General features: G+C 30.9%; 7 protein-coding genes across 17 annotated transcripts; 5 read left to right on the top strand and 2 right to left on the bottom strand.

Moving 5' to 3' along the window:
• Positions 1–271: 271 nt before the first annotated feature.
• Positions 272–76,692, top strand: LOC136981898 (hepatocyte nuclear factor 6-like). Its single transcript, XM_067278281.1, is given in 3 exon segments — positions 272–2,586; positions 72,929–73,075; positions 73,078–76,692. Coding segments are annotated over 3 exon segments (1,578 nt in total). The 5' UTR covers positions 272–1,313; the 3' UTR covers positions 73,236–76,692.
• LOC136981902 (intracellular coagulation inhibitor 1-like) lies at positions 63,080–83,771 on the bottom strand. Of its 7 annotated transcripts, none has more exons than XR_010881803.1 (3): positions 83,690–83,771; positions 76,519–76,652; positions 63,080–63,611 (listed from the first exon to the last, which is right to left on the bottom strand). XR_010881803.1 is itself a non-coding variant. In XM_067278285.1 (3 exons), the coding sequence occupies exons 2-3, from the start codon at positions 82,305–82,307 to the stop codon at positions 80,393–80,395; spliced, it is 1,245 nt and encodes a 414-aa protein (XP_067134386.1). In that variant the 5' UTR covers positions 82,308–82,492; positions 83,556–83,687; the 3' UTR covers positions 80,217–80,392. The 7 variants fall into 7 exon arrangements, 4 of the variants coding, with proteins under 4 accessions (XP_067134386.1, XP_067134387.1, XP_067134389.1 ...); XR_010881802.1 differs by having other exon boundaries at positions 83,556–83,691; XR_010881804.1 differs by lacking the exon at positions 83,690–83,771 and adding an exon at positions 77,027–77,144.
• Positions 83,772–90,328: 6,557 nt separating this feature from the next.
• Positions 90,329–117,654, top strand: LOC136981964 (uncharacterized). The gene is made up of 10 exons (XM_067278389.1): positions 90,329–90,632; positions 92,552–92,622; positions 93,723–93,852; positions 100,746–100,830; positions 110,459–110,559; positions 113,222–113,387; positions 115,779–115,863; positions 116,824–117,307; positions 117,504–117,562; positions 117,613–117,654. Exons 1-10 carry the CDS (start codon positions 90,329–90,331, stop codon positions 117,652–117,654), a joined length of 1,527 nt encoding a protein of 508 aa, XP_067134490.1.
• Positions 117,655–119,820: 2,166 nt separating this feature from the next.
• Positions 119,821–139,216, top strand: LOC136981963 (protein shortage in chiasmata 1 ortholog-like). The gene is made up of 9 exons (XM_067278388.1): positions 119,821–119,869; positions 120,732–120,911; positions 129,147–129,278; positions 131,771–131,907; positions 132,015–132,136; positions 132,207–132,394; positions 133,029–133,113; positions 133,184–133,414; positions 139,144–139,216. The coding sequence occupies exons 1-9, from the start codon at positions 119,821–119,823 to the stop codon at positions 139,214–139,216; spliced, it is 1,197 nt and encodes a 398-aa protein (XP_067134489.1).
• A 290-nt stretch (positions 139,217–139,506) lies between these two features.
• On the top strand, positions 139,507–150,989 carry LOC136981843 (uncharacterized). Its single transcript, XM_067278229.1, has 5 exons — positions 139,507–139,648; positions 139,726–139,769; positions 147,603–147,705; positions 147,770–148,442; positions 150,834–150,989. Exons 1-5 carry the CDS (start codon positions 139,640–139,642, stop codon positions 150,908–150,910), a joined length of 906 nt encoding a protein of 301 aa, XP_067134330.1. The 5' UTR covers positions 139,507–139,639; the 3' UTR covers positions 150,911–150,989.
• A 1,873-nt stretch (positions 150,990–152,862) lies between these two features.
• LOC136981842 (intracellular coagulation inhibitor 1-like) lies at positions 152,863–153,811 on the bottom strand. The gene has a single exon (XM_067278227.1). The coding sequence runs from the start codon at positions 153,757–153,759 to the stop codon at positions 152,953–152,955; it is 807 nt and encodes a 268-aa protein (XP_067134328.1). The 5' UTR covers positions 153,760–153,811; the 3' UTR covers positions 152,863–152,952.
• Positions 153,812–175,381: 21,570 nt separating this feature from the next.
• LOC136981893 (catenin delta-2-like) lies at positions 175,382–222,023 on the top strand. Of its 5 annotated transcripts, none has more exons than XM_067278273.1 (17): positions 175,382–175,817; positions 187,565–187,606; positions 187,704–187,887; positions 188,424–188,595; positions 198,893–199,210; positions 206,756–206,962; positions 209,391–209,526; positions 209,920–210,040; positions 210,998–211,114; positions 211,186–211,343; positions 211,412–211,647; positions 217,732–217,985; positions 218,057–218,207; positions 218,283–218,509; positions 218,576–218,798; positions 220,462–220,481; positions 220,560–222,023. In XM_067278273.1, exons 1-17 carry the CDS (start codon positions 175,801–175,803, stop codon positions 220,692–220,694), a joined length of 2,718 nt encoding a protein of 905 aa, XP_067134374.1. In that variant the 5' UTR covers positions 175,382–175,800; the 3' UTR covers positions 220,695–222,023. The 5 variants fall into 5 exon arrangements, with proteins under 5 accessions (XP_067134374.1, XP_067134375.1, XP_067134373.1 ...); XM_067278272.1 differs by lacking the exon at positions 175,382–175,817 and adding an exon at positions 175,876–175,947; XM_067278270.1 differs by lacking the exon at positions 175,382–175,817 and adding an exon at positions 179,450–179,672.
• The last annotated feature ends 2,166 nt before the right edge of the window (positions 222,024–224,189 follow it).

Genomic DNA, 224,189 nt, shown 5'->3' with positions numbered 1-224,189 from the left:
TTAAAAATTTATCGGACTCGTTAATTTCGCGAGAATAATTGCTTTTTAAGAAACGTAAGCGTACGCTTTGCCGTAAAGTAAACAAGTTGCAATTGTGCGGATTTTAATACAAAAGATTCGGGCGAATGTCTTCAAATATCTTATTTTGTGCGGTTTAAATAATATAAATAATTTATTTTTAATTTAAATAATTTTTGAAAATATTTTTCTCCGTAAATTCCTTTTTTTCCCTATATACGGCCCATATTTATATTATCACACTCGATCCTATTCATCCATTCCCCGAGGTGTATTCACTCGGTTAAGAGAGAGAGGGGGGAGAAAAAAGCATAGAAGCACGCGATCGCGTTAAAATTGTATTTTTCTATTTTTCGAATGAGCGTTGTGAAGTATTAAAAGGAGAAAAATTAATCCGAAGCGTATTTTGCAGCGCAATTCTAACCACGTGACCCTGACATGCTACAGAAGTGGAATGCCCTTCAGATTGTCCTTGTTACCAAGGTAACGGATATGCTACACGTGCGATTCTTAATTCCACTCGGGCTGAATGGCTTTAGTAGAATTCGTTTGTTAGAAAGGGGAGAGAGAGAGAGAAAGAGAAAGGGGGAGTAATAATAAACCCGCCGCTAAAAAAAAAATGAGATTAGAAAAGGTCTTTTATGTTTGTGCAGTGGGAAAGTCGGTTATTAAAATCATTTACGAATGACTTACGATTAAGCTAAAGGTGAAGTGGCGAAGAATTATCCTGGAAGATGGCGACTGAGGTGTGTTGCCCGCGTGACGTCGCGACTCAAACTGAGAAAGGCAAGATCGGTCGGCTGCTAGATAATTCGTATTGATTACGAGATCACGCCTATCGGAAATTCGTCTGCTGTCGCAAGTAACGCGGTTCGGTGTGCTTCTTACGCGTTGGTGTGTTTGGAGTGGTCGGGTGGCCCGTGACAGTGCCACGACACGTCGAGGGGCTAGTCGCGCTCGAGCGTTAGGCGCTGTTGTGTTGGAAATGGAATGTAAAAATAGAGCGGAGAGTTGTGTCGAGCGTCGAGGACAAAGGTAACAGCAGACGAACAAAAACGCCCTGTGACGCACACTGATCATGCTCGGTAGCGCCTGCCACGTGCGCACATGTCAGTGCGCAGTCCCTACTGTGTCAACATGGCGGCTAGGTACGGGTTCTGCCACAGATTGTCCACTCCCAGCCTCTAACTACGCCCAAAAATCCAATCACCGATCGTTAAAATCCATCTACGGTAAAGCAAGGAGTGTCAGAGAACCGTTCGATGCATTTTGATTGCCATTAAAACGCGCAAATCATGGAAAACATGGGTGAGCTGGGAGACCAACAAATCAGCGAGCCAGGCAGTGTCAGCGAGCCAGTGGTGGTGGAGAACGTAGAGCCAGTCGACAGTGTGGAGAGTGTAGAGACGGTAGAACCAGCAGACTTACTTCCAACGCACGATTTGGACACAGACATAGAACGTTCGGACAGTGCGGGGGAAGACGTCAACGTGTCATCTACCATGATAGATACCACCGACTTCAGATCCTTAACGGAGCCGAGCTATCAAAGCTTGAACGGAAGGATGTCTCCTGGGTTTACGACAGCGAGTAGTTATGCTACGTTGACGCCACTTCAACCTTTGCCTCCCATATCTACCATGTCGGACAAATTCAGTCATTATGGGCATCATGGAAGTAACGTGAGTGGAAGTTTTACTCTGATGCAGAATACGCCTCTAGGCATGGGTATGAATAGTTATCAGTATGACAAACTTGGTAGCATGACCGGTATGAATATGAGTCCTACACTGGGTGCTACACATCATTCGGCTATGATGAGTAGCAACGGTTTGGGAAGTCAACAGACTGGGATACCATCGCCTCCTTATTCACAAAATGGACTTCACTCACCTGAAAAAAGTATGTCTCCTAATGGTTACGACTCCTACGCACACCGTGATCTTTCCAGGGGGCTTGGTTCACCGCAGAGTCCTACTGTTACCTTGCACACCCCCACTTCGATGATGCCGACACTCAACGGTTTGAATGCACCCCATACTCCACCTTCGAGTCATCTTCAGGCACCCGGTTCACCTCCCGCACCTCACGAAATTAAACCGGCGACCACCCTTCACGCATCTATGCCAAGTCTCTCTCTTACCGCCCCCACACCCAGTCCAGCAGGGGTTCCACTAACTCAACCAAGTGCTCCTGTTCAAGCATCGGTTCCAAATCCTATCGCTACGTCGACTACTTCTATCGTCACCGCTACTAACAATAACAACGCTAATAGTAGCAAGAGCGTTTCTCCCGCTTCCAGTTCCAAAAGCAGCACAGCTGATGACGTCGAAGAGATCAACACCAAAGAACTGGCACAGCGGATTAGCGCCGAACTTAAACGTTATAGCATTCCACAAGCTATTTTTGCTCAGAGAGTCCTTTGTAGGTCGCAAGGTACCTTGTCTGATTTGTTAAGGAATCCAAAACCATGGAGCAAGCTGAAGTCTGGACGAGAAACATTCCGGAGAATGTACAAGTGGCTGGAAGAACCAGAATTTCAACGGATGTCTGCTCTCAGATTGGCAGGTGGGTGATCCAACCACGTGGAAATGTTGATTTTTTGATTTATTGATTTCCTGCTAAAAATAAACCTAGAAAAAATAAATATATATAATATACATAATTAATTTTAATGCCACATGTGGAATAATCTTTAAAACTATATTTATTCATCTATCCTCGTAAATAAACAAACGGAATGCTTAATTTCAAACATAACTTCCAACCTATCTCGAAGTACGCTTCCCTGCAAGAGCGCCGATCTCGCAGGAAAAGTCCCATTTACAGGGGCAGAAGCTCTTTCTATTACTCATCCAGTTCAAAACTTATATTTTTTACTAATTTATTCGTGTCAAATAATTAATTTTATCTATTTAAAGAAATTTACATATATTATATTTTAAAATATAAATATCATTCACAATCCTGATTTTATTGGTTAAAATTGGAAGTTGATAGTGATTTCATTTTATCCGGACATTTCGAAAATATCCTGCTGACATTACTAATGATTTCGCTATTGTGATTGGATACGGGAATACAAGTGTAGTAAAAATCTTGTTACAGTTGTGAATGATTCTTTCTCGTTGGTTAACCTCGCCGGTTTCTATCGAGATGAGAAAAACCGACTTCGGTTCCTTTCCTATCGTTTTTGTAAATCGTCGGAGAACGGAATGTGATCCGGAGCGGATAAATAATCATTTTTTTTAAATTCAATTTTCCACGATAGTTTTTGTCTCCGCAGACAGGTGGCAGCACCGATCGAAGGTAAAAATCTGTGCTACATAAATGACCACTGTCGCAATAAGCACCAGCGAATAAAAATTGCGTATAGAGCCTATCTAAGCAGTAATAAATTGAACTAAATCACTTTGGGCTGTAATCTGAGATGCCTCCTGATGAAGGCGAGTCAAGCATTATGCTACTCCTCTATTCCCCTCTCTCTCTCTCTCTCTCTCTCTTTCTCCCTCTCCCTCTGTTCAGCCCTAAGGCTTGTACAACCTCTCAGGACGTAGTTGAAAGCTGAGGGGAGGCTGTGCTAACTCAGGCTTTCTTGTCACCCAGACAGGTAAATATATGACTTACTCCTCCTGCACTGATGATTACAAACGTTATCCCGATTCGTAAAGGCACATCTGTCCGATTTCCAAGTTCTGAGAAGCTCTGATGGCTTTACATCTATTCACAGAAGGACAGAACAGTTTTTGGATCTAAACGACAGTCCCTAGGGATGGCTTTTGTTCACACCAACTCTGCAGCAAAGCGTCATCCTCTTCTGCTAGCTGCAAACTCAAAGCTTTACCCATCTCCAAATAAATAACATACCAAATTAATTATACTCGCAACCTCTTTTCTTCCACGCTTGATTTCTATAATTCGTGTCTAAATACACTCCAAAAATCATCCCGGATAAACGTAGAATTATCGTTATAAAATTAATTAAATCTATACTTTTTTTTCTATGCTAGTAATGTTAAAATTACCTACAATTCTCGTAGAATAGTTCGTGGATATTTTTAAGCTATGATTTTCGAGCATTCTTATTCAGGATTATTTTTATTTTATGATAGTCATTCTCGACTATTCTTCTTCTTCTTTTTTTTACTTTTATTCTAATGGGAGTCATTTTCGGGGATCCCTTCTCTAGAAAGAGTCATTTTTTCCAGCATTCTTTCTCCAGAGTCATTTTAGTGGTAGAATTATTTTTATATTCTTACACCACAGCGATAAATCATCCACTCCTTTGTTATAATTATATTCGAATATTCTGTGATGATCTGGATACAGAAATAAACGTTTAATATCATTAACATTTAGGAATATTTACATATAATCCTTTGTATATATATATATGTTTTTTTTCGTTCTCTTCGAGTATTTACAGTTAGAAAACTTTCAGCTAGGTAAAGATAATTAACAGTATAAAAATATTATTTATTAAATTACAAGGGAGCTATCTAAATATTCTGTAAACAGTTATTCGCTACGGTAAGTAAAGCGCATGCTCTTAGCAACATCTGATCAGGCTTTTCCCAAATTTCAACAACTAGAGGGGTGGTGGAATAAAAGCAGAGAAACTAGGCGAAAGCAATAGCCATACAACATACTGTAAATAGGGTAATGAACAGAATAGTTTATGAACTCCCGTGTGTTGGGAATACCTAACAAATTTTGTGGAACGTCCTCTAATTTTTTCTTTATTTATTTTTTTTTACTTGCTCTTCTTACCTTTTTCTTTCTCTAACGGTAATTAACGGTGTTTAGTATACATATATATATTTGTGTGTACGTAAAAAATATTCGTTTAAAAGATTTTTTCGTATTTATAAAGGAAAAATCTGATGAAATTTGTAATAATTTTCTTTTCTAACGTTGGATAATTGTAAAATTAATTGGTTTGAAGATGTATAAAATCTTGTTAGCTGCTTGTTTTAAGTGACGTTTAAATGTGGGATTGTAGTTTAGTTAAAGAGAAATGTGTTTTTATAATTAGATATATGTTAATGTTTTTAAGTGTATTTAATTGTTATCCTTATCATCATCATCATCATCATTATCAGTATTCGAAATATTTAACTCCGGATAAAAATATTTTTAAAAAGAGCGATTTAAAAATTCAGAACTGTGCCAACTCGAGATGAATAATAAGTTAGATGTTTGAATTTTTATTTTTATTTTTTTATTTCTATAATAATAATTATTATTATTATTATTTTAGGCTTCTGTTGTGTGCTTGAATTCTTTCTTTTCTCTTCTTTTTTTTTATGTAATAAAAGCTTATATTCATTATCACTCGTCCTTTTATGAATTGAAATTTATATAAATTTATTTTTTTAATTCTATTTATATGAAACGAATATGTTAATTATCTCTAATTATCAATATTTGTTTATTTAAAATAATCTTAGGTTTTGTATTTCACTTAATATATTTATGTCAACATGTAGTTTGTTTGTATTTTCTACTTTTCTGTAATTTATATTTTTATAAACATGTTTATCTTATTTAATTATCAATTCCCTTTAACATTTACAATATACTAAAACTATTAAATTCTAAGATTTAAAATAATTTTCGTTTAATTAAATAGATTTTTCTCTCTCTTTTTTTTTAATTTATAAATATATACGTCTTGTTCTTGCTTCTTCTATATTTATTTATTTTTTGTACCTTAACGTATATATTTATTTATTTCATTTTTTCCTTTCTGCTGTCATCATCATCTTTCTATATATTGTTCCACGTGCGTATTTTTCATCATTTCTATAAAAGTATCTTTACCTCATCCCGCTTATCCTTTTTTTTTTTTTTTCGAATGATGCTCTTCTCCATTAAAATTTCATAAACTTCAGAATATTTATAAATATTTTTTTAATATTAATTAATATATAATTACCTTTAATATTAATTAAAATTAAGGTGTTTTTGTTACTTTATTAATTTATGGTATTTTTGTGTTGTTTTTAATTAAATAATAATAGATAAATAAGTAAAAATTGTTTTTAATTTATCTAAATTAATTGAAATTATTTATTGTATAATTTGTTTTTATTTTTATGTTATTATTATTTATTATTATTATTATTAATTTTTTTCTTATTTCAGCTCGAATTTCTTTCTTATTTCTTCGAGTATCATCTTCAATTTATTTACTTATTATTTTATTCATTTATATAAAAGAGAGAATAACTAAAGAAACATTTTATGTATATATAAATAATAAATAAAGATTATTATTTATTTTAAATTTTTTTTAAAAGTTTTGTTGTGATTTTTATTATTTTATTCATTTATTTATTACTTTTCTTTTAAAGTAAATTTTGTTTTCTTCTTGGTTACCTTAATACTTCTATATTTTTTTAAAAAATATATTTATATATATATATATAAGTAAAAAAATGATTGTTTTTAATACGAATATCATTAAATAATTATAAAATATTTTCATTTTATTCCGGCTGTTGTTTTCCTTGGAGTTATTAAAGGGCTTTAGGGAAAAAATTCTTAGATATGGTTTGCCTTAAGGATGTTGCCCACATTACTTTTATATATTGAAGTTTTATAAAATTGACCATTATTAAAATGACAAAGCTATGTTATTAAAAACTTACAAAATAATTCATTCTCTTCGCAATTAGTCTCTCTCTCCCTCTTCTAGTAATGTTAAAAAAGTACATATAAAAGACTAATCGATTTAATAAAGAAAAAGTAGGGGGGAGAAAAGGGAAACTGTTTAAAAATCTGGGGAAGAAAACCAATTCTTTAATCAATGTCATCCGTTTGGTTAGATTTCATTTCGTTACAATAAAATTTCAACAAATCAAACTTTGAATACGAGAAAAAATAACTTAACAAAAAAACAATTTTCTATACAAGCGTAAGTAGATGCAATGTTCTGCTTTTTGTGTTTTTTTTTCCCTTCCTTCTTTCTTTGGTGTCAGTCAGGAAAGGCAAGTTTTCAAACTAAATCAGACGTGTCTATCCGAGAGGAAGCATTTTACACAGTTTTAATGCAGGGAAAATATCAGAAAAAGTAACACACATATACTGTATACAAAGAAAAATTTTTAAAACGTTTGACGTTTTTTTTCTTTATTTTTTAAAGCAACAGCAAAAAGATGCTGAATAACAGAAAACTGTTGTAAAACGCCTTGACTGGAAACCGTTAAAAATTCAAACTTACATTTTTGGGAAGTGTTAATAAAAATTTTGATTATTTTCTGTAATTTTGTGTGTATAATTTTATTCGTATTGTATGGATGTTGTATGTATGCGTATGTGTTTATTACACACACACATATATATATATTATAGATAATAAAAATAACAGAAAAAAGGACATCATCTTTGGTATATTTACCCAACTAATGTGAGTAAACGTGTCATTGTCAAATTGGGAGGAATCCAATTTCTTCATAGTCGATCGTCAGGAAAACGTGCATTTTTAGAAGAAAACTGTTCGGATTTCTCCACAGAAATCTCCTCTTTTTTTTCCTCTTCCCTCCTGCGAAAGGAAATAATATAAAAATCAGTTTTAATTTTTTATATCAACGTGATACAAATAACAACAGAAAAATTTCTTTGCATTGATAACTTAAGTGGATTTCGTTTAAACGGGACAAAATAGTAAATATTGAAAAAGAAATACGATACTTTTTATTATTAAAATATAATTTTATATAATTAATTTTTATTATTAAAATAAAAAGAAAAAGAAAAAATATATATAATAAGATAAATTTAGAAGTCGTAATTTTTGTTCTTTTTCTGAATTTATCATTAATTTTTATTTTTAAATTATTTTCGAATTTAATCTGATTTTCAAAAGTAGTGTGTGTGTGAGTGTTTACTTTTTTTTCTTTCCCACTCTTCCTCTTCCAAAATAAACTATGATTTTTATTCAAAGAGAAGGAGGAATCGCGAAACTAAATCCATTAAAAACAGAAGTTACAATTAATGTGACGACATGTGCCAGTTTATAGGTAGAGTTTACGACTCTGTGTAAAAGATTAATTAAGCCACTAGTTCCAGATTAATGAAAAGGAATATGTAGACTTGCCGGAACTTATTGTTGTCTGTAGTTTAGCCTCTAGCACTGGCATGGTGAATAGAACCCATCCCAACAATGAGTAGTAGGCAGATGACGCTATCCACCGACATACGACTATTTATTCGTTGACAGTTGGAAGTGAAGATGCTACTGAAACTTTTTAATGGCATCCGAAAAGGTTTAGAAAACTTTAAGTTATATAAATATAAATAAAACCGCGTTCCAATTTAGTTAAAGATCCTGGAAATTCAAACAACCGTACACTTAATCATTATTAAACCAAATGAAGTTGCATTGTGTATTCTCGCTTGTTTGCCTTTGTAATAGGAGCCAAGAATGTGCAAAATGCAATTCCATTTTAGTGTAGCGGTATGAAAATGTTTCTTGTAAAAGACGAGTCTAAATATATATCAACGTGTCAAAAATTTGTACACGATTTAGTTTTCTGCACTCTCACTTCAACCAGACATACACACGAAAGAAAAAAAGGTAAATAAAATCATATAAAACTTCGAAGTTATGTTCTAAAAAACTCAATTCATCAATCCACAAATTAATAAAAACAAAATTAAAAGGTTTTAGATCATCCTCCTCAGCTATAATAATATAATTTCTCTACTTCAAAGTAGTGAATATACTTAATAATGTAATATAATTATAATTATATTTCAAAATTATGTTCTTTAAAAGCTCAATTTATCAATTAATAAAAAAATAAAATTAAAATGTTTTAGACTTTTCCTCCGGTTATAATAACATAACGTGTATAAGTCGTATTACGTTGCATTATTTTGTATTATGTAAAAAAGGAAAGCAATTCGAATCAAAGGCAATTCTCATTACTTTAACTAAAGAAAGAAATAAGAACATTATTTCTTTCATAGCATTATTGGTTATTTACTCTCGATAATCCAAAAATCTACTAGTAGTAAATAGGCTTCAAAAAGAAATATGAAAAATAAAATAACTTTGACATATAATGCTACTATCGTCGAATGGCGTTGCTTTCTTTGAAGAGATTAATGGTAATGTAGTATAAAAGGGAAATGACATGACTCTGTTTGAATTTAGAAGGATGACTGTAAATAATACTTCTGAATATTATAAAGAAATATACTCCGCTGATGGAATATCGTCCGACATTATATTTCGCTTCCACTATAATAGATGTATGCTATAATGGATTAATTGCGTTCTATGTACCGCATTTGTAAAAAAAGAATTCGTGGTTCTACTTTAAAAATATCGTTCCATGAATTTAAGTAAAGTTGTATTTCTTATCGGATGTTATACCTCTAATCATTTTCTTTGTGGTGTACGGAAAGGGGGAAAGTTAAATATGGCTGCGAATACGATTTCTTCGTTTCTAATCATACCGAAAATGCTCTATTAAAAAGAATATATAAAGAAATAAACAATGAATTTGTGATGAAGACGATGTATTCTGGCGTCTAGAAAATTGAATCGGGTGCAACGAGGCATTTACAGATGCCATCTTTAAAATCTGATAAGTTATCATTGAGCAGATTGGATGTAAGCTCGAATTTAATATTTTAATCGCCGTTATGCGCGCTTAATTGGAAAAGTATCACGTGATTACTAAGTAAGCATTATCGATATTTTAATTGCCACGATTTATGTGTTAATTTAATATGTATAAAGCGAATTAAATGTTTAAGTGGCTTGTTAATGTTTAAAATTGAAAGTAAGGTGTTGCCTTACTTATCTCCACAAAACCGGCCGGTTATTTTGCTATCGTCTCTGAATATTTAACGTTGATTAAGCGCCGGACCTAACAATTCTAAATATTTAAAATGCGTTTATTTAGAAATTTTATTAAGCGTAGATTTTTCCAGTATATTCGCTTCCTTATCAAACGGGCGGATGATTTCCTGAGAAATTCTTATCAGACCTTATTAAAAAAAATAATAATAGTAATAATAACTTTGAAATTTAATTAAACACCCGCCACATAGAACGGTGTCCTAAATGACTAGAGAAAGAGGAAGTTGGAAATCTACAGCACATATTCCTTAACCTTGCACACTCCTCCCCTTAATATCTTCACCATCCTGTTCAATTTACGACATCAATCTATCATTTATAATCCTCAGTTATTACAATCACAACAAACATCTATATACACCTGCTGCAATCATATTAAACTAATCTTTATATTAGTCCCTAATGATGCATAAAAGTAACAAGCGAATAGGGGGGAAGGAAGGTAAGAGTCTAAGCAAAGTGAGATGACAATATATGTTGGGGTGGAAAGAGTTGGGGGAAGGAAAACCAATGAAAAGAAAGGTCTATTTAACGAAATGAGGAGAGGTGGGCGAGGGTGTAGTAAGGATATAAATGGAGTTGAGGGCGTGTCCTTTAACATTCTGTCTAGACTAGCGAACAAGTAGGACGGATGACGTAACAATAGAGTCACAAGCAGCCTTTCTTTGTCAAGATCTTCACAAATGTCATGAAGTCACATTGGTTAAGATTTATCCTCGGGAATAAAAATAAACCCGTAAAGAATCGTTTGTTAATTAATCTTTATTTCTTAAACCAATTTATACTCGTTACTAATATCAATTAATTGTCGAATTATAAACGAATACAATCAGCAAAACTTCACACCCCTCCCTCTCCCGTCTTCCAGCTTTTACCTTTATTAAATTATCTTTACGAAATTCCCTAATTGAAAATAAACACCACAACCGTAAAAAAAAACAAAAAGGATAAGGAAAAAAACAGAAATGCGAATCATTCTACAAATTTTTCCTTAATTATAATTAATTTTTCTCTCTTTCGAAAAGAAAAGAAAAAATAAAATAAAATAATAATAACAACAACAACAATAATAAAATGATGATAATTTTTAAAGATAATCATTAAATGATCTTAACAAATATTTTTTTATACGTCATTAACTGTTGTAAAATTATGTTATTTGATGATGATTATTATTATTGTTATTTTTATTATAATTATTATTAGGAATTTAATTAATGCATAAATGTTTGTAAAAATATAATTTAATTTGAAAAAAAAAAGAAAGGGAAAAATTCTGGTGTAGGCTATTATTAAAAAAAATAAAAATAAGGGGGAAAAATAGGGAAAAAGTTTCATTTAAGAAAAAGCATACATTCTCCTGATTTTTTATTATTATTATTATTATACTTTTTTGTTTTTTCCTATTTTTTTTCTTTTAGAAAATACAAACTTCAAATAAAAGTGATCATTATCTAAATGTACAGAAAGAGCCATTGTTAGATCAAATATATAAATCTGAGTCATGCCTTTATTTATATTTCTTCCTGAAAGTTTATAAGTATATATATTATTGTTATAAAGGAAAAAATAATAATAATATAAAGAAAATATATACGTTAATAAATTTTAAACCCAATAAAATTAATTTAAATTTTATTAATGTATACTATAACAGGTTAACTATAATTATACTTAGTTTATTAAAGGTATAATAAATTTTTAATTAAATACATTTGATGTAGATTGCATTTGTTAGTCGTTAGTCGAAACAATCGGTCGGTGTTATCTATTAATTATCGTTTTATAAGTGTGTTTTATTGTTTATCGGATTAGTAATCTTATCGGATTTTCGAGTGTTTTGTAATTTTTTTTAATATTGCTTTTTTTTAATTTTCTGTGTAAAAAATTTAAATTTTTTATTGTTAAAATAAGGTGAAAGTTATTCTTTTTTCACGTGTTTCAAATAAATAATAATTATTCTAGAATATCCTTTGTTTTCAAATGCTTGTTTCTGGTGTGTGAATAATAAGATTTTCTAGATATATGCTTTATGTATAAAGATTACATACACTCGATTGAATTTGGGAAAACAATGTAAGTATCTCCTTAATATACGTTTCAACATTGTTTTCCCAATGTTTGTTTCAAGCGTATAGAAAACTGAGATCACTTTCTGCTTACATGTTTCATGTGTAATGATTTGAGACGTCTTTTTCCGAATGTTTGGCTCACCAGTCAGTTGTATAAGTTATAATGTTTACACGTGAAACACACATCAATGAAACCGTACATATTTTTCTTGGTACAGTAAATGTTTCATGTGTAAATATTAAAACATTGTTTTCTAGATATTTGCTTCGGTTTTATGGGTAACAGGCATTATTTTCTGTGTTACATGTTTAGAGATTAAATGCGTTTGTTTCAAGTATATAAGTCGTAATCTTACTACATGAACATGTTTCACGTATAAAGATCAAAGACATCGTTATTTAAATGTCTGTTTCTAGTGTAAAACTCGAAAATAATATACAATTTACTATCGAAAAACTCGAAACAAACATAACGAACAAGTTTCTATCGTATTATTTATTGTTAAATAAGTATAATAGACTGGGATTTAAGTATAATTGACATTATTTTCTATTAATAAAGATTACAAAGACGGTTTTGCAAATATGTGTTTTAGATAAATGAATATGTAAACCATAAGTTAAATTAGAAAATAACATAAAGCAACTTAACTATGTTACATTAAATTAGATAAAAGATATTAATATAACTAGCGGAGAAACATTAATATGACTAAAATCATGTTAAGTAAAGTGCATTAAATTATCTCTAAGGTAAAGGTAAACTATCTTAAAATTAAATTTTTCTTACAAGCATTTCGCTTTCATAAATTTTACCAATATTTTTTGTTTCGTACTTTCATCTGAAGATTATTTATTTAAAAAATAAATAAAGTGTTTGGTAGAGTGTTTAATATTTAAATTGTAATTAATCGAGTGATTTAAACAGATTTCACAGCTTTTAACAAGGTTTATCAAAACAGATTTTTACATTTAAATTTATTCCCAGTAAGGTACCTTTTTTAGAGCATGGTTTTCAACGTTTACACGCGTTATGTATATATATATATATATGTGTGTGTGTGTGTGTGTGTGTAAGGAGTTTTAAAGATTGGAAAGGTCGAGGAAAGTTGTTCAGATGGTTTTCAATGTTTATTCTCATGCCTAAAATTCTATGGTGAGAAGAGAAAAATAAATTTTCCACCATTCCAAAGATTGGGTGTTAAGGTGTACGCTTCGATATATTTACTAAGTTTATCGACAGTCGAGCTGTGTGTTACTTGGATATTATCTACTGTTAACGCTTGATTTACGTTTTGTAAGTTAAAATATTAAATTTATCTCGTAATTTAAAGTATTTATAAATTGTATATAATAATATAAACATTTTTATTTAATACGGAATTCATTTTCTACGGAGGAAAATAATAGAAATCCGACAATCTGAAAAGTATTGGGGTGCAATTTTTAATCATATTTTAATTTAAAAATCACGTAACTTCCGGTCCAGATCGGAAGCTCGCATATAGAGAATTGGGGTCTCTGGTACCCAAGATTTCCATATACCATTCTCGAGATTAAGGACGGACGGACGGACGGACGGAACGACAGTGGGAATCTGTCTGCGATTTGAAAATTGCTGCCCAATTAGATATTATTTATGGTTATTTTTCGCTATTCGAGTTTGAAAATCGGGCATTTATCAGTTATATTTAATAAATTAAACGTTTATTCTATACAGAATTAATTTTTTGTGAAGGAAAAATTGGAATATATTCCGATATGGAAGTGTGTTAAGTATGAATTATATTATTTAAAGAAAAATTAGCTTAAAAAACACAATAAATTTATATTTCGTTTACGATGATTATTTTTCGTAATTTAACTTCGAAATTAATAATTTTATTTAATTAAAAATAATAATTATTATGTAGAGGTTAAATGTTTAGTTGAAGATAGAAGATTGGAGGAGTGTCAAGAATACGTTTCAATATATTCTTTATGAATATTGTGTTAATTAGCTTCTTGATAACAAGTCATTAAACTGTCTCCAGTTTCTGATGATTTTTCGAATAATTTTCATATAAAAATGCGCGTATACGTGTTATATTTAATAACCTAAACGTTTATTTGATATAAAATAAAAAAATAATTTATGGAAATAAAACAAAATAAACTATTATAAAAGGAATATTTTTTCCCCAAGATATTATTGTTTCACGTACTGTAAAGTTAAATATATAAATATAAAACTGACACTAATAATTGCTACCTTTACCTCTTTGTAAGACTTCAGATTGATTCGGGAGATATTAAAGGGGTTGAGGCCTTATCTCCCGAACCAAAAGTCAGATTTTCCTGAAAACTTCTAGAAGCATTTCTCCCTAAAACTCAAATCTCCCTGCAAAATTTCAGAAATTTTCGACAAAAGGCACAGGAGTTATTAAGCTTCAAATGGGTGAAAAAATCGTGTCTCCCATAGAAAATCATCCATACATACAGGGAAAAATCCCCAAGTTTTTGCATTTCTCGACGTTTCAAGGTCCCCCGAGTCAAAAAATGTGAAAATCTTGGGCGTCATTTTTGATCCATCCCTCTGTTATATACTACAGTATATAACAGCCGGGAAAGTAATGTTTGATTATAAATTATAAATACATATTTAGTAATATAGATACGTTGTTTTTGAATAGTGTATTATAAATTAGAATACTTAAACAAAAAAACATAAAGTTTTCGAGTTTAAAAAACTTATTACGATATATTTTTTTAATAATTTAAGTTTGAAAATTATGCATTTATAAGTAACATTTAATCACCTAAACATTAGAATAAAGTTTTTGTAGGGGGAAAAACAAGAAAACATAAGTTAAACTGTTCTTATTTCTTTAAATTATACGATCGAAAATCTGTTAGAGGAGCATCTGCTACATGTTTAAATATATAATGAATTGCTTTCTTAATCAAAGCAATTCGACCATGTTCAATATTGCTGTTTTTCTTTCTTTCCCTATAGGATAGGGAAAAAGAAGACATTCGTTTTCCCTAAAAGAATTGTTTCATATATAGAAAAAGATATATTCCTTTTCCCCTATTCTCTAGTGAAAAAATAAATATTTTCCCTATAGGGCGGGGAAAAAAGGAATAATTTCCGTATGTGGTAGGGAAAAGGTAATATTTTCCCTATAGAGTGGGGGGAAAAAACATTTTTCCTGTAGGACAGAGAAAAAAAGGAATAATTTCCGTAAGGGTAGGGAAAGGGGAATATTTTCCCTACAGGATAGGGAAAAAATATTCAGATTCTTCCCGGATATAGCCTATGTTATAAGGCTACATACAGGAAGAATCTGAATCTTTCTCTTATTTTATTTGATCTATTTTTTGGAAAATAAAATAAAGAAAACTGTGGAAGGTAGTTTATTCTCTTTATTGCAGTAATTGCCAACGATTCCTTTCAGATACATTAAATTATATACGATTCGATAAGAATAAATATCGCTAGAGGAAAGTGCGTAAGGCTTTATATGTAACAATAAACGTTCCGTGCAGAAGTTGAAAACATCTGTAATGGGTTTGCAGCGAGTTTCGGGTCAAAATGATATCTGATGAATTTAACATCATATCTGATAATCGTTTAACATAATATTTCAATTTAAATTGCAAATGCAAAAGTAGTTTTAAAAATGAATAGCTAAACTATTCTCATTTTGTAAATATGCAGGAGGGAAAAAGAAGTAAAGAAGCGGAGGGGGAAAGAAAAAAAAAAAAAAAAAAATATATATATATATATATATAGAATAAATTTTCTATATCTTTATAATGAAATTAAAAAGATTTTCCTATATTTTCTTGATGGTTTGATGGGTTGACGAACGTTTTAATTATTATTAATCGCGTGTACTGTCGTTGTCATGTGCTATCTGTTAATGGGAGAATGAGTAGGGGTGGATTCAGTCTTGTTGTGTCCCTACGCTGTGTGTTTAGTGGAGTGAGGATCTAAGCTGTAGTTTGTTTTGCTCGTCTGCAAATCCGGCTTGAGTTAAAGTCATTACATTCGAGTTGATAACGTTACTTTGGGGATCTAAAAAATATCTAGAGTACATTTTCTGTATCTTTTTAATGAAATTAGGGAAAATTTTCTATATTTTCTCGACGGTTTGATGATTTGACGAACGTTTTAATTATCATTAATCGTGCGCGCTGTCTTTGTCGTGTGCTTTCTGTTAAACGGGAGAGTGAGTAAAATCAGAGCAGGATTCAGCCTTGTTGCGGCTTTATGCTACACATAAGAGGGCCTTCATCCTCACACAAACGGTAATAATTAAGGCCCTACTCTGTCGTTTGTTTAGTTTACATATTTAAACCGGCTCTGATTATGCATCGAATTCATATTGAAGTGTTACTTCATACGATATAAGAATAATTTTTTATATCTATTACGAGATTAAGATTTTTCTGTACATTTGATAATTTGACGAACGTTTTAATTATCATTAATCGTGTATAATGTCGTTGTCGTGTGCATTCTGTTAAACGGGAAAATGAGTAGAATGTGCATCAAATTCCAATTGATAAGGTGATATTGTTTAATTTTATCATTAGCCTCGCTTATAAAAGGATATTCCTAACAATCGCGCTTGTTTGTTAATATTTTTTTCGCTTCTCTTTTTATAAAGTAGGACGTGTAACTTAAAATATATTAAAGTGCTTTATGCGGTATATTGCATGTAACGTGATCTATTGCAAAATTAAAAATATATATAAATAAGGAGGGGGGAAAAGGCATTAATAGAATCCCCATGGTAAACTTTAAAAACACGAACGTTCTAATTTCCCAAATGGAAAGCGGGTCGACTTTTTAATTTTGAAATCTTGATACGGAATATGTTTATAAAGTAGCGTGTAAAATTACGTTTGTATCATCGTAACCTATTTAAAATTCGATAATTGTTTAAATTTTTTAAGCCTTTTTTTTTGTGCTTAGAAATGTAGACTTTGCATGCGATCGATAAGAGAGTATCGAGTGACGAACAGGTGTCTCTAAAGGTATCAATGTATATATTCATTATTATTTTAAAAAATAAATTTATATAGATTTTTAGGGAATCGGATTAAAGTTAGACTGTTCCAATCGTTGGACATTGCCTTATCTGTTCTGGAACTGGCCGTGGCAATTGCACTTTACTCAATTGTCAACTGTCTCATCGCCATTAGTAAGGTGATGTACAATGTTTCTCACTTCTGTAAACTGATAGTGTAGAACCCGGACACTACTCAATCACACTGATGTCATGATCAAAACCTGTTATACATATATATATCGTCGAGAACTAAATATAAATCTAAGATATTTGATGCTCTTTTATTTTTGTTTTTCCTTTATAAATAAGAGAAAAATGTATTGTTCTATAATTAAATTTTAAGTCGATTTAAAATAGGGCTTATCGCAATTTACAATAATTCTGTCAACGTGATAATTTAATAAGTTTGTTTCTTCTTCTCTACAGTTAAAAATCATAAGAAAAATCACTGTCTAATGCTGGCAGATAAGCGAGTGGCGTGCTAACAACGTGGAACAAACAAGTTATTATAAGCGAAATAAGTACATAATTGCTTATTCTGCCATTATTGAATGTTTCTTAAGGATTACGATCCACTAAATTACCTTACGAGCTTTTTAAGAAACATAAGTCATACGTAAAATTTCACGTACATGTGTATATATACACGTATTCGACCTTTAAGTTAAAATTAAAATTGTGATATTCGCTGCTACAATTATCTCTCTTAAACATACTTTCAAAAGTAATGCTATTAATTATGTTGTGGAATTTTTATTTATTTTTTTTTACAATTATGCTTTCTTTAATTAAGTTCTAAATTGTTGCTAACTCTAAATTTGCATACTTAGAGTAAGTTTAGAGCATGGTTGAGGTACAGACTATCATTCATATACTTAAATCCTTTATCCTGGGAACTCTAAAGATGTAAGTATTAGGTCTACATCATTTTGGTGATGAACAGTCCCTGCATGTTCTGAACAGATGAAAGGATCCCAGGCATCCTGTATTCGTGTCTATTGTTACACGTCAGAGAACCAATGCTTTTATATATACAAACGTGTTTTTTGTCTTGCATAAGACTACATACTGATTGCAACTTAGTGCTTACACAATGTGATATATATTTTACAGTATACTTTTGATAATTTTATAGTTAAATCTATCTAATTTAATGAATAAAATCTAGTCATAATAATAAAATCTTTTCTCATAATTACTCATTTATTTTAGTTGTACTGTTGCGTGTCACTATCGAAAACTACAATTTTCGTGTGAAGATAGAATATATAAACATAATTAGATATGAAGATTGTTTATGTTACGTGGATATTAAAACCATAGCAGCAAAATCTGCGACAATTCTTCTCGGTTACTAAAAACTGTGTAAAATTTTAGTTTTAATACATTTACACATATATGGATAGGTAAATTGTGTGAAAATCTGCTACCGTTTTGCTTAGTTATTAACAAATTATGGCTGATTTTGTCGGTAACTAACAACCCGCTACAATTTTTCTACAGCTTTGTGAATAAAATAATTGCATGCACGTTAAGTCTCACAGCGAACTCTGCCACAATTTTCTTAGTTACTACAAACTCTTGCCGATTTTTGTTGATAACTAACAATCTACTACAATATTCCTGTATATTTGCGAGTGGAAAAATTGTATTTGCATTAAATCTACAGCAGTAAAATCTATCTGTAAAAGTTTAGAAAATGCTGCTGTAGATTTAACGAAAATTGTGGTAGATTTTGTCAGTCACTAAAATTAAGTAACCCTGCCACAATATGTGGATGGCAAATTGAATTTACATTGTTTGGATTTTTATCGCGGTTTTAATTTCCTTATTTACTAATAAATTAGTCACATTTTGTTACTAGCCAACAACCTTCCATAATTTTTTTTTTTTTCCTAACCCGTAAGAGAATTGTTGCAGATTGTGGCATAGCTTAAGTTTTAAAACAAATATATTAACAATTTGGAGAAGGATTTAAATTGTTAATTGAAATTCGTATGCAATCAGAGAGTGGCTTGCGTAACTGGTTGGTAATGATGGCAGAAAAATCAAAACAAAAGAAGTCACCCCGATCACTGTCTGTTGCAACCGCTACTACTCTTTCCCTTGCTACCGGACAATGACGTCACGTTGCCACAGATCTAGACGTAGACTCTTCCATTAGTCTGTAGTGGGGATGGAAACTAGCACGAGCACAATTTTCTATTTGCCGTTAGCGGTTTGTTCGCTTCCTTATTTTTTTTTATATTTTTTTCTTCCTTCGGCGAGTGCGTTTGCTTTATATGTTTACTCTACGAAATATATGTCGTTCAGTATCTAAATATTCATAGTTGCATTGTTCGCATTGTAAAATGCTACACCTTCCTCGCTTTATATGTGTGTGTGTGTGTGTGTGTATAAATATATTCCTAAATACTGTATTCGATAAAATAATAAATTAATTTTTGATTAATTATCTATCCTTCTGATATTTTGTTGATTTTATTAAATTTTCCGGAGATAATTTGTGTATAATTAAATAAGTTTTTGGTTACTTCGATACAATTTTAGAATTTTATTTCAAATATATATCTTTTATTCATTAATAATAATTACATTTAACTAACATGGTATCGCTTTATCGAAAAAAAAAAAAATTCCTATTAACGTACGCTGTTAATTGATGTGTTTATTAATAAAAATTCTATGATTACTTATTAATATTTTCTTTAAAGAGAATCATCTTTAAACATTTGTAAAAACTTGTAAGCGTTTCTATTGGTAAAAGTAATCAATGTAACACAATGTTTCTTCTTCCATACTACCTTCGGGCCTATTCTTTCTTGTGGAAATATATTTATTAATCAAGTTTAATGGTTCTTAGCACTTTTAATCATCATTAAATTATTTTTAAAACTTGCCTTTTATTATATTATAATTTTTTGACTAAGAAAAAAAAAAACATCATATCATTCGAGTTTATTGCGCTTAATTTTCCTCAATGTTTCATATCTGAATTAATATTATATTTTATTTTATTTTCTTATTATTATATAAATAATTATTTAGTATTATAATAAGTAATTTTGCTATTTGGAATTTATTTTCCAATATAAATAGGAGGAAATTATATGAGAAATTTATCATATTTTCTTAAAGAGAGAGAGTCTTTGGTCCATTATCATTTTAAGGATCACAGGATCATTAATGATGTTTAAGTACAGTTTAATGTGTTTTTAAGTAAATTATTCTTTATCCTTCCTCTATTTGTATCTGTAATATCTATTATTTTCTATAAGAAAGTATTATTTTCTGTTATAAAATCCTACTTAATTACTGTTAATTGTTCCTTAAAGTTTACTATTTCTTCCTATACCTTTACCAGAAAAATCATCAGTAATTACTTATTTTCCACGTATAAATCGTGTGCAAATCAAATAAATTATTTAAACGGAATTTTATATATTATAAAATTGAAATATATATATATATTAAATAAAAAAATTCGAGAGATTATTTCCTTAATTATTTTTAAAAATTATTAGTTTTTTCCTTCCTCGACGTTACTTAAATTTATTATTTTAAAAAAAATAATCTCGAGGAAAAAAAAGAAATATTCTCTTTAAGAAGATAAAAAAAAATAATTCTATTAATAAATAATCATATTTTTTTCTAATATTTGTTTATTTCAAATAAAACTTAACCACGGAAAGTAAGGACAGAGATGGATAAAAGTAAGTTGTATATTGAATTTAATTTATTTAATTTTTATAAAATAAAAATATTTTTATTATACAAATGTTTACAAATGGGTTTCTTTTGTTTTTTTTTTAGAATATATTTTGATTTAATATAATTTTAATTATTAATATTCACAATATTCTAATTATTCGGTTGCAAATTTTCTAAAGAAGATATTATTATATTTACATAAATGTTATTGTATATACTGTGCATTTGCAGCTTATTTTTTCACACGTGTGTGTAAAATATATTCGTGATTTCGTTGTGTATACGATGTGTGACGTGTTTATACGATAAGTGTGCACGCTTAAGTAGTTCCATACGCATTTTACGATATTTGCACTGCTAAGAATGCACATGTATAGTGAAGAGAACTTATAGACTGTGTTTATACATGTAAAGTTAACGGTTAAAAAAGAGATACTAAAGACCAAATATTTACTTGTAAAATTAAATAAGTAAAATTTTCAAATGTGGGAATGGGAATTATAAAATTTTTAAATTTAAAATTTTATTGTAAACACAGCTTTTACTTTTATAACAAACTTTGTATGCGTGTTATGTGTATGTGTGTGTGTGTGTGTGTGTGTGGTGGAGAGAGATAGAAATGGAGAATGTCACTGTGTAAATCCAAGGCTGTAGTTGCTATATCCCAGAGGACACTTTAATAATTTCCTAGAAGCTTCCCCGAATTTGAGAGGGATATTTTGTACCTGGCAACTTCAATTTTATTACCCAAATTTAATGGTCTTAAAAGAAAAATAATTTTTGTCATATATTAAATACTTAAAAAGATAGTATTTTTTTCCCGAGGAATATATCCAATTTTGGTAGATAATCTTTCATCAGTTAACGAAAGAGATTTGTGCTAGAGGGGCCACTTCAACCACCACCTGTACTGTGCCACGCAAGCCACTAACTGTGGGAGGTGCCAGTGTGTACTCGTTGCCATAGCGACCAGCAAACATCACGTGATAACAGTAGTCAGCAGCTTGCAACGAGTGAGGGGTACCTTCTATACAATTTTGTACTGTACCTCTAGAAAGAAGCATTTGAATCTTTTGCCAAAATGAAACCGTAGAAAAACCGATATTAAAATTTCACTCGAATCAATCTCTGTCACGTTTGGGATTAAAAAGAAATTAAAACCCAAAATATCATTTGAAATATATATATACAGTATATTCTTAAATAAATAGATATAGATATAAATATATACATTAAGGTGGGTACTAGAAGAGTAAGAGTGAGTAAAAATTATTTAAAACTTTGCCACGCTGCGATCTCTGATAGGAAAGGTTCCATTTGCAGGTGACAACAGCGCTTCTTCTTGGGGGAGGGAATGTTTTCAGCCGTGCAATTCCTCCTAATGCATTTGTAGAGACGTAGTATTTTGATATTAAAAGCCAGATAACAAAAATTACACGGTGAAATTGGCTACTTGGATGCGTTATTAAATATCATATTTCTTGTATGATCAAAGAAAATCAAATTAACACATAAATTTGGGGAAATATTTCTTTTTTCGTATTATTACTATTATTAGATTGAAAAGTTGGAAAGTGCCACATTATAAGAAACTTTCGCCAGAATAAATAAAAGTAGTAAAGAGTTAAAACTATAATTTCCAACACCGAAAAATATGTTAGATAAATAATAAATTTTGATTTTTCTAGATATATATACCCTTGTATAGTTAATAAGCAAGTGTATGAGTCATTGGTTGAGTGACTACCTGACTCATTAAATTTCTACGAATGATATCATTTTCACTAATAATTTTATAAATAAATTAAAGAATTATATGAGATGTTCTATTTATAATGCTATAAATTTAAATTTTATATAGGTATCATTAACAGGGGGTGGGTTTTTTTGTTATAAATACTGTTTAAAATGTCGAAATAATTACTGAAGCGAAAGTGAGTAATGTAAAGTAATAAAAGTTTTAAACAAACATCACAAAATCAATGAAATGACAAATATTTACAAAATGACTTCACTTACACTAGAGTATTAGTTATTTCCAAAAATTGTCATTTACTTGAATTTCTTCCCCTTTATTTTTTCTTTTCTTTCTTCCCCCCCTTTTTTTTCTTTATTCTAAAATCATAAATATAATAATAAGTAGTAAAAGGAAAAATTGAGTTTTTGCCTTCATTTACATTTATTATTTATAGAATGTAATGTAAATTTAAAATGATTAAAAAAAGAAAGTAAATTATTGAGGATTAACTTTTTCCTACTGGAATTATTATAAATTCGATAGGTTGTTTGGCATGAATAACTTAAATTTGTTTAAATTTTTCTTTTTACTATATTAAAAGAGATTATATAGAAAATAATAGATTCAATGGCGTGAGAACTGGACTCCATTTATGCTTTTTTTTCTTATGTTCAATGCTAGAAATTGAAGGTTGTCTATTAAGTAGTCTGATATTATGTAGTTTAGACGTGGAAGATTTTCTATTACAGTAAGAAAATGTGCAGCATCGAAGGATAAGAAGGAAAATATTCAATAATATGAGGTCCATTTGGTGTAGGACCGAAGTAAAATGTTCAGTATCACGGAATATTAACGAGTTGTTCAATATGTGTTTGTGTGTGTGGGAGGGTTTAAAAATCGAGAAAATGTTTATATTTTTGTAAAAAAAAAATAAAGTTGTTTATCATGTAAATATATTTAGAAGCTAATTTTGAAAATTATTATTATAGTAAGGGAGTAAAATATTTATTATTATAGAATGCACGTGTTCAATATTGTGTGGAAGATATATCCGTTGGCTCTAACGTTTACGTTATCTACGTTATTTGGGAAATTGGATATGTAATAAATAAAATATAGATTAAGAAATTATACGTAAGATGGAAAATATGTTTGTATGATAGAAAATATATCGGTGTTAAGATATAGGTTTGTATGTAATTATGTTATGTTTGTAGTAAGGAATTCGTGGATGGTAAAGATGATTTTTATGTAAGAGAGAGAGATAACAAGGAGCTAAGAATGAGAAAGTAATACTTGATGTAACGAATGTGTTCAAAATTAAATAGCCTAATTCAAAAAATATTGCTAGTGAACACGTGTTTTCATGTAGTTTATTCAGACACCCCGTCAAAAATAAAATAAATAAACATTTATTTATTTTTTGAGGAGGGTCTGAACAATTAAACACGTATTCACTAGTAATATAGAACACGTTTCTTAACTTTATACGTGTTCAACATTAATACTTTTTGAACTACATTGGTAACTATTATAAATTATTTTTAAAAACAATGATATCAGTCTTCAAATTACTCAATTCTATCAGGTAATACAAGATTATGTGTTCAATAATAAATTCAAAATATAGAAGAATAAAATTAGCAACAATGAATTTATTATAATATATTATTAGAGCCTGTATATAGAAAAAATATATATATTAAAGCCGGTAAAACTGTAGTATAGAGGGGTGCAAAAGTAGACGTACAGTTATTATAGAAAAAAAAACAGAAGACACTTATTTTTTATGCATAAATTAAATCAGGAATACGAAATAAAAGATAATGAACACCAAACATCGTTATTTCTCAGATTAACAACTGTATACCTACTTCTGCACCCAGTGGCGCTTTATACCTTCTTAGGGCCTAAGCTAATTTGAATTAGGGGCCCTAGGCAATTTCCCTTAGAATAACGCGCCACTGTTTGCACCCCCTATATTTTAAGTAGTTCTACTTTGATCCAGATGCGATTGAAATAAAATAGAATTAGAATAGTTAAATTCAAAATTTTCCTATTTAACAGAAGAAAATACCCAAAACATCGGATATATTTTCGTACGTTCGGTGACGTAGAAAAACACTAATAAAACGTAGAGTGTGAAGCATTCGAAAAGGTTAAAAAATGTCATTTTATTATTTATTAAACTTAAGCTATATTTATTTGCTAAATACTAAGCACTTTGCAGAATATTCTAAAATTATTTTTAAAAAAAACAAATAAAAAATAATGTCAAATTTAGGAAAACAACAACAGGTCTTATGACACGTATTATTATGCCTGGAAGGAAAAATGTGATTTTAGTTCAAATGATTTTTTCCCCTCAACATCAGATGGCGCTTGTAGCAAAATTAAGGTTTACTAAACAGGGGGAAAAAAAAATGTTTTATCAATCTCAAACGAGTATTTTTCAGTAAACAATAATAAATTATTCATTAAAGTTTCTTCGGGAGTTAATAAATTTCCGCGAAAAATATAAACAGCGACGTTAAAGTAGCTTACTTAACACGGGAATTAAACACAATAACAATACTTAAACTACCGCTTAACAATACAGATAAGTGTTTATAAAATCGTTAACTAATTAATTAATTTTATAATGAAACGAAGAAATATTATGTATAAAGTGTAGGATTTATATATATATATTTAGCATTAGAGCGAATAAGGAAAAGAAAATTGGCAAATAATCATTAATGTAATTAGTCCCAAGGAATTCCAAATTCTGTTTAGAAGGAAAAAAAAAAAAAAAAAAAAAGGATAATAGACATCATTTATGATATCCTAATAGTGTTTACTTTCCATTCATTTTATCCTCTTCTTCCTTTCGCAAATAATTATTATTTATTTATTTTTTATTAATTTTTTGGCTCGGACAAAAAACATGGAAGCCAATTATTATTTGCTAAATTTATCGAAAAATCATATAAATAATAATAATAATAATCCATCAATTCATTTATCAGAAATTAAGTAACTTGGCGTATATATTTTACTTTTTAATTCAGTTTCTTACTGTTCGGACGGACAGGCTGGTTGACTTCCGGTGAATGTTTTAATCAGTTCTTCAATTTTATTAATTAATTGTATTAATGTATAACGGGCATTTAACGATGCGCAATTAAGAAAAGGTGCACCTTCGTCCTGTATAATAATAATAATAAATGCCAATTCAGCAAAATTCGGTAGTAGAAATTTCTCCTTTTGCATTTTCATCAAAAGTCAAAAATTTTCATTCGAATTTGATTGGTTTTTGTGAAGGAAGCGATCAAACGTCTTCTTCTTTCCCGAAAGTATTATCCAAATAGAATTATTATTTATAACTTTGGTTAATTATTGCCACTGGCAATTCGTTCGAATCACCTCTTTTCCTCTTTTTTTTTTCTGATTTCCATTCCCCGTTTTCTCCAGGCATGACGAAGTGTTCGACTTACTAACTCTTTCCTTGATAATTTATTACTATTGGAATACTTCCAATACTTATAAATGATAATTTTATTACAAATACATAATTTAGGTCATAAAGCATTAATTATATATCGGCGATTATCTCTTCTTCCCTTCGGCTATTTATATTTTCTTCTATGTTCGAATTTTCAAGTTGCCACTTAATTAATACTTAAACGAAAATGCAAATATTATCTGAGTGGGGTGCTGACGTAGATACGTAGCTGCTGGGGAAGAATGCTGACGTAGATACGTAGCTACTGAGGGGAGGGATGCTTCCTTAGATTCGTACCTAATGAGGGGAGGGATGGTGACTTAGATACGTAGCTAGTGTGGGGGATGCTGACCTAGATACGAAGCTAGAGTGGGGGGGGTTTAACGCTTGTTTATAAAGCAGACATGCTAATTCCAAATTATCCTACTTATAAATAAATAAATCCCATAAATATAATTACGATCAAAGGATTAAGAATAAATAGACATTTTGAGCGGTGTAACATAAAAAAAAGGGAAGGAGTTGTTTATCTTTCTTCTACCATTTTCGAGTATCCGGGAAAAGTAATCGCCGTTATCGCCGGGTGTCACGTGATAGCTTTGGAGTATCAACAATGCTTTCGAACCGAATGCCTTAAGTGAAAGAGGGAGAAAAATAAAAATAAACACGAGCATTTTCCTATCACCGCATCGAAAATAACCTTTAATTTTTCGAATTAAAATATAATTAAGTAGACGTTAATGGCGTTTAAAGTGTTTGCTCATTGTTAAGACAGATAAATATTGAATGAGAAATTGTTAAGAGAGGATTTTAAAAAGAAAAAAAAAAAAAAAAAGTATTTTTATAGATTAAATATCTTCATTATCGTTTTGGAAAATTATTTCTGTTCTCTACACTCGATGACTTTTTCTCAATCTGTCATCGTTTCCGACTTTCAGTCGCCAACACTAACAAAAGATGTGCCATCGGTAACTTCAACCTTAATACGGTAAGAATAATTGTAGAGAAAATGTTCGAAAGGGAATTACTTCTTGCACAAGTTACATTTATCAACAGGCCTTTCTGATAACGAGATCAAAAAAAAAAAAAAAAGATAATAATAATAAAATAAAATAAAAAGATAGAGTCTCAATTGAAGAAGCGATATTTTAATTCGTTTTCGATAACAAAAAATGAATGCTTAAATGGTAAATATTTATACTTTCCTCGCTCTTTTCTATAAGAAGAGAAATGTTTATAGAATTGATTGATACTTCTTCTGTTTAGAAATAGTTTCAAGGACAAAGTGTGATTTATGAATCCAATAAATTGAAGTATTCTACGCTTAACCCTTGTTAAGTAGGCCCACTTTATATAATTAGGCATACTATCGTGGGCCACTATGTTAAGTAGGCCTACTTGCGTGGGTGTTCGCGGAGGGGACGAACGGGGTGCGTGCCCCTCTCTAGGATCGATAAAAAACGTCCACAAATTATACAAAACACTATCTGTATTTTAAAAAACCCCCAAAATTATAAAACAATTGAATAAAAATTTATTAATGTAATTGTCCCCCCCCTAAAAAATATTTTACCTACGCTCGTTGTTTTCAGTAAAAAAATTGTGGATTAATTATTACAATTTTATATATATATTTTAAAAATAAAAAAAATTAACTTTTTGATACCTTATTAACATTTAATACAGCATGTTAAGTGTCCGGTACCTGGCTGTACGCGCACGCACTTCGCTGCGTATTATACGCCAACCTAGCGTTTAAATTCATAAATCATGAATATATGAATGTTTTAATAGTTGATATTTATGTTAATAAAGAAAACGTTCGTTTCATTTGGAACATTGTTAAATGTTTCAACAATTTCGGAGCTTTTTCCCCCTTTTTAAATTGTTGTTAAGAGACGTAAGTTACGGTTTTTGAATAAAAATGTTTATTTTAATAATTTACTACACACGTGTTGTTAAAAATGTTCCGTTTCGTTTGTTTAAACGAGGTTGTAGATTTGGACGTATGCAAATTTTTCTATATTTTTATTGTTTAAAAATTGCTAATAGGTTTGTACGTGGGCGCCTGCGGAGGGGGACAAATACGTAGCTACTGAGGGGGATGCTGATGTAGATACGTAGCTAATGAGGGGTTTTTTTTTTTTACTCGATCCCAAGGAGTGTCAAGTACCCCTTCCTGGGATCGAGTAAAAATTCTACAAATTATAATCGCAAAAGTGATCGAGGTATGTATCTTACACCCTCGACTTTTGTGTCTTAAAATTCATTGTATGTCTTAAAAAAACACCCCAAAAATCAAATAATGGCATAAAAATTTATTGGTGTAATTGTCTCCAAGCTTTACCTCCCTGAAAAATTTTCTGCGGACGCCCATGGGCCTATCAACGAGTTGTAAATTCAAAAAATTGAAGGGCTGTGGATGAAGAAGGGTTCATTTCGAAAAGTTTAAGTGTTAAAAGGTGCCTAATTCTCGACACGAACAATTGTTCAATTGTTCAAATTGACAGTTTGATGCATCTCTCGGTGCTCGAAGGCGATAATTTTGGGGATATAAAAATGCATAAAGTGTCGCTATCGTAAACACAATTTAAAATATAGATTTTCGTTATACCGAGTTATATAGACATAACATTTTAAACTATATACAGTGTTAACCGAATTACAAAATAGCAATTTAGCTGATAAAATATTAAACCATCCAATATGGATAGTGCCATTATGCTATTTGTGAAGTGTTACAAACCATTCAAGATGTATGCAGCTGTCGGCATCAAATAGCGATTGCTAACGTGTATGTTAATGAATAGACGTGAGTGGAGTCGTCAGAAACAATACAGCTGAAGTTGCACGTCACGAAAAAGATTGGAGTAGTGGGTTGCCATAGTGATGGTCGTCCCACGAGGATGATAACCCAATCTCTAGGTCTCATTTACATATTATTCTGGTGGGGAAATGCGATTACGTAGATGCAGCTGGATATTTGCCTCGGGAGCGACACGTGGATGGGCCTACTAGGAAAGGGGGGGAGCAAAAGTCCAGCTGCACTATACTCCTAAAAGGTCCCAATTCTAGTTCACTTTATAGATAATTAATGATTTTGTAACTTTATCATCCGGCCAGGTACATCAATCATAAAGAACAACACAGACTGTCTGCACAATTTTGCTTCATGTTTACACCCCAACTATTAAAGAATAACCGATGTGCGCGGCATGATCGTCATGTTGAGGTCATCAGTTAGGTCAACAGAACAGACAGGGTTTTTTCTGGCTGACGGCAATAATCTCTCAGTCTATCCTGAAAACTTTTCTAATTACTGATGTGGGTTTTTGTCTCGCGGCTTTTTTCCTGATCATTCCTCCACTTCGTCCCTCCCCTTCTCCTCCACTTCCCGAAGTTAGAGACCGGTTATGACTTAACTGAGTTCGATTTATCTAAACTATCGGCACAAATTCCATCGAACACTTTACTTCACTTAATCTATATCGAGCTTTGTGGGAGGAGGGGGATAAACCAAACATAATAAACTAAAACGATGATTATGGAGGTTGGACGTTTTTAATCGGAGTGCGTTAATTTTAATTATATTTTTAATTTCGAACGGGGGAGGAGGGCTATTGTAAGACCACGCGTGGCACACTTGTAGCAGTCACGTGCAGATGTACAGCTAGAGGCGTAACACTGCTTTTCGAATCAACATTATTTACTCAAATTAAATTGCAAATGGAACTCGGCTTTTTATTGGAATGGGGAGAAAGAGAAAGATGATGTTAGTTTTCCAGCCAGCACACAACAACATCAATTTTGAATTTTCGTTGTACTTCGTCTTTTGTCAAACTGGGAGAGTTTTACGAAAGAAATAATTGGGCCTTGGGGGCAGACGACGCTTTCTCTTCAACCAAGTCGGAAACATGTAACAAACTTGTGGTTAACAAAGCTGTTCTTTCAAATCACGACTCACTGGTGACTCGGTAGCTCTTGGCTAGGTTTTGAGCACGTTCGTCTTAGTAGCAGGAAGTTCATGAAGTGTTAACTTTGAGTGTATCTCCTGTAAAACTTAGATCTCATTTCTCATTCATTCTTTGTTATCGCAGTTCCTCCTTTAAAATTCGTATCAAACATCTTCTATACCGTACTACCCCATATACCTGTCAGTATAAAATGATTTTATCCAGGAAATTTGGAAGAATTCTTCTTTTTTTTTATTCCCCCTCCACACTTTCTTATTTAGTTATGGATGGGAACACTTTAAATCGAGTTAAAAGAAGCAGCATCTTTGGATCATTTATAATAATTGTTTTACCTTTTAGATAAAGCAATCTCCTGATAAGTTATTAATGGTAAATTATAGATGTAGACAATGCTATGAAACATTTATTATTTTATATCTATATTTTTAAGTAGAGTATCGTAAAAATTGTTACTTTTTTTCTGTACCCCTCTGTATCTTAAATTCCGGTCACTCCGTGTCGATAATCCGGTTGTTGACTGCGACCAATCGTATTTCAAGTATGACAGTCAACACGGAATCCCATGGTTTTTTTCGGTTATCGTTTCTCTTATCTCGTTTATTCTTCAGTTTACTTTCTCCCCTTGTTAATCCCTAAACTGAGTTATGAAGCATCAACGATTTCTAAACTTTCCTGTCTTGCAATCACTAACAATCCCTTTCAGTATAAACATATATAATTCATCACAGTGGGTCAAGGTTGTGTTTCGTTTCGTCTCTATCTAGCTTGACAGTTTAGTTATAGACATATATCTATACATAAGAGGGACAGAGGAATATCGAAAAGGGGGGGATTGTAAACCACGAAATAAATTTCCGTATAAGCAGTAAATTAAAGTGATCTTTTGCACGTTGCAAATAGAAGCTAGAATGAGGGAGGAGGAGGGAAAATTCCAATTTTCGTGCCAATCTCAGTTAAAATCCGGACACAACTGAAATCTACATCCGGGGTAATTATGTCAGGCAGTTGCTAGGCAACCGCGTTAACGTTACAAGATAGACGATTCAGCCTGAGGACAAGGTGATTTCACATTTGGAGGGGAGAGGCTGAATAAGTGATTTCAATTTTACTGCTCGTCAGAAAGAAATTACAATACGACCAGGAAGTATTTTTGATATAAAGGGGGGAGCGAACAGCCTTCCTATATATATATATATATATAATAATGAAGACTGATTGAGTGACTTCTGTACAATTGGATTATACTGTATTTTCCCAAATTGAATTTTTTTGTTTAGTATGATTTTTCGTCAGATATTTAATTCTATTTTGCCATGTTTCTATATCGTTATAAATATTTTTAAAAGCGTATTTACTAAAAGAGGAGTACGATATTTTTCTCTTCCCTTTGTAGAGTACAGTAAATTAATGTTTTACCTTTAAAAAAAAACACTTATAATCGTATTTAATCATGTTTTAAGTCGTTTCTATAACTTCAAAAGATCGTAAATAAATTATACATTTATATAATTGACCTTCAATTGAGGAAACGGATGTACGTGTTTAAACAGTTTTATAAAACTCGCTACTATTTAAGTAATTATAATAAAAATAAAATTATTTAAACAACTTATATAACTCTACAGGAGAGTAAATATAAGTTTATATAACTACAATCTTGGTAAATCTAAATGCAAAATTTATTTATAAACACTATTATAGATGTAAAACTTTATAATTAAGACTTATTCAATCACTAAATTTGCTACGTTTGAAATTCATTCTACCAATTAAATTTATAAAGTTTAAAGGTCTAATTCTATGGCGCAACTTCCTATATAATCCGCATCTGATCTAAGCATTTTATTTGTGGTTTTTTTAATGTATTTTTTAAACGGTCTTAACTCTTAAGAATATATTAAGACGAATTAGAGAGAATAAGGTAAAAATCATAGAAGGAAAAAGTGTGCTTTGTGTTATTCTTAACCCATAATGAGTAGTGATTAACATGATTAGACTCATTTTCGCTTGTTTGGATGTAAATTAGCTCGTTTATCTGATATAACAATTTTTGTTAAGTGGTTTTTAACTCTGTCCACCGTTAATAAATTCGAGAAGAAAGAATTAAATATTTATTTTTCTTTTTTAGTATTTAAGGGATAAGCTCATTAAATTATATTATTATAAATCTATTTTCATCATCTCGAGATCTAGTCGCGAAAAACCTGTCGACTTTATCACTTTTCGACTTATCTCATAAGTCGTGTTAGAAGGAAGAAGAAACAGATGGGGAGGGGGAAGAAAAAAAGAAAAAAAAAGCAGTTTTTCTACAAATCCAAAAAGCACGTCACGTGACTAAAGGACTCAGGTGTTTGGGACTGTTAGAGAATCCCTAAGTTTCTTAACTGGAGGTAATCCCAAAGTGGCTCTTTCCTGCTGCTTCTTATCGTAACCAACAATGAAATATCCTCAGTTAAGAGATATAAAAAAAGTGTATATATATATAGAGGTATTAATATAACTATAGCGCTTTCAGATATGGTTCCTTGTACTTTTTTAATCAGGAAACTGGATATCATTTTAATAATCTTGCGTGAAAGACATCGAAGAAGGCCTTAATATTTAAAAAAATAATAATAATTTAATGGCACTTAACACTTCAACGACGTCTTTCTTATCTAATAAGATATCACATATGACCTATTTAAAGAAAATTCAATAATTTACCATTTATTTTTTTTAAAAAATATAAATATTAAAAAGTTTATTATAATTTCGATAAAAAAAAGAGGATATAAATTATAGTTATTTCAAAATGATGTAATAAATAAAGTAATATATATTTCTGCTCCTATTATTTATTCTTTCGCATGTTAGGTTTTTCTAAATAATGCATTTGGTTACTATAGTAACATAGTAGATGACTGTTAACTTCAACCCCGTAATGAGAACAGCATTTCGGATAGTGACTCACGTTTTCATTGCGCAGTAATTGGGCACCATAGTGTACATTGTAAATATTTTCACCACAAACATTGTTGAACCGTGCTTTCTGAAATTATTCTTCTCCCTCCCCTGTCTTGGTAATTTGCTATTTCGCTTGGTTTATTCTATTGTTATTGCTTAGATTATAATAATAATAATAATAAAAATATTCCCAAATTCTGCATTTTTAACTCCATTTTTTCGTAGTGGAAACCTTATTTTAGGTTACGTTATTCATCGGGACGTTACCTGGAGGCATTCCTAAACCGTAATTAAGATACAATCCTTAACAAGGATGAATGTTTATCCAATTTTACGACACGAATTGATTTAAATTTTTAATTATACTTAAAAGTATCATTTGTATATATATATATTTCTAACTTCATTTTGCCGCAAATTAACTATTTTTCAATGGATAACTCGTCGTGTGCTTTGCTTGTTTATGATTTTACATAATTAATAAAATCAATTATGGCATCTCTTACTTAATTATCCTAACTACTTTCAAATATTTGCTATATCCATATCTTCGTTTAATTCTTTCTCTAACGCTTACAATATTGTAAAGCACGATTTCCATTATCACTAATTAAATTTAAGATATTATCTATTGCAACTATTATATATACTAAATCTTTCAATGATTCTCCGGATATGAATTTATTGTATCCTTAATAATTTTATAGCACGTTTATTAAATAATCGTTAATTTTATTTAAGGTATGATTTTATTAAATATCTGACTGTAATTAACTTTATTTTTATTACTTGGAGTTCATTACTTTCCTGGCTGTTATACAAGTATGTAGAGGTATGGCTATCGGTCAAAAATTGATAAAAATTTTTGGGTTCGTGACTTTGAAACGTCGAGAAATGCAAGAAATTTGTAGATTTTATTCTGTATATATAGATGTTAGAGTGTGCGTTGTGTGGAGGGGGAAAATTTTGTTTACATACTTTGAAGCTTAATAACTCGTGTGCCTTTTGTCGAAATTTTCAGAAAATTTTCAAGGAAATTCGTGTATTAGGGAGGAACGTTTCTAGAAATTTTCAGAAAAATCGGACCATTGATTCGGGAGATATGGCCCCACGTCCTTAATATCTTCCGAACCAATCTTACCAATTATTAGGGATGAAAATAAATAAATAATGCCGGGAAAGTCCAGCAACAACATTACCAGCTTTTTTTTTTAAAAGGTAAACTAAAATCGTCAATGATTATTTTTGTTAAAATCACTGTTTATTGTATCTGTAACCGTACTCAAGACATGAATTAGAAGCAATTCTAACTGTTCTCAGTATAAGAGGAGGAATCGACTTTAGTGGAAACGTCCAGTAAGAGAAACTGATAAATCTTGTAAAGCAAATGTAATATTTACAAGATTCTGGTTAGAATAGTAGAATTTTATTTTATTTTTCCGAGATGTACGAGTACGAAACACGTTTTAGTGCACGGCAACTGGTCGGTTAATTCCAAATGTTAAGGAGTAGACACCTTCCGTATTATGGTATTCTGTTTTTGGTTCTAAAAAAAAAAAAACACAATTTACTACTCTTTATAGGGGTTTCAAGCTTTGTTATTAGGAAATATATAGCTAGATACGGGACGAAAGCGATCCCACAAAGATGTTAAACAAACTTACATGTTTCGTTTACTTCTCGTGTTATTCTTCTAGTAATGTACTAAAAATCTCGGCATTTCGAGTCGTATAAGTGATTCAGATTGAAGTGTTTGCACTTCTAAGTGTGTGTATGTGTGTGTAAGTGATCGACGAAGGAAAAACAAGATGCAGGCTAACAGAATGTGAAGTCATTACTTAATCCCCAAGAAATTCACGTACGTGTTATCTCTGACGGTGTTCTATTCAATATGAAGATTTTAACTCGTCAGAATAGGTCATTGTATCTAACCAACAGGTCAATCAGAGATACCACTAACTTTAGCCTTGATCAATACAGCCGTCATTACTTCCAAAAGGTTAGGCAAAAGCGGACACTGCCAGTCATGTGTGAAATTGTGCCTGGACTCAAGGGGCCAAGGGATAGACTGAGATAAGCCGCAGAGGGTTTTTGTTCGCCTACCTGATAGCTCGACTCCATTGCTTCGGGTCTGCATCATATGAAGAAAAATTAATTAAGTTCAATTAATTATAATTACATTATTTTAATCAATTAACGGGGAGAGATAAGCAGGAACTGACTATAAAATGGACTACACGAGAAAAGAATTAAACAATTCATGAAATTAAACCATATTTTATAAGCTGTTTAACTGCATTATTTTAAATCAGACGAATCGATAACGTTTCTTAGAGGAGGAGGAGGGGAAAAATATATTAATAAAAAAAGACAAAAAATAGAAGTGGTGAGTTAAGTACGTAATATCCCATTGCAAAGGAAGTTTTTCTTGAGACAAAATTTTCATAAATTGAACATATTTTATTCCATTCTAAATCTGTTTTCTCTTTGCTAAGAGGACATTTTAGCAACCAACAGGTCTCAATTTGAAAAAGTTACTTGAGTGTAAAAAATGTATGCATAAAAAAATATAATAAGAAGAATCTTATTATATACCATTAAACTTAGTTGAAAATAGTGAAATTTTGCGGACATAACCCGAAGAAATAGGCTATGAATAAAGTTTAGATAAAGACAAACAGGAGAAGAAACATCATAAAACAACTCTTTCAGATGTTAACTTGCATCGATGCAATTGTAGATAACTGAAGATAGAGATCGTTGTCTTAACTGCGACTTCCTGGAAGAACTTTCAATTTTAATAAGTTTCTCTCCCCCTGTAAAGAATGCATACGAATTGAGAATCGAATAACTTTTGTACTGCTAATTATTTTACTTTTATGCTTACATAAAACTTGTTCCATTTTCCTCCCAGACGGCGATTTGCATTCTGATTCAATAATTTTTTGATATAAAGAAAATGACTTTGTATAGGTTAGATTTTTATCAACATGCAAATACAGCCATTTTTTTCTCTTCCTTCCCCCAGCTACCGAAAAAAGGGGGAAAACGAGGAGTGTGTTTTTAACTATGTTTTCTGTCTTTTAATTACCATCTAGGACTTTTGATATCGATTAAACATCCTTATATAAAGGGCACTGCGTAAGTTAAACATCTCTCAATGTCAGAGAAGATAACTGACTCTGGCAATTAGCAACGAATCCTAAAATTAGCTTCAGGAAAGAATGACGTAACTGAAACAATTTATCAAATCAAATCAACGTTTTGTTATTCTGGGCAAATTAAACTTTATTATTCAACCAATCAAAAGATACAAATTCAAATCCGTACAAGCAGAACTAATAGAAGTGTACAAGAGACAGAGATGGGAATAAAAGACACACAAGACGCATATCCTGGCCTCCGGGATTCCTTGGCTGCATTCTTTCTATCCTAGTCTAGAAGTCGACCAATTGACCGATGTTACTCTAGGTGTAATTAGGTAATTAAGGTTAATTAATTACCTTTCCAATGGAGAGACAGAAGGAGAGAAGCTAACGGATTAATGTAGCATGTACACTTGGCCACTGGCTACCTTCAAACCTTTAAAGTACGCTTGGTTGGACAACAATGAATCCCTAAATGTTACCCCATACGAAGAAGAGAATATTGTATATCTTTTTTTTTTTTTTTTAAAGAAAAGTTTAAAATTTGACAAGGTTTACGGCCTATTTTTCTTTTCTCCTTTTTATATTTTACACGTGGAAATGTCAAAGTTCAACTTTTCGTAAAGCTGTGTCGTGACATAATTTTCAAAAGTAATTCTTGATAAAATTCTAGCGAATAATTAAAGTATTAAATTTTCTTTTTTACTTTAGTTTATAATGGAAAAAATTAAACAATTTAAAAATATTCAGATATTTTTAAAACGTGAATAGCGTTATAAGCAGAATTTAAGCAAGGATTAAATTCTAAAATTATTATACAATTATAAGCAGGGATTAAACTAATATCATCGTAAGCAACAGTTAAACTGGAATGAGCAAGATTATAAGCAATTGTTAAACTGAAATGAATACGATTATAAGCAATAATTAAACTGAAATGGGCGAGACTATAAGCCATAGTTAGAGTGAAATAAACAATGTCATCAACAATGGCTAAACTGAGATGTACAAGCAGCTTATGTTGAAATGAAACAAGATTTAAACAATAGTCAGCCGAAATGTATAATCAAATTGAAATATTAAATGTACAGTACAAGCAATGTTGAAGTAAACAATGTACTAAACAATGCTTAAACTGATTTATATAAATATACAGCTATTGCTGAAGTGAACGGGGCTTAAGGTGTTCAACGTTAAAGCGAAATAAATTTAAAAGCGCGTGTTAAATTAAAATATAAACATACGTATTGTCTAGTGTAGTTTGTCTCAAACACGAACAGCATTATTAACGGCGGCTGAGATTATAAGCAAAGATTAAAATTCGAATTGTTAACAACGTTATAAGCATTTGGAAATTACAAAGATACAAAAATGCATTGTATAATATTTTAAGGTGAAATTAAGCCGAATCGTGCCATCTAAACAATAGATAAAGTTATAAATTGAATAAATGCATAAATATATCCTGGAATAACGAGATGTAGGAATGAAATTCCAAGTGTTGAGATAATAAAATATATAGCTTCATTTAATAATAATGTAGATATTAGTAGACTATATAAACAAGTAACGGGAAATTGAAGTGGGATATAATATAAATATGTGACTAACTAGAAACGGATGGAAATAAACAAGAGAGAAAAATCAAGTAAGTTAAGTGGAAAAGCGAAACATGGACAAGATCATAAATGAGTGAGAAACGGTTTGTCAACAATAAATATCCTATTAGTGAATCTTTTTGGAAAATCTCCATTTTCAACAAATCTGACAAATTTAAATAAGTTGAAAGATATTTCAAGTGAAGACATTAAGAACAAATGCATTCTGAAACATCAAATTTGAATTGATACAGTAGAAAGAGGTTATTAAATAGATTTGAAGAGTAAGTAAAGTATATATATATATATATATATATGAAAGAAAAATAAATAAAATAATGTAAATTATGATACTGAACTGCAGATCATTTAATAATAGATCTTCCAGAAGTACAGCTGCATTTTAACATTGTTAAAATTCTATTTATGGAAAACTCTGGAGTTAACTAAATTGCAGTTTAAGAAAATAGCCTTTTAATGTCACCGACGTGTTTGCCTAAATTGATATTGTTAATGTCACAATTTATGGAAAAGTTTACTGAGATAAAATATACGCAAATTACCCATTGAAATATGTTAAAGTTGAAAATTAATCTCTCAAAACTGGTTTGTGCCGCTCGCTCATTTATCGTGGAAATTTTTAATGGTAAGATTAATTTGCTGTTTGATTTTTAAGCTTAAGAATCGATTTAACAAATTAGATTATCTTCTCCTACCATATTTAGAAGTTAAAAGAGACGATGATTGTCGTTGCCCCTGTAGGAATGAGTTTTTCTTTACAATATTTAAGAACTTGATCAAAAATTTAAATATATATTGAGTTATTACAACGATTATAATGTTTAAATTCAGTTTTAAAACTCTAAGAAGAGACAATAATCTTTCATTTTACAACATCAGAAAGCGAAGATACGCTTTGCTAACTGTCAAGATGAGGATGACAATCTTACACCTTTAAATGTCGAGGGATGTTCTTGCTCCTTTAAACTGTCAAAGGGCACGATGCTAATCCTAACATCTTATACTTTTCAAAACTATCTAAAATATAATACCTTCACTTTGAAGGCAAAGAAAATACTATAGAATTTTCTATACTACATTTTCTAATAAAATTAACTAAATCCTACAGCGAATGTCGCATTTTTTAAATATTATTATTATTATTTTTTAATGTAGGAACGATCCTAAATAGAGTGGGTTCTCGAACGGCATTGTTATCAAAAGCACTCGATCTCGAGAGAGAAAATCCTGTAACACCCTAATCTGGCTAGTAGAGGCTTAAAAGCTGCAAGGCATGTCTGTGTACATAGCATGTGCCCCACTTCCAACTCCCAGAGAACTCAGCCACAAACTGAGAGGGTCTAGCGACTATTGAAGTGAAACCTATATTTGTTCACAGGTAGTAAGTTGATTAGAAACGGAGGGTTTGTTGACTTCCGGCGATGTAACGCAATTAGTGTTACGTAATCTAATTAGGTTGATATGCCTTCTGCTCGTCTGGAAAAATGTCTGGAACAGCATAGCAACCGTGCCTCACAACCGTGATTTGCAGGCTTCACTAGATACAAGTGACCAAAGTGAATCCTGTCGAAATTCTATGCAGACTTTTATTTATGTTATATCGTTATTTTATTTTATTTTATTTTATTTTTGACGAATTTTACGTTTTAGAAACGTTGCATGCATTTTATAATCCACATCGGTGCGTTTCTTTAAATAAAATACGTATAAAACCCCGAAATAACGCTTAAAATCTGTGGTAAATGCATAAATTCCGTGTTTCTTTTAGACTAGATCCTGTAGGATTCTAAAACAAAATTATACATTTTCCGTCATCATTTAGCTTGCTTTTAACTAAAATTTCTTTTAACGTAAAGCCACTTCTTCTCGATTCTTTATTGGTTCTGTTATATAAATTAGCGTTACTCTTGTCTGTTCTATAATTAATCAGTTTAACTTTCCCTATTACTAAAAGATAATCACTTTATCATATATTTTTATGTGCTACAATACCTTTATGTTATCAATTACAGTGTAGTTACGCATATTTTTGCCATTGTACCGTGTAAAACGCGCAGCAGAAGTATGACTTTTTGAGCCACGAATTAAACTGGTAGTGAAAATGAATTAACAAAAAATTACAGCAAGAAAGTCATTTATTTTTACGCAATTACCTTACAGCAAATTTATATTTTAAAAACGAAAAGGAGGGAGATGAAAATTCGGATATTATCCTATATATATACGTAGTCTATATGTTGGAAATAACCAATGAGGAAATTGGTCTGCTGTAATGTAGTACAGTTTAGAAGCGAAATTCTTCCTTCCAGTTATAAAAACTGCATTAGTTAGAATATTTAAAGAATCCAATTTTCTTGAATGTATAGAGACGTCACGAAAGTCTTTACCATTACACAACGTTATTAAAAATATATTTATCCATCTGAGAACGGTAAAAAGAAGAGAGAAAGAGAGAGAGAGAGAAGGGGGAAAAATACAAGATAAATCGTAAGAATATATACACACTACACATATTGAAAATAACAAATCAATAAGGTAGTTCCATAAATCTCGGTGTTAAAGTCACGCGAAATGCGTCTATCACGCAAATATAATTTCGCTAAAATTTCGAAAAAAAAAATAAAAAAAAAAACAAAAAAAGTAGTCTGCGGGGGTTCGAGTTATAGGCGTTAATTTTCACCCCCTCCTAAACAATTAGTGGCATTTGTTATACGAATGGAAACGGTTAGAATCCTTGGATAAAATGGCGAAAATAAAATGGATCGAGTTCGTCCTCTCGCCTCACGTGACCTGGGAGAAGTTTAGGTAGCACGTGTGACCGTTCACACGAAGCAGCTCAGTCGTAATGCGTAGTAAAAGGGATAGCTTGTAGTATCAGAAAGAAATCCAAGCAAGAGCATTTTTGTGCCGAATATCACGTGTGGGAATCTCAACAGTCGAATTATTTATTTTCTTTCTAGTATCTCTCAATTATCTTGTAAATTTAACGACTCGGAGAATTAAAATAAAAAATAAAAAAAAGAAGAAGAGGGGGAAGAGGAGAATTTGGTTTAAACTGATATAGTCGCAAAAAAATTCAGAATAGGAATTACTTTATGTCAGAGACAAATCATAGCTACCGGCTTCCAATAGATGTGTGCTTATTGAAAACATCAGCCTATGTGTCTGTTGTGGTGTGTGTGTCGGACAGTTTAATAGAAACTTTTGCCAACAACTGGACTGATTGATGTATGACCGTCTGTTGAAGTGGCCTGACGAGAAATTTTCAATTTTTTTTTATTTTTATTTTTTTTATTTTTCTTTTAATATTATTTTTGGTGCTCTTCTTGTGTTATTGAATGTAGTGTTGTGTCACCATGTGTCACATTTACAGGTCTATTGTTATTGGTGACATATTGTTGAGCACAAATGATTAGGCTCATTGTTGACAATAACAAAGCAATTTGTAATTTATGACTTATATTATGGTTCTTTTGATAAGCTTAATTGAATTTTTTTTCCCTCCTCCTCCTCCTTGTACGAGTTTGTATAAAAATGTATTTTTTCGCTGGCGTCTTGTTTGATTTTTACGGTTATTTTTGGCATTGTCGAGTGTTTCTGCGATTATTATATGTATAATTAAACGCATTCTAACTTTTGTTTACGTTATTTATTTTAATTAAAAAACGGGAAATTTTGTTGGGGAATGCGATATCCTTCAACCTCTTTTATTGTTTCTATACATAAAGGCATCAGTGGAGTGGGACTAGCTCGATTTCCTAAATTCTTTTTTATATTTTATGTATGTTAAATGTAAAGAGAGCGACGTAGCGAGATGAATATTCTTAGTAAAAACTGTATAATGCGGCGTTTGAATAAAATCACAATTGTTTGATTGACCAAATATTTTACCACTTTCCCTTCGTTTCGTCGTTCGATTGTCCCATCATTGCCACCGTTAATACAAACGAACGAGAAGCTAAAACGAACGTCAAAGAAAAACTTTCAGCTCCGAATCACCGAAAGGGGAATACATCCATGTGGTGTTTGATCGTCAAGTCGTGCTCATCAGTGAGCTTTGCCGTACCCAGAGGGAAGTATTGAGGGTTCTTGATGAACTGGGTTGGTGCTTGATCACGTACCTTTACAAATATGTAAGCGGCTTTCGGCAGGATCGAGGGGAGACTATTCTGTCTTGTGCAAACAGCACAGTAGAGATGGTTCCTTTTAATCCAGTTTTACATTAACTACCCATCTCTCTTTCTCTTTCACGATTATTTTGTCTCCTTGGTGATTGGAAGAGGACACTTGAATCGAGTGGGTCTATGCTAATTACACAAGCGTTTTCTGGTGATGGTCGCCGCCGCTGTAAGTCCACCCCCGTTTTAATCCCCTTTTACTATTTGTGAGCTGAAAACTTCTACTAAGTACGTTAGTTGCTTGTATCGATCGTCTGTTTGTTGTACCTAGAGTCCGTCCAAAAAGATGTTTCTTTTAAGAGACAACGTGACAGTGATTAAATAATAACGATAATAATAATAATAAATCATACTTATTATTCGGTAAGTTGATATATATCTGGTATTGTATAAAAACTAATTTTCTCCGAGTTAACGATCTCTCGTTTATCTACAGATTAGTTTAAACCGAGTTTTGAAAGTTTAACTGTTTCCATAGAAATAATTCTATTGTCATGGATCAAGTAGGTCCAACTGTCAACCCTTAGATTGGCAGTACACAATTTTCCGTTAGCCACTAGATTGTGTCCATGTCAAAAACAGCAGGTCCTACCTGACAGATGGTCACTCCATCTAAACTTACCACTCTATCATCTTGGCTCCAATATTGCTTATATTCGGCCATCAGATTGCTGTCACCATTTGTCCTTGAAAATATTATTGTTCTCTGTAACCATTAACTCAACTAATTGTGTGTTGCCATATTGGATCGTTCAATCAACTGATTATTTCATAAAATGTATCGTTCCATTCACAAACAGATACAATTCTATAATTGGAAAAGATATAATTAGAAATCGTAGACAAAAATAAATAAATAAATAAAAAATATATTAAAAATTAAAGAAAGGAATATAAGAAAGAAACAAAGGTATAAAAAGTAATGATTCGCTCCAAAGATAAGAGAGAATAAAATTTACAATTTTCTCTTTCACTTCTGTACAATTTCTTCAATCGGGACCTTTTTGTAGCCTTCTGAAACAAGTTTAATGTCGTGGAGTAAAGGCCTAGTAATTTTTATATCCACTGGTAAGTTAAGATCCTTTCAAGTACGAGAACTATTCGGTTTGGAGAAGTCTCGAAAAATCATCGAAGGTTTTTATTACTCGACTGAATGATTCGAGATTTTCTGAGACAATCATCTGATCAATTGAATATAAAGCCTACATTTCTTATTCTATTTTAATCCTCACTTTTTGTTTAAAAAAAGTAACCAAAAATAGATTTTTGAAACATTAAAATGAAGTTTTCGTCCAAGCAAAACTAATTTTAGAATATTAAGAAGAGTGAACCGTATCGATAACTTGAAACATTGTCTAAACTAGTGTATAAATGGAATATGAAAGTGTGAAACACCGCTAGCAATAAGCGAAATTAAACGGTGCATCAAACTACAGACACTCTGTTAACAACTATGACTAAGTTGAATAACAAATTATAATAGTATAACCATTGGGCAAGTGTAGGAGTTATCTATACAATCAGCTAATAACTTTTAATAGAAACACATACATTTAAATATAACTCAATAATTATAGTAGCTACTTTAAGAGTTCAATGTCTGTATGAAGTACAACATGTAACTAATGTTCAATAACAGACTCCTATAATAGAAATTCGATACATTCGCCCTAACTCTTATGAAAGACAATAACTTTGTTACGTATTGGATAAAATATATTTTTTAAAATATTAAGTTTTATAAGTTAATTAACCAGTTATTTTTTGGTGTAAGAGCCTGTTAGGAACGCATACGTAAGTATAAATAGGAAAGAGTTGAGAAATTATCTTAGTTTAAATATCTCTGAATATAATTTTAGACTTAAAAACTTAATCAAACTTATTATTTTATTCTTAAATTCAAATTCTGATTATTAAAACTGGGATTTCACGTAGTTAAAGCCGGGTATACAGGTATACCTGAACGTGTAGATAAAACACTTAGTTCTGTCATTCGCACTTTCAGGTATACCGGTACACTTGCACCCGGCTTTAAATACGTGAAATCCCAGTTTTAATCACGATATCTCAATAAATCCTCAATACAAGAGGAATTTTCAAAGCAAAATATAGCAATTTCTGCCGAAGAGAGCGTACGAATGAGCATAAGAAATTCGTAATCGACATGCTAAAAAAAAAAATGTGTACAGAATTTTCCTAAAGAATTAATTCGAGCAAAAGAAACATAATTTTATTAACATAAGCAATCATTAGTCGGCGTCACGGTTATTTTCGCTAACAATTAAATTAAAACGATAAACAAACTATTTAATTTTTCGCTAATAATTCCCTTTCGTAAAAAGTCTACTTAACAAAAACAATTAACGTCTGTAAAAGTGTTAAACTTTATTAGATTAATATTATTAATTTTTATCTCATCGTTTAACATTTTATAATTTATCGGAAGATTATTATCTCCATGTTTGGATAATTAGATCGTTTAATTATCATTAAAGAAACAAATCTTATTGTTTCAATGATTTATGAGTTAAGTTATTAATTTTATTTTATATTTAACTGTTTCGCTTTTTTTCCCCTTTTCTTTTCTTTTCTTCTTCTTCTTGCCCCTTTCTTTTTTGAATGATAATCTTTCAATCTTTTGTTTCTATATTTTTCTTCTTTAGTAACTATTAGAATTCTTAAAATTCTTTCACTTTTTGAAATTTTCTTTTGAAACAGAAATTAATCTTTGCTGTTTCGTTTAGAATAATTTATTTATTATTTTCTAACACATTCTTCTACTTCTTCTTCCTTTCCTTCCTTTTGTTTACTGTTAGAATCAGGATTTTGTTCCTTTATAAACAATAAACGATTTTATTCCTTTTTTTTAATTTTAATTTGATGCATTATTTATATATTTACTATTTCGTAACGCACCCCTCTACTTCTACCTCCTTTCGTCCCTTTGTTTACTGTATTAGAATTCATGAATTTGTTTCCATGTAAACAGAAAATTAGCTTCCTTTTTTGTCTTTATTTTTAAAATATAAATTAAAATCGTTTTGTTTTCTTGTTTATCATAATTGAATATATTCTTTTCTAATAGGCAACATTCTTCTACTACTCCTTTCTACTTTCTCCCTTTGTTCGATATAGAATCAGGACTTTCTTCCTTATAGATAGTAAATGATTTAAATTTTTAAACTATAAAATAAATTTTATTTCATACTTTCTTTTTTTAAATATATTTTTTTATATATTTACTACTTTATAACACATTCTTCTACTACTAACTCTCTCTCCATCCTCCCTTTGTTCACTGTTAGAATCAGGATTTTGTTCCTTTCTTTATTTTAATTTAAAAATTGTTTTCCTTCGCTTCTTTTTTATTTTTAAATTTTATTTTACAGAAATTACTATTTTAATCTATTATTCCTTACAAGCATACATTTTTGAAAAGGGCTTTTTAATCTTTCATTCTTTCTACTTTTGAAACACAGATTTTGACTTTGTAATCTCTATTTCTTTTACTTCTTTAACAAATATGTTCATGCTATGTTATTTTTTTTTCTTTTTATTTCTTTTAAAGCATAAATTGGCTCCTTAAAATTCTTTACATTTGAAAACATTTTATAATAATTTCCTTTTCTTTGAAACAAAAGAAAAGAAAAAATGTTGATGTTATAGACATACCATGTATAGACTTTCTATAAATTTTTCAACCTTTTTATTTTCCTTAAAATGTATATTTTCAGATATTTTTTCGCGTATTTTTCTCTCGTCTGTGCAAAAATAAAATGATTAATATTAAATAAAAATTAATTAAAATTAAATTAGAAAATTGTTTTAATTCTTATTACAGTATATGTAAGGCCTGCGCTGAAATTGCCATATTAAATAATTTTAAAATTGAATTTTGTTTTTAATTTATCGAATTAGTAAATTATTAAATAAATAAATTCTGAAAGAGAAATTAAAATTTATAAATTTAAAAAAAATATATATTTTTTTTTCATTATTAAATGCATTTCAAATGGAAAACGATAGCAAAAATTCTCGACATTATTCAATATTTTCTTTTGAATTTCTCGAATATAAGATTTAATCTTTAAAGTTTGCAAAATTATGTAATGGTAATTCAAATAAAACTGGACTTAGAAAATTAAAATAAATTTCTTTCGATTGTTTCTGAAATTAAAATTAATTATTGTCAATTACTTAGAAAATTAAAATAAGGCTGGAGATATTTACACCCATTACGGGTGGGTTTGACTCTCAATGGGGTCTAGCATTGCAGGAAAGGGATGGAGAATGATTAAATCCATAAATTATGGTGTTTGAATTGGGTTCGAATATAGCGGTAGGTAAATACGTGGACTACTCCAAACTTAAAAGTTGGAAAGTGTGGGGTTGGAATCTGGGGGTTTATCATCCTTCAAAAGTCTCGATATAACGTAAATTTTTGTGTTTATTTTACATTTTCTCTTAATTTTACACTACTGTATCTTAAATGCGCTGTTAACGTGTCATATGACTTTAACCACTCCTAAACCTTTACCAAGAAAGAAAAATTATCGTTTAATCTAACGTTTTTACTGTCTAATTGTTTTAAACTGTATTTACTTTTAATTATCATCTAATTTCCCTCGAAAATCCTTTAAATTTGAAGTAATACAATGTATATTTTATATAAAACCTTCTAAGATGATATAAGATGTAATCCTGTTTCTAAATCTACAATATATTTATTATGTCTAGTGAAAAAAGAAAAATTTCAATTTTATTTTCATATTTTTCTTCCTAATCTCTTGACAAAGGCATGCCGTTTGACGTCAATTTTATTCTTATAATTTAACTAAATTCAAACTTAGTATAAATATATTAAATCATCTTTTAAAAAAAAATTCCAAGCATTTAATACAAATTAATATATATATATATATATATATATAAGATTTATACAAAGCTTTATATATATATATAAGCTATACGTTTAAAAAACAATTATAAATTTTTCTTTTGTTGTAGAAAGTGATACTGAGCTATAAATGTGTTATGGAAAAAAAAGTAAAAAATGAAGGAGCGAGATAAAAAAAAAACAGTCAAAAATCTTCTTTCCTGTTTGATTGACGATCTCGGCATATTTGAAAAATTGACTTTAAAGAAATAATTTAAAGAATGAAAAAATTAATGGAAGAAAAGATTTCTCAAATTTGAATAATTGTTCTTTTTCTCACGAATTAATTTTTTCCGCTATTGTTTTCTTTTCCCTATTTCTTTTATTATTTATTTGTCCTCAAGCTTTCCCTCCCCTTAAATACATTTTTGTTAACAGCTGATGTCACGTGGTCTTATATATATATATATAACCTCGTGATATTTTGAATACATTTAAAAATTATATATATATATATATATTTCTAACAATACATTTACTTACTGCTCGATTCTTAATTACTATATTCTAGAGGATATTGCTTAACTCTTAATTGCTGAATTCTTAATTGCTGTTGTATGCCAACATATCTTGGGGGTACTTTATGAAAAGTTAAAATAATTAAAACTTTTATTCGTCCGAACGTAACTCGATGTCTTTCTGTAAAATAACGTAAAAAATAATAATAATATAAAAATAAAACAAAATAAAATCAAACCTGAAAGAAGAAGAAGAAGAAGAAGAAAGGGGGGAAGAATTCAAAAGGAAAACATAGCATACTTTCCATTTAATCTTTTTCTTCTTCAACACTTGGTCTTTTATGTGACACCCAGAAAATAAATGCGGTCTAAATCATTGTTTTTAAGGCCGGATTATAGTAATACTTCTTTAAACTTTCAGGAAGGGGATGCTAAAGTTGAATAAAATCGAGAAAAATTCTGCTCTTGGTAATCTTTATAAAATTCCATCACGTGATCACTCATCAATTCTATCTCCTCTCGGTTATCTTATTTTATTTTTTTTTATGTAGTTAAGTTATGCTTATATATATATATTATTCTTTGATTCTTAAATTATATTTTAAAAATTTTAAACGAATTAATTTTCTCTCTTTCGTCGAATTAATTGGCACGAAAAAAATCAGCAGAAAAAGAAAAAAATCTGTATTTTAATCATGATTTAAATGTAAACGTATGAGCCACTTTCACCTTCAATTACGATAGCGTCTGACGTCACTTTGACGTGAGTGTTGTCGTAATCGATTTAGCCGAATACGTTATGACGTCATAAATTTTCAATTCGCCTAAACGTTTTCCACCTGTGGTAACTATTTTACTACGCTTTTTTTTAACGGCTCCTTCATTGATTTGTAAATATAATTAACGCTATCAGCGCTAGTTAAATTTAAAAGAGTGTGGCGTAAAAATTGTCTGAGAGGAGTATTGGCGTATAATACGCAACCCCCCTCCTCCCACTCTTGTAGTTCTTGATTCGTCCTTTTATCTACTTTCGTACCTGGAAGTAGTTTGTCAGTTGCACAACATTTCCTTCACCAGTTGAAAAAACAACATCCAGACAAACAGTCACCAGAGGTGTTGCTATAAATAACTCTTTTTCGATTTTAATTTTTATAAAGAATAATGAAACGTCACTCAAACAAGACGAAGTGTTGATTTGTTTATTTTTGACGTAAGCAATTTTCAAAAAGTCTTCGTAAGCTGCAATTTAGGGGATGAGAATAAAGGCATAAAGTACTTTAAAAAATAAAATAAAAAGGAAACATATTTCGGTGTGCTATTGGCGTAACGCACGTGACCTTATTGTCGTCCTCTTTCACGAAAAGGAACATTTAGAGAGAATTTATCAAACGAACATAATCGCAAAAGTAAAGTTGAACTTATACTCTGTGATCAATTCTGTGAGAGGTATTTTATATTTTAGTTTCCATTTCTTTTTTCTCTTCCTGTTCTCCTTTTCTCGTCTTATCCCGACAGAGAAAAGTTGTAAACGCAAAACGTAAGGTGCAGTAATTTGTAAAAAGTCCCATATTGTTTGTAGCAAAGGCGAGTTGACAGATCACTTTAGCCAACACAAGGACTGTGACTTCATCTTTCTCTACTCCTTGTGCTGACGTGGACAGTTGGCAGTCGTCCAGTAAAGTGGAACCCCCTGACAACCCCCAGACAGACATCGTGGCGACAGCACATTAGTGCCATATGGTGCCTTTCGGTAAGGAGTGAACTAACTCTGACCATTGTCCAAAATGTCCCCTTTGAGGTAAACTTCGGCATTCACACACTTTTAGGTAGAAAGCATTTTTTGGGGGTGGGTTGATGTCACTTTTCTAACTTTGTAGCGAATTAGATATGTTTCGCGGAAAAGTGAATAAACAGAGAAAGACAGGAAGAGTGAGAGAGAAACTTTTTCTTATTATTTATTTTATTTTTTTTTTATATTTATTTAGAGCGTAAGATGAAACACAAACACATCTATAACCCGTTTGCGGTTGGTATATTCGAAACTTGAATTGTCAGTAGTATATTCAATAGGAGAATAAAGCTCATTAGAATATCGTCCACTTTTATTGAAGTTCTGCGAGCCAAGATCCGTGCGTAATCGTCTATGCAATCACTGCCAGTGTCTTCATCGTTGACTTGGAGATTAAGGGGGAGAATGGTTGGCATGCAAACTGGGAAAGAGAATCTTCAGTAGATTGTTTCTGGTCTTGCCCATGAAATGTGCATTAGGTAGAGGAGAAGCCACGCGAAAACTGTGCTTTGCAAATGGCAAGTATTTTTCATATTAAAACTCTAGTCCATTTTTCATCGGGGTGACACTTTTTTGCAACAGTGAAAAGGCAAAGAGGTCCTATGCCGAATGAAAAATGACACGGTGACGGCCACCGTTCTGGGCGTTTCTTCTTCATGATACTGACGTCACGGGCTTGCGTCAGTCACCTGCATAGATGAAAGAACAAATTTACCTAATGTGTTCGTTCTTGTCAGCATTTGTTCTGACGGACGGCCGTTCTGTTAGAAAAACAACTTCCAGTAAGTGGAGTGTTTGGTTAATCGACCCACATTAAGAATCCAACGACAGCTTGATTTACAGTTGCAACAACATATTTAAATGAAACTTCTATTTAAATCTTTATTAACGAATTAAAATTAAATCCTAACGCAGTTAATGAATTTAATTCTTAGCCAAATGGCATTAAGTCCAGCTTTTTATTGAGTTTTGGGTGTGTTTTTCTCGATAATTACACCTGACGTGCATTACTTTATACGTTTTTCTCCTTTTGTTGTGTTATTTATTGTTGCGTGGCCGAGCTCGTGAGCGATTCCTCTCTTTATTGAAAACGCAAAATCAAATTTTATATACTTTCATATTTTATAACGTTAAAATTAAAAATAAAAAACATTTTAAATGATCATATTTATTTTCTACTTCTAAAAAAACTTATAATTTGTTTTGTAAGTGCCTGGGAATTTTGATGAGTTTACACAATGACTCATTTGACTCGTTCTCATTTCCTGTGGTGCTTATTATTAGTTTAACTATTAAAACAATTTATATAATTTGTTAAGTATTGAAAAAAATAGATTTTTGTTTATAGTTTTTCCAGCATACAAAAGCTTCATTGTAGCAAGGGGTTGTTTTTCTCCGTTTAACCAGATGACCGCAATATCTCAAGTGCTTGTTTGTTGCTTCGTCGTGTTACTATAGTAACGGTACTAGTGCAGCATGATCTGTCACGTGGCTACATGAGATTAAACAGGTGTTCTGTTCGTCCTCTTTAGACAGGTGGAACCCGATTTTCTCTGAAACACTGCTTAAAAATACATTAAAAATATATAAAAAAAATTTAAGTAACAATTTTTGTATCCGTTAGTTCAAACGTAAAAGGTAACGGGACATTATACGGTATAGGCATTAAACTTTAATTATTATTAATCTGAAGTCTTTTCGCCTTTAGAAAATAAAAACAATTTGTATTAATCTCGTTTAGATATTGGCTAAATCTATACTTTCAATTGATTAATATGGCCAAATCTGTTGGTTTTTAGTAGAAAAAAGGGGAGGCTCTTAAAAAACTCGTTAGATGAAAAAACATAGTATGAGTTTAGGAAGATTCTCTTATGGGTATCTAACTATCCATCACGAGCAATTGACAAACTGCAAGGTCATGATTACTTTTCTTATATGCATCGATCATTAATTGGATAGTCTGAGGTCATATTGATTAATTAATCCAAACAAGTTTGCATATAAGAGAACGGAAAGACGAAAAGAAAGGTTTTCGGATGCGGACCTAAACATCTGGTGTTTGGGCTTGCTATAGCTGTGGCTGGATCTTTAATGAAACTCTGGATGATGGATTTGAGTTTGATGGAGTAGGAGATCGGGACGAAACAGAAACGAGGAAAGAAAATATACCAGTTTACAATAAACGTAACTTTGATAATATTAAAACACAACAAAATGGAGCTTTTTACGGGAGAACATTTTTGCCTTTATAGTATGATGTGATTCATTTATAAGCAGTTTTTCGTTAAATTTATGTCCTGATTAAGGGAGGCCTTTTTAAAAGTTTTACGTTTAAAGAAGAAAAATCGTTCATTATAATAATAATTTGTTACTGAATGCTTAAGAATCGGGTTAAAGACGGAATGATAGAACTGATAGTTATTCTAAGAAACAATATTCCATCAGAAGAAAGTTTCAATGGAAGAATTTGATGCTGGAGAGTAATTTAGCTGACACAAGAACAGAGAGAGAAGACACAATAAAGAAAAAACGATAGGAAACAAAAGTATAGGGGTGACACTTCAAAATTTCTGACATCTCATCTACTTTCTTTGTCACCGGAAGTTTTCTTCAGACTAAGTGGCCAGCCACTGGATGTTATTAATGTTCCTTAGGGATGCAGCAATTGTTCACTCCAATGCACCGATCCCCATTCAATCAGGAGCAATTTTTGAGAGACGACATGTCAAGAGGTGTTGCTGGATTACAGGCCTGAGATGATGAATGCCTCTGCTTCCTTGCTCCCATTGCGCTTTGCCCTAACAATTACAGCAGCATCTCGAATAGCTCGGACGCCTTTAGGCAAATCTCGCTTCGGATTTTTTCTCTTCTTGTTTTTTCTCTATTCGCCATTATTCCCCTTTATCCATCCCCTAACCTAACAAACGCAGACGTTGTACCTGGTTATTCCATACGTGGCTTTCCTGATAGCGGCGATTTTCCGTTCCTTACTTGTACCGATCATCAACTCTGTACCTCAGATGATTTGAGGTAACCAAGCCGTTCAACCGCGGAGATGAACATGAAAGAACCCCATTCATCAGCATTAAGAAAGATAAATGAATTGTTAAGGTACTGTTCAAGGCGAACTGTCAAGATAAAACTGTGCAACGGTCGACCGATGTCGGTAAGTTTCCTGCCGCCAGAGATGAGAGGGGAAAAGTGATTTATGTGCAGACATATGCGACATTTAGAAGACATGGTCACAGCGATTGTGCATGATTTTCTTCTTTTGTGACTCCGATGACTGCCCTCGACCATTTAAATGCTGCTAATTCCAAGCATTCAGGAGAAGGGTTGATACGCTTGAACAACTTCCGTACGGTATTGACCAGATAGACAATATATCAACATTTGGCCAGCCAAGTCGAACTTCTTTGTTATTTTCCCCCCTAAGTCAAACTTAAATTCTCTCTATATATATGCCTGATGTAGTAGTTGGATACACAAAACTCCCATCGCTCATTCTATCATTCAAATATTGCTACTTATTGTTTTTCAAGCAAAATAATATTTTTATTCCCTAAAAGAAAACCAAAGGAGAACGGCAGAAACGTAAACAACCTTTCAAACTACAATGTGATAAAAGATAAGCTTATAAAACCTATACTACAGACAACAAAATAATAAATTTAACATTACAGTTTTCGTACAGTTATTGTTCATAGCAGATTATAAAAATACTTATGCATATAAATATAATGCAAAAAGAATTACGTATGTAGAAGCTTGTGTGAATAGAAAGGGAAAATTCTGTGCCAGAGAAACATGTCTCCATAATAGAGATCACGAATAAATCTCACATCCCCACTTTCTGCCCCCTTCCCACCGGTAACCTGTGCACCAGCCATCCGTTTCCTGAATTTTGGCAATGTTCCAACGCCAGCCCGGTAACTGTGGCTGAAAAGACCTTCAACCAGGTCATTGCAAATAAGGACACATCTCTTCACACAATCCTATTGTTAATTGGATAGCATCGCTACCATATAGATCCGTAATATTCTATCGAGTCGTCGCAGTTATCAGAAAAATTTACGATTAAAATAAAGTAAAAGACTTCATGCTGATTTCTCTCTACTACAACTGTCGTCACGAAAATGTCATCGTTGAGTAATATTATTATATATTTTTTTTTCATTATTATTATTATTCCTATTCCTTTCTCCCATCTTCTTTTTCTCTTCACATAATCTCTATTTGGTGATTTACACAGCTTTTGCACAGAAAATAGATGAATGTCACATTAGGCTATACGTCATTTTTAGATGATAAAATGGCGCAGGTCTTTGTGAGGTGTTCCACTTACGGTTGTGTGAAACGTTTGACGCCTTTGTGACTGGAACGGAAATGATGGGATATACCAGACAACACTGTTGATGTCAAATTGACAATTGTGAATATATGTTACCGTATAATCAAGTAAAATCGTCCCTACTTGAATTAAGCTTTATAATACGTGAATAATAAAGTGACGATCGATACAATTAATTTGGACAAGTTTACTAACATTAGCCTATCCGTAAATTTGTCCAGATGACTGTTATCTTAATCTATCAACAACTTAGCTTACTCCAAGGTGTCAGCTATCGATAACCAATAAAATATATAACCGTGACACTGTTTGAAGAGTTTTGTCTTTCTATACTTGCTTTTTTTATATGCTTTTAACGGTTCGTCTTTTTTTCCCTATTAAATAATTTAATTACGCTTTTCCTCGGGAGGCAGTTTATAAATTAAATATTTGTCTACTCTTTTCTGTTGAAGGTTTAGATTTGATTTCTTACCGCGGATTACTTATCACTTAAAAGTGACTCTTCTCATCACCGGTTGAAATTTAGCTTTAGAAGTGTGAATACTTTTCTTTAAAAAACCGCATTCTAATTAAAAAATCAACGCGTGTTTTTCTATTAAATGAATCTTTAAACAACTACTACGTGATCTCTGCCTTTAATAGTTATCAGTTCTTGTTTATTTGTTTAACTAATCGTGAAAACATTAAACTTTGTAAATGTAAATAAACTAATAATGTATGTGTACACTTATCTATATATGTGTGTATACAGAGAGAAAGCTAGATGCTCACCTTCCGCTAGAAAGATGTAAAAGGAGGTGAATCTGGAAATGATTATTATAGAATATAGCACAGGGGACCATACCTCTTAATAAATTCCGAGATTTGTTAAAAGGCCTGGGGCCTATGACGTTTAACAAGAGTGTTACATGACAGAATTTGGCCCGGAAAGTTATTTACATCATTGTTTAATAAGATGCTTGAATGAAAAGGGATAAAAACCGAAAATATCCTGAAAAATATAGGCTAATAGTTTCAAATAGATTATAAAGAATTAGTTAATGGATCTAAATCACAGTTTTTAAAACGCAGATAACTGCATTAGGCTATAATAAAATATATAAATTTAATTCTATAAATATTTCTTTATGAACAAGAACAATCCCCTCCAGTTTTAGAATATCACATTTATAGGATGGTAATGTAGCTTCAAGTTTACGTTTAACAAATAAATTCGGAAAAGATTAAAATTTTATTTTAGATCTTTCTAAATAACCTTACAGATTTTAAAATTCTAAATTATTTGGAAATATTTTTATGAATTGTCATAATTCCGGAAAAGAAAAATTTAATTTTCAGCTTGTTAGGAATTAAAATCAAGAAAGAATATTTAAATTATAATTTCAAGATTAATTCGCTATTAAATTTGGAATTTAAAATCACTCAAGATTACTATTAATAATTTTTAATTATCTCAATAATTATATATTATTTTAAAATATATAAAAGTCTATTGTAGATGGGAAAGATAATTCATAAATGTTCTGAAAGTTTGTAAATAAGTAAATAAATAAATAAATACTTCAGCATCACCCAAAATTTTATACAAAGAAGAACAGAACTAAATGGAAAAAAAAGAGTACTTTACTCGAGATTTTTAACTTAAAAGGTAGAGTCTATCGCCTCGAAGGAATTAATTACGCTTGCAGGAATCTTATTTTCTATTGAAAAGTATTATTGTGGAATATTTTAACTTTTCTTTTCATCAAATGTATTCATTTAAAGTATCGATCCGACTTTACGCCAAACAAAAAAAGCATTAATTCCTTTTTAAATACCGAAACGAAACTATTTTGGAATTTCTAAAAAATTCAATTAGAAAAAGTTTCATATTATTTATATCAGATTCTTCAATATTTAATTTAAAAGAGGCTACTGATTTTCATATTTGTAAACATTTCGCTATAATTAAACACGAGGCGAGGGATAAAAATCATATATATTGTTTTCTGCTCTCGCCCAGGCAATTCTCTGATAGGAAACGTAGAAAATTGAGTATCCTGAAGCGAAAAATAATATCTTAATGACGTGCCTCCATCTAGGTGTACAAACAAGCACTAAAATGGGCATTAAAAACCGAAAGTGAAAGAAAATATTTTATGATTATTCATCAGAATCTAAAATTATTCTCTCTCTCTTTTTTAATGATAAAAAAAAATTAATTGAAACTTTAAAATTTCTCTTTTATATTCAACCTGGACGTGTTTTATCGCTGGAAAAAACTTTATTAACAATCTATTTTAACCATTTTCTACTACAAAAACTAGCAATATAAATATCGACTATTCAAAATAAATGATAAAACGATTCAGATATTTTTCGTTTAAAAATTGCGTTAAAAAAACATATATATATATATATATATATAGTTTTTATAAACACAATCTATCACTTTCAGTATAATTTAAGTAATTTATCACATTAAAATTTAAGTTTATATCGGGGTTGAATATACGATATAGAAAATTTCCAAAGCGTTCAGAATATTAACGTTTTTGTAGCAGTTGAAGCAGGAAAAAAAACTGTGAAAGCGATTTTTTACTTTTACACAGTTTAACAGATACAAGTTAATGGCAGTTATAATTTCGACTTTCTTTCAAATTACCCTCATTACTCTTATAATATACTCTATCTCAATGCTACTTCGTAACTCGACTAAGTATAGCCTATTGGCCGTCGTTCATTGTGATAGCAAATTTATTCCTAGTTGACTTCTCCCTTATCTACTTTTAAGATAACAGTATCACCTGAACCTTGTAATGAACGAGGAATATTCCCTGTTATATTTTCTCGCCTGGTTTATGATACTAGCTCGATCCTGTTTTGTCAAATATTCCACCCGTTTTAAACATATTCTACTTTAAAATATCATCAGATAATTTCCTCTTTTGCCTTTTCCAGTGGATTTTCTAAGTCTTACATTTGTAATTACGGACCCGAAACTTTCTTAAGATAAATTTTAAGCATTGTGACGAAACTATTCCTAATTTAAATAACGATAAATATCTAATTTTCGCTTTAAATTAAGCCTACGTGCTGTTTATGTACGCGTAATCCTACTTTCTGCCTGGATAATGTTGTTTTTAGTTTTCTATCAATGAAAGTTCTCGACAGTTTTCGTTTTTCGTTAATTTTCTTCTTATTAAAATTCAGATATTTAGAAATTTTTATCAGTTTTCTATTAGTAGAATAAATTATAATTGTCCTTCCTATTTCTTTTTTTAATATAACGAGGTATAATAGAAATGAATACATTACAGACAAAATTGCGAAGTATGGAAAATTAACAGTTTGTAGTCTGATTTAGAAGCAATGTTTTCGCACATTCTGTCGAATTTAAATAATGTTTATCAACTGGAACTGTTTCTGTATGCCTAAGGAACGAGCGTATAATCAGTCGGACCGGAAAGAAACATTAAAGTTAAGCGCATTGATTTAATTTCTTAAACTTCTTTATTATTCTTGCTTCTTTTTTTTTGGTTTTATTTTTGGTGATAAAAGTGTAAAAAATATGGAGGAAAATAATTAATCACAGTTTAACTTAAGGAATAAAAAGATAAACAAGTAAATTCGCTACTTATAAGTTAAAAACCCCCAGCCTATTTATTTAGAACGCATTACCTGACTGTCTGGAAAATCTCCTTCTAATTAGGTTCGATTAGATTATAGAATAAAAGGAAAGAAATCACTTCAACCAGCTGAATAAATTAATTAAGTGCGTAAATCTGAAAAGGAAGATCTTTCTTTATGCGATAAATCGAAAAGTAGTTTTATTTTCCCATCCTTGTTTGTTTTTATTCGAAAAGGAAAAGTCAAAATGGAAATTGCACTCAAGATAAATGTCATTCATGAGAAGTTAAAACTTATATTGATAGTTTCTGATCTGTATTACCCAAGCAATCTTTCTTCGTAATCTAAACCCGAACGATTGCGGTTGAAAGTCGGAAAATGACGTCATCGAAAACTCTTTTAGAAAACGTTTTAAATCGTCCAACCACTATATGCGTCCTAGGTCCTGACAGCAGAACAAAAATCATTTATAACAGTCGCAATTTGAAGACGCTACAAACTGTCTTTCCATTATCGTACTACTTGAGTCAATAGTCGTCAAATATTCATGGGGACGATTGTAATCAGTGGAATAATATTTGGACGCATGAATATTAGATGGAAAAGCTTGGGCACATGTAAAAGCGAATTAAGTTATCCTCCCTCTTCGGATAGCATTTTATTCTATTGAGCTAATTCTCTTTCAATTCATAATCTGTTTGAGTCGTCCTAGTTTTGTCCTTCATTTTTCAAAACTTTAAACGGTTTTTTCGCTATCGGAAATGCAAAGTATGAAAATTCGGTGATTATTTTCCAAAGGAACAGAACAGGTAGCACCGTTTTTGATGAAGAAAGCATGAATAAAAGATGATGATTCGACTATATCTATATATAATATATCCAAAGTTATCCCTTCTTAAAAAGAAAAATAAAATTCCAGGAGTCTCGATAAGCTACATTTTTTAGTTATCGAGATATTAATAAACTTCTTCACCACTTAAATCGGATTAATTATTTTGTTAACAGTTTAGAATCTGACTAGAGATCAATCGGTTAAAAAAGAAAAAAAGTGGAATATTTTTAAGTGTATCAACCAGAAAATTTTCCCGATAGTTTGGGTGAACAACGTTATTAATTAACTTCTCATCGCATTCATTTTTTATTTTTTTATCAGACACCCAACATTGTGACAATTAATCCAACGTCAGCTGTGTTCGTCATGCTTGAACGGAACACGAAAATGTTACCGACTCCTTCATTGAATGATTCTACTTTCATAAAAGTCATTTAACTCATTCGCCATCTTTTTTCCCCCTTCATTCCCTCCTTCGGTGGAAAGAAAAGTGTTTATTTATAGTTATACTTTGTATGCATCACGTTTATTTTATTATGGACATTAGTAGTGTCCAGCTGAAGTAGCAGCTGGATAGTCGAGGTTGTAGCAATTAAACAGCGATCAGAGGACATGCTGCGACAGAAGAGGGCAAAGTGAATCGAGGCTGAGATTGATAGACAGGGGCATCACCTGGGTCCTTCTCGCTTGGTCGCAAAAGATCATTGGTTAGCTGTCCTGTCATGTCCAGTGATTTCTCTTTGTTGTAAGGGCTGGGTATCATTAGATGTTAGTGATATTCGCATCTTTAACACGAATGCTGACGGTGCTCTTTAATGTCCTGATTGCTGCAGGGTTCATTATCATTGAAAATGATCATCCTCCCTTTAATACACTGCTAATTCTTCGTCTTGACGGAGGTTTAATTATTCATAATGTAACTTATCATAATTGAAAAAAAACGATGAAAGTGGATGACGTTCACTAGAACTTGATTGACATCTAAACGACTAATTTGTTTAATGTTCGGTTATCCCGTGAAATGATTAAACTACAGAATTATTTGTTATATACGAGGCATTTTGTACGGATTTTGAGATTTATTGACCGTTTAATAAAACGCACAATTAAGGAATGATTGAAAAATTTGCGTTTGTTTGATTTCTTGGTACATTTTATGAAAATCAATTGAATACAGTGAGAAGGGGAAAAAGAGTGTTACAAAATGATATTGCTTTACAGACCAGAACGTTTACCACAGATAGAATCTGGAAGAAGGCAAGAAACTAGGTCGAACGTTTTCCCCCTCTTCTCCTCTGGATTTAAGCACTTCTAAGCGATACTTACCTTTATTGACAAAACGATATTAGAAGTATAATCCGACTGGAAGAATGCACAAAAGAATTTTTGAGAAGAAAAGACAAATTGTGAATTTAAAGTGGAGTGAAAACATAAAAAAAAAATCTCTCTCTCTCTCTATATATATATAAATATATAGAAAGAGAGAGAACAGAATTGAAAACGACTCTAAACTGTACGAATTACACTATTACAGAAATATACTTTTAAAGGTATTTTAAAGCAATTTAATTATGGAATATCGAATTGAAAACATTCTTTTAAATTGCACATTCTGAAAATAATATAAACCTGAGGCAATATGTGGAGAGAGACATATAACCGGAAATAGTCTCGTGGAATGTTAGGAACGATACTAAATCGGAAACGAAGGATAAAACTAAGTGACTAAATCAAAATTTGTCTAAACAGCGAAGGAAAATATGAAATTTAAATTTTAATTGAAATTTTAAAATATTTCTATTTACCTACTTTCATTTTACGTATCTTATGTATCAATACTTGAGGATTGTTTAATTCTGTATGAATCAGTTTATAAACGTAATCGCTATAGTTTTATATCATTGTTTTTTACAATTATAATGCGTTAGTTAGGTGAATGAATTTGAATTATGATAGTTATATATTAAACATAATTCTTTATTCTATATGTCTGTTATTGGTGCGCAACTGAAACTTGCTCTCTTGTTTCATTGCAGAGTATCAGATGCGCAATGTAAACCAGAGAGCAAGCATAGGACGAATCCACCAGAGAAGAGGGATCTTAAGCCAGTGAGTTTAGAAACAATCCCTCTATTATAAATGTTTTTGGTGGTTAGTGAAAAGAAAGGTTCTAAATAATTAAATTAATCATAGTATTTTTAGCTTTCTAAACAGTTAATTAGCCAATTAATTGAAGGTTAAATTGCTAAAATTAACTGTAAATTTCTAGTTTAAAATCATTGTCATAGAGAAAATAACAATAAGCTTTTTTTACGTAGATATATAAATATAAAAAAAGGAAAATTTTTTGAAGTTTAATCGCTTTATAACTAATGAAAAACAGTATTATCTCTTCTATAATTGAATCGTATTCATAAATTGCATTTAAAAATATATATATATATATTTGTTGATTTTTAGATCTAGGAAAGATTTTTTTAAATGAAATTAATAACAACCTTTATTAATTTGGAAATTAATGAGAATATTAAGCTTAATTAACAATACTTTAAAGTAGGTTATACTTTGATTTCCGGCCCTTAGTAGAATGGTTAGTATTTGCACACGCTATTCTATTATTAAGTTTTATGATTTTCTGTCCTATTGTATATTTAAAAAATAGAAGTATATTCTAATAGCGTGGGTGGTTTTATATTGTTAAGAGGTATTCTTAAGTTGGTATTCAAATTAACGTAATTATAATCATTTTTGATAATTATTGACAAGAAAAATGTCATAAAAATAATTTTAATGTATATTATTTATTAGTTATGAATAAGAATGTGAATGAATATAAATGATTTTTCTTAATGATTCTAATTTCCTCAAGCTATTCTTTAATAAAAGACTTCATCCAATGTTATTCTATTACGCTGTACTTTTTCATGGAAACATTTTTTAGATATTAAAATAGAATATTTTTCTATCAGCTTAGATGATTGTATAAGTGGGTAGAAACATTTTTAATCTGCTATCTCTGCTGCTTGAGTCAACTCAAACAGATGCAGAGCATCGGTCTGACACTCGTGTCCGTCATGCAACTCTCTCATTAACACTGCTCTTTGAACACTTATTTTTTTGATTCTTTCTTCTATAATCTTACGTACTAAGAACTAAAGAAGTTATCGCCTACTGTAGCAGCCCGTGGGTACTCGACAGCTCGTTAATCATCTGGAATTGCTTTGAGATTTACTTCGTTGATAGTGAAGGAATATTTCACAGGTTAAGCTGAACGATAGCAGAAAAGGACCGACTTTTTCTTCTAGTTTTAACCCCCTATTCTATTTTTCCTTCATTGAAAATCGTATATAGTTTCCTCCTTAATAGATCTATTCGTAATAAAAATTTCCTTTAATAGCGGATGTGAAATGAAGTGATGTATGAAAGTAGTTTGCTAGACTTGAATATCTTTCTTAAAGAAAAAATATAACTCTACATTTTAATTATTGTCTCATTTTATATTTAATTTTCGGGTCTGTGACTTGTATAACTTGTATAACGCATTTCTTATTTCACACGTCGTGTAACGTTTTTATATCGAGCTTACTCTATAATGACTCCAGTTTATCCATTAGACAGTACACATTTTTCTTAAATTGTAATTTAATTAATTAATATTCTATAATTATTCAAGAATTAGAGCAAATATTTTATGAAAAAGGAGCTGGAGCTTAAACTTTCCTAAACAAAACGCTTTATATACAGTTTAGTGTTAGTAAAACACCTCAAAATCCTTTTAAACTCAAGATTTCCATTAAATAAACTCCCTGATCTCTTAACATAAACATATATATATATATATATGTGTATATTTTTAGAATTAAACTAGTCATCATCACTTATCAGAAAAATATGTTTTCATACGGCATTAATCAAATTACCTCTTTTAATCCTATTTAAATGTTTACAATGACAAATTGTACAGAAAAACAGCGCGAATTAGATCTTTTTTTTTTTTCCTTTTAATATGGTGAAATTGCTAAAATAGCCACGAATGATACTAAGAGATATAATTAAAGTTTATTTTGAAAGATTATTAATAATCAGTATCTTCATATATCTCACGTGTGAGACGACAGATCAATCGGGAAGGCGGCTTTTGTGTGCAACAAATAAGTAGATAAAATAAATGCGGCATTTAGGTAATGAGGCGAACATATCTTGATGAATGCAAAGATGTACAAATGACTCAGTCGATATTGACTGCTGCACACTAACATATTCCTATTAAGATTATTCAAAGATATGTGTGATACAAAGTTTAAAATAGCCTACTCGAGTCGTAGAGAGAGAGAGAATCTGTGAAATTTTAATTCTTTATCAATTAAGATTTAAACGTCGAGACGAAACCCTAAAGTTTTGAAATGAATTCTCGCATTTATCGGATCGATATTTCACTCGGACATATCAAAAATAAATCGTCTCAAAAATTGTTAACAATTATGTGCTGCCATCTTGTGGTTGAAACGATAACTATTGTCAATATTTTAAAACTTATTTTACTATAAATTGTTAAGAGTTATACGCAAGAACGTTAAAAGAGAGGAAGAGAGAGAGAAAGGGGGAATCCGATAAGTATAAAAATAATTGTGTTTAATAAATAAATAAATATGTACGTATGCATATATTTTTTATGTCGAGTGTGAAGAATAATTAATTTGTTTCTTAAGAAATGCATAAAATATTTTAAACAATAAACTTTCTGAAGAAAAATTATAACTTGTATTCAAAAATTTATTGAACGAAAGTTACAAGACGAATACAATTTTATTTTATTTATTATTTTATCTCTTATCGAAAATTTTAAATTTTTCCCTTCATTTTTGCATCTCTACAACATTTACGCGCAGTAAAAAATTACAGTTTAAACTAGAAGAAAATTAAATAATGTATACTTTTTTAAAAAAAATCTATTTCTGACCATATAAAAGCGAAGATAAATTTAATATAAATAAAATTATCGACGAACGAAGATTATATATTATTAATTTTCCATTTAATTCTCTTAGAAACAAATTAACTTGTCAATTATCTTATTTATTTTTTCAAGAATAATCATTATAAAGCTTTCAATAACAAATGTTTTCAGAGTTTACGCAATAATTTTTTCTTTTAGAAACCATTTTTGTAAAAAAAAATTGTGTAATAATATTTGATGAAGTTTATTTTATTATATAATCATTTTCGTATATTGTTGTGTAAGTTTTTCAACAATTATTGTGTAATTTAGGTGTTTATTTCTCTGAAAAACATATATTATGTATCTTATTCGGGGGAGGGAATCCTATAATTTCTTCAGGCGTTATTGTGTAAAGCTGAGTAAATTCTTAGAATATTGTTGTGTAATTTCTTCAAAATTTATTATGTGACGTCTTAAAAAATTATGCGTTGTTTTTTTTTAAAAACTAATTTTACTCCTATTCAAAAACCTGACAATAATTTCTAAAGAAGCTTTATGAAACGCATCGTTTTTGAAGGTTACATAATAATTTTTAAAGGATCTTATATAATAATTGTCTATCATCGTAAATCTCGTAATTCAATGGTACTCACTTGATGATTGCTCAGTATCAAAAGCATTTCTATTCTTTACCCCGTGTTAATACGATTCTTGTTATGATGTCTTCTTGATTGCTGTTATCATTCTTTTAAACGATGTGCACGATAACACTCTTCAGTCTTTATCTATGATTATATATCATTAGGCTTTGCTTTGTGGATGACTTGCTTTTGTTTCGTGCTAAAGTAACTTATTACTTGCAATTCTTAGTAGCCTGGAATGAAACATGATAATTAAAAAAAAAATTTAAGAAACTTATATTAATTGTTGTTTGCTTAACATTTAATTCGAGGTGATTCTTAATTAACACTATAGATGATCTTAATTAAGTTGCTGCAATAAATTAGCAGTAAGTTACTGGTTATAATTACATACTATCTCGTTTAAAATCGCCGTACGAATTAAAGTGACGGTTTGTTTTTATATCTAGTTTCCTCGTTTTCTATAATTTAAATTTTATGTAATATTCGCGTTATATCTTAGCACCAAGTATTAAAGGAATAACAGGGTTAAAATGCTTCTTAACCCCATTATTTCCTGGCGCTTTCAATTAGCGAATGGTTAAATGAGGAAAGGTAAGGCCTACATTTATAGATCTATAAATCGATTCTAGTGTGTTATTTCTGAATAGTCGTTTAGCCTTTCCTTAAGATAGTATAAGAAAAACAGCAGTTTAATTAGCCTAAATAAAATAAATTCTCTACTTAAGTGTTTAGCACGAAAACAAGCTTTTAATTAGACTAAATAGAATAAATCCTCTCCTTATCACGGTATAGTAATGAAAACAAGAGTTTAATTAACAGAAGAAATTCTTGAGTATACAAACTTAAGAACTAAGAGAAGTACAAAGCAAAATTTTAAAGAAAACGGGATTCACGCAAAAAGAGATATGCTGAACACGCTCTTCTTGTGATTAGTGAAGAATAATCACTAGAAGAGCGTGTTTTGTGTATTAAATTATAAACATGTCCGTATATTCCTTACCTAAATAGCACACATCAATGAATAATACTTCTAGATATTGTCGAAAGTTCTAAATTCCTGACAATCTTTTTAAAAGATAAAGCATGTGTCTGAAAACCATCGATCGAAAATCGTTACAAATTATAGAAAATTATTTCTTGAAGTAGAATCCTTGATTCTTTGCTTTTATCTATATTAGTTCGGCTTTTTCGATAATTCGATATCAACAGTTTTACATCTGAAGCGTAAACGATGACAAGTAGCTTAACATTTTTTTTTTTTCTTTCAATTCTTGTCTATGTATTACTCTGAATTTCGTGATTACTTAAAAATAATTCCTGTATTCAATTTGTACGATCAAATTTATTACAAAATCTTTACGCTTGAGAAAACGATTCTAACACTCCTTAACTAGTCACTAATAAGTGGTCCAGATGTTCGTCTTGCAGATCGTATCACAGTGGGATGTGTTTTGAATTCTTTCGTTCTTCGTGAAGAAGCATTGTGACTCTGTCATCAATAGTTCAGACATAATGTGTGATTCACGTAGGTTCTTCAATGAAACATTCTTTCACTGTAACTCAATTCAAAACACGCATCCTACTGTGCTAGATCTGCAAGGCGAACATCTGGAGAGCTAAGTGTTTGATTAAAAGTATTTCTTTTCGGTTTCGGGACTTTATTATTATATCCTGTCGTGTAAGAATAAGATAAAATAGACACGCGAGAGTGATGTCAGTTATATTAAAAACAATACTTAATATTTATGAAAAAACACTTTTTGTGGTATTTAGGAACGAAATAATTGTGATGTTTCTATCATTTAGTTGTCCAGTGTTTAGCTAGTAAATAGGTAACAAGTAGTATTATCTGTATTAATGAATAATTCTAACTTTATCATGTTAAATATTTTATACAATTTATCAACATTTTAAACTGTTTATTATAATTGACGTATTTAGTAACCGGTAAAAAAGAATAGAACTGAAATATCATCACTAATAGTCTTATTATATTACTAATTTTAGTTTCCTTACATAGCTTCCTCATCTATTTATATCATTAGGATAAAATTAATATAACAAGAACCTTACAGTAAACAACGCAAGACTATTTTTTCAGGACGATACAGATTTAGCAATCTATACTGTCATCTGTCATTATATGTCGTCATCTGTACCGTTAATGCAGCGTTATTGAAGTTACCTTTAATTATCGATATATAGTAAGAGAAATATGCTAATATCGAGTATACCAAACAAGTGACTAAGCAGACAAGTTCTCTTACACAATAAACTAGATTACGCTATTATTTAATACAATAAATAGGTTACTAAGGTAACCAGTAGCGCAGCATTGACCGCAGTATTATCGTTTAGTGTCAAAGACAATCCACTAACAATAACAAAGATTTTAGCATCGAACACAGCATCAAACATCAGCTATTGATAGCGATAACGATCCTTTATTCCTCGTTTACGGAGTTTTTTCCTTTTGTAAAACCGTGGCTTCCCGAAACTAGATTTGATAGAGTACAAGAGAAGAGAATGCAATTCGCTACGGAAGAAAACCGATAGAAAGGAATCCCCAAGTGATATCAAGCTTGTCAAAACTACGATACCAGTTGAAGGGGGAAAAAATATTTCGAAAACATTTCTACCATTGGGATACGGGTATCAGTTAGATCAAAATTTTAAAATAACTCTTATAAACGTATAGAAAACTAAGTAGCATTTACTAAAGAGTTTTTTCTAAGGTCGACCTTGAGTACTAATAGATAAAAAGTGGAAATTTTCCAATAGCAAAGAGAATACTTGGAGAATTGAAAAGACGACAGGTTTTCTGTCTACCATATCTATCCTGTAAAGTAAAAGCAGTTCCATCAGTCAAGAGATTTTGTCTTCTCGCATGACAAAATTTCGACATGTCAATACTTACAGCAGATGACTTGGTAACGCCTGGATGCATACTGACGTCACTACTAGGATTTTTTACATCTCTCTCCTACGCAAAATGATTCTCTTCGAGTCGAAAACTATCTTGACACACACACCATTATCTGTGACAAGTACACTGTCAACGACTAGTGCTTCTTAAAGTCCTTTAGTCGTGTATGTTCTGCAGACAGTGGACTTTATTCTTAAGACATATAATCAATCATTTCTGAATATTTTCTTTTAACTTTTCTCTCTTATTTTTTAATTGTTATAGCTTAGTAACATGATTTGTTCTCTAATATAAAAATTCCTATTCGGTCATGATACGTTTACTCCGGATGAGGATTTCCTAAAAATATTTGGCTAAACTCGATCCATCGAGCAAGAAACTAATTATATATGGTAAAATAGTTCTATTGGTGTGCAACTGTAAATAGCCTGTCTTTTAATAGAAAAAGTTTCTTAAAAAGGATTTTAAATCTCTGACTATGAATTATTGTTCGAATATTTTTCTTCTTTTTCTCTTTTATTATCGGAGCAAAATGGTTTAATGATTTCTGTGGATGGTCTTGCTTGATGTTTCTCTTTGTTGATGTAATCTGAAGAAGTTTTAACTTCTCAAAAGTAAAAATCTCTATTAAATTATAATAAATTCAGGCCAGGTTCCAGAGTAATCTAAAAATATATCATAATGAGAGAAATTTTTTTGCATCTTATTGATGATTTATTGATGTAATATATAAGAATTATATAGTAACGTATGAGAACATTTTTTGAGTCTCTAAAACAATCTTTAGAGTGAGTGAAGATGAAAGTTCCGTCTCCATAACTACTTCTTAAAAGTTCTTTATTACATTCTAATTTTGTTCTTTTGCAACTTTTTTTCTTCAGTAGTCAGATTCGAAGATCTTAAACCATTTTTATTACATCCCGTCTTCGAGAGCATTTAATTGTAGTTTTTTTTCCTTCGGATAGACGACACCTTCAAAAAACTAAAAGCCATTTAAACCAAATTAAAGGACTCACCTAATGAGACTAGCATAGAAAGTTTGGCACTCATACTGGCCTAGTAAATTCGATATTTCTAACAAAATAGGCGGATCCCAGTGGTTAAATAAGTTGCTGATGTCACACGGGTGATTAGAAAGAGGACAACTAAGTTTCTACAAAAGTTGTACACACATTTAAGGCGTCAGCAGGTAACATTATCTGTGTCATTTACATAATTGTGACAATGTTATCAGTTAATCACTACCACAGTCGTGTCACTAGCAGAATCCTCCTGTTTCTCGATCATGTACTTTCTAATTACAGACAATAGCCAAGATAGAACAGGAAAAAACTCCCATCTTCACTAAATAGAGCGTTTCAGATTAAAGAAGATTCATTAATTTGCAGCTCTCAATCGTTTTATTCTTTTTTTTTTCTTTCGCTCCTTTTTTCTTTCGTCTTCAAAGTGAGAATTTTTTTTTCGTTTTAGTTCTTTCGTCTCGTTTCAGATTTTCCGCTCGAGTTAAACATCGACCGTTGCTGTCCAGTTAGCATTTCTTTCAATCCTTGCGCAACGTCATCGATGACAGATGGTCGTCCTTTACCGGACACGCGGTCAATGCTGACCAATCAGTTTAAATTAAGCGACGCTTTCCATGTTTATCCACCTGTTTTATAACATTGAACAGAAAAACACATTTTCACTAATCCAACAAATCCAGCACTTACCAGAACGGGAGAAAAATCTAACAGAAACCAGCCATTTTCGTTTAGAAACCTTAATTAAATGAAGTTACATGTTAGAAGAAGGATAAATTTTATGAGTTTCCTTTTGGGAAATTGTTATTACAAGAATTACTCTATTACTGCTAGTAATGAAATTTTTAAATATATAAAAATCTTTTTGCCGACTATAATTTTGGTAAATATTTTAATATGTTTTAAATCATGCTTTATTAAATCTTTAATGCTTCCGAAATAACATAAATTGTACATCCCGAGAATGCTACATTAGACATTCCTTCAACTAATTTAATTCTAGAAAAATATGAATTAAAAAAAAAAAATTAAAATAAAACGTTAATTTAACTCTTGTAAAATAAATTGTAGAAAACGTGCATTATTTATTGTGACGTCGAGCTGCAATTTTTAACCATCTTTTAATTTAAAAACTCGCGTGAATTCCAGTTCATATATAGTTAATCGGGGTCTCCACCCATACGCTTTCCATATCTGGTCTCGATTTTCATGTATCTACGAGGATCAACGGACAGACGAACTGACGGACGACAGGGGAATGTGTGTGTCTGCGATTTGAAAATTGCAGCTCGATGACTAAAGAAACAGGCATATTCCCACCTTCACCAGAATATATCTTTTCTGCAACAACAACATATAGGCCTTACCCTGATATATTTGTAAACACTTCATTCATAATCCGATAACTCTATTTAAAGATTAAAAAGTTACAAATATACAAAGAAATAAGTACTACAACTATACACGGATTTACATAGCCTACATGTTTTTCTTTTTTTTTAAATCTGCATTTTAATTCCAATCTAGTTTACAAACACGGCTAAAGAGCTCGGTTTCTCATATACATAACCCAATTAAGGTTAATGAGTATTGATAACGTTTACTAGGTGTAAACACTCATTGACAAGAAGCAATCAACTCTTGCGGAGCTAAATATGTCTGCCGCAGTTCTTGATAGGTTTAGGTGTTGCAAGGCGTTTCAAAATCTTTGTAATTTGATAATATTGCCGCCAGCCAATAGACAAAATCATATTTTCCCATACGCATGAGAATACTTGGCTAATTAGTAATTTGATTTCGTTCCATCCAGAGTTAAGACAGAATACACATATTAACTTCATTAATGTAGTCAAGTCCGTCATAACTGGACAGCAGTAATTATCGCTCTCTTGTCTCTCTGTTGAGAATCGTGATGTTCTTGCTCCATTCGGTGGATAATCTGAATAGTATAGTTGCCAACAAGATGGATTTTTGAGGCAAAAGAATTGTCTGAATCATCATTTTGATTTCATAAATTTGCTGATAAGAAAACGGTCGCATCTCAATATAAACAAGTGCTAATTTGTTTAGATTTTAAAACGTATTTTCCGGTCAAAAAACTGTTAGATATGTATCCTAATTAGTTGACTTCTAAATCTCAAAAACATGACGGGGAAAAAACTTCGAATTTTTGTTTTAATGATGAAAACAAAGTTTAAAATTTCTTCTTCGTTATGGAAGTTGGTATGGTTAATGTAAACTTATTTCTGTTTGTTGTGTTTTTCTTGGCTTAATAACCATTGTGAGACCAGCGAAACGACTTCTATTGTTTCCTTTTTTTTTCACCCAAACAGTTTCTATCGGTTGAAGAATTATAATGCGTCCAGCTAAGCGCGAATGTCATTATTCCACAGATTGCGTCTTTTGTTATCCGTTTGTCTATTGTCTTGCTGCTCACAAATAAAGCAGGAATATAATCTTAGAAAACGGACGTTGTCCAGTTTAGCGTTGTTAAATGTATCACCTGGTTTCATCAAAATCACCATTTTCAGTAAAGAAGGTTAATTGTCAAGTGTAGAAACCAATAGAAGATGATTCGTCATTGTCATTCATTCAACCGGCTCTTTATCTGTTCTTTTTTTTACTCCCCCTTTCCTCGTTTTTTCCTCCTCCCTTTTTTTCTGTGACTCTTTGCCGACTCCTTTTATTGCAATTTGCAAATTGCTATTCTGGCACCGTTACACCTTAAGTCGTTCTTTGCTCCTGATTAAGACTTTTGTTTCCTTCTCTTGGAATGATTATATTGGATTGGATGGAAATGTTCAAATCTCAGATTTGCTTTTAACTCGAATGGCAATGTCAGACAGCTAGCACAAACCGTTTCAAATGACGGTTTTTCCGACTTCTCTAAAGCGGAAGAGCTAGAATAAAAGTATTCCAAAGGCATAAGAAAACGACTGTAATTGTTAACAATGACTGGAACGTTAATAAATTCGTATTAGAGAAGGAAATGACGTATGAGTTGTCGCTATTGAAAAGATGACGTTTCGAGTAATATCGAATTAGAAAGAGAAAGAAAACTGCGATAACTTGGCGCCTGATAAAAACTTTCGCGATTTTTGGTATTAGCAATGCATTTAGGTTAATTGAACTAATGGTCGATCTTTCTCACTTTGATTTAATGTTGCTTTACTGTATGCCAAGACATTACCGTACCATTGTTCTTATCGTATTACTCTTCGCAAAAGTCGCACTTGCCTTACAGAAGTATTAAACAAACAAAAATACAACTGAGAGATCTCGATTGACATTAACCAGAAGGAAAAATGAAGGGTAATACGTCACCTTTAAAAAATTCTCGATTTAAGCTTAAATTATATGTAATTCTAAACAAATCTAAGTAAATTGCATGTATACGTGACCCTCATCTTTTAAATGACTAAAATCGTTTAATATATTTAAAAGTTTTAAGTTAACACGAAGCGATTTAAAGCATCAAGCTTGTAATTAATAAGAAAAGACATGGAAATTGTTATTGTTTGTTGTAAAATTTTATCAAGGAGAAGTTTTCTAAAAATAGCGTTTAATTTTATTTAAGATAAGTAAGACTGCGTGATTATTTTCAATTAATAAATACAGGAAATTTGTTTTTAAAAAAATGCAAAGTCGAAGGAGGGTGATATGTAATGTTGCAGACATCAACTAATGGTAACCACACGTCGAATCCGATAATTTCTGCATTAGCTCGAAAACTTTTCACGAGTAATTAATGTTCTTTACACAAACTTTGAGATCCGATAATTTATGATAGGTATATACTGTGTGTGAGTGATTATAGAGAAAATAATGCATCTGGAGTGTTGTGTGGGAGGAGCCGGAGGATTTTTAAACTCATTTACTTTAATATCTATACGCGAAATGGGAAATAAAGGAGGTAAACCATTAAGAGTGGGTGCAAAATAAAAACATAGTCGAACATCAAAATTTTTGTACACCTGAGCGTTTTTAATTATCTTAGTCTGCAATTATTATTATATTTTGACGAATGTCGTTCGGTTATTGGATTTGCGAGATGTTTTGCAAAGGAAAAAAAAAAAAGAAAAATTTGTTGTCGGAGTTAGTGGATTGTAGGTTATGTCCCCTACTAGAACGAAATGTAGAGAAGAATAAAAGCGAAAAAATCGTTGGACGACTGAGATCTATCATCGGTATGCCAATAGAATCGGTGTTGAAATAAATCATGTAAGGCTTGTATAGCGGGCATCTGTCCGAAGAATGAGGAACCAACATGCTTTTCCATCTGCAAAGAATTTTCCCCCCTCTCTCAAAATTTGAATAGTCGAGTAGTCGTATAAAGAGCTATATCAAGTTAACCGTTACATACGAGCTTACAAGGAAATAAATCTCATTTTCATGCTTGGGAAAAAATTACTAATTGCTGGATAACAGTCAAAAATGAAGTTCACTCTGTTCCTTTTAAGAAAGAAGTAGACTAAAATTCGATAGAAATTATTTGTATCTTTAAAATATACAATATCGCCTGCCTATATAAAAATATACGCAGTTGCATTTCCTTTAACTTATTACGTTACGTTTCAAGCTTTTTCATAGAAGAAAAATCATCAAATTCTTTTATTCTGTAATCACTTATATCTTAAAAGATAGTTATCGTTTCTTGGAAAATGTTAATCATTTTATTAGCAAGTGCATTTTTTCCCCTTTAAAAGCATACTTTAAAAAAGTTTTTTGCTAATACTTTCTTTGGAGGAAATCGGCTTGATTCATCCCTGTAAAAATTTCGATTAAATTATCATTTTCTGAGAAAAACAAGTGATAAACAAGTCTCTTTTCAAACAAACGACAGAAGCTTGAAATCATTTCTATTACGAAAAGGTGAAAACAGCATTTTTCCTATTTTATTTAATACAATTTTAATACGTTACTCGATTACATTTTGAAATTTAAGATATTTTAATCAGTTATAAACAAAATGAATGATAGAAATTCGAGATTTTGTTATAGAATGAGTCTTGTTGTGTCATGTCTGGTTCCAGTTCTGAAAATGATTGGCTGTATGGTTAGACGGCACAGGAGAAACATCTAGTTGAGAAAATCCATCATAGCTAGACGTGGAAGCAGCTGCCTTGCTGCTTGTCACGATAGAGTGTCAGGTGCGAAGGTTCTCATTCTGTTCACTTACCCCTCTCGCTCTGTACCTTTTCTTCTCTCGAGTACTTAATTCACATCTATCGATGCAAATTCGTTTTAAAATTTTCGATTCTGTCTTCCATTTCTAAAACTTTATCATACTCATACTTAAATTATGTCAAATTCTCAGTATTCTTGTAGAAGTTAATTTTAAATTTATTATCAGAAGTGGAGTTTTAAGAACGTTTCTTTACATTATTTTTTATTATAATGAGGAAAATAATGCAAAAACGAAACGGAAAAAACACGAAAAGAGATAAAAGTTTAAGTGGAACCTATCTGACGATCAATATTTAATCGATATCCATGATTTTTATTAACAGGTGACATCGATTTTTTATTTTTTCTCCTAAGTGCCTGTAAGATACCATTTCGAAAGCAATTAATAAGCAAATGTTTTTTTTTCTTGTTACAGCTTGCAAACGGAAAGAGGAACAGCAACAACACCAAAAGAACCCCAATACGCCGAAGAAACCTCGTCTTGTTTTTACCGATCTACAGCGACGCACCCTACAAGCCATTTTTAAAGAGACAAAGAGACCTTCTAAAGAAATGCAAATTACAAATCTCAGCAATTAGGTTTAGAGCTAAGCACAGTTGGTAACTTCTTCATGAATGCTCGTAGAAGATCCCAAGACAAATGGCAGGACGAAGAAAAATCGAAATCTGTCAACAATGGTAATTCGACTACCCCATCCAGCACATCCACTACAACCTCATAACCTTTGATCTTTACCAGCATTATATATAAATATATATATAAATAATAAATAAATATATATACGGTATATATACAGTATATATATGTGTGTGTGCGTGTATGTATACCGATCTAAAAAAAAATTAAAAAAATTAATAGATAATCAGACGGAGAAAGCAGTGGCGTAGAAGGGATACTTACTTGACCAGCTCATGCACACCAGTAGCCAGTAGTGTCCTAGATATGTATCTCTGCATTATGGACTAAGTTAGGCTAAGCCTGACCTTCCCATTGGCTCATACTGTATATTAGGCTGGCAAGATTGCTATTTTAGCCTACTGCAGGATGCAAAGCAGCATTGTTATGATGTTTGACTGTGACTAATTAATAACCGATAGTCAATAAGTGACAAAACAAATTGTAAAACTTAATATAATATTATCATTTTAATTATGTTGTTAATTTTGTATGCAAAGCTCCATAGAATTATACCTTTAGTGGTCTCATCAGGGTCGTGACAATATTCTACAAAGCTCAAAGTCGAAAGTGCGTTAAATAAATAAATAAATATATATATATATATAATATGTATATGTATATGTATATGGATATATAGGTATATACATATATATATAACTATATATGTATACATATATACATAAAGAATCTCAAAACGACATTCCTATCATAGCCACAAAGGGTGTTTGTTGCACCGCATCTGTAATGTCATGTATAGCCTGTGTAGAATATGTTTATATAATGTGTAGAATATGTTGCTGTGCATTATTACACTTACAAGTTCATTCCCTACGATTCATGATCATGCAATCATAGTACTGTTAATCCATAACAATCTTAGTAGATATGCATATATATACATAAATAATATATATATATACATAGGGCATAAGATCATGATTTATGTTCTTATAAAACGGGCAAACATGATGCAAAGTCTTTTTGTTTTAATTTACGCTCAATTATTTCAAGTAAAACATATGTGTATAATATAAATCCCATTTACATTATGCATTAAATCATGTGATGCATTGCTCAAATTTAAAAATAAACAATAGTTTAATCTCGCTTAATTATACTTAAGGATGTAAAAAATTATTTTATAATACAAAAAATGGTATACATAACTCATCCAACGGCCGGAGTATTCCCATAACTGTCACAAATTCCTTGTAAATTGATGTTTCATTGTAAGTTATTCAATTCTCATTTATTTACATATATGTATATTAAAAAACATCATAAAATCACCTTCTAACAGAAAACATCATTAAGATCAAGAGAAAAAACAAATGTAATTCATTCTCAGTATACTTTGGCCAAATTCCTAATTGATGAAAAATAAGAAACTTTGGATCCATGTTTGTACTGTTTGCCGAAATTTTTATGCTAAGGGAAGTTAAAATAAACTGTACTGTGCATTATAAAAATGAATAAACGTCTTTTATATTATTTTGAGAGAAAAGATGTAACAAAAAAAAAGAATAATAACAACAACAACAACATAATGTGACGCAACAAAGACGTTGTTTAGCCTACTGTAGTTACGTTTTATGTCCTCTGCGTGGTCTATATGTGATACTTAGATATATCATTTTGATTTTTTGGTTTAATTAGGTTTTTTGTAGGAAGAGAGAGGGAGAGATAAATATAAGACCGTCTAGATAAAAAAAAGCTCGCACAAACACCAAACATGTAGTTGCTGAATGTTGAAGGCTATATTACATGAAAACCAATAAACAGACAAAATTCGTTTGTGTGTATTTAATGTGATATCTAGATCTGTTGTATTTAAGGCAAGAAAACCATGTATTCATAGGCTAGAAATGGTAAGTCAAATTGTAGCTCTTGTAAAATAGATTGCCAAACTATGTCTTATCTATACCAAAGCCTTTAAAAAATAATATAAAGAAAATGGTTACAGCTTAGTATATAATCCAATAGTTACATAGAAGAAATAGTTCTAAGGTCCTACAGTATATAGTTTAAACTCGTGCTATATTGTAGCATAACGAACTGGGTATCTGTTTGGATGACAGATCATCTAGTTTTATATAATTACAGTCATAAAAAATGAGCTATTATTTTGGCAATATTTAAAAACATCAAAGTACATTAAATGTACATTAAACAATCATAAAAACAGCTCCATGCAGCCTGTGAATACAGTTGTACATTAATTAGTATAAAAATATTTTCTACAGATGCTATACAACAAAAATGTTAAATATATAAAAATAAAGGTATGTTCCTTTTTAAAATTAACTAACTAATTAAGTAAAACTGTGTTTTTGGAATTTTTATCGTCATTTCATTTGGTCAGTTCTGTACGGAGATGATATAAGAATGTAGTTATTTTCTTTTTTTATCTTTTTGTTTTTGTGAGGGGAAAAAAATCACGAATATGTCATTTGCTCATGGTAGGGAGTGAAGTTATGCTGACAAATTGGAGAAGTGCTAATTTCGGTGAGATAAGATTAATAAAGAGAGGTTGAGATGCACGAAAATCTTCACGCCTGCCACTTATTATGGCAGAAGCAGCTGCCATATTTTTCTAACCCAGACGTCAGGTCATGTGTCCACTTAGGTCTCCATTCCGAATGACCAAGCACCTGTCAGAGCAATATCTTTGTAATTCTAGTTTGTTGTGACCTCACTGTGTGGTTTATGACGTCAATATATTAATTAAAGAATAAAAAAAACCAAAGTAGCATGTGCACAGAATGGTCTTGTATTGGTGATCCTGTTTTTATATAGAAGTTCTCATGTAAATAATAATAATAATAACAAACAATAATTAATATAATAATGTTCTCTTAGGAATATTTGTTAATGGTTTCAATAAATGTGAACGAGTAATATTCTCCTGGTCAATCTGATCCGTTATGACAACAGGTATATGAATACTTTTTTTGTTGTTTTATTGACTTCCTAACAGATCAAAACTGTAATTTATGTATTTAAAAAACACGTGTTTATTTATCGGTACTGCTAACCTGTTGTCGGTTTACCGGGATTAACAGCCTGATATATGTTGTAAAGAGTATTATGTACTTTTGTTTTTTATGCATTCCACTCAATCCAGCTTTAATCCCATTTTATATCAAATTAATGGACTATTATGCTGTTTCTGTCAGCAAAAAAAGAACTCATAATTCCTATTGATTCATCACATCTAATGAAAGAAGACAAACACTTAAAATCAATAAAACAAAAGTTCAACATATCAGTTTAAACATAAATATATTATTTGTAAAAAAGTTTTAAGTTCTGTAAATTGTACTTACAATTATTTCTCTCCCGCTGAAGATTCTTTATATTACAAAGTGATGGATACTCTGTTTAATTAAGAGCTATGTTCTAATTAACTTAAGATCTTGTCATGCAGTCAGGCTCGCACATTAGCAGTGGCTGATTATGTCTGAAATATAATAAAGTTTAGGACTATATATATATACAAAGACTTGTGATTTGTTTAGATTACTACAGTACATACACTTTCATTTTTCTTGATGAACTTTTATCATCTAAATTATTACAGATTATATACAGAAATTTAACTAATTCCATATTACTGTTAATAAAATCATATTATTTATAAAGCATTTCTAAGCATAAAAAATGTTAAGAAATTATCAGAATTACTTAATAATTAACACTAAATGTTACGCTATTTTAATGCGACGTTTTATTATTTCTATAAAAAAAAATATTAAGACAAGGAAGGAGTCAGTTTTTTCTGATAATCTACTTTGTTGACGTTGTTAATATAATATGTAAACTATAATAAATTACCTGTGATTATCTAATACTCATATATCTTTATTTCTAGATGAAGATGATAAACAAAGTGAAGTAGATGAAAATTAATCTTAAATGTTTAACATCGTGACATAATTTCCGCTTTTATTTTAAAGTTATGATCAGAAATATGGAAGAAAAATACATGACGGATCGCTGGACATAAATGTACAGTACATTCAACACAAATTAGAAAATTAATGAAATATAATTGTATTAAATGAAAAATAGCAATATATATATATTATATATATTTAGTAATGATTGCAATTTATTAAAATATTTTATTACTGTTGGGACAAATTTCTCTTATGTAGTTTATTATATGTAAAAGTAGAGATTTCATAATATATATTATAAAATCTCTGAATTTAAAATTAAATATTATAAAAAGTATTTGCTATATATTTAAAAATAAATAAATAAATCTTAAAGATTGTTTAAAAGGTATTTGCTGTTACAATTGCAGATTCGATATTATTGATATAGCAATAAAATGCAATCTGCTATTTATGAATATCTTTTCAGCTTAAATCACGCACACAATACCCATCAAAATGAACAAAAACAATGTGATATTCTCTATAGATTTTGAAAAGTAGATTTTTAAAGCAAATATAATAAATCATTTATGCACACTCTTTACTCTGTATAGATTTATCTGTTTATGTATATCTATTCTTTGAATAAAGGACATATTCTTCAATTAATATTGAATAATATGTTGCTGAAAATTATTAAACATTCAATTTTGGTATAGAAAATTATATTCTTTTATTGACTCCGCATAGTAAGAATGCTCACAAAATTTTAAAACTTAACGTTCTTCAATATATGACCGAACAATTGAATGTATAATTCAAACTGTAAAGGAATAAATCTTATATATCAAAACTGACGAATAGGCTCATATTTTACTCTTGTATACTAAAGCACGAGAATATTTATAATCAAATGTTGATATATATTTTTTAAAGTTTATTCAAAAATAAATTATCATCACAAGTTTCAGTGCCACTCTTTGACGACAGAATAATGATACACAATTTTGAAGAAACAGCTGCAGTTCAGATATTAAAATGAAATGAGATATACACAATTTTGTACCATAAGTTTACAGAATTTAAAGAAGCAATTCGTCTTACACTTAATATAATTTATAATGGCAAATATTCTTAAGAAATTTCAGACGTCATGTATACTGCAATATAAAATTCGACAGCAGCTTATATAAACGTAAATAAAAAATAATTATCATTATAAAGCAATTGAAAATTTTATTTAATTTAATTTATAGAATGGTTTATACAGGTAATAGCATTCAATATAAATTAAGTGCTATTTCCAAAATCCTCTCAGATTATATTAATAATTGCAATTGGTGATAATGATTTTCCACTTCAAAAAAAAAAAAGAAAAAAAAATTGTTTGCAAACAGAAAAGTCGTATTTCCAATTATATAATCCGTATCAATGCATTATATTTAGTCATTTATTATTCATACATTTAATACGTCATAAATTTCTAAATATTTCAATAAATTTGAAGTCGTTGATTCAATAAACAGACATACAAAAAGCTACTTGTAGTTACAAATCTCTGGAGACGAGAAATTTTATCGTCAATGGTGACTTTTCTGTGCAAAATATTTATAATAATAAAAATAAATTAGGAATGCAATTCTTAATCTTTTATTTTAAGAACTCACGTAAGTTCCGGTCCATACCGGAAGTTCTATATAGCTAATCGGGACCTTCTACCCTTAACCTTTCCACATCTGGTCTCGTTTATTGTAACTAACACCGTTCTCGAGATCAACGAAGGACAGACCGACAGACGGACGATAGTGGGAATATACAGATCTTCAATTTGAAAATTGAAGCCCAATCATTTACAAATTGTACAGAATTCACGACTTTATGAGCTTGATTATAACAAAATATAGTGATAAAATTAAATTTAAATTTCATCTAAAATATTATAAGAATGATACACAATCCATATAAGTAGGGAGAATAAAACAGAGATTAAGAAGAAAAATCTTTCAAAATTATAATTGAGAGAAAGAGCGCTCAGGATTTTCTAGAATTCAAATAAAACATTTGTAAATAAACTCGAGTAGTAAATCGAGTATAAAATAATTCCAAATAGCCAAATATACAAGAAAATTTGGCATTTCTGATTACTGATTTTTTGCAAATTCTAGTTTCAGAAGACTTGATAGTTAAAGCAATTTCGCTGGTAATCTATAACTTAATTTATCTATAATTCCAATAATTCCATCTTATTAAAAAGAAGAAGAAGAAGGAAAAAAAAAAAAAAGCTTATTGCTGACAATTATTGCTCTCGTTTTATTTTCCTATTACGAAAACGTTCTATATATTTCTTCGTCTTCTTTAGAACTGATGTCGAATGTGTCACAAAAAGAATCATTTAAGTTATTGAATGAAATGACAAGCATTTTAAAAATAGTTCGAACTGAATGAATGAAATGAGAATCATTAAATAGATGTTCTGTGAAGTAGAATAGAAAAATATCAAATCACAAGTATAAAAATTTGTAAAACATTACAAGATTATGAATTTAAATCCGCTTGTGTAGATTTTATCAGAAAATAAATTATGTAATTATTTATAGTAGATGTAATTCTTAAAATTTCACGAAGTAAACATTATCAGAGAGTAAATTATAAGCATAAAATTGTATTATTTGTAAAACGAAGCATTCGTATGGCTTACTGCAGAATGGAAGCAAAATATTTTCATTTAGATGTATCTGGTGACTTGAAATATATCGTATGAAAGCTGTTCGAAAAGATATTTTTTATTACATAAATCTCAGATCGCCATTTACTAAGTATATTCACCGAATTACATGAAATAACAATTTATTTAAAAAATTAAAAATCGGATAAAAATTCTTTTTATATTTTGAGTTTTTTTAAAATAATCTCTGTTAAGTAATCATATCTCTAAAATTTTAAATATAAACAAAAAAATTAATATTTAATGTAATGTATATTTTATGTGCAAATTATGAGAATTCTATCAATCATTATAGAATTCATTTGGTTTTCAAGTATAAATAAAGTATATATAGAGAGAGAGTATTTACATATATGGTGTCGAATTTTAAAATTAATAATAAATTAAATGTCATAAAACTTAATTCCCAGTTTAAAAATTATTAGTGTTACATTAATCAATTTATTCATTTCTTTAAAACATTTAAATAATTATAATAAGTATTCTGTTCTTGTTATCTTAATATATATCGAATCTTGTTAATTTTAAACACAACAATCACTTTTACCGGTAACTTTAAGTTAAATAATTAATAAACAATTGAATGAAATCCGTTTATAATTCATTAACACGTGCCATAAAATATATTAATCGAGTTCTGGAATCATGAATAAAAATTAAAAACGGATGATCAGCAGTAAAATAATTAGTCAATGGCTGACCAATTCTCACACCAGCAGCTATTCCAGAAACGCTAGCAGCTTCCACACCCTGTTCGTTTACGTCTAAAACAGCATTGTGAACAACAGTAGTGGCGTAAATGCCTTCTTTCTTACTTATCCCGGTCAGATCAGCTTCAGATGGATCGAATAAGGACTGAATTCCCATCTTACGAAGTTGTTCAGTCAGTTCATATTTATTATTCAGTTTAAAACGTGGTAGTGTCACGTGAACAGCTTTTTTTCTCAAAATTGATGATATGTTACTCAGAACACTAGCAGAAATAGATCCTTCTAAATCTTTCAATCCGTCACGCTCGAAAGGTAATAGTATAATCATAGCAAGTTCTTCACCATCATAAGGTAATTCTAACGCTGAAACTTTTAAGTCTTGATCTATACCAAATAATAGTTTAGTCTTCAGTCTCATCATGGGTACAGTTTTCGGAATGTGACCATTGTTGTAAAAAGTATCTGGAGTTGTTATTCTCTGATCGAATTTCGTTTTCCATACTCCTTTAAAATAAACTGCATTTAAAAGAAAAAGCGCTGTTAACGAACTCAATGGTTCACTGATTAATTCTTCGACTTTGTTTTGGGTCTTCCATGCTGTCCACGCGTTAATCATTTTAACAACAATTTCGCCTTCTCGAGCGAAATCCACTTCTTGAACTGTTGCATTATAAAATTCTTCCATATCAGATTTGTAAGTCGACAAAACAGGAAAATCTTTTTGTAGCAATACAGCATTTGCCGTTACTAGATCATGTTTGGAATTATTATTATTCGTATTCTTCAATAGAGTTTGAAAGGTACGATGAACATCTTTCGATTCCATTCTCAAATGTTCGTAGCCCAAAACCTTAGCCATTTCTTTTTCGGTTTGGCGTCTTGCACCATAATACAACATAGCTAAAGCTGTACATAAACTCAAAGGCGATATCAATAAGTTCCCTGTTTCAGGAAGGTACCAATGCAAAGTAAAAGCAAAATTGTTAATTGAAGTTATTAATTTTAAATAGTTTTCTTTATTTGATATTTCTTCTGGAGTTTCCGTTGGAAATTGAATTTCGGATGATATGCAGTTTATTAAACTTATTAAAGTTGTAAATATAGTTGTAAACTTCATCCTAGAAATTACATAAAAAATTAATTTATTTTAAAATTAGCATACATACGCATATATATGTACATATATGCTTGAAGATGTTAAAAATATATAAAAGAATCAAAGTCAAGTTTAAGCTTTACAATTATTTTTATTCTAAAACGAAAGCTTAAATGCAAAAGGGTTTGCAAAATAAGTTAAAAGATCAATACTAATATATTGATCTTTAAACTTACTTTTCAAACTATCGCACAGACGTAGTTAGAAAGTCAAGAATGTAAAATAGTAACAATTATTAACTATTGTAAAGAATCAATATAAGAAACAATAGCAATAAACATGCGGTTTTACTTTGAATACTATTCTAGATTAAAAAAATAGAGAGATATAAAATAAATTAAATTCTGAAAGAAAACTTGTTATAATTTTTAATTTAAATATTCAATTGTTATCATTTCATAATTGAGAGTTTAATAGAGTTTAATGTTAAGTAATTAATAAATAGCGTTTAACAATTCTATACTAATGAATAGTTTAAAATTTAGAAACAGTGATTAAACTTAAACAAAGATATAATAATGTAGTAAAAGGTTAATTAAATATTTGAAATGATAATTGATAAATTAATAAATAAAGTTACATTCTTAAGTGGAAATTCTTAAGTGCATTTGCAAATCTTACCTGCTACTGACCTGAATGACATTGGTCTTTGAAACGACTAAGATGTTCATTTGAACAGGTAGAACCGGTTTCAATAGATAAAAGCCGTCTCGAAACAATTTTTAATCGAACTTGAACAAAAAACGAACAGGAAAAAAAATCAAGTTTGTCTTCTTTCCATTTAAATAATCTTTAAAGTTGAGCGAACAACAACCTGTATTATTAACACTGTTGTGTAATATAAAATAAGATATATTTTAAAATATTTACTTTATTTATAAGTAAAAATTCCAAATAATAAAAAATAAAAAGCACGTATATATTCACTTTGTGACATTACATTTATCAAATTGGTTTTAGCTTACACACCAATAATTGTGGTATATTTTTCTTGAAGACAGATCTATATATCTTCGTTTAGATTATCAATAGCGATAACTTCAATAGCTTTCAAGATTTTATTGGAACTGATTCAAGCAATCACAAAATTTGCTACTTGAAAAGAAAAATAAGAAATTTAAAGATTAATTTTTCATTTTAAGAAATCTTTAATAATATACGAGTTACATTTAAATATTTTATACTATTTTTTAAAGTTTTTTTTATCTTTATTTTGGCAACATTTTTGAAGGAAATTGTCTAAGATTTACTATACCGATCGATATTCTCAGGAAAAATATTTTTTTTATAATTTGGAATTTTAATGTCTTTATTTACACGATATTTGAGTTATATAATCGATAAATACCAACTTTTTAAAATTAAAATATGTGCCAGGAGTAAAGCCTGGTACACACGCACCGGTATATCCTGAACAGGCGCCCTGTCCGGTATACCTGAACGTGTGGATAAAAACAAAAACAGTTGTCATCCAAACTGCATCTGTTCAGGTATATGGTACGTAGCAGTATAACTGAACAGGAACACCCATGTTCAGCTATACCGTACCCTGATAGACTTCATTCACACGTTCAGGTATATCGTACAGGGGCACCTGTTCATGTAAACCTGCCAGTATAGCAGTAAGCTTCATCGACATGTTCAAGTATACTGGATAGGCGCGCTTGTTCATGTATACATGTATACATTACGTATAAACCGAACATGCATGCCTACATATTCAGGTATACCTGCCAGTATACCGGTACATTTGTACCCGGCTTCCTCCACTGGTTCAGGCATTTCTTCAGGTATACCGATACGTGTATACGCGGTTAAAGAATGATTTAAATAATATTACACGTTCTGTACATTTAAATATTCAACTCGTTAATAATTTATAATGTCTTACCGAGACTCATGACTTGTTTCAAAAGGTTTAACGTTTAATAACTTAATAATTCTTTATTTTAATCAAAATAAAACGTTTAATTCACCGAAACGATGCAGAAATATTAAATAAATGGATTAAAATTAAATTTTCACCGATTTATTTTCGACTTTTTCGAAAGATTTAACCATTCAAATTCTTCCGCCATTTTGAAATTAATAAAGAAAACAGACGAACAACGATCCCGCATTATCGATAATATTATAATTATAATCTGATAAAATTTTTACAAGAATACACAATATATTAATAAAATAAATTTTAAAAACATTTTAAAAATTTATTTAAATAAATCTCAGTAAAAATAAATAAACAAAATTCCAATTTACGTGTATATATATATATAAAAGTCGTCTGCTTCTGTAACAAATGGAGAAGGATTTTCACTTGAAAATAGAACCCGTTTCCGTCCGACAATTTGTCGAATTTTAAGTAAGTTTTATATTAAATTTATGATTATTAAATTATAAAAAATGTGATCTTTAATATATTACACACATATAAATTTTAATTTATCATTAATTAATATATTTAAGTCTTTAAACAGAGAACACAATATTTTTGAAATTTATCGATAACTTTATATTTAAATCAAGTTTTATATATCTAAATTTTATATACAATATAAAGAATTTCTAAACAGAAAGAAATTAATATGCACGTGAAGATTTTTCCCGGGTTTATAATTGAGTGTGTATGTCCAGACATATACACACATACATAGATAATACACATAAACGATATATACAGGTACAGTACATAAACAAACAGCAAAGTTATCCAGAGGGGAAGGTGAACATTTTTCCCCGTATTTATAATTGTATGCGTGTTTAGTGTGTGTATGTCTAGACATATATATACATACATAGATAATACACATAAACAATAATAATAATACACAGGAACGGTACATAAACAAACAGCAGGGCCATCGAGAGAGGAAGCTGAAACTTAAGGGCTCTTACTGGTTCTACTCCTACAAATTAATGTTATTTTTACAAAAAAAAAAAAATCTTTAAAATTGCTATTTATTAATAAAGAAATATGTTATGTATTACATTTATTAAAAAAATGAGGCGCCGCTCTATCCCCGGGCCTCATACTAAGCTTTTATAAACAAACGTATATACTCTATATACATTTGCATTTGATCCAAAGTATTTAATTACGTCTAGTTCTATTAAACAAGTCTATTATATGCTTACATTATTCAGAGTTCTGCACAAAATCTCTAATTTTGTAGTTTCATAGCTTAATATAAATTGAATTTCCGAGCAATGAGAATAATTATGATAGAGAATTGCAAATTTATAAATTATTTATTTTATTTTTTAATTTAAAAATTAAAATAAATTTATTATCATTTTGTATAAAGTTTAAATTTTTTATATTTTTATTTTCTTTTATTATTTAAATTAATTTACATATTAATTTAGAATATATGTAATCCTAATTTTATTATTTCTGAAACATTTCTAAATCAATCATAATATTTTATTATAAAATTTGAAATTTTCAGAGTATTAAATATATATATACACACAATAATAATAATACAGTAATAAATTAATTGTTTGAGAAGAAATGCTTTTTGTAATTACAAATTTATACGATAGATGGTGCGACTAGCGTTAATGTAAATTAAACTTTTTTTTTTTAAATTAATGTGACAGTAACTGCTAAAAATTAATAATTCATAAGTATTTAATTGCTAATATAATTTATACATGTTGTAGAATTTTTTTTACATTAGAGTATAAATTTTCTTCTATCAAATTACCAACAAAACAGTTTCTATAAACATTTTAAAATATGATTTATCTGTATAGTATTTAATTTGAAACTTATAAATCAGAGTTTAAGTTATACTTATGTTCATTTGAAATTATTAAAAGTTTTAATGTTTTTAAGTTTGTATAATTTAATTGTTATTAAATATTGTGCGTGCCAATCAATCAAAATTGAATCAATTTACTTCTTATCTATCTTAGTTTTTATTAGTTTTTCAAATATTTCATTTATCTAGATTCTACTACAATATTAATTTTAGAACTCTGATTATTCCTCTTTACTCTGACACACAGTTGTTTTACTATTTCTATTCTCAAAAAATTTATGGCTTTATTTTTTTCTTTAATTATTTCTAAATTTATAGACCTAATATAGATTTAAATATTGTATTAAATATTTATGTGGCACTAATTTCATCCTTTTGTCTTATTAGTAAGCATATAAAGTCACCAATATAAACTTAAATGCAATATAATTTAATGCATTTAAGTTTAACTATAGAATAAAAATACATATGCTATTTTTTCTCCCCTTCAAGATTTACATTTCATCACTACTTATCATGTCATTTCAATCTAACGATATATTGTCGCCTTTCTATTCTTGGATTTTATATTCTAATTTTCTATTCTGTAGACTTTCACTTATTCCTTTATTCTATCCATTGTTGCTTATTCTTTTAACATGCACTCGCGTCATCATGTATCATTCAATTGCGTGACTGACAGCAGTTTGTCTTATAAATCAAAGGAAATACAATCTATCAAATAGAAGTTATATTTCGAAATAATATACATATTTTAATTAAAGCAATAGTCATATCTTCTATAGAAAAAAAGAGAATAGCTATTGTTCGTGCTAAAAAATGTTCCATATGTAATCCCAAATATAAAAATTCCGTAAGTGGTTACATAAATCAAAAATTAATGAAGAAAATTTTGTTCTTTGACAATGCTTTAGCAATTTTAAACTAATTTTAACGAAAGAAACACAATTTTTATTTGTGACAATACAAAACATTTCAGAAAAATATCAAAATTCAATACGGAATTTTTTGATAGAGCTAATAAAATTTAATGTATCAATTGAGAGAAACTAATTGATAAAATGAAAGAAAGCTTTATTTTTAAAAAATATTAGATTAATTAGAATTTTTTAATATATTAAATTATTAATAAATGAGGCAAATAAAATATTTTAACTTTATTGTGTATGATGGATTTGGAGAACGTAATTACATTTACATTTGTCTGTTGCATTGAGTAATGAATTAAGAATTTTTTAATGTTTATGTATTTTAAAAGATAAATGAATAATTACTAAGTTAGTATTCTTTTATTATTTGGAAACATTAGAATTATTTAGAGAAGGGTTTCCTAAACTTTTTTTTTACACGCGAGCCAAATACAATTCACAGCAAAATTCTGTCGGTCGTACGAAAAACAAATTAAATAAGAACAAAAGCAGTGAAGAAAAAATAAAGATATAATAAATATTTATAAGCAAATATTTGCAGATTAATTGATATTTGACATTGTATTCGGATAGAGCATTCTATAAATCTTCTTCAGATTGTGTTATTCCAAGAAATAAAATATTTTTTAAATGTTCATTAAAGAGTAAATTTTGATATTGAAATTTAATATATTTCATACTAGAAAATGATTTTTTTTTGTTTCTAGGCAGGAAAATGAAAATTTCATGTTACAGATTTTCTAAATTTTTTTTTCTTCTCAGACTTTTCTATATTTTCTATGCAACAGAATAAAATGTACAAAGCCATTTGCATGTAGAAAAGAAAATTTTATTAGCATATTTCTTTTTTTTTCTTATTATTTTGTTGTGCTTAATCAAGTTTTTAAAAAATATCTTCATAATTTTGTACACAATGAAAAAAAGACAATAAAAGTAAGCTTACTTGATCAGTCTATTTATGTAGAAATTACAAATATTTATGTATTATAAAAATTATTTAATAATTTTGTGGGGCTTCGAAGAGCCATAGGTTCAAAATCGCTGATTTAGAATACTGTTGCTAGAATTTTTTTAAAGGCTATAATAGGTTGTTATATACTGTACAAATTTTACTAAGTTGAAAAGCAAAACTTAAATATGTACAATGCAGTTTCATATACGCAAATTTACATTTAATTTAAAATTCGTTATTATATTTCTTAAAATATTTAAGCCATATTTTACAGAAATTACAATGAGAAAAGTGCGGCTTTAAATCCAAAGAAAAAAAAGCTGGCACCGTTGTTGCTGCACTTTCATGGCATTTGTTATTTGTTTCTTTGTATTCATGTCTAATTGTTACCGTTACCTTTAAGTCTTCAGGAGATGTTAAGGGAGTAAAGGACCATATTTCCCTAACCAATGGTCCAATGTTCTTGAAAATTTCTAGAAACATTTCGCCCTAATACGGAAACCTCCCAGCAAAATTTCAGAAATTTTCTACAAAAGGCAGAGGAACTGTTGAGCTTGAAAATGGGTGAAAAAAATTGCGCCTCTTCCCCATACACACTAACATTCGTACATACAGAAAAAACCTTCAACTTTTTCTGCATTTCTCGACGTTTCAAAATCCTCTGAGTCCAAAGATGTAGAAATCTTGAGGGGTATGTTTTGACCGATCTCCATACTTTCCCCTTTGTTATATAAGAGCCGGGAAAGTAAAATTTAAATATAGTTGAAATTTGTCTTTTCTAAATGTTGCGATATTGAAGGAAAAAAATAGAGAAATCAAATGGAGAAATCAGCTAGGTCAACAAAGCATTACTGTAGCAAAAGAACTAAAATTATCCGAGCAAAATAATACAATCATTGGAAAGTTCTATTTTCGGATCCCATCACTGGCCAAGTGGATAAAACCACTAAACAGTGGGTTCGCGCCTCGCCAACGGGCTAGCGACGTGGAGTTTTCCGGGTTTTTTTCACGTTAGTAACATCTAAACAGAGACCAGTTTCCCATTTTCCATAAAAGACTTCCCGAGAGGCACTCCCCATCGGCAGTTCGCCCACGTGTCGCGTTGCCGTACACCAATAAAACCAAAGCACTAACGCTCCACCTCAAATATAATTTAATTCCATAAAACAGCATTGTTTCACGAACATCTTAAAATACTGATTTAAGCAAAAGGTCGCATATTATATATTAACAAAGTAAAAACATATAAAAATACAACGCGACGGCCCCCGGCTACAATTTTCGGTTTACCGAGTGTCCCTTACATAAAGGCTGTTTTTACAGTCGCCAAGCGTTCCATAAATACTAATTTAGTTTATCCTCATTTCCCTTCTTATTTTGATGTTCCCATAAGTAATAATGAAAAATTCTGGAAAGTTTGGTAACTCTAGTTTTTATTAAAACAGAAAAAGAAAAGTTGGTAAAAAAAATGGTTACAATTTATATTCAAAATTTGAGAATAAGATGACCTTGTTCTCAAATTGGTTGAAGTTACCCATGACGTCAAGTTCGGTGGATAGTGGCCAAATGCTTCTCTCTCTTAGGATATACAGTAAAACCTGTCCAACACGGTATCTGAATAAAACGGAAACCTGCCTAAATGGGAAAAGTATTTGGTACCGTGCGATTCCGGTTTACGCAGGTTTACTGTATACAATTTCAAATTTTGTGAATTTAATGAAATATTAAGTTAAATTTCAGAATTGACGGCCGTTGAAACTTAAAATTATCTAAATTATTGGCAAAATGCTCATCTATGCTTTTTGTGTATTTAAAAATGACTCATCATAAACTAAAGGCTCAGATATATCTGTAAAAATTGTTTAACGATTGTCGAAGAAAAGACAAACTTAATTTAGAAATATCTTTATACAGTGCTTTAAATTTGTCAAAATATGAGTAAAATGTTTATTTTATTTATTTTTAAAGGCAACTTCTGAAATTTGTTTTATATTATAAATTTCATATATAAACTGCCTCTCTTATATATTCAGTCCAACCCATAATAATATAGAAAAAGGACTCTCTTAGTGGCAAGGGCGTCGCCAGGGGGAGGGGCAGAGGGGCAGTTGCCTTCCCCTAGAAATTCGAAAAAGTTATTTAAATGCTAAGTTTTAATTAAAATAATCTTCTTAGGCTTCTTGTAAGTTAAAGAAAATGTTTTATTTGAGATATTTCTTTTCCGGTACATAGTAAATGATTAAAACTTTATGAATCATTTCTATTTTACCTACATAAAATTCATATCCTCTATTAATTTACATCATCTTGCCCCCCCTTACCCATTGGCTGGCGTCGTCCTTGCTTAGTGGTCGCAGTGACCGGACAGAAAAGAAAATACTGTAATAATAAATGTTGAAGTATGTCAAAATTTATGTCAAAAACTTTTCCTATTATCTTCATTTTGAACATACTACTTTGCTAGTAGAATTTTTAATAAAACTGTATTTTATTCATCTTTAAGTATCAACAGTAGTCTTTTATTAATTTCACGTAAACAATACACACGAAAATTTTACCCTTTATAAAATATTTACATTAACTTTTTAACTTTTATAAATAAAATTACTGAAGAAGACTTAAAATATTTAGTTTGGATATATTGCACATAAATTTAAAAATGAATGTAATAATTTAGAGTAAAAAGAATTCAAGAAATATGTTAAAACAAAAATAAATTTTATTGGTAACAAACGGAAACAACTACGTCTATCTGACAAATCTCATAGCTATAGTTCAGCACTAACAAAATTTTTCTAATAATTATTAAATCAAAATAGAAACAGGTAATGATATTAGCTCAGGTGATGCCATTGTGCTTATATTCGCCATGCGTTTAAATCAGAAGGTCTTTGTGAATTACATACACTTCTCAAAAATGAAATTGCAACACCGCAAAGGAATGTGTATAGCCACATACACATTGCAGAATCGGTAGAGGTGACAGAGGTATACAAATAATTAAAAGAACCAAGATATGCAACAGACACCTGTTTATTCATTAAGGAATCTGGTTCCAACGGGCAACTATAGAGGTCGCTATACGGCGAGGCATAGTATCAATAAGGCGATTAATGGTTGCCTGAGGTATGCCTTGTCAAACTGCATCCACTGCAGCATACATGTCACCTACGCTATGTGGCAGTGGTCTCTGGTGCACCTCACGTCAGACGAGGTCTCACAGGTGTTCGATGGGAGAGAGATCCGGCGAGGCTGCTGGCCAAGGAAAAATGTGAACTCCGTTCAGGCTGGAGAGAGTTCGCCGTGCGACGTGTGGTCAGGTATTGTCTAGCTGAAAGACCTCGTCGGATGCAGCCTGTACCAGTGGTCGAACCACAGGCATCACAATTTGTGTGACGTACTGGTTCGCTGTCAGAATACAGAAAATGTGCACTACGGCTGTCCTCTGATCGAACATGATGCCTCTCCGAACCATGATGCCCGGATGGCCAAGCGGTGAAGGTGGCAGCCTACCGCTCTGGGGGGAGGGGCAGGATGGAATCTGTGCGGGTCGAAAAGCCCCAGGAATTTTTCTGGTGGTGGCCCGTCCGGATACGTCGGAACCCGTCCCTCGCCAGCCAGTCTCCCCATTGTGGGCATGGCCGAGCATATAATGGGCTTGCTAAAAGAGACCCTGTTAGTGCCCACGAAGGAAAGAGTTTTAAAAAAGGGTGATGAGGGGCGTCAAATGATTGTTTTGCCCGAGCGGCATAAACTCTAGCTCCTGCACTGCTTATTTATATAATGCACGTATATAGTTTACACCAGGTGTCGGCAACATGGCGCCCGTGGCGCATTTCAGATGCACCCTCTAGAACCATAGTCACGCAAGCGCAAATATATATACAGTAGAGCATCGATTATCCGACCCCCAATTAACCGACTTATCGGTTAACCGACCGCGTTCTAGTCGGCAAATTCAAATGTCCGCTAGTGATGTGGCGCAACAATATTTGGTTATGTCTTAGCTACTTTAATATTATTTTTGTTAAATTTTTGCATGTTTTAGCTGGCAGCACTGGCTCGACCATGAAAAGGAGGCTAGTATTTAAACCAGGCCTAATACACTATACTAATAATGTATTTTTTCATACTTTTCAGTTATCCGACTTTTCAGTTATCCGACTTTTCAGTTATCCGACCAACCCCAGTCCCCAATTAAGTCGGATAATCGATGCTCTACTGTACTTGTAATTTGATTTTGTGTTATTTTATGTAGTACGTACTTTTAGTTTTTATTTTTTTTTTAGTTATTACATGCATGTGTAATCTTTATTTTGTATAAATATAGATATTTGAAACAATTATTTTACTTATTACAACAGTGTGATTTTTTTTCAAAAATTAAACTATGCGTCCTCGATGGTTTTTAAAATTTTTATTGCGCCCTTAGCAACAAAAAAAAGTTGCCGATCCTGGTTTATACGTAACAGAAAAAGAAAACTTACTGTAAAAATATCAAAATTATCATTTTCTCTTAGAATAATTTTCTAAGAATATCATATATTATAAATATTTATAGTTTATAACAGATTACTATAATTTTTATAATGTTTGTTTGTATACGGCAACGCGACACGTGGACGATCTGCCTGGGGGATGTTTCCAGAGAGGATTTTCTATGGGAAACTGGCCCTATTTAGGGGTTTCAACGTTCTATTATGTTTATAATGCAACTGAAGTATTTATGATAATATTTACAAAATTTTTTACGCATCATTCTAGTGTAACAATTCTAATTTTTATTTCAGAGCATTTTAAAATTCTTCATTAGTATTCATTTCATCATGACCAATTTTTATTTTTTTCATCTCCTAGTTAGTAGAAGATACAATGTCCAAATTGCACTATAATAATACTCTCGAGTCTTGAAGATTGCACGGGAAAAAAATGAATTTCCAATAATTATTATATATGGATTCGATTATCAAATAAGCAATAAAAATGAATATTCCGTCATATTGCGTCTGTTCAAGCTGTGTAAAAGATCATTAGTCAAACTTTGTTTCTGATATTTAAACTATATGGCTTTTTATAAAGTTTACCTTGAAAATTAGAATTTTAGTTCATTTTCGCATAAAAAAAATTATCACTCAAATAATGTTTATGAATATTATTCAGCTATTAAAATAATTTTTTGAGTTTAAAATTAATTTTAATTGTGTGAATTTGAAGATAACTGGAATATTTTAATTTACAGATAATATATCGACCAGACGAGAAACGTATCGAGAAATGCCAAGATTTCTAGGAAAAGATTATTTTAAAGAAGTAACGAGTTATATTTTTAAGGTTTAATTTAAAAAAATTGAAAACAGATATTTAGATACTTATTTTTATTTTATTTTTCGAAACGTTAACCAAATATAGGCCTACTTAATTCAGACTATTAGAATTAAAAAATATATTGATATGTTTAAAAAAAACCGTAGTTCAATAATATTCAACAGGTTGATGATATAAGACCTTTAGAACAACGGTGGGCAACCTCCGGCCCGCGGGCCAGCTACGGCCCGCGAAAAGTTTCTATCCGGCCCGCGAAAACTTTAATAGATTATTAAATTGGAAAAATAACTAACTAATTAATAGTTATTTTTTCAAATCTTTGTAATTTTTCGAAAACAATAAGAGAAATAAATGTAGTAATTAACTCCTGTTTTTGTTTATTTCATATTTGCAGACTAAAAAATTACAGGTCACAAGAAGGCGTCAATTAATTACTATGGCCAGCGGAAGAAACGTAATATTTATTCTGGCCCATGTTATAAAAAAGGTTGCCCACCCTTGCTTTAAAACATGTTATAAGAAAATACAGTAAAACCTGTTGCCTCTGCAAGTTAGACACTTGTCTAACTTTTAAGATAAAAAATATTATTGCATTCTCTGTGGATAATCCGCAAGTACTGATCAAGTTACAGTTGAAGACTGACAAAATGTTAGAGGGATATGCTTCCAAAAACCACCATTTTTAGTGATAAGTTCCAATCAAAAATTTTGTTCACGGCTGGGTGGTTCAGTCGTTAAGGAGTTAGCCTACCATTCTGGATGGATCTGAAGTCGAATCCGCGCGAGTAATCTTAGATTGGTTCGACTTTGTCGCTTTTCGTGAGATTTCCGTTGTCTCGAGTCAAACGACAAAAATTGGACGAATATCGCATAGTATGAACCGGGTTTTAGACAGGTTTTACTGTTAACACTACGTTATACAATTTTTTTTTTATTTTTTATTTTTTGTAATTTACTCTGTATATAAATCTGTACACAGACAATGTATAGTAGACATGACATAAAATAATATCAAATTTAAAATATATTTAAAGAATACAAAATGAATAATTGGTATTAATCGAAAATTTACGTATAATTTTTAGATTTCAATCCATCACCAAACTTTGTTAAGTGAAAGGTTACTACCTCAAGTGAACTTTTTAGAAAAGTCTATCAATTACCCGCATCAACATATTTTAGATGACGATTCATATAGAATGCCTTGGAAACATGGTAAAACTACAAAAAACTCTGATATAATTATTAAATTATAATGTCATTAAATCCATATTTGTAGACTGGAAAACTAAACGATCTAAGTGTCATTTTTTTCGGGAAAAGGAAAAATCTGTCTGTCCATGGCAAATAAAAAAGAAAAATGTTTATTTCTATAAACATAAAGCTTTTTATAAACATATAAGACAATTGTTCAAAGAGGACATTTTTGTCTAAATACAATAAAAAACAGTCACAAACGAGACAAAGTTGGAAATAATCTAAGTCCACATAGTACAAAATGCGTAAAGGTTTAATTGCATAGTCATTATTTATTTAAAATGGTATTGAAAAAGTCTCTGTTTTCTACATCTTTAATTATTGAAGCTTTTATTTTTTGTAGAAAACCCAACCAAGATCTTTAGTCACTTGCAGCCAACTATTTAAAAATCACTTTTAATACAAACGAACATAAAACTAAAACGAAAAGCAACTGCATCTGAATCATATGACACTGCATTAGCCTTACTGCCAAGATCATTTTTGTGCAAATAATAATAAATAACTAATAATAAATAATAATAATAAATAACTAAAACTGTATTTGTACATTTTGGCACTTAGATTATTTAATTTTGCTACTCTACGTTTATAAATTAGATATATTATTATACTTTTTTTTAAATTAATATTACATTAAATTGCTCAAAACATTAAGAGATGCTGCAATACCAAATTATTATAACTGAATTAATGATTTTGGTTTGTATAACAAAAAAAAAAAAAAAAAAAAAAAAAAAGCTGGCAAGGGATCTTACTCGACTTTCCTAGTACTTGAACAGAAGGTTAATGAGACAAGGACGAAAGTCTGGATAATTTTCAATTATATAACGAAATAAAATTTAATTAATAAAAAAAGCTTAAGAGGTGTAATATGGTTGAATTATAATAATTTTTCTATTTAAAAAATATACTGTTAAGTTTAAAACACACTGACACTAGCTCAAAGTTAAAATTGTGTGTAGCGCTATCTGTTATGAGATTTTATTAAAAAATAAATTTTATATTTATTATCATGAAAAGGCAAAAGGCTTAATTTTGAGAGTAGAGATGAATTTTAAAACTAGGAAATGCCAATAACGAAATTTTCATTAAGTCTGACCCTATTCAAGATATGACACACTCCTCTATTTAGACCTTTAATTATCAAAATTTAATAGCATCAATCATATATAGAAACAACCTTACCAAGTTTCAAAATTTTTGAAATTTCATCAAATCAAATTCATCCAGTCCCGAGATATAATGCAAAATAGACGCCGACACATACATACACCTATATAGAATATTGTAACGTTTTTCTTTTTACATTTTTGGGTTTCTGAAGTGTCGAAACATGGGGAAATGCAAAAAGGAGGGTTCAAAATATGATCTATGACCATATTTAATATACTAGTAATAATAATACAGCCAGTAATAATAGTTTTGCTGTTTGTAAGATCACAAATAATAAAAAACTTACTAAACCTTACTGTAAAGAATTTAAATGTTCTCTTGTGATTTCTAATTTCTAGTGGGCACATAATACTACCAACTGTAAACAGTTAAAATAGTAATAAATCTGAAAAATAAAAAAAATGAAGTTATTTAGAAGTTCAGTTATTTATTATCATACACAAATCTTAAAGCATCAAAATCAGATGAACATATTAATTTTGCTATAAAATAAATTGATATCATAATACCTCTAATTGTTTTGAGCATATTAATTGAGAACAATTAGATACATTAAATTAAAAGTACTGCCATACAAAATTATACTAAAATTAATTTTAATCAATATTATTGAAAATATCAGCTAACAAAGGTTCTTTAAGTAGCATAGCATAAGATAAATAGATGCATATATGAGATGCATTAAAAACAACAAAAATTTCAATTTACTATATTCGAGAAAAAGGGACTTATACAGTATGAATAATATAAAAGATTCAAATAATATCTATTGTAATTCATAATATACAGGATAGTATATTAAACAGGAGAGGTATAGGGCTCTATGTAAAAAGAACTAATGGACTAAGTGCAACTAAATTTGGTTTGCTTACTTTCATAAACGTGGGATTTCGATTTTGCAAATAAAAAGTTTAGTTAATGTCACTGCAATTTGCACATTAGATAGGCACATTGTCAAAGAAATTTGGGCAATAGAAAGTTGAGACATAATGTAAATCATTATTTATTTGCAAATAAATAATGATTTTATTGCAATTTAATGTGGCGATTACAGATTCCATGAGTTTAACTCTGCATAGTTTACACGTCACATATAGGTAATAGTTTTATACATGTCAACAATACGCATTTAGAAATATGGCACTCCTACAGGCGCCCTCAAAGTAATAGTTCCACTTTTGCACAAGATAGTTCTATTTTATAATAGTAATTCTTCAATAATTGTATTTTCACAGAGTTTTAAATATCTAAAAGGCAAAGGACACTGCTGTTTAAAACACGTCATTAGTACCATGTTCATTCATAATACATTCATATTTTAAATAATATTACTCAAACGATATATTTTACTTTTCCCCTAGTTAAGCTTTTAATTTGCACTAATTCGTTTAAAAATTGTTTCTACGTAAAATTATTTATTTATTATTCTATTGTTTCATATATCTTTTATTTAGAATTTTTGCGCTCTCAAATTCTTGCGCTCCTAGGCCTGGACCTAACGGGAAGTCCGTCACTGTATGTGAAATTGCACACAGAAATGTTCAAGTAACCAATAAATCAGACTAATGGTTCTACTATATATGCCCTCCATCTTCCTGTTCTAAAGCATAAATTCAATGAACAACATGCTCGACAACCTGGGTGCAGTTAGCTCACATGTAGAGAAATTCTCTTTTTAAACAGCTGAGTTCGGAACATCGCTTATTAAACAAGTATCCTCGTAACCAAAAATCACAAGGGTTCAAGTTTGATGATCGTAAAGCTATGCTGGATCGTCGTAGAAATGATCAGCCAATCACTCTTTCATTCGTGAAGTGCTGACGCATTACGAGTATTCTTTACACATTGATGTTGATATGAAAAGGTGTTCCATTTTGCATATAGATTGTGGTAGTCAAACAATTATGACAAAATTTTGAACCATATCGCTATACCTAAGTGACATTGACAGAACATGTCACTGGCCCAGATGAAGTGTTTCTTCAAAAAAAAGGAATAAAAAAATGGTTTATTGATGAAGGATGTCGTAACATGCAATGACTTTCGCTGAGCATGATTCACCAGGAAGCAGTTTGTGACTAAGATATCCTGTAGGGGTAAAAGTGCGAAATTTGTCACAAAGTTTTCTACACTGTAGAAAAGGCATGTCTAATCATGGGCTTCGGTCCATATAGAATAAAGGAGACATATCGAATAATATTTTTGTATCAACAAAGTGTCCTCCTCTCAACGTATTTTTATTTTATAACAACTTAAAAACTTAAAAGCAGAAACGAATACTGTACGCTAGAAATACACATTATTTTGTATATCCATTCAAAACCCGACAATGGGAAATTTTTCTTACTCATTGTCATTGGCTTATCTCCCCAATATTTATACAGATTGATCCTAATGTGTCCAATCATTGTGATAGTTCACATACACTACAGCTACCTTGAGAATAATTTGCTGTTCCTTTAAGGCGGTTGCAACTTCCTTCTGTTTGCCAGTTTACATGTTCTTGGTTTCACGTTGAAAATTCCTACTTCCTCGAAATGCAAAATAATTTTCTTGAGTAATGCGCGATGAGATAGTTTAAGCGTCATGAGCGTGGATCAGCGACATGTCGCTAATCCACATCAAACACAAGTTGTTCCACAACTTACGTAATATGCTGCATGCAAATTTCAACAATGTAAACTCCAAATTTTCCCCTATCGGAAAATTTTGAAATTAGGCTTTTCATGTTTGCAAAATCGAAATCCATGTTCAGGAAAGAATGCACAGCAAATTTAGTTGCATTTGGTCCAACAGTTCTTTCTGTATACACTTTAAAACACCTCCTATTTAATTATAATCACTCTGTATGTTTAAAATTTATATATATATGTAGTTGAAGAATTGTTTAGTTAATTATTAAATAGAATAATATTACTTTGCCATCATTTTATTAAAATTTTAATCACTTAAAAACTTAAACGTTAAATTATTTTGTTATTAATTTAAAAATTACAATACTTTCAAATTCTAATGTTTTTTACTCTTCATTAGTTATTTAATTTAGTGTTTTTTTTTAATTTTTAAAGCTTTGCTTGTAATGTTTATTTTAATTAACATAGTACAGGCAGTCCCCAATTTTCGGAACTAATGCATTTCGAAATATAAGCACAAAAATCCGTGGGTATGGCCAACATGGCAAAGTTCGGTGTGAGGAATTTTTTCTCCTTGAAATATCTAACTTTTTTTTTTTTAGCAATTTATGCAGGATAATTGAATTATGTATTGATAAGTTTTATTAATACATATGTATTTTATATATTGTATAAAATGTTAGAAAAGTAAAAGTGGGCGGTTAGATTGTGCCATGACGTGATATTCTGGGGCAGTGTACAACTTCGCACTCCAGTGGGCGCAGCCCTGGCCATAGGCACCAATTGCTCGAAAATTCCAATGCTTTTTATTTGATTTATTAAATTAGTAATAATTTTATAACAATAATAACATTTAAAATATTGTAGATACATTCAAGATAGTTCGAGAAAAATAATTTAAAACTTTATACATTTGGCAAATTAATGGAAACAAACAGTTGCGTAGCGACAAAATTTGGCACCTACGGTAAAAATTCCTGGATATATTCTATATACAGTACATATATGCACTGTACTGTACTTGTATGTATATATATCAAGAAATTTTTGCTTTTCGGTGGTGTAGCTAAATTTTGTCGATATGTCAGTGACGAAAATCGAACAATGGAGCTGCATGTTATGAAGGGCATTCCGTTCCCAGGGAGCTGAAATGAAAAATTATAAAATCTCACATTGAAGTAACTGTTGAGTTGTATGCAAGTGCGAACAGATGTTCTTAGTGACGCAATTTTAAAAATTTATTCGAATGAGTTCGAATTCTTTTTTTTTTTTTTTTTTTTTTTTTGCTATTTCTTTCTTTCTTTCTATTGAAATACTCGTCAGTTATTTTTTGAGTTTATTCCTCTCTCTAATTAGTGTTAAAGTACAAATTTTTATCCCTTTTGTGATTAGCTACAATTACCCATTAAAACTTTTGAATCGCTAACAGTAGTAAAATTTTTCTTTTTTATGTTGAACATGTTGCAATGCATTAAACATTGTTTAAAACGTTTAAATCATACATACAACAAGAAATAATAAGGAGCTAATTTTTTCAATTAAATTCTACCTTAACGTAAGTTTAGACTGGCTCAATTCAAGCTCCTAATGAGACGGTTGGGACCTTAAGACCAGGAACACACATGCGTAAAATTGTTTGGCAGAAAACTGAATCAGAAATCAGCTTTCAGTTCAGTTTCTGTTTTACGCTTTTATGCCAGAACACACATACGTTAAAATTCTGGCCGAATAGGAAACACCACTGCCACTAACAGTGCTAATTTTATTAATTTTTTTCCTCTCATATATCTATTCCTTTGTACCTTCCATTTTTTTCTGTACTGCCTCTGCTATAATTTAGAAAATTTAAATTAATAAATTTGTATTTTGAATTGAAATAAAGAACGTGTGATCTAAATACTAGGTCTATATATCGATTCTGCTAGACCTACCTGTTATTTGAAATTTTGCACCTATAGCCAAGAATCCATAAACGTTGTTTAAATACAGTGTCTTTATACATGACACTGATGTGGTCGAACGGATTCAATAAACTCCTTTATTTCATTTATTTTTTCTTTTTTCGAGACCGTCAGAATTGTAGGATTAACCCTCATTGCCACCATTGTTAGAATAAAACCCACGTGTCTACTTTGACATCACAGAAAAGACTTCTCTTTATTGGAGGAATTTTGGCGTAAAAATTTTACGGCGTAAAAAGTAGAGACATGCTCTACTCAATTTTCAGTTCTGTTTCAGCCAAAATTTGAGAAAAATTTTTACGTTTTCTGTTTTATGCTAGATTTTACGCTGAATTTTACGCATGTGTGTTCCTGGCCTAACAGAGCTGTAGAGCATACGCGTAGGAGCAAAAAAGTCAAAGGAACCACACCTCCACGTGTGACCCTTTGCCATATTGAGAGCAATTTTGTCGAAGTGTCGTGTCCGTATCAGTGGCGTGCGTGGGTGTCAGCCGCCCGGGCGGAGGAAAATTTCGCCCCCTCTTAAATAAAATACGGAGAGAATCCCTACAAGTCAGTACAGACAGTGTTGTCAGTCGCTACAATGAGCAAGATTTCATTATTATACATTCATTTAAAGAAAGGGGATTCCCCAGTTTCGTCACAGAATAAGTAATGAAAAATTCCGTGCTCATTTCAATCGGTCCGAATCGTAGGTGCGATAAAAATATGGAATGAAATGGTTCAAATTTTTACAAGATATTATTATTATTTATTGTAAAAAAATGTCGCCCCTAAAAGTACCGCCCGGGGCGGGCCGCCCCTGCCGCCCCTGCCGCCCCCACTACGCTACGCCACTGGTCCGTATCATAATTCATGATCGAAACTAGAAGCAAACTTCACCAGACGTTTGTTTTGTTAATCGAATTTTTGTTTTGTCAATCGAAAATGTACGAAACTACGGATTTGGCATACGAAAAATGATTTAGGAATATCGAAATGTTATGTACGAAAAAGTTATTTGAAAATTGAGGGCCGCCTGTAATTAATTAAGTTACAAAAATCATGATTAATATACAATTTTTTCAAATTTTTTATATAGTGCAATCAGTTCCATTAGATATAGATGAAGAATCAATAAATAATGGATCGTCATTAACATTTGAAGCGATGATTAAAAAAGAAACGTAGGTTTAATTTAAACTATAATATTTTTCAGAAAATTAGTTGTTCTAAATTTGAATCAACTTTGAACAAACCTAGACCTTAAATCTTTTTTCATATTTTTATAAGTATAACATTTATTAAATTACTTTTTTCCATAAAATTATAATTAATTAATTAAATCTAATTAAAAATTACACAATGTTTTAAACTAATGAAGCTAATGAAACTAATGAAACTAATAAATTTAAAACATTGTAGATATGTCCGAAAGTTTTTTCATATAAAAATGTGTGCAAAATAAAAATAATAAATTCAAATCCACTGAAATTTACACCTATCTTACGTTTGAAAATTACAATTATAATAAAGTCTTGTCAAAGCGTTACCACCAGAATATACATTGTCTCTCTCCCCTATTTCTGTATTATTTGAAGAGTCTTTATAAATCAGAAAAAATAATGAATGTTTTCTAAATAAACGTTCTCAAAATTAAAAAAAGAATAGAACGAGAAGCTCTTTCTTTTATAAGTGTTTATATATATATATATAAATGGACGTGTTTGTGCCTATATCTCACTCTGTAGCCAAAACTACACATCGCACATGAATGGTGTTTGTGTGTGGTAGTAGCCCCAAGTCTCCCATCGTGCACTATGGTGGTTGCATCTCGATAGCTATACGGGTGTTGGAGATATGGGGGTTGAAAGTGGTTGACTACAAAAATGTATGACGCTTCAATGAGAATGTTCCAGTTTTTTCTAGAAGTTTTCAGAACCTAGAGGTGAAATTTGGTACACAGTTAGGGTACGGCATGAAAATGAACACTAAGAAGGGATTTTTTGAAATTTCCTCCGCGGGAGGAGAGGGCGAGCATTAAGTCCTAACCTGAAGAACGGCTTCTGCTGTACTATTTTAGATGCGATTTTTTGTTTTTAATTACGTTTAGTCTTCATTAAGTACTTAGAGGTATTAAATTGATAACATTTCAGACATTGATATAAATAGTTTTATATATTTCGATTTTTTAACCAAATGTTCGAACCGTTTTAAATTCTGTTATTGCATATTGGTTCGATTATAGAACGATTGTAAACGTTCCAGAAAATTTATCAAATTAAAAACAGTTGGTTTGATTCTCAGCAATTCTCAGCGGTAGGTGTTATATAACAATTACTATGGTTGTTGAAATATTGAATGTAAATAGAGTTTGCTTGCAAAATCCGTGCGAGCGAAGCCGCGGGTAACAGCTAATTTTAAGAATAAAATGTAGAAAAGACGCGGATGTTACTGAAAAATACCAAAATATTTTCACAGTTTTTAAATAGGATTAATTAGTTATTCGGTATTTTTTTATTTTATTATATCTCTTCGTTTTGGAAGAAAATTTTTATTTTGTTTTATTTAAACTCTTAAATTGTTGACGACGCCATTGCTTAAGCTTGTTTTCGTCGCGGAGCGGCTCGTGGAACGGCAAGCGCGTGTTTCCTGATCAGCGAATTTTTCGCAGAAAAATACCTTAACTTTGGAGTCATCATTAATAAAAATATAATTTTTATGGCCGTTGAATAATAAATGTTTTTTTAGTAGGTCTAGTACTCGTTTAAACTCCACGGTTTGTACAATATCCGCTATTGGTCCAGATTCGACCAATCCTGTCGCGACACGAGTCAGCGATGACGTTTTACCGTGTTATACGAGTCTCTTTTAGCGTGTTATACGAACACGATCGCAATTTTTTCGCCGTGTTATACGAATCCGTGTTATACTAGTTAAGTAACGCTGTATCAGCGTGTAGTCGGAACGAAGCTGCTCGCACCTTTATTTTCTAGATTATGAGGGAAAAAAGAAACACAGAATCATTCGTTCTCAACAATATGTATGATTTTTATTGAATCATTTAAAGGTACAAATATAAGGTCAGAATAAGCCATTAATTAATTGCTATGCCAACGTTTCACGAAATTCTGCCTGTCACTACGGGCCTTGGACTTACAGATTGACTCGTAGCGATCTTTATTGTAACTAAAAAAACTGAGTCAGTTATTTTTTTCACTCGACTCAATGTAACATAGCTAAGACCGATAGCTGTCTCTTTTTTCCCTACAGCTATTTTGATTTTTGGAAGAGTTAATCCCTGTGATTTATGTATAGTCATCGAGTATGCTAAGGTAAGGGGAAACTGTCTACGAGATCGCAATATACTGCCATCGTTCGAAGAGCGTGTTATGGGGATTATTGGAAACAGATTACCATAGATGAAAGGTCCCTGATAGCTAAAGAATTCCACTAAAATAAACAGAGGAAGAGCTGGAGGGTGAGCATTAGGAGCATATACACGGGCGTAGCCAGGAAGGGGCATGGGTGGGCACGGCCCTCCCCAGTTAACCTGGTGCCCCTCCCCAGAAAATTACAGCCCGGCCTCCCCCCTTAACCTGGTGCCCCTTCCCAGAAAATTACAGCCGAAAAAGTGTTGAGCCGATTTGAAAAAGAAATAGAAAGCTGAAGCTAATTTAATTGGGTGTAGTGTACCCACTGAAAGTCTAGATCAGGTATGGTCAACATACGGTCCGCTTAATGAATTTATGCAGCCCGCGATTAATCTCTCAATATTAGCTACTTAACTTCTAATAATTGAAATTCCGACGCCTAAAAAAAAAAAAAAAAAATCAACAGCTAGCCGTGTGTTAAAATTAATGACCGGAGGCAAAACTGTCGGCCACCCCTAGTCTAGATCAACGGTGGGCAACCCCCGGCCCGCGAGATCTTTAATAGCTAATTAGTTATTTTTAATTATCATTCTCTGTTCAACTTGCCCAAAACTATATCGCAAAAAACAAGAATTTCAGAAGAGCCAGGACCTTCATCACAAAAAATGAACTTTACATTTCTGTGTGCATATGTTTATGTGTTTTTAACATATATTTATTATGCAAATTAATATAAAAATAACTTAAATTTAAAGTAAAATCTGTCTATCTTTCGTCGTGGGTTTCCCTTTCCCTATTTACTGTGTGTTAAAAAGACCTCGTTTAACGTGTTTAGCGTTTTTTTTTTTTTAACTCTTTCCGCCCTGTGGGCACTCAGAGGGCCTCTTTCAGTAGGCCCATTATGGGTTCGGTCAGGCCCACAATGGGGCAACCGGGTGGTGAGGGACGGGGCCCGACATATCCGAACGGACCACCCCCCGAAAAATTCCTGGGATTATTCGACCCGTTCGGATTCGATCCCGGGTCCCCCAGAGCGGTAGGCTGCCACCTTGACCGCTCGGCCATCCGGCCGTCCGTGTTTAGCGTTTAAAGTAGGTTAAACGCTATTCTCAGAACACGGTTAAATGCAAGACACACAGTTAAAACAATAAACAAATATGTCGTCCCAGTACTCACTTATTCTTTTGGAGTTATACATTGGACTCACACAGATCTGGAGCAACTCCAAAGGAAAACAAGAACAACACTTACTAAGCATAAACAACATCATCTTAAATCCGCCATAGACAAACTAACTCTTCCATGTAAAGATGGCAGACGTGGCCTAATTGACATAGTTAACCATCACTACAAACAAATGCAAACACTGCGAGAGTTTTTCTACAAAAAAAAACAAGAAACATCAAAGTTACGTAAAGCAGTAACTCTAGCAGACTCAAAAAACAAACCATTAAATTTACACTCACAACATATGGACACGACACAACTTATAAAAAGCACCGTGAGCACCATTAAGCAATCGTGGGCTCGAAAGGCACTTCATGGCAGGCATCCTTACGACCTGTCCCAGGAGTTTGTTGACAAAATTGCATCAAACAGCTGGTTAGCTCGAGGATGCCTCTTTGGGGAGACGGAAGGATTTATGATTGCCATACAGGATCAAGTCATAAATACTAAAAAGTACAGAAAATACGTACTCAAAGATACAACACTCACAAATGACACATGCAGAAAATGTCACATCATGCCAGAAACTATACAACACATCACTTCTGGTTGCAAGTTCCTGGCTCAGACAGATTATTTACATAGACATAATCAAGTAGCAAATATAATACACCAAGAGCTTGCAAAGAAACGCAAATTATTAGACATCCACGAACCATACTACAAATACATCCCACAGACAGTATTGGAAAACAACACGCACAAAATGTACTACGACAGAGCCATAATCACAGATAAAACAATTTACCACAACAGACCAGACATCACACTCATTGACAAACACAATAAAATCACATACATTATAGACATATTCATTCCAATCACTCACAATACAGTGGTGCCTCGTATAACGTACGCCTCGAATAACGGACGCTGCAAACAACGGACTTTCTGTTTGGCCGTTACGTAACTCGAGCAACGGACTGACTGCGAACAACGGACTTTTCGGCATAATTGGCGACTGCTCCATGGGTGCGTTAGTGTTTTCCTAACATACTAAACAAACGTAACCGGAGACGTAGTAGCGGAGCTCTGCGTCTCCGCTACTACGGGAGTGCGCTGCTGTTTGTAGGCATTTAGGAACGACGGTGAAAGAAAGATGGCAGCGCTCGCACTATCGATAGTATCGTGATGGAGGAATCTATAATTCTAAAATATGAGCTTTTAAAGGCAAAAGAAGAATCCCAATTGTAAAATTTAACCATAAAATGGATTATTTATTGAAAGAGCATTCAAAATAGCCACAAAAAAAATTAGAATGCCGGCTACCATTCGAAAAAAATTCGTAAAGACACTTACATCACCGCGTGCACTAACTTGCGCTTTCACAATTTTTAAATTTTCATTCATAAAACCACATAATGGACCCGAAAACGAATCTATCTGAGCCACGGAAGACGCCATGTTGCTTTTTACCGTAAACTACTGCTACAAGCGGCCGTTTTTGCCGTTCGACGGCGCGCACTCCCACCAGAATTTAGGAACGAGTTCCGCAGGAATTTTTAAACGGATGTCGCTCGCGCAGAGTTACGCGGAGGAATAAAAGAACGCACCCCACGTTCATTTTTTTATGATACAGTACGGTTATTTTATGCTGCGGAACGAATTAGATGTTTTAATATGTATTTCTATGGGAAAATGCGTTTCGTATAACGGACGTTTCACTTAACGGACGTGCACCTGGAACGGATTAAGTACGTTATATGAGGCACCACTGTATACAAAACGCATGCACTAAAAAAATTAGCAAGTACACAGAACTCGCCCAGGAAATAAGGCATCTGTGGAGGATGGATAGGATGCTTATTGTACCTGTTGTTCTCTCCTCTACAGGTGTCATACAACACACACTACACAAAAGCCTGGGCACATTACAATTGAATAGAAACACATACATCACACTACAGAAGGCCACTATATTAAATACATGTCATATTGTGAGAAAATTCCTGAATACAGACACACACACTGACACACTTAATTTTTGTTTTATTTTGGTTGCTACGCCTTGACTCTAGTCCGGCATAGTACACAGCCACCAGTGTCAACTGAGTATAACCCCTAAACCCAAGATAATAATATTAATAGACAAAGAATACCTACCTCCCACAGTACAGAAAGTAGACTAGAGAAACAAATTAAAATATTAAAAACAGATATATAGTATTGTCTATGATAAATTTAATAACGAAAAGTTAAATTACTTTTTCCTCCTCTGTTAAAACAGAAAAATAAAACCCAACTGCTAAGAGTATTGACGAACCCAAAATGTACATATTAGGTTAATAAAGAAATCCCTTAGTCAACTTTCCAATTAAATAACTGTGGTTTGATAAGTCCTCTGAAATAGTAGAAAAATAATATTAATTCGTCTATTGTTATTTAAGGATTAACTTGTCTATATTATAGCAATAAATATTAAAAGTTTATCACGAAAAAGGATATTTAAAAAAATGACTTCTACACACTTTCAATTTTTACTTAGAAGTGGATAAACTTTTGTCATCTTTATGATAAATAATTTATTTTAAAAAAAGAAATATTTGTTTACTTTGGGTCTATGCTTAATAAAAAAAACCGATGTAACACCTTTTTAAAGTGCATTTTTATTCAAATAATTTATTTATAAATAAATATGTAGCCAAGTCAAATTCATAGAGCCCATAAAGTAGCCAGTGCGCCAAATGATATTTTTTACGCCAAATTAAAAAGAGTTGCCAAATTTGGCGCAAAGTAGCCAAGTCTGGCAGCTCTGACGCGTAGTTCGAACTTCGAAGCATCATTCGAACTCTGAAGCAAATTTTTGTCAAATTTAGCGTTCGATGTAGTACGAGGTGCGACTGTATAGAGCTAGTGGAACTGCGTTGAGCGCCACCTGTACGCAGGCAAAGGAAACTTTTTCGGGAAAACACGAGCGTCTTTGAGTTAGATACGTAGTGAGACGCGGTGCTTGTTTTCTGCCTGTGATAATGAAAAACAGCTTTCTGCCACACAAAACTTCAAAAAATAACTGTTGTGTGGTCGGTTGTAGTGTTACCTATATTACTGCGCCGCCAGGTACAAAGTTTTATTCGTTCCCGCATGAATAATAGGCCTACCCCGGGACGAAAGAGAAATGGCTGACTGCAATTTAATTCCTGAGGTTAATTACATAATGATGTGTTGCATTCTAACCAATCTCCAATCTCCTGTTAACCATAGTTGGCTCTATTTTAAATTTAGTTCTCTAATGTAAAGTTTAGTAATTTTCTTTTTTTATGTTATTTTGTTAATCTGACAGATATTAATTGGCATATGATGTGATATTTGAATTTAAGAGATCTGTGGAAGAAAGGAGTAAGAAGCAAAATTAGTATTTCGAGGAAATGAGGATAAGAATTTCCCTGTTAATACAATACTATTAGCTATTGCTATGGTCCTTATTGAAGTTCCTTTATATATATTGTTAGTTACAAATTTCATTATTTACCATGAAATAGATATATAGTTTACTTCTTCCACACTACCCTTTAAATTGTACAAAATTAAGAGTATAATAAATATCAGAATATTAATACTGCTCAGTCCCAATGATCTACAGTCACTTCTCGAGTTACGACCATTCGCACTTATGACGAAAAAGTTCATTAAAAAATTTTTAAAATGTATCAATATTTTATAGGTTTCGTGGAATATATATCATATACATATATATCTTGCACGCTTTTGGCGATTGATTGCGTCATCTTTAGTTTTGTTGTGTAGTTAGTTACCCTTCGCGTGTGCTCGTGTAAGATGGCTAACTGTTTTGTTGAAGTACAGTCACTTCTTGATTTACGACCATTTCGACTTACGTCCGAAGTTGCGGAACTGAACCCCGTCGTAAGTCGAGAAGTGACTGTATTGACTAATGCAAACATTACTTTGACCTTAAACTGCAGAATGTATGTATATATTATATATTATTAAATATATACTTATAAATAATATATAAATTTAGAATTTATCAAATTTCTATTTATTAAAATATAAATAGTTTTACATGTAACATACAAAATTCATACAGGATAAATTCATATGTTGCGAGAATGCTATTATTCCTCAACGACAATCAAATGAAAAAAATGATGAAACAAAAGTAATGAACATGAAGTACTGAACTTTAAAATTATCACATTGAAAAATCACTGTTAAGATCGTCATCATCAGAATCTTTCTCACTAGAATGTTTTTGTATGGTTGAAGCAGATGATGGTTTCCAAGTTTAACATTTTATCATTGTTGCTTTTAAGAACTCGATTTTGTAGTTTAATTTTTATTAAATTTAATTGCAAAAAAATACGTTCAACTGCTGCACTTGAATGAGGAAGCAATAAAAACATCTATTTACTGCCAAAGTAAAGTAGAAAAATATAGAAATATAGAATTAAAACGAATGTTTTGAAAGGTACTAAATTGAAAGGAAAGATATTAGGATTTCATAAATAGTACTTGGAAAATGGTGTTGGGTATCTTGGTACTGGAACAAGTAAAAAGGTATTAGATTAGTACAAAAGTACTAGGTGAAACAACACTGGTGCTGCCTTTGTAGCCCCGATTCTGTTACCCGGAGTCGCCGCTAGAGGCGCCTCAATCTAGTTTCGCCGTTCCTTCCACTAGCTCTGTTCCTCAATCTAGTTTCTTTTGTAATTTTCTTTTATGCATTTAATTAATTAAAAACATTATGCCAAGAAATGGTCCATGACTGGAAAATGGGTCTATGAAACAAAAACGGGTTAATGTTACCTTAAAATCTCTGGTCTAGACAAATATATCAGAGAATGATAATATAATTTCAATTACAATATTTCTATCATGATTGAAACTATTAATATGAATTATTGTTTCTTCATGTGAGTTTTAATCCGATAATTTAATGAATATAAAGCATAGATCATGATTATGAATGATTGCAATGTTTCATTTTTATCTATTTTAAATTTATTCTACTTTCTAAAATAAATTATAATGTATTAAAATTCAGGTTTATCTTTGCTTAGATGGAAAAAAATGTCGATTTTGATAGTTTGGCATAACTGTCATCTAATTTAATTATCAATCAATAACTCATTCAGTTAAATTATGAAAAGATAGGATTATATATCTTATAATAATAATATACAATTTTTATATGTAATGTAAGTGATCATAAATTTAACAACTGACATCTTAGTCAGTTTAATAATTCAGCTAGTCAGATATATGATTTGATAATTAATCAATACAAAGAAATCATTTTTATATAGATTGTTAATAACCTTTATTAAAAACAGTGTAATTCAGTGCAAACAAGTTCTCTGTATAAATTTATTAATGTTACATACTGTACATACATATCCTCATGCTCACAATCTAAAAAGGGTGAGCAGAAGGCAAAAGTTGACTACAATCCTACAAATTATCCATTCAGCAACTTTCTCCACATGTATGCCTCCTGGCACACATTACATTCTCTTTCTGACTCAACACCTTATGTTCTCTCAGATAATCATTCACTTGTTCCAACAAAGACTTTCTAAGCCTTCCCCTTTTCACCTTTTCCATCTGCACTCCTTTGACAGTTCTCCTTTCATTCTCACAGATATATTAATATAGTTTTTGTAATAAGCTTAAAAAGTTTTCTTAAATTTTATTGTGTATTATAATTGCTTACTTTAATTCTTATAGTTTGATTTTTCTCACAGCAAACAGTCCTATTTAAATGACAAATGATTTTATTGTGGCATACATAGTACTTATAAAAATAGTACCTTAAAAGGAAAAATGCATATACTAAAAACCATACTATGTATGATATTTTTTCACTTTATTTATACTCCATGTCTTTAAATTTGTGTACTGCAGGTTTAGTTTTTGTATTCTCTCATTTGTAAGTAATCATGCAATTTACATTATGTAATGTGTTATGATTTGTTGTAATATTATGTCATGATTTATTGTAATGTTTTTTAAATAGCACTGAAGAGGGGCTAAAACGTAACATTAGCTCGAAATGCATTTGTTTTAGGTGTTTTAAATATGTCACAATAAAATCATTTGTCATTTAACCAAGACTATTTGCTGTGAGAAAAATCAACCTATAAGGATTAAAATGATTAGCAATATTAGTACAGCACCTCCTATAAATAAAAAGAATTATGTGTTATAAGTTTATACTTCTATTTGTAAACTAATAATAATTTTTTTTTTGTAACAGATACAGTATTGGTAGCAGACATGTATATAAGTTTTCAGACCCTATTGATGTAGGTTTTGAATTAATAAATCTTGATGAAATGAAAGAGAATCTAGAATTAGGTAAATTTTTTATATTATTATAATTTTATAAACAAATTTGTGACTTTAAAAATTGTATTAGAGAAAAAATCACTTGTGATTGGTTTCAAACTAACAATATAATTCATTGTATATATTTAAAATCAAACTGTTATTTCTTATTATATTTACATGTAAATTATTCAAATTTAATATACTAATTAATCTACATCTCAAAATAGCAATTAATTAATTGGCAAATTTGCAATTAATTATCCTGGAATTTCTGTAAAGGTTCAATTCATTGCTATTTTGTAATATATTCCAGGTTTGAAGAGTTTGAGCTAATCTACATCTCAATTAAGTTATATTCTGAATAATTAAGTTCAACTGTAGCTACAGCAAGTATTTTTCTATAATAATAATTTTTTAAAATTTTCATGTATTCAATATTTGGTAAGGAAATTTATTTCTCTGAGTAAAAATCTGTTTTTTTCTATTTTTCTTTTTAATATTCATTTACAAAAGGCAAAATTGAAAGTGTTAAAAATATTTTTAAATTCATATCTGTTAGGAAAAAATTAAAATATTATAGTTGCTTTATAGTTTATATTTAAAAGAAAATTTTTATGATTTTATTAACTTCATACTGTTTAGTGGTGTTAAATAAAATATACTGTGTATATTTATAAAGCATGTGTCTACTGTATTTATATATCTAGATTGTTCATGCTGATAGTTAAACTTTTTCATATCACACGAAAGCTGCATAAAATGATATAAAAAAATTAACAAATTATTTTATATGTTGTGATGAATATAAATGCATTACTAATAACTGTTTATTTTTTTATTAACATAATCTAAACAAAACTTATTTGTTATGCAGTGATCTAGCAAACATATATTACTTGGTTCTAAGTGTCTTTTTCCACTTTTAATTGCTGGTATCTTGTAAACAATGTTATAAAGACCTATAAGAAGTAAAATTAATAGTAAATGCAATGATAAAACCAGTTTGCATATTAAAAGTTTTCAAATATTCAATCTATTTTGGAATTTTATAAGAGCAGTATCATTTTACTTTTGTGGCTTCTATAGAGCATAGCATAGTGTGGTGTTTGGTGAAATTTTCATTTCCCTAGTGTTTTGCATTTCTTAGCATTTTGAACTCCAGTAGGCCAAAAATGCAAAAAACAATCCTTACAGAATTCTGTGTGTGTGTGTCTGCGTGTATGTGATTGCATTTTGCATTATATCTCAGGTCTAGATGAATCAAAAATTTTGAAACTTAGCAGATTTATTTATATATACCAGTATGAAGCATTGATGCTATTAAATTTTGGTAGTTAAAGGAACCTTTGGAGCTGGGGAGATAGAGAAGGAATTGTGTCATATCTCATGTGAAGTCAACTTAATGAAAGTTTAACTTATTATTAGCATTTACAATTACTTTAAAAAGTCACTCCTACCTTCCAAAAATAAGCCTGTGCAATCATTAATAATAACAAAAACTATTTTTTAATAAATATCATAACAGATTGCATCACACAATTAATTTATAAAATTAGTTGTATGGTGAAATTCATGCAAGAGTCCTTGCTGGCTTTTTAATAAATGAGTAAATTATGATAAGGAAATGAAGGGTTATTTGATATAATGTTATTGAAGGTAGCATATTATTTAGAAAGTAATGTTAAATATACATTATAATAATGTATATTTAACATTACTTTCAAAATATACGTTAATATATTTGCATTTATTAGATAAAATATGTTATGATAAACTTTTAATAAATAAATAATAAGTGTATTGTTTCATATAAGTATTTCCATCCAAAGAAACAAAGTTGGGACAAAAATATCTTTAGCCATGAGAGAATCAAAATTCATATTTTTTTTAAATTGGTTCTCATCTAGTGTCAGTATATGTTTCTGTCAGTGTTTGTTTCATCTATAAATTTATGTATATATTTTATACTTGTATTTTATATTTATACACTCAAACCTGTTTTTGTGCGGTCTATTTTTGTGTGATTTTTTATTTGTGCGATTTCTTTTGTGTGATTTTTTTGTGTGCGGTATATGAATTTCAATCAAATTGGTATACTGCACAAAAATAATTGCACAAAACACATTGCACGTATAAAAAATTGCACAAAAAAAGACCGCACAAAAACAGGTTTGAGTGTACTTAACCTTTCAACAGTGAAACAGTCAAATGTGACACTACCACTTAATTGTGGAGAAGAAATTTGGGAAATTTTTAAAGTATTTTCCATGCATTTTTTCTCATTACCGTTTTGGGAAAAGATTTTGTAAACGGTTATGTCTAGTAAAGAAAATTTTTTTTTTATTGTTACATAATTCATTTTTTATGTGAATTTTTTTTCGTGATAGTTTTTGGCTAGTTTTTGGCAATGCCCCAAAAGAATTTAGCAAATATATATATCCCTCACCACTGCCACACGATCGCCCTTGACGAATATATTCGTCACTCACTGCTGAGTGGTTAAGATATAGAATATATTAAAAAAAGATGATATAAATTAATAAGTTGTAATTTATTATTATTAATTCATAAATTTTACATAAATAATAATTTGCTTAGAATTCAATTACAGTACTTTATAATATTTTTAGATTAGAAGAATTGAAGTTATAATAATATTATAATTAAAAGATATTTTTGTTTTATTCAGACAGTGAATACCAAATTCCTGAAGTAGTAGTTTTAGAATCTTTTGACAAAAAGAATATTGATTATATTTTGTATAACTTTGAAAACAGAAGAAAGAAATTAGATCCTTTTCATTTTGAAAATATCTTATTTAATAATAAAGATGATTTCTTGACAGATTATTTTATGTGAGTAAACAGAATTTTAATTATTATTATTAATCCATTTATTATAATATTACTTTAGAAAAACATTTAACATTTTTATACAAGATCTGTTTTGAGTAATACACAATTTCTTTACATGATATAGTTAACAATTACAAAGAGAAATAATAAAATACTGTATTTTCATGTGGATAATTCGATAGCAATAAATAATCTATAAGTTTAAAAAATTTCTAGAATCAAAATAAAATCTTCATATAATCATTGCCAGTGTATACAATATACTTCTAAAGTGACATTAAAAACAAGGCATTTAACATTATACAGTTGAGAATGTACTGTCTCAAAGATTCAGTTTTTGTACAGTATTGTTTTTAGAGAGGGACAAATAATACTTTTCGTAAATCAGAATACCCTGAATATTTAATTAAATAAATTATATAAGATAATTAAGTTATTTAGTTAATAATTTATTGAATATTCATTATTTAACTTGTTTTATTTATTTTAATTTATTAATAAATTAACAAAGTAAAACAGGTTACTAAGTTTAAACAAATGAAACACTGAGTTTCAAAGTAACTGTTTTAGGCAATCTCAACTACAATAGATTAACAAATAATTGTTTTCATCCTCATCTACTGCAGATTTTTATATAAGAAAACAAGAACTTGAAAACATTCAGGAATTAGTCTTCTTTTTCTTGTCACAAATTAAACCAGAGGTGATGAAGAGCTGCTGTCTGTACATTGTGGTGGATAATTGTGATACCATTGACACAAAAAAAAACAAAAATGAAAATTTATTTATTAAAACTTCAAAACATTGTTTTTAAAAACATTCCTGATGGTAAATATGATTTATTGGATCATCCATAATACAATCATTGTGCACTTGTTAACAAAAGGTGCTTGTTAATTAATTTTTGACTCTGTCATCTTTTGGGTATTTTTGGATCCACTACTGTGACTGTACAAATCTGCATTATTGGAGGTATTTGTAGTATTTGAGGTTATTTTTTTTCTGCACGAAAGAGATTTGGGATCATTCTCCATTTTTCCTGACTCATTTACAACTTTTTCGCAAAGATTTGTATCTGGATTTTTACAGAGATCACATTGTTGGCATTGTGGCAAAAATAAAGGAATCACATGATCCCCTGGCTGAAAATATTTTACATTTTTTCCAACACTCTTTACTATTCCAGCAGCTTCATGACCTAAAACAAGTGAAAATCTTTGATTGGGATCGAAACCTTGAAGAAAACTTACATCTGTATTGCATACTCCTGTTGAAATAACTTTTATGCGAACTTCCGTATTTTCTGGAGGAGCAACTTCCACTATTTCTATAGAAAGTGGTTCTTTTTTAGACCATGCAACTGCATATTATCAACATAATATTTGAGATCTCAAATCTTAACATTTTCTAGTATTCAAGTACTCATGGATAGTATTCACCCATACTAATTTATTTATTTATTTAATATTATTTTTTAAGTTCCATTAGTTTTAAGTAATTATAAAATAAGTGAAATGGAAGAAATGGTAAAAATAAAATAGTTCAATGGACCTTTGCAAGACAGATTTAGGGGATGTGCAGGGCACAGCTGCATCCCCTTCTGACACTTTTCCCAAGTAAAGCTAAGAGGAAAAAAAATTTTGTAGGCATATTGTTTTCTTTCTGCAACCCTGTCTAAAGATTTGTGGATCCACTACTGAAACCTTGCTATATATATAACATATTCTTATTGAATAAATATGATATGTAGATGTTATGTATTGGCAACACTATTGCATTGGGGTATGGGGATATAAAAAATGGCTAACAAAGGAACCCTGGTCCTTTGTCTAGCCAGTGTCTTACATGAGGGAAGTGCAATAAAGACAATTGTAAAGAGTCATGGACTTGTTCTTTTTCATAGCAGTTAAGACAAAAATAGACTTTGTATTAATATATACTTGCTGAAGTTTAAAGATTAGTGTGATATATTTAGCGATATCCTTTAGTTTGGTGTACATTGCTTTTTTTATATTTTGTTAATTCTTTCCGTTCTGTGGACACTAAGATGGCCTTTCTAATCATACTCATCATGATTTCAGCCAGGTCCACAATGCCAGGTGGTGATGGATGGGGTCAGATACATTTGGGATGAACTGTCCATGAGAATTTCCTGAGGTTTCCAACCTGTGTCCCCTAATGACAGGCTGACACCTTTACTGTCTTGGCCATCCAACCATTGTAAAAATTTGCTTCTAAAACCAATTACTACTGCATTTATTTTGTATACTAACTTTTCTTCTAAAGTACATAAAATTTATTTTTATAATTTATTATAACTATTTACTAATGTTTAAAAATAATATAATAATGGTTAAATAACTAAAACAAGAAATATGATTTATATTTTAGTTCTGAACATAAAATTAGTACAACAAACATGAAAATTGAACAAAGAAGACTGACAAACCATGTGAAGTTGATTGAATTACCAGATGTAAGTTTTAATTTTTAAATAATTTAACTAATGAGTTAAAAGTAACTATAATTATTAATATTGAATTGAACTGAGATAATTCAAAGAAAAATTAAAAGGTATTGATGTTATCCTTTTTCATTTTTATTTGAATTATTTTTGCATTTCTTATTAATTAGTACATTTTAATTAATGGAATTAGAAAGAATAAAATGTATTGAAGATAAAATTGAAGAACTCTGGGAAAAAATAAGATTTTTCTTTATTGTACTGATTTAAATCTATACTTTAAAAAGGAGTATGAAAATTAACTAATTTCTTCTGTTAACAACTTATATAAAACATCCTGAGTTCCTCTAGAGCAGGGGTGGCCAACTTTTGTGCACGTAAGATCTACTTTTTATCGTAAAAATGTGTCGCGATCGACTTGTTGTCATCAGCATAGTCTAAGTGGGGAGGGGAAGTGTGAAATACATACTATGTTTATACACTGTGTTTCAGTACGAAGTGCACTCACTGCTTATGAGTCGAGTCATAACTGCATGCATACAGTTGCGTTCGGTTACAAATATAATACATTAAGTCAAGATATCGCTAGCGATCGATCAAAATTGGCTTGGCGATCGACCGGTCGATCGCGATCGACTTGTTGGCCACCCCTGCTCTAGAGAATGTTATGATTTCATATATTTTAAAAAGTTTTATCTGTGTACATGTCTATAATTCAAACTGTCTGTTTCCATTTGTTTCTATTTAAACCAATTCATTACTTAAAAGAATTTATGTGAACAGTTTCTGTGCCCAAATATATAAATATACACAATATACAAGCCTTCATATTATTACACAGACATTTACATTTTTTCAAAATATATGTAATTATATATTACAGTAATTTTAATTTTGCATTGATTATATAATTTTTTCTTTAAATTCAACTTAAGATTCTAAAATTTAATAGATAATTTGCTATATTTTTAGTTATTACCAGATTTTGTTGAAAATCTTCAGTGCTTCAGTTTAGAAAATTCATCAGATTTAATGGTCTCTACTAATAAAAACAGTTTAAATATGAATGAAGTAAATGCAAATGAAAATACAAGAGATATATATTTTAAGTTGAATTTTAATGAATCATGCATCAGTGACTGTGATATTGTTGGAAAAAATATCTCTAATGAATCTACAAATGACAATGAATCTACTACAAGTATTTGTGAAGAAAATGAAACAGGTGACATAAATGTAATACAAGTAATAAACAAAGAATTAATTTTAAATAAAGATATAGAAGGTCCAATTGATGAAAAAATATTTTATGCTAATGAAAATCAAGAATTAGTCATATCTGATCTTATTATAAGCTTAAAAGATGATATTGATCAGGTATTATGTACTTCAAATAACAATAAATCAAAGAGTTTAAACAAAAGATATATTAATCAAAACTCAATTATATTTGAAGGTGAGTTAGTTTGCATTTTTAAAAATTTTTCGAATTTATTTTCAATTATGTTGCTATAATTTGATAATAAACATTTTGGTAATTGATGTACATGTACCGGTATTTTAAAGTTTAATTTTATACAGCATATATATATATATATATATATATTTTTAGTCAAACAGATATATTACAAATATTTTTTTGCTTTTTATAGACTATCAACTTTTTCATGACAATAAAGGAAAAGAACAAATTATTAAAATAAAATATCAGGTATTATATATTTTAGTATTTTTGATATAATTTATTATTATAACTTTAAGAATGGAAATGAAATTTTTATGTTTAATGACTTTATTGGATAATTAATTACTGCTTTTAGTCCTTTTTATGTTATTTTATTAATATTAGTCTATCGTGACTATAATCTACTAGATATTTTCTAGGAAAAGGAAACTGAGCTCCACGGCATAGATTTTTCTGTTCCAGCTTGACACAGAAACACAGATATGGTAATAAGCTTTTGACATTATATCTAAAGCAGTTTAAAATCCACAGGTATGGTGGGGGGCCATGCATATACAGTACATCGTCATAACTGACACAAACATCAATAAACGTGTAAAACTATGTGCAGCCAGCAACTGTTTAAAACACACACATGTATCCACAGGACATGTGTGTGTTTTGAAAAGTTAATTTTGTCACGACATTATGCATGCTAAATGCCTGTTGTAAAGATCAAAATAAAAAGTTGTTATAGAGATCAGTGTAAATTAACAGCAATCATAAACTTGATTGACAACTGACATATAGCATGTGACAAGCATATAACAGGCAACCCACCAATAGAGTATATATGGAGAAATTTGACCTCAAATAGCTCATTGCATAGATTGATATTGTATTGCAACCAAATTTCAAAATTTTGGATATCAGCCTTGCCTAGTTGTACACACTTGCAAAAAACCATGTTTAAATGGTCATGTGGCTGTTTTGAACTTTGATCACAGACAAAACACATTCTGACTTATGAAGAGCTCCACTCAATTAATAAGACTTATTATACTGATTTAACTTGTGAATGAAAGTAGAGAGATTGAACCAAGGGACTGATTCAATCTCTCTAATTTCATCCATAAGTTAAATCAATAGATTACAGTCAAAATAGACTAATATTAGTCTATATACAAAATAGACAAATAAAAGATTTTATTGAATGTTTACCATTTATTTTAGTTTCATAATTGAAGTAAAAAAAAAAAAACAAAGTTAACTATGAAAAATTTAATATAAACATAATACTTTTTGAATATATAGAAATAAATGTAATATAGTGAGTTTTCTTTTTAATACTAGAATGCCTGACAATGGTCAATTGACCACTTTTGATTTTTGATGTGCATATTTTTGGTGTTTTCGTAGTATCATTCAGAGATTTTTGTGATTTTTAATCATTTTAGGGAAAGTTATTTTTGACTAGAAATCATTGTTTTTGGGATAAAGTTTTTAAGATAATGCCAATTTTACCATTGGCACTGCTAATAGTCAGTTAACCATTTCCTGTTTTACAAGGTGTTTTCATGTACTTTTAATGATAAAAGTTCACTAATTTATTGCTTATACCCCAGAATGCATAGTATGTACAGTACAATAACTGAAGAATTTGTGATGTTATTACATCATATGGTATTTTTTCCTAATTAGTTTATCCACCTTCATTCTTCTTTCCAGACCATCCTGTAGTATACCTCTTGTGTGTAATTGGTCATTATAACAATGGAAAAATCTGGATTGGTCAAGTCAAATGTTCTGTGACTTGACCAATGTCTGATAACAACACATTAAAATTAGCTTAAAATATTAAATATTCCTTTGAATTTAATTAATTGTAGTAAATTGATACAGGGTATAACTTCTTGACAGGACTCTTGAAAATGTCATGACTTTTCTTAACAGTGACTACTATAACTATTCCATCTTCCTGGATGCAGCCTTATTAATTATCCTATTTTCCATTTGAGACGAGATTCAAACAGTGCAGTTTAGTCATGGTACTATCTGGTTGAATAACAGGTTGATGTGTCACATAATACCCTCTGTGAAGATCATGTTCTTTCATAAATTGAAAATATTGCTTTTGCAACTGTGGAAATCGAGTTGCAAAAGTCTACTATTAAATGAAATATAATCAGAACAGTGGCTACTGGGGCTATGAGGTGGCTTTTTCAGTTTAGTTGACAGTTCCTATATGCATTATATAATATATGCTTTTGCTTTCAAAATGGGGTACTATTATGTTTTGACAATTGGACTGTAGTTAATAGGTTTAGTGATGATGTAAGAAGCTGACTTCCAGGGGCAATCAGTTAATTGCATGTCAGTGATGGTCTAGGGTCCATTCACAAGTGGGTGGTGGTGGAGGAGACAAAGATGACAAGTATCTAACATAAAACCGTTTATTGTGAATAAAAGTAACTTACACAATACTAAAATAACAGTTCATTTTGAAGATTAGGTGACTGGGTGCGATGACTGATGATTTAAAGAGTCGCTTGACCAGTGATGGTGATGGCGATGGTGAGGGCCCCAGGGTAGAGACAAGGTAGGAGAGGTGGTAGAGCAAATTTTGAGTCCTCAATGTGATGTTAAAATGTGTTGGAGGAATAGGAGTAATCCAGAGGGTGCGACACAGATCAATTGTCGTGGGTATTTGCAGAGAACTCTTCTCTCGACCTTGAGATTTGGGGTTTTTATAGGATTTTTCCCTCGAATCTCACCTTTTGATTAGTCCTTCCTCGCTTCCTAATTGGTCTCCCTTTGGTTTCTAGGTGAAAACCAAGACTTGATCAGGTCACAAGAAAGGTCCATTTCATGGTGTCTGTCCAATACCTTTTTGTCAACTCTGACTGGAGTTTGTTGATAGGACTATAAGCTGTGCACTCAAAATTTAACTCATTGCTTCTATTTTCTGTCAATTTTTGAATTTTAATGATCACATGTGATGTTTTTCTAACCATCAAATCTCCCTTTTTTCAACTTTTAACCTAGAATGTTTATGAGCACCCATGTCAGAGTTCTATCTTCCCTGGCCGACATTCCACCTGATCCATTACGTCATTCATCTTCACGTTTGTTTTAACAACTACAGTTTTTTTTCCCTCTCCTCTTCTTTACATAACTAACATGACCTTTGGTCCAATTTGACAATAGCGTTTTTGCTTTCAACGTGTGGAAATTAAATTTTAGTTTCAACTTGTTCTGGATCCTCACAATGACTAGAAAAGAGAAAAATACCAGTCAGAACTTTTCCATCTTGCCCCTGTAGCCCCAATGATTTATTTTTACTATGGAACTGAGTACAATAAAAATAAGTCATGCATTCACATTGTGAAGCAATATTAAATCATAGCATATTAATTATTAATCTATTTTAATACAGGAGGATATAAACATGCTTATGATTACATTCAAAAATGTATTGAAAATTTAATAGAAGAATCATTTCAATATAGAAATGGGATGTTAATAATGAAGAAAAGAAATAGATTACTACATACGGTTGATCAATCATTTTCAAATAATGATAGCTCTTTTGATAAAATTAGATTAATAGATCCAGGTAAATAATTTTTGTTTTATCTAAATGTTTTTTGTTATCTATCTAATAATTTTTGTATTAATTTTATTATTTTTAATTTAGTATGTTTTTAAGAACATGATGTGTGATTAGAAATCAAAATTCAAAGTTGTAAAAACATTTTACACTCCTCAAAAGTGAAATCGTAACATCACAATGGAATGTGCATAGCCATATGCAAATTGCAGGACCAGTAGAGGTGACAGATATATACAAATGATTAAGTCTGTGTATGCATCGGATTATGTGGTACCCCAGTTTTGGTCTATAAAGACCAGTAGCCAGCTTGAGCCATAAATGCTATCAGTGATGGTTTGTGGCAGCTGAACTTTCGAAGTGTAGAAAATGCCTCAGAGATGACAGCAAGTTGAACACCACCAGTTAATGGCTGGGGAATGAGATCATATCTGGGAACTGGGCAACCTTGGCTTGTTGATGCACACAGTTGCCATGCATATTGGGGCATGATGTGAGTACCATCCAGCATTGTGTGACACAATGGATGCAAGAACATCTGCAAATATGCTGAAGATGAAATGGTATCGTAGCACCGGCACACAACAGAGCACACAGACTGACAGATTTGCTGAACGGCCTGTTTGGATCCATTCACCACAGCACGTGACATCCAAAACTGCATGTCACTTTCAACAGGTGCATCTGTGTCCACTCAATTCATTTTCAACAGGTTGCATAAAGTTGGGTTGCATGCACAGCAACCAGCTATGGGGGTGCCATTAACCACTCACCACAGGGCAACATCTCCATCAAACAAACGTGAAGAGGTGCTTGTTGCATAACTTTGTTCTTTTAATCATTTGCATATCTCTGTCACCTCTACCAGTCTTGCAATATACATATGGCTACATGCATTTCTTTGTGGTATTGCAATTTCACTTTTGAGGGGTGTTTATACATGTATATCCTGAATACAAGGAAAGAATGACTATGCTAAATCAAGAAAACAATATCCTCAAAATTAAGAAGCCATTTTATTCTAATTTCTGTAAGGTTTTCAAGAAGATTAAATTTCTCATCTCAGCAGTCTCCAAAAGTTGAATCTTCTAGAAAACATTTTGAAAATTAGAACAAAATGGTTCTTTTATTTTGAGCTTTGTTGCATTTTCTTCATTTTATATATAAATTTTATTTTATATTTCTGTTCATACTCAGTACTGTTAGCAGACGTGAAAATGTGAAGGAAGGGGGAAAACTAAAGCAGATATTTAAGTTAGATTGAATATTGAAATATAGACTGTATATAATCTTATATTATGGTACTTATTTTTATAATTCTGTTTTAAAATACCATTTTCATTCCATTGTACTACAAATTATATAACATCTTTTTGCTTAATGCTGTAGATTGTGCAGTATTTTAGTGTGTGTTGTATTTTTTTTTTTTTAATATATCAATTCAGGAGCTAAAGCACTTTTAGTATTGGCTTATTGTGAATTTTACAGCAGTACTAAGACAGAATAAAGAGGAAATGCCTACTAGTGTATTGGAAAAAGCAAATATAGTATACTCTTTCCAATGTAGTTTACAAAAATATTGTGAGAATTGGCACGTAAATTATTTAATAAAGAAAGTAATATTGATAAATTATTGTGAGAAATTACATATTGTTTCCAAAAAAGGGAAGATACATTGTCACTTTTTCGTTAGAGAAGGAATTCCACTTCCTTTCTCACAGGACCTTATCTTTAAATTTTGACGACCAACTGTATTTTTACCCCCTCTACATATCATTACACATTCCGTTGTAACCGCGGATCATTTTATGCTATTGGTTAAAATTCAGGGATAAAAAGCGCAATTTCCTTTGATCATGGCAGTTCCCACGGAGTCTGATGAGACGATAGAAGAAGGGCACTTGCCATAGGAGTCTCTCGCTCAAGTATTAAACTTGTGTGCTATAAAGTACCGCCAAGATTCTCATCCTCTCAACCTAACTTTCACCACTGTCATCCCACATATCAATGCTTCATTGCCAACCAGAAGAAGACTACACTCTGACCAACAATTGAGGTAGTATATCTAATATTTAAATATGTGTAAACTCTCTCTCTCTCACTTAGAAATTAGCTGCATACTCTCAGCTTAATAGTATATCCAGATATTAAAGTGTAATTATAGTTAAGTTCGACCATGATAACCTGTATTAGATTCAGATTAATGTATATTGTTGATCTCTTTTGTTTAGTAAACTTTATTTCAAATACAAAATACCTTTGCCCATGATCTCACATAGATATGTTGGAAAAACAAAAAGAAAGTTAGGGAAAAGGTTAACCAAACACGTAAGAGCATAAAGTATAATTATCTTAATTTGACAGTAGCAGTTCATTGCAATACATATTGATGTGAAATAAATCAAAATACAGTAAAAATAGAAAAACAGAAGGTCTTTTTTGTTAATGGGATGCCAGATGTAACTGTAATCTGATGCGTGATTCTGTCTCCTTACTCACATAATACAAAAACTGTAGTGTAATTGAAGTTAAATGGATTAAAAATAACAGTTTTTAGTAAAAATTTATTAAATATTACAAAAATGGATTGGAAAATATATCTTAATTGGAAATGGTGTGTTCCTCTTCCCTCAGTATAACAAGTTCTAGTTCACAAGAATGTCCAAAGTGGACACAAGCATAATATAACTAATTAAGGACAAGAAGCACGTATTAACATATATAAGAACTTCTGTTGCAAACCAGAAGTCATGTTATTTCAATTCAAAAGTTTTTCCCTGAAAGGTGTTAGATAGATGACTGGCACGACTCTATTGTTAAAGAAAAAGTATGATGTACAGGGGCAAAACCACTACTAATTTGAAGTGGAGAGCATATGTTTTAAATTAAATAAATTAAAAATATGATTAAAAATTGCAGCCCAGCATTGTGATGATGCCACAATAAATAATTACTTATTGTTTTTAACTTTTAGTGCTTTTTAAATAAAATGTATATTATATTTTTTAACATAATTACACTTTTTAATGCAATCTTTTGAGTACAAGAATGAACCAGAAAGTTGCTAGAAAAATAAGATATAATTTTTAGTTAATAAAACACAACAAATATATTAATCTAACTTCCTCACACACACCGGGATGTGTATAAAAGATAAATAAAACTCACTTACTCAAGCCTATAACCAATGTGAAAAAAAACCAAACAAAATCAAAGAAACAAACGTTTTCCGAACACCTTCTGTGTTCTTCCTCAGGTAAAACGGCTGGATTCCTTATTCTATAACACCGTTACAAAATTTTTAAAACAAATTCGAACGATGATAGTTTGATTGTGCGATGTCCATTGTGCAAGTGTTGTACTCGTTGTGTTCTCTATCATTCAGAATCATATTTTCTTCTCATACATATTTATTTTCTTGTACAATGCACTATATTACTTTTAATGTTACATGTCCTTGTGCATCATTCAACACCAAATAAATCCCTAAGAATCATTATGCAATAAGGCTTGCCAAGCAAGCAAAAAAGCCATTTCCTTCCGAGAATTAATGCACATCGATGTAATGTGTGCCTTATATATCTCTATCACTTCTAGCCATTTGAGGTGGTCCATCTGTGTTGTTTTGACTATTAACGCTGCCCCTGCAAAGTCCACAGTAATGCCCGGGTCAGAAGCATTATATCTATTTCAAATCATTATATCCTTCCATTAAGATATCACCGTGTTTTTGTGCACTTAGAGACTTCCTGTTTACGAGAATAAATGACACATCCCTCCACCAGAACGTGTTGGAATTAGCTCACCTTGTTTGTTATGGTTCGGTGTTTCAGTTCAACGGACTAACATACACACAATTGAGGGGTGTCCCAATGGGCAGTCTGGTGTCCGAAGACTTGTGTGAGCTAGTGGTAAGACAACTCGAATCCAGGATCCTCCCAAGATTCATGAATGACACCATGCTATATGGACAATATGTAGATGACGTTATTATTATATGGAAAACAACACCGAACTTAGCACAATTTGTGGAAGCAATGAATGACAATCCCTATGGTCTGTCACTCAAAGTAGATCAACACAGCGACTCTAATGTACATTTCTTGGATGTGGATATCAAGATTGAGAGACCCAACATCCACACCACAGTATATCGTAAACAGTGTGCAAGCCCCACATACATCCTGAGTGACTCGTGACTAGAGGATTTGATCCTGGGATCCCGACCACTTTTTAGTCCCAAAATTTTCGGGATGAAGATTTTCTGATTCCGAGATTTTCGGGATTGACATCATTTTAAAAAAGTTGCAAAATAGATTGCATGAAGTGAAACATTCAGTGCCAGTGCTCTTAACAGAATTGCTTGCCTATCATTTTAATATAAAACTTCTTGTATTTTAACTAAAATGATAGGCAAGCAGTTCTCACTGGGTTACCTGGTAATATACTTCATTTTTGTATTTTTGAATTTTCGCGGGTGCCAATTGATTTTCTGGCACAGTCGAGAGCACTTTTGGTTGGCTGTGGAGTTCTAACATGACCCTTCAAAAATTCTAATAAGTCATTCAATGGAGGAATGTCATCACCCATAAGTGAATGCTCCCACCAGCCTCTGGTTGTTGCATCCAATTTAAATTGAATAATAAACATTAATATGCTCGAGAACTCATCTGTATTAAAATTTAGAGCTTCTAAGGATCGAATACATTCTGTAGTCCATTAAACAAAATTGCAACATGTGTCAGGTGTGTTTATGTTATCTAGCATTGATGTACAGTACAGATGCTCATGAATGCTAGATAACATAAACACACCTGTCCATACCCGATAACATTAACACACAGTCCACAGCTCTGTCACACGTGTGTATATATGTGTGACAGAGCATATATCAGCATATACAGGGTACATAGGAAAGTCCCTTTAACTGGAAAATTCTTGCAAACGGAGAGAGCTACAGCTATGCAAGTGAGGTAACGGTATAGTAAAGCAACTACGCCCGACCTAATGCAAACGACAGCAGCGCCCCTAGTGGCAAAATTTGGAAGATAGGCAGTGCAAAACAAAAACAGATAGAGCAAACTTTCCAATTAGGAAGTTTTAGAGCATCAGTTAATTAGTACGAAACAACATGTGGTTCACACGGATAAGATAAATTGTTGCCTGTATATCCAAAAATGTCTAAAGCGATGCACGCCATTTTGTGTAAATGTTTGAAAGGAATAGCCATAGGTATGAAGAAATACGCACAATTTATTGCATAAAATGTGTACTTAGGTCAATACAGTTTAATAACATCACACAAAAAACAACAGAAAGGCAAACTGTCACACAGTGATAACAAGTTAATGTCAAGTATGTTTGAAAAGTTTACCATTGCTCATGATACACACGTGTATTCGTGAGCGTAATTCTGCATGCACATTTCTCAGCATGGAAGGTGTCACACTATTGCAAGTATCTGTAATACAATGACATAGATCCAGCAGACTTTTATGTGGAGTTGCATAAACCTGATCTTTTATGTAATCCCACAGGAAGAAATCTTTTATGCACAACACCTGCAGACCACTGAATATTAGGCTTACCATTAGAAAGTGTTTGTGCACAACAGAACTTGCAGCTTTTGTTTTGACAATGACATGCAAGTGGCTTTTGATAACATGTATTTGATGCATAGCACATCTGTTCCTGCACAACTCAAGTATCTTTAAAACCTTGAAATTTATAAAAATACTAAGAAAAACTTTGTTGTTAATTTTAAGGGCACATATCATTGTTAGATATGAGTGAAAGTTTCAAAGTTTAATCAACACTTTTGGACAAAGTTGAACAAAGGTGTCAAATTGAATAACAGAGAGCAATCTTTTCTGCATTCAATCTGGTCATCTAATTTCACCTGGAAACAGGAAAGGGACTAATTGGGAGGTGGAGAGAGGAATCAAATTAAGTATTTTGAGGATAAATTCTTTAAAAACCTCAAAATTCAATGACAAAAAGAGTCGATTCTCCCTTGCTCAACCTGTCTGTCCAGTATTGGTGTCTCTCTTGTCTTTGACTTCATCATCATTTTGTTGATAACCATGTCTAATTTTCAACCAGTCTGCCCCAGGGTCATCCGATTGCCATCGAATGACTATGTGACCTCTGATTGCTGTTAGATAACCAACAGCAGTGACCTATAGACTGAACTTTCTATGTTTTGTTTCCATCCTAGAGAAGAAGTTCTTGACCAGAATTGCATAAGCATCATGTATTTTCCAAATAAATGGCTATTTGTGTAAAAGTGACCATGTTGACAATCACACCCACATCATGCTAGTACCTCTCATTCATCTTGACAAGAAGAGAGATTAACATTCCCCTTTTTTCCCCATCGGCTTCCACAAAATATTAATTTCCGTGACTGTTGTTTGAATTGTAATTTGGCACTCTCCATAAACTTTTGAATAACAGTAGCAGTTTCATTGTTAATTGGCATTTAAGAGCACCACTTCTCATGTTATTAATTAGCTCCTTTCATCATTCTTTAAATCTGATCCATTCATAAGTAGTTGTTTTTTTTTGGGAAATTATCACCATAAATTTCATGAAAAATTTGAATGATTTGGTGAGCATTTTGACAGTTTTGTTAATAACTTTATATTTACTCTCATCTCAAAATACAGGATATCACAAAAAGAATGCTACCATTTTAATCCAATTTTCATCTCCCATCTGCATTCAAACATCATCTTGTTTAAATATAAAACTTAAGATCTGAACTGTCTCCCCTGACTAAAATAGACTTGGTAATAAGATGAACTTGGGTTTATTGTTTGATAGTCTTAATTGGAACACATGTAGGTTTTTTTGTATTTATATGATATAAAGTCTGCTGTAGTGATTTAGTTTCTAAATTGCACATTTTCTTGTCTACTACCACTAGAAAGCACCATAAACAAACATGACAATTCTGCAACAGAGAAGACATTTTGTGTTCTTCAGTTTGCAAAGTCAGAATCACTCATCATTGTGCAACATGAGTGTCACAGACAATTTCAAAGTGAATGTCTGAAAAACCATGTAAGACAGACATTCTTTGGTGGTATCAACAGTTCCAGGAGAGATGATGCATTTGCAAAGAGAAAAGTCCAGGACAACCAAAAACATCAATAAATCACCAGTTGTGTTATAGCTATGGGTCCAGACAACATTGTATTAGGAACCCCATGACCATGTTGACTTTTTTTGTCAGAGGAAATATTTTCTTATAAAAGATTAGATTGGAGCCCACTGTTGGTGGGGCCTCAGGGTCCTTTTTGCCCATAAGATAATGCACCATTGCAAATTAACAACAACAACACCAAAAATCCAGCACTTAGTGGATTTTGCTGTTGTTGTTAATTTACAGAAGATTATTCAGTTTTGTGGCAATTGTAATGCAAATAAAATCAAAAGCCGATGTTTCATCTTGTGTACTGTTCATATTGCCAAAGAATGTTTATCTTACAATTTGAAATTGTCTGCAAAACTCATATTGTACAATGATGACTGACACTGCCTTTGCAAACTGCAGAACACAAAATTCCTTTTCTGTTGCAGAGTCATCACATTTGTTTATGGTGTTTCCTAGAGGCAATAGACAACAAGATGTCTGAATGCAGATGAGAGATGAAACTCTGACAATTACTCTATTGATTGGTGTACATCACGTACTTCTTATGTAATAATTAACATAATTACAGTAATTTAAAATGGTAGAATTTTTTTACAAAAACCTGTACTTTGTTTAAAAGAATGTTCCTGTTAGATATGCATCAATCACTGCTAAATGTGAAATATGAAAATACTGTGTTTAAAGGTTTATATTCAGGCTTTAATGATGTTGAATAAGATTTGAAACATTTCATTTACATTTTCCACTTTTTGATATATCTTTGTGGAATTTTATATTTTTTAAGAATTTTAAAATCAGAGAATTTGAATATATCAGAATACATCAGAATGAAGTTAACATTTTTAAAACATTCACAATTAAAAAAATTATAAAATAAACTAATTAATGCCTCTTAATTAAATAATATAATTTAGAAATTTCAGTATTGTAATCTTGTATTTTGATTAAGTCACATTATCAATAGTTTGAAATTATTAATATGAATTTCATTACATTTTAATTATTTTCTTACTTAAAATTGAACATTTTATAAAGTTGAACTTAAAAATAGTAAATTAATTATTTCTTATTTTTGTTATCAGATTCAGAAGAAATTTATTATACATTACTTTCCTTACATAGTTTAATCAAATGTAAAGAATATTTATTACATTATCACATATCTGTTACATTGGATTATATTGAGAAATGTATTTTATGTGAGTCTTTAAAAAGTAAATAAATTTTATTTTAATGTATATTGTTTAATAATTATAAATTAAATTTTCAAATAATTAATGATAAATTTTAACTGAAAAATAATATTACAAAATTTAGAATATTAACTTTAGAATTAAAAGTGGATATTTTAATAATTTAGTTACATTTATATAATTTATATTAAAAGACTTTAGTAACAGAAATTGGCAAATTAGCAGGTAGTTTAAGAAATAAGTTCTTACCTTTATCTTGACAGTTCACTTTAGTCTATTAAATATAAATTTTAAAAAAGTTTATTATAATTCTTAAAAATTATAAATACAGTGGGTGATCAGTTAACGAACATAATCCGTTCCAAGACTTTGTTTGCTATCCGAATTGTTCGTTAACCGATTATCGATTTACCATAGGTTTTTATGAGAATTTAATTAATTTGTTCCGGAGACCTCAAGAAATAAAAAAATATATACTTTCTTACTACATTTATTTATATGTAAAATTTAAAAATACATATATACACAGTCTTGCATTTTTATTAATCGTGTTTTTTCCATTTGTAGGTTATTACAATCGACATTAATCTGTCTAATGTCGATTGCTTTTCTTTCTTCTTCAGGATTTTTTGGAAGTAATTAATAGCATTGTAATTGTAGAGATCCCTCAGCCTATTAACCTCAACCTGGTTTGGAAGAAGTGGGAGGCTGTTGTTCTGACAGCCTCCCACTTCTTCAAAAGATGTTTAAGAGCAGATATCGGCATTAATCCTTTTTTCAGAATAAAACATATCTCACCGAGTTTTTTGGTGTTCTTCATTCAAGAGTTCTTGGAGTTCTTCTGTCGTCAGATCTGTTTCAGGTCCATTATGAGCTCTTTATTTCTTAGATGTGATTTTTGTTACTCGTTTAGCTGATTGAGTCTTTTTGATTATACCGTATCTTTCTTAAATAAGATTGAACTGCAGCCTACTGTAGACCTGTTTGAGCCATGCTGTCCAGCAACATCAAACATCTTCTGCCCACTCTCTACCTTTGCTATTATACTCTCACCTTTCGAAAATAAAAACCGACGCAAAACTTAACGAGTGCCCACCCGACAGTCTCGTAAATACTATAAAAGAATTGTTTCTGTCAGAAAAATAAAAGGCTGGAATTACAAGGGAAAGTTTCAAAGTTCAGAGGAATATTATCCGATCAGTATATACCAGGTTGAGCGTCGATGTCGACGTCTCCTGTGCTCTGAAAAGTTTCGAATTTTTGCCCGAAGATGGGGGAAGATCAATCAGTATTCATTATTTTATGTCACTTCTTCTTATGTTTGTTCTGTGAAGTGTTCGTTGTTCGATCATAAAAATCTTCCGCGAAAATGTTCATTATCCGATTTGTTCATTAACCGATCACCCACTGTAACAACAACAACAACAATAATAATAATAATAATATTTTCTATGATTATTGATATAACCAAAAGCTTGAATAAACTGTACTAATAAGCAGAGCTGTTCCTGGCAGAAGTGTGAAGCATTTGGATGGCCAAACCCAGTGGTGGCTGCAGACTGTTTATTATATGTAAAATTTTATTTAATAAGAATAATAATCAAAACTTTTTTGATTATTATTAACCTTTTAGACCAGTGGTTCCCAACCTTTTCTAGGATGCAGAACACTTTTGTGAGCAGTTTTCTTTAGCGGAACACTTACTTAAGTTAATATGAAATACATAAGCTTGTCATCAGTTATTTTATTAGAATTGAGCAGTTATAATTCAAAATCTCTACTCGTATTATTAACGCCAATTCTAAGACAGGAAAAAATATACCTAAATAACTTTAATGGGAAACTTGTGCCTGATGTTTTTTACATATTTCATTCAGTTTTTATCATTGCCTTTATCTTATTCGAAACAGTAGTACACTCCATAAGTACGAGTCGTACATATATATTTAAGTTTATGAAAATTTTATGATTTTAATTTTTTGATATTCGGCGGCTCGAATACGATTGTACACTTTCCGATTTGCGACTAAATCTGCGGAACACTTGGGAGGTGCTTACGGAACACCAGTGTTCCGCGGAACACCGGTTGGGAACCACTGTTTTAGACAAACGGAATATAGATATAAAAGTAAACACTGGATATCAAATTCTTAATTAAATGATAATAAATTAATGTATGTATGGTTGTTAAGTTACAGCAATGTAACACTTGGGCAATCTGCCTAGGGGGGATGCTTTCCAGGAGGTCTTTTTAAGGGTATTCTGGCCCTATTCAGGTGTTACAGATGTGGAGAAAACCTGGAAAACTCCACTTAGCCAACCTGTCCTGGCAAAGTGCAAACTCACAACCAAACTCCCAGTGTTCAGGGAATGGAACCATTGGCCACTGGTGGGCCAATAATAAATTAATAAAAGTAGCAATATTGTTTTTGCAATTGGATGGCCAACAACCCAGGAACATCCCTGCTAATAAGCAATGATTTTGTTTTTATAAATTTAATTTGATTTTTCAGAAAATCTTAATAATGTATTCAAAGATTTATCTAAAATTAAATTTGATATGGAAACATCAAATTGCTTACATCCAAAAATGTTAGCACTATATAAATATTTGATAAGAGAACTACAGTTAAAGAATAGACAGTTTCAGGTAAAAAACATTTAAATTATTTATTAATTTTAATAATTTTACAGCAAATTTACAAAATATAATTAGTACATTTTGAGTTTATAATTTTTAATTATTATTTGAAATAGCTGCTAATAATTGTAAAAAATTATTCTCACATAATTTGTCCAATAATTAAAGAAGTGCTGAAAAAATTGATTCAAACTGATATTAAAATATTTTTAAACGAAAATATAGTATTAAAAACAAGGTAAATTGTTTTAAAACTAGTTTGATTTTGATTTTAGCTATATTTTAATTTAAATAATTTTATTTTATAGATCTGAAGGTGCTACAATAATCATTTCTAACATGATAACTGACAAGACACCTTTATGCTATTTTACTATGATAATTGAATATGATTCATGTAAATCTTTTAGAGAAACATACTATAAAAATTATTCACTTGTTTATATAAGATTTAATGTTGAATTAAGTCTTGATGAAATACCACTGAACAAAATCGGTAAATATAATATTAGTTAAGTACATGGATTTGTTTTAAATATCTGTCAACATGGGTGTCTGCAGAAGGGGCAGATGAGAAACTTGCCCTCACTTGGAATCAAGTAAAAAATTCCACAAATTATAATTATAAAAGTGATATGTAACCTCACACCTTTGACCATGGGATACTGATGCAGTACTGTATTCTAGTGGTGTGCAAACCATGAGAAAATTTTTTAGGGTTGCCAAATTCAAAGAAATTTATTTGACAACAAAAAATATAAGGTTTTTCTTCCAACAAGTATCAGGTATCAGTAAAATAGTGAAATGAAATTATATTTATTTTATTTAATTATATTTAAATTATAGAAATCCCAGAAAGAATTTCACTTTAACTATGTTGATGATTATAAAAATGTCTACTGTCTATCCAGGGGTTGCGACAAAATTTTACACAAAATGGAGGTCAGAAATGAAAATAGTTTGTGCACCACTGCTGTATTCCATAATCTACTTGTAAAAAACAACCCAAAAAATATTAAATAATAATATAAAAATTTATTTATATAATTATTTATATCCGAGCTTTGTCCCCCTCCGGAAAATTTTCTGTGGACGTCCATGTCTGTCAATAATACAGTAATACTTTTTAGGAAGTGAAGATGACCAGTCTTTTATAGTGATTGGATCTACTAAAATAACTAAAGACCTGGCTCTTCTGAGAATATTGGAAATCAGGTCTTAATTATTTCATTTATTTTTTATTATTAATCAAATTTTAAAACTTATTGAAAATTTTTATTTCTAGTTATAATATGACTCTTATTGAAAGAGATTATCAGAAGTTCAATAATTTGTCAAGTGAAGAAACACTATATTTTGTTGATGTTATAGTAGATGAAAAAACAGGCATTTTTATTGAAAATTATAAATTAATGACAAAGGTTTACCTTGAACAACTCAGTATAAAAATTAAATGTTTAAGTTTAAAATATGAAACATGTTGGTTAATAATAGCAGCAAGTGAAGCTGATCCAAAGTAAGTTAAATGAATTAAATTGTTTTTAACATAATTAAGGGGAATTATTTTCAACAGTAGTTTAATTCGGGAGTGTGGCCAATGTGGCTCTACCACAGGGCCACATTGGCCATACTCCCTTATTAAGCCACTGTTATTGATCGATCAATGCCATGCCAATTGATTAATGATACCAACATTTTTTATTTTGTTTACTAAATTAATAATTACAGTTTGGGAAAAATAACTTGAAACTTAGGCAGAGACTTCACTAGTGTAAAAATGAGTGTAAAAACCCCCTGACTGTAAATACATTTAATCACATGGTCTATTTGCATTTGTGCTTGGATTGTGGTGGAGGTCTGGCTCCACTATGGAAGTTACAGTTGTATATGTGATATATTGATGTAAAGACAATGATTATATTCTGCAATTTTTTTTTGTACTATAATTACAAATGTAGTAAAAATAATATCTTTACTTTCATATATTAACTTTTATCATCATATTATTAAGCTACTATACTGCACTTATACATTAAGCTTTTTTATTATATACTCATTAAACTGAAGGATTTTTCTTTGGTCATCCATATTGCTTGTTTTAGGCATCCATTCTTATAATTGTGATGCCTCTTGTCATATATACCTGGATACTTTTGGATGTTTTTGATAAATCTTTCCAGATCTATTCTAAATCTTTTCTAAGTAGCCATGAAAGAACTTACATGAAAGCTCGTTACCTGACAATTTTTGCATGTCACAATGACATAGATTCTACTGACTTCTGATTGGTTGATGAAACCATTTTACCAATGTATTCGTGTCAAAAGTTGAACACTGCTTGACTTGCTTTATGCTCGTTCTATGACCTTCTCTGGCATAAAATATCATGGTCACATGATTAAAAGCATTTACAGCAAGAGTTTTATGCTAGTGGAGTCTTGGCCTTAATACATATACTGTATATGTATACAGTATAATGTATTCTGCATATCAAGGATCATGGAGATTATAGTTCCCAGACTAAAAATTTATTTTTTTCTTTAGGAGAATGAAATATCATTCAATAGACTAACAATTTTACATAATCTTGCTTTCTACATATAAATATAAATATATATATATATATATATATATATATGTAAATGGGTGTTGATACATATTTGCATAACAATACGTCCACTTGTGCAATCATCACTAATTGTACAAAATCGTTTCATGTGTTAAGTGTACAGTTCTACAATAATTCTTTCAAATTATAGTTCACCTTTTTAATTTTATGTTTACACTAATATCATCAGGCATTCCTGAGGCATACATATGATGAAATTGGATTAAAGCTCAACCTACTTAAATGTCCTTCTAATTAATCCTCACCACCACCTTCTGGAACTTTCCACTTCATATTCCGTTTTTCATTCTTGAAATTCTATATCCATGCATCACAAGCGGAAACAAACCATACCAAAAAAGAAAAGTTTGCTCTCCCTATCTTCCCTTTTTATTCTACAGAACATGTGACTTGACCACTCCAGATCTTGCCATTGTTATAATAACCAATTACACACAAGAGTCATATTACAGGATGATATGGAAAGAAGAATGAGACTGGATAAACTAACAAAAGAAGAGAAAAAACCCACAAGGTGTAATAACACCACAATATTTTTACTTTCTATCACATATGAAGATGCCTTTTACTTTTTGCCATATATCACATTTTGTCACTATGCTACTGCTTTTCGGTGCTTTAGAGTTTCATTACAATACATACATGAAATTCATCTTTATTATTCAGTTAATCAGTAATGTGTAAGAAACAAGGAAATAGAACATTAAGAAAATAGATTGTATTTATTATTGTGAAATCACATAGACTATAAAATCTGTGCAAAAATTTAAAACATTTCAAAAACTCTAGTGATTTTATATATCAGTTTCAGATATAAAAATTTACTTGCAGAAAATAGCATTTAATTACATATAAAATGAAAAAAATTAAGTTTGCAATAAAATTTAAAAAAATATATTTTTAATGCAATGCTTACCATATTTTGCTTACCACATAGTGCTGCCCCTGTGTTAGCCTATTATCATAGCATCATCTTGCAGATTTTATTTAGCAATAACTATAATAAGATTCTTGAAATTGCTATAAAGCATGCTGTTAAAAATTTTGCTGTAGTCTTTACATGAAGATTTAGTACGGTCTACAAGGAAATTCGGTACCTGGAAGTGATCTTGGATCACAAGCTCTCCTGAGATCAGCACGTTAAATATACCTCTCAGAAGACTGGCCTTATCTTTCATGCTTTTGCCAGGGTTGCAAGGAATACTTGGGGGCCTAATGCCAAAGCAATGGACATCATTTACAATGTAATTTTTTTCCCAATTATCACATACGACTGTGGCAGCTGGGGAGACATTGTGTGCAAGGTCCATCCCAGGTGCAAGTTGATTTCAGCCCAACGTAGGGCCCTTCTTCTAAGCACAAAAGCCTTCCGCACCACATCAAACACCAGCTTACAGGTTATTGCTCGCAGGCCCCCCATTGACAAAACTATTGTTTCCTACCAAAAGTTCTGGCAGCTAAAATGGGGCAGCAATTTCATTGATCTTCAAACGGACATCATCTCCCCCAGTGATCTAGAGAGGGAAGTTTCTTTTAAGCATTCTGCAAGTCCCTACACCACAATTCATTTTAATGAAGGTCACCCTGAAGATTGTCACACCACTATCCACACTGATGGCTCGAAATGTGACAGGAATGTCGGTGGCAGCTTTGTGGTTTATCAAGACAATGATGAGATTCACTTTGAGCAGTTTCAGCTCGGCCCAAACTGCTCAGCATTTCAGGCTGAGCTCTTTGCCATCTTAAAGGCCATTCAATGGTGTGAGTCTTCCTTCACAAGCAACAACATTCTTATTGCCACTGACTGCCTCAGAATTGTCTTTGGTCAAAAGGCAGAGAACTTGTGGTGTGACGGGTTAACGAGACCCACGTGTTACAAATAAAATATATCAGACTATCACAAATATTAAGAAAGTAATAATAATATTGATTTATTATAACAGATGCCGATTTACAGTTTACAAAATTAATACAACGTACACATATCGCGTTACTTTTAACACAACAATGGACCGTAATTTTCCGACAATTATAAGTTTCGGATCCACAATCCGATTGCATCGGCATATATAACTGATAGATTTAAATTATACTAGGCTAGATTAATATTAAGGTTAGTAATATTATAAAAATACTCCCCTTTTACTTCTCCCGTCGTTTGTTAGTTCAGGATCCTTTGTTCTCGTATCTTGTGGTAGCGACACAAGGGGAAGGGAGTAAGTCCGTATAGCGGGAAAAATATTCACCTCACCAATATAAGGGTTCTTTGTAGAGAGATAAGTGCGATCCTAATTCGTAACCTTCCCTCTGCTTCTCACAATCACCAAAGACGACACTATTCTCCAACGTCTGCACTCCGTAGCACCTTTCTCACGCTTCTTCTTACCCACTTCCACGTGCTTCCTCCTTCGCCGTCGTGACTCCGAATGACGAAAGTTGACCCCTTCACCTGGGTAGGTGACCCCACACTCGCCCAAAACACGCCATCAAGTCAGTGTTTTACGGTTGAAAGAATTAGATATTTAGGGTTAGTAGACTTAACATTAATTCTAAAAGTATGACAATAATAAAAATAATAATAATGGTGATGATAAAAATATACATAATTACATGGGGGGCTTCACCCACCACAAACTCTTCATCCCATCATCTCTCAGATTCACAATTGCCTTACTAACCCCAAGAATACATACTATATTAACTGGATTCATTCCCATAATGGCACTGTTGGTAATGAGAGATCTGGCCAAGGATGCAGCCAATAACCACTTTCTTCCCATCGAGTAATCCAAAATCCCTGCCAAGGTTCTTAAATACATGCTGAGGAAAGACCTTGTTAATAATTGGCAGGCTGACTGGGACAACAACAACTCCATTACCAAACAGTTCTTTCCAAATTTACATGGTCTGCTTAGCAAGAAATGGATGAAGCTTAACCACCATAGTATTCAGTTCATTACCAATCGTGGTAAATTCAATGCTTACCTACACAGATTCTCTCGCAGCAACAATAACCTTTGCCCTATCTGTGGTGTTCCTGATGGCAGTCTACACTATATCTATAATTGCCCCACTACTGAGCATGAAAAGATATAACTCAAAATCTTCATCAGAAACAAAAACAAGTTTTGGCCATGTAATTGCAAGGAGCTTACTCACGACGACACCTACAATTTATTCCTTAAATTAGTGGACAACTACTTTCGGGCTACTCCAATCAATTAATGTAAATCTCTTTGGCTGTACCTTGTCTGTTATATCACGTTTATAATTTATTTTTATTGTAATTTATTATTATACACTGGTACTGTTATGCATTTATACTTACTGTTGCTTTTTATGTAACCATCTTCCTTTAGCTGTATATATTGTACATATCTTATTTTACTTTTTTTTTCTTTTACTTCTTGTATTACCATGTAGCTATTGATTTCACTGCTTATAAATGTAATCTGATCTTACTCTTTCTTGTGTTGTGTGCCTGGTTGTACATTGCGATGCCAGGCTATGTAAGTTGTTAATTTATGTTAATAAATATATAATGAATGAATGAATGAATGGCACTGACACAGGAAAATTTCAATGCCTTTAATTCTAGAGGGACTGCCAGTGACTTCTTGACTGCCTGTTTGGTATCATATTAAAATGATGAAATCGGGACAGCAGGTCAGAAGGTCATGTAAAAGCGTCTTTATCAATGATGAGAACTTAAAAAGAGATATACTCCCAGATGTGAAAGTTGACAGATAGTTGACAAAGTTGATGTTACAACATTAAATTGTTTATGTTGAAGTGTGGATTCTCACAATATATAACTATTGGGTTTAAGATGTTTATATTTATAAATAAGGCCATATTCAAGAGAACACAATTCACAATCCCAAGAGGACTGTGTTCTCTTGACATATTGTCAGAAATTTCTGACAACATGCAGTGTATGCATGAAAAAATAAAATTATCTGGCATCATGTATCTACTATCCAGACAACAAAAGAACTTTTCTTTTCATTGCAGTACACCAAAATTGCCACCCCCAAAAAAGTGCCACCTGGAGTGGACTGCCCTCTCCACCCTAGCAACACTTCTGATCCCACAATTGTGAAACAGTCAGAAAAAAATTCATCCTGAACTTTCACAATTTATTTGTGTGATTGTGTTTCTTCTGATTTCTTCCAATACAGAATAGTTTTTGTATGCTATTTGGTGTTAGAAGCTAGAGGTATTTTGATATTTAATTGAAAAAGTCAAATAAAAAATAAAATTTATATAAATAATATAAAATTATTAAATTTTGCTGTTAGGTAAGTTACATTTGTCCTCCTTCTGATTTATTAACTAAAATCGAAATACTTTGTTTAAACACATCCTATTTTATTACCTGCTTTATCATATTAGTTTTACTGGGTTTTAAGGTCTGTAATCAATCTTTTATTTTTCCATATGGCAGTATCTTTTCTGACATGGATTTTCAGGAATGTATCTACTGTGTAAAAACAATTGGGTGTATTGCATTTAAAAAATTCCTAAGTTAAAAGTTATTTCAAAATACTTAGTTTAATTCTTTGTGATATTCTATATATTTGAGGACATACTTCTAAAGAATTTTTTTCAATTAGAACCATGTGTCACATTTGCAAGATTTTATCACTGAAAAACACAAATGGATTCAAATTAGAGGCAAGTTTTTAAAAATTATTTAAATAAAAATTTCTTACATTTCAATATTATTTTTATTATTAAATATTATTAAAATCTAATTAATAAATATTTCAGTTTTTAATAAATTTAATAGAGTTAATACTGTTAGAATATTTAATTTAATATGGAAGTTTAAATTTCATGTAACAAATATTTAATCTAAGTTATCTAATCAAAATCTAATCTTAAAAAGTTGAATTTTGTTGACATTTTTTAAATTTTTTATCCTATGTCATGCTTTGTTTAATTTATAGTAAAAATTAAAAAAATAAATAAAATACATTTCTATTTTAGATACTTCAGGCTCATGACATTAATGAAGTGGCTGAATTAATTTTCCAAATATGTGAACAAACGCTTACAAAAACAACTTCTGAAGACAATATAATAAAGCCTTCTTGGTTTTCTCCAGTTATGACTAAAGTTCGTGTAATTTATTACAACTTTGTATTTTTATTATTTCTAATATATTAATTCATGATTTAAACTTCCTAAAATAGGAGGAAGAATTTTTATTATCATTACCATGCATGAATTCCTATTGGTAAGTTGAAAACAAACATTAATAATTATTAATAAATGTTAATTCTTAACTGTAGTTTAATTATTTTTTTAGTTTTTATGTAATGAATAAACTCCAATTTTATTAATAAAGTCCAAATTTTGTTTGCTTTATGCACATATTTAAATCATCTATCTTATTCTTAGTACTTTCAACCAACCAAGCCCATTATCAGAATATCTGCAAATTTCTCACCAGTTACCAAAATCATTAGTAGCTGATCATTTACATCATTAGGTCAAATGATTGAACCAAAACAAAATAGTTGACAGTTGATCAGCTAACTACTCTGTCCCCTACTGAAAAAATTTCCTCACTTCTAAATACATGCATTTCAAGTTTGTGGAAAAAATCTGTTATCTAAACATCAAATTACCAAATTAATTACTACACTAAACACATATCCACAACTATGGGATTACAAAAACGCTGTTTGATTGACTAATGAAGAGGATTAAAAGAAAGAAAAAAAGGGATAAGACATACCGGTACAAGGAAGAAAAGGATGAAATAATATGTTTGCATTAAGCAGGCAGTTGAAGGAAAAACCTTTAGAAAAAGCTAGAGAAAAGTGGAAAAGAAAGAATTGTAGTTTTTTGATTGGTCAGGAATGACAAAGAAAAGAGAAAAGACTTTGACAAAGCAGGAATGTATGTGATTTCATTAAGGGGTGATAAAGGGAGGGATAAAGTCCATACAAAAATCACAAAGAGATTAAGAGATATAGCAGAACAGGAAAAATGTCTACTATTCTGAATTAGGAAAATCTTAAGAAAGAAAACATAATGGAAGTAGTTGGAATGTTGAAAGAGATAACAGAAATTTTGAAAATTGCTGAGAAAGCATGGATATGTATGAAAGGAGTTTGAAAAATGAAGTAATTGATGGCAGAAACTCTGAGAAGTTACTAATTATTTGGAAGTGGCTCTTAAACAAGGAATGTAACTGTACTCCTCCTTTAACTTTGAATAGTATGATTTTTTTCTACAGATATGAGCTTACTAAAAACTGGAGAGATATACATAATTAAGGGAGAGATGGTCAATTGTGATTGGTAGTTTAATTAGGTTTTTCTTTTGCAAAGCTACAAAAAACCAAATAATCAGCAAAAAAGTTGGGAAGTACTAACATTTTTGCCAATGTTGAACAGGATCTTCAAACTAACTAATCCTGCAGCTGTTGAAACAATGGGGTATTGTCAAACATGTGTGAAAAATGGGGCAATGTAAGAAGGAGAAAGGGAGGGGGAGAGGAAAGTAAGTTTATAGTTCAAAGAGCAACTTCTATGCTGTGGAGAAAGAGTCTATGTCACAAAAGTTAGTAGCAGTATTTTTGGAATTACAGGAACAACAATTTTCATTTAGTCTTTTGTAGAAGTCCCTTGGTTTTCAATTTCCTTTACAGTGCTAAAGACCATCCTGACATGCACCTCCAACCAGGCATCTACACTATCCCTGTTACTGATCACAGATCCAACCACAACTTAGAATACATAGGTGCTACAATGCTCTCTTTAAACACCCACCTTAAAGAACATCAGAATTCCATCCCGAAAGGATCAGCCAGCACCGTGCTAGCTATCTTTGCCTTCAACCCCAACATTGGTCTGTGCACACCTCATACATAGCTCTTCCTGGCAACCTTTTCTCAAACATCTAGAGCAAGTTAAAATTTATAATACCACCTGCAAAAATAATGCCCTCTTTTTCACACATGTACAGCAATACCCCATTGTTTCAACAGCTGCAGGATTAGTTAGCCTGAGGATGTCTGTTCAACACAGGCAAAAATGTTAGGACTTCCCAATTTTTCTACTGGTTATTTGGGCTTTTTGTAACTTTGTATCAAGTTTACCCAGTTTTTGAGTGGTTGTATTTTATGTTTTTTATGTTTTTGGTAACTCTGTTCTTTGGACACTAAGAGGACCTCCTTAGCAAGCCCATTACAAGTTTGGCCAGGCTCGGCTCACAATGAAAGGATATGACCAACATATCCAGGATGGACTACCCAAAAAAATTCTTGGGTTTTTTTGACCAATCCAGAGTTCCCAGAGTGGTATGCTGCCATATTAATCACTTGGCCATCTGGCCATCAGTTTGTTATAGTTATTAATTTGGTATTTAGATAACACAGTTTTTTTTTTCAATAAATTTTTAAAAATTCTGCACGTATCTATGTAGAAATGGGAAAAATTCTTATCTTTTGACAAATCATTTTTTTGGAGGAATTACTATTTGGATAACAAAGCATGCTGTAGATCAGGGGTGGCGAACCTATGGCACGTGTGCCCAAAGTGGCATGTAAGAGAAATCATCTGGCATGTAATGTATCATATGATTTCTGTCTTTTTCAATCATCCTTTCTGTTTATCACCTGATCATCTTTTTTTCAATCAGATTTTTTACATTTATTTGAATTAAAGTGTATTCATTTAATTTCTTTAAATATCATTATTTGAAGTCTAAGACATTGGCATGCATTAACATCTTTAAAGCTAAGTATGCTTACAATATTGCACGCGGACTCAAAAAGGTTTGCCATCCCTGCTGTAGATCATCAATTTCCTGTTTCAAAGTACTGAATTTACTTTTAAAAGAATAATGGATTATATATTATTTAACCATAATTTTAACATCTGTTTTATATATTGAACATTTATGAAATTTATAATGCACAATAATGGAATCATATATTTTTAAAGTATTTATATCGATTAAACAGTGCATGGAAAATCCAGAATTTCAGCTATCATTCTGTCCTTTAATAGTTTGAATATTTTTTCCTGGATATATAAAATTCTAATTTATTTGTCTGGGATTTAGGTGCATTATAAACCAAAAATAATTCAAAAGAATGACACCATGAGATCAAGTGTTCAAAACAACAGAAAAATTTACTAAAAAAAAGAACCAGAATTATATACCACTTACACTTACTTAAGAAAGGAGGTAATCTACCCAATCAAACATCCACATTCAATACTGTTTGATGTTGCTGTTAAATCAAGGTCTTGTATCACAAAGTTGGGCCATACATGTTAGTTACAGAAATCACCAAAGTACAATATATGAGGAGAGGGGCCCTAGAATAATTAATTAGGAAATTATTAACTACTTTACCTATATCTAGACTTAAAACCAAAAACAAAGTTGAAATGGATAATTGACAGAAAGTATAGGAAAAAGAGAACTAGTATACTGGGAACTGTTGCTTATCAAAAAACAGTATATCAAGGAGCCATAGTCACATGGCTCATCACATTTATTCTTTTTATTGTTTTGAAATTAACTGGACTTACTCTTTCTTACCCATAACATTATAGCAGAATATTCCATATCTCTATCATCCAAGGTGGCAGACATTCTAGGTTGCCAGGAAGAATCCTCTATCTTATTGACTGGAGCTCTTCATAAGTCAGAAAGTGTTTTGTCTGTGATTGAAGTTCAACCTCACAACCATTAAACATGATGTTTTGCAAGTATATACAACTAGGCAAGGCTGATGTCATGACGAGTTAGAATTTTAAAATTCGATCTAGGGGCTGAGATATTCAAGGTCAAATTTCTCCATGTAAACTCTATGGGCTGATTGCCAGTTGTAAGTGCAAATCGATAAAATTTTTATTTTATTCTCTAATGGTAATTAAAAGTTACAGGCATAAAGCATGTACCTTGTATACAAGAATATGTGCTTAGAGGAATAAGAGGAAACAAAATATGCAATATGCATTCCTAATGCTGAAAGTATTGCATATTTTGTTTCCTCTAGATTGTTTTTAGCACTTAGATATTAAGCTAATTCTCTATTACTATTTAGTTTCTGAAAGGAAAGGCATATTACATATGAAGATTGCGTAAGTCTTTTTGAATTTCATCAGAAAATGAGCAGCGTGACAATGATAGTTATAATTTCCTCTGTTATTCTCAATTAAAATTGCAAAATAGGAAAGGAGAAAGAAACTATGTAGGATCTTACCTCTGCTTCTCATCTCTCTCTCTCTCTCTCTGATATATTTTCTTTATATATATATGTTACAGTCAAAACCCGTTTTTAGTTAGAACGCGTTTTAAGTAGTTGAAACTGTTTATACTGGACGTCTTTGTTAAAACCCGTTTTGTCTAGTTAAAACTAGTTTTAACTCAAATTCATTTTTGACTAGCAGTAAATTCTAGTTTTAACTAGACAAAACGGGTTTTGTCTAGTTAATTTACTGCTGTACATGTTTTGATTTTAGATAAAACTAGTTTTAACTTTTAACATTAGTTAAAACTAATTTTAGCTACATAAATATGTTTGGGGGAAATAAATAAAGTTAGGCATCTTCTCCTGAATCACTACACATAACATTTTGCTTATGAAGGAAATTATAACAATAATTTGGGTTTTGGAGGCCTCTAACGAAAATATCATATTCTTGAGCATGTTTTTCAAATAAAACTTTGAAGTACATGAAAAAAAAATGTATAGTGTTTGCAATGACAACTTTTTTACTGTCTGGCATTTTAGGCACCTCACCCAAGTATCCGGGTGAGATGCCAAATGCCATTAGGGTAAGATAACAAATATAATTGCATAAAATTAATTTTCGAATATCTTAACCAAATTTAATTTATTGCATATGTAGTACAAAGTACTTCATAGTAAGTATAACAGCACAGTATAAGTATTGTTAAGTTTCCGCCCGTTCTAACGTGCTCTATAGCTAGCTGAAAGCTTTTATCAGTCCAAAAACCTTTTTGAGAAGTCCTTATATAATTTCTATGCATATCCTGCAATAAAACAAGAAAACGAAAATTTATTAAAAATAGGCCTATTGGAATTCTATTAACAAAAAATAGGCATGTTACCCCAAGAAAAAATGTGGCATCTTTCCCATTTGTCTGGGTAAGATGCCTAGCGGAGTCACGTGTTCTAGCGTGTCTGATCAGGATCGGCGGTAGCTCACAATGGAAACTTTAGAACCTTAACTACATCACACATTAATTGTTTTTTGCAATTTTTAATAAATTCTATTTTAACTTTTAGTTTTAAAATGATTCTAGAAACATTTCATAACAAAAACTTTGTTCTTTTCTTGCTTTTATTCTTCTCAGATGTAGAAAATGAGGTAACGGTAGCCAACTACAGCTTTCCACACTCAATATTGGCCTAACAATTCATCATACAAACACATGACAATATCTGACGTCACCGTTTGAAAATATCAAAAAGTAGGCATCTTCCACCACTTACCATCTTACCCCAAATTCCTCTATATGTTGCAGTCAAAACCAGTTTTTAGTTAGAACGTGTTGAAACTAGTTTATACTGGATGTTTGTGTTATAACTAGAATTTAGTGCTAGTCAAAAATGAATTTGAGTTAAAACTAGTTTTAACTAGACAAAACGGGGTTTTAACAAAGATATCCAGTATAAACTAGTTTCAACTAGTTAAAACGCATTCTAACTAAAAATGGGTTTTGACTGTAACATATACACATAAAATAAAAGAGATTATATGAAATAGATGGCAATTTCTTAATTAGTCTGATGGTAAGGGTTCAGGCTCAATGCATCAGAGTGAAAACACCCATTAACTTTCTGTAAACTTCTGTAAACTCTACCTGTATTCCAGATCATCCAGAATAACAAGCTGACATCTTTACTACTGTTTTTTAATTATTATAAGAGCTGAGTGAAAGAAGTAGGCTGTGAAAATGGGCTCCTGGATACAATAAAATATAGGCTCTGAACTAAATGAATACTTAGAGGCAATCCTTGGTTTTGTTTCTCAGATTGGTGCTGAATAGAACAAGTCATCCTACCTTAAAAATCACATGATTGTTTCAATCTTGTTACAAAGTTCATTCTCAATGACATTCTCTATGACCTCATCAAAGTCCAACATACTCAAGTTTGTAGGTTTTGTAGAATACAGAATAAATCCAACAGAAATGTATCTGAAGAAGAGTATTTTACAAATCTTAATAGACAAAAATTAAAATACAACAGAATCACTTGGCAAAGTTTACTACTTCAGAAGTTTGTTTATCTGGCACCTGATAACCCAGAATGTCTGATCAGCATTCCAGATCAACATGTTAATATTCCAAACATATAACTTTTGTGAATTGTATGTATACAATACAGTACATGTCTGAAAAATAAATATTATATGCACATAAATCATTATGAATGTTGATTTTATACAATAATGGGTTTATTATTGGGCTGCAATTTGAAAAAATTGTATCTATAAATGCCTGCTGTCATACATCTGTTTGTTCATCTGACTTTCCTTAATATCAAGAATGGAGTTAGATAGATGAACGTTCAGATCAAATATAGAAAACTTAGGGGCAGGAGGTACTAATTAACTATATACAAACTTCTAGTTTGCAACATAAGTTATGTGATTTCAATTACATTTTCCCCTGAAAGGAGTTAGTAGACCAACACAATTCTACTGCTAACAGGAAAGTATGATGTACAGGGGCAAGATACCACTAATTTGAGGTTGAGAGCATATATTTTAAATTAATTAAATTTTTAAAATATTATTAAAAATTGCAGCCCAGCATTGTGATGATGTCACAATAAATAATTGCTTGTTGTTTTTGCAGATCTTTCAATCAGTCTTAACACAATGTTGTCATATATTGTATCATCTTCAGAATGATTAAAGAACTGCATAAATAAATCAGAAGCATACAACAACATGCACTGGTACAAAATGTACAGCAATGTCTGCAATATTTTCAGATCACAAATAAGTTAATTTTTGCAATCCAGTAATCCAGCATTTTGATAATTCAGCATCACTCTGGTCCATAGATACCAGACTCGTGAACTTGTACTGTATTATGTTTTTTCTGTACATGTTAAACTTTTCTATATTTACAGTGATAAAATAAATATATACACAGACAGATACATTAACAATACAGTATTTAATATCTCTGTACTTTGATGTTAATTAAACTATGATTTTAAAAACGTTAGAGTTAATAATACAGTATTTTAAAATTAATTACCATATTTACTCGCATATAAGACGATCTCACATATAGGATGAGGTGTGACTTTAAAGTTTAAAATAAAGAAAATTAGATATATTAATACAATTCTAATTTTATATCATCTAATCACAAATAAAATATCAAATGCAAGTGCACACATAGTCCCGCAAAAATTACTGGCATTTTAATCTTTAAGGAAAAATCTTGTAAAATTAACAACATAATTTGTTTATGTAATCGGGAATTTATTTTTGCCAATTCTTAACAGTTGAATCCACACTTATGAGTTTCTCTGAATTCTGATTTCCAAATAATCATGTTTTCACGTGGGAATGGATTAAAACTTATATCAGCTCCCTTGTGATTTTGTAATTTCAATTTGGAATTCAATTCAAAAGCTTTGCTTTTCCTATTGCTATTTATCTTTACTCCTGCAATACACAAGAACGATTCAAACAACCTAGATAAAATACTTTTATTTTTAAACACTAGAATTCTAGGTGAGCATCCAGCAAAAAATGTGAATACATGGTTCACAAAAATTATTGCATAAACCTAAAGAATTCTTCGCTCGTGCATATAGGACAACCTAGGTTTTTGAAGCAATGAAAAATGAAGAAAAACCTTGTCTTATATGCAAGTAAATACAGTACATTGTTTTCTTTAAACTTAATTTTTAACTATAAAAGAAATTTTTTCAATGTATTTTTTAAGATTAGTTTGATTATTTTCTTATGAGAATCTGAATGAAATACATATATATATATATATTGGAATATGAAATTTTATCAGAAATTGAATGTTTGTTCATTGTTAGTGCTCAAGAAATGTTATCATGCTTGTCATTGAATGAATTGTTAACATTGACTTGGACTGAACTTAAATCCCAGTTTAATAAAATTCCTGACAAAGTATTAAAGGTAAAATTGAAATGAATATTTAAAATTTGTTTAATTTTAATTGATTTTATTGTTTTATTTTTAGTTATTTTATCATTTAGCTAGTCAGCCTGCTGTTTTGAATGAATCTGGTCTTTTATCTACATCTTTGGAATCTAAAGATGAGAATAATGAGATATTATCACCTTCTTTAAACCACTGTTCAGATACAGATATTGATATACTGACCAAATCAAGCCTTGATACAAATTTAGAAATGAACTCTTTATACGATTTTGATAAAAGTCCCGAGGATTACACTTTAGAATTTAAGTGTTATTCATTAGATGATGAATCACATAAAGAAATAAACAATTCAAAAAAGCCTGAATTTAGTAGATATGATATTTCATATTTTGGAAAGCATAGCAAAGTAACAAGAAAAAATGAAGTAGAACCACCACTTAAAAAACATAAATTTATTCAAGAAGTTGTACAAGAAAAGAAAAATGATTCAAATCTTCCTACTTGTAGTATTAATAACATTAACCAATTGATAAATCTAAATAAAAAATTTTGCAAAGATTCTGATGTTGGAAAGATGATAAAGAACTCGGATATTTTGGCTAGTTCATATTCCATGAAGAAAAACTTAAATCCATTGTATTTAAATAATTCCAATAATTTTAAAAGTCTTCAAAAGAAGTCAAATATAAAAAGCAGTTTCAATCAAAGAACAATAGGAATAGCACATCCATTTGTACATAATAAAAGTGAAGGTAAATAGAATTTTACTTGTTTACTACTAGTTTATATATATTTAATAAAATTTTTGATGTTTGATTAATAATAATTTATCTATTATTGATATTAGCATTGTTCTGGAACACGGGACTGGTTTTACCATTAGGCAAACACTTAGGGGTGCCAAGATGTAGGGGGTACCGACCTTACTCATAAACAAAAAAAAGAAAGATCGTTAATTAGTGTAATTAATAAAAGTTTTTTAAAATGTTCATAATGATATTTTTATAAATATCCATATATGATAATATGATAATATATAGGGTTGCAGTGACACATTATCTTATGGGCAAAAAGGGCAGTTGCCTGGGGCTGCCACAAACAGAGGGGGCCCCAAATCAATCTTTTATAAAGAAAAATGTATTTCTCTGAAAAATTCCCCCAAAGTAAAATGTCTGATCTGAAGTCAACACTGTACAGGGGCCCCCTAATTCAAATTTGCCTTGGTCCCATGAAGCTATAAGGTGTTACTTTTGGGGTGCCTAAATTTTCTTGATTCAGATACTCCTCTTTGCACTTGTCCCTGCTGGTACACTACAGAATTCTCAACTAATATTGTACAATGATGATGATAAATTCTTAAGACAAGTTTCCATGTATTTGTGCTGAAGATGAATTAGAATTTATAACTAAAACATAATACAGAAAGAAAAACATACAATTCTGTATCCAAAAATAAAATTTGTTATTTATATTATTTTTCAACTTTAAAAAAAAAAACTTTGATTTTAGTTTATGTAATAAGACTAAATAATAATTAAGAAATGAATTTGAAATTTATAAGGGTTTATACGATCTATATTTCTCCAATAATAATTTGATTTTATAATATTAATTATAAATTGATATATATAAATCGGTACACTTCCAATAATCTAATTACTATATGGAGTTGTTTGGATTAGCAGGATTATACATAAAAGAAAGAAAGTCAAAAGGAACTATAGACATATACATATACTGTATACCACATATTTGTAAAAAATAATATGTGATTTCTTTTTGTTTTTGGCTACAGTAATTAGTGGAAAAGTGAAAAAAAAAAATGATTTGGATTAGCAAGCATGCACTATACTTGCACACAATAATTACTTTCATATATTTATCAAATTTTTCTGGTAAAAAAATCACTCATTGTATTCCTATATTCTTTGCATCATGAAGAGTAAAACATTTTTAACAAATTTAATCAAGGAATTAAACATTTTTAATTTGCTTGTTCAATTTGCAACTTCTAATTCATTTTCAGCTGTATCAGAAGATAAAAATCTAATTATAATGTTATAAGTTTTAAACCTAATTTATATTTTATAATTCTATTGGAATTATATAGCTATCACATGGATTAAAGTAAATTTTTATTATCCAAAACGTTTTAATTAGAAACTAATATTATAAAAGTTTATATTAAATTGTATTTTAAAAAACCCAGCAAGGAGTCCTGCCTGTTATGAGATTTTATTTTAAAATAACTTTTATATTATTAAACATAATAAATAAAAGTGTCTGTGGTGTCATTCTGTTATGAGATTTTATTATTAGGTAGAGATGAATTTTATTTTAAAAAAATTGTAAATGCTAATAACGAGTAATATTGTCATTAAGTCCGACACTACTGGATAATGGGGGTCGTGTGATACACACGACCCCCATTATCTTTCAACCCCCTCGACTTTTAACCACAAAAATTTAATAGCATCAATGCCCCTTATACACAAACAACCATGCCAAATTTCGTTTCTTAATCTTTACCTCATCCTGAGATAGTAAACGAAATAACGCCCAAATGATTCCAATACTTTCCCAGCTGTTATATAGGTCATACATAACAAGGAAAGTATTGGAATTGTATCAAATTTGACCTTGCTTTTTGCAAATCTCCACGTTTTCAGATCTCTGAACTCAAAGAAAAGAGTGTGTATGTTTCGTTTAATATTTTGTGATGTGGTAAAGATTACAAACGAAATTTGGCATGGTGGTTTGTGTATAAAGGGCATTGATGCTATTGAATTTTGGTGATTAAAGGTCGAGGGGTTGGAAGATAATGGGGGTGTATCTCCAGTAGGGTCGGAATTAATGACGATTTTACTCGTTATTTACATTTTTTCTTTTTTTTTTTTTTAATATAAAACTCATCTCTACCTTCAAAATTAAGCTTTTTATATTTTTAATTATTACAAAACTGCAAAAAGTTTTTAATAATAAAATTTCATAACATGACGCCACACACAACTTTATTTATTATGTTTAATAATATAAAAGTTATTTAAAAAAAATTAAAACAGCTGAGAAAGTTACGTAACTCGTTGCTGGATTTTTAAAAAATAAAATTATTTTATTACTTTACTTTCTCATATTTGCTGTAGATTCTCCTCCAATGGATTTAGACAGTGGTGACGACGTCGATGATGATACAATCAAGCAGTCAAAGTATTTATTATGAAGGAGAGAATGTAACAAGATTTCGAAGAATTCTTAATATAATATAATTAATTATAAAACGTTTTAATATTTAAACTTTAAAGTTTACAATGTAAATTATTTTACAATAATTAATAAACGAATAAATAAAATTATTAGAATTCTTATTAAAGTTTAAAAATCTATACAAAGAATTTAATTTTATTGTATATTTATGCATATATGTATGTTATATATTAACTAGGATTTTCATTATTACATGTGATTAATTAAGAAAATGTTTTTATTTTCAAATAGTTTGTCTAAAATATGTCAATATGTACAAATTTAATTTCAAATATTCTGATTTATTAATTTATTTGTTAAAATAAACTTCTGAATTATCAAAACTTGTTAAGATAAGAAAAGAAATACGTATGTAAAAAAGATTATTGTTTTCTTTTTAATATCGTAAAATAAAGCATTAACATAATGTCAAACAGTCTTTTTTTTTTTTTTATTTTATGTGAATAAGTCAATCTAAAATTTTATACGGAGTTTAGAACTAACATTACAAATTTGAAGTAATTTAAACAAAAAAAATTCCAGCAACGGGTTGTGTAACTTCCCTGCAAAAAGTTTTTATATTAATTATTATAAAATGTAAAATGGCAGAAAGCTTAATTTGAGGGTAGAGATGAGTTTTATATATATATATAAAACTCATCTCATAATTTATATATATATATATATATATATATATATATATTTATAAATTATAAATGCTAATAACGAGAAAAATCTTCATTAAGTCTGAATCCACTGGAGATATGACACTCGACCCTTTCTATCTTCCTACCCCTCGACCTTTAACCACCAAAATTTAATGCCATCAATGCCCTTCAGAAATTTTCGGCACAAAGCGCAGGGATTATTAAGCTTAAAAGTAAGTGAACGAAATCCTTTCCTCCACACAAAAAAACCCCGATTTTTTTTTTTTTTTGCTTTTGTCGACATTTTAAGGTCCCCCGAGTCCAAAAAATGTAAAAATCTTCGTGGGAGGTCATTTTTTGACCGATCGCCATACTTTCCTTCTGTTATATATATTAATATATATAATCACTAGAAAAGTAAAATCCAGTTTTCAACAGAAATTAAAAAAAAAAAACTGAATTTGTTAAATTTGAACCTTATGAATTTAATTTAATTGTATTTGATACATTTTTTTTACTCGATGTGTAAATATATTAGTGTAATTTAATAATCCTTATAGATTTTAGTGAATTTGTAAATTTTAAATTCTTAGTTTGATTAATAATTCGTTATATTTCAAAATATAAATTTTAAAAACAAAAGAAATTAATAAATTATAAAACATTTACATTATTAATTTATCATAATTATTGCAGATATTAAAGAATAAATTTGATTATACTCAAGTCAATCAAGTGAATGCTATTAAATGGAAATTCTCTACAGAAACTTTGAATGTAAATATGTAATTTTTATTTTAATTTTTTTATAAGCATAAGTAATAACTAAAGCTGGATAATTATTACAGCACAAACTGTCAGCTTCCAATTACATTTTATTATAAAATTTTAATACGAAGCATTAAAAAATACTTCGTATTTAAATGTAAAAAATTTTTCAAACTTAATATAAAAATAGTAATTTAATTCAGAATTTACTTTATCTAAAAAGAACTATTCTACTATGAGTGATTAATAGCTTTCTTATTCAATATTTAACTCTTAAAATATTCCAGAAATGTTGTTTCTGTCGATTATATATATATGTTACGTAATAGTGTTTGGAGGGGGAAGTCTGCTGGTCATGAAAATCAAGTAGTTTAATGATTTGTGTGACAGTTTCGCGTCGCGCAGTCGTCGCGTCACAGCGTGATGTAAGTTGACTACATAGTTTCTAAATATCTTACCTAACATAGACCGTTTAGAGGAGATTTTTGAATCAACTACATAGTTTCATATTTTAAGCATGTTTCTTTTATTACACAAAAATTTCCAGATTATATGAATTATTATTTTTCTTTTCATTTTGAACACGTCCTAATTAAAACTTATATCAAGGTCCGGCTATTCTGCCCATAAATAATACTAAACCAGATTGTTTATCCATGATAAAGAATAGGAATGGATGATCGGCTTCAAAAAATTGTCCGTTGAACGATCCTATTCTTTCTACTATCATAGCCGTAGCTGCAGTTGCTATGCTTCCTCTTTCTTCTAATTGTATCACAACTCGATGCATCATATCAGTCATGTGCAATTGATGGTGAGGTGTTATACCTGTTAAATCGGCTGAAGAGGGCGAAAATAAACTGTTTACGCCTAAATTTCTTAATACATTAGCGATAGAAGGTTGAGACTCGACAGTAAATTTGGGTACTCTTACATTAACGTCTTTCTTTTTCATGGTAGATATAAGCTGTTTCATAGTGGTAGAATTTAATTTTTTCTGAAGATTAAGCAGTCCCTCTAATTGATCAGGCAGCACCAAAAATAAACTGATTCGATTCGATTTAAATGGTAATTCCAAGATGCTAGCTTCCATTCCTGGACTATGTCCGTGAGCCAGATGTAATTTTGCAACCATCATAGGCACACTTGCATGGAAATGGGGAGTAACGTAGAAACGCGCTTTGGGTTCCGTCATAGCGGGATCAAATTTCCACAGCCACTCGGAATTGAAATATAATGCATTAACTGTCATTATTTGAGTGGTCTGAGGTAGTAGTTTGGGTAAAAAATGTAAAATCTGCCCAGAAGTTTGTTCGTGAACCCAATTATTGATTATTTCTCTGGCACCGTGGGCGTCATTCTGGAAATCCACTTCTTTAACGGTAGTGTTGTAATAATATTTCAAGGCCATCTGGTAAAATTTTGATATTTCCAGTCCTTTTTGAATATACAGTTTATTGGCAACAGCTAAAGATTCCCGCACGGACGGATCCGATAGCAATTCATTAATTATTTGACCAAAAGCTTGGTGTATTTGTGTGATATTTACATGGCAGATGTGAAGAATTTGACAGATTTCTTGTGTAGTATAACTTCCAGATCCCAACTCTGTCATTAAAATACAGAATAAATACTGAATGGAGAAAATACAACGTTGTTTTGATAACCATTCTTTTTAACTAGTTCTTTGTAAACTTGTAAACAGAAATCTAAATTCGCTTCGACTAAATGCTTATACGGCGATTGGGTTTCTGCAAAAACTTCGTGATATAAAATCAGTGTCACGAGGATAGTGGATAAAGTCGTAACACCCATCTTCTTCACCTAGTAAGAGATAATGTAAATGTGATAATAATACAAAAAACTGATGTAAATAATGAATACAAATTAATAGAATTCATAATAAAACGTCTATCGTAAGTTAGCAATTAGTACAAAATGTTAGTTGTAATTTGGATAAATAAACGAATAAAATAATTTTTGAATTTCACCTTTTAAAAGATAATAACATGAGTATTATACAGTAAATATAGCAACAAATGTAAAATATTTTTATGAATTTTATGGTCAAATTTTATATGATTAAAACAAATAAAACAACACAAATTGATAATATTTAAGTGAACATACCTACAAGATGAGATACTTTTCCTATTGAATCGTGTCAGACAAAGTTTGAGAAACGCTTTACAAAAATATATAGGATTCATAGAGGAGCAAAATATCCCCTAGACACCGCTCCACGTTTCTATTGGAGGATAAAACACAGAACAAATGCTATTGGTGGTTAATATTACGCCTAGGTCAATGACCAAGTTTGACTGGCGAACAGGATTACGAGTTGCATTCAACACTTATCAAATTCAATATGATAATTATGATGAAAAGGACGATAAGAAAGATAGATGAGGATATTTACGCATTTTATGTTTAACAAATTGTGTATAAAATTAGTAAAGTTAAAGATAAGAAGTTAAAGAGTTAGGACACGTGGATATTATGTCGCCAAGCTGTCTGTCTAACATATGGGGGGGGAATTATCACGTTTGCGACCAATCAGGAAAGTCTATCAGACTGTTACATCCAAATGTCAATTTTGACATTGAATTTTATATTTTTATAATACGTAAATATACATAAAAGTAATTCAAAGTTAGAAGAAAAAATCATTTTATATACTGAAAGGATACATTTTAATGTTACATTATTCATAGTGAAAGTTAAATAAAATGTACTTTTTTTTAAATCTATGATTATTTTAAAGAAGATTGTAATTAATTAAAGAATTGGATAACAACAAAAAAAATATTAAAAGGTTGGAATATGTAGGCTATAAACAAATATTCATGTGTACTTTTTTCTTATTTTACTCGAAATAAGAGTTAGTCGAACATATTTATATGCATATAAACTAAGAATACACATTTCAATGTTTATTTATAGTTAGTGGCAGCTCAATAAAATGTAGGCCCTAATTTGTAAAATATATTAATATATTAGGCCCTATTATTATTTTAAAAAAAGTTGCGATTAATTAAAGAATATATTTTTAATATATATATGCTTATAAGTTATGTATATTAACCAGGTACATATTTAATATATATATTTAAGTAGGCACTCAGTTAATATATATATATAAATATCTATATTTTTTAGTATATTTTAAATTACACGGAAAGCCAGTTATGGTGTCAGTCGAATCCCGCAGTCAAAATCCCCAGAAATTTTTCATGTCCGAATATGTCGGGTCCCGTCCCTCATCATCCAGTATTTATAACTGGTATGAGAAAAAAACACCTCTTATTGCCCATAGGGCGCTAAGAGGGCTTTTCTTTGGAAAGAGTAAAAGAAAGAAAGATGTTAAATGACTACTTAAGTACTAAGGCATTTTTTTTTACGATAGATAATTTAGGTGTTTAATTTTACTATACCTCACTATAGGTTTAAAGGAATTTCCCTTTTTAAAAGGAAAGTTTCTTCATCTTAAAACGAGTCTGATCAGATCATAACAAAAAGAAAAGGGGGAAAAATGAAAAGGAATTACAATTACAATTGACTTGAACTTACATTTATGTATGAATATTTATATTTATACCATTTAACACGAAAAAACAATCGTTATAAGTTATTAACTTATTTAAGCTTTATCTGTCTTAAGTTTAAACTGTATTTTACCTTATTAATGGTTTTTAAAACCACTTGATAAGGTAAAATAGGCTACAGTTTAATTTTTAATGAGTCATACTTTTTTATTGTAGTATCTCATTGAAAGTATGGTTAAAAGTTTTTATTATTTTTTAAATCAGTAATCGAATCCGAATTACAAATTTCTGAAATTTTATAGTTTCAGAAATTTACAATGGAAGTAAATAGAAGCAACAAAGTTAAAGTAATTTAATCCGAAAGTTAATTGTGTTGAATTATAAATTTTCATTGTTTATTTTCTGAAACATAATTTAAAGCGTTAACGTTTTAATATTTTATTAACACGTGTTTTTTTTTACATTTATATGTGTAATTGTGAAATATATGCAGAATTATTTGTAACGGTTTCGAAAGGCCACTGATAATGCATCCATGCGTACAACTGTACAAGAAAGCGTGACTTTCATTAATTAATTTGGCATAGTGTTGAAATAGTATTCAGCTCTCTTAACAACGTTAAGTAATTTTTCCCCTTTGCAAAATTAAATATGAAAATTCGACCTTCACAGGGTCGACGTCAACTTGATCTGATTTCACAAATCTTTTGTTCCTGATTGTTGTAAACCGGCTGTAGACCAGTCTGCTTAGGTCAGAGCCGGTCATGTTAGATAAAATCGTTTTAACTTAATATGTCTATCGCAACTATTGTAATTATTTTGCTCTTTACTTTAACAATCGTTTTCTTCATACAGGAGCAAGCTTCATCTGCCTATGAACTTTATGGTATTTTAGCAATTTAAATTATAAACTAGTTTGCTTTATTTGAATGGCAATATTCGCAGAAAATTTTCTAAGGGAAAGCTCGAAGACAAATAATTACATCAATAAATTTTTATTTAATTATATAATTTTTGGGGATATTTATTTTTCATAAGTCGATCATAGAATACAGTATTGCATCAATACAAAAAGACAGACAAAGCGTTTCGTGATCGTGGGTGTAAGATCACATATCTCAATTACTTTTATGATTATAATTTACGGAATTTTTTACTCGATCCCGGGGAGGGGCAAGTGCCCGTTTGTCCCCTCTGTGGATGCCCATGGTAATATTCTTCATTGTTGTTTCTATGAAACTTTAAAATCACTTAACTTCTTTCTGCTTAACAATGATAATCCTCTCTAATTAGAAATTAAATATTTTGAAACTAAATCTATCATGGAAGCAAATAGGAAGTTATTGTACAATACAGAAATTTCTTATTTTTGTAATGTATTTGAAAATAATCTTAATCCTTATTTCAGGTGTAAATGGAAAAATGTTTGTAAGTATAAAAATAAGCATACATTTAAACATGTTTATCATATCCTTCATATGACAGGCATATTTCCATTTATAAAGTAGAAAATATGTTCTTGAAAGCTAGATTTAAAGGTTTCAAGAACATATTTTGTTGAACTAACTTTTAAAGACTTTATGAAATTCAAATTAAATTTGAAAGTATCAAGTGCTATTCCGAATCATACTTATATAATAGAAAGGAATGGATGAAACAGGCTATCATTGCGCAGGTATAAATATATTTTGTGAAGTAGCTCTGTCCAGAATAAAATCTTTTAAAAAATGTTAGAATGTTCACAAAAAATTGATGGAAATAATCCATCTATTATTGTGAAGTTTTATTGTCTATTAAGAAATATTCGAAAAATTATAAATTGGTTTAAAATTTTGTAAATTTAAGGATGAGATGAATAGCATTTATGAAAATACACAGTTGTTATGGAAAAAGCGTGTAAGAAAGAACATAGAAGAAAAAACATTTATTTTTATGCATAAATTACATCACAAATAAGAGATACGAAATAATAAAAGATAAAAACAATAAAAATAATGAATATCAAACATTTGTATGTCTCAGATTCACGACTGTATACCTACTTTTGCACCCTCCGTATTTAGAGATGCATTATAAATGCGATTCAAAATTCTAATGACCATGACATCGAACTAATTACAAAGTCATTCTGATCAAACCGAACATTTAATGGATTCTGGCTATTTTATTTAAATATAACTATCGTAGATAATCTTTTTCATTTTTTTTTTTTTTTTCATTTCACTTGGTATTTTATGCAAACGAAATGTATATAAAATCCAGAAATGTGTATCGTAATTACGCTTATGTATCCCTAATAATTTATGATTGTTCAGAGGGGGAAAAAATGCAATATATAAAATCTAGCTTCTTATTTTTGCATCAAAGTATTGAAATTTGTAAAATCAAAATTTAACTTGAAAATTATTAGTCAAAATCTCCTAAAGGAGAACTTTTTCTCCTCGAAAACGTCGTTCAGATAAAATATATCATGTACTTTTAAATAAATAATTATATGCTTTTGAAATGATTTCAAATGAATAATTATATACTTATGAAAATAATATGAATCCTCATGTAAATTCACAACATAAAAATTCATCACATTAACCATCGTAATAAGTATAATTAATATTTAGATGTCTGATTTATTTTTCATTTAAAATTAAGAACAAAAATTAAAACATTATGCGAATCTCATTGGTTATGCTGATCTTGTATGATCAGAAACTTTAGAACACCTGCAGGAACACTAATCAGTATCTTAACTCTGAGGGGTAACACCTGCACATCTAGTTTTATTACCAATGCAACTAAAACAGAATAGCACACAGGAAAAAATAAAAAAATAAATATATTCTCTAAGCCTTAAAACAATAAATTCGCATCTCGTTTCTTTCATCTAGTTTTACTTTATCTGAGTTAGGTGCGAGTGAAACGTGACAGAAAAATAAAGTGATTTTTATAGTCGCATTTTAAATAGCATCAAATGAGTATTGCCATACCAAAAAACAAAATCGTTTTATACAACTGCCCGAAGGGGTACGTAAACGGAAGTATAAATTATATATGAATGAAGCCGATCATCGTGTCCGAAATTTAATCGGTATAACGGTTTTTCCCCTCTTTCATTCATCCATATTATATAACATTTGTAGGAACTAGTCTCGTTGCTTCCGAGTTAATCCATTATACAAAATGGCACAATTTATAAAAAAAAAAACAAAAAGAAAAATAAAATGGGCGAGGTTCATCCCGCCTCTTCTGCAGCTGACCTGTACGAATTTCTCCCGGATGTTTTAGGGCGTGCCCTGCTAAAGGTGTAAGTTTCGACTATTATATTTATAACTACTTCTATAACTATTTGAACTTCATGTATTAAAAGGGAGTGGGAAAAGGTGGGTGAAAGAAACTCTAAAAACAAATAAATAAAATGTACAATGAACTAGGAAATAAAAAAAAAAACTTTTGCAGCCACTTTCTCAGAATCTGGGATGGACAACGAAGAAAGAATAGAAATAAATTGAAATCTTATATTTTTATAACCACAATTAAACAATGCGCTTAAATTACATTAGTAAGTTAGAAAGTATATACTATACATATATATATATTTCTTTTTTTCCAAACATAATTTAATTTTATTAATTATTTATTTCCAGAATTTACTTTCAACATACATTTCCAACTTTATTAATAATAATAAAATTAATTTTATTAAAATAAATATGTTAAAGAATTATAAAAACGTTCATAATTGATGAAATAATTGAAGAAGCACACACCTTACAATAGACCTTTACTTGTAGGCTATAGATAGAGTCGGAGTTTTATCCTCTCTGCAGTCGAATTTAAAGTCCTTTTACACGAATATATATATATATATATTTTTTTTTTTTACAATTTTTGTAATTTAAATATCTAATTTTATTGCTAACATCACTAATAAAGAACATTAGTAATGCCACGACACAGATACAATATGTTAATTTTCCCACTTTTCGCGTAAAATTCCGATATGAAAATGTTTTCTAAACTGTTAAATGACATGTATTACTGCATTTGCAACTTTTCTAAACGTCTATAATACAAATATTACCTGCTTTTAAGTATATAATATCGTATCAAAAGCGAATTAAGACACTTTATTATACATATTGGTTAATGTTACCTTAGGTGCCAATATGGCGGCTCGTCTCTGATTCCAGCAAGGAAACAGTGAGACGCACGTTCTAACCTAACCTAATCAATTCTAATAAATTACCATAATTTGCAACCAAATTATTAGAATAGGTTAGGTTAGATTAGAACGTTCGTCCCACTGTTTCCTTGCTGGAATCAGAGACGAGCCGCCATCTTGGCACCTAAGGTAACATTAACCTAAATGTTAATAGATTTAAATATTGATTCTTTCAGTTTCCTTTTATTTTATGATTCAAAATTGTTTGTTTTTTTTTCGATATTTGCTCTCATTTGATTTATTATTATCATATTAACCAAATTCAGAAAGGAAAATAAGTGCAAAAATATATTTAATTTTTGTTTTCTATCTTAGATTAAAAAATATGTTTCATTCTTTAATGAATTTAAAATTTTTAGAATTATAATATATTACAATATTCTTATCTTTTTAAATTTATGTAATTTGATCTGTTTAAAATTATTCAAAAATTAGATGTTTATTTTTAAAATATACATTCTTTTATATAAATTAATATATCTAATTATCTTGCCTTTTTGTGTTGACTGTACTGAAACAATAATAATACAATAATAATGTTAAAAAATAAAATTATCTTTAGTTCGTCACTGCAATTTTAATTTAAGAGTTGTTGAAATACTCTAGAAATATTCCATTTAAAAAATTGAAACATTTTGAAATATATTATGAAGTAAGATGCAGTGGCAGGAAGTGACGTAGCGAGAATGAAGCTACGTCAACCCCTATTAAAGTAAATTTGATTTAAAAAAAAAAAATTGAATTTTCGTTTTTATCAATTTTAATATAATTATAATTAAAGTTTATTTGTTAGCCATACTAAATTTAATTCCTGACTACACCACTGACTATATGAAAAAATTTTGAGCGATGATAAATGCAAAAAGTATTCGTCTCGTTGTTCACAATATTCAATTTAATCTTAACCATAAATTTATTGTGTTCTTTAACTTCTTTTATTTATAGAGGTCAAATTTTCACTGTAAATATTGTCTTTTAGGATTTTAACTTGTAAGTAAAGTTAAATATATATTAAAGTTATAAATATATTTAAAGCTATAACCGTTAGAAGCGATTAAAAATTTTTCGCAAAGAGCATTTTTGAATTTAGAAAACCGTATCAAAAATGATAGTTTGGTAAAAGTGCTACAAATTCGTATTCCCAAATATAAATGGAATTTTATGAAAAAATAAAGAAAACAAATTATAGCATAAAAAAATTTATTTAAACACGTTTATTTGCAAAAGTCGCAAGTATATTTATCTGCATCTGCTCCTGAACATTCAGCATGGGACTAATCAGTGTACTGAACACATCTCATCCACAGTTCATCGCTGCAATCTGATGATGACACGTTTTCAGTGTGATAATGTGATAACCTCGTGTCTGCATCTATCTAAAGTAGTTTTTGGGAAACGAAATAGTTTTTTACTTTTATCCATTTCATCTTCTCTCATATATTCTATGGATTTAGAACCGTAGAATCTATGAGAGAAGATGGACATGGCTTCAGTCATATATTCTGAAGCCATGTAGTCTATTCTTTCTTCTTCTTCCATCGTCTTTTATTGTTTCCAATCTACGTCAATGCTGTATTGCTAGACGGCCGGATAGCCGAGCGATTAACCTACCGACTGGGGATCCGGAATCGAATCCGGACGGATCAAACAACTCCACAAATTTTAAGGGTTATATCGAGTCCAGTCCTTCACTATCCGGTCACCCCATTCTGGGCCTGACCAAATCGATAATGGACTTGCTAAAAAAGGCCTTCTTAGTGCCCATAAGGCAGAAAGAGTTTTAAAAAAGTATTGTCTTGTATCGGCTAGTTGGACATGAGCTTCTAGGCTATATCGCCCCGTGGTTAAGCGTGACGTAATTGTCGTAGTATGCGTTTATGATGGTCGTTACAAAGAGAATTGTGCCTTTCGAGAAGTCTTTTAAGGGTAACTGGCCCCTATTCGGGCATTACGGACGTGGAGAAAATCCGGAAAACTCTAGTGGCTAGTTCGTCCGGGTGGCCCGAATCCACGACCGACTCCCAGTGTTCGGGGAATGGAACCACTTGGCCACTAGCGGGCTTCCGATCTACGATTCATGTTGCTAACAAATACTGCTTAAAAATCGATTTCTTTCAATTAAAATTACTTAACAAAATTATATTTCTTTGCCAGCATTTTTGCTTTTAATAACTTTTTGTTTTTGATGATCCTTTAAAGACTCGAGATAACTCATTCTTAGCTTGTCTTGTCTGCATAAACTATCGTTGTATCCCTTTTTTGTAACAATTCTGAGAGTAACGAAAGCTCGACAAGAAAATTGGCATTAGTGCCAATTTAACCAATTTAATAAATTGTTTGGGCGAAAGTTGCTTGTGAAATCCGGTAAATATACATTATTTAGTGTTTCTGCGGTTGCTATCGATACCGACAATTTGAAAATTATTGCACAATGGAATCCGAAAACGGTGCGGAAGAAACATAGTCTAAAAGGAAGGTTGAAGTATCGACAGTTGAAATTAAAAAAAGGAACCTAACGCGAAACATAAAACGGTACACGCGTAGTGGATCTGGCCGCCATGCGACTGGTAAATGCAATTTTCATTTTATTATACATTATTTACGTATTTTATTTATTTTTTCAAGTTTTAATTTATTATTAGAGCTTGCAATTGTCTTATTTTTACATCAAATAATTGTATCTGCAGTTTTAAGTTTACTGAAATGGGTATTGTTCGGGGTCAGGAATAAATTAATTTGCTTCCCATTATTTCTTACGGTTAAAATTACTTCGGAGTTTGAACGACCTCCTGGAATGAATTAAGTTCGTAGTACGAGGCACCACCGTAGTTTATTCTTTTTGATTTTTTTTAAAATACAATACTTTAGAGAGAAACGTGATCATTGATCTTTTCAGTTAATCCCGATACACGCAAAATTGATCAATAAATAGGTGCATTTCAGAATGTCTAAAAATTCCTTTGATTAATTCTTATTTTGTCTGAAAGATAACTTAAAGCACAGAGGCACAAATATGAGAATTGCAATTGCACTTAAACAGATGTTTGTTACTGTATAACTTTAAGTTAGTACTACTTCATTATAATACACTATTACAGAACAGAAAAGATTTTAAATTTATTATTGGTATTTACAAATTTGATACCTATTACAAATTGGTATAGGCTACTGTTAGTTTTGAGCGTAATTAATAGTCGATGATGAATCTTGAGGCGAAAACTGGAAAAAGTATGACGCAGCTGATGATGATGATGATTGCAAATCGGGTACATGATGGTGTTACTGTGAATGACCGATATCTGGCGAATGTCGACATTCTCCGGTAAATGTCAGCATTCGCTCAGTCGTTTCGTGTATGTACGAAATATTTGCTAAATATCATCATTTCTCACTTACACCGGCAAATGGCAACATTCAGCATGCACTAATGGTGAATGTTGAATAAAAATATTTTTATTACGTTAAGACAAAAATGCAACTTTTTAATATGTCAAAATAGGAGAAAGCTTAAGTAACAGCACATGTAAATAAACTGTTGAACCTAAAACGAACAGTACATTCTAAATCATTAAAGAAAATAATACAATAATAAACTTACACATAAATTATGTGATTAACGTTATACAATCTTATTATTGCAACAACTTAAACTGTTATGGCACTTTGAATTGCACAAGAGTTCCTTGCTTTTACAACTGCAATTATTCGTGAAACACTTCTTTATGCAATGACAGCCTGTATTATAGCCTTGCCCTCCACTTTTCGAATTAGCTGCAGCTGCTTCTTTCAGTAATATTTCTTGAAAAGAAATCTCATCTATGGAAAGTAACTTTTCTTTACAAATTACGAACTGATTACGATCCCCACCCCACGGGATCAAAAGAAAAAAACGCCATCCAGTGACAAAGTGGGCGGTTTCCACCAAACCATTGCCGGGAAAAGAGGTACGACCTTGTCCTACCTTCGGCTACCCACAAAGGATTTGGCGACAGACTGTCGCCTCTCTGTTGACATTGGCTTCTCGGGTGTCGTTTCGACCTCCTAACATACATCCTTATTACATCCGTGGACTTAGATCCATCGGATAATCAACAGTTCGAATGTATAATAATATAACCAAATATTCGGTCTTTCACCGACGTATTTTGTATGTGTTATTCACCGGAGAATATCGACATTCTCTACTTTCGGTCTTTCACAGTAACAATGGCACTAAGAAATAAACGTTGTACTCTCGTATTAGTTTTTATAGTTATAGGTTTATTTGATGTAGAAGAAGTAGTACAGTATGTGTTGATTAATATCAAAACCGTCTGCTCCCGTATTGATATCTTGATTTTCTTTATCTGCTTCGTAGTTATTTGATTTTTCATTTTCACATTCAATACTACGATACCACCATTTTTATATTTTGTAAAATATGAACGACCGAAAAGGGTAAAACGTGTATCTTTAAATAAATTAGGTAAAGTTTGGAGATCTTTATTCCAAATCTCAAAGGCCGAATATTAGATACAAACATGGCAGACAACAAGAAACGAAGTCAACAGCACGATTTTTCTCATCGAGAAACAGAATATTTAATGGAATTAATCGAAAAGTATAAAGATATAATAGAATCAAAAGAAACGAATGCCATATCTTTAAACAAAAAATGAGACGTGGCTAATTCTAACCGAAGAATTCAATAAGTTTCCGGAGGTTAAATACAAATTTACTTATACCGTATTTTGCTTCTTATTTGCAACTACAAACATAAAAGTTTACAACTACGGATTATCTACGGCTAGACGCTACATTGAAGGTGTATTTGGCATTCTAACCGTAACTGAAGAATATTTCATAAGCCAATTGATGTAAACATTGATTGTGCTGTTGACATTGTAAGATGTTTTTGTGTATTACACAATTTCGTTCGCCAACGTTTCGAGGACTATCACGACAATGACAATGCAATATCAATCGAATTGCCAATAGTTATAGAGAAGCTTTAACCAATTACTTTATAAGTAACGGAAAGACAGTTTCGTGGTAGTATTAAAGAATATAATTATTGGTACCAAAAAAGAGACAATACTTACGAATTATTTTTTGTTCAGTTTCTAACTTTGTAGAAAAATTATGAAATAAAGAAGAACCTACTGTACTGTACATTGGTCCACTCACTTTTGTTCTTGTAATCTTCGTGTGCAGTATGAACTTTTCTAAACTTGACATACCGATGTTAAAATTTTAGTATCGCTCGTCATTTTGTTCAAAATGGACAATTTTACGTTCGTGTGGCCACCTGCACTCTCTTATACATGTGTAGATGTCTACCAGTGGCCGAGTGGTGTACTCGTCCTGTACTCGAACACGCAGAACGATAAACTTTGGATTTTTTACAATAGATGTTACATTTATCTACAGGCCTACATTTTGTACCTATATAATAAAACGTTTCGGGACATGTTCCTGCTCCAATGCATCACTGGTATGGCCGCATTAACGCATGGACATATCCAGCCCCGACTGGTGACTTCGCTTTCTTAAATGCCTCATCTCATTGCCTTTTATTTCTGTATTTATATCTGCATAATGCTTCGGGTCAAGAAGCTTCAAAAGGCACACATTTATTTGAGAATAGAAAAGAAAACACATAATAAAATAATTACTGTACATATAAAATTCTCACGTAAACATATTTCTAGTTTTCGTGGAAATAAAAATCTTATACATACTGGCTTATATAATCTAAATTTTCCAAAAAATTAAAAAGCGCATCTATTTGAAGATTAAAAAATATGTGTACTTTTTAACTCTTTCCGCCTTGTGGGCACTAAGAGGGATTCTATAACAAGCCCGTTATGGGTTCAGCAATGCCCGCAATGGGGCGGCCGGGTGGTGAGGGACCGGGCATATGCGGACGGACCACCCCGCGAAAGATTTCCGGTTTTTCAACTCGTCCGAATTTAATCTCGGTTCCTCCAGGGTGGTAGGCTGACACCTTAACTACTCTGCCATCCGGTGTCTATACTCTAAAATTTATCGTATTCAAGTTTATTTTCTTTATAGAAAATTGAAAGTTTTTATTTTTTAAATAGTCATCAAGATTTATCCAAGCATAATTAATTATAAACATTTCCCCCTCTACGAATAATACTGTACTAAAATTTTCGCTTCATAATCATCCTTCTGCACGAAAACAGAAATGGAGTTGAAAGTGAAGAGAGACGACAATACATTCCTTTGACGAAACTAGAAATGGCTATATAATGAACATGAAACCATAATGAATATATTTCTTATCCTACAGATAATTGTGTAATTTTATTATTATTATTATTATTTTATTATTATTATTATTATTATTATTATTTATTGATGAATATACATAAGGTACATGCCCGGTGCCATTAAGTACAAAACCGGGTGAGAACATGAGATACATTAAGCAGTTTTCTGAAGAACAAGAATTATCTATAGTGGTATTAATAGGTTTAAATATTATAAAATACATAAAATACATCAAGAATAAAGACAATTGTAAAACGCTTCATCAAGAAGATGAAGCAGTATCACAAGACATGGTGCACAGATTGAGGACGAGACAATAAAGGCTCGCGATTAACATATTCCGATAATGCATTGCAGAAGATGGTAACAAAGGATTAATACCTTGTAGAATGTCATACATAGATGTCATTAACACACGCGTATGCGACATAATCACACGTAGTGTACATTTGAGTTATTACATATATAGCAATTGATTTACATCTTATGAGCCAATATAAAATACCAACCAGTGCCAGTATATCGAAGCATATCGTCGGCACATATTTTATTATTCAATTTAAAATTAACAATTCGGCACCATATAGACATTTAGAGAAACAGCACAATCATGACATCGAACATCATAACATAAAGAAATAAAATATTAATTGAAATTAGGTACATATATAAGACCGGCCGCTTCGCCTAGCCACCAGGCGGCGCATCGGAAGAAAAGCCGACAACGGCCATACCTTCCAACATAAACCCACGAACAACAACAAGAATAATTGAAATTAACAAATATGGTAATATCTTTGTGCAAGCGTCATCTATGTGAATATATCACATAGAATAATTTATGAACCATATAAAGTATTATAAATATATATAGCATGAGAAAATAAATATCATGCATAAGTAACAACAAACATATTAACTATCATCAAATAAAATATTAACAGCAAATAATAACACATATAATACCAACATATATAATATAGTAACCTGAATTTAAATAACAAAACTTAAAATAACACCTAAATGTAACAAGTTAACAACTTTTTGTACAAGTTAAGCTGTACAGTCCATCACTCTTCTGTAAAGATGGGTCGGCACAGGTAGAATTCTGTGGAAGGTTGTAAAGCAGAAAAGAACAGCCAGTGTGCAACTGCGCCGTCCAAATTGAGTCGTAGGTTCTGTGTTCACGTAGATCTGAACAGTTCTAAAGTTGCATAACTTAACAAAAATAAATTGCAAATTGTTTAGCATTCATTCGTACTTAATCTACAAATTCTTCGGGTCGATTGAATCCCGATTAATGGCCGGATAACCGAAGAGGTTAAAACTTTAGCCTGCCGCTCTAGGATCGAATCCCGACGGGTCGTCGAAAGACCCAGGAATTTTTCGGGGATGATCCGTTCGGATATGTCTGGCTCAGTCTCTCACTAACCGGCCTCCTTGTTGTGGGCCTGGTCGAATAGCTTATTAAACTAAAAAGGCCCTCTTAGTGCCCACAGGACAGAGTTAATATACTTACTCTGAAACTTAGAAAAAAAATAGCTTCATGCGGATATGCGTTCTATTGATTCAAACCATTTTTCCTGAGTGGGTAAAACCCACTGAACACTGGTAATTCGATCGTTGGTTCGCGCCTTGCTAACCAACGATCACGTGCAGTTTTCCGTGTTTTTTCACGTTTATGACATCTATATAGGGGCCAGTTTCCCATAGAAATTCCTCCAGGGAGTGAACCTGCTCGACAGATCGCCCGCGCGTTACATTGCCGTATACAAATAACAACGACAATCAAACCGTTTTCTTTTTAGACTGGGGATACACGAGCGTATTCGCTTGTGCCAGTAAATATAGGTGGCGTATGAGTCGACCAAAATGGCTGCCACAAAGGGTATAGCGTGCTTGACAACGTACGAGAGTTACTTGTGTGTTGTCTTTTTAATAACTTTTCTCTCTGTAGTCAAAACGTTTTATTCGCATTTGTATCCGACATTAATCCTAGTTGATTTCGTAGTTGTTTAAGTCACGATGATTGCACTTTGTGACATTTTAGAATATGTGGCTGATCGAAAAAGATGTCTTACAGAAGGAAAGGAAATACCAAAACCGATAACTTCACATCTATCCAGCTCTTTCTCAGCAAACAATTCACTTCAGTTTCACCACAGCTAATTTTGCTGAGCTTAAAATTCTTTTATACAAATGTTTTCACCCTATCTAGTATAGGCCATCATCAGGTTTAATATTATAAATGTTCCAAAATGGAACGTACCATTTTCGAATATTTTACAAATTTAAAATTCAAAAAAATAATTTAACTTTAAAATAAATTGAAAGAAGTGTGTATATTAAATAAATAAATAAACAAATAAAACATAGAAAACAAAGCTAAGTAGAAAGAAATGATTTAAGGGTTTTTAAGTGCCATTATTTTTTCTATTATACATTTTCACGCTGTTGGAAGCGCATTAGCATCCATAGCATTTAGGCAACGGTTTTTCATTTTACTTTTATAAATTTCCACCTTTTCCATCTCCAACGCAATGGATGGAGAGTGCATCGTTTAAATGACTTTAGCCTCTTCCCATTTTACAATTGCTCCTTCAGTCTGTGCCATAATTGCTAATAGTGTTGTGTCCTTTGTCAAAATTGTATGTATGTTCTCGCAGACGTACCGCCAGGTTTCTTCTAGTCACACCTATATAATCTTTTTCGATTCCTAACTGTTGATTTTCAAATGGAATTTTATATACCCCAGCTTTACCTTCCTTTTTTACGCTGTCTTTATCGTTCCGTAGCAAGCTACAGATATTAGATGCTTTTTAATAGATCATTTTCGATTTTTATAAGAAAAAGAGCATTTGATACAACGTTGACAAACGACACAACAACACAATTTTATCAATTATAGCACAGACTGAAGGAACGATTGTAAAATGGGAAGAGGCTAAAGTCATTTAAACGATGCACTCTCCATCCATTGCGTTGGAGATGGAAAAGGTGGAAATTTATAAAAGTAAAATGAAAAACCGTTGCCTAAATGCTATGGATGCTAATGCGCTTCCAACAGCGTGAAAATATATAATAGAAAAAATAATGACACTTAAAAACCCTTAAATCATTTCTTTCTACTTAGCTTTGTTTTCTATGTTTTATTTGTTTATTTATTTATTTAATATACACACTTCTTTCAATTTATTTTAAAGTTAAATTATTTTTTTGAATTTTAAATTTGTAAAATATTCGAAAATTTTGGAATTTTGTTCCATTTTGGAACGTTTATAATATTAAACCTGACGATGGCCTATATTAGATAGGGTAAACACTTTCTATTCTAACAAACTACTTTATACCCATAGCAGCCGCCATTATGTAGTTCGCGCTAATACCGCTAGGTGTCAGATCTATCGTTGGCACAAGCGAATAAAGTATGTCTGTTTCTACGAACGTTTTGTAGCCAGACGTTGCCTATAGTTATAATTGCACCAAACCGTTACATAACATACGAGTGTATAATGTTCAGTACGTTCGTATGACAAACGTACTGTACTTTTGCCGACGTTCTTAGACATTCCGTTAACACGTATCGACATAAAGAACGTTTTAACGGACGTACTTTATACGGTCGTGTGTCCCCAGCGTATTTTATACCCTTCGTGTGTTAATGGTAGTTTAAGTGATGCTATAAACAAGTTGATTTTTCTAAAGGAACATGATTTTAGTAAATCAACTGATTCATTATTTGAACTAAATCATGTATGTTTTACTCCGGAGACAGGGCATGGCATCACATGTCAGATGTTTCTGTCTTTCATGCCTAAATTTAATAATAAATCAAATAAATAAAATTTAATTTTTAATAATAATATCGGATAGTATTTTGAATATTTTATTACTTTATATAATTCACAATAAATATTTTATGTTTTTAGTTTGTTAAGGAATAAAATGGCGTTTCTTTAGATATATTAGCGAGGTTGAGGCCGAAGTTATAAACGCGAAAACGTGTACGTCGGACGTTCGGCGCCGCTTTCCTGTAAGCCTAGAAGTTTGACAATGGTGTTTGGGAAGTCAGTGGAATCATGCTCGACATTCCAAACGCCATTGCCAAACTTCTAGGCTTACAGGAAAGCGGCGCCGAACGTCCGACGTACACGTTTTCGCGTTTAAAACTTCGCCCTCAACCTCGTTATTTTGTATTTAGTAACGGAAATAATCAGTTTGAGAGAAGGAATATATTTCAAATTTTTAAAAGCGGAGCGTTAAAATTGATGTAATTTACAATAATCAATTTTTTTATGATATAATAATGTAAAAAAGTTCCAAGATTCCATTATTTTTTAAGAAATAAAATGCCAGAAGTTCTTTCCTTCTAAATTGTACTTTTTGTTTGCAATTAGAGAGACTTTATAAACACTTATGCACAATTTATGTACACATTATCTAGGCTTAATAATAGAAAAAATACAATTTTCAAATCTTCGTTTCCTTGTATTTTTTTTATCTTTCCGAGTAATTTTAATATGCAATTTACTAATTTTACTAGTTTTCACATTATAAAAAAATAATTAGTGTGGCATTGTATGACCCATGGACATCCGCAGAAAATTTTTCAGGGAGCATAGCTTGAAAACAAATAATTACATCAAATTTTTATTTAATTGTTTACTTTTTTTGGGTTTTTCACGCTTATAGAATGCAGTATTGATCAACACAGGGTATTAGGTTGCATATCTCAATTACTTTTACGATTATAATGTGTGGAATTTTTTACTCGAGGGGGACAACTCCCCCTTTTGCCCCATCCGCAGATCCCATTGGCATTGCTTTTCCCCATTAAATAACTTTTTTACATATGTCTAGAAATAAATTTTTAGCATCAAAAGCAATAAATTTTGAGAATATATGTAATTAAAGGTAATAATTTTTAAGTAAATGTCTGGAATTATTAGAACGAACAATAAAGCCCTCAGAAAATCTATAAATATTATATTAAAAAAGTTAATTTAAATTGAATATATATTTGAAAATTATTTAAATTATACAACAATTTTCTTACTTTACTGATTACATTTTTTAAAGAATTAATCTTATCCAAAAAACTTGGAACATTGAGGAACTTTGGTTACGCTCAATGATTAAAGAGTATTGTTTTAGTTGCTCTGCTTTTTTCCTAGTGGCAATTTTCTGTAAAAAAAAATTGATAATGGATATCTATTTACTACAGTTTTCGTGTAATTTTAAATCATTTCTATAAAATAGCCTTATGTTTTGTTTCTAAATCGTATTTGCAATACGAAATGTAAGTGGCATGTGAATAAGAATTTCTCCGAGGATTTTGAACTTCCTTGAAAAATTATAGTTTAAATGTCACTCAGAAATATATGAAGCCAAAATAGGTATGCAATACAATCAAATTTAATCAATATTTTAAAATATTTTTGTTCATATTCGATTTTTAAAACGATTTTTGTACGTTTCTTCTTTAATAAAAGAAAAGTTGTACGTAATTTTTAATATTTTATATTAATACTAACATTGTAAGTTTTTAAATGTTTAATGGTTGTTTGAATGGTATTATAAATAATAAAACCACGCTCATTAGTATGAGTCACAGGGCTAATTGTAGGAAGGTAAATGATACGTTAATTAGAAAGTTCGGAATATATGGAACTTTTATATCTTTCATGAATTATATATTTTGTAATTCGTGAATTCATCAAAACAGTGGCCATTTAGACAGTATTAGCAAGCCTTGTGACAGACAAGCCTTATTCGAAAAATCTGGACATCATGACTATTATCAGGAAATTGTTTTAGGGTCGATTTACACACAACAGTGACGTGCCGGCACAGTGACCGTTTGGTGCATAAACATCGATAAATATCACACATAGCCAATCAGAGTTTCATCTACGACACGTGATTTGTATTCTGTCAATCATACAAGTGTCATACATGAAATTCTGATTGGCTATGTGTGATATTTATCGATGCACTGTACCGGCACGTCACTGTTGTGTGTAAATCGACCCTTAAAGTTGAAGAATCTTTCTATAGTTCTATTATTATTACCATATTGCAGGTCAGTGGCGCATTATAGCTTCATTAGGCCCAGGCGAATTTGAATTAGGAGGTACTGTACATTGTTGACTTCAGACGTTTTTCTTAGAAGAGACTATTTTCTTATGAAAGATTAGTTTGATGGGCAAAAGGGTAATTGCCTGGGGCTCCCATCAACAGAGGACCCCAGGCAATTGCCCTTTTGCCTATAGAATAACGCGCCACTACCACATGCAATTTCAAATTAGATGCACTCTACTTCCTAGTTTATAATATTTAATTAAAGCAATAAAACAATTAATAGTGCTTTTTTATTTATTAAAATAAACTTTAATTTGATGGAAGATTATGTAACTATCTTATCTAATGATCAATATTTTTTGATATAGATAAATGATACATCAGGATCTAATGAATGGCATGCGATAAAAGTTATAAAAGAATGGTCTCCAGTCATTGTTCTGAGGGGTAAGAAAAATACAGAACAGTAATCAGTGCTGCCATCTAGGCCAATTCTTCTACGACTTTCGTTTGATCCAGTTAATTCTCCTTGTCCTTAAAACATTATATTATAATTCTACTCCTTCTAATCATTAGATCACTCTAACATCGTACACTTTGACCTCGTAATATTTGATATCTTCACAGTTAATTAAATACGTTAATATTTCCCAATTTGCAAGTCGCGATATTTGGAATCGCCAATCTTCCCATGGACTAGAAAATAGTTTTGATATTTAAAATAAATATTCAGTCTAATAAACTAAATAGTGTAAAATAGCACGAGTTTTTTTGTTTATTTTGTAACTCGATGGCGAAATTTAACGTTCTTGATGATGATGGAGAGGCAGTGGGTAGGAACAAGCAAAGCTTATGGGTCACAGACAAATAGGAGTCCTCAGCATAGACCAGATATACATTTTTTAATTTATAAGATATATATAACTTTATTCCAATAAAATGTAAATATAATTATTGAGACAAAGTTCACTTATTGCAATTTACAACGGTAAGGAAGCCTACCAACAAAAATTTGTCCAGCGGGCATAAACACACAACTGTTTAAGTAATTCTTATTTTTTATAATAATTCAATTTAGCCTTTTCTCTAACTATATTATAATTAACCTAATAAAAAACAATAGGGGATCCGTGATCATTTGTTTTCTTTATATAATTTTATCATAATTTCTAATCTCCCTAAAAACAGCTATGTCGCTATGCAGAAAATCAGGCCCTCTTAACAAGTTTGAGCGCCCTAGGCTAAAATATTTGGTCCCTTAATCACATTGTATTCAGCAATAATTAAATATCTCTCATTGCCTACAAAATACTAATAATATTTTTGTTTAATTTCGATGACATTTCTAATTAAATAGAGATTTTTGCATCTATAATTGAAAAAATTCTTCAAGATACTCGATTGTTAAGCGCCCATTGGATCAATGGCGTCCTTTGGCTATAGTTCATTTAGCCCAATGGATAAAGAAGGCCTGCAGAATATAGTAATATTGAAATACGTGAGATTAGAAGTGTTCCTTAAACTATCTTTGAATAGTAAATAAACGTGGCATTTTTAAATATTCACAATGAAATCTTACACTTAAGTACAAAGTACTATTAAGTGATCGTGTTACGATTAAGAATCGATTTACAATGTTTTAATTAACGGTACTACACACATAAACAATGAAAAATTTAAATTAAAGTCATTAACCTTGAAAAATTGTTTATATTAGCATAAATTTACAAAGCCTTTGTTTTTTTTTTTAACGAAGTTAACTACGGGTATATTTACCTTCCGTAAAAGTGTATCATGTAAATACAGTATTATGTAAATAAAAAAGTCCAAAGTGTAGTTTCGATGATTACATTAGCATATATGGAAACGGAAGAGTTTAGTTATGATTCTTCACTGTGTAATCTGGTTTCAATTCACAATATAACTTTCTATACAGAGTTTTATTTAAAGGCTGATCCGCATCCGTTCTACTTCAGACCGTTATGTCTTTTGTCATGCATTGATGGCATATAGGACATCAGATGGAAACGTCGGAAATAACGGATGTTACCTTTCTACAATCAGATTTCGTTTAAAAAAATATAAGCAATAAGTCTCTCCAGATAGTTCATGATATTAAATTTATTTAAATATTGTTATTTAGATTTTATCTTTTAAATTCTAGAACGCTGTATACGTATTTCCTGTTCGTAAATTACAGTTTAATGCGTTCGAACCCATATTTAGAACTGATTTCTTGACTTATCAGCACGCTTTTATTTCTATTAATTTATAGACTTGGTGCAAATGAAAAGTAATTTGTGATATTTCTGAAGAAAAATACAATAGAATTCACTCGGAACCGTTTTTTTTTTCTTTTATCGAGTAGCTTATTCCTATCGGAGTTTATTCTCTCGTAGATTAGACTGCAATGGCTAATCTTCAGGAATAAATTGGTAAAATTCTTATGAAAATTTAATTTAAATAAATAGAATACGAGAAATTTATGTATTTCCAAGAATTATATCGAATAATTTTAAAAAATCCCGTATAATAATAATAATAATAATAATGCAATGTAAATCCTATAAAAATCGCGTTATTATTAGAATAATAACCCATCAAATTCAAAGCATTATAGAGAATAAAATCTGTAATTTTCCTAAAAATTTATTTCTGATCGTTTTAATAATATAATCGGAAGTAAAGATTAAAATCTCAGCAATTCCAGATAAAAAAGAAAAAAGTAGGCGCGATAAGGCATTAGACTCCAATAAAATCCAAATGGTGCATAGATTACACGTAACCACACCAAAAAAAATTCGAAACGACCTAACAAAAAAAACACGCTTATTAAGCTAAACACATAAAAATTCGTACTGGATTTAGAATTTCCTACAAAAATCTCCATTTTAATTAGTAAACGGCAAACCTCAATTAAGGATCTTTCTTGTGTTTTTTTTTCTTTCTTTTGTTTTTTGATCTGAGTCATCGCCCTCCACTCGAGTTATTTGTTACTCTGAGCGTTACGTAGTTAGATAAGTAAACAACGTCGACAATAACGTAACAATCTTGACACGTCGGACGTCATTTTTCATTCCGGTTCTTTCACCGATCATCCGAATCGCCATTTCGAACCGATTGCCGTTATTGTGCGCCATTATGAGAGGAAACGAATGTTTCCATTACTTTATCTTTGGCTCCTTCCGATCGATGTAGAGTTTGTTAATAGAGAATTTATTTATATTCGCGAGTCGGGGAAACGGTTCTTCCCCGAAGCGTCGTAACAACTTTTTGACATCCGTCAACGTCACACAGTAGTAGCAGACACCTGAAAAGCAGTCACCACAATATGGCCGACTCTCATATGTAAGTAACCACTTCTCACGTTTTTTTTTCGTTTTTTACGTGTCGTCTTGTGTGTTAATAACGTAATTTTACCGTCGCTCTTGCCTCCTATGCAAATTTATAACGGAAAATCACAATTTATAAGCTTTAGGTAGGTGTTAAGTGACTTATTTTTAAAACGTTAACGTGGTCTTTTCAAGGCATTTGTATAATTTTCTGTGTTTTCTAGTATTAAAAAAATATAATAATAAAGTTTATTTTAGTGTAAGGAGCGACTTTGGCCTTTTTTTTTTAATTTAAGAAGAAATTGATACTTTAATTGGTCTTATAGCATTTCATTTTGAAATATTTTGCTGTTAAAAACATATTTTTAAGTTGAATTTTTTAACCTGAATATCACAATCCAGTTTCTAGTTCTTATCTTGAATTCCTTGTAGATTATTTCTCTGACAAACATTCTGTAAGAATTTTTACTTAATTTTTGGTATAAAGATATTACGGAGCAATTGCGGCTCCGAATGGGACCCTGTCGGAGCCGTAGATTGTGCCCGCATGAGTAAAAAAGTCAAAGGAACTGTCCTCTACGTGTGATTCTTTAAGGAGACATATCCCCGAAATCATTCTGTTTGAATCTTTGCAGACTTTCAAAAATGGGGTAAAATTTTTAAAGTGGAAAAATACGGAGTTATTTCTCAAATGCTAGTTAGAGACTCTTTATTCGGAGCTGTAATTGTACCGATACTACCTACTTTTATACTAAATTATAAGTCTTGCAGTTTTATCAAGTAATCTACATTTATTGTATAAATATTTTATACTAGGTTGATTGGAAATCTGCCGATTTGTAATTATGCATATATTTTATACGATTAAGCTAAATTTTCTGAATTACGCAGTGTCGTTCGAAGCCGGAACTTAACAATAATTAATTTTGCACCTTCCTTACACCTTTTTAATAAAGTATTGCCGGAAGACGTAAGAAAGGTGTGAAATTAATTATTTTCCGAATTATTTGATAAATTTAATGTATTAATATATCAATTTTTCTGTGAAATATTTGGTTGTTCTTTCTGATCACTTAGTTAGAAATTAGAAATTCTTCCTTTAATTTTTGTAATAATATTGCTTTTATTAAGATAAATTAAATCTTTGTGTTAGCTAGAAAAAAAATCATTTTCTTGTTTTTTATCAGCAGAATATCATATTATATTTGATTATGAAATATGGTAGTTGATAACAACATTTTTTCATATTTTTCTTTCTTGGAGATGATAAAATTTATCTCCAAAATATTTTTCAAATAGCGTAGACCAATTGAATATATAGACTATAGAAATTTAAAAATTAATCCTAATTATATAAAGTTTTATTAAAATAATTGTATAATATTTGTCTTTATATAAAATTTAATAAGTCTACAGATTTATAATTATGTTATTAATTTTATTGATTATTTTACATATTGTTTTAATTTACTTCCATTAACAATATCTGTCAGGTTTTTAACTATGTCATTTTTCTAATAGTTAATCTAAACAAAAACTGAATATTCTCATTTAAATTATGGTATCTAGTTTCAATAACACATGTCTCTTGTGTTAATCATAGGAAACTTTTTTACAATAATGTTCATTAAACTGAAGTGAAAGAAGAAACCTTGTGACATGGAAATGTTTTTCTTATCAGTCTAGTCAATGCTTTTTGTATTTGTTTTTTTCTAGACATTCTTTAGGATTATTTTGCTTCATACCAAGTTCCTACATAAGATCTTATCTTATGTTTTTCTTAAAAACTTTATAAGATTTAATATTAGTATTTTTAGTGTAGTATAAAAATAACATAGAATGCTTAGTGCAAATTTGATTGTTATAAATCTGAAGTATTTATATATTAAGTATATAATGATTCATTGTTTGACATTCTGACAATTAATTATTGGAGATTAGTTGATCTAAATCTTTTGAGTTATCTCTGATGACTATTTTATTCTATACTAAAATACAGTGTTTTCTATTAATGGGCAGGAATTCGGTATGATAGGCCTTTATCCGACTTTGTCAAGTGAATACTTAGTTTCAAAATATCCGTGAGCTATCCAAATAAGTTTTTTGAGTAGTGTTTTATAGTATTCTGTGTCTTAAGCTTATCATTTATTTCAATATTTAGAAAAATGGTATGTAACAGTACATTTTTACTCTTAAGTTTGAAAAAAATGTTGTCATTGTTTATTAATTTTTATATTTCATGGATAATTGCATGTTTGGAAGTAATTTATATATCTTAATAATACAGATTATTATTGAAATCCACTGTTCTGTATATTTCCTTGTTGTAGCATATAATTGAGATTTACAAGTTAATAATAAAAATACAATACATATTTTTTTATATATGCATTTATGTATATAACATATGCAAAATTCATATAGGAAAATGAATATATGGCTTATATTTTTCAAATCTTTGAATATATAAGCAAAAAACCTTCTCAATTCGGCATTTAATTTTAAAAACGAAAGTTTTTTGGCTAATTTAACTGTCTAGTATGTCCAGTTTGGTATTCCTTTTGTGTTTTGAATATATTTGTAAAATGAGAATCAATGAAAATATAAATTTTATTTCTTTATTCACTTAAATTTTATAATAAAATAAAACAAAAAACATTAAAAAATTTACCATTATCTTACTAAGAATCATCCCTGAAAATTCATAATTATGACAAAAATTTGAAAAGATAGGACAGCAGAGTTCAAATGCAAACACAGGTGTGTGTATTTCATAATAATAAAATTCACAAAGTTAAATTGTTTAATTGAGATAAAATTCTTGAATTTTATCTCTAATCTCTATACTTTGACTTAAAAGAAATGAATGACATCTTACATTAATAATAACAAATACAAAGGAAACACAATCAGAAAAGTTTACAGAGAAAATATTGTACATCACAATATTGGCAGAATAAAATACATTCGATAAGATAATATATGCATTGTTAATTTCCGAAATTTCATATGATATTCTTGAGTTTTGATCATTTGATTTCTACATTAATGGAGATTTTGTTATGGATCATGTTTGATTCTTTTCTATTTTTCAAATTAATTTGATATTTAAAACTTCTCTGTAATCACGTATTTCAGAAAAATATATGTAAATGCATTTCTTGTAATAAAATGTTCATATTTTTCTAATTATTCTGTGCATGAATGTTTCCTGTGATAAGTCAAAGTTACATTAAATAAATATACTGCATTTATTAAAGAAAAAAGAATAGATTCTTTTCATACATTTATTTTAAAATATTTGCTTATAATTTATTCTATATATTATTTTGTGTAATCAATTTTATAATTATAGAATTAATATATAATTGTTTAAAATGATTTGAATAATTATGTATATATATATATATCCTCTATATATAGTAGCATGTACATTGTGAATGATAGCTGTTAACTTTAGTAAAATAAGACAGTATTTTATTGATTATAATGGTGTTTTATAGGTGTTATTTCAGATGTTTTATGTGATTATAGTAAAAATTTTCCTTTTTTTTTTTTTTGTTAATTTACAATTATATATAATAAAGTCAGTTTATTTAATATTATTTATTATTATTCCCATTAATATTAGTATTATGTTAATGTATATTTACCAAGTAGAGAAAAACCTAATCCTACATCCTGCTTTCAATTTTTATTTTCTTAAATGCACATGCTTTGTTAATTGCTAACCGAGCACTCTCAAATCCTACCCTATGCTTTGGTTTAACCCTATGCTGCTGCCTTTTCTCCCCAGTTTGATTAACCGAAAGACCGAATCTACGGTGGAACAGCAACTGTTGCGTACTGTGACAGTACAGAAAATACAGAGGTTGGTATCCAAGCATGATTGCATGTGTTTGCATGGAATTAAGCACTTAAGAATTTCACTTCTTAAAACTAACTGAATTATTTCACAGAGAGAATTTTTTTTTATTTGGATGATGCAATTTTTGACAGGGAAATTCATTCCTGAGGAATCTAGAACAAACATTATATCTAACAGTGGTAACAATTAACTCTATATAAATGTATTTGTAAATAAACTGTATATGAAAGATAATATGTAGTGAAATTTAATAGGTTGTTTAAAAATCTGAAAATCTAAAATAGTTTTACTAATAGTCATATACATTGTTATTATATATATACATCGAACCTGTAATTTTTATTTAATTTGTTCAAAACAAGTTCATGCAATGAAACAAAATTGAAATACATTTACATTATTTTAGGAATTTATTTTAAATTTGCATAAAATATAATTGATATATAATTTTTCTAGAATTTATAGAAATTGAAGATATTTGAATCCAATATAATTTGCAATGTTAAAATTATTTAAAAAAAAATGTGATAAGTTTTAACTGTACCAATAGTTTCAGTTCATAACAGATAAGAACTGAAATTGGTTTGAGTGTAAAGCTTTAGTAATTACTAAAAGTTAAATATTTTACTAAATACGGTTATTACAATATGTTGCAATAAATTCCATGTTGCATATTAACATAAAATAGTAAACAAACAGAATGATTAATACATTATCTAAAATTACAGAGTACCTGTTTTAATTACTAAGATAAATATGATAATTGTCTCATAAAATGACAAATGTCAAGTTGATAGTTGACAGCATTTATTGTAATGAGTGTTTATATAAACCAGCAATTCCCAAAGTGGGTGCTACCATGCAGATGGTAGAAGATTCAACAGGGTGTGGGAAGGCAAGGGGTGGTAGGGGGTGTTGAAGACAAGGGGAACAAAATTTATTTTAAAACATATGTACAATAATACATCGGTTTTCGTTGACTTCGGTTATGATTGGTTTTGGTTTTTGTCGATTTTTTTTCGTGAAAAATTTGTCTCGGTTTTCATTGATTGCCTCGGATTTCGTCAGTGTGCCCAAGTGACCTCGCTGCTAATTTTGCGAAAACAAAGGGCGACCCACGCATTTTCCTGCTCAGTGTGGCGTTATTTCACATTCTGTGAGCATTACCCTGCGACAGCCCACCATTGGCCAACGTTTTCGTTCCCTCAACACTGGGAGTTCGGTCGTGGGTTTGCGCTTTGCCAGGTCAGAGTTTTCCGGGTTCTCTCCACATCTGAATAGGGGCCAGTTTCCCTTAATGGACCTCCCGGAAGGCACATTATTCCCCGCGATATGACCATCATAAACGCATATGACAATTACATGACAATTACGTCACACTTTACCATGGGGTGATATAGGCTAGAAGCTCATGTCCAACTAACTTCTACAAGACAAGACATTACCCCACGTGTCTAGCCAAACAATTCCATTGCTTCCCTTCAGATTTGTTTTTTTATATTAATTTCTTATTGCTTTTATTATTTAATGATATATTAATTCTCTATAAAATGTGTTTTTGGTATGTATTTTGGAGTGTCTAGAACAAATTAATTGGATTTACATTGATTCGTATGGAAATAATTGCCTCGGTTTTCATCGGTTTTTGGATTTCGTTGATTGTTTTTGGACGAATTATCGACGAAAACCGAGGTATCACTGTATGTACACACACACACACACACACACACACACACACACACACACACACACACACACACACACAAAAATGGGGCAATAGTCTGAAAAGCTTGAGAAACACTGATATAAACAGTGAATATGATGATTTTGTTCTTTTTTTTAATTCAACATTATTTAAAACTTCAATAATTATTTTATTACTGTATCATATAATTTGTAAATCAGATTGATTAATTGTTAAAATTAATATTAACAGGTAATAAAAAACACACTAAATGTACCTAAAACTAGTAAAACTATTTAATAATACGAATATTTTCATCCCTTATCCACAAACATCATCAGGTTTATAAATGTGTTCAATTGCTTAAACTCGTTCTCTTCGGTTTTTGTTAACATACATGTGATGGTGTTCATGGATAACATTTGTATTAATAGTTTTACTGGTTTTTGGTATATTTGGTGTTTTTTCATTATGTACAATCAGGTTTTGGAAGAAGTGAGTGTTAACAGTTAATAATTTTGAATTTTGTTAACCTTCTATTATTAACTTCACAATTATATTTGAATACATTTATTTACATTAAGAAAATTGACAAATTTAGTAATTTAAGTCGCAATATTCAAAATTCTGTCTTTAATGCTAGAAAACAATTTTATTTTTATATACGATGAATGTATTGTTAAAACTCAAAGGAAAGATTTTGTAAGGATAAATTAGATCCAAAATAGTTATTTTCTTTTACGTGATATTTTGTCGAGCTTATTATCAATTAATTATACATAAAGTGCAAAATTAAAGATTTAAATCAAAACATTTGTCTTATTTTCTATTATTGTATTTAATTTTTTTGGAAGATATGCCAATATACAGTTAGAATGATTGATATTACAATTCTGATTCTAAAAATAATATATAAATTAAATGATAATCAATAAAATATCCAAAATAATTTTAACCAAAGTATTAAAAAATTGTCCACTTTTAGTTTAAAAAATTTAATTTTTAATTAGAATTGTTTATATTGGATTTCATAAAAAGTACCTGAAATCATAATTACTACCATTTTAATATTTTTCCGTTTACTGGTATTTGAAATTGGCTTTTAATACATGCTAAACATTTTAGAATTAATATATTCAATCTTCAGAATGTTTATGATAGCCTAAATAGAAATAGAGTAAATGCTTGGTAATTCATCATTGATAGGGGACTGTTGTCAACATTATGATAATTAAACGACTTGATTGATTAACAAAATTTGAAAATGTCAGATAATTTTCACTTTATAGGCATAGTTTTTTTCTTCAAATGACAACTTTTTCAAATAGTTAAATGCATTAGTAACATAAGAAAACATTTTTATAAGGCATTTTAGATTTTAAAATAAAATTTAAAAATTCATCTAAATGTTTCATACAATATGACTGTGAAATTCTTTTTATGATAAAGGGCTGTCCATAAATTACTTCTGCGTTTTTCTTAAAATTTTTACTCTCTCTCTCCCTCCTGTCTCAGTTTGACCAAGTTTCTGTAACTTCCTCCCCTCTTTGGATGTCCAACAAACCTCAACCCCCTCAAAACCTTTATCACTTTATGAATGATAGATACCATAAGTAGAAATGAAACATACAAGAAATTTTGAAATAAATACAGTAGAACCCCTTATAACACAGTAAATACGTTCCATGTTATATGAATCTGTGATTTACAAATACATGAGCTGTTCACAGCCCAAAGCAATTAACTTACTTGTTATATTTAAAATAACTTTATTTAGTAATCAGGCTTAAGGCACTACATGACAACAATTTTTATGGCCATTGAATAATAAATGTTTTTTATCACAAGAAAACTTTCCCGCCTAAACTGTCCATATATATGCATGCCGCTGGACAGCGGTCATCCAATCAGCGTCCTCGCTATGCTGGTAGCTCTCAAGTAGGTCTGCTGCTTGTCCACTATTGGTCCAGATTTGACCAGTCCTGTCGAGACACAAGTTGGCCATGAAAATCTGTCTCATTCTTTTACCATGTTATACGAGCCTCTTTTAGCATGTTATACAAACACGATCACAATTTTTTCACCATGTTATATGAATCCATCTTATATGAATCCATCTTATATGAACCCGTGTTATAGAGGGGAATCTACTGTATAATAAAATACGTAAACTGTATAAAATTCAGTGTAATAAACAGACATTCATCGAAGCTCAACCTCTCCCATCTCCCTTGTCTGTCTTTGTCCAACTTGCTTTAATTGCATTACATTATTTATTGTTTGTGAAACTTTAAATGTAGTGCTTGATTTTTGTACCAAAACACAAAAACAAACTAGTTTTTGAAATATCCTAAATTTTGTTTATTCAAAAAGGACCCCTCTGATTCCATCAAGTTGGAATAATTGAATTTACACTGTAATTGAAGAAGCAAAAGTCATATAGTTGTCATTCTCTGTTGAATTTTATAACTTAAACTATTGTTTAAAAAGGGGTAAAGGATCCTTCATCAATTTTTATTAAAATTTTGTGGATTCTTCTATACTTTATAGAGTGGTAATGTCAGGATTGACCCCTATTGACTTAGAAATGATTGGATGTTGACAAAATGATTAGGGTAGGTAAGATTCCCGCAGTTTGACCTTGATTAATGATATCAAAAAATTCAGCATCGACGAAAATACCTTCCCGACTTACGATTACCACCCCTCCCATCAGCTTGCCCCTGACGTTTACTCCGAAGATCCAGGTGATCGTCCCATGTTTAGTATTTACACTGATGATTCCAAGATGGGTGACAATGTGGGTGCCGCTTTTGTAGTTCACTCCGACTTAGGCTGTGAGCTTCACAACGCTTGATTCTGTCTAGGTACACACTGCTCAATAGCACAGGCGGAAACTTTAGCTATTTGTATGAGCTTAATTCACATTAGGCGTAGGAAGGACAAAAGACACTACTTACACTATCGCATTTATTCTGACAGTAGGGTAGCTTTATACAGGATTGCAAAGTCTGATAGCCACTTAAAACTTATCCATCTCATACACCACATTCTCAGACACTTAGACAACAACATTAGAATAGATTTCCAATGGGTCCCGGATCATGCGGGGGTTCTCGGCAACGAGACCGCCGACCGTCTTGCCAAACAAGCTGCAAAGTCTTCAGTCACCAGTACTTTCAGTTAAATTCCTACCTCGTACATCAACAATCATGTCAAGAAGCAAATTTTCATTCTCTGGCCAGACAGCTGGGACCATGACACCACTGGTAGACTCACTTACACTTTCATCCCCAAGATTGACACTGACACTACTGCAATTCTTTGTCACTTTTACCCTAGTTACACACTCACTCAGCTACTTACAGGACACAGCAACTTTAAGCAATACTTGCATAGATTTAACCTTGTGGACAATCCACAATGTGATTGTGGTATTCAGGAGGACCGAATACCACTTCACTTAGTTTTTCGCTGCAATAGCTACAATCGCATTAGGGATAGTTTAATGAGAGCTGCTATTCTTGAAGGGTACAACTGGCCTTGCAACCCACACCAACTCGTTCATATGCATATGATGTTCCATCATCTACTCGCATTCATATCCCTTAGTGGGGCTCTTGAGAGCACTTACTCTGGGGGCAAGGATGGCAATTAGCTTTTTCCTGCTTTGTTTCATCTGTCAGTATATAGCTGCCTTTGAACTTTGTATTTTAATTCTTATTTTCCATTTTTTTCAGTCTAAATTTAATTAGTTTAAGTTAGTCCTAGTTGTAAGTTAGATTAAGGACTCTTAGCTTGGTTTCCAATTAGGATATGATAGGTTAGGTAAAATTAGGTTAGAGTTTATTAGCTTTAGTCCTCTGGTTAGGTTTGTCCTAGGTTATGGTAGGTTAGTTTATTTAGTGAGTAAGTTAATGTTTAAAAAAAATAAATACATAAAAAAGTCTCATCTAGTAATTGTGTTCATTTGCTTTTGCGCTGTATGTCTAGCTGTTAAGTAGTAGTAAGATTCGCAATCGCATTCAGTTTTATTAGTATTAAGTAGATATAAGTCTTCCTACTAACAGCCACTTGGCACTAACTTCTACACTTAGCTATTAGTGGTGGCGCTCAATTATTGGTGTTTGCTACACTCAGGTTTTCTTTTAGACCCTTTGGGGGACTACGGCCTTGCAGCCTAAAAACTGCATGCCAACATCAAACATAGAGGGTACTGTAGTCTTATGTATGCCGTTCAGAGGGATCCTACCTTTCTCTACTGTCTATCTCCTCTTCCTCATTCTTCCACTCCCCTTTCCCTTACCCTCTTTTCTGCCGGTTAAACACTTCACGGATTGCCAATGTTTTTCTTGTATGTATGTATGTATGTATGTATACTTTATAGAGGGATGCTGATGCTTGTAAGTAGTAGTTTTTCATTTCCATAAATTTTTTTCTCTTCTGTTATTTCCAAAAATTGTAATTATTAATGAATATATTAAATTTATACAGTAAGATCATGATTTTATTCAGAAGCATTTACATAAAAAGATTTGCATAAATTAAAACTGATTGTTCTATAGAAATATATCGAATTAAGATTTGTATTGATACATTCCACAAGCATCCAAATTAACACCAATATGACAATTTTTCAGCTTATTATTTTATGTAGATAAAATTAAATTAAATCTGCAACAAGAAATTTTTTCACTGCATTCTTTATTTCCTGAGTAAACAGTGAATTTTGAAAGTTTTTAAAATAATATTTTTTGTTATATTACGTATATTACAACACATTATTAAAATTTTGAATATAACAGATAAAATATTTTACACATTAGTATATCTTTATTATTATTGCACTATAGTTATTCTAAATTTAAATGAACAATAAATGGAATTTTAGTGACATTGGTAAAAATTTGTTTACATTCCGAAATGATTTTGATGTGAATTGCATTTCCTGTGTTTCATTTAAATAAATCAAATTAATGAATGACCTTTTGCAGGAAAAAGAATGCATGTTTTATTTTCTTTATCAAAAATATTACAAATCTATTGGATAATATTTTTTTGTTTTTCAACTTTATAAAAGTTTTATTATTAAGGATATAGTCTAATAGAATACAAACTTATTGAAGCGAAAAATAAAAAAATAATTGTTAATATTATGTTTTAATAGCAACATTGATGTTAAAATTCCATTATGAATAATAGCATATTCTTAAGAGGTGATGAAGACTACACACCGAGACTTCTTTAGCCTTTTGTATAATTTTCTTTTATAAATATTTTTACTTCAAAGATTTCATGAGCGTCAAAAAATATGCAAATTATGTCTGTTGCTTACTCAATTTAAAAAATGCATAATGCTTAAAATGCAAAATGTGTATTTTATTAAAAACAAGTTTATTTTTTGAATGGTTTGAATGTACAAGTACTTCTAACCTGAAGATAGATAGATAGCTATTGAGAAGATTTGGAAATGTTTAATAAATTTATTCTTATTTTTTTCCCCATAGAGAAATTTAATGTAAATTGCTTGCTTTTAGGATTACTTTATAATCATTCTATGTTTATTAATTAATAGATCAGTTAATTATTTAATACTGTAGAAGCATTGCATTAATTTGGGAAATTTTGGTACAGTTAAAATATTTATCAGATATTTTTTTGTAATTTGTCTTTATTATTAATTTGCTGGAATCTAGTTTTTTTCATAAAATTTCCCGATTTAGTTATGAATTACATCTTTAATATTTTTATAAATCAAAATGTTCAAAAAATTTATCACATGTAGTTAAAAACTTACGAAACAACATCAGGAAAAATTAATTATTTGTTGTGATTTCCTTATGGCTGAATCTCCCTAAATTTTTAAACTGATTTAAATTGCAATTTTTAATATATGTATACATTTAATTTTACGCGATTCTCTTCATTTTTATTTAATTCGCAAAGTTATTTTCTCAATTCACAGTTTACCTTTTCTTTTCTTTAAGACATACATATTAAACTCTTCCGATAAAGTATATCTTACGTTTAAACTTATTAACTTTGGGAACACAAAGCACTCTTTGAAGATCTCGTAGTCACCATCTGTCACTTTTTTATCATTTGTTTGTCTGCTTCTACAAAAATTCAAGATAAAAATTTCACTCAGATTATGAATTTAAAGATATTATTATATATTCCAGTTGCACTAAACAATCTTATTATGTTTTAGGAATTATTATCCTGACAGAAATACAAATATGAAACATTACATGTAAGTAGAAATTTTATAAAAACTATATTTGCATGAAATAGGAAAAAGTTCCAATGGAAATACATTTTATACTTAAAAATCTCATAAATCTATGTAGTCCATATCCCGATGGTGTTTATACTCAGGAAGAACTTCCAGAAGTAGAAGAGTCATACAGTATGACTTATCGAACGTCCACTTCAACCAATGGTCATGGAGATAATGAATCTCCAGATTGTCAGAATGTAGGAAAAAATGCACATTTGATCAGTCGTACCACATCTCAAACAAAGACACAACAAGTAAATATTCTGTTTTATCATAAGACATAAAATTTGCCATTATGCCTTTTGGTATACATTGGTTTTTCTTTTTTATTGGGTCAATCTACTTTTTCTGTATTATATTGTTTACTAATTATGCTGTCCTAATTAAGTTAATAATATTTCATTTACAAATATCTCCTGTATTTCCGATAATTATTTGAAAAATAAACTTTTTATAATTTATTATTAACTGAATACTAACATTGTTTTTACAATTTTATATTTAAAAATCAGTTTTAATTCACAAAACATTATCTAAATAAACCATCATTATAATTTGAATGTAAGAGTACAGTTTTTTTTTAATTGTTTTTAAATATTAGAATATTAATTCCATAATTACAGTATGAAAATAGTAAATGATTTTTAAATTAAAACTGATTTATTTACAAAATAAAATATGGAATTTTTATTCTAATATAATAATTTGTAATATTTAATCAGAGTATTCAGTTTGTTTCAATAAATAATATGTTAAATGTTTAATTACATGTGTGTAAATTTTTTAATAGGTAAAAACTGTAACAAAAGTAGTGAGTACTCGTAAAGTTCAGCACATAGGACCAGACGGCCAACCAATGGAATATTCTCCGTACAATAATGCTCCAGTGAATTCTGAGGAATATGAAAATTATCCATATTCTACAAGTGACATTCCATCAAATTACGATACTTATGATTCAGGTAGTTTAAAGACTGCTTACTTTTGAGAGTTTTAACGTTGTAAAAAATAATAATTTTAAATTAATGAATATTTAAGAAAAGTAAATAAGTGAAAAAAATATGAAAGATTTATTGTTTTTATACAGACAAAAATATTTTGAGCTTTAATGATCTAATAATTTTTATCAATTGTAATATACATGATGGTCCATGTCGTGCATCATAGGGTTATTCTCACAGGTCTCGTAGGTGTTCAAATTTGACCCCCCCTCAATACAGGTTTGTGTTCTGGCACAATAAAATGACTTGATACACTTAACTGTCTCAGGAGTGATATTAAGACATTCTCTGGTTATCGCATTCTTCAATTTAGTGAAAGTATGTGGACAATTTAGGTACACCACAGGAAAAAATCAACAATAAATAAGATCCAGGGAGCAGGGTGGCCATTTCACCGGACCTCTTTGGCCAATCCGTCTATTGGGAAACTTCTTGTTAAGGTACTCATGCACTCTCACAGCAAAATATGCTGGAGTGCTGTCCTGTTGAATTAACATAGTTCAGCATTGTTGTAATGGAACATCCTCCAAACAGTCCTTCAGGTAGCCATCTAACATCTGTAGGTATGTTTCACTAGTGACATTCTCACTAAAGAAATGTAGGCTGATAGTAATGTTCAAAATAAACCACTCGGTCGGTTTGACGAAAAACACAAACTTTATATTTACAGTAAATGTACAAAATAATCCAAATCAGAGTTACAATTAATTATGCACAAACACTAGTCTGAACAACAACCGACTATTCCCGTACAAATTCGTCGAAAGAACTCCTTACGAACAAACAGACTTGTAATTAACAAAACCTCCGAGTCAGGAACAAGTTCGTACACCACCACGTAACTTCCAACGAGAGAGTTAGTTGGCATCACGATAACGACGATCTCCCTTGATCCGATCACCTCCGATCCCAACTCAGCCGATCCCGATACGAACCTACGATACGAGCTTCCCGATCCGAACCTCGATACCCGCTGAAACTACGGCTTAAATAGACCCAACGTTCGAATCGTCCGCCAATCGAATTTGAATTCTTCCACAACGGCCGCCAACGGTCACTTCCCGCTGGCCAATCGTCTGTCTGTCGTTGACTTGAAACTCAACGGTTCTTCTAACGGTCGTTTCTAATGGCCGATCCTACCGGCTTTTCCGTTATGAAAGTTCGTTATAACAAACCAGGGCGGAAATCGCTCGCCTAGCGATTCCAAACCCTACACTGATTATTTTGTTCTTTCATATTCCAACATGCAGAACAACCCCCAGATGTGGCCCTCTTCATTCCACCTAGAATTGCTTTCCAACTAGTAGCATACATTATGCCTGTTAACATGGCCACTCAAATGGAATGATGCCTAGTCACTGAAAAAAGTTAATTAATGCATTGGCATATGTCAGCATTCATTCACAAAATTCCGTCTGTCTATCAGTATCATCAATGTGCATTTCTTGAACCAGCCAAATTTTATATGGGTGGAACCAATACTGATGAATCATGCACAATACTGAGGTTTTGCTTAATCCTGTTTCTTGACTCGATTTTCTGGTTGATTTCTTGGGGCTGTTAAGAACCTTTGTCAAAACTATCGTGGACACCTCTCCAGTTGCACTTTTCAGTTGCCCAGTTCACATAAGATCAGCAACAGTTCCAGTCTCTTTAAAATGGTTGATCAGGCATCCAACAGTAGTGTGATTTACAGGCACTCTATGTGGATGCTGCCAGTTGAACTCAGTGGCCACAGACTAGTGCATTGCATCAGACATTCCAAACATGAACACTAGCTGTACTCATTTCTTCAATGTTAATTTGTCACCCATCATTCAATCTGAAACAAAAAAATTGACTTAAATATAGTTAAAAGTTAAATCCCTATGGTGCATGACTTAACTTAAGAACCACCTTGTATGGAATTATTCAAAACGAACTCCTTGGTTTCAAAAAATTGTTCTGTTTATTTCAAACTAATACTAACAAACAATATAAGACACATTTCTAGAAAAACTCTGAAAGTCTTTTACTTTCCTGGCTGTTATATGTAACAGAAAGAAGGTATGGCGATCTGGCAAAAATTGACCACCCCAGATTTTACATTTTTGGACTTAGGACACCTTGAAACATTGAGAAATGCACAAAAATTCAAAGGTAATTTCTGTATGTAGGGATGTTTGTGTGTGAGGGCACGATTTTGTTCACTCTCTTTGAAGCTTAACTCCTGTGCTTTTTGTTGAAAATTTCTGAAATTTTGCAGGAAGGTTTGTTTATTAGGGGAATTGAGGCTATTAAATTTTGGTGGTTAAAGGTTGAGGGGTGGGGAGATAATGGAGATCATGTGTTATCTCCAGTAGGGTTGGACTTGATGATTCTATTTGTTATTAGCATTTACAATTTCTTATAAAACTCATTCCTACCCCAAAATTAACCTCTTTTTGCCATTTTATAATAGTTAAAAACATAAAGTTTTAATAAAATATGATAACAGACAGCACTACCAAAATTTTAAATGCTGCCGGGAAAGTCGAGCAACTCATTGCTGGTTTATTTTGTGACAAATATGCTGTATATGGCTTTCTTGCATGACATGACAGATATTGGTGCAATATTCTAATTCACTCCAAACACAGCACAGCATGTCTGAGTCAATGGTGGCAGTTAGTGTTTCTCTGCTAGCGGCTCTTTCTGAAATTTCATCTTTCAGTAATTGTCTTATATTTGTAACAGGCTTTATTTTGTGGAATTGCAGGACACAATGTCTTCTCTCTAGATGCTGTCATTTGCATTGCATGCCCCTAATGACAAAGTGTGAAATCAGCATTGTGCGGGATTATTTTCATAAAAATTTGTGGTTGCAAGACAGGTGTACACCCATATGGTGATGATACAAGGTGCAGTCAAAAAGTTCCAGGACTGGTGATGTGGCACCACAATCAGCCCCATGCTGAACTTGTACGAACTAGAATATGTAATAGACATTGTTATTTAGCTTCCTACGAAATTTCATGCCATTATCGTGCCATTATTTTGCCATATAGTTTTTGTTTCTTGCTATTTAGGTTAGATCCATGTTCTCGTCAATTTGTGATTTTCATTGCTTTGTAAAATGAATTCTTTTAAGGAACGTGTGTGTGAAATTTTGTCAAACTTGGCAAAGCTGCAACAAAAAAGAAAGTGATTAAGAAAATGAAAACATGGATTTACAGTTATGACCCTGAGACAAAAAAACAATTAACTCAGTGAAAAAATCATGATTTACCCAGACCACAGAAAGCACACCAAATGAGGTGCAATTTCAAGAGCATGCTTATTGTATTTTTGATAGGGAGGAAATTATTCTTTGGGAATTCGTTCCACAAGGCCAAACTATGAATCAAAAGATTTATATGGCTGTTTTGAAGCACCTGCATGAAAATGTCTGACAAAAAAGACCAGATCTTTGGAAAGCTCAGAACTGGTTGTTGCATCATGACAATGCCTCTGCTCACACAGCTATTGAACAGTTTTTCCCGAAAAATAAAATGGCTATGGTTCTTCAACCTCCTTATTCACCAGACTTGACACTGTGACTTTTCTCTATTTCTACAGCTGAAAAAAGTGCTGAAACAACAATGATTTGAGAGCATTTGAACACAATTGCAACAAATGCTTAACAATGTCATAAAAAAAATAAAAATGTTCTAGGAATGTTTTGAAAACTAGAAAAAGCACTGGAATCTTTGAATAGCTGCAGAACAACTTATTTTGAAGATGACAACTCTCAATAAATTAACATGTGTCAGACATTTTTTATGGAATTAGTCCCAAATCAGAACCAGTTTTTATGGAACTTTTGTATGTTCCATATATTCCCCAAAATAAACTTCTTTTGGATAATCCTGTATTTGCAATACTTGATTTAAGAAAATTATACATATATTGAATTCCTTTAGTGCTAAAATGTATTATTATTCTTCACAAGTATTGTAAATACTCCTGTGGTTTGTTGTCTACATAAATAATTGAAAGATGTGCTAAATTTCACTTCTAGATTAATGAAAATAAAGATGTAATTTTGATAAAGATATAATTACCTCGTTCCAGTTCACAAACCTCTTGAAATTTATCCACAGACGCTTGAACCTCAAGTTAAGAATTCCTGGTATATCCAGTAGTGAAATGCAATTAATTTTTAAAACAAACTTGTAATTAAAGCTTATGACAGAATGTCTTTAAATTCTATCTACTTGTAACAGTTTATTAAGAGAAACCAAATATACAAATAAGTTTTAACTTTTTTGGAACAATTTTTAACAACTTTTTGTTTAATTGAACTCATTTTTTGCCTATGAAGAAATTGTATCTTTCTAAAAACTTTAATGATTGTATTTTTAAACTACTTTGTAGTCCCAATGAGGAAATAGCCTTCTTTTGGAAGAAAGTTATGTATCTACAATGATATTTTTTTTTGTAGAAAATCATATTTATGAAACATCATTTTACAAAGGAAATGTAGCATTTAACTTAAGTAGATAAGTGTTTAGAGTATGAAATTGTGTTGAAAATGATTTTTAATATGAGAAAATCTCATAATAGTATTAAAGACCATATTAATTATATTTAATATAGCATTACCGTATTTTACGGACTATAAGACGCACTTTTTTCTTCGAAAAATTGCCTCCAAAATTCAGGTGCGTCTTATAGTCCCTAGCATCTTAAAGTCCGTAAAATACGGTAATTATTATACATTTCTAATAGTATTTAAAAAAATGGAAGGAATGGTTTTAACAAATTCTTAATATATCAATTAAAAAAATTAATAATGCAGAAGACTAATTGGAACATTTATTTAAAGTTTAGTAACATTTGACCTTTTATTGTCGATTCTCTCTTGCTTCAAAAAATAAAAGTATGGTTTTATAAAAACTCGTGGGTGTCTGAAAAATAATTTGAAACTTATATGCAGGTTTAAAGTTGATTCACACTATGTGGCTGGCAGACCCACCAGATTGACAATTATCTATTCCATGTGTTTGCAGGAAATGGCATCAAGTATTTCACTACACTATTCACTGTTTTTACAGCCCTGACCTATTTTGATGGATTAAGATTTAATTTTTTAATAAATGCTTGCAATTAAGATACAGATTAATCTTCAATTTACAAAATACGAGAATTAAATTATTATGCAATGTATTTATGTAAAAAAGCTTCAACTAGTGCCAATATAACAATAATATTATCAATCATACAGGTTTAATACTTAATTAAAAAATATATTAAACTTTTATGAAACTTTTCAATTCTACTTTAAAAAAAAAAATACACTGTCTCTTATGATGGATATGTTATAAGAGTCTAAAGGTTTTAAAATTTAAAAATTGCTATTATTAGTGATATTTTAAATTTTATACAAACATTATTTCCAATAAATCAAAGTACTACTACTCAGACCTTTAAAGTGCAGTACAATTTTAGATTGTACTGTATTTTAAAAGCCCGAGAAGTAGTAGTATTGTGGTTTATTACACGTGCAGTTTTCAGTTTCAGTTTTGTTAATTATTATTTTATATTAAATTTAATTAAAAAAGTTATTGTAATTATTAATGTTAGTATGATAGCAGTCCTACCTTTAGAAAAAAATTACTTTATATTAATTGCTAATAGCTAATGAAACTATAATCCAAATAATCCAGAAATTAATTTGAATATTATTATAGAATATTTGAATATCTGTAATTTTGTTAACAGAATTGAAACAAATAATATTTTAATGCTTAACATGGCAACTGCTAAACTCATATCAGTAAATTCAGTAATGCTTATGGAAAATCAGCTGGGTGAATATCAAGGTAGTGAGTTTTTACATTGTAGTAATTATGTCGCATTCAACAGCCAACCTGTAGGCACGAGATATACACTAGGGTGGATTATACAAAGGTGTTATTTTCGTTCTTGCAATTTTCTGTGGACTATATACCACTACATGTTAACTGCATGTCGTTGAAGCACATTCATACAATCAAAATATTTTGTGTGAAATTTGATAAATAAAATGTACAAATTACTAATGAGAAAATTAAAGTTATCATCATCAGTATCTGTCATACAAAAAGGTTGGAGCAAAAAATAGGTTCAGGTGCAAACAAAATCTGCAACTGCTTTATGTAAATATTTTTTATGTTGTTTGATATTGAAAAATAAATTTAATAAAGCACACAAAATTTTGATATAACATTTTTATACAAAATTCTGTTATTTTGTTTTTTATTATACTGTATTATTTTGTCTCAGTGTATTAAATTTATGAAAATATAAGAAATATTTAATTTTATCTTTTGATGAAATAAAATCATATTTAAAAATTACAAAAAATTTATAGTAAATGCTAGATTACTTCACCACACATTTTTATAATCTCAGTTGAAAATAGAGTAGAATCTGTGTAATATGAAAATTGCTATTAGTTGCCTAAAATTTAAAAGAATTAGCATGCTCTATAACATGTAACTTAAAATACACTTATAAAACTTTATAATAATCAGAATTTTGGTTATAATTATCTTTTTATATTCAGGTTAGTAGGCATTTTTAAACAATATTTTCATGATATCAGCATCAGTGTGGTTGATAACATGATTGTCATCAGTCTTAAAGAGTGTGTTATTTTAATCATTCTTTGCTCCAGTAGTTTAAATTACTGGAATTTATGAAGTTATACGCTTGATAAAATACTGTTAATTAATATTCATTTTATACATGTTTTGTTTTAATACGTCCTTTTAATGTTAATCAATAGAACCAGAATTTCCACTAATAGTAATTTATTTACTTATCCTGCTTATTGTTATCAATTGATTATTACTTTTAGTATAGGCGATTTCTAAAGTGATCACAAAAAACCAATAATATTGTAGTTGTAGAAATATTTCAAATTTTGAGGGAGAACATCAGAAACTTTGTCATTAAAACATTCTCCATATATCACCAATTTGCTATACTCTAAAATTAATTTTATTTTATTTTCTTTTTCTCTCTCTTTCTCTCTAAGAAAGACATTCAGATAACAATTGATAGAAATTTTATTGTATTGATATAAATAACTATTAATATTATATATATTATTATAATAATTATTATTCTAATATTTTCTAAAAATTACTTATTAATTCTCCTCATGCTATCTGTTGTATAATTCACTCCCAACAACCTTTGAAAAAACCAGTAATAGTTAATTGAAAACAAACATTTTCGACCGTTAACTCGGTCTTCATCAGGTTATAACTATTGAGATTCGTTACAGCTTCAAAACTCTTTCGGCACGTATTCAAACTTTCGAATAGAACCGTTGTTCGCTCGTGTTGCCATGGAATCATACGTGCTGTTGACATATGTAACACGCATGGCGCAACAAAATAATGTAATTATATTCCATATATAAACAAAGGGATAGGGATGTACTATACATTAAATAGAGCTGTGGGGAACTTCCCCTTCGTAACAGAACTTCCAAGCTTGAGAAATGTTACACGCATCCATATGCAATTAGATGGCAACACAATATCTACTAAAGTCCATTACAAGCCATGCTACACTCCGTTATTCATCCCTGCTGTTTCAGAGGATCCCTTCTCATACAAGGTAGCTGCCTTCCGGACCCTTACGAAAAGAGCGTTCACGCACCACTCCAAAGTCAAGGACACCGTATTTGAAATAGAGCGCATCCAGAACATAGCCACACGGCATGGATATAGCCAAACATTAGTTCATAACATTGCGTCTGCATATTATACACAAATGCATCCTACTGACAACACCAACACACGCACTAACAACTCCAATATCAATCAATCTCATGTGGTGGTTGAATATAACCAACACCTAGACTCCATTTACAGGGAAATTGCCGCATACACCAACAAAAAGATCACTTACAAGAGGCATAACACTATATATGACCTCCTGCACAATTCCAAGGACAACATAGATAAAAGAATGACACTAGGGTATACTCTGTTCCATTATGGGATGGCAGATTCCAAAGAGAGCTTGTCTACATCAGTTCAATGAAACGCTCTCTCAACAAGCGTCTACGCGAGCACAAGTATGATATTGAGCGCGATAGAGACACCACTGCCCTGTCCACGTATGCATCGACCCCGGCATAAGGGCTGATCTGCAAAATGTGGAATTGATTAAACTCTCCCACCGATTGGACCATCTACTATCCCTGGAAACTCTGGCGATATACAAAGCTGGGCTGTGCACAACCTGCATCAATTCTAAAGATGTGTGTAACATTTCTCAAGCTTGGAAGTTCTGTTACGAAGGGGAAGTTCCCCACAGCTCTATTTAATGTACATCCCTATCCCTTCGTTTATATATGGAATATAATTACATTGTTTTGTTGCGCCACGCGTGTTACGTATGTCAACAGCACGTATGATTCCATGGCAACACGAGCGCACAACGGTTCTATTCGAAAGTTTGAATACGTTCTGAAAGAGTTTTGAAGTTGTAACGAATCTCAATAGTTATAACCTGATGAAGACAGAGTTAACAGTCGAAAACATTTGCTTTCAATTAACTATTACTGGTTTTTTCAAATGTTGTTGGGAGTGAATTATTTACTACACCAGTATACAAGTGGATGATTAATATCTGTTGTATTTATAAACAAACCAGTTTAGATCTTTTTATACTGCACTATCATATCTGGAACAATCAATATTGTATTTTTACTTTCCCAGCTGTTATAACAGAGGGAAAGTATGGCGATCTGGCAAAAAATGCCCCCCCCCAGATTTTTACATTTTAGGACTCTGGACACCTTGAAATGTTGAAAAATGCAAAAGAATGTTCTGGAGTAATTTTTGTATGTATGGATGTATGTGTGTGTTGCACAATTTTGTTCATCCTGTTGGAAGCTTAATAACTCCTGTGCTGTTTGTCAAAAATTTCTGAAATTTTGCAGGAAGGTTTGTTTATTAGGGGAATTGATGCTATTAAATTTTGGTGGTTAAAGTTTGAGGGGAGGGAGATAACGAGGATCTGTTCTATCTCCGGTAGGGTCAGACTTAATGATGATTTTACTCATTATTAGCATTTACAATTTTTTATAAAACCCAACCCTACCCTACCCTCAAAATTAAGCATTTTGCCATTTTATAATAGTTAAAAATATAACAGATGGTGCCACCAAAATTTTAAATGTTGCTGGTTTATTTATTTATTTATTTTATTGGCTTTATAGTTTAAGTGGATTATAATTTCATTGGCATACTAATAGGTTGTTGCAAATGAAATTGCCATTTTTTAAAACTTAAGCTTCTCGTCCATATAGTTTAGCATTTTCCATGTGAATGGCATTGTGTGAGTGCAACTCGAAGAGTACACATATAATATATAAATTTAAAAATATAATCTCATTTATATCATGAATTCCACATGTTTAAGATTATCTGTTTTTCTGATGGCATGGAAAGCAAAGAAACAAGAATGATTTTCTTGTATGAGTAGAAGCTGGGACATAATGCAACCGAGGCAACCGAAAGTATCAATAAAGCTTTTGGTGAAGGTCTTATGAGTGAGCATACCAATCATTGGTTTGAAAAATTTCATTTCAAGAAAAGAAATCTCAAAAATTTGCTTTGCAAACATGCATTATCTGTTGTCAACAATGATATTTTGAAGAATATCATTGAATCAGAACCTTGTCTGACAGGGAGATTGCAGAAAAGTTGAACGTGCATTATTCAACCATTTCTTCGCAAGTAAACATGTTAGGGAAAATTGAGACAAATGGATACGGATACCATACAAACTCGGCGATAGACATTTGGAGGTCTGCAGTTCTTTAATTATTTGTCACAAAAACCAAAGTATTTGAATGAAATCCTTCCTCATCCATCTTATTCTCTAGACCTTTTGCTGATAGACTCGCTTTTTTTTTAATGCATTTTGACATTTTTTTTGGCAGGAATGTCTTCAAGGAAGAGGACGCAATAAAAAGTGTCTTTAATGACTTTTTGTCTTCTCGTTCTCATGATTTCTATCAAATTAGCATTAATGCACTTCTGTTGCATTGGGAGAAGTGTATTAATGTTGATGGAGACAGTTTAATTGACTATAAAAGTTTTAAATTAAATTAATAAATGTTTAAAGTCAGAAATAAAAATTGGCCATTTCATTTGCAACAACCTAATATTTGTTAAAAGTTTCTATTTTTACCTATGTATGCATATATATATGAACTGAGAAATAATTTTTATTATAATTAATTATTAAGGTCGACCACCAAGCCCAGCAGGACAAGTACCCCCTCAGAATTATCACCCTGATTATGGTAATTATGGTAGAATACCATCTCCACCAGTTGAAAAAAATTGCGAAATGTATCATTCTCAGAGTGGGCAAAATTATGCTGAATATGGGTATCAGAGATGTCCTCCTCCGTCCTTAGAACATGGGTCTGCACATAGAGCAATGCCTCAAGTTCCCAGAATGGGCATTGATTATACACAGCATCCGTGTAGTTATGAAGAATTGGATTCTCTTTCACCAAATGCAGCTGATTATCAAGGTAGATATAAGAATGATCAATTTGGTAAGCTTACTATATTCATATTTCATATAGAGTTAACAATTTTATTGTTTTAGATTTTGCAACTTGAACACAAACTATATGGTGTATTTTCATCAGCCCGACACGTGGACAAAACTTAATACACGTATCAACTGAAGAAAACTTAGTGATGAAATTTGCCATGTGTCCGAGAAAATACACCATATAGTTTGTGTTCAAGTTGCAGAATAAGCACCGGCACGGTTTCATAAACACTACAATGTTTTAGATTTGTTTTTTTACATGTAATTGATTATCTGATATAGTAAATAGGCTTATTCGTTTAAGAAGTCTGCTGGAACTTAATAAAAAAAATAGACATTATTATTTTTATTTAAGTACATTTTTGAGCTTTCAAATTTTTCTGATAAAATATTTCCTACGTTATGAAGTGTCAAAGTTTCTTTCATGACATCGTACAATAGTCAGAGTATAAATTAATCGTCTGCCTGTTTTTAAAGATGTTTATTATTATTAATTTGTCCTGTATTATTTTAAATTAATGTTTCTCTTTTGTATTGATTATTTCTTAATTAAAATATTTAGTATATATGTTACCGGCAAAGTATGAAAAGCCGGCATTCTATAGAATACCTAGATTTGTATATAATGCCTGGCATTTTTAGGCAATGTATGAAATATGAGAATTATTACATACTTTCCCTAGGCATTGTATATAATACCTAGGCATTCTATAGAATGACAAATGCTATGTAGGCAAAGTATGAAAAAAGGTCCAGATAAGGCTATTATATAAATGACATGCGTTCCTCAAAAATACAATGTTATTCTGAAAAAATAATGAGAGTGCCATTAAAAAAATTTATTCAAAATACGTAAAGAAAAATGAAAGTTGTACAAAACAAAATTTATGCCTTTCTTATTAAGGGAAACAAAATTTTTATATAAAAAATAAGAAATTAAAATTAACCTACTTGTTGCAACATGGTAGGCTTGAATGACATTTTGAATTACATTTTTCACGCAAAGACATTTCATATTTTGGCACTTTGTTTTACACCTACATTTGACGAATCCTTGGCCACTTCCACTGGACTGAGCAATTGCAACTGACCGGAGAGGAATTTCATGGTCAGGAATATCTTCAATTCGAAGCAAGTTCTTAGGGCATAAAGTGAATTGTGATCTCATCTATACTTGTTTTAAAATTCCTTCAGAAGTTCCAAGTCTGTAGAAACCATCCTCTATCACACTCATTACAACTGCCAATATATTGCACGAATCACCTCGCCCTTGTCGACGTCATGAATAGGAACTTGCACAGTAGTTCCCAAAGAAGCAGTGGGAAATTTTTTTCCGAATTCATTTTCATTTTTTTGGCTTGTATTTCCAAATTGATTTTAGAATTTATTTTACCTTCAATAGCATTTTCAGTTTTGAAACAAAGGGTGCACAAAATATCCATTTCATCATCTTTACTAGCATGGCCCCAGAAGGTATGAATTTTTTGACGACATTTTTTGCATGCAAGTGCATTACTCGTTTCCTTTAAACACACACAACAGGTATCAGAAACGGAAATCTCTTCGGTAAGCATGTTTTTTAAAACAGGTTCTTTTTCTTGCATAATTTGATTAGTTTCACCTTTTTCCATTGTTTTGATGCTTTCTATTACTTTTTCTAGCTGCTCCTCTGTATTTATGTCTTTTAAAACATCTTTGGCTGCAAACCTAAAGTAGGGCTTACAACATCTTTTAAAAGACGTTGTAAGCCCTACTTTAGGTTTGCAGCCAAAAAGAGCTTTGTATGGTGTTCTTTTGATCCCAGAATGATAAGCTCTATTTTTCATAAATTGAACGAAATGCAGTCCTTTACTCCAGCGGTCAGATTTGTTATCCTGCATCCAGGGTAGTGTTGAAAGAGCTAATCAAGATATCAAAAATATGCTCTGTCCAAGTACAGAGCATATTTTCGATATCTTGATGAGCTCTTTTGACACTACCCTGGCTTTGTGAATGACAAGGCTTCCCATGGACGATCTTCAGTGCTGGCCAAAACTACTTCAAGCTGGTCACCACATTATTGGCAAATTCCCTACCATTGTCATACTGTAATATAGATGGCGCTCCAAGCAATGAGAATATGTCCACTAGGTTGTAGGCTACTTCTTCAGCTCTTTTTGACATCGGAGACTTAAGAATCACAAATTTTATGAGATGATCTTGGTACACCGTAATAAATTTGTATTCTCTATCTGGCTGAGACTGAATGTCAATAAGATCTACCTGACAATGGGAATTAAATTCGGAAAAAATCATAGGTTTCACAACAATGCCCTTTTTAATACCTTTCTGTTTTTTCTGTTCACAAAGGTGGATTTACAGTTCAATATCATGACATGTAACGTTTTTGTATTTGGTTGAAAGTTCTTTCAACATTCTATCACGTCCTCTGTGTCCAATAGCCAAATGAGCTTCATGAAGTACGCGAAATAACTCCGAGTCTGTGACGTAATACTGTATAGCAGGGGTGGCCAACTTTTGTGTACATAAGATCTACTTTTTATCTTAAAAATGTGTCGTGATCGACTTGTGGTAGGCATAGTCTAAGTGGCGAGGGGGGGTGTGAAATACATACTATGTTTATACACTGTGCTTCAGTACGAGGTGCACTCCCGCGAGCACTCCATAAAGAAAATAAATTTCCAGACCCAACTTTTGATATTTGCAGCTACGAGTTCATTCCATACAGGCGGCACCTAAAAAAATCAATTTTTTTGACACTTTCAAGATAGATTTTTATTAACTTAAAATATAATTTAATTTTTTTTATCAATTACAATGTATAAATTGTGGTACTATTGGTTCGTAAACTTGAAAAACTTGTTATAAAACTGCACAGTACGGCTAATAATTTGATTATAAAATTTTACTTTCGCGATTTTTTTTGGGCGAGGAAAATTTATCAAGGAAGAATGATATAAGATTTTTAGACTTATTTTTTGCTAATCTATCAAAAGCTCGCGGGAGTGCTCTTTGTACTGAAACACCCTGTATATCTACCTACGTAAAAAACAACGTAATTATTTAACGGGCCAAAAAACTCACGTCCAGGGGAATTAAAACAACGTGAGTAATTATTAACAATATTTATTAATTCAAATTAGCTACTGATGAAGACAGATTTAGAATTTATTTTATTCTGTTACATTAATGGGAGGACTGAGTTTGCACGTCTCTTACCAAGGAAACATAATTAGGTGTATATCCTGACAAAGATGATAATAATGATTCTTCGGTATGGGAATCAGTCAGGACAGAATGTTTAGTCTTCGTTAACTTTAAGTATGAAAATGCCAATTCACACAGGTATGTAGTTCCGAAACAGGAATAAATGTATTTGCTACATTTGGTGATACTGGGATATTTTTCTCAATTGACGTATTTCCAAAAATCCAAAAATATAGAGGTCTGTTGCCAAAAACGCTCACTTATCGAGTAAATAGATAGGTAAGAAAAGCCATAATTTAATTTAAAACATAAAGAACAGGTACTTACATTTTAAACAAATGAAAAATTGAAACTCAACGTTGTCACCGTGGATAAATAATATTGATAATACTAAAGAAAAGAAGCTACCGCATGACAGTATCAAATATTCAAGCTAAATGGCTGTGTTTTCTACGAGTCCAGTCATAACTGCATGCATATTGTTGCTTTTGCGCGTTACGTTTACAAGTTGCGTTCAGTTACAAGTGTAACACATTAAGTCAAAGACATCGCGAGCGATCAACCAAAATTGGCATCGCGATCGACTTGTTGGCCACCCCTGCTGTATAGTACTGATGCCTTCTTTAACAGGATAAATGAGTTTACTTTTGTTTTCTACAATCATCACATCATAGCGATTCAGCAACCAATAGTCCCTGGGTTCCTTCTTAGTAGTCATTTTGGCTTTTTGTACATCATTTATTAACTTCTGGTAAGTAGTTTCAGTTAAGAAAATTCTGTTCTTTGCAGCATTAACTTGAATTTTGGACAGTTCATCATCGAATCGTTGTTTCATGTCTATAGACCATGACACCTTCTCCAACACTACAGCTTGCTCCTCCATTTTCATGGAGCACAGTAAAAAAACTAATTTTTGTTGAACAAATTTAAGTAAAATTGCATATTTTGACACTTCTAAACAAACCGCAAAGTGCAACTGACAAATTCTAAGCCTGAGGTGCACGTTAAAAGTCACGTGCCTTGCCACGTGATATTCAAAACGAATCAGAGATGTATTTCATACTTTGCCGGTTTCTCATTTTGCATTCTTTAGAATGTCTAGGAAATTTGTAAAATATGAATCATTTCATAGATTGCCGGCTAGTTTTAGGGATTATATACAATGCCTTGGCATTCTATAGAATGCCAGATTTCAAACTTTGCCGGTAACAAACAGATTAAATAACTGTATATAACATATTGGGTTGGCTAATAAGTTTGTGCGGTTTTCGCTGATAGATAGAGACAGACGCTTTGAAAAGCAATTACAGTAAGATCCCGCTTAACGTGGGGGGATGCGTTTCTAGACGACAAAGCGCTAAGCGAAACAGTGTTAAACGAGGCCATTTTAACATAGAGTAAATAGGGATAGGGTAACACTCAACCAAAAATAAACAAATTTTACTTTAAGTTATTTTTATATTAATTTGTATAATAATGTATGGTTAATAACACACAAACCTATGCACACAGAAATGTAAAGTTCATTTTTTGTGGCTAAGGTCCTGGCTCTTCTTGAGATATATGAATAGCAACATGAACTTGTTGAGTGTCATTTGATCAAGCTTGTTTGGTGAATGGTCTCACTGAATGAGTCTGTGCTGTATAAAATTTAAAATATGTTCATGTTGCTACTCATTTAACTCAAAATGAGATACTCAGATCAGATCTTCAGAAATTTTTCATGGGTCTGTGAAAAACTCGCATAGGTATGTGTCAAATCCATCTTCATCATCCAGATGCCTAGCTAAAATCATGATAAAGGACCTTTTAAACAGACTGACTTAAGTGTATAGAGCCACCATACTCCCATAGCCTACCATACCAACCTTTTTTTCTTTTCCTCGGGCCACATACACATGAAAGCTATTACACGCGGGCTGCAACATAACAATTATAATAAAAAAATGTACATAATTTCTCAGTCACTCTAGAAAATTAGTGTGACTGTTTATATTGCAAACATTTTTTCACAATTTCATTTAAATCAGGCTTGTAACTCTGCATGCTACTCGTAAAATGGCATCCAGGTGTGAATCAGTAAGCCGGTTTCTATATACATTCTTTGCATATTTCATTTTTGAGTATGACATTTTGCATAGATACGTTGATGCGAACAACATAACTAAAATTTGAGCACATTTTTTTACAGTCTTATATTGTTCAGGCACTATTCTACAGAAGTCAACGTAATTATTTTCCGCTCTCTTTTGTTTAAAAATAGCTTTCAGGTGTGTATTGTTCTTCATCTTAATAAATTCATCAAATAGCTCTGCTTAATTACATTCCAATATATCAGCCAGTTCTGACATTGCCGGTTCCAAGAGCCAGGGATTTTCAATGAGCAACAGCATATTTTTTATTTTTCTTAGATATGAAATCTATGTTTAAATTCCTCAGATAGCGCAGTTAAATAATTTGAAAAAATTGTATAGTTTTCTGGAGAAATATTAATACCGTCTTGTTTAGCTTTTGTCATGGCTGGAAAATTTCATAGTATTTTGTTTTGTATTTCTTGATAATAAATGTTTAATTTTTCTTTAAAGTCAAATATTTTATTTGCCATCTGTGAAATTATTTTATTTTCACCCTGTAAACCAGTATTGAGAGTGTCAAGCTTCTCTGTAATGTCGCACAGAAATGCTACAATACACCACCATTCATCATTTTGCAGTTCATTGTAAATTTTATTATTTTGCTGTAAAAACAGCATTATTTCTTTCGTGAAGAAAAAAACCTTTCCAGAACTTTTTCCCAGTTAAGCTAATGTATCGAGGTATGTAAAAGAACATCACTGTATTGACTACCCACTTCCTCTAAAAGACTTTTAAATTTTCTGTGGTTCAGTTCTCATGCTCGGATATAATTTACTATATTTATGACAGTTATCATCACAGTATCTACTTTGGGATTAGCAATACATGAAGCCAAGTTTTTTCTGATGAATGATGCAATGAAATGTTATTAGATTTGTCAAATCATAATTCTGTTTCAGTAGAGAAATAAATCCATTTTCGGATTCAGTCATCGGTAAACACACAAACTAATTTTTTTATATCTATCTTGTTCTGTTCTAGAAAGTTGCAAATAGTAACGAGGTAATCTTTGCCCGTCTGGCCCTTTATTGGAAAGAATTTCAAAAAATCTTTGCAAATTGAATTTTGTTCTGTACAATATCCAATAAAAACCGAGCATTGTGATGTTGCTGAAATATCTGTGCTAGAGTCAAAAGCTAAACTAAAAACCTAGTTTTTCAAGTCTTCAATTACATTATCACAAATATGGTTTGCAATATCTTCAATACATCTAACACAGGTAGAATCTGAAAGCTGGATTTTTTTTATTTTCGAAATTATTTGATTTTTATAACTAAATTTATAAAACAGTACATTGCAAGCGCTTAAAAACATTCCTTCAGAATTTCAGCATCAGTAAACGGTTTCATATGTCTACGTGTTTACCAAGTTTATAACAAATTTCATACGATGCCTTTGTTACAGCTGCATCTTGTACTATTGCCACAGACATGATATTTTGTTGATGTTATGCTGACTTTTTAAAAATAGCTAATTTCTTGCGTCTTATGAGAGATCCCGGAAGAAAAGTATCATTGAACGATTTGTGTTTAGTGTTAAAATGATGAGCAAATATTATAATTTTTAATATAACACTTTCACCACAGATTAAACAAGTTGCTAAACCGTGTTTGTTTTGCACTACAAAATAGCCAGCTTCCCATTCGTCCTGAAACAATCTATTTTCGTCAGACATTTTTCGTTTGTATTTAAGACACTCCTGACATGGTTGATAATTATAAATTACAGTTTCTCAAATAAAATGGTCATTAATTCAGTGTGATTTATTGTTTACTCAATTATAATATCGCATGTAGGCTCTATGGGTCTCAGTAAATTACAAAGTCTAGCACCACTTTTACCATCCCTTGCGGATCGCCGCCTGATGGCCACCACATGTTCGCAATGCTCAGACGTCTGGCTACGACAACTTTCTAAGGAAGGACAAATGGGACTTAGCGGTGTGGGAGGAGTGACCGAATCTGTTTTTTGCCACAAAAATTTTGAAATTTATATTTTGACTGCATTATTTACAGGTCATGTCTGGGCCACTCACAAAAGCTTCGGCGGGCTGCAGATTGAGTATGGTGGATATAGAGGGTTAAAGAATAGGGAATAAATACTCATTATCAGTTGAAAAATTTATTTTTTTTATGTTTTTATTTTTGATTTTTACGTTGTTTATTTTTAAATAGTTCTGTATTAAAGAAACTCTTTTTCAGGATACAATCCATATGAAACTAGTCCATTACCACAGAGTTACTTGGATCACAGACCAAGCTATGATGACCATCCTTCCAATCATCATCCCAACACACATCCAGCTGCTACTTATGCATCACCCACAAAAGAGTTTGAAGGTGAAATGCTTCCTTGTGATGGACACATTAATCAACCTCACAACACAACTATTGATGAAAATGGAAGAGGTAATTTGTGTAACAGTTTATAAATTTATAAATTATTGAGTTTATCTAAGACATTATCCACACACACTTTTCATCTCCAAACTCCTAACACTTAGTTTTCTTCTTGCACTGTGAGCACTAAGAGGACCTTTTTCCCAGATCCATTGTGTTTGGCCAGGCTCACAGTGGGATGTCCAGGTGATGCAAGATGGAGCCTAATGTATCTGGGACAAACAGTCCATAGAAAAGTCCTCTAGATCAGTAGCTGATGCTCTGTCATTTCAGTTATCTGCTACCCTACTCAACATTAATATGGCATGGATTAGGTGCCAGACCACCACTGTGAAGCAAATTTTGCATCAAAACGAGTTACAGCTTTTTTCACTTGTCAGCATATATAAAAGTCTTACAAAATACAAAAGTAAAAAATAATTAAAAAAAAAAAGGCTGCTTTGCTAATATAATTGAAAGGCACTGTATTAGCAAAGCACCTTAAAGCAAAGGACACCTGTTCAGTTTAATAAACTATTTGTTTATTTACATAAGAAATCAAAACATAAAGTAACATTGGTTTTCTCAAAACACAAAATTATAAAGAAAGTTAAATTTATTACTTATTATATCATTTTTCTGTTTTAAAATGTCCCAAACAACTATTATTATTTCTGACTGATATTTCTCTATTGTATTCAACTGTTCACTACTAAACAAGAAAAAACCAGCAACGAGTTACATAACTTTCCTGGCTATTATGAGATCTTGTTTAGAAAATAACTTTTATAATTTTAATTACCATATAACTTAACAGATGGTGCCACACAAAAATTTATTATGAGATTTTGTTATAAAAAACTTTTTATATTTTTAATTACTAAAAATGACTAAAAGCTTAATTTTGAGGGTAGGGACGAGTTTTATAAAAAAAAAGTATAAACGTTAATGACGGTTAAAAGTTGTCATTAAGTCCGACCCTACTGGAGATAGACACGACGCTCTTTATCTCTCCACTTCCTTGGCTTTTTATATGGGGGACATCGATGCTATTAAATTTTGGTGGTTAAAAGTCACCATGCCAAATTTCATTATTTAATCTTTACTCCATCCTGCAATATTAAGCAAAATAGATACCAACACATGCACACACACCTACATGCATCTACAGAATTTTTTTTTTTACTCTTTTGGATTCAGGAGGTCTCAAAACACTGAGATTTGCAAAAAAAAACTAGGAGGGTCAAATTTGACACAATTCCAATACTTTCCCTTGTTATGTAATAATAGCCAGGAAAGTAAGAGAGAGAGAAATAGTTAATTTAATAAAATCTTTATCTTTGTGTAATGAGATTTATTGATATAAAATGGTTTATCAATAAAAAGTTATTTTTAGTATTTTTGTTTAATGTTTTTCATCGTAAAAGAACCAAAATCTTCACTTATTTATTTTTTGTTCGCTAAAAACGATTTATAAAATCTGAAAATTCTGTGTAAATTATAAGATTATATTCGGAATGAGTTGGTATATAATTATTTCTCGTACCAAATCATACAATTTCAATGATAATATATAACACAAATCTTGTTTTTCTTATTACTGTCTTTAGTACAGGCAGTCCTCTACTTACGAACATTCGACTTACGAACTTTCGAAGTTACGAACAAAGCCAACAGATGGCGGGTTAACACGAGCGTGAGTAGAGTACCTAAATATCAGAGTAGCGACACACGAGTCGTCGCCGCCATGTTCTGTCGATCGACTGTCATCGCGTGGTCTCTGGGTTTACATTAAGAAATAACAATTTTTTTTAATTTAATAAAGCATTTTTACGAATAAAATGCTTTATTAAACTAAAAAAAATTGTTATTTCTTAATGTAAACCCAGAGACCACGCGATGACAGTCGATCGACAGAACATGGCGGCGACGACTCGTGTGTCACTACTCTGATATCCAGGTACTCTAAGCGTGAGAGGTAGGTGAGAGGCTCTTAGTTGAGTTTGGACTGTAGTCGTGTGTCAATCTTGTGTGGTGTTATTTGTTTACTATTAATTTAAAGTGCAGTTGGTTATTTTTTATGTACAGTCAAGTTTATTTTTGAAGTTTTACGTTAAAAACATTTACAGTACATATGTACAGTACATTTGTAATTGTTTTAAATGAGTAATTTTAATAAATAATGTACATGTGATTGTTAAAGGGAAGTATAAATTCAAATCAATCTTAATTCAACATTATTCAAGTAGCTAAACATTACATAATTGTAAAAACGTTGTATTTGATTTTTTGCGCCAAACATCGTCTTTTCGACTTGCGAACGACCGCTACGAACGGATTAAGTTCGTAAGTAGAGGACTGCCTGTATTTGTAACTAGAATTTTAAAATGACTACATTTTTATATAAAATGCATTTTAAACCAACAAATAAAATTTATTGTACGTATTTTTGTTTTAGAAATGATGTGGAGATATCCGGATCTTCATGAAGTTATAGAATTTTTAAATCATCCGAATAACGTTATAAGAGCAAATGCTGCTGCTTATTTACAACATTTATGTTACATGAATGATTCTACCAAACAAAAAACAAGGTAAATACATAATAACATTTTGTGTATTTAGAGAGACAAAAATAGCTTAATAAAGTGAAAATAATTCCAACAATTTTTTTCAGAGTGATAATTTTAAGTTCTTGTTTAATTTTGTATTTTTTAATTAGATTAAGTTTGGAGGAGTTGTCATATTTATTCAAACATTCTGCTACAATAAAATATTCATTATAATGTTGTTTAAAAGTTTTTACCATAATTTAAATTCATTTGCATGTTAAATCTTATTAGACAAAATATAATGAATCCTATGAATTTGATTTTTTTTTTTCTTCATTTGATGTGAAATCAATTCAATGAAATTAAGATCTTTTTTCAGTTTTGTATGTCTTAAATAATACAAATGAGATTTTTCTTATATTTATTTTGATTTAGAGCTTTGGGAGGAATTCCTCCACTGATAGATTTGCTAAATCAGGACATTCCGGAAATTCAGAAAAATGCCTGCGGTGCGCTGAGAAATCTTTCGTTCGGACGACAAAACGACGAAAATAAGGTATATGTTTATGTTTATATTTAGATTGTTTCATTGCGGAATTATATTTGAACTAAATATTTTTAATTTTTCAAACATTTTTATTTGATTCTGGTATAATATAAATACTAAAGATCTTTTTGTATACATTTGATATTTCATTTGTGCTTTTAAAATTTTTTGAATCAAAATTTTGTAATATTGAAATAAAGATATCACAGAATTTAAAAAATTTTCTGTGATTTCAAAATTTGAATTACAAAGCACTTTAAGTTTTGATAATCTAATGAAGTGTTAAATTATGCCATCCGGACCCCGAGCGAGTCTTCGCTTCCAGAAGTATATTAATTTAGATATAACCTTACTTAAATACGGTACTGGCTGGGGACAACTCCTACATCCACGGTGTAAGAACAATCCAAACAGCATTCGGCCAGCTAACGTACTACCTGGCAAGGTATATATATATACTATAAATAAACGTCACTAAGCCCGATGAGTATATAATGAAATACCAACGATCTCCTTAAAAATGTGTTAAATATAAAAGGCCTGCCAGTGGCCAAGCAGTTCCATTCCCCGAACACGGGTTCGGTCGTGGGTTAGCGCCTTGTCGGGACAGGCTGTTTCCAGGTTTTCTCCGTGTCTGTAATGCCTGAATAGGGGCCAGTTGCCCTTAAAAAGACCTCTCGGAAGGCATTCCTCTAGGCAGATTGCCCAAGTGTTACATTGCCGTAACTTAACTAAACAAACAAACAAAGTTAAATATAAAAAGATTTTTCCAATTTCTGAACTCTTAAATTTAAAGTAAACAAAAATAGTAATAAAACTATGAATTTGAACAATTTAGCATAAGTTAAAATGAGTCAAATTAATGTATATTCTTCACGAAACATTACATTGCTATTTAAGAACTGAAATTTTATATATTGTATTTTAAATAATAAAAGTGTTTTTATAAAATCTTCCTTATTATAGAGAGCAATCTGTAATTCTGGTGGAATTCCTGCCTTAATCCATTTATTAAGAAAAACACCCGACAGTGAAATTCGTGATTTAGTGACTGGTGTTTTATGGAATTTATCTTCATCCGAAGTAAGTGTTAAGTTAATTCTTCATTATCAAATTTTACAATTCTTTAAAAAATATATATGACTTCTTTTCAGGATTTAAAAAGGATAATTATAGATGATTGTTTGCACGTACTTGTAAATCACATTATTATTCCACACTCGGGATGGGATAAGAACGAAGATCAAAATCGCACGAAGTCTCACGAAATACACTGGTCTACTGTTTTCCGAAATGCCAGTGGTGTACTAAGGTATATATATTTTTATAAAAGCTTTTAAAATTATACTTTTTTTTTCAATGCAAATATTATGATTTCAGAAATGTGAGTTCAGCAGGAGAGTATGCTAGGCAGAGACTTAGAGCATGTGAGGGGTTAGTGGATGCACTCCTCCATTTAGTTGGTTCAGCTATTGGAAAAAATGATATAGATAATAAGTGTGTTGAGAACTGCGTTTGCATATTAAGAAATTTATCTTATCGTTGTCAAGAAGTGGAGGATCCAGAATATGAAAAGCACCATTTGACATCCTTGCATTCTAGTCTTCCCATCAAATGTGAGTTATTTTTGTTATAAAATTCTTCATAAAACATTGGCATTTGTCAATTTTAATGAGTTAGATTCATGTTATATTGCACGAAATACAGGTATTCCTTGCACGACACGGTAGTTACGTTTCGAAAAAGTGAAGTGTTAGGCGAACCCGTGCTATACGAAACAAAAGACTAATGCAAAACATGGGGTTAGGTTCCAAAAGTTAGCAAAAGTATACTATTCTTTTTTGTTACTAAGAAAAATATGTTTGGAAATAAATTATTGATTGCTTTAATAATCAGTAAATAATTAACAATTGCAATTAAAAGTATTGTATTATGCATTAGTATTTAGTTAAACCAGGCATTTAAACTTGCATTTTCTTTTTACAAAGCAACATTTTCATATTTTTTTATGGATGATGAAATTAATAACATCTTTTTATCGAAAATTTGTTCAAGTGAGACATGTTTGTCCAGTCGAGTACCGAGCAACTTTTTTCCAGAATTTGTGTTTGAGTATCACGATACTGCCTTATTTCATTCGTCATTTTACAAATGATTGCTTACCTAGTTTAAACATTTTTAGATAAGTGCTATTAAAAAAATTTTTATCTTCATATTTAGTAAAATTTAATTAATCTATAAAAAGAAAACAGAGTGGCAGTCTTAAGGGCTAAAGTCTCAAAGCAATGATCACGACACCTAGTCGATAGGAAAGTTAGTGCAATTTTTTTCTTCCCTGTTCTATCAGTTTTGATTAAAGTAACCCTGACAAAAAGCACAAAATAATTTGAAAATTTCAACATTCTAAAATCTGTGGACAAGTTTGAGACAACAAGCATGTTTACAGGAATAAAAAAAATTATCAAATAACGAAGTTTACACTTTCAAATTGTGAAATTTTGAACAGAGGATTTCCCAAACTGTGTTAGAGCGAAACTGGGTCGTAGAAGTACTGTGTTGTACGAGGGGTACCTGTACAGTATAAATTTGAAAAAAAAACTTCAAATGTTTTTATTGTTTTATTGTCATCAAAATATTTACTAAATAAATAATATCCAAAATATAAACTCTAATATAAATAAATATAGATAAACAACTACTAGCCCGTTATAGATAACGATCAACCAATGCCGAATTGCCTTGCTGGGGTTGCAATGGCCAGTTGAGTGCCTTTGGGAGGACGTGGGCAATTAATGTGTCCCCACCCGGCACTGTAACGACCGTCGGTCGTACGGTAATCTTATATCGGCTGGAAGAGGAGAGCGGATCGGAGGTCCGGGTAGCGTAACTGGTAACATGTCTGCACGGATAGCAAAAGTTGCGGGTTTGAGTCCCGCTTCGGGCCGTTTCTTTTCTTCCAGTTAGGCCTAAATTTATTTAAATTATTTAAAATTCTAATTATTAAATTTAGCAAGAGATGGCGCCTAATGCCTAACTCTAGTACCAAATTATCTTAAATTATTAATATTACTATAGCCATTTGCTAGCCCGATAATTCGGCATTGGTTGATCGTTATAAAACTCTAATATATAAATTGTAGGTCTATTTCAAAAATGGAACCAAACCCCAAACAAAAGTTATTTTTTTCTGTTACAGAAGCTGAAGCTTTTAGATGATGTCTGATAGCTTTAACAGTGTATTTCAGTAACATTTAGTATGTTACTGAAATAAACTAGAATTGTTATTAATAAACTGTCCGATTTATTAATTATAATTCCAGTTTATTAAGTCTCAAAGTGTGCCCATTGTCCCAAATTGTGGATTTCACAAACTAGTACAAGATGTGCTTCAAAATTGAAATATTTGCTCAAAACAGACATTTTGAAAATTAATCAACTAAGAAGTAATGCTTTCAGCTTTTCAAAAAAATGAATATTAACTCTTGTTAACAATTTGTAACAATAATAAAATGATATTGTAGTAAAGAGGATATTACAAACTAAGTCCGTCATTCGTCTCTCTCTCATTTGATGATTCTATTAATAATAGGGTTTCTCAAACGGAATCCCGGTTGTTTTTTTAACCCAGGAAATCCCGCAAATTTCTTAAAAGTTCACTTTTTTCTTATTTTGTTAAGGTTGAGGAAATTTTGAAAATTATAATTGTATTTATTATGAGTTAATTATATTTATAAATATATTCTGACAGTTTAATTTTAAACCTACTTATTAGATTTTTGAATTTTTTCTCGTTATGGCACGTCGTAAATGGTCAATAATCAATATATAATTTATTTGTGGCAGGACTCTGAAAATCTTTACTTGTCAGAACCTGTAATATCTGGAATAATTGTGCTTATGCTGTCTTAATTTTTAACCATTGAAGCTACTGGGCAATTTTTGCCCAGTAGCTTCAATAACTGCAAAATGCCAGATTGTGCAAATTGGGCAAGGATACAAACGAGTACGAAGTTTTTCTTCATAAACCTGATTATTAAAGACAAACGAACTGCCGAATTATCGGGCTATAAGCTCGATGCCGCTATTAAAGCGGCCGAGGTAGACAAATCAAGAATACTAGAGAGCAAAAGAAGTACTACGGTCTCAAAAACAAACTAGAAATCTCCAGGCTACGGGTGAAAAAAACACACAACTTCTGTCTTCTCTTAAATGCATTAAACACGATTCCACTCACATCAAAGGGCATTCTCGGTAGCAGGAGTTTTCTTTACTAAAATCAAAACCAGATTGAGTGGTCGGAGTATTGACCATCTTTGCTTTTTAAAATCTTACAAAATATTATTGTAAATTTTTATAATATTGTGTTTTATTTAAAAAACAAAAATTACCTTCTAAGTTAGAAGTTTGATCTAAGTTTTTTTTTTTTTTTTTAATTTTCAACTCAATTCAAAGAATTTATTTTTGTTGTTGTTGTTGTTGTTGTATGCAGTTTCCAGCAAACCTTAAATAATTTTTTTCTATTTGTGAAAATTTCTACATAATTCAAAGGTAACTTTCAATATTAATAATGCTGTGTAAGATATATATGATTTTGGAGGTTGCAGAACGTATTAAATTACTTAAATATAATTAATTCTATCATTTGATTTCAGGATATTTTGTATAATTATTTTTCATTTTTTAAAGATATATCCCAGGACAAGCAAAAGACTGGGAAATGAGAAACCCTGATAACTGTATATATCCATTTAAATACAATTTCTTTTGTATATGTTACTGTGAGAGACTGATATCCGGTGAATGTCAGCATTCACACAGTTGTTTCATGTATGTATGAAATATTTGCTAAATATCATTATTTCTCACTTACACCAGCAAATGTCAACATTCAGCATGCACTGATGGTGAATGTCGAACAAAAATATTTTTCTTACATTAAGTCAAAAATGCAACTTTTTAATATATGATACAGTAGAGCATCGATTATCCGACCCCCGATTAACCGACTTATCGGTTAACCGACCGCGTTCTATTCGGCAAATTCAGATGTCCGCTAGTGATGTGGCGCTACAATATTTGGTTATGTCTTGACTACTTTAATATTATTTTTGTTAAATTTTTGCATGTTTTAGCTGGCAGCACTGGCTCGACCATGAAAGGGAGGCTAGTATTTAAACCTGGCCTAATACACTATACTAATAATGTATTTTTTCATACTTTTCGGTTATCCGACTTTTCAGTTATCCGACCAACCCCAGTCCCTAATTAAGTCGGATAATCGATGCTCTACTGTATATGTCAAAATAGGAGAAAGCTTAAGTAACAGCACATGTAAATAAACCATTGAACCTAAGATGAACAGTATATTCTTAATCAGAAAAGAAAAATAATACCAATAATAAACTTACATATAAATTATGTGATTAACGTCATACAATCTTATTTATTGCAACAACTTAAACTGTTATGACACTTTGAATTGCACAAGACTCCCGTTGCTTTTACATCTGCATTTAGTCGTGGAACACTTCTTTTTGCAATTACAGTGCGTATAGCCTTGCCTTTCACTTCTCAAATTAGTCGCTTCCCTCGGAGAAATCTTACCTAACCTAACCTTAACCAAACCTTGCATAAGACTGACAAACGGCAGTGTTCGAGAGTATAACAAATAGATGTGGCTTTTTGTTTCGACCTCCACCAAAGCTTATCTGTGCTTGTCGACATTCTCTAATTTCAGTCTTTCACGGTGATTGGCTTAGAGGTTTAAAAAAATAAAAATTTATAACTTTCATAATATCAGACTGGAAGTCGATGCGTATTTTATGTTGAAATCTGTTTCCATTGGTGAAAAACACCATGCCAGTACTGTAGTCACTAGTGAATATGCAGAATGGCAGACTTGTCACATTTCAGCCATAGCAATGTAGATGCCCCATAAGAAAGTTGGTTGTGTGTTCTTTCGTTGGTGGAATTGAAGTCTGTGAAGCTTGTTTAGCATAAATTTCGGCATCAATTTAATATTGGATGTCATGATGATGATCCCAGCTATGTTAGTATTATCAAGTAGGACAAGCAATTATGAGAAACGGCCAGTTTAGTGCAATGTGTGGGAAGCACTAAGTTTTCCATGATGATGTGGATGATTTTCCAAAGAAATTCAAGGAAGTCAACTTGACATACAAGTTTGGAAATCCGAGTTCCAAACTTGTATGTTCACAAAAGATTGTACCTAAGAGTCTACAAAATTCGGATGCACCAAATTTTTCCGAGAACGGATATAAATGAAAGACATTTGTGTTAGAAGTATTAGTCAAAATTGAATAGGACACATTTTACTTCTCTGACAAAGTAACATTTTGTGTATCTGGGAAAGCAAATGGGCAAATAATTCACGAGGTTTGTGAAATTGAAAGACTTCCCAAAATTGAATGTGCTGTGTATGTAGTGTAGGATCAGGTGAAAAGCCCATTCTTTTTGCTGAGGCCATAGTGATTGCAAAGAGTTCAGTATTTGGACGTGCAACTTCATCCTGGCATTGTTTTTCAACAAGATGGAACCCCTCCCCATTGATCCAGGTACACAATTTGTGAAGGAAGTGTTTGACAGACATGTGGATTGAAAGAGGGACAGAATCACTTGCTTGGCCTTTGTTTCCCACTAGACTTTTTCCTGTGAGGTTTTGTGTATAACTAAGTGTGTCTTTGCATAACTTGAACAATATTTTTTTTAAAAGCAGAGCATAATCAAGCCTGGACAAGGATTGTAAACAGTGACATATGGGTCATGCATTGTATTATTACCCATGTGATGATTTCAAAATACTTTCTAATCATTTGATGCAGATATTAGGTTTTCATAAATTACAAGAAAAATATTTGATAGATTTCAAAACTTTGCACATGTAATGTGAAAACTGCCACAAAAAGTCTTAAAGACACCAATTAGGAACCTCAGATAGAAAAGTTATCATCAAATAAACAGCAGCAGATTTCCCATTAAACATAATACTTGTTTGTTATAGTCACATTATTATTTTCTTTTTGCTTCTATAGATTAAAAAGACTACAAATTATGGTTCAAATATTTAATTTGAGTAATTAAAAAGACAAACAAAATAAAATTTGTATTTTTGTTGTTACTAAATTTTGAATTCAGTTTTTACCCACTATTGGCCTAGGACCTGTATCTGAAAGGAACACTAAACTAATTTGTAAACTTTTGCTTCTTTATGGTTGAATTTTAATGGTTAATGAACAAATATTCTCAAAACCAACGTGCTTTCGGATTTTTATTTATTACGAACACGTGCAGAGTATAGATAGTTTTCCAACCGATCCAATCCTGGCTTCTATTGGTGTCGGCAGAATCCAGTATCGTATATCTCTAAATTTAGTTGTTACTACATTTCATTCATATATCATGAGAGTAAAACTGGTTTTAAGCAATGTATTATTTCAATTTATTTATTAAATTAGGTATCTGTTCAGTTAATATAGTGTCAAATTACTACTGCTTGCTGCTTAGCTGCATATCTGGTAAATATGCAGCTAAGCAGCTAGACAATATGGTAGGATTCTTTAAAAATTGTATAAGTTTACCACATACAAGTTTTTCGTAAATAAATGCATATATTTCTTTAATGACCGTAATTACAAAACTGAAATATTTCATCTCTGAGTTTATATGATCTATATTTTTAGCTGTTGGAGATAATTTAGGATGTTTTGGTGCTAACAAGAAGAAAAAAGAAATTGCAAATGTAGATAAGAGGAAAACTAATTCCAGAAATGCAACAAATTTATCACCTACTTCCGAGCCAGTCAGAGGAATGGAACGTCTCTGGCAACCGGAAGTAGTTCAGATCTATTTGGCACTTTTATCCGACTGCTCCAATCAAGCCACGTTAGAGGCGGCAGCAGGGTCGATTCAAAACTTGGCAGCGTGTTATTGGCAGGTTAGCTAATAATTACCAATTAAAAATTTTTATAGATAAAGTATTTCGGAACAAATTTTTATTTTTTCTAGCCTAGTATCGACATCAGAGCAACGGTTAGAAAAGAGAAAGGTCTTCCGATCCTTATAGAGTTGTTAAAAATGGACGAAGACAGAGTCGTCTGTGCCGTTGCTACGGCTCTGCGAAATCTTGCAATGGATCAAAGAAACAAAGAATTAATAGGTACGTATTGTCGTATATGTAGTGTATGCCAAATCGTACATAGTGATATATTGTTCCATACAAAAATTTATGTAGGCAAGCATGCAATGAGAGATCTTATTCAAAAATTACCAAGCAGTGCATCTCAGCAAATTGCATCGGACGATACAATTGCAGCAATCTTAGCAACATTAAACGAAGTAATTGTCAGAAATAGCGACTTCGCTTACACTTTACTGGAAGCGGGAGGAGTCGAAAGACTGATGTATATAATGAATCAAAAAGGCAGATTTTCCTCGAGGATTATTAAGTTTACATCCGAGGTAATATTTATTTTTGTAATTATTATTGTTTAATTTTATGGATTTAAATTATAAGTTTTCCCCCAGTCATTGTATAATTTGTGGCAACATCAAGAACTTCGAGAAGCTTACAGAAAAGTAGGATGGAGAGAATGTCATTTCATTAACAAAACATCACTTTCCAGAAATGCATCGTCTCCCATGAACAGTTTCAATAGTTCGCTCAGTTGTCCCGTTAGCTCCCAAAGCGGAACAAAATACGAAGACAAAACACTTCCCAGAGGACAGGAATTAAATTCTATATCACCTGGTATAAGAATTTTTATTATTTTTTTCGTTTATAAATTTTTATGGCATATATGCAGTTGAATTTTGTCAGAGATTTCATTACTATAATATAAAAAATCATTTTTACCTCTTATCACTATAATGTGAGAACGGGGGGAGGTAGGAGGAGGAAGTCGTATCTCCCGTTTCCGCCTCACTTGTCAAGGATGGCTGTTTCGTTTCCGATCGTTACGCGAGTGGATAGGAGGTGAGACGGATGGGGTCGACGATAAGGCGAAGCGATATTCGAGGCAAAGAGGAGACTATTTAACAATAAAAACAAGATTTATTAATATTTAACAAAGGACACAAAGACAAAATCTGACTAAATTCCCTAAGTTGCGTAGGGGTCGAGAGAGAGCTTACATTTTCGGTTCATACCTCATTTTAGTTTCTTAGAGAGTTAACACCTTAATATCCTCGATGTGGAGAGTAGTATCCGAAATAGGCACAGGTTTATAATGTCGCGACTGAGCGCGGAGACGTTCGGAGAAGGTCCGAGTCGGTGACGACGAGCGACGGTGTTTGTCCGGCAGATGATCAGAGACTCCCCGGAGGGGGGGAAAGGAGTGTCTTTTATAGCCTTTGGCTGGAAAAATTGGTCACGTGATCGTGGGTGGATGGCGATCGGGGTCATAGGTGCTCCCGGGATGAAAAATATATGACGAGTTCAAACGTTAACTATAAACTAAGGCTGCAAGATGATCTAGGTCTGGGTTTAAGAACAAAGGATTGTTGACATTTATACGACCGGGGACCATTTCTAGACAGGATGTTTATATGAAGGGAAAATTCCTAAAACGAATTATTACAAAAAGTGACTCCGATGGAATCCAGATTCCACAATAACTCCAATTTTTTCTATTTTAAATTTCAAATCTTGTACAATAATATAAACTATTGACAATGCTGCATGATATTTTAAGAAAAATTCTCAATAAGGTATTCATTTACATCAGAAACTAGAAATGTAAAGCTGAATATATATAAATATCAAAAGTTCTAAACAAGTGGACCCAGTAAGTTGTGAGGTTAGATTAAAAGTAAAAAATTAACTTATGCTTATGTTAAAATCCTGATTTTCTATTGTTTGTTGTTGAGTTCAAAATACGCAATTACAGTATTACTGTGAGCATTGACAATTTAGTAAAATGAACAAAAATTTTTGAGAGACTTTTTTAGTCACTTAAAAAGCATTTGTTTGGAATTTTATTAGTGAGTAAAAATAATATATTTTACAATCTTTTGTGATTTATAAACATAGTGACACACACATCCCATATCTCACATGTATAGTTAAGTAGTTAGGAACACTAGAATATGCACAACTGAAAACTATTGGGCCATCTCTGTCTAGAGTACACTGGAAATGAGTCCTATGTATAATACTGTATTGCCCAGTGATAAACTGACAAACAATTATTTATTTGTGAATAAATTATTTAAATCAAATAATTATTTTATTTGAAAGTTCTGTTTTTAGTTATTTAGCCATATATTGTAATCTTTGGGTGAAAAAATGATAAGTAACTGGATTTAAAAGTGCTTAAATAAAATTCAATATCTAAAAGTAAAATTGACGCTTAGCTTTTTTGTCCTTATATAGTATAAACCGAAAACTAATTTTTGCAATATTTCTTTTGCAGGTTCAGTTCAACATAACTGGGTAAGTATATTATTTAAGAATAATAATTTTATATAAATTTTGAGAGAAATAAAATTCTTACCGTAAATATACAAACAGCTTCGATCGCCCACCGAACCGGTCTACGCCCAGGTTAACAGAGACAAGAAGAAGAGTAGGCAACCCGACATGACTTCCCACTCCGTGCTGCTCGATCACCCGGGTTCGGCGGCCGCGGGAGACTCGTGGGTTTAGGCGGAGCGAGCGCAGAGGTGACGAAAGATTCGAGGAACCCACCATTAGTGCCTCCTTGTTGGGACAGTTCATTCTTAATGCCTATTGACGTTTTTATACAGTGCCAATATTTGTTATAAATTTCTACCAAATAAATTAATAGTTAGTTTGGTATGGTCACACACGAACTTAGCAAGTAGAATTTGTGTCAGTATTTTAGTTAATAAGTGTGGTCTCGTCGCGGCCGGACGACGAGATCCCCCGAACTCTATCCGTCGTCGAATCGACGGCGACTTAGACAATAAGATTAGTACTTAAGTTAGATTTAGATATAATTTGAATATTCCAATCTCTATTCTGCCGATTCAAAGGCTCACAATTATTTATTCTCGTGATTTCGTGTTTAATGATTTATAATAGATTTTATTTGTTCTCGTCTTAAAAATACTTGAATGTTTTGAAATTTAGTTTAAGAATTTCTTAATCCAAAAGTAAGTCTCCCCAAACACATTACACATTGCATGTTATTTTTGTTCAGTATTGATTGATATACTTGTTCTTTTTACTTAAATTTCACCTTTTGGAGTTTCTCGGATTGATTTGGTTTGTGTAAAACGTGCAATAACATTTAGCAATGTGCTTTCAAGCGTACAGACGCCTCACTTCCACGACATCTTCGAGTAAGGCAGTATTTCAAAAAGACCCATACCTTTTGGGTCTTTTGACACGCTGCATAACGTGTACTTTGCCCACGGCCAAACTTTGGGTCGATACTTGCAACGTCGTCAAATTTCGGAATATTTTGACGACGACCAAAAACTGGCAAACATATTTCACAAAATTTTTACAATTATTTATGTATTTAGTTCTTTAGTTCTTTAAAATAACTGTGATAATTTTTTACATAATGATACAAATGCAATTCAATCAATTTTGACACCATTTTACAATTTATACACCTTACATTCCCTTGTTTTTTAAAATACGGCAAAATCCTCTGTCGGATTAGGTGGCCGCTTTTTGTACAGTTTTTTACATTTTAGCATTTACTATAAAGGAGGAAAATTTTGGGGATTTTTGCAGCTAGGGTTTTCAATTCTATCAAACTGTTGTGTGTAAAATAAACAATTCTTACCATGCAACTACAAAATTATTCTTGTCCATTGCACAAGTGTATATGTTCCTATCATCGATGTAAGTTATTTGATGTAGATTCGTTTTTTAAAGTTTTTTTTACATATATATATATATATATATTTTGTATCAATTTTGTCTTGTAAGAATGGAATTTTATTGTGAAAAATGGTGTATAAAAAATAGATACAAATAAAAATCTATTATAAAGATTTATTATTGGATGCGATACATTCTTGCCCTATTTATGGATTATTTTTCTTAATGATACTGATGTGTGCGGCAGCCTATAAATTACAACAGGTCCTGGTCAAATTATTAGGACCACTTAAGAAATGGGAGTAAAATGACATTTTAGAGAAAAATTTTGAATTTACCAAGGATTTTAATTAGTGACAATTTTGTTGCATCAAAAAATGATGTAAAATTATATCATTAAGATTCATTGTTATTTATATGTCCAAATTGATTTTTGATTAAAACATCTTAAGCTTTATATGATCAATACCTCTTCACTGTTGATACAGAGAAGGTTTTTACAGGGCCTTTTTATTCATGCCCATGGAATTTTTGTTAAGCAGCTTTCTTCATAAGTCAGTTTGTACTCTGATCAGACAAAACACTAATGGCACAATCGCTAAATATGTATGACTCGGCAACGCCGATGTGACGTGACATAGCCAGAATTTTGAAATTCCGTATATGGGCCAATCGCCGGAAACTAACGTCGATCTTTACGACGGGCATTTAACGAGCACGGCCTGCAATCGCACTTGCACGTTTTAAATGTCTCTTAACATTTTTATCGGTTACGACGTTGGATTGGCATATCCTCCTCAGAACCTGTACGTTTTAAACTTTAGACAGAACACTAGAAGCATGTCACCATATTTGTTTTCACGTGAAGCCAAAACAGAAAAACCTACGCTGCAGAACTCATTATTTTCTAGGAAAACAAAACCGAGTAACTGCTACACAAAGTAGGTAACAATTATTACTACCATAAGTAAAGGTTGATATGAAATTATATTCAATCAATCCTTTCATAGCAATATGCAGGGTGACACAAAAGTCAACAACCATTATAAATATTTGAATAAGAAAGCAATTTAATCATAATTTTGTCATGTTTCTATGTTTACAGTTTGCAATTTATATTCACAAGTTTGGCCAGAACATATAAACCTATGATTTGGTTTGTACGTTCCAGGACTTTTGGGCCTTCCTATATTTATGAAACAATAGGCTACACTATCTAAAGCTAATAAGTGAACTGAGAAGGTAACAAATATTAAGTTATGATTAATGTTTATGATAATTCTTTTAATGGACAATATCAAAACAAAGATATTGAAGGCTCATATTTTGTATACAAAGACAAAACAAACAAACAAATTTGTTTGAAAGTAAAGTAATAGAAAGATATCATAATTTTGTTTTTAGAAAATATATTATTTAAAATATACAAAAGCATATCACATTGTTATTAGAAAATAACAATAAATACATTATTTGGGAATAAATTATTGTCAATTTTATTATTAGACAAATTTCTATCTCTGTTCATTTTTCTTTTCGAGAAAAGGTTGTGTTAAGAAGCAAAGACAAGAAAATGAGAGATAAAAGTGGCTATTCGGGGGCCGTCGGAAAAATGACAAAGAAAAATATTCCTTGACCATCAGGTGGGTCCCAAGCATGCTAACAGATTACCCGGAATCTAACCAATCTGTGGAGAATGTTTCCGAGATAGCGGCTACTAGTTCTCGTATAAAATTATTAAGAGATTTCTGAAGTTGAAAGCCAACATAGGCACAATATCTTGTGGTACCAGCCATGCCACAAATTTTTCTATCGGTGCTACAATTGCATTTGAGTGAAGAAAGTTTTCTTGGCACCATTTTAAGAAAACAACTTCCTGTACAGAAATGCCGCTTAAGAAGAGAGAACGAACACTGTGAGGTAGCAAAATTTGGCATATAAAAATCCACATCAATGAGTGATATCGTTAAACAAAAGTTTTAGAAAATAAAATCTTTGCAAAGAATTGTTGCTGTTTGGATTAATCACTATAGAATTAATAAGTTATTTTAACTGTAATTCTTGTGTCTGAATGCTTCCTCTTGATATATCTATCAGTACAACAGTGTTAAATATCAAAATTAATTATTGTTACCAATATATTATTAACATTAACTATTAATTTATAATAGTCAATGTATATTTGGCATAAAGTTCTGGTGAATGGTACTAATCTTTAATTTTGTTCAAAATCTGAAACAGCACAAATAAAATTGTATATGGAACAACCTGGTACAAATGAGGAATAATGAATTGACATCACTTTTTACTTGGTACAAACGCCTGGAATCGGCATCATTGAGA

This window comes from Centruroides vittatus, unplaced genomic scaffold (genome assembly GCF_030686945.1).
Source record: "Centruroides vittatus isolate TY-2023 unplaced genomic scaffold, ASM3068694v2 contig_799, whole genome shotgun sequence".
Lineage (NCBI taxonomy): Eukaryota > Metazoa > Arthropoda > Arachnida > Scorpiones > Buthidae > Centruroides > Centruroides vittatus.
This window is presented reverse-complemented; position numbering and strand designations above follow the sequence as displayed.

What these genes read in the sequence shown, in the direction of transcription:
- LOC136981964 (XM_067278389.1), top strand. Translation starts at nt 90,329, where the DNA reads ATGCAACAGACACCTGTTTATTCATTAAGGAATCTGGTTCCAACGGGC. An exon ending in GCCGTGCGACGTGTGGTCAG is followed by an intron (nt 90,633 to 92,551) that starts GTATTGTCTAGC and finishes TTTAATTTACAG; the next exon opens with ATAATATATCGACCAGACGA. An exon ending in GAAAAGATTATTTTAAAGAA is followed by an intron (nt 92,623 to 93,722) that starts GTAACGAGTTAT and finishes TATAATTTTTAG; the next exon opens with ATTTCAATCCATCACCAAAC.
- LOC136981963 (XM_067278388.1), top strand. Translation starts at nt 119,821, where the DNA reads ATGACTGATGATTTAAAGAGTCGCTTGACCAGTGATGGTGATGGCGAT. An exon ending in TTTATGTGAGTCTTTAAAAA is followed by an intron (nt 129,279 to 131,770) that starts GTAAATAAATTT and finishes TTGATTTTTCAG; the next exon opens with AAAATCTTAATAATGTATTC. An exon ending in CTGAGAATATTGGAAATCAG is followed by an intron (nt 133,114 to 133,183) that starts GTCTTAATTATT and finishes TTTTATTTCTAG; the next exon opens with TTATAATATGACTCTTATTG.
- LOC136981843 (XM_067278229.1), top strand. An exon ending in CCATGCATGAATTCCTATTG is followed by an intron (nt 139,770 to 147,602) that starts GTAAGTTGAAAA and finishes GTTCATTGTTAG; the next exon opens with TGCTCAAGAAATGTTATCAT. An exon ending in TGTACATAATAAAAGTGAAG is followed by an intron (nt 148,443 to 150,833) that starts GTAAATAGAATT and finishes TATTTGCTGTAG; the next exon opens with ATTCTCCTCCAATGGATTTA.
- LOC136981842 (XM_067278227.1), bottom strand. Translation starts at nt 153,759, where the DNA reads ATGGCCTTGAAATATTATTACAACACTACCGTTAAAGAAGTGGATTTC.
- LOC136981893 (XM_067278270.1), top strand. Translation starts at nt 179,557, where the DNA reads ATGCTTTGGTTTAACCCTATGCTGCTGCCTTTTCTCCCCAGTTTGATT. An exon ending in CTCAAACAAAGACACAACAA is followed by an intron (nt 187,888 to 188,423) that starts GTAAATATTCTG and finishes ATTTTTTAATAG; the next exon opens with GTAAAAACTGTAACAAAAGT. An exon ending in AAGAAACAAAGAATTAATAG is followed by an intron (nt 218,208 to 218,282) that starts GTACGTATTGTC and finishes AAATTTATGTAG; the next exon opens with GCAAGCATGCAATGAGAGAT.